At 43.4% G+C, this 265235-nt stretch overlaps 5 protein-coding genes, 1 long non-coding RNA gene and 3 pseudogenes across 22 annotated transcripts; 4 read left to right on the top strand and 5 right to left on the bottom strand.

Moving 5' to 3' along the window:
- Positions 1-10358: 10358 nt before the first annotated feature.
- On the bottom strand, positions 10359-11064 carry LOC113902781 (annotated as a pseudogene).
- Positions 11065-14908: 3844 nt separating this feature from the next.
- LOC113902696 lies at positions 14909-19201 on the top strand (annotated as a pseudogene).
- A 7268-nt stretch (positions 19202-26469) lies between these two features.
- TP53INP2 (tumor protein p53 inducible nuclear protein 2) lies at positions 26470-35967 on the top strand. 3 transcript variants are annotated; one of them, XM_027558749.1, is made up of 5 exons: positions 26498-26715; positions 27730-27838; positions 31182-31362; positions 31723-32020; positions 32562-35967. In XM_027558749.1, exons 3-5 carry the CDS (start codon positions 31236-31238, stop codon positions 32809-32811), a joined length of 675 nt encoding a protein of 224 aa, XP_027414550.1. In that variant the 5' UTR covers positions 26498-26715; positions 27730-27838; positions 31182-31235; the 3' UTR covers positions 32812-35967. The 3 variants fall into 3 exon arrangements, with proteins under 3 accessions (XP_027414549.1, XP_027414551.1, XP_027414550.1); XM_027558748.1 differs by lacking the exon at positions 27730-27838 and having other exon boundaries at positions 26470-26715; XM_027558750.1 differs by lacking the exon at positions 27730-27838 and having other exon boundaries at positions 26497-26715; positions 31843-32020.
- Positions 35968-37084: 1117 nt separating this feature from the next.
- Positions 37085-133481, bottom strand: NCOA6 (nuclear receptor coactivator 6). Of its 10 annotated transcripts, XM_027558738.1 has the most exons (17): positions 133289-133478; positions 117703-117781; positions 115544-115621; positions 97920-98025; positions 93575-93856; positions 90187-90342; positions 79369-79491; positions 71932-72060; positions 70346-71203; positions 68155-68301; positions 64480-65596; positions 61790-61911; positions 55286-58246; positions 52286-52354; positions 50002-50038; positions 46037-46185; positions 37085-37652 (listed from the first exon to the last, which is right to left on the bottom strand). In XM_027558738.1, exons 5-17 carry the CDS (start codon positions 93807-93809, stop codon positions 37609-37611), a joined length of 6147 nt encoding a protein of 2048 aa, XP_027414539.1. In that variant the 5' UTR covers positions 93810-93856; positions 97920-98025; positions 115544-115621; positions 117703-117781; positions 133289-133478; the 3' UTR covers positions 37085-37608. The 10 variants fall into 10 exon arrangements, with proteins under 10 accessions (XP_027414539.1, XP_027414541.1, XP_027414538.1 ...); XM_027558740.1 differs by lacking the exon at positions 115544-115621; XM_027558737.1 differs by lacking the exon at positions 117703-117781.
- LOC113903096 lies at positions 84071-86601 on the top strand (annotated as a pseudogene).
- A 10994-nt stretch (positions 133482-144475) lies between the features above and the next one.
- Positions 144476-168348, bottom strand: GGT7 (gamma-glutamyltransferase 7). 3 transcript variants are annotated; one of them, XM_027558732.1, is made up of 15 exons: positions 168129-168346; positions 162718-162953; positions 162268-162419; positions 160687-160816; positions 159763-159830; positions 159475-159548; positions 158726-158922; positions 156804-156891; positions 155144-155271; positions 154885-154973; positions 154029-154178; positions 153794-153911; positions 152892-153029; positions 150861-150960; positions 144476-145208 (listed from the first exon to the last, which is right to left on the bottom strand). In XM_027558732.1, exons 1-15 carry the CDS (start codon positions 168295-168297, stop codon positions 145045-145047), a joined length of 2001 nt encoding a protein of 666 aa, XP_027414533.1. In that variant the 5' UTR covers positions 168298-168346; the 3' UTR covers positions 144476-145044. The 3 variants fall into 3 exon arrangements, with proteins under 3 accessions (XP_027414533.1, XP_027414534.1, XP_027414535.1); XM_027558733.1 differs by having other exon boundaries at positions 160699-160816; XM_027558734.1 differs by having other exon boundaries at positions 145146-145208; positions 150868-150960; positions 160699-160816; positions 168129-168348.
- A 3560-nt stretch (positions 168349-171908) lies between these two features.
- On the top strand, positions 171909-218706 carry ACSS2 (acyl-CoA synthetase short chain family member 2). 2 transcript variants are annotated; one of them, XM_027558730.1, is made up of 19 exons: positions 171909-172142; positions 180310-180505; positions 204662-204753; positions 204972-205075; positions 205270-205342; positions 205622-205697; positions 205859-205973; positions 206754-206792; positions 210613-210750; positions 211743-211913; positions 212222-212355; positions 212547-212679; positions 212761-212817; positions 213009-213089; positions 214729-214837; positions 216283-216351; positions 216650-216826; positions 217618-217692; positions 217834-218706. In XM_027558730.1, exons 1-19 carry the CDS (start codon positions 171965-171967, stop codon positions 217959-217961), a joined length of 2145 nt encoding a protein of 714 aa, XP_027414531.1. In that variant the 5' UTR covers positions 171909-171964; the 3' UTR covers positions 217962-218706. The 2 variants fall into 2 exon arrangements, with proteins under 2 accessions (XP_027414531.1, XP_027414532.1); XM_027558731.1 differs by lacking the exon at positions 206754-206792 and having other exon boundaries at positions 171921-172142.
- A 608-nt stretch (positions 218707-219314) lies between these two features.
- GSS (glutathione synthetase) lies at positions 219315-244625 on the bottom strand. 3 transcript variants are annotated; one of them, XM_027558728.1, is made up of 13 exons: positions 244522-244625; positions 241654-241788; positions 235560-235705; positions 232445-232520; positions 231994-232133; positions 231184-231300; positions 228034-228114; positions 227853-227930; positions 225747-225813; positions 222917-223111; positions 222360-222441; positions 220707-220896; positions 219315-219872 (listed from the first exon to the last, which is right to left on the bottom strand). In XM_027558728.1, exons 2-13 carry the CDS (start codon positions 241780-241782, stop codon positions 219749-219751), a joined length of 1425 nt encoding a protein of 474 aa, XP_027414529.1. In that variant the 5' UTR covers positions 241783-241788; positions 244522-244625; the 3' UTR covers positions 219315-219748. The 3 variants fall into 3 exon arrangements, with proteins under 3 accessions (XP_027414529.1, XP_027414530.1, XP_027414528.1); XM_027558729.1 differs by having other exon boundaries at positions 244550-244600; XM_027558727.1 differs by lacking the exon at positions 244522-244625 and adding an exon at positions 244288-244451.
- Positions 244626-254046: 9421 nt separating this feature from the next.
- LOC113903091 lies at positions 254047-256910 on the bottom strand. Its single transcript, XR_003514018.1, has 2 exons — positions 256766-256910; positions 254047-254349 (listed from the first exon to the last, which is right to left on the bottom strand). It is a non-coding gene; the product is annotated as an uncharacterized LOC113903091 (long non-coding RNA).
- Between the last annotated feature and the right edge of the window lie 8325 nt (positions 256911-265235).

Genomic DNA, 265235 nt, shown 5'->3' with positions numbered 1-265235 from the left:
ACCTTGCTAGTATGTGAAATGAGCATAATTGTATGATAGTTTGAACATTCTTTGGCGCTGCCTTTCTTTGGGATTGGAATAAAAACACCTTTTCCAGTCCTATGGCCACTGCTGAGTTTTCCAAATTTGCTGAAATATTGAGTGCAGCACTTTAACAGCATCATCCTTTAGGATTTTTAAATAGCTTAGCTATATGACCCATCAATTCAACCCCTAGCTATATGTCCAAGAGAAATGAAATGTATGTCCACAAAGAAACTTGTGCACAAATGTTCATAGTTTATTCATAGCTATTACATATAATAGCCCAAAAGTGGAAACAACCCAATTATCAACCCTGAATATTTTTTTTCCCATGGATACAAAAACAAGATGTGCTACATCTATACAATGGACTATAATTGAGCAAAATAATAATAATAATGAAGTACTGATCCATGCTACAATATGAATGAAACTTAAAAACATTATGCTAGGGACTTCCCTGGTGGTCCAGTGGCTGACTTCATGCTCCCAAAGCAGGGGTCCCAGTCAGGGAACTAGAACTGACAAGCCAAAATTAAAGATCCCCTATGCTGCAACGAACCTGAGTGCCCCAAGTGCAGGCAAATACATAAACTAATATTTTAAAAAGCCAGCCAAGTTCCTCTATCCAAGGGATTTTCCAGGCAAGAATACTGGAGTAGGTTGCCATTCCCTTCTCCAGGGGATCTTTCTGACTCAGGGATCAAATGTGTGTCTCCTGCTTGGCAGATAGATTCTTGTTTCCACCAAGCCACGTGGTATTTAAACAAACACATACACACACACATACAGTACAGTTCATATAATTTCCCAATCACCACATGTGGATGAGGAAACTAAGACAAAAAGAGATTTAGTAGTTTGTTTGGGGTCACACAGCTAATAAGTGGCAGAACCATGATTCAGATGTTGTGGTTAAGTTGCTATGCCTGAGAAAATGAGAGGAATTTGGGTTGACTTAGGTTGGGTTGTATTGTTGCTGTAGCTGAGAAGGAAGGGTAGAGAATTGAAAGGAAGGAAATAATAAAGGAACAAACAACGTGATTTCTTTCCTGAGATCCTAGATGATGTGTGGGTTGCCTAGAGAAGAAGGAACTGAGGCTCTGAGTCATCAGCCTTAAACCATATACCTAGATAGCTTTTTCTTTAGCACTTATTAAATACTCACCATTGCCAGATCCTGCATTAGGCTATGGAATTACAATCTATCAGGTCCATATCTTTTTGTACTCCCAATAGCAAACTGACTCTGGCCATCTTTAACCTAAAGGAAATTAACTAGGAGGCTGTGAGAGAGCTCAACAGGATCAAAGAGAAGCCTAGGGAACCATACTTGGAATATCAGGACTCAAGTAGGAAGCAACACAAAGCCTGGGTAGCTGTCAAGACTACCAGGTACCACCACTGAAATGAATGAACTTCAACCAGTTTTTAATGACCTTGCATTGTGCCATTCAAGAGTCACAATTCTGGGACCTCCCCAGTAAGAATCTTCCTTCTAATGCAGGAGACTCAGGTTTGATCCCTGGCTCAGGAACTAAGATCCCACATGCTACAGCTACTGAGCCTGAGAGCCTCAATGAAGAACGAATGCAACAAAGACCCAGCTCAGCCAAAAAAAAAGAAGGCCAAAGTTTTTGGACAGAGCATGGGATTAACTGAGATTAGGTCCTGTACCTACCTCTTGGCTGTGTGTAGGGCAGCAAGAGAAAAGAATCTGTGGGAATACAGATCATGAATTGATTGTATTTGCCTTAGGACAGTACATCCTGAAGGCAATTCAGTGAAATCTTTTCGGTGAAGGTAAAAGGTGATTTGGTAAGAGGTAAATTTGGCCTTGGAATACGGAATGAAGCAGGGCAAAGGCTAATAGAATTTTGCCAAGACAATGCACTGGTCATAGCAAACACCTTCTTCCAACAACACAAGAGAAGACTCTACACATGGACATCACCAGATGGTCAACACCAAAATCAGACTGATTATATTCTTTGCAGCCAAAGATGGAGAAGCTCTATACAGTCAACAAAAACAAGACCAGGAGCTGACTGTGGCTCAGATCATGAACTCCTTACTGCCAAATTCTGACTTAAATTGAAGAAAGTAGGGAAAACCACTAGATCATTCAGGTATAACCTAAATCAAATCCCTTATGATTATACAGTGGAAGTGAGAAATAGATTTAAGGGACTAGAACTGATAGATAGAGTGCCTGATGAACTATGGACTGAGGTTCATGACATTGTACAGGAGACAGGGATCAAGACCATCCCCATGGAAAAGAAATGCAAAAAAGCAAAATGGCTGTCTGGGGAGGCCTTACAAATAGCTGTGAAAAGAAGAGAAGCGAAAAGCAAAGGAGAAAAGGAAAGATATAAGCATCTGAATGCAGAGTTCCAAAGAATAGCAAGAAGAGATAAGAAAGCCTTCCTCAGCGATCAATGCAAATAAATAGAGGAAAACAACAGAATGGGAAAGACTAGAGATCTCTTCAAGAAAATGAGAGATACCAAGGGAACATTTCATGCAAAGATAGGCTCCATAAAGGACAGAAATGGTATGGACCTAACAGAAGCACAAGATATTAAGAAGAGGTGGCAAGAATACACAGAAGAACTGTATAAAAAAGATCTTCACGATCAAGATAAGCACGATGGTATGATCACTGACCTAGAGCCAGACATCCTGGAATGTGAGTCAAGTGGGCCTTAGAAAGCATGACTACGAACAAAGCTAGTGGAGGTGATGGAATTCCCGTTGAGCTCTTTCAAATCCTGAAAGATGATGCTGTGAAAGTGCTGCACTCAATATGCCAGCAAATTTGGAAAACTCAGCAGTGGCCACAGGACTGGAAAAGGTCAGTTTTCATTCCAATCCCAAAGAAAGGCAATGCCAAAGAATGCTCAAACTACTGCACAGTTGCACTCATCTCACATGCTAGTAAAGTAATACTCAAAATTCTTCAAGCCAGTCTTCAGCAATACGTGAACCGTGAACTTCCAGATGTTCAAGCTGGTTTTACAAAAGGCAGAGGAACCAGAGATCAAATTGCCAACATCTGCTGGATCATGGAAAAAGCAAGAGAGTTCCAGAAAAACATCTATTTCTGCTTTATTGACTATGCCAAAGCCTTTGACTGTGTGGATCACAATCAACTGTGGAAAATTCTGAAATAGATGGGAATACCAGACCACCTGATCTGCCTCTTGAGAAACCTATATGCAGGTCAGGAAGCAACAGTTAGAACTGGACATGGAACAACAGACTGGTTCCAAGTAGGAAAAGGAGTACGTCAAGGCTGTATATTGTCACCCTGCTTATTTAACTTCTATGCAGAGTACATTATGAGAAACGCTGGGCTGGAAGAAACACAAGCTGGAATCAAGATTGCTGGGAGAAACATCAATAACCTCAGATATGCAGATGACACCACCCTTATGGCAGAAAGTGAAGAGGAACTCAAAAGCCTCTTGATGAGAGTGAAAGAGGAGAGTGAAAAAGTTGGCTTAAAGCTCAACATTCAGAAAACGAAGATTATGGCATCTGGTCCCATCACTTTATGGGAAATAGATGGGGAAACAGTGTCAGACTTTGTTTTTCTGGGCTCCAAAATCACTGCAGATGGTGACTGCAGCCATGAAATTAAAAGACGCTTACTCCTTGGAAGGAAAGTTATGACCAACCTAGATAGCATATTCAAAAGCAGAGACATTACTTTGCCAACAAAGGTCCATCTAGTCAAGGCTATGGTTTTTCCAGTGGTCATGTATGGATTGAGAGTTGGACTTTGAAGAAAGCTGAGCACCGAAGAATTGATGCTTTTGAACAGTGGTGTTGGAGAAGACTCTTGAGAGTTCCTTGAACTGCAAGGAGATCCAACCAGTCCATTCTAAAGGAGTTCTTTGGAAGGAATGATGCTAAAGCTGAAACTCCAGTACTTTGGCCACCTCATGCGAAGAGTTGACTCACTGGAAAAGACTCTGATGCTGGGAGGGATTGGGGGCAGGAGGAGAAGGGGACAACAGAGGATGAGATGGCTGGATGGCTTAACCAACTCGACGGACGTGAGTTTTGAGTGAACTCCTGGAGGTGGTGATGGACAGGGAGGCCTGACATGCTGCGATTCATGGGGTCGCAAAGAGTCGGACACGACTGAGCAACTGAAATGAACTGAACTGAACTACAGAGGTGTGTGGAAAACTTTACAATTTTCCTTTACATTTTGCAATGAAACAAATCCCACAACTAAGTTTCAAATGTTTTAAACATGCCGATTAGAATCTAACATTCTCATGATTAATTTTTTTCTGAATCAGATTTATTTCAGTCTAACAATTGCAGTCCATTCTAAAGGAGATCAGTCCTGGGTATTCTTTGGAAGGAATGATACTAAAGCTGGAACTCCAGTACTTTGGCCACCTCATGCAAAGAGTTGACTCATTGGAAAAGACCCTGATGCTGGGAGGGATTGGAGGCAGGAGGAGAAGGGGGCAACAGAGCATGAGATAGTTGGATGGTATCACTGACTCAATGGACATGAGTTTGAGCAAACCATGGGAAATAGTGAAAGACAGGACGTGCTGTAGTCCATGGGGTCGAAAAGAGTCAGGCACAACTCTTCCCTGTCCACTGCCACCTCCCAGAGTTTACTCAAACTCGTATCCATTGAGTCAGTGATGTCATCCAACCATCTCATCCTCTGTCGTCCCCTTTTCCCCCTGCCTTCAATCTTCCCCAGCATCAGGGTCTTTTCCAATGAGTCAGTTCTTTGAATCAGGTGGCCTAAGTATTGGAGTTTCAGCTTCAGCATCAGTCCTTCCAATGAATATTCAGGACTAATTTCCTTTATGATGGACTGGTTGGATCTCCTTGCTGTCCAAGGGACTCTCAAGAGTCTTTTCCAACACCACAGTTCAAAAGCATCAATTCTTCAGCACTCAGCTTTCTTTATAATCCAGCTCTCACATTCATATGTGACTACTGGAAAAACCATAGCTTTGACTAGATGGACCTTTGTTGGCGAAGTAATGTCTGCTTTTTAATATGCTGTCCAGGTTGGTCACAACTTTTCTTCAACAACACAAAAGGTGATTGGATGCTGGATAGGGGGGAAAAGGAGCAAATATCCACCTATAAGGGTTTCCCCAGTGGCTCAGCAGTAAAGAATCCGCCTGCAATGCAGGAGACTTACAGGAGATTTGGTTTGATCTCTGGGTCAGGAAGATCCCCTGAAGCAAGAAATGGCAACCCATTCCAATGTCCTTGCCTGGGAAGTCCCATGGGACCAAGAAGCCTGGCAGGCTTCAGTCCATGGGATCACAAAGAGTCAGACATGACTGAGAGATTAAACAACAACAACAACAAATCCACTAATAATGCTGCTGAGAAACATAGGCAGTGTCCCTCCCATGCTGGAGCTTTTAGTCTAGCAGGAAGTCATATAGAATAAGAGCATTAAGACAAATAAAATAATTAGAGGTTATGATTAGACTAATGAGGGCAACAGATCTGGATCAATGATGATGAATAGCAGAGGACATACTATAGACTCAACTGGATCGTTAAGGAAAGCCTGTCTGAGGAGGTGATATTTAAGCTGAGACCTAAAGGATGAGAAGGAGCTCTTGCTGTAAAGAACTGGCAATGGTGAGTTGTGTGTATGGAGAAGAGGGGACTAAGGTTACAATGCGCTTGCAATGAGGGAAGCCAGTGTAGGAGTAAAGTGACTGGAGTAATAGGTAAGAGTCAAATGGCCTTTTTAGGGACTTCCCTGGTGGTTCAGTGGCTAAGACTCCAAGCTCCCAATGCAGGGGGCCCAGGTTTGATCCCTGATCAGGGAACTAGGTCCCATATGCCACAACTAAGAGTTCATATGCTGCTACTAAAGATCCTTCATGCTGCAACTAAAAGATTCTATCCCTCATGCACAGTGAAGATCCAAGGTCCTGCAAGCCTCAAGACCCAGCACAGCCAAATTTAAATATAAATAAAGATAAATATTTTAAAAATGGCCTTTGTAGAGCATAATGCTGAATTGGACTTTTCGTCTAAGAGCAATGGAAAGTCCACTAAGGAGTTTCAAGGAAAGTTGGAACATGATCACAGTTTAGATTTAAAAAATAATAGCCATCTGGCTACTGAGTGAATAATGGATGGAGGGAGTGAGGAGTGGCAGCAGGGAGACCAGTGAGGAGGCTGCCACAGTTAACCAGGTGAATGCAGACAGTAGCTTGGCTCAGGATGGTAGAGAGAAATGGGTGGATTCAAGAGATATTTTAGAGGTAGCATTGATCAAAATTTCCCCAAGTTCCCCTATTTCTTATGCCTGGCACTTAGACCCTGGCTCTTAAAAAAGTCTGAGACTTTCATTAATAAAAAATTGAGACAGAAACTGAGAGCAAAAAACTCTCAGATTGAGGAGTAGATAAAATCTCTAAATCTTTAAACACAACCGAAATTGAAGGAGGACTTCCCTAATAGTCCAGCGGTTAAGAATCCACCTTCCAATGCAGGGGATGTGGGTTTGATCCCTGGTCAGGGAACTAAGATCCCACATGCCAAGGGGCATGCCTGTATGCGGCAACTACTGAGCCCTCTAGCTCTAGAGCGTGTGCACTGCAACAGAGAAGTCCACAAGCCACAACAAATAGCCCATATATATATATATAGGCAAGCAAACACATCTGAAAGCTTTTCCCCTCCCTGGCTGCCTGATGAGTAGCTGCCATTATGTGACATGGTAACCAGCCAGGCAAGGAAATTCATGACTCACCAAACTGTTGCACACCGAGTTAGTGGTGATACTGGGCCCAGAAAGCAGGGTTCTCAACATCTGTTTCCTATACTAGCTGCCTCTTGTTCCTGGGCCCAGTCTCTGGTGAAGCCCCTTGGGAAATCCATACCTGTTCCCTCCTCAGCCCTTGGACCCAAGTATTACAAAGGCCCAAAAGGAACCAGAGATCTGGTCTTACATAGTGCCCTGAGGACAAATTTCTGGTACCTGCTACCTCAAGACCTCTCCGTTTCCTTCCTGTCCCCTACCACAAATGTCCACCATTGCAAAAGTCATCCTGTTAGGAAGACCAAGTTATAAACTAGGCCTCCAAAGGCTAAAATTGACTCTGCTTCCCCCAGCCTCTTCTCTCTGAATCTTTCTCACTCCTTAAAGGAGCCATCCCTCCCCCAGTTATGCATCCAGATCCTTCATGCCCTTCCCCCAAGTACACACTGCTGCTCTGGGAAAGAAGATGGGTACAGTGGGCTTTGTTTACTGCTTTCTAGAATCCATTCTTTCTTTTCCTTTTCCAAACAGGACCCTGAATTTTCAGCCATGTGATCTGAGTAAGACTGACCTCACCCCCATTTTCGGGAATGGGCCCTAAATGGCTTTAACTAACCAATACATCCCATATCCCTAGCCACAGTAATTGGTGCAGGCATGAGTACATGACCCAAGTCAGGTCAATCAGAGTCAACAAGACTCAGTTCTGGAATCTTGCATTGAGTCATTTGGACAATGGCCTTTTCTTTTCTGCTAAGTTTGAGCTTGGAAGCACCCAGACCCAGGAGCAGCTTGTAGCTTAAGATAAAATAAGGTAAGGCCACGACTAATGCCTGACTGATTCTACTGGTCAAGATACAATGAACCAGTTTTCAGTCGAGTCAGTTTATTACTTACATAGTCAGCAAGAAGAATAAGCCAGGTTTCCATGACCCTTGCTCTACACACCAAGAAGGATGACACTGAAACAAAAGAGGCTGAACAATTGCAACATGAGTGTAGGGTACCCTATTGCTGAGGAGCCAATTCTGGAGCACAGTTAGCAGGTTTTATATTCTGTAATGCCATTCTGAGTAGGGTAGGGAAGAAAGTCCTACAGTTCATCAGAACCTGAGAAACAGTAAGGAAACTCTCAGGGCAGCCTCCCATGGGAGACAGGGAGGCAAGTGGAAGACGCTCTCATTACCTTACAAGCCTTGCACTCTTTCATGTTCTGGAAGGGTCACTAGGCATTCTGCCAAGACTTAGATAAGCTGTTCAAACTTTTGCTAGTGTGCCCTATATAAATGATTGTATGCAAGGTAACCGTGGTGTCCTGGCAGAGACCTTCCCCAGTAGTATCACATGGGGAAGGAGAGGGCCTGTCAAGAATTAACCTAATTTCTAGGAAGTGCTTTGGAAAAATTAGAAAAGACTGGATCTCAGTTCCATTATTTGAGCCACTGAAGCAATCCTTGCCTGCAGCAATTTTTTTTTTTTTTTAATATGTATTTACTTTTGGCTGCTCTGGGTCTTCATTACTGCGTGGGCTTTCTCTAAGTACAGTGAACAGGGGCTACTCTTCCCTGTGGCCTGTGGGTTTCTCATTGTGGTGGCTTCTCTTATTGGGCAGCACAGGCTCTAGGCACATGGGTTTTAGTAGTTGGAGCTCGAAGGCTCTAGGACAGGCAGGCTCAGTAGTTGTGGCGCACGGACTTAGTAGCCCCATGGTATGTTGGATCATCCTGGATCAGGGATTGAACCCGTGTCGCCTGCACTGGCAGGCAGATTCTTAACCACTGAGCCACAAGGGAAGTCCCTGCAGCCATTATCGATGGACATTTCACCAATTTCCTTTTCTAATTTAATCTAGCTTGAGTTCACCCGTTAGTCACTTGTAATCAAAACAACAGATAAGTTCTAGATTGGTTCTAGATTTAAGTGTAGAATAGATTATTGGTATCTTATCTTATTGGTTCTAGATTTAAGTGTAGAATAGATTTAAGTGTAAAATAGATATAGGTAGGTATAGATATAGATAGATATCAACCAAATAAGATACCAATTGTATCTTAACCAATACAACAGAAGATGGAACTCAGCCTCCCAAAGAACTCTCCTATACTTCCCTGACTTCAATTACCAATTGCATGTTGATAACTCTCAGATCTTTATTTCCAGCCCAGATTTCTCTTGTTGACAATTCAGACATTTTGTATCAAAATACCTCCTAGACATTGCCACCTGGATATCCCAAAGTCACTTTAAACTCCAAGTATCTAAAACTGAGCTCATGGTCTTCTTTCCAACAACTCACTCTTCTCCTTAATTCCTTATCTCTATGAATGGCAGCATTAATCTTTCAGTATCTCAGCCAGAAACCTAGGAATAAGCCTCGATACCTCGCACTTTCCAATCCCTTATGTACTTTCAAGCTTTGACCTAAATATCAGTCAAATCTACCTACTCCTCTCTATCTTCATTACCACCACTCTAATCTAAGCCACCAGTATTTCTCACCTACACAAGTAGCTGCTGTTCTCTCTTGACTGGTCACCTGCTGCCACCCTCCATCCTCCAGCCATTCTTCATGCCTGACATTTATTAACTGAATGAATGAAGGGACAAGTGAATATCACTAACCCCTCACTTAAAACCCTTCACTGGTTTTCTTTTACACTTAAATCTATTTTACACTTAAATCTATTCTACACTTCAATCTAGAACCAAAGCCATGGGACTTCCCTCATGGTCTAGTGGCTAAGACTCTGTTCTTCCAATTCAGGGGGCCCGGGTTTGATCCCTGGTCAAGGAACTAGGGTTTCCCTGGTGATTTGAACAGTAAAGAATCTGCCTGCAACTCAGGAGACCTGGATTCAGTCTCTGGGTCAGGAAGATCCCTGGAGAAGGAAATGGCAACCCACTCCAGTATTCTTGCCTGGAAAATTCCATGCACAGAGGAGGCTGGTGGGTTATATAGTCCATGGGGTTGCAAAGAGTCAGACACGACTGAGTGACTAACTTTCTTTCAAGGAACTAGATCCCACATGCCACAACTAAGACCCAGCACAGCCAAATAAAAATAAATAAATATTAAAAAGAAACCAAAGTCTCCTTGTAAGACTGCTTACAAGGGCCAACATGATCTGTCCCCCTACCTACCTCCCTTGCCTCATCCCTCACTTTTCTGCCCTATTTGCATCAGAAAAAATTAATTATCAATGATCATGCCCTTGGTACCTTATACTTTCTACATCCCAACAGCATCTGTCCTTGTTTGGCAAAGTCCCACTTATCCTTCAAGGCTTATTCTTAGTCTCCTTCTCTGTGAAGACTTTGATTTCATCAAGGAATCTGTTCTTTCAATATGCTTCCAAAGCACTTAGCAGCTGCCTCTAACCTGCACTCAATGATCACTATCTGATAATTCTGTTATCTGAAGTACGTAGGAGTCTTCTTCTGTGCATTTTGTCTACTGAATCTTTCTTTTTCCTCAGTGACAAGCTGTTTATTGAATTTTGCAGCAGTATGGGGTATCTCCTATTGTATATTAGAACCCCAGGATTCAGAAAGCTTATAAAGTGGCAATAGTGAATTGGACAATCTCGTCTCCCAGAAGAACCTGCCATTCTACCCCTGATTCTGCAATAGCTGCCAGGCGGATCACTCTGCTGCTGGAACCATCCTGTTTCATGGCCAAAGACAGAGTACTGGCAGTGGATTGCAGACATTCTTTGTCATGCCTTCCCGGTAGGTAGCCTCAACATAGCCATAGATATAAGAGCTCCCGGAGTCCCCGATGGTGAAGGCCTACCTTACCATCATACCCTCCATGGGTACCGAGGACACCTGTCCCCCTTCTTGGGAGTCCCAGCCCTCAGTGATGATTCCTGCCATCAGATCTTCTCGGTATTGGTAACACATCTCCTTAAGGAGGCTGGCTGCCGTGTGTCCAGTGGAGGCTCAGTCAGCTCAACACTGTGCAAACCAAGCTGATAAGTGACTGCATCGGCTTCTGCCTGAGGATCAGCTGCTGAGCCTGAGTGGCAACAGAAAATACCACCATGAATAAGGGTCAGCTTGTCAGTCACTTGGTTGGTGGTGTATGACTCCGTGGTTGTTCTGGAGTTGGCTTCTAGAATCATGTCCCCATCAAATTGCACAGCCATGATAGGGATCCCTGTGGAGACTTCCTGGTTTTCCCAGTCAGAGGCAATGGCCTTGGGCCCCCAGACTGGTGCTGGCCCCTCTCCCCGAGCAGCTGCTAAGGTGGCCGCCATCTTCCTGCACTGATGTTGCTATGTCTACTGAACCTTACTCATGATGGATTGTTTCCTTGTATATTTTAGCAGTTGTTTCCTTGTGGATTATTAGCTGTTTGGAAGGGCTCTATATATAGGAATTCTGTGTAACCTGCAATGGTTGGGGCAGGAAGGGGGTCCATGGAGGAGATCTGGAGAAGATTTGCATTAGTTTCTGCTAGGAATCTGAGAGGTACTTTTGAAGTTCAGTTCAGTAGATCTCCTTAAATGTTAATTTCTTAGCCTTGGAGTTCCCTAGATATGCAGGTATGTAAATATGAACCCCACATGCGTCACCTCATTTTCATCAAGGATAAGCATGCAATTTCAAATTCTTAAAGATAGTGTCTTTGCCTCATCCAAAGACCAGTTTGTTGGGACCTATATCCCTTTTGTCTTCTTTGCTAAGGACATGTATCCTTTTTGTCTTCTTTTGTCTTCTGTACTCAGACATTTGCTTGTTTTCCCCTAGTCTGCATTTTCACTGTTGGTACAGCCCTTTCAGTGTCCTAGATTTATCAGGGATCTCAGTTACAACCCTTAACTTCATGTAAGTCAAAGCCTTCATCTCCCCCAAATGTCTGTTAAAACCCAAATGGCTGCAGATCCATTTGTGCATTTAAAAGGATGTTTATTGTTTTTATCTCCAGCAGTCCCATGTGCTGTGTAGCAGGAAGTTCCAGATATTATCAAAAAAGGAAATCCAACTCAATAGTTAGTAGACAGAAATGTCACTGTCTGTTTACTTGTCTATTTTCTCCATGAGTATCAAGCCCTGAGAGGGCAGGGACGGTCTGACTCATCTCCGGCTCAAGACACCCATCTAAGAGACTTCACACAGAGTAGAAGCTCAGGGCATTTGTTGAAACTTCCGTTCAAACACCCCTATTGATGGGGAGCTCAGTTTCTCCCACTTCCAAAGTAATCTTTCCTTTGGAGAGAGTTGTGTTACCTGGGTGACTATCTGGCTAGTGGGGGACAGCTCTGCCCCTTTTCTGTGTTTATTCTTCCCAACACTTGGCTTACCCATTCAGATTCTGCAGAATAGGGCTCAGGGTCTGGATGATCCCAGTGATAACCCATACTTTGAGCTTTGTTCCAGGAGAAAGTACATGGGCAGGTTCAAGAGCAGGTGGCGCAGTGGTAAACAATCTGCCTACCAGTTCAGGAGATGCCAGAGACATGGGTTCGATCCCTGGGTCAGGAAGATCCCCTGGAGTAAGAAATGGCAACCCACTCCAGTATTTTTGCTTGGAAAATTCCACGGTCAGAGGAGCCTGGTGGGCTACAGTCCAAGGGGTCACAAAGAGTCGGACACAACTGAGGGAGCACACACAAAGTTCTCATGCACTGTTAGAGGAAGTCTAAACTGCCGCAACATTTTGGAAGAGCACCTTAAAAGCATCTACTGAAATTTTAAGTATGTATAACTATCAATCTTGCAATTTACTTCTCTGAATCTATTCTATTCATATTAATACAAGAGGAGTTACTGCAGCATTGTTCGTGGAAGCAAAAAATTGAAACCCAACCAAATGTCCATCAATATGTGTTCAACTAAATCAACTTTCCACAGCCATAGCAGTGGGAAACTGTAAGATGGTCTTTGTTTTTAATGAGGAACATCTATGCATATTGACATAAGTAGAACTCCAGTGTCATATTACTGAGTGAAAAATGTGAGTCTGCAGGACAGAGTATATCATATGACATACTAACAAAGGAACAAACAAACTCATAAGCAGTATAAATTGGTATGTCCTGAAGGCTATTTGGCAGTTTCTATCAACTTTTAAAATACTATTTAAAATTTTAAAATAACCTCAGCTGACTAATCCCCACTAATAGGCATTCATCTTACAAATAAATATGCAAAATAATGTATAAAATATTTAATTGCAGCATTGTTTGTAATAAAATATTAGAAACAACTTTTCTTTCCATAGGGGACTGGATAAATATTGTGCATAAATATAATGGGATACCATGTATGTGTGAAAAAGAAGGAGGCTATTTTCCATACTGATAAAAAAAAAAAGCCTGAAAATATACTATAAAATGAAGAAAAACAAGGTGCAGAAGAGTCTTTCTTTATTTGGAAAATACATATATGTATTTACACATTGAGTTTTAAATGCTAGACTATCTCTGGAAGGAATTACAAGAAGCTAGAATTGCTGGTTGCCTTTAGGGAGTAAAGAGACAATTGGGAACAGAGAAGAGAGGGACACCCACTTTTCACTGTTTTCCCTATTGAACCTTTGGAATTTTGATCTCTGTCCCTGTAATTGTCAGTTCATAAAGTTTTTTAAAGCATAGTTCTTCTAAAACTAGAAGCAAAACAGGCCCTTTGACACAATGCACTTCCTGTGTGTACATACATGTGTTGTGTAGAAACAAGGAAAACTCCAAATCAGGAGCAGTAGCGGAAGCTCTCTGGGATGGGACGAGGGGCGGTCAAGGGTAGCCCTGACTTTATTTTGTTTTTGTTTTTTATACTTTTAAAAAAATTACAAAGTCTGCTTGTGTTTTATATAATACTTTATATAAATTGCTGCATCATTTAAGATACATTTTAATTGAAAACTTTTTTTATTTTCTGACTTCACCATGTGGCATATGGGACCCTAGTTTCCTGATTAGGCACAGAACCTGCACCTTCTGCAGTGGAAACATGGAGTCTTAACCACTGGATTACCAGGGAAGTCCTTAAATACATTTTAATTTTTAAAAATAGACTTCAGGATATTTTCCTGGTGGTCTATTGGCTAGGAATCTGTCTGCCAATGCAGGAGATGCAGGTTCGATCCCTGATAGGGGAACTAGGATCCCACATGCCGTGGGGCAACTAAGCTCACGTACTGGAATGAAGAGACAAATAAATAAATATTTTTTAAAAATAGACTTCAGGTGGATAGAATGCAACTACCCACACTCCCAGGCAAAGGAGAAGGATTCACCTCATGCGATTTGTCCCACCTGCCTTCCCCAAGGACACCCTGGCTCAGCTTGGGGCACCCAGGTTACACCCAGCATCATTCTAGAGAGCTTCTCCTGTCATTACCTACATGGCTCCCTGTCTCCAGTGTCTGGGAGTCTCTGGTCTTCAGATGTGAGGGTCTCATTGATGTGAGGTTGAGCAGGGTCAGCCCAGGAAACTTGGGACATCTGGCTCTAGCATCTTACCTCTCTGGTGTCCCCTTCAATGCCGCGTCACCCTTCTCCCCACCTCCCAATCTGTGTTTTTCTCAGAACGCTCAGTGGAGAGAAGGCATCTGGAAAACCCATTTGACTAAATGAGTAGGGATTGAGTGCTCCCTTTCTCTCAACTAGTTGCATTTTAGGAGGCACCTAGAGAGGGCAAGGCTTGGGAACTTCCCTGGTGGTCCAGTGGTTAAGACTCCAGGCTACCAATGCAGGGGCCACAAGTTCGATCCCTGGTCAGGGGACCAAGATCCCACATGCCACAAGGCATGGCCAAAAGATTAAAAAAAAAAAAAAGGCAATGCTTAACTGTGAGGGAGGACCCAGTCAATGGTGGAATTTCTGGCAGTAGTGAGGAAGGGATCCTGAGGCAAGGGCTTTGCTGTCACTCTTAGGTCACTTTTTAGGTAATGCTGTATAGCGTTACCATATAGCACTTAAGAGCTATATGGACTCTGGAGTCAGGCCGATAGGGTTCATATCCATCTGTCATTGTGCATGCGTGCTAAGTTGCTTTAGTCGTGGCTGACTCTGTGTGACCCTGTGGACTGCAGCCTGCCAGGCTCCACTGTAGGGGGGAATTTTCTGTGAAACCTCGGACAGATAACTCAAAGTCTCCATGCCTGAGTTCCCAAACCTGTAAGATGGGGACCACAAAAGGAGCTTCTTCAAAGGACAGTGGTGAATCTATATTGAGATGTTACATGCAAAACCTTTAGAACATCTCCTGGAACACAGAAAGCGAGCAAGCAATGTTAGTCATGGTTATTATTCCTCGTACAAATGCTTTTTTTTTTCTTTTTTAAAGGGCACAAATTAAAAAGCTTTGATAGTCCCTGCAAGAAAAATCCAACCTAGCAAGTTAACACAGCACCTGGATAGACAGCAAAGAGGTATTAATCACCAGCTTTGTAATCCCATCCAAGTCAGGAGCCGCGGTCATGACACAGTGAACAAAAGTCTAAAGGAAATGATGTTCTGACCAAAATCTGTGACGACTTCATCTCAGAGATGCAAACATCTGACCTGGGAGTTATGAACGGCTAAAATCAGAGGAGCTGGTGCAAGCTGACTGTGCATGTAGGTCAGTGGTCACGTTGTATTTTCTTAACTAAATTGAGTAAATATATTTCAATGCTGCCTTTTTTTTTCTTTTAAATCACTTTTTTGAGGTATAATCAATTTTGACAAATATATATACCCTACCATCCCACAATCAAAAGAGAACACTTCTACCACTCTAGAAAGTTCCCTCACTCCCTTTGTAGTCAGTCCATCCGCCCATCCCCAGGAAGCTATGGATCTGCTTCCTGTCAGTATGTGTTACTTTTGCCTGTTCTAGATATGCTTATAATGGAATCCTATGGCATGTACTCTTTTGCTTCTGGTTTCTTCTGTAAAGCATGATATGTTTTTTAAACATTTATTTTTACTTATTTTTGCCTGTGCTGGGTCTTTGTTGCTGTGCACAGGCTTTCTCTAGTTGCAGTGAGTAGGGGATTATCTAGTTGCAGTGTGTGGGCTTCTCACTGCCGCGGCTTCTCTTGTTGCAGAGCGCAGGCTCTAGGGTGTGCAGGCTTCAGTAGTGTGGCCCACAGGCTTAGCTGCCTTGTGGCATGTGGGATCTTCCTGGACCAGGGATCGAACCCATGTCCCCTGCATTGGCAGGCAGATTCCCAACCACTGGACCCCCAGGGAAGTCCTACATTTTGAGAGAATAAAGATGAACTGAGTCTGAACTCTAGGAGGAGAGGGTGAAGAGGTTAGACCTGGAGGTAGAAGCCTCAAGTTCTTCTTTTGTCCCTCTTGCTCACATATTCTGTTCCCTGGGCTAGTCCTACCCTCTCATCCAGACTTCAGTTCCCATATTTGTAAATTTGTGGCACTAGATGATCTCTAAATAACCATTCCATGCAATTCTATTACAGGTAGAAGGATTTCTTCTCCTTCAAGAAGGTACTTTTTTTTAAGGTTCATAGGTAAGGTCCTGCCACAGGATCTTAGAGTAGACCCTAGTGAATTCCTCTGGCAGAAAGGTAGGGCAAAGTCCTACCAACTAGCAATGAAGAAACAGAAAACCAGCTAGCAATGAAGAATAAGCAGGGAGGCCCCAGGAAAGTCTAGGAATAGATCAACAAGTATTTACACTCCACTCAGAGCCTCTGGGTTTCCCAGGTGTTGGGCTCAGTGGTAAAGAACCCACCTGCCAATGCAGGAAACACAAGAGATGTGGGGTTCAATCCCTGAGCAGGAGGAAATGGCAACCTACTCCAGTATTCTTTCCTGGGAAATCCCATGGACAGAGGAGGCTAGTAGGCTACAGTTCAGAGCGTCATAGAGTGTCAGTCACGACTGAGTGACTGAGCACTTGCGCAGAGCCTCGACCTCTGGCTTTTCTGCCCACAGCTCCTGGCAGGAGACTCTTGGCTCGAATCAAGAGTTGGCCTGGATGATTTTTAAGATGCAGGAAGAGTTCTGAGGACTTCAGAGAGCAGGCCATGGTGAAGGGCTGAAGCTACCACTCTGGGCCCCAACAACAGGGTGGGCAGAACAGAGGGAAAAGGCAGTAGGAAGAGCTTGATCCAGAGGATGGATCAGAACCTGTCAAAAACATCACTGAGTCTAAAAGCTCCCAGTATCCAAATAAATCCGAGGGTTCCAAGTGGCTCAGGCTTAGCACCTTTAACATCACATTCAAGAACTGCAGTATGAAGGGCAAATTGTTGCAAACAAACTAAAGGTTTAAATATAGGGAACTATCTGAATAAACTTCAATCCATCCTTAATATGAGACAATGAAATACTATGTGACTGTTAAAGTATTAGGCAGCTCTGTATATACTGCTAGGGACTGTTTAACTTGTATTGTTAAATTAAAAAAAAAAGCAAATTTCAGAAAAGTGTGCATAGTACACTATCATTTGTGTTCAAAACAGGGGGATCATACCTACGTATGCGTGCTTGTGCACGCAGAGATTATTTCTGATAGTTCACACAAGAAGCTGGTGACAGCAGTCCCCCCTAGGGACTAGAAGTTGATTGGAGGGTCCTAAAGGCAAAAAATAGGAGGGAAACTTTTACCCTTTGTTCTCTGAGATTTCAAATCATGTCCATTTTAACCTATTCAAAAATGGATAAAAATGTAGTAAATCCAAGAACAATAGTCCAGCTCCCAAGAGCAATTTTAAAATGACTCAAATATTTATCTGTAACTCTCAAGAGACATCAAAGGGTCTCCACCCCTTGTCAACACTCTTTAGAATCTCCTTTGTTCTCTCCAGTCCTCCCAAGCCCCACTGCAGCCTCTCAGTGTTGCTCACTTACCAAATCTGTCATTTCCCATCAGAAACTGTCCCCCTAGGCCCTTTTCCACAAGTCTTGCTTTTTTCTTTCCTTCCTTCTTTCCTGTCACTTCTCTGTCCTATATCTGTCTCCCTGTTATTCCAGTTCTCTACCTAAAAAACCTGGAAAGTGGTCAGACAAGACAAAAACTCTCCTTAGAAAGCAACAGGCAGAAAAGAAGTGAGCAGGCAAAGGAATTCCCTGTGTGTGTGTGTGTGTGTGTGTGTGTGTGTGTGTGTGCCAAGTGGCTTTAGTCGTGAGGAGAGAGGAATAGCAGGCAGCGACTCTAGGCCCTTAAACTTTCCCTTCAAATAGAGCAGTTCTACTCTTCACCGACTACAGGCCTTGTGCTATGTGCTTGATTGCTCAGTCATGTCTGACTCTTTGCGACCCTATGGACTGTAACCCGCCAGGCTCCTCTGTCCAAGGGCTTCTTCAGGCAAGCATACTGGACTGGGTTGCCATGCCCTCCTCCAGAGGAATCTTTTCGACCCAAGGATCGAACCCGTGTCTCCTGCACCTCTTGCATTACAGGTGGATTCTTTACCACGGAGCCACTGGGGAAGCCCCAAAGGAATTCCCTGTCATGCCCCTATTGTGCAGACAGAGAAACAGAGGCCCACTGAAGGACAGAGAATCACCCAAAGCAAGTCAGAAGCAGAGCCAAGACAGGGGTGTAGGGCTCCTAATATATATATATATTTAACATTTATTTATTTGGCAGTGCCATATCTTAAGTTGCAGCATGTAGGATCTTCTATCTTCCTTGAGGCATGCAGGATCTTTTGTTGCAGCATGTGGGATCTAGTTCCCTGACCAAGGATCAAACCTGAGCCCCCTGCATTGAGAACATAGAGTCTTAACCACTGGACGACCAGGGAAGTTCTAGAGGGCTCCTGATTTGAATCATATTCCTGACCATTCAACCCCAAGGTCAACTTCTACTCATCCTTCAAAGCCCGTCTCAGATGTCCTCTTTTCCAGGAAGGCTTCTGTGCATCCTTTTTTCCCCCCTGGATTCCCCTAGTTCTTTGTTCTAATCACTATCCTTGCCTCTTGGGACTCCCCTGTTGCTCAGCTGGTAAAGAATCCCCCTGTAATGTGGGAGACCTGGGTTCAATTCCTGGGTTGGGAAGATCCCCTGGAGAAGGGAAGGGCTACCCACTCCAGTATTCTGGCCTGGAGAATTCCACGGACTATATAGTCCATGGGGTCACAAACGGTCAGGCACGACTGAATGACTTTCACAGCCCTTATCTCCCTGCATTTTAAAGTCTTTGATTATGTTTCTGTTTACACTGAAGGGGCTTCCCGGGTGACGCAAGTGGTAAAGGACCTGCCTGCCAATGCAGGAGCATAAGATACATGGATTCGATCTCTGGGTTGGGAAGATCCCCTGGAGAAGGGCATGGATCTTCTCACAAGACTTTCAGGATCAAGTGATTCCAAGCCAAGAAACAAAAGCAGAATTGTCCCATTCCTCAATGGATTCGAATGAAAACTGGTAATAAAATCAGGTACAACTCCAAGAGAAGACACTGGAGAAGAACCAAGCTGGGTCTATAAGAAGCCTCCTATATAAAGTGGCACACATGCTGTGTGTTAAGATCACTTGTATATTAACCAACCAAGTCACAGTGACAACATCACTACTGTCTGAACAGCTTATGGGGGAGATGGAATGCTTGGCTCCTGATGTTTCCTGTTTCTTCACTAGCAGTCTATGAGGCTCAGTAATAAATATGTGAAACTTAAAAAAAAGGAAATGTAGACTTGTAAGGGATCTACGGGAACAGTTTCTTACACGAATGTATCCATCTGTCAAAATTTATTGAACCCTACGTTTATGACTTGTGCACTGCACTGTAATTTAATCTCCAAAACAAGGCAAAATTATCTTGTAAAACAAACAAACAAAAAAAGAGAATAAAGTGTGGACAAAGTAAGGGGGGGGGGGCGGAAATGAAGGGCGTGGGAACCCACTTCAGTTATTCTTGCCTGGAAAATGCTATGGATAAAGGAGCCTGGTGGGCTTCAGCCCATAGGGTAACAAAGAGTCGGACACGACTGATACAACTTAGCGTGTTACACTGAAAGAGATTCTCCAGTATAGAAAAGGTTAGATATCTCCTGGAAAGAAACTAGGCATTCCTGAGTATGTGGTGAATTCAAAGTGTTCAGTGCTCTAAGAGACAGGCAGACAATGTGTTTGTTTTGGAGGCTCTGAGGAGTGAGAGGTTAATTCTTTTCAAAGACAGCTTGGAGAACTTATTGGAGGAAGTGTCTTTTGGCTGAGATATATACCCTGGATTTGCATCCCACATATGCAAATTACTCAATTTCAACTATATGACTTTAGCAAAAGAAAATAATTGCAATAAGACAAAATGTACTAGAGTAAGATGAATAACTCAAGCTGCTTCTTAATTTTCATGCAAAAAACTTTTCAACACACTCACAAGGCTGAAATCAAGCCATGTTCTCATCTGGAGACCCAAATAGGGAAAGTTTGGCCCTAGGCTCCCTCAGGTTATGGGCAGAATTCATTTTCTTGCTGCCGTACCACTAAGATTTCCGTTTTCTTAGTCTTCTGGGCAGGAACCACTCTCAGCTTCCAGAAGTCTCTCTTGGGTCCTTGCCATGTGGCCATCTTCACAACATGGCAGTTTGCTCCTTCAAGGCCCACATAGGAGGGTCTGCTACTCAAAAAAATGATTTTTTAAAAAATACTTCAGGATGTCAAAAAAAAAAAAAAGTTAGTAACCTGGGAGGTAGCTTCTCAGCAAGGAAACTCTCAGGTTTGGGGATGGTTTAGGGAAGGGATAAAGTTGGTAAGGTATCATTAATGCAGGGTTGCTCCATGGGGGTTTCTGATCTAGAAACAATTATAAGACTTCAGTTGCAAACCCAATAACATTACTTGTATAATGGTGCTGGCCATGTTGTTCTTTAATCAGTTGCCTCTGACTTTTATGGAAAACATTCAACTATCATTAAAAAATGAAGTTAAGCTGTTGGGACCATTTCTTTGAAGATCTAACAGAAATTCAGCCTTATTGGTAGTTGGAGGGAAATACACCCTGTGTTACAGCACATGTTGAGTTTTCTCCATCAGAAAATTTCAGTGTGTATTTTGATGAAAACAAGCTGGATTAAAATGGACAGTTTTGTTACTGTAACTTTAAAATCAGCACTTTTAGAGATAACAGATGCCAAGAATCAGTACAGTAGTATTCCAAAGTGATTTTCTCTAGAAACGGGAGTATATTGAACAGAACGTTTTCAACTGCCTACCAGTACAATCTTGTGGAAGATGCTTTAAAGTCACTTTCTACTTCGTTAGTAAAGGTTTCTCTGAAGAGCTGCAGGAACGTTTTAAGGTGTAATTTATAAAGACTAACATACAAAGAATAGTGCTGAATTAAGTGGCATTTAATATCTATAGGCCATTTTGGTCCAAGAAGTTACTTCAGTGTCAGTCAGTATGCAGCACCTGAAGCTTTTCCATAAACAAGGGTGTAATATGAAAGCTGCTTTTTTTTTTTTTAAGAATAAAAGCACATTCCATGTACGAAAATGAGTTTAAAATAATAAACTGAGGCAAACAGTTAAGAGGTTTTATTTTTAGAACAGCAAGTTAACTAAATATTTTAATGTTAGTTTGCTCATCTGTGATCTGAGATCATGCTGAAGTGAGAAAAACATCCCCCAAACTATAATACATTGGGGGGGAAAAAAAAAGACTAAAATTAGTAATTCCAGCTACAGTCTTCAGATCACCTTTGTAATGTGTTATGGGTCCATTTTTCCTGGAATAGCTTAAACTGAAGCAGTTTCCCCTGTTTTGGAGATTTTGTAGTTAATTTTAATTTTGGCTATTGTTTGGAGGATGGGCTGTTGTGTAGATATGAAGTATAGTTTTTCCATAAAACAGATGTTTATTTTGTATTAAAAATACCACTGTACTTGTTTTACACCATTTGTATACATGTGGTGATATTAATGCTGACCTGTAAAATTCAGGAATTAAAATGTGACCCTGTAATTCTATGGTTGTTGCTTTTGTTTGGTTTGTTGTAAGTATAAGTAAACTTCATTTTGAGTTAAAAATAAATAAATAAATAAATAAAAAATACTGTACATTTTTTCACACACAGCCTTTATAGTTGTATGCTATTTATTATCGAACATATAAGCACATAGAATATAGAGCCAGCCATTTTGCAGATGAGAAAACTGAGGCCCAGACAAAGAAAGTGACTTGGACAATGAACCTAGGATAGAACCAGGATTGAAATCTGGATTTACTGACAATCAGGCCAAGGTTTTTTCCATGGTGTACACACACACACACACACACACACACATATCACAGTTACCCCCAATTCAAACATCTCTTGGTTGAACAACAAAGTTTTTTGAGTATAGGTTCTAGGGACATGCCCCTTGGTTAAGGTATAGGTCAGTCTTTTGGGGGAATATGGGGATTATGTTTGCCTTAGCTGGCTTTACCAATTACATTTCTTTCACCAGTAAAATAAGAATAAATTTTATCTATATTAGGGGGTTGTGGAGATTAAAGGAGTTATCAACACAGGTAAGGATGTAGAATGGGCTTTCCAGGTGGCGCTAGTGGTAAAGAACCTGCTTGCCAATGCAGGGGACATAAGGGACACGGATTCCATCCTAGGTCGAGCAGATCCCCTGGAGGAGGGCATGGCAACCCACTCCAATATGCTTGCCTGGAGAATCCCATGGACAGAGGAACCTGGAGGGTTACAGTCCATAGGGTCGCAAATAGACACAACTGAATCAACTTAGCACACACATAAGCAAGGATTTAGAATAATACCTGGCACATAGAGGTCCTAAGAGTGTCGTCATTAATATGGTTTGTTTAACTCTGTAAATCTAGGGCTAGTTCGGGGTAGGGGGTTGTGTTTCTAGAGTGATCAGGACCTGCTGGTTTCATCAGATTCCAAACTGCCCACCAGGCTTGTCTCAGCCTTGCCCCCTATCTCAGAGGGGAAGAGAGAGGGCAGTGGTGAGTTAGTTCTTCAGTGGGCTCATAACTTTGAGCACATGCAAGATCCTATGAGGGATACACCCAGGCTGACACATCTCTGCCCTTTGAAGTGGGGGAACCCCACGCCATTAGGGAGCCCCCAGAGTTCAGCAAAGGCAAGCCCAAGGCCCAGATAGAAGAGAGGCCTCTTGACCTCCAACCCTGGAGCCTGTAAAACTGGGCTAGTTTTGGGACTTCCCTGGTGGTCCAGGGGTTAAGACTCTGTGCTTCCAGTGCAGGGGACACGAGTTTGATCTCTGGTTGGGAAACTAAGATCCCATGTGCCCTGCCTCCAAAAAAGAAATATTCGGCAGGTGCTTACATCTGGGCAAGGATTAGAAGGGCGTGAGCATCTGTTAACTCTGCAAATGTGAGCTCATGTGCACGTGTGTGTTTGTACATGGATGCCTTCATGTAGACACATAGATGTCCGTGTGTATGTGTGTGTACAGGAGTGGCACCTTATTTCTGATTGGAAATGAGATTCCAGGATTACCTTCAACATGATGTCCGGGCCAGGCCAGGGTCCCAGAATACTAAGCCCACTCCAGCGCCAACCAAGGTCAGTAGATGACTCTGTTGCTTTATAGTTCTAAACAAGTAACTTAATCTCTGTGTCTCAGGGTGCCTTAGTTTCTCCACCTATAAAATGAAAATCGGAATGAGCTGAGCTCTGAGGTCTTCTCCAGTCCTAACAGTAAATCTCTGCAGTAGAGAAGGATGGGTCCCAGGGGTTTCAGGAGCGGATTCTGCTAGGCTCAGCCACCCCACTTTCATGGTACCTTTGACTCATGAGAAATGTAAGGCTGAGATCTGGCCTATCTGCCTGTACACAGGGTTTTTAAGATTGGGAACAGAATCCAGGCCATTTAGGGGACCAGAGTGTATGACAAGAAACCCTTTCCCTGGGCTTGGGGGACCATAATCCTGTGCCCAATAGAATGCTTCCTGTACCAGGGTTAAGGGTCCAGGTATAGGAGTCTTCTCATACCAATCATTTCTCTTGAGCTGAGCCTTTAAATTTTTTAATTGAAATATATTTTTTACAATGTTGTGTTAGTTTCAGGTATATAGCAAAGTTATTCAGTTATACATACACATCTATATTCTTTTTTTACATTCTCCCCTATTATAAGTTTTTACAAGATGTTGAGTATAGTTCCCTGTGCTATACAGTAGGTCCTTGTTGGTTGTCTTATATATAGTAGCGTGTATATTTTAATCCCAAATTCCTAATCTATCCCCCATTCTCCAACCTTTAACTATTGAACCTTTGGTTGGGTCTACTCTATGCCAGGTCCAGCACAGGCTGAGTGAAGTATATAGACAAAGATCCTGCCCTTGGGAGGCCCACAGTCTACTTGGGAAAATACATATACACAATTAGTCTTCATCACTTACTGTTTATTGAACAAATAAATGATTGTACTGTCCATCAAGGTAGTTCTGCACACCTGGGTAGGGACAGGAAAGGTGACCTAGAGGAAGAAGGAGTGAGTAGAATCTTGAAGACAGAAAAACTCTGAATTCAGAAAAGCCTGAACAGAGAATTCCAGGAGAAAGCTTGAGCAAAAGTATGGGTGTGGGAGAATGAAGAGACGATAGGAGTCTGAGCGTAGGACAAGGTGGATGTAAGTGAGGAATAAAGTGAGAGCACTGGGGCTGGATCATGGCAGGTACAAATGCCATGTTAAGGGGCGTGGTACTGTGGGAGCCACAGGAGGTTTTAGTGCAGGCAAATGATGTGACAAGAGAGGCGTATTAGGGATTATCCAGTTTAAGTCAGCAAAAGGTGAAGAGAGGGTATGAGGTTAGTAGGAAGCAGATGTGATGGGGAGAGGCTCAGGGTTGCAAAGAATGAGGATGGTTTGGGGATATCACTCCAAGGGCCAAAGCGCTGCTCCCTCACTCCTACCCCTCTTCCCCAAGCCACTGGGCATTGTTTCCCGGTTCCTTCTGCTAGTTGCTAGGATTGAGGAGTCCCTCTGGGGTTTCAGATTAGGCCGGGACAGGATTTTATCAGCAGGGCAGAAGCTCTGGCCTAGTTCCCTTCCCCCGCAACCCCCCCTCCCAATGAGACAGACGGGCAGTGCTCAGATTCATCTCCACCAGCCCTGCTCTACTGAGAGAGGATGCACAACCTCTGGAGATGCTGAGGATGTGTACTTGTGGTCTTTCCAGCCTCTTCTCAGGCCACTGGGAATGATGGGGGCCTAGAATATGGGACTGGAAGAATCCTGAGGGTGATGACTTTGAAAGAATCTCTAAAAGATAACTTGGATGTTTCAACAGATATGAAAATTGAGGCCCAGAGAGATGACATGACTTGCTTGAGGTCACACAGCAAGTTTGGGGAAAGGACGAAGCCCAGGTCTCCTAGCGGAGGCTGAAGCACCCCCGGGCTTTGATTATCTGGTGCTTGTAGAGCGCGGAGTGTTGGAGCCAGTAACTATGTGTTCAAATCCTGGCTTTCCCATTTACTATAACTGTGTGACCCTGATTCCTCAACTTGAAAATGGGGATAACACATACCTTTTCGGTTGTTGTGAAGAATAAACACACACATACAGCAGTATGGCACAATGCCTGGCACTCAGTAAGTGCTCAAAAATGTCAGCTAATGGTCTGGCAGCGGCAATAGTTGCTGTTGAATGCATTACTGAGTATGAATCTATATACTAACCATGAGATCTATCTGTTGCCCTGTGTGGTGGTGGTGTTGTTTAGTCACCCAGTTGGGTCCCACTCTCTGCAACCTCACGGACTATAGCTTGCCAGGCTCCTCTGTCCATGGAATTCTCCAGGCAAGAAAACACTGAGTGGGTTGCCATGAGATCTATCTCAGTTTCTCCGTGTGTACATCGGGTTTAATAATCAATCAATCCCTGTCTCTCACTTTTCTGTCCAGCCCCAGTAGCAATATGGATTAAATGAGGTGTGTTAGGGCTTCCCAGGTAGCCAGGGGTAAAGAATCTGCCTGCCAATGCAGGAGAGGCAAGTTCCATCTGGAAGTCCCCTGGAGAAGGAAATGGCAACCCACTCCAGTATTCTTGCCTGGGAAATCCCATGGACAGAGGAGCCTGGCAGGCCACAGCCCATGGGGTCAAAAAGAGTCGAACACGATTGAGCACACACACGCACAAGTGTGTAAACGATCCAGTGCAGAGTACTCTCTAGGTCAATGTTTATTTAGCCCAAAACAATTCCTCTCCAAGTTCTACCGGTAAAATTTTCCTGTCAGCCTAACCAATTCGTCTATACTTCCTGCGATCCCCTGGAACCAAGGAAGAGGGTTGTCCCCCACCTGTTAAGCTTGCCCAGCAGAGGAAAAAAAGGAGTGGGAAAGCAGCGAGCGTGTACGGGAGAGAAAGGGAGACAACAAAGGCAGAGCCGGGAGACGGGTGGTGAGGAGGCTGGGGTGCACGAACGTGGTGTGGAGTTGAGAAAAGTGTACAGACTGAGGGACTTGAGTGTAAAGATGCAGGACAAGAGAGGCGGCGGGAGGTGAGGGAGCTGACAGATGCGAAGGGTGTGCAGAAAGATGGGGGTCTCGTAGGAACGAGTGGGAACCCCGCTCTTAGAGAGCTCCGTGGGTCGCCCAGAGGCAGGGCGCTCCAAGCTTCCAGCAGTTGTTTCTCCAGGCCTCCACTTCCCTAGCCTGGGAGTCTGGGATCCCCGCGAGGGAGCCACTAGCCGGCTAGCCGCGGAGGAGGTGGGGAGGGGGGATCCGCAGCCTGGGATTGGCCGCCGCTTGGCCGGGCGGTGACGCGAGGCGGGCGGGCCCCTTTGTGACGTCACAATCAGCTGTTTGAACGTTCCAATTTGTGCCTTGAGTCCAGCAGCCGCGGCTGTAGACTCAAAGCCCCGCGCACGAGCGCAGTCACTCTGAGAGTCCGACGCGCTCCCAACCCAGCCCCCGCGATGCTGCCGGGCCTGTGATCCGCCGCCGATTCCGGGACACTCCGCCTCATAACTACCTCAGCGCCACCTGGGCCCGCCGCACCGCCCCCAGTTCCCAGGTGAGTTCCGACCGGTTTTGGCCTGGGGGGCTCCTGGAGCCTCGGGACACGCCCCGCGCCCCCAGTTCCCGGGTCTTTGTCAGTCTCCGCGGGCGGCTGCCGGGGCTGCATTCTGGGCTCCGGATTGGCTGCCCCAGCCCGGTAGACCGTGACGTCTCTCTATTTGCATATGACTTTGAGACGTCACCAAGGCCGGCACCGCCCCCCCCACCCCCTCCCGACTCGGGTCGCTTGTCCTCCGGTGACCCGTTGGACGCTGGGTCGGAACTGGGCCCAAGAGTGAGGGACGCTGAAGGCAGCGGGACCAGAGGGCCCTCTTGTTTCCTGGGCTAACCCAGGAGCTGAGGTCAAACCTCTCATCTTCTACTTTGTCCTCGAGACCTGAGAGGTTCGAAGAAACTTGAGAGAGGTTCCGAAGGCGCTACTGGGTCTAGATAGGGAGAGGGGGTTGTCACAAGTTCAGGAGCCCCTGAAGCTCGAACTCTAGATCGCTGGGGCAACGCCAGGTAGTGGTGCAATCTCCTCCCTCTGGCTCCAGGCTCTGCGCCCCTGGGACTAACATAATAACATTCTCCTAATCCCTGAAGTGTGTGCAGCGCCTTAGCTGACGTCGTTCCCAGCCCCCGAACTAGGGGTCTTAGAGCCCATTTCATGGAAGGAGAAACCGAGGCCCTGAGAGGGGAAGTGGCTTACTCAAGGTCGTGCAGCTAGTTAGAGTCATGCCTCCCTAGTGAGTGGTGGATGCATTAGCCACTGGCACATACCTAGTAGAAGCTTATTACAAATAACAAGTTACACATCCTCCTTGCACTTAAGACTCTACTTGGGTTAGTTCAGTTCAGTCGCTCAGTTGCGTGGGACTCTTTGCAACCCCATGGACTGCAGCACGCCAGGCCTCCCTGTCCATCACCAACTCAAACTCATGAGTCGGTGATGCCATCCAACCACTTGGGCTAAGTCCCATCCAAATTTGATAATGCTCCCAGGTTTCCTCACTCCTGGATCTTTTCCCAGGAGGTCTCTGGAGACTGGGTCCCCTTTTGAGGCCCCCATCCTCATTCTGTACCTCAGAGTTCTGGAACCCAGAAAATCACTGCCTCCCAGCTGTTTTGGCCACAGAAAGGTGAGTCAATGGCTGCATCAGGGTGTCTCCTGGGCCAGTGTTGGGATGGGGTGGACATGAGAGTTCCCTCTGTTTGGCTGTCCTTCACCTCCCACCCTGGTGGCTCAGATGGTAAAGAATCTGTCTGCAGTGCAGGAGACCAGAGTTCGATCCCTGGGGTCGGGAAGATCCCCTGGAGAAGGAAATGACCACCCACTCCAGAATTATTGTCTGGAGAATTCCATGGACAGAGGAGCCTGGCAGGCTGCAGTCCATGAAGTCACAAAGAGTTGGACACAACTGAGCAACTATCACTTTCACCTTGCACCCCCAGAGCTGCCAGCTAGAAAGGATTGACCTGGACTAGTGCTGGTGATTACAGAGCGTGTGCTCCCCTGTCTCTGCTCACAGAGAAGCACCGGAGACCCAGCAGGAGAGCCTCTGACTTTCCAAGTAGATGGGCCTATGGGTTGGACCAAGAGTCCTATCTCAGCCTAGACTCTGCTCACAGATGGGCTGGGGTAGAGGTGGCTTGGGGATCAAGTGTTATTCCGGGCACAGCTGTTGCAGTTATTAAAGGGAATCGTTCTCCCAGGAGCAGAACTGGGAATGTGAGAACCAGGAAGTTGGCAGGGCTGGGAAAGAAAAATTCTGGGAGCCTCCCTCTGTGGTCATGAGAGGGGGCGGGCACTGGCTGGCTGGTGAGGTTGTCACTTCTGGCTCTGTCACTGACTTGCTGTGTGACCTCGGGCAGGGAGCTTTCCCAGCCCTAAGCCTTCCTTACCTCAATCTGTTTGTAATTTGAAGAGGCCTGGAGCAGACTCTGGGTGCTCTGGTAAATGCAGGATGAATCTCAGTGCCAGGAACCTCAGACCCTTTTATAGCTGGACAGAGGGCCCCCTGAGAAGGGCAGCAACTTGATCAAAATCTGACTCCTGTCTGACTTCCCCCGTCTCCCCTGCATTGTTATATTTTGGGGACTGTTTACTGAGGGGTTCCTGACTGTGTACACTTTGGACCGAAGGCTCAGTGACCTGGTGCTAGACCTGTTCTGCCACCATCTAGCTGTGTGTCTTTGGACGGACTTATGTCCTCTGATCCTCAGCTTATAAAATGGGCTGGGTGAATATCATGGTTTCTGAAACACCTGTTCACTTTATTTCCATTTTCTCGATGAAGCAGTAGGTCCTTGGAAAGAGGGTGTGCCTCATCAAGGCCCCAGTCTTTCCCTTCCTTCAGGAGGGGTCAAACTCTCTGAATTTTTGGTAACTGAGTCACTAACTCCCTGTGGCTACAAATGGGCTGGGATATGTGGCTTGTGCTGGGCGGGCACTGACTGAGGGTGGCCCAACCTTTCGTAATCCCTGAAAATCTACCACCAGGGAGGCTGACACCCAGGCACCACTTCCTTCTGGAGGCCACTGTGGGGTCTGCAAATGTATACATACTCTCTGGGTGTAGAGCTTAGGTGATTCTGTGGCAAGTGTGAAAAATATACCCAGGGATTGGAAGAGGTGCAACAACCATAGAAATACCCCAGGTGGGTTTGCAAAAAGAGTAGAATGCCTCTAGGAAATGGAAGTGTGACTGTATCCCCAGGGAGCTTTATAGAAAGTGTGGAAACATCCTTAGAGGAAAGTGACAAGTGGCTGAGTAGCAAAACTGTTGGCTGTCTTCAGGAGAGTCAAGCTTTAGGGATATCCAGGGGGCCTGGCCAGCAGCCCCTAACCCAGGACTACTTCTAGTCTTGAAGTAGGCTTGGTGTTTCCATTCCTGGAGCAGGGAGTCTCCTTTCTCATCTTCAGCCAGGGAAGGACTGATTGAGGGCTTGAGTCCTGGTCCAACCCTCAGTCCTCATCCTTAAGGGCTCTTGGGGTCTGATAGCTCTCTCCCTCCATCATCATCTCCCACTGACCTGCTGTCTTCCTGGGACCAGGCAACCTGATCTTCCTCCCTAACCAGGGATGCTGTCCTTGAGCAGGAGCTTGGAAATAGTGGGGATGAGGGTGGAGGGCCTGTGGGAATAGGACCTTCATCTGACAGACACAATTGAGGTTTATGTAATCACATGGTGAGATGGTAGCTGTTTTGTGGGATTTCTGCTAGTGAGCCCTTTTCAAGCCACACAGGCTCAAGTTTCTTTTTTTTTCTTTTTAAATTTTATTTGGCTGTACCAGGTCTTAGTTGCAGCACTCGGGATCTTCAATCTTCGTTGCAGCATGTGGGATCTTTAGTTGCGGCATGCGGACTCTTAGTTGCAGCATGTGGGATCTAGTTTCCTGACCAGGAATGGAACCTGGGCCCCTGAGTTGGGAGGGCGGAGTCTTAGCCACTGGACCACCAGAGAAGTCCCCTCAAGTAGTAATTCTTAATCTCTGGGGTCAAGAACTACTGTTTAGGAAATCATGATGAAAACCAAGGTCCTTCTGTTCAGAAAAATACACATGGACCATGGTCCCAGGTCACTAAATAAAAAATGCCTAACCCAGACAGATACCCAGCAAAGGCAATGGAGTACAGTGATCTGGAATCTGCGTGGATTAGAATCCTTCCTCTGTGTCTTACTAGCTGTGAGATTTTAGGCAAATCATCTTATGCCTCTGAGCCTCAATTTCTTCACCTGTAAAAGAGGGCTAATAATTATATCCATTTCCTAGAGTTATTGTGACTATTACATGAGGCGATATAGGTTAAAGGCTTAATACAGTACTTGGCACATGAATATTAGCTATATGGTGATGATGATAATGATGATAAATAATCACAATATTGGGCAATTTCTTCCTTGCCTGGAGAAGTGTTTTTACCCTTTATGGTAGCTGTTCTGTGGGATTGGTCCAGGTTGGACGTCCAGTCCTTTGAGGACCTTCCCTGATAGAGTTTTATATATCAGTCCTAGAGCATGCAATAATATTAACAATTATTAATAATAAACCAGTTGATTAGTTTATTGAATGCTTAGTCTGTATCCAGGTACTGTTCTGAGCACTTTGTGTTTAGCTCATTTAATTCTCATGAGAGCCCAGAAGAGGATACTATTATTAGCTCATTTAATTCCTTTAAGGCCTGAGAGGAGGATACTATTATTCTTGCCATTTGACAGATGAGAAAACTAAAGCACAGATACGTTAAATAACTTCTAAGGTCATACAAAAAACAGAAAAGCCTGAAGGCAGGCTGACTTAGCAGAAAGTGAACAAACAACACACACACACAAACGTGTAGACATACACATGCACAGGGCAAAGCTTTCCCACACATTTCCATTGTACTCTTATCAATGTTCTGGGTGCTGGGGAAGGTATCCCCAGCCAGGAGTTGGGGGGAGAGCAGTCCCTAGTACTGACTCCTCTCTACCTCACAGGTTTCTGCACTGCCATAGACCATCCCCCTCCCCAGGCCTCTTTGCTTCCCCACCATGCTTCAGCGCCTCACCAGCCTCTTCTTCAGTCCCCCACCACCTGCTGCCGAGGACCCCGACTGCTCCCAAGCCTTCGTCTCTGAGGAGGATGAAGTGGATGGCTGGCTCATCATTGACCTGCCTGGTAAGTCTGGAGCCAGGACTGACTCCTGAGCCTATGAAGTTTTCATTAGGGCACATAGTCCAGCCATTGAGCAGGGAGCTGCTAGGGGACTGGGGAGTTCCCAGGGCAAATAGGGGCTGAGGCAGTAGCATTGGAGGTAGGGGTAACAGCGCCCTTCCATGCAAGCTGGGGCTCTCTCCTGGCAGAGGTGTTGCAGTCCACACCTCACGCGCCCTAGGGCAGCAGGTCGAGACTTGTGGGTGGCCCCTGGGTGTGGCTGGCGGGGCTGCGGGGCTGACTAACGATGCCCTTTCTCTCCCTGTCCCATTGTGTCCGGTGTGTGTGTCTCCCCACTGCGCCCCCTCCTTCCGTAACCCATAGACAGCTTCACAGCTCCACCCAGCCCCGGGGCTGCCGCTGCCCCGGCCGGCCGCCCTCCACCCGCACCCTCCTTGATGGATGAAAGCTGGTTTGTTACCCCTCCGGCCTGTTTTACTGCAGAGGGGCCTGGACTCGGGCCTGCCCGCCTCCAGAGCAGCCCCCTGGAGGACCTCCTCATCGAGCACCCCAGCATGTCCGTTTACGTGACCGGCAGCACCATAGTGCTGGAGTCTGGCCCTCCCTCCCCGCATCCAGAAGACGACGAAGCTGCCCTGCCTGACGGAGACTCTAGCGACGGGTGAGCGGGCCGGGAGCGGAGCCTGGAGGCCTACAGAGGAGTGTCTTGGAGCCCAAGAACCCCCTGGCACTGCCCGGGAGGACCCTTTAGAGGCGGGTGTTCGAGGCAAAGGCCGGGGCCGATGGGCCAGGATGTAGCTCGGCCTGAAGGCAAAGGAGCCTTTGAGATTGGGAGAGGCGTGGCTTCGTGGCTGGGGCGGGGCTTGAGAAAGACTGGAGCAAAGGCTTGGGGTCTGTAGAGGTTGGAAGGGCGAGGCCGCAGCGCTAAGGAGGTGTGGGGATAGGGTACAGAATGCCAGGGTCGAATCGGAAGTTGAAGCTGAGCCTTCACGGGGCCACATTTACCCGTTTTAGAGTCTAGGACCGAGGAGGCATCTCCGGGGTGGGTGGCTTGGAGGAAGGGCTGGTACCCACGAGAACGGCGTTGGGCGCCCCCTTCTGAGCAGAGACCAAATCTTGAGGAGGGTGCGGGGACAAATGGGAGGTGCCAGCTTTCCCCTCGATCTGTCCAGCCCTGACTGACTCGCTGTCTCTCCCCGCAGGGAGCTGGCGCCTGCTCGCCGCGAAGCCCGGGCCCTGCACCACGCCGCCCCTCTGCCGGCGCGGGCTGCGCTGCTGGAGAAGGCGGGCCAGGCGCGGCGGGTGCAGCGGGCCCGGCAACGGGCCGAACGCCACGCGCTGAGCGCCAAGGTGGTGCAGCGGCAGAACCGCGCCCGCGAGAGCCGTCCGCGCCGGCCCAAGCACCAGGGCAGCTTTGTCTACCAGCCCTGCCAGCGCCAGTTCAACTACTGAGCTTCCACCGCCGTGCTGCAAACCCCTCGCTGACTCCCGACCCCGTCCAGCCCCTCCGCCGCAGCCAGTGTGCTGATCGAGGGGGCGCCTGCAGCCCACCTCGGGCTGGATACCACAGCCTCCCTTCTTAAGTGTGTGAGGTGGGCTGATCGCCCCTCTCTCTCACTCCTACTTCCCTTTCTCTGATCCTCTAATCTGCCTCTGAACACACCCCTCACCCCGCTCCGCAACACCCCACCCCCCTCCCCGCCCCAGCCCCGCTCTCACCTTCTGGCCCCTTCTGGCATCTAATCCTCCATCTCCCCCACTGACAGTCGGTCTTTCTTCCCTGGTTCCCCTTCTGGATCTTTGCTCTGACACTCTCCATCCCCATCCCTCCAGTCCTCTATTTCCGGCCCACTCCTGTTTCTGAGACTGTCTTCTTCCAGTCTCATATCTGGCTCATTCCCTACCTTCAGCTCCCACATTACAAGCCTCACTCTATCTAATGTTTGGACTTGCATTCACTCCTGCTCCCTTATTACTCAGTGATTCTCCCAGTGAGACTAGAGGGTTCTGCCTTTACTCTCCCCCTTCCCTCTCCTCTGGATGCTGGGCTCCCTGAAGTTGCTCAGGCATGGAAAGGTAAGGTATGTGGGAAAGGACTGTGAGATGTGAGTTAGTGGGAGAAAGTGGAGGGAATCGAGGAAAAGAGGAAAACCTATTGGAAAGGTAGTCAGGTCAGGTGGGTTGAGATGCTGTAAGGAGCAGGGCACAGTAGGGGCTCACACTGTGCTTGCTCAGAGAGGCCAAGCCTTGCTCTCAAGCTGGAGCCTGGAGTCTACTCCCTCATCCCTTTTCTATAATTCACCTCCCAAATCTCTTCCTGAAATCAAACCCTCTGCAGATCCCTGTGTCTGAAGGGCTTAGTACCTTGCTATCCTTACCTGCAACATGTCAACTTAGCAGTAAAGGCAGGGCAAAGCCCTGCCATCCTAGATATCTGTTCATATGCCCAAGGTGCTAGAACTAGCTTAGGAGAGATGCAGGCTGGAGGGATTCTAGGCAGGGGAAGGACACACCCCAGAATAAGAATGCAGAATGGTGATGCTGGGGAGGACAAGCTGTGGGGTGAAGCCATCCCAAGAATGGCAGTTCAGCCTTTATCTTGCCTCTGGCCTGGTATTTCACACTCTGCCAGGATGGCTAATAAACAGTCTTGGGTAGGAGGCCAGGAGCCCCACTGCCCCAATCCCCATAGTCCCTACCCAGGTTCAGGGCCTTTAAGGAGGGCTTTCTTCATTTTCTTTCCCAGGGCTCTCTCCCTTTCTAGGCTGCTGGGGAGAAATAGGTACCCTACGGTTTCCTCTTCCCTTCTCCTCCAGTAAGTACCTGGGAGAGGGGACCTGGATACCTGGATGAGACACAGGGGACAGGGCAGTCAGCTTTCTCCTTCTCACTGCAGGATTGAATTTTGGGCTCAGACACCAGCAACAGCCTCTTGGGATGCCCCGAGTTGCTTCTCCTTTCCTTTTTCTAACTGTCCTTTTCTAGTATGTGCTCTTTCTTCCTGCAAACTTTTACTATTTCCTGTTACATACTAACATAGGTCTTCCCCCTCACTCCAGTTCTAGGTTTCTAGGCCTCGTGGCCAATGCTGAAGTTTAGAGAAAACTCTGCAGTTCCATGAGGGCAAAGGCAGCTGCCCTCCCTGACCTGCTAACCCTAGGCCTCATGGGGGGTGTATGGATAAGGGAGCGGGTAGCCCTACAGATGTTGGGATAGGGACAGAGGAAGCCCTGTTGGGGTCTCCTGCACAAGGGAATAAGCCACATTTACAATATAAAAGCAGTTCAAAGTCCCCATACTGGCCCACTAGGGCTCCAGTAGTTGACAGCCTTGCTTCTCTCCCCAAGGTTACAACCTAGTCTCTGATTCTTCCAGCTACTCCTTGGTTACATCACAGCCAGCTTAGGGTCTTCAGCACTTCCAAGAGCTGCAACTCCCTCCAGCACTTCTTACCTACTCTTTCGCTGCCAGCTGGAGCTTAGGCTCAGTTCTGGGCAGTGCTGTTCACAACCCTTCTGTGGGGGAAAAGTGAGTTAGAGCATTTGGCTCCAGTTTTGGAAGGCCCCTACCTTACCCATAATTCTGAAGGCTCCTGTAGTTCTAGAACCCTCCAATATCATCACCTAGCTGGCTGCAAGGCTCATATTTTTTTACTTTCTTATAGATTTCTGTAGCATTTGAGTGTGGCAATATTTTAATTGTGTATAGATCTCTAAGAACCAACACTAGTTGGTCTCCTGTTAGTCTGACTCCTGAAGCATCAGACCTCGTCATACTGTACTGACTGTGTATGTGCCTTTCACCTTGAGCATGCTTCAGGATTTTTTTTTAAACCACAGAACTTGAATACATGAGGGAACCAGAACTCACAAAGTCCTATGCAACCTCAGACAGGAGGAGGTTAGAGAGTCTGTCCTTATGGATGTTTTTAGAGACCCTGGAGAAGTCTGTTCCAGACTGTATTACTTCATGTCAGCACTACCAGCGCTTTGCCAAAACTCAGTACGTGAGAGGGACCCGTTTCTAGAGTGTGTCCCAGTTACATTAAAGGACAACTTCCAGTAATTCCCCAATACAGCTCTCTTCAAGCTGGGTTTCATTTCCAGCTCTTGCCAGTCTGGCCCCACCAGGGTACCATGTGTGTATGAATGCCGTGTGCTGCTGTTTTTGAGTATGCTTGCTCCCTGACCCTTGTCTGGAACCCTGGTAGTCTGCTCTGACACATGATGTCAGGTACAATGAGGACCCCACCAGAGCTCCTGGATGACTCCTCAGATCCATGTGGGTTTCTGTGAGGGGACTGAAGGCAGACATAACATGGCCCCTTGTACCTTTCCTCTTGCCCTGCCCCCTGGTTCCAGGTGGAACCAGTAAGATGAGTGCATCCCTCTTGGGTGTTTTGTGTTGAGACCGGCTGAAAAGAGGAGACTCTGGTTGACCATGTTGTGACATGTTGCAGACTTGAGGACACAACCCCCTCAGCCTGGTCACGTGGCATGCCTGTGGATGTGTGTAACAGGATTCTGATTGTTAAGACTGTAATGTTATTCCTCAATGGGAGAAAAAGTTAATATAATGAAAAACAAATAAAAATCTATTTAAAGCACATTATGCTTTCTTTCTGAGTAGAGCTCAAGTTGAAGCACTTTGCAGTCTCACACACAGTACTGACATAGTGTGTTATTATAAGGCTGGGTTTGGTTCTGGTTGTGCGTGTGTCATACAGGGGAGGAAAAGGGTAGATGAGCTTGCCGGTGACAGAGCCAGACAATGTGGTGTGACTCAGCAATAACTTTTAGAAAATCCTGATAATGCAAGACACGTTTTAAAAAATGAGAATAAGAACATGAGAATCACCAATTCATTCTTTGGGTCTCAGGCACTGGCTTATGGAGCCACTGCAGGGGAAGGGATGGAGTATATGTCTAGCTATAGGAGACACAGCAGAAGGCTGGGGCCCAGACCAAGATAAAGACAAGACCTCAAGCATTGATGTCCCCTGAATGTTGGGGGTAGGAGAGGGGCAGAAGCATCTGGTTTAGAGACCACAATTTTTAATGTAAGGACAGAGCCAGGAAAGGGAGAAACCTAGGCATGTTCATAAGTCACCCCGAGCCATGGTGATGCAAATTAGAAACAGAGCAGCCAAAGAGTGGAACACAGTGGGTATCTCTGAACTACATAATGCAAAATGACCACTTTTATTTGGGAGCTGCTCCATCTAACCACAGATATGGACTGAAGTTAGAAACCTGACCTAAACTGGGCTAGATTCTTGATGCTGTTATGAAAAATCTTGCTGGTCGGTCTGGGCTTCTCTCTCGAATGGAGGAGGTGTATACATGCTTGTTTTGGAGCAATCATGTGCATGGAGAAGCAGATGAAAGAGGTAAAGAAAGTGCCATCTGATTTGCTGATTGCTCCCCGTTTCTAGATGATCTTGGGTGACTTTGATCCTAAGTTGATTCTGTTATTTTCAACCAAAGGAAATCTGACCAATATCAAAGTGCCTGGTACAGTGCTAAAAAAGAGCTATTTTCCAAAGCCAAGGAATGAGCTGAGTGCACAAGTATGTTCATTTCCCACAACTTCCCAGATGGGCATCTCAAGTGCGACGAGGACAAGATGGAATTCTAATTCACAAAGAAGGCTGTTCCTATTCACTTCCGTTCCAAAGAAAGAGCCTGCTTACCCAATAATCCCTTACCAATAACATACATTTATGTTCTAGGACAAAAGACATTTATTTAACACATTCAGTATTTCACATTGTACAAACCCTTAGATTCTCTTTATTCACTGGTCCATTTCTACAACAAATACATCCAAAACACTATATAATAAAATTATTTACAACATTTCCAAATGAGAAGATTTCCTGTTGCCCTACTACTGCTATTCACACACAGTACTTCCACGGCACAATACATCATTAGAGATCTAAAAATGCTCACCCTGTACTCTAGGCTGCTTAAGAAATGTGAAAACTAATAACATAATCGCATTAGCTCCTCTCAATACATGGCAACATTTTAGAAACCTTGAACTTCCTCTTGCAACACCAAAATGGTTCAACAACTCTGCTTTCCCCACTGCACTTTACGAAACAGGCTGCAGGGACTAGGAAAAGGACCACGTTATTAAAATAACTAACTGTACAGAAATGGATTTTTAAAAAGTCACAGCTCAAAAATTGCTTTTTGTAAAATTCACACACATTTACAAATATCAAGTCGTCGTCCAGCTTGTTTACTTAGATTTTCTTCGCTTGGATTGCACCGCACTGGTTACGTCTGTGGGGGAGAAAGGAAAGACATGTTCAGCTGAGGCAACTTTTTACCGCAGTGCCTTTCAGGCAGTCCACAAGAACCAGGGCTGACCTGAGTGGAGGCCTACTGGACTCTGAGTCAGTCTAAGGGCCTCAAAAGGCCCACTTAGTGTGAAGAGGGTCTCAGGCTTCTCGGCCTGGTAAGACTAGGGCCTGGCTGCCAACTGGGGAAATGTTATACAGGTAGTAGGAAGTGAAGCAAACATACATGGAAAAGGTGCCAAGGTGGGGACAGCCTCTTTAGCGGGGCAATTAACCCCACCATCTCCATCACCTGTTTCCATCACTCAACAAAATGATGGATAGACTGACAATGCTTTTAGTCAGAAATCAATGAGTGATGCTACAAGCGAGTGACTGCCAGAGTACAAAACAAAGCAAAACAGCCTCTGGATCCCTTCTGGGGCTAAACCATTTTTTTTGCACTGAAGAACTCTTAGCCATGCCATAGTCGAAGTCTCTAAATAACATGACCATGACCTTGGTCAGGAAGTGTCTACTATGGCCTAATAGCAATTCAGAGCATGCCACAGCCTGCTCTGAGCCCAGGTGAGCCTGAAGGTTTCATGGAAGAGGTGGGAACTGAGAGGTTTATATCAGTGACAGGGTAACAGTGACATAAAAGGGAGGGAAGGAGTGTGTTTTAATTCCTTTAGTATTATGTCTTCAACCAACCAACTTAATCTTTTCCCATATTTAAACCATCTTTCTCAAAAACTTTTCAACATAAGTCTTCTACAGCAAAGTAACAATGAGTAGCCTAAAGCTCTCCAACTGTAAACATTTCTTTAAAATCTCATATTAATATTAAAAATTCACGCTCATTCTTCATGCTGCTCCATAATAGATATTTTTGATTTAAAATATTTTTACTTCCCAATAAGGACCAAAAAAGTGCTTTCTATTTAACATAAAGGTGTCAGATGAATTCAACTTACCCCTTTCTAGAAACTAGGCTGAATTTTCTGATGCTGCACATTATTAGGTTCAGTATTCTAAGCAATTTTTCTTTTCTTTTTTTATTATATCATATTTTGAGAATCCAGACTTAAAATGTACATGCAAAAAGCAAAAATTTCACTAAGTAGAATTTTAGCTAAGTAACTGCTAAGAGGTGAAACCTAGATGATTTTCTAAAAGGTGGCCTCTGTGGTGATTTCAGGCTTCTGTTGGTAGAAGTTTCAATACATCTTGCTTCTTGCGGGGAGATCGTGATGCTCATGCCAGGTGGTAGAATTAGTTTCTCTGATTTACTCATTAGTATTTTGCTAATTGGAGGACAGTAAATCTGATACGATGTTGATAATAGTGTTATTTTAATTCCATGTAAATAAACCGAGTCCCACATAGCACACGACTCCCCATGATCAATCAACTCTTTACATCCACCACCTCTCAACCTTCACTTTCATTGTAGATTTGTCATTTGTAGTGAAAACATACAGGGTTTTGTCTTGACTCAGTGTTCATCCTTAGAAAAATATCTGTTACTTAGGTCAACTTTGGGAGCTTCTCCTTTGTTATGATATGAATGATCAAGTGGTGTGTCTAAGCAACACTTGTGGCTGGGAAGCATGGTTAGCAGTGGGGGAATAATCAACCTTAGGCTCCACCCTCCATTCCCTCCTTGCTTGTTCCCATCTGTCAGTGCTCAAAAGCACCCAGGGATCTGGCAGGCTGCCTCTGCTTCTGAGGATGAATCAATTAGTGGGGCCATGAGCAAACAAGTTATCTATGCTAGAAACTGCAAAAAAAATTAAAAGTCTTTTAGATACTAGGGTGAGAGGTGGCAGTGGTGGTGTAGGATGTACATTTATACTTCCATGAAAAAGAAAACCTGATCCTGAAGTCTCTATCACCTTCTCTGGATAAATCCAGCCAATCTGGTCACAGAGCAAAGTTACCTTTGATGTTTCTATAAACCTGAAAAGTTATTTTTATGGTTCAATTTTATACTCCCTCTAAAATATTATCACCTTTACCATTCTGTTGAACACAATAAGAAAATCCAGAAGCTAAGTTTTTAAGGTAAGGAATTCTGGGGAAGTAATGTAGTAGGTGAAGGTATATTCAGGATGTATTTAATATGTAAGGCCTGCTCCTTATGGCCACCTAGCTTATCTGATTATGCATAATCCTACCCCAAGCCCCTATTATAAACACCATATGGGGGAAAAAATCACATACATTATTGAAAAACTCTGAGTTGTTGTTGTTGTTGTTGTTGTTTTTTAACCATCAAATATTTTTTTATCTTTGGCTGCACTGTGCTGCTTGCCAGGATCTTAGTTCCTTGACCAGGGATTGAACTTGGGCCACGGCAGTGAAAGCCCAGAATCCTACCCACTAAGCCACCAGGGAACTCCCAACCTTCAAGGATTTTATAAATTAATGTCTTCACAGATATACAAATAGTCCAAAGACTAATATACTTACTTCACTGATGTTCATATTTTACAATCGACTATATGGTAAAAGTGAGGGTCAGTAACAGTCTTTCACGTGGTGTCTATGTATGTCCTTGGGAAACATTTAAATTTGAAAAGGCATTTTTAAAGCATTTTTAAAGTAATTTTTAAATGACTGTCTCATTTTTTGACCATAAGCAAATTTGGCCAAATCTATATAGTTCAAGGTTCTATTAAATCTTCTAGTATGTGAGCTTTACCTTCTACAGAGTTTTATAAATTAACCTTGACCTTGCTCACTTCATTATGCTTTTTACTATTCTTCTAGCCAAGATTCCACTTAATTGTAAAAAAACTCTGGAAATTTCCTTTCAAAATCTGTATGGCTTGTTTCTAAATGACTACAAGAGTACAGTTTCAGGCAGTTACTATTCAGGGTTTTCCTTGGTCTCTCACGTTGCAGGCAGATTGTTTACCAGCTAAGGCACCAGGGAAGCTCTTTCCTTCCATAAGATGTATCTAATTATGCTTATTCTATAATAACAACACCTACATTTCAAGTGTATCTGTATCAGTTCACTCAGTCTTATTCAACTCTTTGTGATCATCTGAGCCACTGATTCCAGTGTATCTGTATACTCTGTGCTTTTTAGATTGCTGCTTTTCAAGTCACTAGCTGTGGACAGGACAGAATTATCACCCCACTTTGTTGTCACAGGCATCTAAGGGCACACCAGGGACACCCACAGCTACTGCTGATTACAGCTTGTTCTGAACTTCCCTCTTATTAGGATATTTCCCCTGGTTTCAAACTTGTACACCAAACTTCATCTTTTTAACTACTGATCCTTTTTCCCAGTTGAAAATATAACACAAAGCTACTATAGACGTAAGACTAAATATAGAATGACAAGGGAAACTACAAAAATCATTTCTGTGTGAATAGGGAATTGATCATGTCAGAAAGCAGAACTACTCATCTGCGTATCTGTAAACACATCTGATCAAGTGCAATTTTAAAAAGTTCACTGATTGGTGGGAGCCAATTTTCATTGTCTGTAATTAAAAGTGGCAGGACGGGGACTCCAGAGGTCAGGTGGTTAACAATCTGCACTTCCGGCACAGGGTGTAGGAGTTCAATCCCTGGTCAGGTAACTAAGATTCCACATGGCATGAGGTGTGGCCAGATTAAAAAAGTGGCAGGGTGCTGGGGGTTGGTGGTGCGGCGGGGGGAACCCAACCAAACAAAACCAAACAACAGATTGGAGAGAGTGACCCATTGACCATGTGGGCCTTGCTGGACTTGCGCAGAAATCATCCATCCCACCGGCTCCAATCTGGTAGTCCGGTGGGCCTTGGTTAGCATGAGGTAAGCAAACTCTTTTCTCAAAGCAGAAGCGTGATGAAGGTCACTGGTTTTCCAATAATACAGAAAGTACCAATACTTCTCATTATAAACTGCTCATAATATTTCTCAGCTTTCAAGATTCTCGTGAAAAAACACAGACTGTTTCTGATTTTGTTTGGGTATATATGACCAAAATCTTAAGAGTACAAAAAGGCAAAACCCTCTCTTCCTTTCAAAACTTGAAGTATTGATGCTGCAGGAAGATGTTTCAGGTACCCAGCACTATATTAAGTCTACAAGTTTGGGACACATGCAGCTTAGAAGCCAGCTTGATATTTTATGACACTGGTTCATTTTTGGATACAACATAGAAGGCCAAATAATATGCATATTAACTCTTTAATCTGGATCCAAGAGCTCTAACACTTAAAAATCAAGAGCTATAGCATTCATTTCTGATTTAAAAAGTAACTTACCCTAGAAGAGTTAAGGATAGATAGCCTGAGGGCTTAAAGCTGATGTGGAGATCTAGACATGACTGTGATTCCTGGGGTCTGGCCAGAACCCTGCCATCCTCTTGGGAGATACTTATGCAGCACTGCTCCATGTAATATCGCAAAGCCTGTGAGTCATTATGACCTCTTCTAAGCCAGTTGCTAAGCTTCAAAGCATGGATGGGACAGGCATTCCAACATGACTACCATCACCTTGGAACAATGTTCAGTTTAAGTGTACAGGCCTGTACACCCCAATCCACTTCTAAAGTAGGCCCCAGCTTTCCATCTTTTCTTGGCTAGCAGTTATCTACAGAGTGGCTCTAATTTGGGCATCTCTTAACTGTCTCAGCTGCCAGATTAGTTCTTTCTGGTGCACTGTAAATGACATCTGTAGTATCCTGAGGCTCTGGGCTCAGGCCAGATTTCCAAAAATCTGGTTGTGTGACATGTCTAAAGGGCAACACTTATTTTCCTGCTTTAAAGATAACTACATACCTTATTCTATAGCCTGGATAATCCTGATCCTTTGGGAAAATACACAAAATTGAGGGGAAGCAGACTTCCTCACAGAACTCCAGGAATCTTCCACGTTATGCTTCCTTCCAAACAAGTTTTTGCCTAGGAGATGATTCCCAGGGAGGGAGAAGGAAGCTGTTGGTTCCACTTCTGCATCCGAAGTGGGGATACCCACAGGACTCTGACTGTGGTATACATGGTATGTCTGGAGAGGAAAGAAGGCCCCTCCCAACCTCTCCCCTATCTGGCAGGCTTGAGGTAAGGTGATGTCTACATCTCTGCTTTGCCTGTACTTGATCTGCAGATTTGTGGCCTCCTCCAGGAACTCTTGTGAGGCATTTGAATTGTGACCCAGAAACGTGACCCAGAAACAGCTGAGCTCTTGCATCACAATCTGCCCTGGTCTTCAGGCTGGTATCCTAATGGTGTGTGACTGTTTCGCAGCAGCCCTGTTGATATCAGGCACTTGGCCAAGATCCCAGCTCTTGTCTAACTCGAGCTACTTAAGCTCAGTACACTTTCTGAGAAGATGATACCCTCCCTCAGCTCTGGGCGTTTGCACACGCTTTACCTTTTACTTGGATGATGCTTCTTCGTTCTCAGTCTCAGTTTAAACATCATTTTCTCCAGAAAGCCTACACTGACTTGACAGAAGAACAAAGCATACCAGGTATTGGGTTGACCAAAAAGTTCCTTTGGTTTTTAAGTAAAAATAAAAAACATATTTTTCATTTTCACCAAAGTATTCACTGTTTCGTTCTACTATCTTCTGCCTTTTTTCAGCCAACTTTATCATCCCATCTTCCCAAAACTTCTTATTTTTTTGAGCAAAGAACTCTCCCAGGTACCTTCTACAGTCTTCCAGGGAAAGGAAACTTTTTCCATTAAGAGAATTTTGTAAAGACCAAAATGAATAGAAATCTGAAGGTGTGATGTCTGGTGAATACAGCAGATGAGTGAGAATTTCCCAGCCAAGCTGTAACACTTTTTGCCTGGTCATCAAAGAAACATGGGGTCTTGTGTTATCCTACTGGAAAATTATGTGTTTTTGTTGACTAATTCCAGAGACTTTTCGTCAAGTGCTGCTTTCAGTTGGTCTAACCGGGAGTAGTACTTGTTGGAATTAATTGTTTGGTTTTTTGAAAAGAGCTCCTAATAGAGGACTCTCTTCCAATCCCACCACATACAACATCACTTACTTTGGATGAAGACCTGCCTTTGATGTGGTTGGTGGTGGTTCACGTCACTTGCCCTATGATCTCTTCTGTCCACATTATTGTACAGTTTCCACTTTTCATTGCCCATCACAATTTATTTTAAAAATGGAACACATTCATTACATTTAAATAGAAAATCACATGCAGAAATATGGTCAAGAAGGGTTTTTTTGCTTATGTGGGATCCAAACATAAAAGTGATTAACATAAACAAGCTGGTGCAAATGATTTTCAAGGCTTGATCTGGATATTTTGAGTATTCAGCTATCTCCTGCATGGTATAACATTGACTAGTCTCAATTAATGTCTCGATTCGATCGCTATCAATTTCAACGGGTCTACCCAGCCATGGAGAATCGTCCAGCAAGAAAACTCCAGCACAAAACTTTGCAAACCACTTTTTACATGTTTGATCAGTCAGAGTAGCTTCTCCGTACACTGCACAGATCTTTGTTTTGCACTTCACTTGTGCTTTTACCTCTCTTGAAATAATAAAGCATAGTATGTAGAAAATGTTCCCTGTTTTCTTCCATCTTCAATACTAAAATGGCTACACATAAAAATCACCAATTTTGATAAGTTTTTAAAAATACACACTGATAATGATAGCTGTCACAATACAATACAAGAAAATTGTTTTAAATGAAGTTAAAAACAACTAAGCACTACTAGAGCTATCTTATGGAAAACAAACAAATGAACTTTTTGGCCAACCCAATAAATACCTCTACAGTACTACATAACGTTGCTATCATGAGAGCACCATAGCAAAATATTTCTTGATAGCTTATAATCGATGTGACAAAGACTATATGTTTTTTCACTGTTACATCCCCAGAGCCTGACATGCAGTAAGTACTTAATATATAGTTGATAGATGGTTATTAACATAATAATTACTTATTGGATACTCTTGCACTTAGGCACCACAGTAAGCACCAGGCATACCGTGGTGAGCAAAACCAGACATTTGCTGCCCTAACGGAATATGTATATTAACTACTTACCACATAAATTGACATAAGTTACAACTGTGGTGTTACGAAGGAGAACATGGTGCTATGATTCCACATAGCAAGGACAACTGAGTTAAGATAAGCAGAAAGAGTGAGAAGTTAATGAGGAAAAAAAGGAAGAAAGAGAGACTACTCCCCACAATAGGCATCACATATACCCAGGCTGTGATGAGAGGATGGCATGTCCAAGTTACTAAGGGAAGTCAAATGAGCTGGGAGAGGTTGACAGGGGCCAGACCAGACAGGACCTGTGGTTCATGCTGACGCTTTTAGACTTTAATCCCAATTATAATGGTAAACCATTAAAAGGTTTAAAGCTAGGGTAGCAGGGAAAAGTGGATGAACTTGAGTCATCTGAGAGAAAATCAGTAGCTTTCTGAGATATATGTGAGGGTGAAGGACAGAGGTGTCAAGCAGGACATGCCTAATGGACAGACAGATGGGACGAGGGGACCAACAGCAAAGGACCTGGCATCAGGAGTGAAAAATCACATCTGTTTTCAGACATGTTGAGTTTGTGGTCCTGTTAAGAATGTATGTGCAATTATCTAAGATCTCTAGAGGTCAGTACTAGAAAAAAAAAATGTATGAGTCATCTGTGAAAGGTTGTAACTAAAGAAGGGAGGCATGAATGAGATTACCTGGGGAGAAAATCTAAGTTGAAGAGAAAAGGTGACTCAGGATTAAAGTTTGAGTAGGCCAACATCTACTGCACGGGTACAGAATCTGAGAAGGAATAATCAGAAGACTACTGAGAGCTCTGGGTCACAGAAACCAAGAGCAGAGTTCATTTAAAGGAAAGACAGCAGTCAACAGAGAAGAGAAAACTGATTGTGTCAGGTTCTCGAGAAGCTCGGAGAAGATGGGATCAAGAAGGCACTGGCCTTTGGCCTGAAGGAGGGACAGTTACTCTATTACGGCACGAGCAAAGGAGGACACTGGTAGATTTATGTCCTGGTAGTGAGAGCTCTCTGTGAAGAGGTGAAAGTCTCTGCTGAAAGAGAGGACATAAAATAGGAGCCAGAGGTTTAAAAAGAGTAGAGAAAAGGAAAACAAGTTGACCACAGAAACATGAGAAAGACAAAGGACCCATACTGAGGACCTGTCTGAAGCGACGATCATGAAGCAACCTGCCCTGTTATGTGCTTGCTGCTCTGGTACATACACTGCAAACACACAGTTAAATGAACTAACAAATAAAGGAAGGACCCACTAAGCAGCAGAAGTCAAAGCAACTTGAAAATGTAAGGAATACAAGCAAAGATGAAGGGCAAAGGCCGCTGAGCTGTGCTAAGAACCCTGTTCTTCTATGTGACCCAGAAACAGCATCCACAGCCCACTGCTAACCTTTAGTAGAGCTGGAGGCTGAAGCAGGCCGAGAGGATCGCTTTCGATGTCCGTTTTCCACACTTTCAGAAGCCACAGCTGGCTCGTCAGTGCGCGAGTTTCTTCGGCTTGGAGTTTTGGACTTCTCAATTATCTCTTTGGGCTCACTGCTAACAGAGGGAAGCACAAAGTCCAAAGAGGTGAGGGAATCAAGTCACACAAAAAATAAAGATTAACAGTTTCATTCACAAGGTAGGAGATTAAGAACTATATAATCATTCTGAGGAGACAATGTTCCAGTCTGGGACAATAATCACAGTTACACTCTAATGTTACTGACAATTTAAAAGTGAGTCCATCGTGCATCATCTCACCCTCTCCCTCTCCCACAGAGTCCAAAAGATGGGGAGGGAGGAGGGAGGAGGGTTCGGGATGGGGAACACATGTATGCCTGTGGCGGATTCATTTCGATACATGGCAGAACCAATACAATATTGTAAAGTTTAAAAATAAGATAAAATTAAAAAAAATAAAAGTGAGTCCAGCTTGTTAGATTAGTAAAAATAAAATAAATTTAAGCATAATAATAGCGAGATTGTGGAAAACAGGTAAAAGACATTAAGAACTTGGAACAAACATCATCAAACTTCCTCACCCATTTTACTAAGATGAGGATACTTCCCTTCAAAAGTTAATAGCACCAGGTTTGATGCATGATACAGGATGCTCGGGGCTGGTGCACTGGGATGACCCAGAGGGATGGTAGGGAGAGGGCGATGGGAGGGGGGTTCAGGATGGGGAACACATGTATACCTGTGGCGGATTCATGTCAGTGTATGGCAAAACCAATACAATATTGTAGAGTAAAAAAAAAAAAGTTAATAGCACCTAAAATCTAGGAAATGAATAACATACACTGACATTTGCTATGAGTTAGATAGATAATGGCATGTAATATGCCATAAGTCACATTGGAGAATTTATAGGAGAATATATTTACAATACACTGCTGGGTATATTCAGAGAAGGCAATGGCAGCTCACTCCAGTACTCTTGCCTGGAAAATCCCATGGACGGAGGAGCCTGGTGGGCTGCAGTCCATGGGGTCGCTAAGAGTCGGGCACAACTGAGTGACTTCACTTTCACTTTTTACTTTCATGCATTGGAGAAGGAAATGGCAACCCACTCCAGTATTCTTGCCTGGAGAATCCCAGGGACAGAGGAGCCTGGTGGGCTGCCGTCTATGGGGTCGCACAGAGTTGGACACGACTGAAGCGACTTAGCAGCAGCAGCAGCAGCTGCGTAAATTGATTGCTCCAATCCCCCTTTTAGTACATGAAGATTAAAAAATAGTAATATCCAGTATTACTGAGGGTATAGGGACAAAAACTCATGATGGAGTGTAAACTGCGCAACCCAATGATTCTCAACGGGCCAGTTTTGCCTCTTAGGGACAGCGGCGATGTCTGGAGACATTTCTGACTGTTATGACTGGGGGATGCCACTAAACATCCTGTAATGCATGAAGCAGCACCCTCCCCCACACTCCACACAGAATTATCTGATCCAGTCAGTAATGCTGAGGCTGAGACACCCTGGTGTAATCCTCTGGCTCAGCAATTCTGTTTCTAGGTGTCTAAGGAAACAAATCTTTTTACAGAGCTCTGATTACACACAAGGATGCCAAAGCATTTTATTCATATTGATGAAGACAGAAGACCGAGATGCTTAACAACGATAGCAGATTAGTTAACTAAATCATGGCACATCTAAATGGAGCTATAAAAATCATGCTATAGAAGGTTAATAATAAAAACTGTTCATAATGCATCATAATAGGGGAATAAAGCTATCACCATTACGAACAGTATAATCTCATTTTCATTGTAACATATATTGAGTATATATGTAACACATATGAATGGGTGTGACATTTATATGTGTGTATACAACATATAAGATTTATATATGGATATAATACTACATATTAGATGTATACAAATACTGTAGTATATATTAATATATACCATCCTTGGAGAGTTTTAACTCTATCTGTACATACTCTGTGAAGAGGACTAGAAGAACTAAAATATACACCATAAATACTGCTGAATTGTAGGAATACTGGCTAACGGATAACATTCTTCTTCATAATTCTCTGATCTGAATTTCAATTTATCTTTAGTAAACTCTCACTACTTTCACAGTTCAAAAAAATTCATGTTAAAGTCATTAGGAAAAAAAAAGTTGATTACATTTACTTATAAGACATGGAACCGAAACAAACGGAATGCAACAAAAACAAAACAAAAAACCAGTCAAAAGGATGCCTCTTCTGAGAAGTCTTCCATGACCTCAGTCCCCAAGAGGAGTTGCCCCTTCTGCCTTTTGGGTTCAGAGTCTGTGTCTGGCATTCTAGAGCACCCATCGGGCTCTACAGCATGTTTTTAGTGTCTTGTGTCTTCCACTACAATGTAAGCTTCTTAACCATGGCCTGTCAACTATCCATACCCCTCCACTGCTTACTCCTGCCAGAGGACCCTTTGCCTGGCAATCCGGCCACAGAGTTCATTACCCTAGCTTTACTTTTAACAACTGCCCGGCAAGCCAAGGCAAGTCAAATAGGAGGCTGGGCTGGCACTGCAAGTCAGGGGGATGTACATACCCTTTTAGAAATGGTGTGTAAGGATGGCTTTCTGACTAGGAGTCCAGAAAAGGGTCAAAGACTCTAAGGAAGAGGATTCCTAATGGAGGTGCCTCTTTCTCCTGCTAAAACAAAAGCCTCAGCAATACTGTCCTGGTGTTTATAGGGTCAATGGTCAGGCGACTCAGGGAACAAACACCTATAAGGTATCTTTGGTCTGATTATCTCTTCCCTAGCCATCCAGTTGGTGTATACTTTGAAAAATGCAAATGAATTCAAACATAAGCCCGATCCAAATGAAACTAGACAGGCAGAGTGGTGGTGTAGGAATAGCAATGAATCTGGAGTCAGAAGAACAGGGGTCGAGTCTCACCTATGCATTTACTGGCCATGATATTTAGCTTTATGCTTCAGATTCTTGATCTATAAATTCCCATCTTATCTGCTGCAATACATTAAGTGTGAGAGCTCTGGAGTCAGAAAGCCTGAGTTTGAATCTCAGCTTCACCACTTACTAAACCTGTAGTTCTGGGTGATTTAGTTAACCTCTCCGAACTTTAGGTGCCTTATATGTAAGACAGAATTTTCTTTTCTAATAGATACTGTGAAAATTAAATGTGATAATACATCTAGGGAGCTTTTATCCCAGCATATGACATGGTATAGCATTCAAATAAATGTTGGCTATTATTACCATCTCACAGGGTAGATATGATGATTAAATGAGAAAATGACTGTGAAGCTGTTTTACAATCTACGTTGATACAGAGCATGAAAAATTCTTTAAAATGCTGTCTAGTACATCCCTACACTAAAAAAGGAATGACTTTTTTTAATACAATAATACTCCCCTCCATGGGGTTAGTGAGGTCGAAGCTACAGTTGTATTTCATCTTGTTAGGTTATGTGGGACAGCACAGTATAAAAGACAAAGCGTGAGTTTTGTGGTCAGAGCCCATCTGCCTTTCTCTCACTTGAGGATCAAACAGCTACACTTAGAAGGCATTGCAAGGAGTACTATTAACGATAATGATGGCAACAATTCCTATATACTGAATACTTACTATTTACTCACTATGCTGAGTGCTGAAAAATGTTATGTGATTCAGTTTCAAAACAACCACAAAAGGCAGAAAACTGGCCACCAAGTTTTATTCAAAGAAATGTTACCTCTGAGAGGCTGGTACTCATGACAGCTCCCTACTTGAGCAGGAAAAAAAATTGGTACAAAGAGTAAAGGAAAAGGCCAAGGTGAGGAGACGTTTAAAGGCTGAGAAAGCTGATACCTTTCAAAGAGGCTTATGCCATATTCATGCTAAGTCTGTAGAAATGATCATCTTACCTTTGTCCAGAGACTATGGCAGCATTTGCCTCGAGTTCTGTTAAAAATACAAAGGACAGAAATGAGATGTAGGAACTTCTCGTGTATATGTCCACTGGGAGAGGCTAGGTATCTGTGGGAATTCTAAATGCCCTGTTTAGGCTGTCGTGTCTCCAAGCATGGCAGGATCCTCACCCTAATGCAGTATAGAGACAGAGCTGGCATGGACACGACTTGACTGTCTGGGGCATAAGACACTAACTCACTCTATTTTTACTTCTACTCCATACTGTGAAATAATCCCGTTTGGATCAACACAACTAAATTCACACTCCCTGTTTCATATTTCATCTAGTTAACTAGGTTAGTAAAACAATCCTCTTCCTCTCATGTAGAAAGCTTCCCTCCTGACATATTTTTTAAACAGTAATCTTCAAATATGTCTTAAATATCCATCCATTAAGGATGTATTCTTCTCCAAAGGATTTCCCCACTGAATTTTAGAGGGGAGACTGCTTTACTCTAAGGTATCACCTACAACCCCATTATGTCCCTCTCTTCCCCAACCTCTCAGCAGTGCCCTCTAAAAACGGAAACCCTCAGTAATTTGTCTAGCTGGGTTTTGCTTAAACGAGTGTGCTATGGATTTACCAGGCGCTTCTTTCTTAGCACCGGCAGAAGAACACCCTCCTCCTCCATTGCCCACCTTTAGGTAGTCTCACCTTTTCCAAAAGACCATCCCTGATGCACCTGGTCTCCAACAGTCCTTTCCCCATCCCCCACTTTCAGGGAATTCAGCCCCTCAGACTCAGTGTACATGTCTAACCTACCCTACTTACTACAGAATAAACTCCTTGAAAGCAATGACGTCAGAGGGCCTTGGTCATTTTTACCTCATTGCCTGTTAGCCATGTGACCTTGGGCAGATTTTCTGACCTCTCTGTCCTTAATGCCTCACCTGAAAAGACGGGGATAACCACTTTACCCACTTCAAAGTTAAAAGATCCGTCTTTTGGAGAAAAAAGGTGGGTCAGGAGATGGAATTCTCTTCCCCTTTCTAGTTGCTCCTTTTCTCACCAAAAATGAGTTTAACTATCTATTTGCTCCATTCCTATCCTTCTCAGATATCATGTGGGTAGTTGGGAGCAAAAAATCTGGGTAGTTAAAATTGTTTTTTCTCAACCACTTTTTTCAGAGATCTGGTTTTACTCAAAGAATGTACAATAGAAAGTCCTAGCCATCATATAGGACATAGCACCCTGAGGCAGGTTTTAAAATAATCACAACTTCTACCTTACATTTTAAAAAGTTTTTTATTCATTTATTTATTCGACTGCTCTGTTCTGGTGTGGCTTGTGGCATTTTAGTTCCCTGACCGGGGAATGAACTGGGCTCTCGGCAGTGAGAGTGTGGAGTCCTAACCACTGGACTACCAGGCAATTCCCAATGTTTACCTTACTTTTACTAACTCGGACTCAAAATTAAACATTAAAAAAAAATTCTGTCAAGTATATGAACTGTATTGTCAGTGAGATCCTAACCTCCTTGTGGAAAGCAGTCATACTTTTTGGGAGGCACTCCTACAATAACCTACAATGCAAAGAGCCAAGCAGGACTAAACTGGAACAAATCTATGCTCTTCATCTGCTCTGGCACTCTAACCTATGAAGGCAGTGTGCTATTATTGCCATCAAGATCCTCATGCATTCAGAGCTGACCCAGCATCTCACAGTAGTTATCTGTCAGATTATCATGGACTCCACCTTCCAGAAACACCATCCGTAGTGCTATTTACAATATCTTGGTCATGGGAAGAAACTTAATGCCATCCAGAGATGACTGAAATGACTCCGACTCTCTGGAGGAGTGGCTACCTCACTGCAGCCTAGGTTTTTGGAACAAGCCTCCACTTCTGTCATGATAGTGCAATTACTATCTTAATGCAATAATGCCTGCCACCCTAGTGAGTTACCATGTGCCAGTCAGTCAGCTGCCAAATACGGGGGCAGGGTCATGGAACAGGGCAAACTGTGCAATGGAAACCACCCTCGGCTGGGTAGCAGACAGACAATGGGCACTGAGATGCCCTTCTTGAGTTCCGTGGCTGACACCAGGAATGCGTCAGAGAGCAAGCTGCTCAAGGGAAAAATAACCTCAAATAGTACTGCACAAGCTGCCACTCAACCGAAGTCTGCCCTAAAGCAAGTTAAGATAGTTTCAGCATTTCCTGGCACATTCACAACAGTAGTGGTTCCTTCACACGCAATCAATTCCACTCGAGAAATTTTTCCAAGATGGGCCTTACCTGGTCTAGGAACAGACCCCTGCAGTGCTGTGGCTGGAGTTTCCTTTGGGACTAAACTCTGTGAAGGAGCTAAGGCAAGAAGTAAAAAAAAAAAAGAAACAGGTCTTTAACTTTCTTTTCTAAACAAAGCAGAAAGCACGGAATCAAGAGCTAAGTAACTGCTGAAATACAAATACTCTTGGAAAGCAGTACTTGAAGTTAACTTTGAAAGTATAGTACATTTCAAAACTGACCTTAAAAATTACTTACTTTAACACTCAGTAACAAAGACTACCGTGAGGAGAGTCTGTTTTTCTGTTTTGTATGTACAAAGATCAAGGAAGGATATAGCCATAAGATAATAGCACCCATAATTTTTGCTTCTTGGAGTCAAGTTCTGTCCAGTATTCTAAAAAAACCCCAAAGCATACTTTGGCAGGCAACCCAAACCTCTTTCAGAGGGACAATTATACCATCCAACCTTAGCATTGGAAAAAAACTGCCTCAATCCTCTAAAGACTACATTCCTTGAGAACTGAAATGAATCATAAAATTTATCTTGTATTTTTCTACAGCACCTGGCAAGTGTGATGGGCATAAAGCAGGTATTCAATTCATATTTAATGAAATAAATCTATTTGATGTTATCTACTTATCTAACAAACAGTTACCAAGAACTTTCTAGGGGCAAGGCTCTGTGCTAGGCACCCTTAGAGACCAAATTACATTCTTCTTGTTCATCAGAAATTGAGTCTAATATTAAAGATATATATACAACTGGCACTCAGGAGTGAACTGTGATGTTAAAATGAAGCAGATTCATAAAGTACAAAGTGCTATGGGAGTTCAAAGCAAGGGAGATAAATTCTAAATTGAGAAATGTGAAGGTACCCTAGAGGCAGAAACATCAGAATTAGGCTTTGAAGGACAAAGAGAACTTGGGCCCCTGAAGAGGAGCGGAACAGAATACACAATGTACTCTAGAATGGAAACTTCTTGGATCATACAGTAAAGATTGAGGGCATAGATATGCCACACGCACTCAAGGTTATGTCCTCCCACCTTGATACTCAAACATCCTAGATAAACATAAGTTTTATCTTCTTGTGCAAATGTGACTCTTGCAGATCTCTCTCTGCTTAGTCAATGATGCATTTGTGTTAAGAATTTATTTTGGATGCTTATATAATACAGCTTAAAACTATACCTTTTATTTTTCACTCCAGTATTGGTTTCTCACACTTTTAAGATAAAATCACAAAAGGCCTTTGAAATAGAATGGAAATAATCTTATCTAAATTTGAGAGGTTTCTTTCCAGCTACTGGTTTATCTCCCTAACACTCATGTATTTCTCTAGGATTATATAGGACCCTGATAAAATATTGTCTAAATCATTATCCTCTTGGTACCAAAGGGGAAAGTTATCTGAAAGGAAGTAGAATGGAAACATTTAATAGTGGAAAACATGTTTATGTCACTTTTTTTTTTTTTTTTAATTCTTTTAAAAAGTTTTAGAAGGTTTGAAAAATTCTTAGGGCTCACCTACACCAACAGAACTAGAACCAGAAATTTATTAATATAGTACCCAGCTCTATGAAGTCTTTCTCCTCCAAGGACAGAGAACCCCTTAAAGGCCTTTATCCCTCCCTGCATCTCTGGTATTGAAGTGAACAGGTAGAGAGAATTAGCCTTTCCTGGGCTCTGTGGGAGGCAGCATGCTGGCCTGTAGGCTAAGCCCCTCAATGAATCTTTTTATCAATTCTGGGAGGTAGGAATTATCGACACAATCTCAGTTTACAGGTGAAGTCCATAGCTTATAAGAGGTTAAGGGATTTATCCAACCATGATTGGTATCAGTGGAGCTAGAACTTGAACTATGATCCTGTCCTGAAGCTTGTGTTCTTTCCGCCCCTCCAAGCATTTTAGCTGCATAAACAAGATAGGTGCTCTTGGCTGGCCTAAAATACAGCAAAGGTCCTTCGAGCTTTGGCAGTTTTTGACTGATTCTACTGTGGGGAAACTGAGCTTCTGTACCACTTAAACCTCACAGGAGGAGGAACATTATGTGTGTGTGTAGGGGTGGGGAGGTGGCGTGGGGTGGTGGTGAGGGGGATGTCAAGAGAAGGAAGGGAAACGTAAGGACACCTATGTTTCCTGTGATGTAGCCCACCTTACCAGTACATAGGAAATAATCTGGACTAGAAATACATCAATGGGATGGTCTAATTTTCAAAGAGACTTCATCAAAAAGAAACTGGTAATAAAAAATACTTATTACTGAATGATTACTATATTCTAGCCCTGAGCTAAGCATGTTATATACAGTATCTCATTGAATTTTTGCAATTACTACTGTCCCTATATGACAAAGGAGGAAACTCAAGTTTGGAGTAAAGTAACCTGCCTAAGATCAAACAGCTGGTAAATGTTGGTTGGCATTGTGATACCTCCTTCCATGTCTATTATCATGAAACCTGGTTTTCTGGAAAGCTCTCCTCTAGCCAGTCAGAGGGAAAGAATTCCTGGGAGAGAGTACAATGAGGAAGGGGCTATGAGAAACCTGCTCTGAACAGATGAAAGCAAGTCTTTACCACGCTAAGAACCTGCAGGAGCTGCTGTTCACCGTTAAGAGACAAGGTTAAATTGGACGCTCACATATAGACTTTGAACGACTGAACTCTGAGCTTCCCACCTGTAGGATGAGATGAGGGTTACCTGACATGGTTGGTATGAAGATGAGGTAACGTATGTAAAAATGCCTCTTTGTAAAATGAAAAATTTTATAAAAATATAAGGTATATCATTATTCTAGGAGTTGAGAGAGAACCATATTAGTAATGTAAACAACATGGGAATCTAAATAGGAAGTATATTTCCCAATGTACTTCAAATAAATGGAACTACCACTATAACCATTTAGCCCACTCTTCTTCCTCCAAGTAGAAAAGGAGCCAAGCTTTCTCTGGTGGGATAGGTCATCAAAAATTGACACAAGATGATGCCAGGTATCAAGTACATACCTATGCTGGGCAGAAGCTCTGGATGAGATCCCACCTTCTCCTCCACTAGGCCACCTGCAAGTGGCTCAGATGCTATGCCAACATGATTGCTTTTTGTGGTCGGCGCCGCAGAGATGAGTTCAGAGGGTACCAGAGCGGTTACTATTGACCGTACATTGGTGGGGAGAGTACTGCTAGGTAAGCTGGGTCCTGCTGAGGCGGAGCCCGGGCCCACAGGGCTAGAGGTCATTTTTAGCAGAGTGGGTGCTGGGGGAGTTGGGGTTTTACTGTCCAGCTCTGTGCATAACTGCTCTGTTCCCAAGAGCCCTGGAGCTGGGGTCTCTAGCCCTTGGCCTTCAGTCTCTCCATCAGCACCATACTGCTCTTCCCCTTTCTCGAGGGAGCCTGTAACTTTTTTACATGCCTTGGTCAGCAAAATCTGGCCGATTTTGTCCACTTTTCCTTTGCCCTTACTAGATGAGACTGGGCTTCGCCGGTTGACAGAGGAGCCTGGACTATTGGTCAAAAGGGGAGAAACCACTGTGGTTGCCTGTGAAGAGGGCAGAGTGCTTTGATCTGCTGAAGTGCTCACCTGAGGGCTAGTCTCATCTGGATTCAGTTCTTTTACTTGCTGGACAGGGGGGTGAGGAGGAACAACTGGAGAAGTCGTACAAGGCGGGGAAGGAAGCTGAACAGGGGTGGCTCGTGAGTTAAGGACCAAGGGTCGACCTGTCTGTATGTTTGGAGCAGGACTGCTGGTGGGGGCATTAGGCAGCACAGGAGCAGAAGAAAATTTTATATTCTGAGGTATGTGTAAAGGGCCAACAACTGCAACGGAGGGAGGCATCAAGCCAGAGTTGGTTGTCAGCGGGGCTGTAGGAATTGTGCTTGGCTGTGATCCTTTCATAACCTGAATTATTGAGGATGAATTGATAAAGACAGGCGTAATGAACTGAGGCCGGGCATTTGACTGAGCAGCTGACTGTCCCTCAGAAACCATAACCTTGTTACCCACATTGGGCATTGTGACAACTGTTGACATTAACGCAGACTGCAGGTGAGTTGGCAGAGCTGCTGATGTGTTCGCTGAAGTTGTGATGGGATTGGAAGTCACGAAAACAGTTATCTGATTTGGGGGCAAAGGAGTAGAAATGGAGGAAGAGCTGACAGGTCTTGACATTACTTGAGGGATGCTTGGGGTGACATTAGAACTGACCTCACTCAATTCTGGATGCACAAGGGTTGAACACGGCTCGTTACTGTGAGGTAAATTTAGGGAACTGGAGGGTTCTTTAGAAGACGGATCCTGCAGGGAGGGAATGACAGATGCTTTTTTTGGGTCCTCTCCAGACACTCCTGGAGGTGTTACTTCCAGATCTGTAAGCCCGGGGGGTTTAATGGTTACGTTAGGAGCTCCAGAGTTGTCAAGAAGTTGACTTAGCGATGTTGGTGCTTCCCTCATAGCAGGAGACACCAAATTTTTGTTCTCTTCGACACTGGGAGGTTTGTTAGGTTCCAAAGACTGCCCATCCTTTTTGCATTGATCTTCAGGGACAACCATTTTCACTTCTTGGGGAGGGACTGCTTTTAGCTCAATGTTTACCTGCTCCTTCCTAACCTGGGAATTCTGGCAATCACTGTCCTGTGGCATATTCAAGCTGTCCTTGTTATCCTCCAGAACACCCCCTATCGTGGCCACAGGCATGGTAGGATTCTGAGGATTCAGCCCACTGTTGTTAGGGAAGCTCCCAGGTACAGGCGGATTGGCCAAAGGAGTAGGACTGACTAATACATTTCTTGGCAACTCTACATTTTGCAACAAGGTTGCATTTGTTTGAGAGGCAAGTGTAAGTTTAGGGGCTTTTGAATTCTGTCTCCCAGGACTTGGGGTGGTTTTCCTACTTGACCCAGGACTAGACCTGCGGCTGTTGCTTGGACTTGCCCGTTTTGGTGCTCCAGAATTAGACTGCTTTCCAGAATTCACCACCACAGAATCTAATTTGTGAGTCTGTGGGGCAGCAAAATTGGAAGGATTATTCATGGTAAGGTTTGAAGGTGCTTGCCCGATGGCCTTCAAAGTTGTCGGATTTAGGCCCTGTTGATCAAAGCCCCTGTTTAAATTTGGCCTGGGAGGTAAAGGAATATTAATCTGTGGAGGGAAGAGTCCTGCTATGGAGGCATTGAGTCTTTCTGGTGATAGACTGATTTCTGAAGGTTCCGTGCTGGGAGGGCGGTTGTTGGGTGTCTGAGGATAATAGGGTCTGGGGCTGGCTCTGTTGGGTGTTTTAGGCCTAGACGTTTGGGTGGGTGCAGCCACATTTGGAAAGTGGTGGCCATGAGAGCTGGGCAGGGAATTTACAGGAGGTTGCTGGGGAGTTGCACCTTGAGCTGCTGAAAGCGGTGATGGTCCAGGTTTTGGCCCTGTCATCACTAACTGACTCTGGGAGACCACTAAATGTGAAGGCATGTTATTTGGGCCTCCTGAGACGGACGGTCCTTCACTGCCACTTGCTTCTGGGAGCGAGGACATCTCCCCCAGCGGTGAGCTGGCAGGGTTCTGGGGGTTCTCCTGGTACATCATTTTCCTTGAAGTGCTTCCCAGAGGAGTATTCACAGGCATTGGCATTCTCTGCTTGTCAGGTGATGGTGGCACCGAGGCAGGGCCTTGCAAACTGACCATGACAGGCACGCTGCCACTCGGCTGCATGGGCATTCTCTGGGAGTCTGGGTTCAGTGGGCCCCTGGGGGGGTGGACATTCTGGGAGACCGGAAGCCTAACGGATTTGGGGTCCTGCTGCATCATGAGCATCATCATCATTTGTTGCTGCTGCTGCTGTTGCTGCTGCTGCTGCTGAGACTGTGGCTGACTGGGAGGTGGCTGCGGCTGCTGCGGTGGCGGCTGTGCTGGGGGTGCCACATGCTGCACGAGCTGAGGAGGCAGCTGCTGAAGTGGCCTCTGTTCAACTGGTTGAGAAGGATAACCTAAAACGAGCCCCCAAAATCAGGGAAGTTAGATTTTCAGCAAGAAAAGCTTTGCGACCTTTAGGGTATGGCCAAGCAATACTCATCTAGGTGGCACAAATAGCTCAGGCATGCCCGTTCCCAGGGGGGTAAGGGGCGGCCCCTCCTTCTCTGGCATAAGCAAAGAGGCACGCTGCTTCAGGAAGCAAAAAGCAAAGCATCGAGAACCTGGAGCTCCTCAGTCTTCAGGGTCTGCATGAGGCATCACTGTACTAAGACTCTAACAGGCACTGTGCTACGCACTGAGACTGGCCAAGTCTATGCCAGCCTCACATTCAGACGAAATGAGGCCCACTCCATCCACAGCACAGGTGACCACCCAGTACTGGGCTCTCATGCAGGCATAATCAACACTTCACTGGATTTGTGAATGAAGCATTTAAGATTCACTTTTTTTCTTTTAGCACAGATTAATTTTTTTTAAAGACTTGGTTTTGTTGAAAATACCAGCATCGAAGATAGCCTTTTTATTCTTTCAACAGAAGTAAAATATAAAGTTCTAGGGTTCAATTCCTTAAGAAAGAAGGATTTAAAATCACTTCAATCCATTGGCTTCACACACCATGCTGCACCCTCCAGGCTCGCTTCTTTGGGAAACCCAGTGAATTAAACTGTCCCTCCAACATAAGTCAGTTTAATAAATAGTAGGAGCTAAATAGAAGCTGATACACACACTGAAAATAAAATGAGGGCACTGAAGTTCTTTTTACAAATGCTAATTTCCATTTACTTTTTTACATGTCAAACTGTATTTGGAGAAATATTGTCTTTGAATCCATAAGTGGAGAATAAGTAAGCAAGAAGCATAGCCCTCAGGAATAAAAAATAATTTTGGGAAAAGAAGTCTGAGGACAATGCCTTATAGATTCCCAGAAGGCAACATCTCAAATGATTCTTTCTTTTGTGAAGATTTCATTTGGCATTTTAGAACCAAAACCTTACATAATCAGCAGAAAGGGCCACGAATAAAGGTGGTTCAATGGTAGAAAGTGGACATATAGCTGGGATACAATTTTACAAACTAGATTTATTTCATTGTTACATGAAAAATATATTAGGAAAGTTTTACGAAGGCACAGGCATAAGGACAGCTGGCTCTAGTGGTCAGAAGTGCCGGCTCCAGATTTTCACAGAGCAGCTATCAAATGCTATTGATCCATAGGTTCACACCCTGTGTTTAATAGCTAATCAATGTCTTCTGGCCAATGACAGACATGACACCAATGAGTACAATGTTTTCTTTTTTAATTATTTACTTATTTGGCTGCCCTGGGTCTTAGTTGTGGCATGTGAGATCTAGTTACCTGACTAGGGAACAAACCTGGGCCCCCTGTACTGGGTCCAGTCTTAGCCACTGGACCACCAGGGAAGTCCTCAGGATCCACTTTCGAAGTTTTTTTTTTTTTTTTTAATCCTTTTTTGTTTTAGGCCTAACTGACTTCTTTACATTTATAATGCCAACAACATATGGCATTCCTATAGGTTTAATTCAGGTTCCCATGTGAAGAAAAGTGTTAATTTCTGTAGAAATTACACAGCCCCTTGATGTCAGGGCTATGACACAAATGCCTTCGTCTTTAAAATTAGGGCACCAAACAACATAAATACCAAAGAGAGCAGCATAGACAATACAGCAGCCTCTTGAAAGTAACAGTTAAGGGCATGGCTGCTATAAAGGTTCCAGAAGCTGGAGGCAGCAGTCCAAAGAGCACTAATGGTAAGAAGATAGGCTGGGGCTGTGGTGACAGAATGGTGGAGAGGCACAGCCAGGACACACACAGTGCATATAACATAATCAAAACCCAAATTTATTAATTAAAAGATGAAAATTCATATGCCTTTAGGGGCCAGACTGGTAAAGAAGAGAAGTGGGTTGCTATAAGACAGTAGTAGTTCTGTGGACAGAGCCAAACTGCAGAGCTGATACTATACCTAAATCAAGTAGATGCCTAAATCAGGCATCTAAAATCAGGTTTCTGTTTGCTTTCAGATTCTGCATGACAATTCAAATACACTTCAGGCCAAATTCAGCCTATAGGCTCCCAGTTTGCAAACTGTAGAAAGGAAGCAATAACGTGTGTGAGAACCTCCGGGATTTATAGAATTCAGATGTGTCTGAGGGAAGAAGGTGCCTTTCTGTTCATAATGCCTCTGGACATACCCACCAAAGACTGGTGACCTCCCAGCCTCAACTGTGCTGCTGCAATTCACCGATGGGAAGTGTGGTGTGCCCAATTTGCAATCAATAACATATAGTACTGACATCATAATGAATTTACTTTCATTCACTTTAATACATAAATTAAGGATACTAAAGTTTATCTCTAAAATAACTTACAAAATCACTTCCACTTATATGCCAAAAAGGAGGTAGAATAACTAGAAAGGAAGAAACAAAACATAATCCTTTGTATACACAGGGAAGTATGGCCTACATGTGATAGGTTTGTGTGTCTTCCTCATAGGGGAATAAAGTTACAAATTACTGCTCAGGCTAATAGTAACCAGGTTTGGAGACATTGTGGCAGCTAGCCTTAGTTCTACAATAGCTAGATTAGAATGAATTAGTTTTAGGAGACTTTTTTCAACATTTTAGAAGATGGTATTATTTTATAATCAGAGGGGGATACAACACAGAGGGCTTCAACAATACTGGTCTTTTTATTATTAACCTGGGTAGGAAGTACATGGAGAAGGCAATGGCACCCCACTCCAGTACTTTTGCCTGGAAAATCCCATGGACGGAGGAGCCTGGTGGTCTGCAGTCCATGGGGTTGCTACAGTCAGACACAACTGAGCGATTTCACTTTCACTTTTCACTTTCATGCACTGGAGAAGGAAATGGCAACCCACTCCAGTGTTCTTGCCTGGAGAATCCCAGGGATGGGGAAGCCTGGTGGGCTGCTGTCTATGGGGTCGCACAGAGTCGGACATGACTGAAGCGATTTAGCAGCAGCAGCAGGAAGTACATGAGTGTCTCTTTCACTACTCTTTACATATTTTTTATGTTTAAAGATTCATAATAAAAGCTCTATTAAAAAATCTTATTTTAAACCCTAGTAGTTCTCTGCTTTGAGAAAGCCCCAGTAGAAAAGGCTGCAGGAAAGGCAGGCAAGCAGGATTAGAGTGAAAGCATCATTTCATTTAATCTTATTCCATTTTGATGCCAACTAGAACCTTGATACTGACAAGAATAAAGAGGCACTGACTAACTTCAGTTTGATTTTATGAGGACCTAATATAACAAAGACTAATTTGAGCAAAATACACACACAAATACATATACATACACGTGCACATACACACACTTTCAGAGGTTATATTTGAAACTTTTTACTTACTAACACGTAACAAGGCAAAGTTTCCAAATACTAGACACATTAAATCATTAAAGCAGTCTAGTTAGTAGATAAAATAAAACACTATTGTTTCCTTGAAAAAAAGCCTTATAATGCTGTAAATAAATGATGACAAGCATACAAACTTTAGCTAACATTTTATCACCTGGTGGTCGGTTTGAAAATTCTGGCAGTTTAGGGCCTGAGCTGTCCAAGTTAATTCCTTGTTCTCCAGGCAATGGCTGTTGATCAGCCTCCTCCAGACCAGCTGGGCGAGTATCTGGGGTGCTAAAAAATAAATTACACGTTTGAGAGTAAGTTGTACAGTTTATATATGAAAACTGTTTAACCCCTCCCCTATGTCTGAATAAATCCATCTGCATTATCAGTCTTAGCATTATTTATATCTCTCTAGTCTGATAAAACATTCAATATTTGGCATAAAAAATCTGCCAATTTCATTAAATGTTAAAATCCACTTAATAAAAGGCTATTTACTCGAGGTGCTTTCTACAAACTTCTGATATAATGATTTTCATTTAATTATCCATCCATTCAATGTATTAAGACCTGATTTTGGGTTATCAGCATTGTACTGTTCCTATGAAACCACACTATCTTTAGGGTAGCTATCAAATTCAACCAGGGAATCCAGACTTCTTTTTTTGTGAATACTGCAACGGTGGCTCCAACAATCCATAACACCTTGCAAGAAATTGTAGACTGGCTAATGAAAATGATAGTCAGAGAACAAAGAAAGCTGGAGAATACCAAAACAAAGCTAATTAATTTTGTTGCAGAATGTCTATTTAACAGACATCCCCATCAGCTTTGGGATGCTTTCATTTTCACCTAAGTGTACCTTACAATTTTATTAGAGAAGGAAAAAAATGAAGAAACACCCACATTCTCAAAGACCCAGGGCTCACAGCCCTCATTTTGTTTTTGCCCTGGTATTAGTCACCCACTTTTAGACAGTATTTTATCTCGTTGTACTCTGTAGTTTCATAAACCTTACCTTAAATCCATTTTAAAAGCTCTAGGACATGGGAATTTAGAACCTGAAGCAGGTCCTAAGCACATCTAGATTCCTGTATTGATTTGCTCCTTAAATGACTTTCTCTTGCTTCAATTACAGGTAAGGATTCCTGTAGTATTCTTTACTTTCAAAGAATTATACTGCTAAAAAAAAATCTCAGGCCCAGCCACCTCATGTTACTGGGTAACAAAACAAAGGCCCACAGAGGTGTAAGAAAACAGGCTGAAGATTCCATGGTAAGCTGGTGGTAGAGCTGGGAGCATGCACTCGTCTTTTTAACTTACTGTCTCCATTCCTAGAAGCCTTGATGTGGTCCTAGGAATGGACCTAGGACCACATCAATGGAGAGGTCCTAGGCCCTTCCCACAATCTGTAGCTGTAACAAGTAAGCAACTCCCTAAGTGCTGGTACAGATAGCAAAAATCTATACTAATGGCAACTGAAGAACCTTTCAGTGTTACTCCTAGATTACTGAGAGGAATAAATATTGCCACAGAAATACTATTCCCATACAGATTGATAGTAGTAAAGAATTTAACTTAGAAAGAGCTATTGGAAAAATCAGATAACCAAAGAGTTTACTAATTTTGAATTCAGGAAAAATACAGGTTGCTAATATACAATTATTTTTTGATTTATAAGATTCAAGAAGAAAGTGAATATGATATAGTTTTATAGTACAACCAAAGGCATACTGTAAGAAGACTGAGAGAAAGGTAGTGGGTTGGCCAAAAAGTTCATCCAGTTTTTTTCCAGGTGTTATGGACAAACGCGAACAAACTTTTTGGCCAATCCAATAGATGGTTTTATTTTAAACATTTATGTTTGATTAACTAAAGCTCCCCTATTCTCTTCTATAATCCTAGTAATTTACTTGAATTAACCCACTTTTATACTTCTTAGTCATTATTTTCTGGTAATGTCTCTGGATTTCAGTTTTGTGATTAAAGGCAGAAAATCCAGTTTAATCAATATTCCTTTAGGAATCATTTTATCAAAGCCAAAAATATGACTTAACACTTAGCTTTAGGAAACGAAATATAAATTAATTGCCCTTCCCACTGTGATCTTGCAAAAGACTCACCTTTACCAAAAGGGTAACTTATTAAAAAGGTCTAATCATCTTAGTATGAGGTTTTAAGCTGCTAAGGATGATAAAGAGCCTTTAAAAGAAAGGCACTTGCACAAAAAAATGTTTCTATTTGAGAGACAGAAGGGAGTCTCCAAAAGCAGTTTTCATTCCTAAAATACATATAGCCTCTCTGGTTCCCCAGCAGTCATTGTAAGCCTGACATGCTTTGTAGAGTTGTACTGTGGTAGCACTGGCTACTTCTCAGGCTCTGAATGGCGCAATCCCCTCTGAGACTACAGACTTAAGAGACATATATCAATTGACTGCAATATATGAAACTTGTTTGGCTCCTTATTTGAACAAATTGTAAAAAAAAAAAATTTATTTTGAGATAATCAGGGAAATCTGGACACTGTCTGAATATGTGAGAATATGAAGGAAGCATTAGTTTTTTCCAGGTGTGCTAATCATATTGTGTGGTCATAAAAAACAGAAAACAAAAACCAAAAACCTGTCTTTATCTTTTAGAGGTACACACTGAAATATTTAAAGTGAACTTGCTTTAAAATAATCAAGAGGTAATGGGAAGAACATGAATGAATGCAAGACAGATTATGAGCTGAAAATCTTAAGCATGGGGAATTTCATTATACTGTTCTTATACATGCTCAAAAATTTCCATCAAAAAAAGTTGTTCACATAGAAATAAATGAGTAAGATTTCAGACAAGACTATCACAACCTACTTTAGATCCTGCTGACTGTTTTTCTTCTTCCGAGGGGGCTTCTTCTTCTTCGGTTTATTTGCGTTGGTATTGTTTTGCTTATTGTTTACCCCGAAATGGCCTGCAGAGATATCACTCTGCAACAAGTTGACCAACAACGGGCTTGTCAGCGTGACATCCTTATTGACTGGGAAGCCTGGATTCTGACCACAGGACATCTGATTTCCATTGGGTGCTCCGTTGAAAGGCGCATTGAAGGGCATCCCATGGCCTGAGAAATGGTTTCCCGAGGCACTGTTCCCCTGCATGGCCTGCACGTGGGGGGGGACCATGTTGCTTTGCTGCATGCTAACATCTGGCATCATCTGAGACAAGCTGACATCATTATTTGCTGTCGTAGCAGGATCACCATGCTGCTGGGCCATGTGGGGGCTGGGCCCTGGTGGCCGCAAGACCTGCCCCTGCATCCCCATAACCTGAGACGGACTGTTGTTCACGGGCCCTTGCTGCGGCAGCATCTGTCCTGACATCGGTCCTGTAAACTGCACCATGTTTCCTTGCAAGTTTGGCGTTGGTCCCCTCATTATCTGTGCTGGTCCCGGCATGACATTAGATTGGTTCTGAGTGTTAAACTGTTGCTTATTCCCCTGCATCTGATTGGTCATGATCTGCTCTATCATTGGATTCTGTTGGAGCAAAACTTGCCCCTGAGGCCCCATCATCTGGTTATGTGGCGCCATCATTTGAGGGCCCTGCTGGGGAAGCATCTGCTTGGGTGGGGTCATCCTTTGGGGCGAGGGCCCAAGATTTTGGCTCTGAGGATTCACCATCATCTGACCCTGTGGCATAAGCTGGGCCCTTGAAAGGATCATGGGGTTCTGAGGGGTCAAGGTTCCCTGTTGCTGGACCATCTGGCCCTGGGCGGGCACGATCTGCTGGTGCATGCTCATCAGTTGAGATGGTGGGCCCTGCTGGGGCTGGCCTTGCATGTTGCCCAGGTTCACCTGAGGAACCCCAGAACTACCAGCCTGTTGGCTGTTCATGTTGCCATGAATTCCCATGAGGCTGGGCTGCATCATATTTGGTGGCCCGTGGGACACCTGCATCTGGTTTTGAGGAGGACCAGCTCCTTGACCACCTTAAAAAAAAAAAAAAGGGCACAGTTTCAGAAAAATATACTATTATCTTGTTGGTATTAAGATTCTCAAATTACCTTAATTAAAAAAACACCCCTCACCCATATCCAGTGATCAGCATAAACAGATGTGCTATGCTTAACACATTTCTGTGAGTTTTCTATAGTATGAGGCTGTGACTGTGGCATACATTCTCAGTGATCATACAATAGAGAAAGAGAAACCTTTTCTTTATTCCTATTTGGTAACTTGATAACATTTTGCAGATCAATATAGTTTTCTTTCTCTTAGACTAAACAAAGAGAAAGGCAGCATCTCATTATTTAAAAATAACTTGTAACTACCTTAAAATGAAGAAAATTAATGAAAAGTGCTATGGGATAATGAAATAAGCTCTACTTTAGATGAATCAGGAAACAAAAAATGTGCTGCAGCCTCTTAAGAAAACCTCAGCAAAGTTGAGAAGACGTTTAACAATGCTCCTTGGGAAACTATAATTAAGACTCTCCAAGGTTATGGATGTGTTATCTGGATGCTGTACTTTAAAGAAAAGAACAGCTAATACTTCCTAAAGATAGGTCTCCTCCACCCCAATGTGGTAAAAATTATTTCATCTTGATATGGAAGCCAAGCCTCTGGTGGAAGTTAACTGACAGACAATTAAGAAGCTGCAGGCAGAGGACAGTCAATAAAGGATGATAAAGCTTCAGTGACCCTCTCCTGTGGCAGTCCCTAGTAGACCACATGGGACATGTTTTAGTCTTCTTAATTATTTCCAATTCAAAGAACACTTCCTGGCTTGCCACAGTGTATACTTACTGTTAGGTCTTTGGGATTTTCCTATAGCTGCTTATATTCTCTCTTCCTTTCTGCAGAATAACCTTCTAGCTTATTTTATCTCCTCCCCACCCTTTTCATTTTTAAATGAGGACTAAAAAGTGATAGCCACAATGAAGTTATCAAGCCAGTCCATGTTCCAGCCAGGAGGCAAGGGGCAAACTGTCCTTTGTTCATACAATCTAGATTTTTCCTGAATCCTAAGATCTTCCAGACCAGCCTCAAACTGAATTCCATGACCCCCTGTATATACTACATACACTAAATACTCCAGTATATATTCATTCAATTGACAATCATCTATTGAGTACCTAATATGTGCAAGGCACTTCTGGTACTGAGGTAACATCAATAAGCAAGACAGACCAAATCCCTTATCCCATGGAGTCTAGTTGGCAAGAGTAAAATAACAAACAGACTAAGTATTTTCAGAGGAAGAAGTAAAAGCTTAATAAGAGAAATAAACTAGAGTAAGAGAACAGGAAACGACAGACAAGAGTAGAGCTATCTTAGATGGGATAAACGGAGAAATCAAAACAGTAAGTGCATGTGGAAGGCACCATATAAAAATATAAAACAGCTGTGCTTATGTGGAGGAATTATGGATGATTTTATTACTGTTTTAAAACTTCCTATACAATGTGAATTTACATAGCTCAGGAATTACAGTTTTGCACTAGCAGATGGGGAAAGTCATGGTTTGCCCTACATTTTTCTAGCCCTTCAAGAGGTAGTTTGAACTTTTTAAGTTTCGAACTTTTCTCCTTTGTTAGTGCTTTACAATTAACAGTGGAACCACAAAACTAAACTAACTCCAAATGGGCATGGGAGCTCAGAAAGTATTTGTGCTACCTCAATCCAAACTCCCTATGAGAAAGGGTAAGAGGATTAATCATGTGCTACCTAACAGCAACCAGATACATGCAGTCTCGGCTAATACAATATTGCTTACAAATATTTTCTAGCCATTCTGCTGTACACAATATGCCCTCCTAAATTTATATATTTATATATAAATTTCTTATATACAATACACTATTGGCATTACACCTGTATTGATAAAACCTGGTCTTCAAACACCACCTTGTAAACCAGAATTCAGACACTCAACATATACAATGTTAACATGAATTATAGAGATTTTAAATGCTGCAGTTGTTCAAAATGCCATGTACCTCCATGCCTTTGTACCTACCATCTCCTTTGCCAGAAATACCTTTTGTCCTTTTACTAACTGAGGTGTCAGCAACCTATGATCCATGGATCAAATAAGGCCCACTGCCAGCTTGTAAACAGACACAAATTCACTCAGAGCTCAGGAATATAGTTTTGCATTAGCATACAGGCATTGTGGAACATTGCCATGCCCATTCTTTTATGTACCGTCTATGGCTACTTTGGTGCTACAACAGCAAAGTTAGGTAGCTGCAACAGAGAACATATAACCTGTGAAGCCTAAAATATTTACTACCTGGTTCTTTTCAGGAAAAAAAAAATGCTGACTTCAGCTCTAGCTCTAGGTTTATCTCCTTTCTTTAGGTGTTTCTAGATTTTTCAAGACATTTTACCTACTTCTAATATAATAGTTATTGCCCTGAAAGAATATTTACAGGTCTGAAATGAAGCGGAAGGATCAAGGCTTACATTTCTCTGTATATCCTTGTTGTCTACCTACCACACAATGTTCAATAAATGCTGGCTGAATAAGTCATAGAAAACAAACCTGCATGCTGGACATTTTGATTCGCTTGCAGCTGAGGGGCTCCTGAATTCCCAGGGGTAGTTGCTGTGGTCGAAGGCACCTGACCTTGCATAAAGTTCGGATTGGCCTGTCCTGCTGAGAAGCCAGGTGGGAGGCGTTTAGGCATTCCTTAATAGAAAACAACGAGTAAGGCAGTTACCTAGCAAATTTATACTCTTGCTTAGATGTGGAATGAATAAGGAAGGATGAGCTGCATGAAGTCTCCACTGGCTTAGCTCTCTCTGTCACACTGGTAGGATCTTTAACAAGGTTGGGAAAGATGGTTAAAAAAATCAACACAATCTCTTACATGAGCATTGTCAAAATGAAAAAGAAATACTAAAAAATTTACACTTTGAACATGCCAAGGAAAAGATGGCAATCTGCTCCCTAAATGTGATCTGAGGCCACGTCACAGCAAGGTTTAGGGCTCACTTTTCTGTAATACAATGGACCCCCAAACCTTTACATACTTTAACATAGGTACCAAAGGAATACGCTAAATTCTCTCAATATTCAAACAAACTGATCAGAAATACTATAAAACAAAGACCTGGGTCCTGATATTAAGCGTAGATAGGTGATTTTTTTTTTTCCATTGAGGGAATAGATGACAATTTTCTTTGTGGAAAAATTTCTCCCCTGTATTGTGCTGGTCTCTTTGGAAGAGACAAGAGATCAGCAACAATTTATAGGAGCATCAAAGTGAGGTTATATTAAATTTATCATTACACCTTCCTCTCAAAAAGGTTTGCTGAAATTCTGACAGCTATGGTACCAAAAACTGTGCTCTAATGGAATCTTACTAAAGTAATATTTTCTTTTATAGGAAGGTTTAATTTCAGAAAACCAATCTGTAATAAGAAGAATCTCAGAACCCATTCACTGTTTATAACACAGGCCTGGATGTGGCCAGATCACCTAGGTGAGCACATAATTTGCTCTATGAAAGCATCAAGACCTAAGCTCACTTGAATTAGTCCATTTATTTAAGGGCAAAATTTTCAATGTCCTGAAAAACGCTCTGTAGACAAATATGCATTTGTCCTTTCTTTAGCAGTGACAAGTCCCCATTTGCATGCTTCCATTGTAATTATATCAGTAATCACATTTGCAGGAGGGACTACCCAGCCCCCACTGATCCAAGGCTAGATGCCCAGAACAGTGAAGTTTGGAGCCAAAACATTCTTGCATTTTCTCAAAACTTCTTAGTATTCAAATATTACAGCCTGCATGTCAGTAAAAGTAATTACAAGAGAGTGAAAAGACTGATGAGCGATTTAATTTTACCAGAAATCATGGGAACATGCCTTTGCTATGTTGCACTAAAGATGTAAGGGTTTTTTTTCTGGATTGGCAATGGGTGTCTTTTGGTGGGGGGTATGTTTATCAGGTGACAGTATTACACTCTCTATACCTTACTGAAAAGCTCCAAGCACATTCATGTGCACTAGATCAATGATTAATAAGAATAAATAATAAACATGGAGATGGATAAGTTTTACTGTAATCGTTTTACCTCTCACACATTAAGCTCCATTGCTTTTTCTTCATACAAGAGGCACCTTACAAAATAAATAAATAAATCTCCTTTAGGTATAACTGGTGGAATTCCCTCTCTAAGGAGCAGGCATTGGCATTATAAAACTGTAAAAGTCAATGATTTATGAACTTACTCCCCTTTAATACTTTAAGCAAATTTAACAAATACCATGCTAATAATATTTTTGCTAACTAGGATTATCAAAATTGAAAACCACAAGGGCCATTTCCCCAACAAAACCCTACACTTATCTTTTCATTTTTGCTCTACTGCATAACCTTAATTTTTTCAACAGTGGAGCAGCTTAAGTTGTTAATAAAACCATGATTCTTCCGGACGCCTTAATTTACTAGTACAAGATCAGGCAAAAATATTTTGAAAAACAAAATGAACATATATCTACATTGAATTTTACCTGCGTTTTTATCCAGAGGACTAGCTTAAACATAACCAGTAAGATGCTGCATAATGTATCAAGTTAACTAAGTCATATCAAGTGTCATCACTATAGTCACAAAACCAAATAGTTACATCCTCATTTCACTCCCTCCTTTAACTCTAAAAATTGAAGTGCTACTAAGATCTAGCTCCAGTCAATTTACCAACACAAATAGCTCCAGTGTTCCTCACCTCCTAGGCCTGGATGTAAACTCTGTGGCCCCTGATTTGGTGGTTGCTGCTGCATCACCATGAAGTTAGGTGGCACGTTTCCCTGTTGAACCATAGGATTCCGACCCGGAGAGCTGACGGGCTGCTGAAATCCCTGGGGAAGTGGGTTATTTTGAGGTGGCCTTGGTCCCATCTGCTGCTGAGTTTGGTTAACCGTTGGGGAGGAAGCAGGGGATCCCTGCTGGAAGGAGGAGGGTGAGGAGGCAGGAGACTTGTTGGTGAGGTGGGGCTGCTGCAGGGGGGTCGGGACCCTAGAGGGCCCTCCCTGCAAACTCTTCATCTGAGGAGCTGTGAACTGGCCTGGGTTGCTCATCTGAGGAAAGTTTGTATGGGCTTGTGAAGCTTGCTGGCTGCCAAAGGGATATGGAGGGGGAGGGTGGGAAGGTGTCTGTACCGTGGCTAAGGATGGTCTTGCCTGGAGTTGCTGTTGCATTGGGCCAGGCAAGGGAGCCTTCTTCCACCCTTGATTTGCAGTCATTGTGCCCAGAGAACTCTGGGCTGGAGGAGGCTGAAGGGCTCCGGAAGGCAGCTGGTTCCAGCCTGGAGGAACAGGCACCTGAGTTGGGGCAGTAAACTGGGGTCGAATGCCCTGTGGCTGTTGCTGCTGATGTTGCTGTGGGGGTCTTGCCTGCAGCTGTTGCTGCTGTTGCTGCTGCTGCTGTTGCTGCTGCTGCTGCTGTTGCAGCTGGGGAAAACTGGCTGGGTTTATTTGTCTGTTCACAGGGACGGGCTGCATTGGGTGGTGCGGGGGCGCTAAAGATCCTGAGGGATGACTTTGTTGCTGTATATGGAGCCCAGAGAGGAGTGGATCCATTGCATCTGTTTAAAGATAGTCAACAAAGCAATAATTAACTTACTGCAACCTAGATTCTAGAGCAATCCTAGAATCTTGGCAATTCTGCAAAAACAGAGTAAAATCTTCTGGTATCATTTAATGTTTGTGAGCATTTACTATAATGCAAAACAACTACTGAGATGAGAGAAAGACTGAATCTTGTCTATAAAGAGCGTATGATTCTAAAGTGGATGTAAGAGCCAAGCAAACTATGCAGAGCCGTATTCTCCAAAGCATATTCTGAGGAACTATGTTCATTAGTATTAGAAGAAAACAAAACAAAAAATAAAGTCAATCAAGGTTTGGGAGACACTGGACCTAACAGCCTTAGACAGGTTTCTTCACTCTAGGACTTTCAGTGCTTCCAACATGTTACTTTAGGATCTCTGGGAGGGAGGATCTAGTAGGACTCATTAACCAAATTTACTTCACTACAGAATTCTTGGTTATGGAGGAGCAGGATTAAGTAGGCCATGGAATACATTTTTAGGAATGTTGGGGTATAACTGATAAGAATAGTGAGAAACTCTGAGAAGAAATTTTGAAAAGGAAATAATGACTTCCAGCTTGAAGAAACTAGGGCAGATTTTATATAGAAAACAGCCTTTAAGCTGGGCAGTTAGAAATCTGGCATCAGAGAGAGAGCTGAATTCTATGATGCTCTGTGCAGGGAGTGCAGCCTCTTCAATTCTCAAAGGTTGGAGGTCAATACCTGACTGAGAAGCAGGGCGAGGAGTCCTGGGCTGCAGTTCTGAATTGGGGCCTGGTGCCATCATGGAAGATGACACGTTTCCACCCTGGGGTATCATAACAGTGGCAGGGCTGGTCATCCTTATTAATCCTAGAGAAAAAAAAAAAAATCTCTAGAATAGAGTACTGGAATTGACACAATGTTTGTTTTTAATGAAATATTTCAAAGATGTAAAAAGGTATAGAAAATTTTTATACCACCATCTACCTTATTTAAATGTAAACACTCTATCCTGCCTGCTTCATATATATATACAAATATATATAAGAAGCCTCCTACTCCTTCCCAATCTCATTCCATTCCCTCTTTCTTATCTTACATCTGGGATTAACAGTTTCAAGTTTTTATCTTTTCTACATATATAAACTGAAATATATTTTTTGAATGCTTTTAATCTTTGTATAAGTGACACCGTTTGATATGTATTGTTCAATTTTCCTTTTGACTTAATACTATTTTTTTGAGATTCACCCATCCTGACTATAATAGTGCCCCATTTTATGGAGTCAATATATCCATTCGCCTGCTGATGAACAGTAACTTTTTCATCCTTAGAATTCTGCAATGGCATGTATTTGTCCTGTATTCCATAGACATGTAAGAGTCTCTTTAGACTACATACTTAAAATCGATAGGTTTTAAAGTATGTTGCTGCTGCTGCTGCTAAGTCGATTCAGTCGTGTCTGACTCTGTGCGACCCCATAGACGGCAGCCCACCAGGCTCCCCTGTCCCTGGGATTCTCCAGGCAAGAACACTGGAGTGGGTTGCCATTTCCTTCTCCAATGCATGAAAGTGAAAAGTGAAAGGGAAGTCGCTCGGTCGTGTCCAACTCTTAGCGACCCCATGGACTGCAGCCCACCAGGCTCCTCCGTCCATGGGATTTTCCAGGCAAGAGTACTGGAGTGGGGTGCCATTGCCTTTAAGCATCTAGATATTGGTAAACTGCACTCAAAAGCGGTTATACCAATTTATACTTTCACTAGCAGTTTGAGAACTCTTGATTCACATCTTGCTAACTTCTGATACTATTAGATTTTCTAGGATTTATTAATAGCATCTACCTTTATAAGTGAAAACAACTTAAAATTATCCTCTGCTCTCGTCCTAATTTTAGCATCACGATGATAACAATTTCGAAGTGAGTTTGAAAGCATCTTTTCTCTTTTTCTATGCTCTGAAAGAATATGTGTATCTGTTCTTTAAATATTTAGTAAAATTCACCTGTAAAATCATCTGAGCCTGTGGTTATACTAGTTGATTCACAGGGAGACAGATTATTTTATTTCTTAAGTAGTTGTAGATTTTTCATTTGATATGTCTTACTAAGTCAGTTTCAGTTAAATTATACTTTCAAGAAACTTGTTAATTTGCCAATGCTTTCAAATTTATTAGCATAAAGTTATTCATAGAATATTTTTCCCATTCTTTCTAAAAACTGAGATATAATTCACATACCATAATAAAATACACCCTTTAAAGTGTACACTTTTTTTTCATTCTTTATACCGCTCATGCCTCTCTCTCTTATTTGTTTACTAGGATCAATAATTTTAGTTGTCTTTTCAGAGAAACATCTTTCGGTTTTGCTGCTCCATTCCATTAGGTTTTTTAATTCATAAAAGTGAAAGTGAAGTCACTAAGTCGTGTCTGACTCTTTGCGACCCCGTGGACTGTAGCCTACCAGGCTCCTCCGTCCATGGGATTCTCCAGGCAAGAGTACTGGAGTGGGTTGCCATTTTTTCTGCTCTTACCTTTATTATTTCCTTCCTCCTAAATTATTACTTTGCTGTTATTTTTCTCATTCTTATGTCAGACACTTGAGTCTTTTAATTTTCAGACAGCTCTAGTATAAGGTCTGCTCTAAATATCTGAGGAGTCAAATTTTCTAGTCTACATCTCACAATATGTACTATTTTCATTGCCATGTTATGTGCTCAGTTGTGTCTGACCCTTTGTGACCCCATGGACTGTAGCCTGCCAGGCTCCTCTGTCCATGAAATTTTCCAGGCAAGAATACTGGAGTAGGTTGCCATTTCTTCCTCCAGGGGATCTTCCTGACCCAGGGATCAAACCTGCCATCTCCTGCATTGCAGGCAGATTCTAAACCTGCTGAACCTATTCTCGTTATTTCCTTCTAAATATTTTCTAATGTCCATCTTGAATGCTTTTTAGAAAAAAATCACTGGGTATTTAGAATACATTTTAAAACTTCTAAAAATATGGGGTATTTTAGTTTTTTCTTCTTTTTGGCCACTGACTTAACTGCACTATGATCAGAGAAAATGATCTGTGTGATACCTGTATTTGGTATTTAGTGAAACTTGCTTTTGGAATAACATAATCAGTTTATACAAATGTCATTCACGAAAAGATTAAGAATTCTTGAATTATTAATACAGTTTCTAAATATGTCCATTATCTCAAACTATTTAAATTATATTATTTGAGCTTTCTTTATCCTTACTAATTTTTGTTCAATCCATCAATTACTATTGGAGGTGTGTAAGATTCTTCCTTAAGATTTGCTATCTACATGAACCCAGGCCATTTTTACTTCACATATTTGAAGCTAGTTTATTAAAAATACAAAAGTTTAGTTATCTTCCTGGATTTTTCCTTTTATATTACACAGTCATCCTTTTTATCTCTAGTAATGTTTTTTATCTGATAAAAATACTGTCATACTCCTTTTTCTTGGTTAATATTCACCTGGATTCTCTATATTCTTGTATCCTTTTAACTATGAACTGAGACCTTATGTTTTATATGATCCCTCTAAGAGTACATAGCTAAATCTGAATTGCTCAATCTGATTAATCACTTTCTATCAGTGCTTATAATCCACTTGCATTTATTGTTAATTACTGGTATATTTTATCATTTTATGATATCACTTTTTTTATTCTTTTTTTTCTGTGCTGTTTTCCTACTTCTCCTGAATTTTATTGGACTTTTTTTTCATCATGTCCTTCTTTTCAACCCCTCCGCTACTAGTTTAGAAATTATACCTTCTATTTCTATTATTTTAGTGATATTTTAAAAATGTCAACAGACATATCTAAAGGCCATGTATGATCATCATTATTACTAAGTTAATGTTTATTTACATTTACCCAATGTTTACCAATTATTTAGCTCACCATTCCTTCTTAGCTCTTATTTCTTCCATCTTAGGTTCAATTTTCTTCTTCCTGAAGTACATCCTTGAGCAGTTCAATTAGCAAGGGTCTGTTAATGGTAAATTCTCTTAGTCTCTTTAAAAAGGTCTTTAATTCACACTACTCTTGATACTATAGCTTTTGTAAAATTCTAGGCTGTTAATTTTCTCATCACTTTGAAAATATTATCCTCATGTTTCATGGCGTCAATGTTGTCACTGAGAAATTAGCTGTGGGTCTGATAATCTTCCCTTTGTAAATCACTGGTGCTTTATTTTGAATTGCTTTTAACATTCTCTCTGTTTTTCTGCTCTGCAGTTTTACAATTTTGTGTCTAGATGTGAATTTATTTTTTTTTGTAGGGCTCAGAATTATTGGACTTCTGAATCTGAGGACTCATGTCTTTCATCAATTCTGGAAAAATTTCAGCCATTCTCTTACTATTGTCACTCCTCAATTTCCTTATCTTCCTCTGGAACTCTTTTCAGGGATATATATTACGCTTTTTCATTTTATCCTTCACTTCTCTTGACCTCTTTCATATTTCCATCTATTTATTTATTGTCTGTTGCATTCTGGGTAATTTTTTCAAATTCACCTTCCAATTCAGCTGTCTCTAACTGGCTGAATAAGTTATTCACTTAAATAATTTTAAAATTTCTATAGATTCTATTTCCCCCCTAAATTCTCTTTGTGTTTTGATAGTGTCTTGTTCTCTTCTTAGAATTTTCATTATTTTAAACATGCTGATATTCCTATTACCTAGAATTCTGGAAAGAGGGTCTAATCTTAAATTTTATAAATTCAGAGAATAAGCTCGTTTATAACTGGCAGTTTAAGTATGAGAAATCTGCAATGGTTTGGGGTGAGAGCTTCAGTGGTTATTACCACTTTAGAACCACTTACTAACAGCTTTGCTGTTCCTGGGTCATTTCAATGACACATGTCCAACATGTATGAGGATAGAGAAGGCAATTCTATAACCACCCTTTCCCACACTCAACTGGAGCCCAGACCAAGAGAGACAAGTTTTGCCTTCAGCCTCCTGTGCCAAAAAGTGAAACTTTTTCTTATTTACCTTTTACTGAAACTATTGGCTTCATGAAGGATTCTGAATTCTAACTTCCTTCTTTATGTGGACCCAAGGCAAGGCCTCCTATTTTATCCCTCTTGGCCATTAAAACTCAAATCCCTTGGCTCCTGCAGCATCTCCTCAGGTGTTCTGCTGCTGCTGCTGCTAAGTCGCATCAGTCGTGTCCGACTCTGTGTGACCCTATAGACGGCAGCTCATCAGGCTCCTCTGTCCCTGGGATTCTCCAGGCAAGAATACTGGAGTGGGTTGCCATTTCCTTCTCCCTTCACGTGTTCACTGTTATTTAAATGTTCTTCTTTGTTCTTGCCCTGAGGATTTTTCCATATTGTCTTACAAGCTCATCTGTGCATTAAATGTTCTATTTAATTTTCAGATGTTCTGTAGCTGAGATAGGGCAGTTAGGCAAATGTTTACCTGTTAAAAATGGATTTGTTTCTTTGGAACCCCACCCCACTTTCCAAAGATGGTAATCGGATAGTAAGAAAGTTCTTAGGAAATAAAAAGAAATAGGTTTTCTTAGTCTACAATCAACTTCCTATCCCCAGAAATGCTTAAGCACATGCTGGCTAACATACTCAGGAGGGATACTGTAGAATACATTCTAGCACTATGTGGGAAGCATGACTAGAATCATGCTTCACAACTGGGGGCAATGTTGTCCCCTAAGGGATATCTGGAAAGGTCTGGAGATAGTTTGTTGGAACAACCAGGAGGAAGGTGTGATGGTGCTACTGGCCCCTGATAGGCAGAGGTGAGGGATGCTGCTGGACATCCTACAAGGCACAGGACAGCTCCCCATAGGAAAGAATTATCGATTCAAAACATCAGTAACGACACATGACTAAATGACTACTATGGTACCTCACTAATCTTGGGATTCTATGAAGCTATGAAAAAAAAACTGGCTATGGATTTTGTTTTCATTTCAAAAGACTCCTGCTTATCAGTCAAGTTTCTGTTGCCAATGCAAAGAGAATAAAGTAGTGTTTAGAATAATTTAGTCTAAGACATTCTAGATACACAATTCTAAAATTATTTATTATAGTTTTAAAGGTTAGTTAAGGTCTCTTTCCCTAGAAAAATTTGTTTTAACTAAATATTAAATTTTGTTTGCATCCACTGTCCCAACGGAAGACAGAGAAAAAACATTCTTATTTTAAGTATACTTGGCAGTAAAAAAAGTATCTAGGTGTTAAAATATTACTGTGACTACAGATCATTACTAATTGATTATTCTTGAAGCTTTATATTTTACCACAGTGTCCTTCATTAAACACCAATCTAATTTCAACCTAAAGATTTTAAGTTTCCTATATTGATAATGAATTACATACATCACTAAAATTTACACTCACTTTTCAGAGATACTTAGTAAATATGCCTGCTGTTTGCCAGATACTAGGAGAGCTTGCAATTAGTGTGCTGATGTTGGCTTAATGGAGTCTTAACATTTTAAGGTTGGAAGGGATCTGTAATATTGTTTCTTAGACATAAATATGTTTACAGGTAACTAAGGCCAGTAACTATTAAGACATCTGACCAGAAGTTGAGATTAGAACCCAGATTTCCTGAGTCTCATCCTAGGTCTGATCTTTCTTGCACTAACTATATGCAACTTGGCTATACTCTGCTCACTCTTCTGGCTCTTCAATACAGGCAACAGTGTTACCTATAATCTTTCATCAAGCTGCCTTAACACCAAATGCTCAGACTTCTTCAGAGAACTAAATTTAACTCCCTACTATAGGTTCCAGGTTGGGTATTTTCCATTTGCTATACAGTACTCCAAAACAGCCCAACAACACAGGTCCTGACACAACAGGAACTCAGTGAAGGTCTGCTGCACTGCTCAGGGCTCATCCATCTTCAAGCAAGAGCTCAAAAGATTATAGGGACTATTATCTCAGTGAAGAAACTGATGCATGGAGAGGTACAGTGACTCGCCTGAGGCAAACACTAAGTGGCAGTGCCAGCATAAAAGCCTAGTTCCAGTTCTCCATGGCCAAGTCTTCTGCTACAGTTTAGAAAAAAATGGCTTTATAAACTGAGCTTCTCTATTCTGCTGCATTTCTTCAAGAGCTACTGTGGTAGGCTGGAAGTGAATGATCGGGTATAATTTCACGTACTTAGATTCTCCTTCAGTCACAGCAGCTGTGCTTTTCTGGCTTATTTGAATAAAAGTTCCTACAGCAGAAAAAAAATCTGAAAGCTGCTGCTGCTAAGTCACTTTAGTCGTGTCCGACTCTGTGTGACCCCAAAGACGGCAGTCCACCAGGCTCCCCCGTCCCTGGGACTCTCCAGGCAAGAACACTGGAGTGGGTTGCCATTTCCTTCTCCAATGCGTGAAAGTGAAAAGTGAAAGTGAAGTTGCTCAGTTGTGTCTGACCCTCAGCGACCCCATGGACTGCAGCCTTCCAGGCTCCTCCACCCATGGGATTTTCCAGGCAAGAGTACCGGAGTGCGGTGCCACCGCCTTCTCTAGTGCAGTGAAAATAGCACTGACCTCGGGAGTCAGATTTGCCCACTGCTACTTGACCATGGGCAAACTGCTTCCTTTCTGTGAACTCCATAGTTTCCTCAGCTTAAAATGAGAGTACCAACTCAATTCTAACTTTCTGTGATTCACAGAAAGTTACAAAGGTAGCAAATTAATTTGTAACTCTCTCAAATTCTAAATACATAAAAACACATACTCTCCCACATACTTCTACAGATTCCACCTAAGCCTGCACAAACTCCTGGATTCTCAGTCACAGAGAAAGGTGACTCTTTCTCTTTTATAACATAGAAGGCTATGTGATGCTATAAACACCCTGAGGATAAAAGATGTTTTATTCAGTTCTACTTCCAACACTTAGCATAGGTCCCATCATACAATGAGAACTCAATAAATGTTTCCTGCATGGCTCAGGGCTCATCTACCTTTAAGTATGAGCCCCAAACATCGCAAAGACTATATATGCTCCATGGTCTGTGACTCTAGTCTCCTAAGAGTCTACATTCATGTCTTGTTTTCCTGAACCAATCAAAAGAAATGTGTCAGGAACCCCCACCTATCTTGCAGGACTCAAACGATCATACATTAGCAAATAAAGCCAAAAAAAGGAAACTGGTCAAATGTCATACAACTGAGTGGGAGATCTCACCTGGACCGCCTGCCATGGGAAATCCCGCTTCCATCCTAACTGAACTTCCAGCTCCCATGGGTCCATTCATTCTCACATCTTGGCTCCGGTTCTGAGCCAAAGCCAGGTTGATAGCACCTTCCCCTGAAAATGATAGTCAGGTTTAAAAGGAAATCATCAGAATAAGATGTAAATTTTGTTGAAAAACAGATAAACAAGAGCTTTAGTTTTATGTGTTTTTAAAGAATTATGCTAAGTTTACCACCACAAAAAGGGTGAGTCAATACTATACAGGCCTCTTTTCAACCTCACCTGAGCACGTTCACTTACATGAAGCACAAGAAGAACATAACTAATTCTCACAATACAGTAGATGGACAATCATTAATGATGTATGGTGTCAGCGGAAGCTTGGAAGGCTGAATATTTATTTTCAATCAACTCATCTTATATGTGTGTAGGAAGAAAATATTCTCAGAAAGTCTCAAATCCTGGATTACTTTTTGAGAATTTATGATCAGAAATTAGAAATATGAGTAGGTCTAACACAGAAAGAACATACAATGGCATGGGGACACTGTGATATTTGTAAGTAAAATACCATTTTCCTTTCAACAACTGCAATATAAAGAGATATGCAGAGGAGAAACTCATGCAATGAAGAGCATATACCCTGGCTACTAATCTACCTCTGAGATATGATAACAGCAACATTTGTATAGGGATTTTAATGCTTAAGAAACTGTATCTTATTTGAACCTCACAATAGCCTGGTTGGTAATGTCACTAGAAGTGTTCCAATTGAGTAGACTCTAGTGAAGAGGAACTAAAAAGCTGCTTGATGAAAGTGAAAGTGGAGAGTGAAAAAGTTGGCTTAAAGCTCAACATTCAGAAAACAAAGATCATGGCATCCGGTCCCACCACTTCATGGGAAATAGATGGGGAAACAGTGGAAACAGTGGCAGACTTTATTTTTCTGGGCTCCAAAATCACTGTAGATGGTGACCGCAGCCATGAAATTAAAAGACGCTTACTCCTTGGAAGGAAAGTTATGACCAACCTAGATAGCATATTCAAAAGCAGAGACATTACTTTGCCAACAAAGGTTCGTCTAGTCAAGGCTATGGTTTTTCCTGTGGTCATGTATGGATGTGAGAGTTGGACTGTGAAGAAGGCTGAGCGCCGAAGAATTGATGCTTTTGAAGTGTGGTGTTGGAGAAGACTCTTGAGAGTCCCTTGGACTGCAAGGAGATCCAACCAGTCCATTCTGAAGGAGATCAGCCCTGGGATTTCTTTGGAAGGAATGATGCTAAAGCTGAAACTCCAGTACTTTGGCCACCTCATACGAAAAGCTGACTCATTGGAAAAGACTCTGATGCTGGGAGGGATTGGGGGCAAGAGGAGAAGGGGATGACAGAGGATGAGATGGCTGGATGGCATCACTGACTCGATGGACGTGAGTCTGAATGAACTCCGGGAGTTGGTGATGGACAGGGAGGCCTGGCGTGCTGCGATTCATGGGGTCGCAAAGGGTCGGACACGACTGAGCGACTGATCTGATCTGATCTGATCTGAAAGTTAGAGGTAATTTATTTTATTTTTTTAAAAATTAGAATGACATGATGAAATTTATTTTTTAGTAAATATCATGTACCTAGAAGAATGTATGAAACAAATTCAGTTCAAAGAATAATTACAACGCAAACCTCACATAACCACTATTCACTTTAAGGAGCAGACTCCCTGTAAGCCCTTTGTGCTCCTTTAAGATCACATGCTTTTCCTTTCCCGCTGGAGTTAACTACTAGAGTTAGGGGCAATTTAAACCTCACTTAATAAAAAGACCTCTGAAACAAGTTTTGGGATGCTTCCTGAGCTTAAACCCAAATTTTGACTATTCTTACTCTGGTAGACAGCACCACCTTGTGGACAGAAAAAAGTATAGCTAGCCTGTGGTTGAGGATTTGAAAGGCTGCATTCACCATGCTCCTTACTGTTTTAGGAGAAGATGACAAAGAATGAAGCCAATGAAGGCACAGCAGTTTTCTGTCTTGTCACGATATAGGTCAGCTAGATAAACAGATAAAATATGAACTATTGTGACCAGGCAGATAGCTTGGTAATAGGGAACAAATATCCTAACAATAAGTGACCAATCGCCAGGGGCTATACAATGTTCTAAATTGCCTATGGGAGTTAGGAATAAAAGAGAAAAAGAATACAGATCTTGAGGGTTTCCACCAAAGGGAAAGAACTATTAACATACTAAATTTGTGAAGACATTCTAGGTGGAAGAACTTTTGTTTTTGAAATGGACAACAGATCATAAAAGTGGCTTGTGGCTGTTACTAACAGCTCAGATGTGGTCCTTTCCAGTCTCTCTAATCTCAATTCAAACTAGTCTCTCTTTCAATAACAAGGACTCAGGCTCAGTGGGATTTTTTACTTTCTTAGGCACACAAACCCACTTTTCACCTTAAGGCCTTTGTACAAGTTGTTCTCTCTGCCTAGAGCAGCTCTCCTGCACTCCTCACATAAACCATCTTCTCAATTATCCGTTTAAGATTAAGTGTCACAAGCCCCAAAAGTCTTCTCCAATCATTTTTTCCAAGGTCAGGTCACCCTTATCAAAACACCTTGTTACTTCTTCAGAGCACATTCTATGTAGTTATTCATTCACTTATTTTCTTGTCTGCCTCTCCTTTATGGGCTTCTGAGGTAGCACTAGTGGTTAAGAATCTAGCTGCTGATGCAGGAATGCAAGAGACATGGGCTCGATCATTCGGTCGGGAAGATCCTCTGGAGTAGGAAATGGCAACCCGCTCTAGTATTCTTGCCTAGAAAATCCCATGGACAGAGGAGCCTACAGTCCATGGGGTCGCAAAAAGTCAGACATGACTGAGCACGTACACACACTCCCCGTTATATCTGTTCTCCCAGGATAGTTATTAATAGTTATTCATAGTAACTCTATTTATTTTCATTTCCTAATTTAAAAGATAAATTTTATGGCCACCTTAATTATATCCTTTAAACACTGAACAGTACCTGGTGTACATAACAGGCACTCATTAGCTATTTACTTACTACATGATGAAAAGTCATCTTATCATAACCTTACAAAGAATCATAGGAGTTTTTCCATATGACAATTGCATTCCAGGAAAACCTCACGGTCCATAAAAATCTCACACTGAAAATAATAGGTTTCATGGGAGAAACACTGTTGAGGCAAACTCAAAACCCATGCGACTTTGTAACTAGAGCTCTAATGAAAACAAAAATTGGTGTAGGCAACACACCCGAACACTAGAGTGGAAATGCCTGGTTAAAGCTGGGAGAGAATGCAGATGCAATGGAGCTTTGAGCTGGTGGGGCTGCCCTCCAGGTGGGCATGCTACTGCTAAGTCACTTCAGTCGTGTCCGACTCTGTGTGACCCCATAGACGTCAGCCCATGAGGCTCCCCTGTCCCTGGGATTCTCCAGGTAAGAACACTGGAGTGGGTTGCCATTTCCTTCTCCAAGGCAGGAAAGTGAAAAGTGAGAGTGAAGTCGCTCAGTCGTGTCCGACTCTTAGCGACCCCATAGACTTCAGCCCACCAGGCTCCTTTGTCCATGGGATTTTCCAGGCGAGAGCACTGGAGTGGGTTGCCATTGCCATCTCCAGGTGGGCATGGGAGGAAGTAAAGTTCACAAGCTGAGAGCCACGCAATGCTGAGGGCGTACTTCTGGGGAAGGTACATGAGTGTAACTTCTCATTCTCAATTTTCTGAAAAAAAAAAAGCTGAAAGGACTCCCAGCCATAAAGCAACAGATCAAACGGTTTATGGACAATTAACCTTCTATTCCTACTATTCTAACTCCCTTTGCCCTGGAAATAAAAATAATGTATGAATAAACACAATTTCCATACTATACTACTGTTATTTCCCTATTTGCAAGCTGCACATAAGTTAGTTGTTGTCAAGGAAACACACATAGAAGAGAACACTACTGGCTCTCCAACCTGCTGACTGGGGTTGGAAGACTATGACCCATGGGCCAAATCAAGCCTGTTGCCTGTTCAGATAAATAAGTGTTACTAGAACACAGCCACATTCACTCATTTACATATTGCTTTGACTGTTTTTTGCACTATAGCAGCACAGCTGAGTTGTCTTGACAGAGATCTTCTGGCCCACAGAGCCAAAAATTTTTACTCTTTGACCCTTTACGGACTCCTACTTTAAATCAGAATAAATTTACAGAGGAGTCACAAAATGTCCTCAAAAGAGATGTCTCCTCAACTCCCTGGCCAAAACTCAAAAGAAGGGTACAAGGAGTGTTCTTCAATGGAGAAAAGACTGTGTGTCCTTGGGTGTAGGACAGCCTGTCCCTCCAGCCCTGCAGCAGACACCACAATAGTGGCAATACCTTCTCTTATAACCTAAAAGGCATGAGCCCGTCATCAGTTTCACAAAAGCAACAGCTGCTGCCACCACTTTCACTTTTGCCTGAATTCCCAGTGGATGTGGAAAGAGAAAAGGAGATCACCCAGGACATAGCTGTACTCCAAATGTTAAAAAAAAAAACTCTTTTCTGTAGTATGATAAACACTGCCACATGTAAATTTCATAATTTCTTATATGTTATCTATTTTGCTTCCATGCTGGTATTTCTATTTTAATTTATGGCTACAGGAATAAACAGGAGTCTTACTCTTTTGAAGACCTGTAGGAAATAGGAATGATTAAGAGAAGAAACTTGGGGTCATACAGACAGTGCATTCTGCCCCGCTCACCGAAGTTCTCAAGTAAGCTATGCGTCTGCCCTTTTGGCTTTCTGAACGTCACCAAGACGGTCGGCAAGAATAAGCACCTTACGAAAGGAGGTAGAAAGGGAGCCAAGAAGAAAGTGGTTGACCCATTTTCTAAGAAAGATTGGTATGATGTGAAAGCACCAGCTACGTTCAATACAAGGAACAGTAGGAAAGCACTGACCACAAGAACTCAAGGAAACAAAATCACATCTGATGGCCTCAAGGGTTGTGTTTTTGAAATGAATCTTGTTGATCTGCAGAATGATGAAGCTGCCTTTAGACAATTCAAGCTAATTACGGAGGATGTTCAGGGCAAAACCTGCCTGAGATTTCCATGGTATGGATCTTACCTGTGACAAAATGTGCTCGATGGTCAAAAATGGCAGACCATGACTGAAGTCACGTTGATATCAACGTGCTTCATCTGTTCTCGTGTGTGTTTTACTAAAAAACGCAACAATCAGATTAGGAAGACCTCTTATGCCCAGCACCAGCAGGTGCGCCAGATTCACAAGAAGATGATGGAAATCATGACCTGAGAGGTGCAGAAAAATGACTTGAAGGAGGATGTCAACAAACTGATTCCAGACAGCACTGGAAAAGACAGAGAAAAAGCTCGCCAACCTATTTTTCCACTCCATGATGTCTTCGTTAGAAAAGTAAAAATGCTGAAGAAGCCCCAGTTTGAAGAGGGAAAACTCACGGAGCTACATGGCGAAGGCAGTAGTTCTGGAAAAGTTGCTGGGATGAGACAGGTGCTAAAGCTGAACAAACTAATGGATACAAGCCAACAGTCCAAGAACCTGTTTAAAATGAAGACTTTTAATGGTGACAAACAAAAGATCTTATTTGTGGTTTAAAAAAAAAAAGAGAAGAGTGAGACACACTCTGCTCTCAGTGGAGAAAGGCGTTTCCTTTCTCCACTGGAAAACACTACCACAAAGCCCTTATAATTCAGGTAAATAGGTAACATAGACTATAAAATGTTTAGGGTTTTTAAGAAACTGCTTATATGTTTCTTATAAAAAAATGTATGTTGATGTGCTTATAAAACATAAACAACCTATATGATGTTATTAACAATAGCTGTTTGACTTCTACACTTCCTAAAAGTTCATCCTATATTTAATAGATTGCAGTGAATTAATTTTACTTTTCTGAATCCTTTTGGACAATCAAAACAAACTGGTTATTGTTTAAGCCACTAGTTTCTTATTTATCAAATTATGGAATTCACCTCATTTCTCAATCAATCTCTTAACAATCTGTTTGTTGTTATTGCTCCTTCTGGGGCACAATAACCTATAATCTTAACTGCACAAAATGTGTCTCACTCCTAAACATAAAATGTTGACCTTTCAGTTACTGAGGTTTTGTGGAACTTTTGGGTCCTATGCAAGCACAGGGTCAGAAGGGCTTGGCTGACGAGGGCAAGAGAAGGCTGGAATCACTCACTGGTTGCCACACTGTTTGCACCAACGCAGGAGGGGGAAAGAAGGTTTTAGTACGTTGGGCACCAAAAGACAGACGCTCCTCTGTGCTTCCTCATACTTGGTAGTTACCTCTCTCAGGTTTATCTCCCTCATCAAGGTCATGAGCTCCTTCTGAGTTCATAAAGGCAAAGCCCATATTCTGCTTATCATGTACTCCAAGAGCCAAAGCAAACTAGTGCTATTATATATGTGCTTCCTTTACTTTTATTCAGCATATGTTTATTAAAGACTTAACATGCACAGGCAAGTAAAGATGTAACAGTGAGCAAAACAAAATATCGTTTCTGCCCCTACTGGAGCCTGGAGTCCATGGGGGAACAAAACAATCATCAAAATAACTGCTCTAGTCGAAGTGTAAGAAATGATCAGAGCTGAAGAAAACCAGACTTTTGCAAGAGCATGTGAAAAAAGATTCTGATTCAGTCAAGGAGTTCAGAAAACACATCCTTAAGATCTAAGCTGATACTTGAAGGCTGGGTATATAACTAATGGAAAAGGGAATGGCAGGGATATCCATACAGAGGAGACACCAATGCGAAAGACCTGTGACGGGAAGAAGAAATGTATATTCAAGGAACCAAAAGAATGCTGAAGAGGCTAGAACAGACAGCAAGGAGGAGGGAGGAGAGCTGGACAAGATAAGACTAGATGAGAAATGTAAAGGTCAGACTATGCAAAGCCCGAGGTCACAATACAGAGTTTGGACATTATTCTGCAAATAATGGCCAGTCATAGCACGGTTTTAAGGTGTGTGTGTACCGTATTTTCATTTTTAAAAGATCATGCTGACAAAAACATCTGCAAATGAATACTACTACAAAAGGATTGTTCAGGGCCTCTGTTAGATAAATAAAAAATAAATACTAAATCAGGCATATTGGGTGAAAGGAAGCAGATGAAATTAGGTATTTTTTTAAGGTTTTTTTTTTTTTTTTTTAATGTGGACCATTTTTAAAGTCTTTATCGAATTTGTTACAATATTGTTTCTACTTTAAGTTTTGGTTTTTGGCCTCAAGGTATACGGGGTCTTAGCTTCCTGACCACGAATCAAACCTACACCCTTTGCATTGGAGGCAAAGTCTTTACCACTGGACTGCTAGGGAAGCCCTGAAATTAGATATTGTTTAAAAGACAAATCAGTCCTTGGTTAGGGTGCCAGTAAAACCAATGTTGGACAGACTGATAGCCAAAATCAGTCCAAGGGAATGGAGTCTGAGGCTATGGATGCTGAAGCATCAGGACCCAACGAGAGCCTCAACTCCTTTTTATACTAAAGTGCTACAATGTGAAGCACAGGTAACACGAGTAACTTGTTGTTCAGTCGCTGTCATATCTGACTCTTTGTGACCCCATGAACTGCAGCACACCAGACTTCGCTGTCCTTCACTATCTGACTTTGCTCAAACTCATGTCCACTGAGTCATGATGCCATCCAACCATCTTATCCTCTGCCCCCCTCTTCTCCTTTTGCCTTCAAACTTTCCCAGCATCAGGACCCTTTCCAATGAGTTGGCTTTTCGCATCAGGTGGCCAGAGTATTAGAGCTTTAGCTTCAGCATCAGTCCTTCCAATGAATATTCAGGACTAACGTCCTTTAGGATTGACTGGTTTGATCTCCTTGCTATCCAAGGGACTCTCAAGAGTCTTCTCCAGCACCACAGTTGAAAAGCATCAATTCTTCAGCACTCAGTCTTCTTTATGGACCAACTCTCAAATCCATACATGACTACTGGAAAACCTATAGCTTTGACTAGACGGACCTTTGTTGGCAAAGTGATGTCTCTTTTAATACGCTGTCTAGGTCTGTCATAACTTTCCTTCCAAGAAGCAAATGTCTTAATTTTGTACCTGCAGTCACCATCCACGGTGATTCTGGAGCCCAAGAAAACACAATCTGTCACTGTTTCCGCTTTTCCCCCAACTATTTGCCATGAAGTGATGGGACCAGATGCCATGATCTTAGTTTTTTCAGTGTTGAGTTTTAAGCCAGCTTTTTCACTCTTCTCTTTCACCTTCATCAAGAGGCTCTTTACTTCCTCTTAGCTTTCTGGCATTAGAGTGGTATCATCTGCATATCTGAGGTTGTTGATATTTCTCCCAACAATCTCGATTTCAGTTTGAGCTTCATTCAGCTTGGCATTTTTCATGATGTACTCTGTATAGAAGTCAAAAAAGTAGGGTGACAATATATAGCCTCGACGAACTTGTCTTTCAATTTTGAACCAGTTTGTTGTTCCATGTCCAGTTCTGACTGTTGCTTCTTGACCTGCATATAGGTTTCTCAGGAGGCCGGTAAGGTGGTCTGGTACAATCCCATCTTTTTAAGGATTTTCCACAGTTTGTTGTTATCCACACAGTCAAAGGCTTTAAAGTAGTCAATGAAGCAGATGTTCTTCTGGAATTCCCTTACTTTCTCTATGACCCAACACACGTTGGCAATTTGATCACTAGTTGCCCTGTTTTTTCTAAGTCAAGCTTGTACATCTGGAAGTTCTCAGTTCATGCACTGCTGAAGCCTAGTTTGAAGGATTTTGAGCATTTCCTTGCTATCATGTGAAATGAGTGCAATTGTATGGTAATTTGAACATTCTTTGGCATTGCCCTTCTTTGGAACTAGAATGAAAACCGACCTTTTCCTCAGACTGTGGCCACTGCTGAGTTTTCCAAATTTGCTGACATATTGAGTGCAGCACTTTAACAGCTTCATCTTTTAGGATTTGAAATAGCTCAGCTGGAATTCCATCACCTCCACTAGGTTTGTTTGTAGCAATGCTTCCTAAGGCCCACTTGATTTCACACTTTGGGATGTATGGTTCTAGGTAAGTGATCACACCATTGTGGTTATCTGGGACATTAAGACCTTTTTATACAGGTCTTCTGTGTATTCTTGCCACCTCTTCTTAATATCTTCTGCTTCTGTTAGGTCTTTACCATTTCAGTCCTTTATTGTGCCCATCTTTGCATGAAATGTTCCTTTGGTATCTCCAACTTTCTTGAAGGGATCTCTAGTCTTCCCCATTCTATTGTTTTCTTCTATTTCTGTACATTGTTCACATAGGAAGGTCTTATCTCTCCTTCCTATTCTCTGGAACTCTGCATTCAGCTGGGTATACTTTTCCTTTCTTCCTTGCCTTTTGCTTCTCTTCTTTTCTCAGCTATCTGTAAGGCCTCCTCAGACAACTACTTTGCCTTCTTGCATTTCTTTTTCTTTGGGATGGTTTTGGTTACTGCCTCCTGTATACAATGTGACAACCTCAGTCCATAGTTCTTCAGGCACTCTGTCTATCAGATCTAATCCCTTAATCTATTCATCACCTCTACTGTATCATCATAAGGGATTTGATTTAGGTCATAACTGAATGGCCTAGTGGTTTTCCCTACTTTCTTCAATTTAAGCCTGAATTTTGCAATAAGGAGCTGATAATCTGAGCCACAGTCAGTTCCAGGTCTTGTTTTTGCTGACTATATAGAGCCACTCCATCTTTGGCTGTAAAGAATATAATCAATCTGATACCTGGTGATGTCCATGTGTAGAATCATCTCTTGTGTTGTTGGAAGAGGGTGTTTGCTGTGACCAGTGTGTTTTCTTGACAAAACTCTGTTAGCCTTTGCCTTGCTTCACTTTGTACTCCAAGGCCAAACTTGCCTGTTAACCTAGGTATCTCCTGACATCCTATTTTTGCATTTCACTCTCCTAAGATGAAAAGAACATCTTTTTTTGGTGTTAGTTCTAGAAGGTCTTATAGGTCTTCATAGAATCAGTCAACTTCAGCTTCTTCAGCATTAGTGGTTGGGGAACAGACTTGGAATACTGTGATGTTGAATGGTTTGCTTGGAAATGAACAGAGATCATTCTGTTGTTTTTGAGACTGCATCCAAGTACTGCATTTCAGACTCTTGTTGACTATGAGGGCTACTCCATTTCTTCTAAGGGATACTTGCCCACAGTAGTAGATATAATGGTCATGTGAATTAAATTTGCCCATTCCTGTCCATTTTACTTCACTGATTCCTAAAATGTTGATATTTACTCTTGCCATCTCCTGCTTGACCATATCCAATTTACCTTGATTCATGGACCTAACATTCAAGGTTCCTATGCAATATTGTTCTTTACAGCATCAGACTTTACTTTCACCACCAGACACATACACAATTCAGCAATGTTTCCACTTTGGCCCAGCTCTCTTTCTGGAGCTATTTCTCTGCTTTTCTCCAGTAGCACATTGGACACCTATCAATCTGGGAAGCTCACCTTCCAGTATCATATTTTTTGCCTTTTCATACTGTTCTTGGGGTTCTTAAGGCAAAAATACTGGAGTGGTTTGCCATTCCCTTCTCCAGTGGACCACATTTTGTCATAGCTTCATTGAGCTATGAAAGCCCCTTCTTCACCACGACAAGGCTCTGATCCATGTGATCATTTTGGTTAGCTTTCTGTGAGTTACCTGGCATTGTGAATTCAACTTAAGAGGAACAGACAAAGCGGCACATGCTATAAATCATGCTATATTCTAGTATTCCTATAATCTGGAACCAGACATGTACCTTCAATCTGAACGGAGAGAATTCCCAGATCCCGAAGCTGCTGGTTGTTGCTCTGAGCCAGGATCCGAAGCCGCTCTGCTGCTTCCCGGGGGATATTGAATGTCACACGCACGCTATTCCAGGGCTCCACCTTCTGTACCTTTAGCTTGCTGGATTCTTGGTCATGAAAGGAAGAGAATAATATTAGTAATGTTTTAGCCATCAGAAGACATGGAATGAACAACAACAAGGAAGTAAAAGAACAAGGTAGAATACCAGTATGGAGTAGCTGAGAGAGCTTAAGCTTTGGTATCAAACCTTAAATTTAATCCCAGCTTTACCACTTAGCACCTGGGAAATCATGAACAAGTTATTTAACATTTCTGAAACTTACCTTTCTCTTCTCTAAAACTATGAAAAAACTACTTCATGAGACTGTGAGTGCTAAATTATATAATAATATGCCAAAAATCTAGCAAAGCACCTGACATACCACAGGCACTTAATAGATGGAAAGCAGTAAGACGGAATAAGGATCATATGAGAGAAGGGAGAGATAAGTTTAAATTACTAGAATAAGGTCTACTTCTAGACTCAGTTTAATGTATGTGAACTGAAAAGCTAAGCAAGTTTAAGTTTCTAATTTTAAGTGAAATTCTATAAAAATTCAACTGGCAGATATGCCAACTGTAGGATATTAGGGAATATACAGCTACAATTCACTAAACTTGTTTAAAGAAAGAGCACTGAAAAGGAAGATAGTAGATTCACTTATAAAATGTTAAGCAATTATACTTCTTCAAATGAAAAAGTTGAACTTTTAGTACTTATATTTAAATTTTCACCGAGCATCTCTGTGAAACATATTCAGAGATATAGGGAGCAAACATTTCTTCCAATGTCCTGTAAATGCTTCAGTTTAAGGAAGGCTTAAGTCTTGATTCTTTACGTCTCTGATTTCTAATCTTTTTCTATTTTAAACAAGAGTAGAATTTCCACTGAAGCACACCAAACTGAGGAGAAAAGCAACATAAATCTCACAACTATATTTCAGTTAGGATAAGAAAACATTACATTTCAGCAAACCTGAAAAGTCAATGCAAACTTCGAAGATGTTTTTAAATTATAATGCAAAAGTTAAACTAATCGAGCAGGTAATGTTGTTTATAATTACAGCTTACAGATGGAAAGCAAATCCGAGGTCCAGTTAGATAATAATAAAAAAACATTTTTTCCCCAACAACCCCAAAATAATTTTTCCTTTTGTTATAAACTCAGCTACATCAAATCTTTTGTAGCCTCTATTCAATTATACATTCAAGTATTGAGAAAATGGTCATTTAGGCATATATGTCCTCAAAATAAGAAATTTACATGGATAGGGGGAAGTGTCTACATGTTCCCTAAAAGCCCCTTCTACCTCCAAAACCATTATACATTATCAGTTTATCCAGACATGGAGTCCACTTGTTCTAATATGGAAAAAAAGAGACCACTGGCTAAGAGCACTGAGATATATAATCTAGGAAATTTAGGAAGGATTATGCATGATTCAGTCCAAATGTATTTTATTGGGGAGGAAACTGAAGCCCAGAAAATCTAAGAGATTTACCCAGAATCCAGTAGCTACCTATCACTAAAATGGCATTAAAATCCAGCTCTGATTTTCAGGCCATTTTCCTTTCCATGACACTTATACATCCAAATAGCAAAAGGCAGGGAGCTTGAGATTCTGCTACCACAGAGGACAAATGCTGCAGGGCTTCTTCTCAGTCTGAACAGTACTGGAATCTTATACCTATGTGGCCCAGACAAACATTAAACTTGCTTTTGATGTTAGCTACTTGTGATAAGCCTACAGAAAAAATTTTAACTATAACACTGCTATATTTTATCAAAAAAATTTTTTTTTCTTAACTTTCATCATATTTGAGAACATCTAACTTAAAATAGTTTTTGGACCAAGAATATAACTGATAACCATGTCTGAGTTTACTAATGTATTTAAAACCCATTAATAAACTAATTCAGCTATTTAAAAACAAGAAAAAATGTGGATAATTAAGAACAATGAACAATCAGACCCAGCTAGCCCTTAAAATATGATATATCATAACATGATTATGGTGGCAATTACAACTTTCACCATAAAATTCTCTAATAATGTATTAAATAATCCATAACTAGAAAGAAGCCTGAAACAACAGTTTTTTTTTAAAAAAGAGCCATTGAAAAAAAATTAAAAAGCTCTCTTCCTGACATTAATTCTAAAGAATAAGACCTCAAAACCTAAAAAAGTTGGTTAGCACTTAAGATTTGTGATAAAAGGATAAAATCTAGGCTTTGCACTATGTCTGAAGGGATTAAATAATTGTGCTAACCAGAAAAGATGGAGAACATATAGACCAAAGTCGACAAGCACAAATTCCCGTAAGACCACTATAGGCTATCTAAATGTGTGAAGAGGCCAGATGGGACTATGGTGAGGGGAAGGTGATATCTTCAGCGGCAGCTGCTACTTAGCACCACCTGGGATAGGAGAGTTCAATGTTATTAGACCTTTCCTGTATAAAGACAAATCCAAAATCTGAATTTTAATGTAAAATATCTATTTCTTGAAGCACTGGCAATAAAATTCAAACACCAGAAAACAAATAAACAAACAAAAAAATAATCAGAAAAACTAAAGTATGTAACACATGGCTGCACACTGGTTCCAGTGGGCTATTAGTTAACCTCTGATCTAAAATTTAAGACAACAAATTTCAAATACATTTTAAGTAAAGCCAAAAAAGCCATGGAGTAAAAGATTTTTGTAAGCTTTAAGTGGCCTCAAAGAGCCAGTCATTTTATAGGAAAGGAAACTAAAGACCAGAGAGCTAAAAACAATAAATAAATTTGGGTCTGGAGAATTACTCCCATCCATTTTTGTTGTTGTTGTTTAGTCACTCAGTCATGTCCAACTCTTTTGTGATCCCATGGACTGTAGCTTGCCAGGCTCCTCTGTCCATGGGATTTCCCAGGCAAGAATACTGAAATGGATTGCCATTTCCTCCTCCAGGGGCTGGATCTAGCCGACCCAGGGATTGAACTTGTGTCTCTTGCGCCTCCTGCATTGCAGCTGGATTCTTTACTACTGAGCCACCTGGGAAGCCTGCTCCTATCCATTAGAACAGATAATTTAAGGATTACAATGCTAAGCAATGCTTTATATTCAGTCACTCCATGTACTTAAAAAAATACAACAGCATTTCTATGAAAAAAAATCCTAAAATTCCAACTTTGCAATTAAAATCAGCCTTTCAACCTACAGCAAAGTACAGCACAGTTGTACTTTGTAAAACTCAAGATAACCACAGAAGGGCAATTCAAAAACAGTAACAAAAGGAAAAATAATTAAGCAAATTACCCATGTGTAACAAATTGGGCACATTCTCCAATATTGTGTCCAATTTCCATTTGAAGTCTTTATCATCTATATTTCCTTTGAAGGCCACAAAGATTGTGGAATCCTCCAAAATACTATCACTTTTTGAGTCATCATCTTCTAGTCCAGAGTCAAAATCCATCTCTGAGTCTTCTACTGTTGATGAACACAAGGAAGTATAGATGTCTTCTAAGTTTGGAAGGTCATTCAAAACCATGGTGAATATTATTCCAGAAGCATATGTCAAGTGGACAATAAAAAAACCTTTCAAAACAGAAGATACAAAAAAGTATTACAACACATACTTACACAATCAACAATATATAGTTCTATGAAAACTAATTTATTTGACAAGTAATAACAAAATACTATAAAGTAAATTAAAAATTACAGTGAGGATAAACTATTTTAATTAAGATATTCTATAAGTTCTCAAAGATACTAGAAATAAAAATTTACCAGTTTTAACTAAAATTCCTTTTATTTTGTTAGCCTAGAATATAGGCAGAAAGGAACAAGAGATCACAAGAAACTAAAATAGGTATCTTCTAAGAGTTAATTCATATAAGCCTTTGGTTGACCCCCACAGAGCAAGACTCAGGCTGACCACAAGACTCTGCTTACTCCTGTCCTAACAAATGCTTCAGAGCAACCAAGGTTTCTAAAGTCCTCCTCTTCAACCTGCAAAGGACAACCTGACCTAACTAAGAGCATCTGCATGACTACCTAAAATTCCAAAGTCTTTCACAAGGACCATTTAAAATAACTTTTAAAGGGTTATTGATAGTGGCATAGCTAAAAATAATGATTCAGAAACAGAAAAAAAAAGAAAGAAAAAGTTTTGAAAGAAAAAAAAAGAAAAAAGAAATACTTTTGCAAAAGGAAAACAACTGGTTACCACATGTTTACAGAGGCAAAGAACTACGTCTAGGACAGAACCAAATTACTTTTTAACTTTTAGGTTTAGAGAACTCAAATTTTCTGCTATTTTCAGTTATGTTGCCTACCAAAGAACACAAATATTAAAGACCACACCACATGGCCATTTCCTCCATTATCTCTGGGACTAATGATCACATTCTTAATCCAAAAGTGAATGAATAAACATCAATTTTTATCAATGTGTGTTAAGCAAGAATGGCAAGGAAATAAGAACCTCACACAAATCTTCTAATTAAAAAAAATTCCTTACATAAAGCATAATTACAACTATGGGTTTTTTTTTTTTAAAGATGATTAAGAAAAAAGGACTGAAAATAAATCAACTAAAATACAAATAGTGATTGTACTAGGTTGGCAAGATTGCTGGTAAATTTTCCTATTTTCCAAATATGCTATAAGTCATTAGGAAAAAGGAAAGCTGCATATGCTGTACTATGATTATATTTCCTGCACAAATAGGAAAAAAGAATCAACTTTTAAAAATTAACGGTTCTGTTTTAAATAGTCAGTAAACTTCAAGAGCAAAGGCTTTTCAAAAACTAACCTAAGCAACCTTAAGGGGGAAAATTTCTCTGTTGTAAATACGAAAAAAAAATTTACATTTGAGCAGAGTACCTTATAGTCTGGCAATTATAACCTTTTCTAGCACCATCAGTGTTACAAAGGAATAGTATAATTTGAATGGTTAAGAAAAAACAGCATTCAGAAAATCCTTTATAAATACCATTGCCCTTAGTCAATCACTCTCTACATTTTACTGATATCAAGGAACTTTAAAGGTAAATAAATAAAACTAAAAAATATTCTAAGGGTTTAAAAGCTGCTGCCTGGGAATTCCCTGGTGGTCCACTAGTTAGGGCTCCAGGCTTCTACTGCACGGGGCACGGTTTTGATCCTTAGTCTTGGTCAGGGAACTAAGATCCCCGGCAAAACTCCCCTACAAAAGTCAAAGAAAAGAAACCAAACAAACAAATCCCTGCTTGGTCATGGCATGTAGGCTGTGCATCCAGATTTGGAAAACTCTCTACTGGCAGACAAGAAGTCAGCTACTAACTTTGTTAGGTGTGATAATAATGGTGCTGTGGTTATAAAGGACAATGTGCTTACTATCTCTTAAGAGATAATAAGCATTTATCTTTTAGGCCATGCCACGTGGCACATGGGATCTTAGTTCCTGACCAAGGACCGAACCCTGCAATGGAAGTCCAGAGTCTTAATCACTGACCCCTGGGGAAGTCCCACGAGATGCATACTGAAGCATTTAGAGGTAAAATGTCATGATGTCTATAGTTTACTTTAAAATAATTCAGGAAAAAAAAAAACAGATCAACCAAATGTTGTTGTTTAGTTGCTAAGTCATATCTGAGTTTGTGACCCCATGGACTGTAGCCCACCAGATACTCCTCTGTTCATGGGATTTCCCAGGCAAGAATACGGATGTGGGTTGCTATTTCCTTCTCCAGGGCATCTTCCTGACCCAGGGATCAAACTCGACTTTGAAGGCGGATTCTTTTACCACTGACCCACCTAACAAGATGTTAATAATGGCTAATTATAGATGACGGGTATATGGGTGTTCACTGTATTTTTATCTGTACTATAATTTACATATATTTGAAACTGATCATAATAAAGAGTTAAAAAAAATTTTTTTTAAAAAGGGAAAAGCAAGCATACCAGAAACACCATACTGTTTCACAGTAAAATTCCGCCAGACATAGGAAATGTGAAACAGCTTATGTATGAATATCTTCCAAATCACAGTAGGTTTTAAATATATATATTTGAATACATATTTATAAAAATATAAATTTACTTTTCACATATATTACATATATTTAGCTACTTATAAGAGTCTTTTCAGATATAAATATATGTATTTATACATATTCAGATTTATATGTGAATAATCATTAAAAGATTGTCACAGACTATTCAGATTATCTGCCATTTGAGTAAAAAGATAAGACACTATTATACACCTCAGAAATCACAAATTCATATACCTACAGGCTTCAGGTGTGTAAAATAAGGGAAGAATGTTGAATATCAAATGTATTTGCATATACGTATGAATGATTTGAGCAATGGGAAACTCGAATACCCATCTATGCTAGGCACTTGCTACTTTGCTCCACTTTATTACTTTCTTTCTGGAGGGATGGGAGGAGTTGCGCAGGCACAGGACTAACATTCTGAATTTTAAGAAAAGACTGGTGGCTCAGACAGTAAAGAATCTGCCTCCAATGTGGGAGACCTGGGTACAATCCCTGGGTTGGGAAAATCCCCTGAAGGAGGGCATGACAATCCACTCCAATATTCTTGCCTAAGGAGAAGGCAATGGCACCCCACTCTTGCCTGGAAAATCCCATGGGTGGAGGAGCCTGGTAGGCTGCGGTCCATGAAGTCGCCAAGAGTCGGACATGACTGAGCGACTTCATTTTCACTTTTCACTTTCACGCATTGGAGAAGGAAATGGCAACCCACTCCAGTGTTCTTGCCTGGAGAATCCCAGGGACAGGGGAGCCTGGTGGGCTGCCATCTATGGGGTCACACAGAGTCGGACACGACTGAAGTGACTTAGCAGCAGCAGCATTCTTGCCTAAAGAATCCCCGTGAATAGAGGAGCGTGACAGGCTACAGTCCATGGCGTCGCAGAGTGGGACACAACTGAGCGACTAAGCACAAAATCCATATGTTGAGTAAAATCTCCAAATTTAAGAACAGATTTATATTTCTGGAAAATACCCTATGGGCCAAATGAAACACACTGCTGCGTACGGCCCACCAGCCATCAGTTTTCAATTTCTAATTAAGTCTAGTCAGTTTCTAATTAAGTCTAATAAGTCTAAGTCTAACCTGGATTGAGTTAAATCCAAGTATAACTTACAAAACTGGTAGAACACTAGAGTGTTAAGTTGCTCAGTCGTGTTCTATTCTTTGCAACCCCATGGACTGTAGTCTACCAGGCGCCTCTGTTCATGGGATTTTTCCAGGCAAGAATACTGGAGTGGGTAGCCATTCCCTTCTCCAGAGGATCTTCCCTACCCAAGGATCAAACCTGGGTCTCTTGAACTGCAGGCAGATTCTTTACCGTCTGAGCCACCTGGGAAGCCTGGTAGAACACTAGGCCTCAGTGAGTTATGCTGGGTTTGGTGGAATGCTGGAAGAGACCAGGTATTTAAAATGCATTTAAGTGTTATCATGTGCCTCTTGGGAGGTCTGTGGATTCACAGAGAGAATAAAAAAAGAGCAAGATCAAGGTCTTAATTTCAGAGAAACAGAAGGCATTTTAAGAGAATTTCGCTATATAACTTTGGTAGTGTCATTCCACTGGTAGGAATTGAGTTGAGCCATATTTACTCTCATATAAGTTTTCACTCACCAAAATGTTTTTCTTAATTTTTATCATTTGTCCAGGTCATCTTCTAAGTCCAAACAAGCTGGCATTTTTACGGCCTGTATTTTAAGGTAGCAGTCAAATAAATAGCCTAACAACAACAAAAAAAAGGTAAAGTATTATACAGAAATTACAGAGGTGACCCATCCTTCCATCAGAACACAAACATGACAATTTATCAAGTCAACTCAGACATGTTCAGATAACAATAAAACAGGGTTTTCATGAAATATGCAAAGAATAGTTCCCCCCACCCAGAGATCTTAGAGCACTCATTGGGCTTCCCTGGTGGCTCAGATGGTAAAGTATCTGCCTGCAATGCAGGAGACCCAGGTTCGATCCCTGGGTGAGATGGGTATGGCTACCCATTCCAGTATTCTTGCCTGGAGGATTCCAAGGACAGAGGAGCCCGGTGGGCTATTAGTCCATGGAGTTACAAATGTAAAGAATAACTCCATCAACAAGCAATTTAAAGAATATAGAACCAAAACTCAGGGATGTATGCCAGAATTATGAAACTGGGACTCTAAGCTTTAGAAACTTCCCTATACATTCATTTTTTAAATTGGTCAGATTAGAACACTCTTTGACATAAACTGCAGCAATATCTTTTCGGATTCTTCTCCTAGAACGATAGAAATAAAAATAAATGGAAGAACCAAATTAAACTTAAAAGCTTTTGCACAGCAAAGGAAACCATAAACAAAAGACAACATACAGAATAGAGCAAATATTTGCAAATGAAGTGACTGACAGGGGATTAATTTCCAAATTATAAAATTGACTCACAAACTCAGTTCAAAAAAAAACAAACAACCTAATCAAAAAATGAATAGAAGAGCTAGACATTTCTCCAAAGACGACATACAGATGGCCAACAAGCACATGAAAAAATGTTCAACATCACTAGTTAATTATCAGAGAAATGCAAATCAAAACTTCAATGAGGTATCACCTCACTCTGGTCAGAATGGCTATCATCAAGAGTCTATAAATAATAAATGCTGGAGAGGGTGTAGAGAAAAATAAATCCTTCTACACTGTTGGCAGGAGTATAAATTGGTACAGCCACTATGGGGAACAGTATGGAGGTTCCTTTAAACTAGTTATCTACATTCCCACTTCTGGGCATATACTGAACAAACCTATAATTCAAAAAGATACATGCACCCCAATACTCACTGTAGCACTATTTACAATAGCCAAGACATGGAAACAACCTAAATATCAATTGACAGGATAAAGAAGATGTGGGGTGTGTGTGTATACAGATACACACACACACAAATGGAAGATACTACTTAACTATAAAAAAGAATGAAATAATGCCATTTGCAATTATACTGATGGACCTAGAGATTATCTGAAGTCAGACAAAGACAAATATCACAGGACATGCAGAATCTTGAAAAAAAACAAAGAAGATACAAATCAATTTATTTACAAAACAGAAAAAGACTCACAGACACAGAAAAAAAACTTATGGTTACTAAAGGGGAAAGGGGGAGTGATAAACTAGGAGGTTCACATTACCATATATACACTACTATATATAAAACAGAAGACCAACAAAAACCTACTGTATAGCACAGGGAACTACACTCAATATTGCCTAATAACCTGTAAGGAAAAAGAATATATACATATACATATATGTGAAGTGAAAGTCGCTCAGCTGTGTCTGACTCTTTGAGACTCTATAGACTGTCACCTGACAGGCTCCTCTGTCCATGGAATTCGCCAGGCAAGAATACTGGACTGTGTAGCTGTTCCCTTCTCCAGGGGATTTTCCCAACAGGGACCAAACCCAGGTCTCCCACATTGCAGGTGGATTCTTACCATCTGAGCCACCAGGGAAGCCCAAGAATACTGGAATGGGTAGCCTATCCCTTCTCCAGGGGATCTTTCTGACCCAGGAACCAATCAGGGTTTCCTGCATAGCAGGAGGATTTTTTACCAGCTGAGCTACCAGGGAAACCCATATATACTACTTTGTACATATACTAAATACAAGACCTATACTTTTTTCCTATTTTATCTATACTAGCTATACCTTTTATTTTTCATTAAATTTTCAGTTCAAGTTTTAAAGCATTCTTTATTGTATATATAGAAACTTATGTATGGAAACTGCATAATTTTGGTATGCATCAGGAAAAATTTCCCTCTTAAGAAAATATGTCTACAATGTCTTTTAACTGGGCTGCTAAAGTTTCACATTATTGCCAAATACAGATTTTATAATCTCAAATTTTTATTTTATTTTTATTTATTTTTAAACATTTTTGGATGTGTTGGGTCTTCATGACTGTGTGCAGGTGGAGAGGGCTACTCTCTAGTTGCAGTGAGTGGGCTTCTCAGTGCAGTGGCCTCTCTTGTTGTGCAACAGAGGCTCTAGGCACATGGGTTTCCGTAGTTGCAGCACACAGGCTCAGTAGCTGTGGCTCGTGGGCATAGTTGCTCTGCAGCATGTAGAATCTTCCTGAAACAGAGATCGAACCAGTGTCCCCTGCACTGGCAGATTCTTATCCACTGTACCACCAGGGAAGTCCTACAACCTCAAAATTTTAGATAGGGCTTCACTGGTGGTCCACTGGTTATGAACCCGCCTGCTAATGCAGGGGACATGGGTTTGATCCCTGATGCAGGAGAATCCCACATGCTAAGGAGCAACTAAGCTCACGCACCACAACTACTCAGCTTACATGCTGCAACTACTGAAGCCCGTGTGCCTACAGCCTGTGCTCCACAACAAGAGAAGCCACTGCAACGAGAAGCCCACATACCACAACTGGAGAGCGGCCCCTGCTCGCCACAACTAGAGAAAGCCCACATGCAGCAATGAAGATCCAGTGTAGCCAAACACAGATAAACCTTAAAAAATTTTAGATGGATATATGAACTGCTGCTGCTGCTGCTAAGTCACTTCAGTCGTGTCCGACTCTGTGCGACCCCATAGACGGCAGCCCACCAGGCTCTCCTGTTCCTGGGATTCTCCAGGCAAGAACACTGGAGTGGGTTGCCATTTCCTTCTCCAATGCATGAAAGTGAAAAGTGAAAGTGAAGTCGTTCAGTCGTGTCCGACTCTTAGCAACCCCATGGACTGCAGCCCACCAGGCTCCTCCGTCCATGGGATTTTCCAGGCAAGAGTACTGAAGTGGGCTGCCATTGCCTCCTCTGGATATATGAACTAGGTATTAATAAATAATTATTAGAGAAATAACTATTGCTTAACTATTTTTTATCAAGAAAAAGCCAATTTTTAAGTTTCCAATCAATAAAAATTAACCTTTAAGAAAGGCCATAAAGAAAATCTTAATAAATTCAAAAGTAACAATAGGAGAGTCAAATTACTCTGGTGACAATGCACCAAAATTATAAATTTAAAATAAAACCATGGCTTTTCCACTTTAAAACAACAACAAAACCTTTGGTTCTGGGTTAAAAAAGAAACCAAAACAGCAAAACCTTTAGAAATAAGGAGAATACTACACATTGGAACCTAAAGAATATAGCCCAACAAGTTGAGAAGAAAATTCACACAGCCAAGAACACCTGTATCAGGAGAAAATAAAGTAAATTAAACATTTGGCTAAAAAAGTTAGACATGGTATAGTCAAAACCCACATCCCCAGGTAAGGACCCACAAAGGAGAGGATAATCACAGTTGCAGGTGTTTTCCCCAAGAAATGAGGGGTTACAGACACACACAAAGATCCCCAGCGTAGGGATTCTGCACTGGGACGATGAGTCCCCAGAACACCTAGCTTTAAAGGTCAGCAGGGCTTGTGTACAGGACAGCTAGAAGGCTGTAAGAAAGAGACTCTGCTCTTAAAGGGTGCATGTCAAATCTCACATGGTCTCCCAATACAGAGGCAGTAACTTGAAAGGAGCCTGGGTCAGAAACACTTGCTAATCTTGCAGAGCCTCCTGGAGAGGAAGGTATCAACTGGGACACTACCTGGGGACACAGATATTGGTAGCAGCCCAATGGGGGACCTTGTTCTACCATGAAGATACTGGTGCTGGCAAGAGACATTTTGGAGTACTCCCTCTAGCCCTCTAGCCTATTAGTCCTGGGGGCTTTACCCACCCACTAGCAGGCCAGGACCAGCCTCAGCCTCTGAGGGATCTGGCCCTTCCCACCTATGGGCCAACACCAGATCTGAGACCCCTGGGATCCTGTAGACAGTTGTGCCAGGCCCACCACCAGTGGGTTGGCAGCCATCCATGAGGCAGGACCTGGCAGCCAACTAGGCTGGGAGCCAGCCTTGCCTACCAGCATGTCCACAGTACACGGCCCCCCAACAACAAAATGACCCACACAGTCCACAGAGGGCACCCCAAGGGTATACAGCTCTAAGTGACCAAGAGTAGCATGCAGCTGGGCCCCATAGGACGTCTCCTGTATAAGGCTACTTCTCCAAAATTGGGAAATATACAATAACTGGCCTACCTACTACATATTGGGTTGGCCAAAAGGTTTGTTCAGATTTTTCCATAACAGTGGAAAAACCTGAATGAACCTTTTGGTCAAAGCAATAGAAATAAATAGATTTAGGTAAAACAAGGAGATAGAGGAGTATGTTTCAAACAGAGTAACAAAACAAAACCAAAGAAGAAGTTAGTGGAGATAAACAATCCATCTGACAAAGAGTACAAGGTAATGATCATAAGATGGTCAACAAACTTGGAAGAATGAATGAACAAAGTGAGAAATTAAGAGTTAGAAAATACAAAGAAGAACCAAACAGAGCTGAAGGACACAATAACTGAAATTAAAAATACACTAGATGTAATCAACAGTGGATTAGACAATACAGAGGAACAGATCAGTAAACAGGAAGTCAGAGTAATGGAAATCACACAAGCTGAACAGAAAAAAGAACTTATGAAAATGAGGATAGCTTAAGAAATCTCTTGGAAAACTGCAAGCATACTAACATTAGCAGTTTAGAGGCCCAAATAGGAGAAGACACAAAAGGGTATAGAATTTATTCGAAAAATTAGAGTTGAAAATTTCCCTAACCTGGCAAAGGACACAGACATCCACATCTAGGACTTAGTACAGAGTCCCAAACAAGATGAACCCAAAGAGGTCCACACCAAGATATACTATAATTAAAATGGCAAAAGTTAAAGACAAAGAATCTTAAAAGCAGCAAGAGTAGGGAGTTCCCAGTTGTCTAGTGGTTAGGATTCAGCTCTTTCACTGCCATTGTTGGGGTTCAATCCCTGGTTGTGGACCTGAGATCCCACAAGCCACACAGCGTGGCCAAAAGAAGAAAAAAAAAAGCAGCAAGAGAAAATGCAAATAGTTACATACAAAGGAATTCCCACGGGACCATGAACTGTTTTCGGCAGAAACGTTACAGACCAAAAGTGGCATGATATAATCAAAGAGATGAAAGGAAGAAACCTACAACCAAGAATAGCTTACCCAGCAAGGCTATCATTCAGATTTGAAGGCGAGATGAAGAGTTGTGCAGATAAGCAAAAGCTGAAAGTTCAGTGTCACTAAACTGGCTTTAGAAGAAATGTTAGAAGGACTTCTCTAAAAAAAAAAAAGACCACAACTAGAAATATCAGAATTATGGGGAATTCCCTGGCAATCCAGTGGTTAGGATTCTGCGCTTCCACTGGAGGGCGAACAGATCTGACCTCTGGTTGGCGAACTAAGATCCTGAAAGCTGTGTGGCATGGTAAAAAAAAACACAACAACTTATTTATAAAGTAAAGCATACAGTAAAGGCAGATCGACCACATATAAAACTAGTAGGAAGGTTAAAAGGTTAAAGTAGTATATCATTTCTATCCACAGTAAGTAGTTAAGGGATTCACAAAACAAGAAGAGGTAAAATATAATGTCAAAACATTAAACGTGGTTGGGGAGAGAATAAAAATGCAGAGTTGTTAGAATGTGTTTGAACTTAATTTACACACCCACAGAGCTATATACAAATCTCATGGTAATCACAAAGCAAAAATCTATAATACACACATGCAAAATAGAAAGGAATCCAAACATAATACTAAAGATAGTCATCAAATCACAAGGGAAGAGAGAGAGAAAAAAAATAAGGAACACAAAAGAATTGCAAAACAATCAGAATAAAATCAACAAATGGCAGTAAGTATATACCATCAATTACTTTAAACCTGAATGGCTAAATGCTCCAATCAAAAGACACAGAGTAGCTAAATAGATACAAAAACAAGACCCAGATACACAATGCCTTCAAGAGACTCATCAGATCTAAAACAAAACACAGACTGAACATGTGGGTATGAAATAAGGTATTACATGAAAATAAAAAGGAAGCTGGGTAGCAATACTTGTATCAAACAAAATAAACTTTAAAACAAAGACTAACCAAAAGTATTTTAAACCTTGACTATTTGATTTCAATGTTATCACATTTCTCTGAGAAATTGCAACTCATTTGGTACAGATATTTAAAACTCTTCCTTCTTCCACTAGTGGCTATTCTCCACTCTTCTCTCATCTTCCTTCTTTCAAAAAGTTAACAGTAAGCTGGGAGCTAAAATGGAGGCTACCAAACAAGGCCTGGTTCATCTCTATCATCACCTCCATCCTAATTTTTCACTGATATACTTAAGGACACACTGAGACTCAAAGTTATTAACAGCACTGGCAACTAGGGCTGCTGCTCAAACAACTGCTGGAGTCAAAAACGACTTTTCTGCCAAAGAGCAGGCACAAATGGGAGCCAGGAGGATAGCAACAGATTTCTAACTTCCTCCAACTACCTGTTCCTAAACAGCTTTCTCCAGAGGCAGCAATGGCAATGCTGTTACATTACCCTTTTGTAAGAGATTCACTTAAAACGGTCAGTGCTATCAGTACTATATACCCACAACCTTCCTCCTGTACTTCAGATTTTGTAACATACAAAGTAGTACATACACCCTGAGATTTGAAGGCAAATGCAGGAAGGGCTGAGATAGCAAAAGCCCTGGGAGCATTACATACTGGAAATCATTTTTTTGTAGCCTAGACTTCAAATTATAAACAATAACAAAAAATCATCTTTTTCAAAGTAAAATTACCAGGCCAAAGGAAGGCATTTCCTCTACTCAATCCAGCAGGAAACACATAAATGACTGCTGGACACTCAAAAGTATTCAGAAACAATGTGAATCAATCAGTCCTTTAACACCTTAAAAGAGAATTCCTACGGCTACCAAATAGCCAAAGAAGCAACAAGTCTACCCTATCTGGCACACACTAGACCTGTATACCCCTCTCCTTACTCAAGGAAGAAAAATTGAGGAGAGAGATAGAAAAACTTTCTGCAACATAAAAGAAAAGAAACTCTGCCTCTGTAATCCAGAAATGAAAATATAAGGCAGCAATCAGTTAAATTTTAGAAATCAATTACATTGCTCTTAACAAACTTGATAAAGCACATTGAAATAAGAGCTCAAAGTTCACAGGCAGAAATGAAAGGAGCTAGTTGAGATGCAGAAATAAATACGACAAGGGGAAAAGAAAGGTAAAAATTACAAATACACCAAAGCAGAATTCAAATCTTTACTAGAAAAGTAAAGAGCAAAATACTTTGTTAGAAACACAGGGACAACAAATTCAAAAATTTCTTTCAGAATGGAGTAGGGAAGGACAAATAATGCAAAGTATGAGAGAGGATTGATGAAAAGAGAAATAAACTTCAACTAATTTGCTATCCTGGAAACAAACGGACAGAAATAATAATCAAAGATTTTTTAAAAAAGAAATGTAAACTTTACTGGGTCAAAGAATGTTCTGCATCTCCAGCTCAAAAGAGCTCACAAAAGACCAGCAAAATTACTAAAAAGAGAGTGACTGGATTTGTTCTACTGAAACTTTCAGTTTTAAGGATAAAGAAAATGCCCCACAATCAACCAATAAGGAAAAAAGAAGTCATATACAGAAGACCAAAACTTGCTCTGGCCAGATTTTCGCTTTGCAAGACTGGAAGATAATGGCAATATATTAAAGAATTAAGAATGGAAAAAACAAGAAGACCTAATAATTCTGCTCCCTTCCCCACTAAGTTGTCATTCAGTGTGAAATGATACTTTCAGATGTATACCATTCATGTACTTTTTATAAAAAAGTACTAAAAAGTACATTGTCTGAATATAATTAACCAAAAACAAAGACCTTAAGAATAGGAAGGAAAAATTCAATCAGTTAAACATAAGACTGTGCTGTGCTGTGCTTAGTTGCTCAGTTGTGTCCGACTCTTTGTGACCCCATGGACCACAGCCCACCAGGCTCCTCTGTCCATTGGGATTCTCCAGGTAAGAATGCTGGAGTGGGTTGCCATGCCCTCCTCAAACATAAACATAAGACTAAGTCTAAACAGTTATTATAAATATCAGTTCAGTTCAGTCACTCAGTCGTATCCGACTCTTTGCGATCCCATGGACTGTAGCACCCCAGGCCTCCCTGTCCATCACCAACTCCTGGAGTTTACTCAAACTCATGTCCATTGAGTCGGTGATGCCATCCAACCACCTCATCCTCTGTCATCCCCTTCTTCTCCTGCCTTCAATCTTTCCCAGCATCAGGGTCTTTTCCAATGAGTCAGCTCTTTGCACCAGGTGGCCAAAGTATTGAAGTTTCAGCCTCAGCATCAGTCCTTCCAATGAATACCCAGGACCGATCTCCTTTAGGATGGACTGGTTGGATCTCCTTGCAGTCCAAGGGACTCTCAAGAGTCTTCTCCTCCACCAGCACAGTTCAAAGGCATCAATTCTCTGGTGCTCAGCTTTCTTTACAGTCCAACTCTCACGTCCATACATGACTACTGGAAAAACCATAGCTTTGACTAGACAGACCTTTGTTGGCAAAGTAATGTCTCTGCTTTTGAATACAGTGTCTAGGTTGGTCATAACTTTTCTTCCAAGGAGTAAGCATCATTTAATTTCATGGCTGCAGTCACCATCTGCAGTGATTTTGGAGCCCCCCAAAACAAAGTCAGCCACTGTTTCCACTGTTGCCCCATCTATTTGCCATGAAGTGATGGGACCAGATGCCATGATCTTAGTTTTCTGAATGTTGAGCTTTAAGCCAACTTTTTCACTCTACTCTTTCACTGTCATCAAGAGGCTCTTTAGTTCTTCTTTGCTTTCTGCCATAAGGGTGGTGTTATCTGCATATCTGAGGTTATTGATATTTCTTCCTGCAATCTTGATTCCAGCTTGTGCTTCATCCAGTCTGGCATTTCTCATGATGTATTCTGCATATAAATTAAATAAGCAAGGTGACACATACAGCCTTGACATACTCCTTTCCCGATCTGGAACCAGTTTGTTGTTCCATGTCCAGTTCTAACTCTTGCTTCTTGACCTGCATATAGATTTCTCAGGAAGCAGGTCAGGTGGTCTGGTATTCTCATCTCTTGAAGAATTTTCCAGAGTTTGTTGTGATCCACATAGTCAAAGGCTTTGGCGTAGTCAATAAAACAGAAATAGATGTTTTTCTGGAACTCTCTTGCTTTTTCAATGATCCAGCAGATGTTGGCAATTTGATCTCTGGTTCCTCTGCCTTTTCTAAATCCAGCTTGGACATCTGGAAGTTCACAGTTTGTGTACTGTTGAAGCCTGGCTTGGAGAATTTTGAGCAATTTACTTTGCTAGCGTGTGAGATGAATGCAACTGTGTGGTAGTTTGAACACTCTTTGGCATTGCCTTTCTTTGGGATTGGAATGAAAACTGACCTTTTCCAGTCCTGTGGCCACTGCTGAGTTTTCCAAATTTGCTGGCATGCTGAGTGCAGCACTTTCACAGCATCATCTTTTAGGATTTGAGACAGCTCAACTGGAATTCCATCACCTCCACTAGCTTTGTTCATAGTGATACTTCCTAAGGCCCACTTGACTTCCCACTCCTGGATATCTGGCTCTAGGTGAATGATCACATCATTGTGATTATCTGGGTCGTGAAGATCTTTTTTATATAGTTCTTCTGTGTATTCTTGCCACCTCTTAATATCTTCTGCTTCTGTTAGGTCCATACCTTTTCTGTCCTTTATTGTGCTACTATAAATATGATTAATACCAATGCTATTTTTGAAAAATTATTATTCAAAATGAAGATAAGGTACAAAATAAAAATTACTATCAGTCACCATGATCTTTATTTGAGTAATATGAAGAATTTTGTTAATATGCTCTGTCATTAATTTAATGGGTTACCTGCCCCTCCCCATTAAAGGATAAAGAGTTTTAGGCTAGGTCAAGGAACACTAGTCTAACCAAGATACCTCATACAATAAGAACCATACAATAAGTGGTCTTTTGTGACTGGCTTCTTTCACTTAGTTTTATTTCTCCAAGATGCTGTACCAAGTAACAGTACTTCATTATTTTAAATTACCAAATAATTTCCCTTTGTATGGGCTTCCAGGGCTTCCCTGGTAGCTCAGCTGGTAAAGAACCCGCCTGCCATGTGGGAGACCTGGGTTTGATCCCGGGTTGCGAAGATCGCCTGGAAAAGGGCACAGCTAACCCACTCCAGTATTCTGGCCTGAAGAATTCCATGGACACAGGAGCCTGGCAGGCTACAGTCCCTGGAGTCTCAAAGAGTCGGATACAACTGAGCGACTTTCACTTTCACAGGCTTCCCAGGAGGCGCAAGTGTAAAGAACCCACCTGCCAGTGCAGGTAGACATGAGATGCAGGTTTGATCCCTGGGCTGGGAATATCCCCTGAAGGAGGGCATGGCAATCCACTCTGGTATTCCTGCCTGGAGAATCCCATGGATAAAAGAGCCTGGCAGGCTGCATTCCACAGGGTTGCAGAGTCAGATACGACTGAAGCGACTCGGCACGCACACACATATCCCTTTGTATGTAAACACCATATTCATTCATTCATTCACTCATCAGTTGATAGACATTTGGATTGTGTCCACCATTCTCTATTATGACTAATGTTGCTATGAATACTGGGGTGTACAAAATTTTGGTGTGGATATACGTTTTTATTTCTCTTGAGTATATGTACACTGAGGAGGAAAACTGTTGGGTCATACGTTATCTATATTTAGCCTTTCGAGTCAGACTTTTTTCTGAAGGAGTTACATCCTTTTGCATTCCCATCAGCAGTATACAGGAGTTCCAATTTCTCCACATCTTCACCAATATTTGTTATCTTTCTCATTATAACCATCCTAGTGGGTGTGCAACTGTATCTCACTGTGGTTTTGACTTGCATTTCCTTGATAGCTAATGGTGTTCAGCAAATTTTTGTGTTTATTGACTACTAGAATAATTTCTTTGGGGAAATATCTATTAAAATTCTTTGCCAATTTTAAAATTAGAATGCTTGTCTTTATTACTGAATTACAAGAGTTCTTGATAAATTTTAGATATAAATTCCTTTTTAGATATGATTTACAAATATTGTCTTACATTTTGTGGGTTGCTATAAGTGACTTTTTTTATTTGGTTCTCTTCTGATTGTTCATTATTGGATGTTGTATCATACGTCTTTACAGGAGATGATTTTGTTTTGTAATTTGGGACAAATTGAGTATCTGGAAAAAGTTTTATTAAATTCTTACTTCAGGACTTCCCTGGTGGTCCAGTGGTTAAGACTCTGAGCTTCCACTGAAGGAGGCATGGGTTCAATCCCTGGTTGGAGAACTAAGATCCTGCATGCCTCACAACAGGGCCAAAAAAAAGCAAAAGTTAAATATAAAAAATAAAACTACAATCACATATTGGTTATATATTCATACACAGTGTATTTATCAGGTCATGGACTGAAGAGCTAAAGCAAAATATATAATATTATATAATACATAATATTATGTATTATACAAATCATCATATAATTTCATTATTATTTTTAAAATTTTGCAGGACAAAGTACACAAGAGTAAAAAGGCAAAATATAAACTGGGAATTATATTTGTAAATGACAAAAGGTTAATAAATTTAACATTAAAAAATAAGGAAATATTAACATCCCCCTCTAAAATTGGCCCTCCAAATAGAAAATTTATAAAATTAGAAATAAAAATCAATAAATATATGAAAAGTTTGTTCATTTCATAAGTAATCCAAAAAAACCAAAATGAAATATGCCCTTCTTCCAACATAAACATTTTTAATGAAGTACTCAACTGCAGCAACAGTTAATATACGACAGATTAACATTCATATTTTGCTCATAAATGTTCAATTTTCCTTAACATAATTATAATCCTCAAATCTAGGAATCTAACAATAAATAATTAAAGATGTGGTTAAAGATTCATATTCAAAGATGTTTATCAAAATACTGATAGTGAAAAACTGGAACCTAGCTCAAGGCTAAACAACAAAAGTGGTGAATCAATTTAAATGTATTCAAATATTGCTTCTCCATTAAAAGTCATGTTTTCAAAAATACTTAACATCATGGGAAATGTTCACATTTTAAAGATAAGAAGTATATAAAACTGATTCATTATTTTTATTTTCTTAATGTTTGTACACACGTTGGGGAAAAGACAAAGGAAACTCAATAATAAGACAAACAACCCAATAAAAAATCTGCAAAAGATTTGAACAGATACATTACCATAAGAACATGAAAACATGTTCCGCATCATTGGTCATCAGGAGAAGGCAAATTAAAGCTACATCTACTATAATGGCTAAAATTAAAAAGAATAATAATATCAAATGTTGACAAAGACGTAGAGCAACTGGAACTCTCATGTTGGTGGGAATGTAAAAAAGAAATAAATTATTTGGCAGTTTAAAGTTATATAAAGTGTCTTACGATAAGACCCAGCAATCACTCTCCTAGGTATTTACCCAAAATAAATGAAAACATGTCTACACAGAGACATGCCTATGAAAATGAATAGAACTTTATTTACAACTGCCTCAAATGAAAATAAACTGGAAACAAATCAAAGGTCTATCAGTTAGTAAGTGGATAAACTGAAGTATATTCCTATAGTAGACTACTGACAAAAAGGATCGACTACTGAAAGGATTTTCAAGTAGAGCAGGAAGGGGATTTTGTCCTCTATTGGACATTTGGCAAAGTCTAGACACATTTCTGATTGTTACCACTGGAGAGGGGAGTGCTAATGGCTTCTAGTGGATAGCAGTAAGGGATGCTACCGAATAACCCACATACATGGGACAATCTCCAAGACAAAGAATTATCCTGTTAAAAATGTCCACAGTGCCAAGGCTGAAGAATTCTGAACCACTGATACATGCAACAACATGAATGAATATCAAAAACTTCGTGGTGATCAAAAGAATATTTCTATGACATTCTAGTAGGCAAAACCAACCTACAGCAATAGGCATCAGATGGGTACTTGTCTGGGATTGGGGTGGGGACTGATTACACAACGATGAGGTACCTTTGGAGTGAAAATGTTCTACATCTTTATTGTGGGGATATATACATCTATCAAAACTCAAACTGTGCATCTTACTATATATAAATAATACATGTAAGATTAGTAAAAATAAATTGCCAAAGCTGGGTGAAAGGTACATGGGGGTTCAGGATATCATTCTACTTTTGTATCTGTCTCAAGTTCCATGACAAAATGTTAAAAAAAAAAAATGTATATAAACACTAAATGATACAGGGAGAAGCCTTAATTGAATCTTAAAACATACACACACACCACCCACTCAAGATTAAAATCTCACTGTGAGAATGATCTTTGTATTATGTCTCCATTCTTGAAGGGGAGAGAAACTAATATTAAAGACAGAAGGAAGAAAGAGATATAGTTTGATACAAGGAAAGTGAAGAAAATTTTACAAACTACTCCTCACTACCACTACTCCCTTTAATAACCCTTTGAGTCCCAGCCTGGCACTAAGCCATGTCTTCTGTGGTAGACAGACTTTTAAGATGGCCACCAATTGTCCCAGCCTCCTGGTACTTATGCCCTGGTATAATCACCCCTGCCACTCTTCCTCCTCCTGAATGTGGGCTAGCCTAGTGACTTACTTATAGCCAAATATATATAGTAAAGGTGATGGGATGGCATTTCTCTGATCAGGTTACAAAAGAATGAGACTTCCATCTCCCTAGGAGACTCTACTTTCTTCTCAGCTTGCCACATTGGAGGGGCTACAAGGTAAGGAACTGACAACTGTCTCCAGCCAATCATATCAGATCAGATCAGTTGCTCAGTCATGTCTGACTCTTTGCGACCCCATGAATCGCAGCACGCCAGGCCTCCCTGTCCATCACCAACTCCCAGAGTTCACTCAGACTCACATCTATCGAGTCAGTGATGCCATCCAGCCATCTCATCCTCTGTCATCCCCTTCTCCTCTTGCCCCCAATCCCTCCCAGCATCAGAGTCTTTTCCAATGAGTCAACTCTTCGCATGAGGTGGCCAAAGTACTGGAGTTTCAGCTTTAGCATCATTCCTTCCAAAGAAATCCCAGGGCTGATCTCTTTCAGAATGGACTGGTTGGATCTCCTTGCAGTCCAAGGGACTCTCAAGAGTCTTCTCCAACACCACACTTCAAAAGCATCAATTCTTCGGCGCTCAGCCTTCTTCACAGTCCAACTCTCACATCCATACATGACCACAGGAAAAACCATAGCCGTGACTAGACAAACCTTTGTTGGCAAAGTAATGTCTCTGCTTTTGAATATGCTATCTAGGTTGGTCATAACTTTCCTTCCAAGGAGTAAGCGTCTTTTAATTTCATGGCTGCAGTCACCATCTGCAGTGATTTTGGAGCCCAGAAAAATAAAGTCTGACACTGTTTCCACTGTTTCCCCATCTATCTCCCATGAAGTGATGGGACCGGATGCCATGATCTTCGTTTTCTGAATGTTGAGCTTTAAGCCAACTTTTTCACTCTCCACTTTCACCTTCATCAAGAGGCTTTTGAGTTCCTCTTCACTTTCTGCCATAAGGGTGGTGTCATCTGCATATCTGAGGTTATTGATATTTCTCCCGGCAATCTTGATTCCAGCTTGTGTTTCTTCCAGTCCAGCGTTTCTCATGATGTACTCTGCATATAAGTTAAATAAACAGGGTGACAATATACAGCCTTGACGTACTCCTTTTCCTATTTGGAACCAGTCTGTTGTTCCATGTCCAGTTCTAACTGTTGCTTCCTGACCTGCATACAAATTTCTCAGGAGGCAGATCAGGTGGTCTGGTATTCCCATCTCTTTCAGAATTTTCCACAGTTGATTGTGATCCACACAGTCAAAGGCTTTGGCATAGTCAATAAAGCAGAAATAGATGTTTTTCTGGAACTCTCTTGCTTTTTCCATGATCCAGCAGATGTTGGCAATTTGATCTCTGGTTCCTCTGCCTTTTCTAAAACCAGCTTGAACATCAGGAAGTTCATGGTTCACATATTGCTGAAGCCTGGCTTGGAGAATTTTGAGCATTACTTTACTAGCGTGTGAGATGAGGGCAATTGTGTGGTAGTTTGAGCATTCTTTGGCATAGCCTTTCTTTGGGATTGGAATGAAAACTGACCTTTTCCAGTCCTGTGGCCACTGCTGAGTTTTCCAAATTTGCTGGCATATTGAGTGCAGCACTTTCACAGCATCATCTTTCAGGATCTGGAACAGCTCAACTGGAATTCCATCACCTCTATTAGCTTTGTCCAGCCAATAGCCAGTGAGAAACCAAGGCCTTAAAAATCCAATATCCCTTGACAAAGTAAATTCTGCCAACAACCAAGAAAGCTTAGAGGAAATCCTTCTTCAGTCAATCACTGAGATGACTCCATTCCTGGCTGACACCCTGACTGCTGCCTGCAAGACCCTGATACAGAAGGCCCACCTAAACTGTGTCCAAACTCCTGACTTCTGGAAACTGTGCCCTAATAAATACATGTTTCAAGCGGCTAAATTTGTGGTAATTTGTTATGCAACAATAGATAACTAATGCACCCTCCTTAGAAATTCTGCTGAACATTCACGTCTTTTTAAACTGTTTGGCAGGGACTTCCCTGGTAATACAGTGGCTAAGACTGTGCTCCCAGTGCAGATCCCTGCTGGGAACTCTTGATCCCTGGTCAGAGAACTAGATCCTACATGCCACAGCTAAGAGTTCCTAAGCTGCAACTAAAGATCCCATGTGCTACAACTAAGACCCAGCACAGCAAAAGAAATAAATATTTTAAAATAAATAAATAAACTGTCTGGCAGTTTCTTAACAAGTGAGATATACCAGTTTTGTTGTTGTTTAGTTGCTCAGTTGTGTCCGACTCTTTTGCAACCCCATGGACTGCAGCCCACCAGGCTCCTCTGTCCGTGAAATTTCCCAGGCAAGAATACTGAAGTGGGTTACCACTTCCTTCTCTGGGGGATCTTCCTGACCCAGGGATCAAAATGGCATCTCCTACATTAACAGGCAGATTCTTTACCACTGACTGAGCCACCAGAGAAGCCCAAGATATACCATACAACTTGCTTAAGGTCCTACTACCAAGTGACAGAGCTGTGACTAGAGCCCAGTCAGTCAGTCATAGAGGCTGGACTCTTCACTACCACCACCACCACCCCACTCTACTCTGTATCTCAGACCACTTGTGTACTAGGTAAAAGCATACTCAGTTCACTAAAGAAGGATAGGTTCATTCACCCATTTAACAAATATTTAGGCATACATGCCAGTTATTGTTTGAAATGTTAATGATATAATGGGGAAGAAAATATATACATGGTACCTGCTTTTATGAAGCTTACATTCTGGTAAGAATTTAGGTTTAAAGAACAGGATTCTAAAATAAAAATATTTATCCTTTATTCATATATTTATCCAAATATTTACACAAAAAAGTCACAAGTTGCATAGTGGCCAGATCTGCTTTAACTAGCTAGAACAGTGGTTCCTAAACTTGTCGGCACTTCAGAACCCTGTTGGGATCTTTTCAAAATTCCTAGGCCATATCCCCAGGCCATTAAATCACAACCTGGGGTTAGAGGTGGTGGTTGGGAGGCGGAACAAAGACATCAGTACTTTGCAAAGTTCTACTGGAGATTCCAGTGTAAAGACAAGTTTGGAAAATCACTAAGCTTGAGTTTTTATCTGTCTAAATAACGATAAAGTTCATTCATGGTGACACAGAGTGAGGTAAAAGAAAGAAAAACAGAAAAGAAAAAAACCTGTATATACTTGCCCTTCCCTGAATGACAGATTTGCAAGGTAAAGGTAGCTGTGATTGTTTTCCCCAGTGTTATGAATTCTAAGAATATTAGAAACAGAGCCAAATAATTATTTTCCTTCTTGGATTTTTCCATGCCTCCATTCTCCACCAGAATCACAGACAAATGAGATACTCACTTTTTCATCTTTTCCTGGTATTTTCCAGAAGCCAACAAAGAGTCTGCCATATAATATATAATCAACATAACTGATAAAGACATGACAATTGCTTTTCTAGTAAGCAGATCTTATTTAACTGAGTCACTTTGGGTCCAATCCACATGCCAAATGCAGCTTGCTAAAGTAAATACCCTGCGGACATTGAGATCAAAATGGCTTCTTTTTTAAAAAAGCTACTTCTTAATTCAATCCTTCGTTTAGGTTGAAAACAAATATTTTATAACTCAAACTTGGATTTGTATACTACAGAATCAACAGACCTGTTTAAGAACTCTCTGACCACTCTCAGAAAAGATAGTTAGAGGCTGAGTAGGAGCCCTCTCCATTCCATCCAGGACCTAGACAGAAAGGAAAAAGGGCAAAGAGGAAGAAGAGAAACATCAGAAAGACAAGACTTAATATAATCAAAATAAACCTATTCAAAGCAAATTTTTGTGACTGGACAAATTCCTTCTCTCTACCCCGTTTCTGCTAATTTCAGTCTAGAAAGAGTTGTAAAAAACATGAGATTACCTATAGCCACAAGTCCAGTGATTTCTTTTAAAGGAAAGCTTATTATGATCACCAAGGAAGCTTTTTCGAAATACAACAGCAATGGGTATACCAGTATGTTCATTTTATAATTCACTATCGTTACGACCTGTACACTTTGTATTGTGTTATACTTTCAGTGACAAATATTAAAAAAAAAAAAAAACAATAACAAAGAAAAACCAGATATATTTGTTCTGGGCAGAAGCCCTGAAGGATTCTAATTAAGAAGGTAGCAGATACAGTCTCACAGAGGTTACAACATTTGCCCTAGGTCACATATGTAGTTAGCTACTGACTTAGTCCTTCAAGTCATTTTCCTACTCGTTCTGTTGTAAAACTGTCAATAAGCTAATAATATTCAACTTTTAAATTTAACATTTACTTTCCTACTTATTCTCTGAAAAAAAATTATTACAAATGACAACTGCAAAAAACAAACAAGTAAACAAATGGAAAACACAGATGTCCTGGGTTCACAACTGTGAAACACAGGGTAACAGAATGAAAAAAGAGCTAGGTTGAGCATGGCAGGATGAGTGTGCTCCAAGTTCTAGTTGTGACCTTCCCATAAAGTTCTGCGAATTGGGGCAGGGTGCAAGCTCTCTGTGCCTGTGTGTGCTCAATCACATCTGAATCCTTGTGACCCCATGGCCAGGCTCCTCTGTCTATGGAAATTCCCACGCAAGAATACTGGAGTGGGTTGCCATTTCCTCTTCCAGGGGATCTTCCTGACCCAGGGAGAGAACCCGTGGTCTCCTGCACCTCCTGCACTGGCAAGTGGATTCTTTACCACTGTGCCACCTGGGAAGCCCTATGATTCCTAAATTATAAAGTGAAAGGATGGATCACTAAGCTAGAACTACAGAGGATTACAGGTTCCTTCTAGGTTTAAAAAAACTCAAGGAGTATTTATACCCCTGGAGTAGGAAATGGCAACCCACTCCAGTATTCTAACATGGAAAATACTATGGACAGAGAATCTGGCAGGTTATAGTCCACGGGATCGCAGAATCAGACATGACCAAACATGCACACACAACAACAAACACATGGTTTCACTTTAACAAATAATCTCGCTACTCAAATGTTTTAAGTAGCTTTGTAAAATAAGAATCCTAGAATTCCTAGGTCATCTGCCTCATGAAAGTGAAGTCGCTCAGGCGCGTCCAGCTCTGTGAGACCCCATGGACTGTAGACTACCAGGCTCCTCTGTCCACAGGATTTTCCAGGCAAAAGTACTGGGGTGGATGCCACTTCCTTCTCCAAACACAAGTATATTCTTCAGCTTGTGTAAAATACAAATCTCCTAGGTTTGTTGTCTAGATGCAAATAATATAGACAATATCCTCACTACTTTACCACCACCATCACCATTAGACTTTTTTTGCATGAGTTAAACTTTACGTTCTGAAATCATTTCAGACTTAAAGAACACAAGACAGTTTTTTAAATGGAAAATATATGTGTAAAGAAGTCCCTCGTAATTTTTTTTTCATAATTTCTATCTATTATAATTTGAATACTTTCAACGGATGCATTTGTTCAACCTTCCTTTACCAATCACCTACTATGTACCAGGCTCTCTGCTAAATAGATTCCTGCTCCTGAAGTTACTATATAAGAAACAAAAAAATTGTGGAATGGATAATTTAAATAAGATTTTCATGAATGCCTACGTCTGGATATTACACCTCTACCGCTTTAAAAGTTAAGTTGGCCTTTAAACCACATAGCCTTCAATGTTTCAAGATAAGGCATTTTTAAAATTGTATTAATACACAGTTAAATATAAACTGTCAAAGACAATTTGCCATGGCACAACTAGTGTAAGATCCAATTCTATCCTCCTTACATCATTTCATAAGATTCTTATAAAAACTCTTACATGTTTCCTGTTCCTCAGTCCAGGGCTCCCAAGGGAAAACTTACGTAAACCTCCAGTCAAATCACAGAAACGCAGTGCCCTGAAAAAATGAACAAAACTCCTGCTGAGGAGACTGGCGTTTCACTACCGTAAACTTCCTGGTTTGCTCTTTGTAGGCATAATAGACGACTGAAGAGATTAGGGAATATTAACATTAAATCTAAATTTCAATCCTGACATTTTATTAATAGTATAAGAAACAAAAGATAAATTTGTGAAATACAATCTTTACCTCCAAGTCTTTTCATTTTCTTATATTTCGTATTCATAAAAGAACAGATGCAACATATGTGTAATTATGAAGCCTCATAATAAAATAAATATTTGTGGGAAAAATATGTGAAATACAAAATCTGAAATCCCTAAACTAACACAGATACATACAGTTGACCCTTGAACAGCTCAGGAGTTAGGTGCTCTGGTCCCAGGAGCATTCAAAAATCTGAGTATAAGTTTACAGTCAGCCCTCCATATTTGTGGTTTTACATTCATGGATTCTACCAACTATGGATGTGTAGCACTGCAGTAGGTATTTACTGAACAAAATCTGCATATAAGTGGATTGGCACAGTCAGACCATGTTGTTCAAAGGTCAACTGTAGTTAATAATTTTAATTGAGCATAATCAGCAGAGTAAGTCAGAGGCTCAACGAGAGTTTTCCCATCTTGTTAGATACCATGGTAAGAGGAAAAAGTAAAATTTAGAAAAAAACTACACTATACATCATGTTCTAATAGTGAACCACTACATTCTTTCATTCAGAATAAAGCTTCAGTCAGAAAACTGTGCAAGAGGATTTCCCTGGTGGTCCAGTGGTTAAGCTTCTACACTTCCAAAGCAGGGGGCATGAATCCGATCCCTGGTTGGGAAACTAAGATCCTGCCTGCCTCGAGGCCAAAAAAAAAATTCTAGTCTTTTAATCCATGCTGTAATATACAAATGACACTGAAATGTTGACCAAATCTTACAATGTAGGAAGTAATAATTAAAAAAAAAAAAATCCCTAAACATAACTTGACAAGATTCTGAGCAACATCAGAGGGCCCCAAGTCCAATACCCTCATGGAACACACAAAAAAAATTAAGGCCCAAGTAAATAATTTGTCCAAAGCTTCTCAGTAGGAGGGAAGTCTTTCATTTCATGTATGACACTTCTTTCAAAAGAAATACTTCATTTTAAAAGCAGCAGCAAAGTATGTTATATAATGATAATGAACGTTGCCCTGCCTTAAGAAAGTGTTGGAAAACAACTTTTAGAGAACAATGGCTTTCTTTCTCTATTAAGTTTCTAACAAGAAACTGTTAAATCATGAAATCTGGGCTCTAAATTACAAAAAGTCCTTAGACCATCATTCTAAGAGTCTGCCAGTGTTTCTTTTTCTCCACTATCTTAGCATACAACCATCCCTCAGTATCCATGAGGGATTGACTCCAGGACCATCCCCTCAAAACCAACATCCACAGATGCTCAAGTCCCTCATATAAAATGATGTAGTATTTGCATATAACAGCACATCTGATCCACATACTAGAAATCATCTTTAGATTACCTATAATACCTAACACAATGTAACTGATATGTGAACAGTTGTCAAAACAGTTGTAAATACAAGGTAAATAGTTTCCAGTCCTGAGAAATTCAAGTCTTGCCTTTCAGAACTTTCTGGATAATGCTTTCAATCTCTGGCTGGTTGAATCTGCAGATGAGGAACCCACAGAAAGGAGAGTAAAATGTATTCAAAGACAGTTTTGTCAGGCCTTTTTTTTTTTTTGCTTTATACCCTTATAATTGTCACGTTCTTTTAAAAATCAAACACTGAAGTCCTTAGATCAGCTTTCGAGTTCTGTAGCTACCATTTCATCATAATTGATGACCCAGAATATACTTGACAAACCTGCAGACAGAATTGTTATTAGATGAATACACTATTATTTTCAAACACAGGTACAGCATCCAAATTGACTTGGAAAAACCAGAAAAGCATTTCTTCAAAATCAAGAGAGATTGTTTAAAATAATTATATCCCTAAACAATGAAGAAAGAAGTTTTGATCAAGAGAAGAAATTCAATAGCACAATAAACAGGCTCATCTATATTAAACAACAAAGAAATTTTTGCCCAAGTTGCAAAAATGAGAAATACAAAATTAAAAATTAACAAGACAAAAATATAGAAAAAAAAATTAGAATTATTAACTTCAGTGGAATGGTGGTGACCAAGACATGAACCTAGAAATCATAAAGAAAAAGACTGACAGACATGATTAGATAATTAAAACAGTCTATATGTCGAACAAACCACAAAGTCAAAAGCCAACTGAGAGACCGGGATAATATATCTGCACCATGTGACAAAAAAGGGGTTAAGACCCCAAATACACAGAATAGCTATTTAAAGCTGATAAAGAACTGGCGAAGTTGATAAAGACAGCCAAATGAAAAACTCAAGAGTACAAGAAACAAAAATAAATTCTGAGTGTTTGGGGGCTGGGTTTGTAAAACAACTTATGAATTCAGGACTTAACTCTCTTTCAAAAAGAAAAAGAAATTGTTTTATTCCAGAGCTTTACGCTTCTTAGTTTTGCCTGCTTACAATGATTTTTAAAAAGCAAACATCACAGGATTCTGTCAAAGAAATGTCCCCTACTGTATATATATCTGCAATCTGTAAGGTTTTTCTTGGTTAAATTATATTTGACTTAAGCTATACCTTAAAACTTGAAATTTATCTTTTATAACGCATCATTCTTTGTTACACTATATAAAATTTTTAAATGCACAGTACAAACTTAAAAGGAAAGTATCAAATCTACACTGAACAAACGGTCAAACGAATGAAAAACTAGCTCAAGACTAAAAAATACTCATCAATGATAAAAATAAAAAACACATTTTCTACTCACAAAAGAAAAAAAAAACACAACTTCACAGGAGAGATCTGGCAGTTACAATCTTAACCTTATGATAAAAGTTAACATCAACAGGGGAAAACCAGACATTTATGCACCTCGTGATATGATGCGATGTAAAAAAATGTATTAAATATTTTTGTCAAAATGTTAGGCTACAATCTAATCACGTCTTAAACCTTCCAGTTGAGGAAAATACAAGGAACAAGTTAAATGCCACAAAGAAAACAAACAGGCATATTCAGGATGTGGGACAAACAAGAAAAATGCTCAGGTCTCGACAAATCAATGCCTTGGAGGGTAGGGGGAGGTGAGAGAGCAGATAAGAAACGGGAATTGCTTCAGATTTAAAAAAAAAAGACTACAAAAATAACAAATACAAATACAATGCATAGTTCTTAAATTGATTCCACTTCAAATAAGTCAGTTGTAAAAGTCATTATAGAAACAACTGGAGAAACAAATAGAAACTTAATGTTTGAAACATTAAGGAATTATTGATAATTTTGTTCCCTGTGATAATGGTGTTGCAATAATGTAGGAAAATGTTCTTATTTGTGAGAGATGCATGCTAAAGTATTTAAAGGCATACTATTATGATGTCTTTATTTTAAAAAGGTTTAACCTAAGAAGTATATTAGTAAATGTATGGCAACATACTGAATTGTTCATTGAACTATTTCTGGAAGGGTCTTTTGGGAATGTTTGAAATTTTTTTCATAATAAAACATTTAAAATATCAAAAATCCCACAAAACTGTGATATATCACTATTACATGTGTAAGCCTGCTTAGTTGCTCAGTTTTGTCCAACTCTTTGCAACCCTTTGGACTGTAGCCTGTCAGGCTCCTCAGTCCATGGAATTCTCCAGGCAAGAATACTGGAGTGGGTTGCCATGCCCTCCTCCAGGGATCTTCCTCATACAGGGATCAAATCCGTGTCTCCTGCATTGCAGGTGGATTCTTTACCCACTGAGTCATCAGGGAGGCCTCAATCACTATTACAGTAGAAGAAAAAAATGATAAAATCTACTGTTAACTATAGTAGAACTGTATAAACTGGTAGTTTACTAAAGAATAATCTAACAATATAGCGAAAAAGTGATATCCTTAGACCGAACTGAATTATTTTAGGAAATATAGTCTAAGAAAAAAATGGGGGGGAGGATAAAAAGCTGTTCAGTTCAGTTCAGTTCAGTTGCTCAGTCGTGTCCGACTCTTCGCGACCCCATGAATTGCAGCACACCAGGCCTCCCTGTCCATCACCAACTCCCGGAGTTCACCCAGACTCACGTCCATCGAGTCAGTGATGCCATCCAGCCATCTCATCCTCTGTCGTCCCCTTCTCCTCCTGCCCCTAATCCCTCCCAGCATCAAGGTCTTTTCCAATGAGTCAACTCTTCACATCAGGTCAGTGGTATAATTTAGAATTGCAAATAAAAAATAAAAACAAACTGGAAATCATCCAAATGCCAAATAACCAGAGAGTATTTAAACTTTACTGCAGATTCATTAAAAATGATGACTATGTTGACATGTAGAAAAGTTTATCAATATAATGCCAAATGAAAGACTATAAAAAACTATATGAAAAGACTGTATGCATATGATGACTAGGAAGTTATGTTTGTTTGTAATATTTAAACATAATTTTTAAAATGTCATGAAGACACATGCTCTTAGAGAAAATATGTGCGATGCAAATACAGAACCAGGAAGAAATGCCTGGGCACAAAGAAGGAAATGCACCTGAGCACGGCTGTTGACCACAATTTGAATGAATAGTCATAATTTAATGTCCACAGTCCTACTGTGGACAAAAGTCAACAGAACTATCATTGTAAGGATACAGAAAAGAATATCACTGGCTTGGATAGTACAGAATCTTCCTCAGTTCTTTCCATTAGTCAGATGTTTTTAAAAGACATGGAAAGAAACTGAAAATGGTTCAGAGAAAAATCAAGAGGCAAAAAATAGGATGGAAAATCAGTGATTCTGAAGGAAAAATGAATAACAACATGATTATAAATCCAAAGAGAGGCTTCTGAATAGAATAGAGACCCTAAAAATGCAGCTGTGTATCAATGCCCACAGGTGACTGATCAAGAGGCTAGTAAAATCCTCGTGTGCTGTGGTGGTGTTTTCTGCCTATGAGGAATTTCTGGACTGTCCTAGTGCAAAGTTACTGGCATGGGCAAATGAGGGAGACTGAGTGTGTTAAGTCACTAACTATTTGTTTATCCAAGTTCACCTGATCACAGAAATCTCCCTAAAGCTTGAATTAATTATCCAAAGTCTGAATTAGTTATCCACCGTTTCAAAACTCTGCAAGGGCTATCCTGCTCCCACACACTACCCACTCAGCAGCACTCAAATATCTGAGATGTGGTATCTAGGACCTCAATGCATTTACTCTGCCTTCATCTTCTCACAACTCCTCAGTACACCAGCAAACCAGACTTCTTTATCTCATTTCCCAAATATTCCTTACAATCTACTATGTCCATCATTCCCTTAGTTCTTCTTTCCTTAACTCAGTTCATTCTAGTTTTACTCTTCCATTTAATTAGCAAATTTTAATATTTCTGTATCATGCCACCTGTTTTAAGTTGAATCTCATCTCCCCAAAGAGATTTAAAATCCTAACCCTGAGTACCATAGAATGTAACCTGATTTGGAATCACTACAGATGCAATTAGTTAAGATGGGGTAGACCCCCAATCCGATATGACTAGTGCCCTTATAAGAGAGAAATCTGGATACAGAGGCACAAAGGTAGAATGCTATGTGACAACAGAGACAGAAACTGGAGTGAAGTAGCCGCAAACCAAGAAATGTCAAGAATTGATGGAAGCTAGGAAGAGGTAATGGAGAAGGCAATGGCACCCCACTCCAGTACTCTTGCCTGGAAAATCCCATGGATGGAGGAGCCTGGTAGGTTGCAGTCCATGGGGTCGCTAAGAGTCGGACATGACTGAGCGACTTCACTTTCCCTTTTCACTTTCATGCACTGGAGAAGGAAATGGAAACCCACTCCAGTGTTCTTGCCTGGAGAATCCCAGGGACGGGGGAGCCTGGTGGGCTGCCATCTATGGGGTCGCACAGAGTCGGACATAACTGAAGCAACTTAGCAGCAGGAAGAGGCAAGGGGAAGAATTCTACTCCAAGTCTCAGAGGGAGCACAGCCCCATTGACACCTTGCATTCAGGTTCTAGCCTCAAGAACTGTGAGAGAATAAATTTTTTTTGTTTTAAGTCACCCAGTTTGTGGCAGTTTGTTATGGCAGCCCTAGGAAACAAATACACTACCTTTGCTATGAAGCGGTCCCTGATTCTTCAAGTAGAAGTAATCTCTCCTGAGTTCCCATAGCACTTACTATTTCATTTAAAACACACTTTCCCCTCTTTTATTTATGTTCACATCACTTCCCCAGATCAATTTGTTTCCTAAAAGGCAGGAGCTAACAAATCAACTATATACAGACCTCAACAGTGGTAGGTAGTCAGCATATACTGACTTTCATAATTAACTTTTTCTCAATACATAATCATTCTGATTGTAAAACGTCTGAATGAGTTATCCCCATATATACTGAAGAGTTACACAAAACCTCAGATGAAGATTCATTTTCTTTAGGAAGCGGTCCTAGATCCAAACGTACTTATGTTAATTATATCAATATATATTACACTTAGATATGTGCATGCATGTATATGTACATTCTACTGATGGCTGATATCCACAATGGAAAAGAATGTTATTGATTTGTAATTGATCTAGTCAAATGCTGGTTTACTTAATATCTTCCTACTTTTACTGGTATTTGGCAGTTAACCTGTGTCTTTGAATTTCTCCAAAATGTTTGAATTTTTAAGTCTGTATTTGATAGAAAGAACACAGCCTTACTTCCATGTCACATTTAAATTTATGGCAAGGGACTTAATCTTTTGACCAATTTCCCTGAGTAAAATCCAAAACAGGCATCTGATTCACAAATTTGCAACCAGTTATTTCTTCCTGAGTGAGACTGCAGTCTGGTCTTAAGAAAATATACATAAATGTACTAATAATCAACAGGTTCAATATCAGTAAAGGAGCTGGTTTTTGGCAATTTTTGTTGCCTCTTTGTGTATGGGAGGACTTGCAGCTGATTAATGCTAAATACAAACCAAATACCTATTTAAAATATGAATACCCTCTGAATTTGGTGATCATTAATATTATTAAGACTGACGTAGTTTTTCTCCCAGGTTGAGATATAATTGATATACAATATTGTATAGGTTTAAGAAGTACAATGAGATGGATGCAAATATATATTGAGAAATGACTATTATAATAAGGTTAGTTAACATACCATCACCTCACATAATTACCATTTTTTATGTGTATGGTAAAAACACTTAAGATCTATTCTCTTAGCAGCTTTCAAATATATACCACAGTACTATTAATTATAGTCACCATGCTGTACGTCAGACTCCTAGAACTTATTCACCTTGTAAGTTTATACCCGTTGATCAAATCTCCCCCATTTCTCCCATCTCCTGGCTCCAACAACCACCATTCTACTCTTTTGTTTCTATGAGTTTGGGTTTTTAACTGACATAGCTAACATTAACTGAGTGTTAATATTCTAACTGAAACAGAATATACAATTCTTCACAAGTTAAAAAAGAAGCAGTTCTGGCCTTTCACTTTGTAGGCTCTCTATATAAAATATAGTCTATCACCAAATTATAAGGCTGCATTTACTCCCTCTAACAAAACCATAGTATTCTCTTTATGTACACATCTATATATACCTCTAGTCATTTATTAATTAACTCAGCAAATGTTCAATGAGCTCCTTTTTAGAACAAGGTAAAGTAGAAAAAGATTATAAATTTTTAAAAAATAAATAAATGCGACAGACAACACAGTAAGTAGACACCAGAGCTGAGGGAAAGGAGAGATATAGTCCCAGCCCTTAAGGAACAACCAATTTGGTGAGGAAGGAAGAGGAAACTACCTCCATCTCTCTCCTTTCTCACCTTGCTGCTCCTGTATTTTATGACCAGGCTTACTTTCCCAATGTACAGATTTCATTATGTCACTGCATAGCCAAGCACTTTTGATGACTTCCCATTACTTAATCAATTCTAAACTTCTCAGCCTCAAACTGAAGAGAATTCAAAGCCTTCTATGTATAGTATGCAGAGATTAAGAACACAGGCTTTGGAAATGGACTGCCTAGACTCATTCTCTATCAATTGTTAGTTCTATTTCTCAGTTTCCTTATCTACAAAAAGGGGATTAAAAATTAGTGCCTATCTCAAAGGGTTACTGTGAGGATAAAATGAAATGCCGCTTGTAAAATGCCTGGCACATTATCTGGCAAATGGTATGCATGCGAAAAATGAGAGCTACTTCTACTATTATTACTGTTGTTCAATCTCCACTTCCAGCCTCAACTTTAACAACATTCCTGTGACAATCCTGTTCTCCAATCAAACTAGACTCTTTACTATCTCTTAAACACCCATCTCTACATTCATGCTTTCCCTCAGCCTGGAAAAATACTGTCTCATCTTCAAGTTGTAAGATCCTAAACATTTTTGGCAATCCTGCTTAAAAGGTCTTCTCTTTCAGGTACCATCCTCCAATAGCCCAGCTCCATAACACATTATATATACACTCCACATGACACAAATCCTGGCTAAATTTATCCTTGTATTCTGCAGAGTTCTAGACCAGTGTACATGATAGGGTTCAATTTGCTGACAAATAAATAAATGCCTGTATTTCCTCTCTGTCATCCAAATAAATGCTCTCTTGGAAAACAGCTCCCTATCACAAGTAAAAAGATCTCTTCTGTAGTATTTCATAAAGCTGGTCAGCTATTTTCTATTACCAATGTGGTAATTTCTAATATAGTATCCAGCACATAGTAGATGCCTAAATATTCAATGATTTGAATTTCATCTCATCTTTTTTAACTTCAATGATCAATTTATTCATTATGACTAAGAATGACTCAATCTTAAAATGGAATTTAGTTTTTACCTGCCCCCAGACTCATCTATGGAGAAGGCAATGGCAACTCACTCCAATACTCTTGCCTGGAAAATCCCATGGACGGAGGAGCCTGGTAGGCTGCAGTCCATGGGGTCACTAAGAGTCGGGCACGACTGAACAACTTCACTTTGACTTTTCACTTTCATGCATTGGAGAAGGAAATGGCAACCTACTCCAGTATTCTTGCCTGGAGAATCCCAGGGACAGAGGAGCCTAGTGGGCTGCCGTCTATGGGGTCGCACAGAGTCTGACACAACCGAAGCGACTTAGCAGCAGCAGCAGCAAACTCATCTGTCAGTTTCTGGCCATCCTGACAATATCTCGATATGTCCCTTATTAGTTTGGGAGAAGTAATATATAAAACTTTGATAAAGTCAGAACTAGAAAACCAAATGCCTGTAGGGGATAAAGTAAATGAACAAAACAAGAGAGTACTAAAAACTGCAAAGAACTACAGGGAGGAGTTCCACTCCAGCAGATAGTCTAAGGCAGCAGCTAAAATTAAGCAGCCACCTGGAAGCATCTCCTGAAATACTTAGCATCTCAGCCATTCTCTTTCAATCTGAAAACTGAATAAAATCTACAACTGAGTCGAGCATACTGAGCTTCCACTCTTGCCTAGGAATCATAAATGAACAATGCTAAATAATAAGTAATAGCTAACATTATTGAGCATTTTCTAGATGCCACTCTGTTCTACATGTTATAAGAATTAGCTTCCTTAATCCTCACAACAACTCTCTTTTCCTTATTTTAAAGATTGGAAAACCAAGGCACAAAGCGGTTATGCAACGTGTCCAAGGTACACAATTCACAAACAATGGAGCTGGAAACAGGGCCTTCAATAGATTTCACCAAAAAGAGCTCACAGTATGAAGAAAGAGTACCATTCAATAAATGATGCTGGGATAATTAATTGTACATCAGAAAAAATGAAATGACTCTACCTCACACCACACACACATGTCAATTCCAGATAAGAGATCCAAACATAAAAGCAAAAAGATAATATAAAGAATAGCTTCAAAATCTTGGGAGAGAAAAAGATAAACTTGATTAAAATTCAAAACTTTTTAACAACTTAAAGAGATATAAAAACATTAGCAACAAACCAGGAAATGATATCTGCAATACATATAATCAACAAAAGGATTAATAATCAAAAAATATGAGGAAATCTTTTGAAAAAGACAACCCAATAGAAAAAAATGACAAAACAGGCCCCAGGAAGGTCTGTAAAACTGTAAAAACCTGGCAAGAACCGGTTGTCACACAGTGGACCCCAAAACAGTAAACCATGGCACCACTGACCAATATAAAATATTCAGGGATCTATGTCATGCTGCAGATACACAGAGCATGGGGAATCCGGCCAGAAAGACGGTGCCAAGATGGTTATTCTTCATCACATAAGAACTGGATGGTAAATCAGAAGTTTAATGTCCAACATTCAGACACACAGATCAGGAACTGGCAAATATCTTTGGTAAAGGGCCAGAAAGTAAATATTTTCAATTTTGTGAGCTATATATTCTCTGTCACAACTATTTAACCTGCCATTGCTAGTATGAAAGCAGACAAAAGCAATATGTAAATGAGTGTGCCGATGTTGCAATAAAACTTTATTTACATAAACAGGTGGTGGAACAGATTTGATGCATGGGCCACAGTCTGCCAAGACCTGACATTGATAGTTATGATTTCCCTACTCTAGGAATACTTTCCCAGTCTATTGACACATGATTTTCTTAAGCAATAAACGACATCACACTTGACAGCTGTGCACTGGCTTCCAAAAGTATTATTCTACAAAAAAAAACCTTTTTCCTTATTATCTGCAGCAATCCACACTCATTTTCCTTTCACTCCTTTTTTAAACCTCTTTGACTGCCACCCCAAACTAGAAATCTAAAAAATTCCCCTTCTTGCTCATCACTCACAATGTAATTATATCAACACTTGAAAATTCTAACTCTATTCAACGTGCCCAGCTTCTGCCTTGGTTCAGGCCCTCATTCCCTCATTACTTCTTTTCTGCTCTCCAATCCATCCTCCCTCCAAAACACATTCATTTATCTCCTAAAAATTAAACCTCATCGTAACTCCACTCCTTGAAAGCCTTGAATGCCTCTCTAAAAGCCAAGGATTCAGTCCAAATTCCTTAGCAAGGTCCTTCAACCCAGGTTCCAAACAACCTTCGCAGTCTCATCTCCAACCACTCTTTCACACACACACACTATGCTGCAGACACGTTCAATTACATTCCCTGAAAATGTATGTCCTTGCGTGAAAGCTCTTCTCTCTTCTGCATCTGGCAAACTCTTTTACCCTTCAGGACACATCTCAAGTCTCACTTATTTCCAAAGCCTTCCCTGATCCTAGAGCAGAGACTTGCCTACCTGTGTCCTAAGAACCTGACAGTTCTCCTTTGGCATTTAACATCCTGAACGGTCACTATTGACATGTTCACTTCTCTCATGGGACTGAATATCCAAAGTGAAAAGACCCTATCCTGCCTTAAAGACCTGTGACTCCTCACAGCCTATCATAATGGATGATATAAATAGATGTCTCAGCGAACAGTAAATGTCTGTTGAATGGAAGTCATCCTTTGTGGTTCCTTAACCTGGGATTCACAGATGGGAGTTCACAGACAGAATTCCGGGGGAAGGGGGGGAGGGGCTGTGAACTTGGACAGGAAAAAAATTACTTTATTTTCACTAACTTCTAATTGAAGTTACCATTTTATTCAAATATGAACATAGGCAGTAAGCCATTCTTGTATTAGCAGATCTGTGATTCTACTACTGTAATCACAGATATCTTTATATCATATTATAGTTATTGCAGATATCTTAAAGAATTATGTTCATTTGATATAATTATCAGACCCACCACTAGATCTAATTTCTTAATTTGCTGATAAAGAAGTATATCTATATTACATCACAATTTGTATATTGCAGTAACTGCATTTCAATACAATTGGTTTCTCTATAACCCCATGTATTTTGTTTTATGCAATTAAAAATATTATTCTGAAAGGGATCCATAAGCTTTGCTAGACTGCCAACAAAGGTCCATCTAGTCAAAGCTATAGTTTTTCCAGTAGTCATGTACAGAGAGAGTTGGACCGAAAGGAAGCCTGAGCACCGAAGAATTGATGCTTTCCAACTGTGGTACTGGAAAAGACTCTGGAGAGACCCTTTGAGTGCAAGGAGATTAAACCAGTCAATCCTAAAGGAAATCAATCCTGAACATTCACTGGAAAGACTGATGTTGAAGCTCCAATCCTTTGGACACCTAATGCCAAGAGCTAACTCACTGGAAAAGACCCTGATGCTGGGAAAGATTTGAGGGCAGGGGGAGAAGAGGGCGACAGTGGATGAGATGGTTGGATGGCATCATCAACACATTGTACAGGAATCTGAGAAACTCTGGGAGATAATGAAGGACAGGGAAGCCTGGAATGCTGCAGTCCATGGGGTGGCAAAGAGATGGACACAACTTAGTGACTGAACAACAAAAAACGGGCCCATGGTACAGACAAGATGAGGCTTTCCTGCATTAGATAGACCCAAAACAAATGAATCATGTTGCTGAATAAGGATACTAAACATATATTAAAAATATCATTGCTATGCACTCATCTCACACGCTAGTAAAGTAATGTTCAAAATTCTCCAAGCCAGGCTTCAGCAATATGTGAACCATGAACTTCCTGATGTTCAAGCTGGTTTTAGAAAAGGCAGAGGAACCAGAGATCAAATTGCCAACATCCGCTGGATCATGGAAAAAGCAAGAGAGTTCCAGAAAAACATCTATTTCTGCTTTATTAACTATGCCAAAGCCTTTGACTGTGTGGATCACAATCAACTGTGGAAAATTCTGAAAGAGATGGGAATACCAGACCACCTGATCTGCCTCCTGAGAAATTTGTATGCAGGTCAGGAAGCAACAGTTAGAACTGGACATGGAACAACAGACTGGTTCCAAATAGGAAAAGGAGTACGTCAAGGCTGTATATTGTCACCCTGTTTATTTAACTTATATGCAGAGTACATCATGAGAAACGCTGGACTGGAAGAAACACAAGCTGGAATCAAGATTGCCGGGAGAAATATCAATAACCTCAGATATGCAGATGACACCACCCTTATGGCAGAAAGTGAAGAGGAACTCAAAAGCCTCTTGATGAAGGTGAAAGTGGAGAGTGAAAAAGTTGGCTTAAAGCTCAACATTCAGAAAACGAAGATCATGGCATCCGGTCCCACCACTTTATGGGAAATAGATGGGCAAACAGTGGAAACAGTGTCAGACTTTATTTTTCTGGGCTCCAGAATCACTGCAGATGGTGACTGCAGCCATGAAATTAAAAGACGCTTACTCCTTGGAAGGAAAGTTATGACCAACCTAGATAGCATATTCAAAAGCAGAGACATTACTTTGCCAACAAAGGTTCGTCTAGTCACGGCTATGGTTTTTCCTGTGGTCATGTATGGATGTGACAGTTGGACTGTGAAGAAGGCTGAGCGCTGAAGAACTGATGCTTCTGAACTGTGGTGTTGGAGAAGACTTTTGAGAGTCCCTTGGACTGCAAGGAGATCCAACCAGTCCATTCTGAAGGAGATCAGCCCTGGGATTTCTTTGGAAGGAATGATGCTAAAGCTGAAACTCCAGTATTTTGGCCACCTCACGTGAAGAGTTGACTCATTGGAAAAGACTCTGATGCTGGGAAGGATTGGGGACAAGAGGAGAAGGGGACGACAGAGGATGAGGTGGCTGGATGGCATCACTGACTCAATGGACTGAGTCTGAGTGAACTCCGGGAGTTGGTGATGGACAGGGAGGCCTGGCGTGCTGCGATTCATGGGGTCGCAAAGAGTTGGACACGACTGAGCGAGCGACTGATCTGATCTGATCTGATGAACATCTTCATAACCTTTTTGCTGAAAGTCTTTTTTGATTATATGGGGCCCTGGGACAACTCTAACAAAACTGAGAATTCTCTCATAGCCCATGGGGACTTTGAACTCTTCTATCATGATCGAATTTTAATTACAGTCATGATAGAGATCCATTGTTCACTGTTACCTTTCAGGCTTTTTGTGTCCCTTTGCTGTACAGTAAACACCTAGCAAAGAAGGAGCATCTCTTAAGACTCTATTTAAAGATACAAGTCAAAAAGATTCTGAAGATAACTTCTTCGCACAAACAGAAGTACACTAGAGATTACCAAATAGCTAGTTATCTATACTTTTCTCCTATCCCCCTCAGTTTTTGTACTGACAAACTCAATACAAAAAGAACTTACTTAGTAGTTCTTTGATATATGCTGCCATACTTGACTTTTTAATACTTTTCGCCCGCCTGGCAAATTCCTCTAAGGCGGTTGTGTTGAATAAGGAGGCAACAGGCCTGAGTTCTAGTACTACTTCTGCCATTTACTGGTTAGATCTTGAGAAGTCAACTTTACTTTTCTGAGTCTCAGCTAAAATAACTACATAATCTGAAATCACTACAAGATCTAAGGCCTTTGCAGTTTTCACACATTTAATCCTTTACCATTCTCACGGCTTCAATAACGCCTTTCTGATGACCTCCCCAGGTGACACTGCTCTTAAAAAACAGTGGGCTGTCCCCTTCCTAGGAAGACACCTTGGGTCACCGCCCACAAACAGCCGGGTCCCTCCTTTTAAAGACACACACACAAACTCCCTAAGTTGATGAAGGCTCTCTCTCTTCTTGCCAACCAGTTCCACTCTGCATTCTTTTGCTGGCCAGCTCCTGCACCCAAACCTCAATCCCCCTTCTCTCTCTTCTTCATCAAAGCCTTACTTTTTCTGTTGCTCTTGCCAATGCGGAGTGCAGGATCCTGGGGGCACATACGTCCTCAGTCCCTTGGGAGTTACACGGACTTGCTCCGCAACTCTAACGACTAGACCAGTCTGATATTCGCCTCTGTACCGAAAGGGACCCATTTCCAATCAACCCTTTCACCACCACCACCCCGCCCCCCGCAAAGAACTGTCCCAGCCCTGACAGCCTGGGCTCAAATCCCACGCCCCGCCGCGCCCTGCCGGCCTGGGGTCCTGAACATGGACCACGACCTAATCCAGCTCCAGTTCCTGCTCCCCAAGCCCCACGGATCCCGGTCCCGATCCAGTTTGGATCCAGCGACCCTTCTCGGCGACCCCGGCCACGACCCCACGTCCGACTCCCTCCAGTTCCTCAGGCCTGGAGCGCCACCCCGTGCAGACCCCGGCCGGCTCAGCACTCCCTCAGCTCCCGGACACCGAGTCCCGCACCCTCCCCACCAATGCCGGGCCCCCAGCGGTCCCCAGCGCCCGCGCCCGCAGGCCCCGGGCCCGCTCCCCAACATGGCGACGGGGACACGAGCGCGGCGGGCGGGCGGGGCGGCTACGGGCCGGGACCGCACAGGGGCCGTGCTCCACGGTCCGCCGGCGCCATTTTCCCGCGTCGGGCCCGGGCGGCGCCTCCTTCCCGCGGAGCCAGCCGGGCCGGCACCGCGGACGCCCGGCGGGCCCACCCCTTACGGGCCCGCGTCGCCGTCAGCTCACCTGAGCGCGGCCCCGGCCCTCCCGGGCGGGCCTCGGAGCACCGGCCCGGGCCGTGCGTGCCCGCGGCCCTCCGTGTGTCTGTCGGTCCGTCCTCGCGTGCGCCCGTCTATCCGGCCGTCGGCGCCCGGCCGCCCGCAGCCCGACCCGGCTGGGCCTCAGGGAGCCGGCGGGGAGGGGGATGGGCCGGACCGGGTCGGGGAGGGAGGGGGAGGGAGGGAGAGAGGGTGGGAGCGCGGGAGAGGGCGGGGCAGGGCGGGGGCGGGGCCTTGGCCACGTGACCAAACGTCCCCGAGCGCGCGGGGCCGAGCGCGCGCCAGCTCGGTTGGGTGCAGAGCTCGGAGCCGGGATATGAGATTGTTTGTCTCCTGGAGCTGTAATATTGCCAGTGGCTGCTGCTCCCATCTTGGAGTCACTGCACAGCCGTATGGGAACCCTCTAAGCTGAGTGTTCTTGGGCAAGTCAACTCTCCAATCCTCAGTTTATGCACCTGAGATATGGATATAATAATAGTCTTTGCAAAGAGGAAATTAGGGAAAGCATGGAAAGCCCTTGGCACAGTGCCTGATACATAGTATCTAATAATGCTAATGATGATAAAGATCATCTTTAGCCTTTATTACTGATGTCTGCCTGTAAGTCCCATCACTGTGACACTAGCAGACTCAGTGGGTACAAGAGAGTGTGGCCCTTTCCCCCTCTTCCTAAATGTAGGGAGGCCTCCCAAGCACTGGGCTTGATGCCTGTCCTAAAGGCCTGGATTCAGATCTGGCTTTCACTCTCGATAGCTGTGTAATTTTCCTTTGTCTCAACTTCAACTTCCTCATCTGTGAAATGGGAGTTAAGGGTCTATTACAAGCATCCTGTTAGATAGATAAGCAGGGGATTCTTAGCTGATTATACAGCTCAGGCATATTGGTCTCATCTAAGAAAAATCAGAGTCGTTTCATTCCACCAATATATTTATTGAGCACACACTATGTGCTTGGAGTGGTGCAGTAGCCCTCTAAGGCCAGTCCACATTCTCCCTGGCTCCCCTCCAACCTATTCTCCACCCTGCTGTCAGAGCAATATTTCTAAGTCAAAAATCTGATCATGTCTCTCCTCTATTTAAAACTATTTGATGGTTCATAATGGAGAAGGCAATGGCACCCCACTCCAGTACTCTTGCCTGGAAAATCCCATGGACAGAGGAGCCTGGTAGGCTGCAGTCCATGGGGTCGCTAAGAGTCGGACAGGACTGAGCGACTTCACTTTCACTTTTCACTTTCATGCATTGGAGAAGGAAACGGCAACCCACTCCAGTATTCTTGCCTGGAGAATCCCAGTGACGGGGGAGCCTAGTGGGCTGCCGTCTGTGGGGTTGCACAAAGTCGGACACGACTGAAGCGACTTAGCAGTAGCAGCAGCAGCAGTGCTCTTATGATAAAGGCCAAATAGATGTCTCACTCTTGCCCTTCCCATATCGCCAGGCTTATCTCCTAGCACTCTTTAACTCTCTCTGGACTGTAAGTACATTGATCTCCACATTCTGTACTTCCTTCCTTCTTAGGATCCTTGCACATGCTGATCGGTCCATCTGGTGTGCTCCCCCTCCTCATTAGATAATTTGTCAGCCTTCGGATCCCTGCTCAAACATCACTACCCCAAGGACACCTTCTCTGAGGATTCTTTAGGCAAGTTCTCTTGCTTGTTCTCAATAGGACTCATTAGGTCGTTTATCACCTGTCTTCTCGAGGCTGGTGACCTCATTAGGAGGGAGAGTTTATCCATCTTGTTTACCACCGTTTTCTCAGCACATAGTACAGGGCCTGGCACAGAGCATATGTCCAGTAAATATTTGTTGTGTGTGAATCCTGAGAATGGTGGTGGACCCTAAAGGCCAGAGAAAAATAAAAGAGAACCACAGGCAGCCAAAAGGGCACCTTGGACACTTGAGCCCAAGAAATTAACACCAAGAGGGTTTACAAGAGCCTGGAAAAAAAATTTTAAGCTTTTTATTCTTTTAGAAAATGGAGTATGATTTACATACAGGAAAATGCAAACATCTTAAGTGTACACCTGGTACATTTTTACCTGTATTCCTGTTTACCACCACAGTTATCATTTTAACTTCAAAAAGTTAAATATAGAATTACCATCTGATCCAGAAATACTACTTCTGGATATTTACCCCAACAAAGTAGAAGCAGGGACTTAAACAGATATTTGTACACTCATGTTCACAGCAGCATTATTCACTATAGCCAAAAGGTAGAAGCAGGCTGTATATCTGTCAGATGAATGGATAAACAAAATGCAGCATACACATACAATGTAACATTAGCCTTGTCAGTCACCAAAGACCAACTACTATGTGATTCTCCATACGAGGACCCTGAAAAAGAAAGCTGAAACTGTTGGTGGCTCAGTCGTGTTCGGCTCTTTGTAGCCTTCCAGGCTCCTCTGTCCGTAGGATTTCCCAGCAAGAATATTGGAGTGGGTTGCCATTTCCTTCTCCAGGGGATCTTTCTGACCCAGGAATCAAACCCGGGTCTCCTGCATCGCAGGCAGATTCTTCACTGACTAAGCGACAAGGGAAGCCCCTATTAGCTGTGTGACTTCAGGTAAATCTGGAGTTCTTATCTTAAGGATGATACAACTTGGACCAAAAGGAGAAAAATGACTCGTCCCACAGGGTCCGAAGTACTTTTTCCCTTTGTTTTTAAATCCTTACATGGTTTTTGTTCCCAAAAGACTATAAACTCTATTTTTGTAGTATCATAGCCTGTAATATAACTTAACATTTTTGTGCTACAATTGCCTCATCTGTAAGGTGCAGATAATAAGGGTACCTTACAGGATCAGACACTAAAGAATCTGCCTGCAATGCAGGAGACCCAGGTTCAATCCCTGGGTGGGGAAGATCCCTTGGCGAACGGAACGGCTACCCGCTCCAGTATTCTTGCCTGGAGAATCCCACGAACAGAGGAGCCTGGTGGGCTACAGTCCATGGGCTCGCAAAGAGTCAGACACAACTGAGTGACTTTCAGTTCAGTCCAGTTCATTCGCTCAGTCGTGTCTGATTCTTTGCGACCCCATGGACTGCACCATGCCAGGCTTCCCTGTCCATCACCAACCCCCAGAGCTTACTCAAACTCGTGTCCATAGCGTTGGTGATGCCATCCAACCATCTCATCCTCTGTCGTCTCCTTCTCCTCTTGCCTTCAATCTTTCCCAGCATCAGGGTCTTTTCCAATGAGGCAGTTCTTCACATCAGGTGGCCAAAGTATAGGAGTTTCAGCTTCAGCATCAGTCCTTCCAATGAATATTCAGGACTGATTTCTTTTAGGATGAACTAGTTGGATCTCCTTGCAGTCCAAGGGACTCTCAAGAGTCTTCTCCAACACCACAGTTCAAAAGCATCACTTCACTTCCACTTCACTTCAAAATGAATTAGTAGATACAAAATGTTTAGAACAGTGACTAGCACTTATGATAGCCTCAATAAGCAACAGACTACCTGAGGCCGCTGAAGAGGTTATCAGGCTGTTTCATAGAATTCTTTGAGCAAGAAAAGCAGCCCTGAGATATCCAGGACTGTTCTGGATTCAGATTTAGATAAAGAGAAAGTGTCAGATGCTCTGCTGCTGCTGCTAAGTCGCTTCAGTCGTGTCCGACTCTGTGCGACCCCATAGACGGCAGCCCACAAGGCTCCACCGTCCCTGGGATTCTCCAGGCAAGAACACTGGAGTGGGTTGCCATTTCCTTCTCCAATGCATGAAAGTGAAAAAATAAAGTGAAGTCGCTCAGTCGTGTCTGACTCCTAGCGACCCCATGGACTGAGGCCCACTAGGCCCCTCTGTCCATGGGATTTTCCAGGCAAGAGTAGTGGAGTGGGTTGCCGTTACCTTCTCAGTCGTATGCAATTCTTTGTGACCCATGGACTGTATGTTGGCTGCCAGGCTGCTCTGTCCATGGAATTCCAGCCAAGAATACTGAAGTGGATTGCCATTTCCTTTTCCAGGGGATCTTCCTGACCCAGGGATCAAAACTGGGTCTCCTGCACTGCAGACAGATTCTTTACTGTTTGATCCACCAAGGAAGTCCAATAGGTAAAGAGAAAGCAAATCAATTATTCTTTGAGGTGAACAATTTGGCTTTTTTTTTAAATTGGAGGATAGTTGTTTTACAATGTTGTGTTAGTTTCTGCTGTACAACTACATGAATCAGCTATAAGTATACATATCTGCCCTCCCTTTTGAGCCTCCCTCCCACCCCACCATCCCACCCAGCTAGGTCATCACAGAGCCGGGAGCTGAGCTCCCTTTGTTATACAGCAGCTTCCCACCAGGTATCTATTTACACTTTGTAGTGTATATATGTCAGTGCCAATCTCTCAGTTTGTCCCATTCTCTCCTTCCCACTCTGTGACCACAAGTCTGTTCTTTATGTCTGCATCTCTACTTTTGCCCTACAAATAAGTTCATCAGTACCATTTTATTAGATTCCATATATATGTGTTAGGGCTTCCCTCGTACCTCAGTCGGTCAAGAATCTGCCTGCAATGCAGGAGACTTGGGTTCAATTCCTGGGTCGGAAAGGTACCCTGGAGAAGGAAATGGCAACCCACTCCAGTATTCTTGCCTGGAGAATTCCATGGACAGAGGAGCCCGGTAGGCTACATAGTCCATGCAGTCGCAAGGGTCGGACACGACTTAGCGACCAAACCACAACCACCATGTATATATGTGTTAATGTAGGATATTTGTTTTTCTCTTTCTGACTTACTTTGATCGGCATTTTTTGAACATCTATTTTCATGTTTGTCCAATGGGCTTAAGCTTTGCAGTGGTAAGACTGATAGTGAACACTAGAACCATGTCTTTAAGAACAACATCAAACAGAAAAAAAAAAAAGACTAAAACCTACTAGAGAGCATCAACATGCTACTGTCTGTGGGATTCATCACGATGGTGCCAAATGGCAAGGTTATCACATTTGGTTAAGCAAGTTGTGTCTTACTGGAGGATATCACATGTAAGTGGATGCCACTCACTGGTACACACTGTAATGTAAACCTTTATTGTGGTAATTTACCAGTAGATGGCAGTAATGTGCCTTATTATTACGAAATCAATTCAGTTTTCAGACAATAGGAAATAAAGTGTCTTGAAGAGGGATAAAAATTTTGAAAAGTAGAATACACAATCGAAAAAAATGAAAGAGTATCAAGAAGATACCAAAAAAAGGGAGAAATATTCTAGGACTTATAAAACCTGATTTCAAAAATATTCTGAAAATTTTAAACATTATATTAGCATATAACATAAAGACGTGAAAATACACAACTCATAAGTGTAAAGCCTGATGATTTTTCACAAAATGAACACACATGTCCAGTTCAGTTCAGTTCAGTCGCTCAGTCGTGTCCTACTCTTTGCAACCCGTGGACTGCAGCATGCCAGGCCTCCCTATCGATCACCAACTCCTGGAGTTTACCCAAACTCTTATCCATTGAGTTGGTGATGCCATCCAACCACCTCCATCCTCTGTTGTCCCCTTTTCCTCCCGCCTTCAATCTTTCCAAGCATCAGTGTCTTTTCCAATGAGTCAGTTCTATGCATCAGGTGGCCAAAGTATTGGAGTTTCAGCTTCAACATCAGTCCTTCCAGTGAACACTCAGGACTGATCTCCTTGAGGATGGACTGGTTGGATCTCCTTGCTGTCCAGGGGACTCTCAAAAGTCTTCTTCAACACTGCAATTCAAAAGCATCAATTCTTCAGTGCTTGGCTTTCTTTATAGTCCAACTCTCACATCCATAGTTGACTATTGGAAAAACCATAGCTTTGATTAGACGGAGCTTTGTTGGCAAAGTAATGTCTCTGCTTTTTAATATGGGTCTAGACTGGTCATAACTTTCCTTCCAAGGAGTAAGTGTCTTTTAATTTCATGGGGGCAGTCACCATCTGCAGTGATTTTGGAGCCCTCCAAAATAAAGTCTGCCACTGTTTCCACCGTTTCCCCATCTATTTCTCATGAAGTGATGGGACCGGATGTCCAACTAACATCCAAATCAAGAAACAGAACATTTGAGCCCCACAAAAGCTCGTTTGTTCTCCTTTTCCACACCTCTGAGGGTAAATAGTATTCTGACTTTTAACTTCATAGATTAGGTTTATCAGGTATTAAATTTTATGTAAATGGAAGCATATAAAATGTGCTCTTTTGAGTCTGCCTTCTTTTGCTCAATTTTGTGCTTTTGAGATTCTTCTATATTGTTGCAGGTGGTTGTAGTTGGTTCCATTTCATTGCTACATACAGTTCCTTATTTTAATTTGGCACAATTTATCCCTTCTACTGATGATGAGCATTTCAGTTTTCACTGTAGGTCAACTTTTAATAGTACTACTCTGAACCTTCTTGCCTATGTATTTGAGTAAACACATGTATAATTTTTGCTAGATTTATACCTAGGACTATGATTGCTCAGTCCAGGAGAAATATCAGTTACCTCAGATATGCAGATGACATCATCCTTATGGCAGAAAGTGAAGAGGAACTAAAGAGCCTCTTGATGAAAATCAAAGTGGAGAGTGAAATAGCTGGCTTAAAACTCAATGCTCAAAAAATGAAGATCATGGCATCCAGTCCCATCACTTCATGGCAAATAGATGGAAAAACAATGGAAACAGTGACAGACTTTTCTTGGGCTCCAAAATCACTGCAGATGGTGACTGCAGCCATGAAATTAAAAGATGCTTGCTCCTTGGAAGGAAAGCTATGACAGACCTAGACAGCATATTACAAAGCAGACATTACTTTGCTGACAAAGGTCTGTCTAGTCAAAGCTCTTGTTTTTCCAGTAGTCATGTATGCATGTGATAGTTGGGCCATAAAGAAAGCTAACCACCAAAGAATTTATGCTTTTGAACTGTGGTGTTGGAGAAGACTCTTGAGAGTCCCTAGGACCGCATGGAGGTCAAACCAGTCAATCCTAAAGGAAATCAGTCCTGAAAATTCATTGGAAGGACTGATGCTGAAGCTGAAACGCCAATACTTTGGCCATCTGATGTGAAGAACTGACTCATTGGAAAAGACTCTGATGCTGGAAAGGATTGAAGGCAAGAGGAGAAGGGGACGACAGAGGATAAGATGGTTGGATGGCATCACCGACTCTATGGACGTGAGTTTGAGTAAACTCTGGGAGTTGGTGATAGACAGGGAAGCCTAGCATGCTGCAGTCCATGGGGTCGCAAAGAGTCAGACACGACTGAGTGACTGAACTGAAGTGAGCTGAACCAGGTCTTAGTTATAGCATGTGGGATCTAGTTTCCTGTGAGGTGAAAAGTCGCTCAGTCGTGTGCAACTCTTTGACTCCATGGACTATACAGTCCATGGAATTCTCCAGGCGAGGATACTGGAGTGGGTAGCCTTTCCCTTCTCCAGGGGATCTTCCCAACCCAGGGATCAAACCGGGGTCTCCTGCATTGCAGGCGGATTCTTTACCAACTGAGCTATCAGGGAGGCCGCTAGTTCCCTGACCAGGGATCAAACCCAAGCCCTCTGCACTGGGAGCACAGAATCTTAGCTACTAAACCACCAGGGAAGTCCCCTTTATCAGGTATTTGGTTGCAAACATCTTTTTCATTTTGGGGGTTGTCTTTTCACTCTTTTGATAAGTGTCCTTTGATGGGCAAAAATTTTAAATTTTGATGGTTTAGTTTACCTACTTTTTTCTTCCGTTGTTTGTGCTTTTGTTTGTCATAGATCCAAAGTCATGAAGATTTACTTCAGTGTTTCTTTCTGAGAGTTTTATAGTTTTAGGTCTTACATTTAGCTCTTTGATACACTATGAGTTATTTTATGTATATGATGTGAGTTAAGGGCCAAACTTCATTCTTTTGTCAGTCAATATTTAGTTGTATTAGCATAGTTTGTTGAAGAGCCTATTTTTTTTCCATTGAATGATCTCGGCATCCTTGTGAAAAGTCAAGATAGATTGATCATAGGTAGATGGGTTTATTTCTGAACTCTCAATTCTATTCCATTGATGTATTCATCCTCCTGCCGGTAGCACAGTGTTTTGATTCCTGTAACTTTGTCGTATAGTAAGTTTTGAAGTCAGGAAGCTTCGTATCTTAACTAAGATATGAAGGAAATACCTAAAATACCCAACTTAAGAAGTAAATGGGTATATCCTGGAGTTATTTTAGGTTGGAGAGAATATCTTAAAAATTCTTTAAATTTCCAAGTTTATTTTTTCTTTATTTCATAGTCAGCTAAAGTTAGCTTCTCAGTATGAAGTAAATTTATGCTTTCTATTTTGAACTGTGGTATTGGAGAAGACTGTTGAGAGTCCCTTGGACTGCAAGGAGATCCAACCAGTCCATCCTCAAGGAGATCAGTCCTGGGTGTTCATTGGAAGGACTGATTTTGAAGCTGAAACTCCAATACTTTGGCCACCTGATGCGAAGAGCTGAGTCATTTGAAAAGACCCCGATGATGGGAAAGATTGAGGGCAGGAGGAGAAGGGGACGACAGAGGATGAGATGGTTGGATGGCATCACTGACTCCATGGACATGAGTTTGAGCAAGCTCCGGGAGTTGGTGATGGACAGGGAGGCCTGACATGCTGTAGTTCATGGGGTTGCAAAGAGTCGGACGTGACTGAGCGACTGAACTGAACTGATGGTAGATCAAGAGAGTAAAACCTGAATAAAGTAAAAATAATTAAGAAAATAACGTCCAGGCAAACCTTGTCTGTCTTCCTCATCAGTGTTCCCAGTGCGTCAGGCAGTGTATGGCACAGAGTAGACACTTAAGAAAATATTCATGAAATAAAATATGATATTTCATATACTGAGTGAGGAAGCAGACTTTCCAAGATATCAGAATTTTGGTTTGATAAATAAGAATTGTTCCACTTGACAAGTCTTTTATTCAAAGCTGTCCTATCATTATTTGTATATTTAAGAAATAAAATGACCCCAAGATGCCCATGTAACCCCCCAAAACCTGCTGCATGGAGGTCCTGTAACATCAACGTAGGAGAGTTGGTATGACCACAGGTGTTACTCAAACATTTAAAGATATCAGGACAAGGATAATCAAAACTTCATTGGAAACCACCCAAATATCCATCAATAGGAAACCAGTTAAAATGTTTAATGAACTATGATGAATCATTATAAATTATCAGGTAAATCTATATATCTTGATATTGACATGAAAAAATGTCCATGTTATATAGGTAAGTGAAAAAAAAAAAACAAAGATGTTGTAGACACTTCGACTTACATAATCCCGTTTTTACTTTTAAAAACAGTGAGGGACTTCCCTGGTGGCCAGTGGTTAAGACTTCAAGCTCCCAATGCAGGGGGCCCAGTTTGATCTCTCATCAGGGAACTAAGACCCAATGCAGCCAAATAAATAAAACATTATTTAAAAAATAAATAAATAGAACGATGATGTATGTGATAGCTACAGAAAAAAGTAGTTGGAGGAATATGTGAGATTTTTGGAGAAGTTGGAGGAATATGTGAGGAACAGTGAGATTATTGAAAAGTTGAGATTTTGAGGGCATGGATCACTTATATGCTTATGACATGTGTGATATTTGAATGACTGGTGTATCTGTAATCAGATAAAGTAATAAAGTTTTTTTCAAAGAAGAGAGGGACATGATCTTTGGAGTCAAACAAACTGCTTTTATATCATGGATCTGCCAGCTATCAGCTGGGTGACCTTGGACAAGTTATTTCATGTCTCTGAACCACAATTTTCGTATACAATAAAATGGAGAAATTAGTTTCAGCCTCATAAGAATGTTGTGCTGACCTTAACAGTTTCATCACATACTTTCATTCTCTCAGTATATTCTAGAATAGAGGTTGACAAACTATTGTCCTTAGGCCAAATTGGACCCTGTTTTTCTAAAATAAAGTTTTATGGATTACAGACACAGCCAACTGTTTAAGCAAAGATGAGTAAATACTGTAAGGACCAGATGGCTTGAAAGACTGAAATATTCGTATCTGGCCCTTTGCAGAAAAAGTCTGCTGAGTGATCCCTGCTCTAGGAAGAGTACACTGGTGCTCTTTCACCTCTTCACCATGGAATGTTTGCATTTACTGCTCTCTTTGTCTAAAATGACATTCCCACACCCCGCATCTAATACTTTCTGTCAATCTTGCTCATCTCATTATCTGGAGGAAGCTGATCCCACTCCAAAACAGAACAAAATTACCTTTCCTATTGTACTTCCTCATAGCTTTCCTCATAGACCGTATCATGATGGCAATTACCCTAATTATCTGGGTCCTTACTTATTTAACGTTTGACTTCCCCTATAGACTGAAAATCCACAAACAAAAATTTGTCTGTTTTGTTTTTTTCAATCCTGAATCTCCAGTGCTTAACAAAGTACCTGTAACATAATGGGTAGATAACATTCATGCATGAATGATATAACCTGTAAAATGTATTTATTATCTGATATATACTGTGTAAAGTATGCTTTATAACAAACAGTTTACCTAGTAGATGTTCAAATGGTTAAGAGCATAGATTAGGAGTTCAATATCCTGAGACTGAATCCCAAGTCTTCCATTTAATACAGGAGGAACATTCAACTAGTTCCTTAACTTCTTTTCACCATCTGTAAAATGGGAATAACATCAGTACCAACCTCATGAAGTCTGTAATGAAGATTTATAATGTAATTAATATTATCCACATAAAGCATTTAGCATACAGCCTGGTACACAGTAAGTGTTCAATAGAGTCTATCATTATAATTATTGTTATTAATTATTTTTATTAGTTTTAGTCTTGGATGCATGCTACGTGTTAAGTCAGTCGTGTCTGATTCTTTGTGACCCCACCAGGTTCCTCTGTCCATGGGATTCTCCAGGCAAGAAAACTGGAGTGGGTTGCCATGCCTTTATCCAGGGGATCTTCCTGACCCAGGGATTGAACTTACGTCTCTTAATTTCCTGCATTAGTAGGCGGGTTATTTTTTTATGATTAGCGCCACTTGGAAGTGGGAAGCACTTGGATAGCAGTCTTGGATAGATGGCAGATATTGTTATGACCTCCACAAAGTTCATTCCAGCTTGCCCTGGAGTCAGGGCTATTGCGATAAGGTGAGCCAAGGTCTCCTCTCTCATTCCCCTCCCAGCACAATGAAACATAAATCAAGTCAGAGCCATGGTTAAGCAATATTCTTTCTTTAATTCCCTTTTGCAAATGGAAGCCCCTGGGCTGGTCCCCACCACCACCCCTACCCCATACCCTGGGGCCCCCCAGATGTAAGGCCCCCACCTCAACCTGATGGGAGGAGGAGAAGAGCCCTCCCCCTCTCACTTCCCTAGGATGGTCCATTAAAAAAAATCCTAGTCATTTAAGAAATGAGGCTGGGGACAGGAGAAAGGAGCTGGAAGACAAGGCCAGGTCAGGCCCAACTGGCAATGTTGGGGTGGTGAGGACTCTCGAAAAGGGTTTGCAAGCACATCCCTAAGCTCAGGGCCTGCATGGCCGAGGGAAAGGAGACAGACAATCCTCAAGGTCCTGTGGACACTGACAACACCACTGCCACCACCACAGGCCTCCAGATGGAGAATTTTCCTGTTACTCTGGGATAGGGTTTGCTAAGCATCCCCTCTGGCCCCTGATCTGGGGCATCCCTGGGGTCCCTCTGAGACCAAACCTGGGAGAAGGAGGGACTCTAGGAACATGCAAAGGCAGGGAGCAGAGACTCCCGCCCCACCCCGCTGCTCTACAGGATGGTAGCTCCGGCTGCATCTGGGCTCCGAGGGTCCTTCACACCGATGATGAAGTTATTGGTTCTCCGGCTGCCATGGACCCAGGATAAGACATCTACCTTCTCCACGTGGTGACCCCTGGCTTCCAGGAACTCAATCTCTTCCTCTGTGAACTCACCTGAAAACCATTCCCCAACATACACACATTCAGAGAGTTTAGAGCAGGGGTCCCCAACCTCCGGGCCATAGACTGGAACCTCCTTGTCAGATCAGCAGTGGCATTAGATTAGAAATAAAGTGAAAGTGAAAGTCGCTCAGTCATGTCCAACTCTTTGCAATCCCATGAACTATACAGTCCATGGAATTCTCCAGGCCAGAATACTGGAGTGGGTAGCCTTTCCCTTCTGCAGGGGATCTTCCCAACCCAGGGAGTAAACCCAGGTCTCCTGCTTTGCAGCCAAATTCTTTACCAGCTGAGCCACAAGGGAAGCCCAAGAATACTGGAGTGGGTAGCCTTTTCCTTGTCCAGGAGATCTTCCCAACCCAGGAATTGAACCGGGGTCTCCTGCATTGCAGGCGGATTCTTTACCAGCTGAGCTCTCAGGGAAGCTTTAGAAATAAAGTACTCAGTAAACGTGATGTGCTCGAATCATCCCCAAATCATCTCCCAGCCACTCTAGTCTGTGGGAATATTGTCTTCTACGAAACTTATCCCTGGTGCCAAAAAGGTTGGGGACCACTGGTTTAGGGCACTGGCTCTAACGAGCTGTGTGACCTTGGCAAATTGTGTTACCTCTCTGAACCTCAGTTTCCTCATGTACAAAATGGGTATTATCTGAGAACTTACCACATAAAGTTGTTACAGGGACTAAAGCAGATATTACACACAAAGCACAAAACTCAGAGCCTTGAATATAGTAAGTGATCAATAATGTGTCGTCATTCTTAATATTGGAAAAAGGGCTTGGCTTTGGGGGTCTCATTCCATCTGTCTAGGCCAAGCTGCCTTCATTATTTGCCAGCATTACCAAACAGTCCGCTAACTGGTCTTTGTACTTCCAGTCCTGCTTCCCTACAGCCTATTCACACAGCAGCCATTAGTCAGACCATGTCACTTCCCCTACTCAAAACCTCCCAACAATTTTGATGATTCTTAGAATGAAATCCAAAATCCTCACCTAAGTCTCTAAGGCCCACATTATCAGGAAACTCGCATCTCTTTAAACTCCTCTACTCACTTCCTTTTGCTATCTTCCTTGCTTAACTCTGCTCTAGCCTCCTTAAGTAAATAAGTGTTAGTCACTCAGATCAGATCAGTCGCTCAATCGTGTCTGACTCCTTTCGACCCTATGAATCGCAGCACGCCAGGCCTCCCTGTCCATCACCAACTCCCGGAGTTCACTCAGGCTCATGTCCATTGAGTCAGTGATGCCATCCAGCCATCTCATCCTCTGTCGTCCCATTTTCCTCTTGCCCCCAATCCCTCCCAGCATCAGAGTCTTTTCCAATGAGTCAACTCTTCGCATGAGGTGGCCAAAGTACTGGAGTTTCAGCTTTAGCATCATTCCTTCCAAAGAAATCCCAGGGCTGATCTCCTTCAGAATGGACTGGTTGGATCTCCTTGCAGTCCAAGGGACTCTCAAGAGTCTTCTCCAACACCACACTTCAAAAGCATCAATTCTTCGGCGCTCAGCCTTCTTCACAGTCCAACTCTCACATCCATACATGACCACAGGAAAAACCATAGCCTTGACTAGACGGACCTTTGTTGGCAAAGTAATGTGTCTGCTTTTGAATATGCTGTCTAGGTTGGTCATAACTTTCCTTCCAAGGAGTAAGCGTCTTTTAATTTCATGGCTGCAGTCACCATCTGCAGTGATTTTGGAGCCCAGAAAAATAAAGTCTGACACTGTTTCCACTGTTTCCCCATCTATTTCCCATGAAGTGATGGGACCGGATGCCATGATCTTTGCTTTCTGAATGTTGAGCTTTAAGCCAACTTTTTCACTCTCCACTTTCACCTTCATCAAGAGGCTTTTGAGTTCCTCTTCACTTTCTGCCATAAGGGTGGTGTCATCTGCATATCTGAGGTTATTGATATTTCTCCCGGCAATCTTGATTCCAGCTTGTGTTTCTTCCAGTCCAGCGTTTCTCATGATGTACTCTGCATATAAGTTAAATAAACAGGGTGACAATATACAGCCTTGACGTACTCCTTTTCCTATTTGGAACCAGTCTGTTGTTCCATGTCCAGTTCTAACTGTTGCTTCCTGACCTGCATACAAATTTCTCAGGAGGTAGATCAGGTGGTCTGGTATTCCCATCTCTTTCAGAATTTTCCACAGTTGATTGTGATCCACACAGTCAAAGGCTTTGGCATAGTCAATAAAGCAGAAATAGATGTTTTTCTGGAACTCTCTTGCTTTTTCCATGATCCAGCAGATGTTGGCAATTTGATCTCTGGTTCCTCTGCCTTTTCTAAAACCAGCTTGAACATCAGGAAGTTCACGGTTCACATTGCTGAAGCCTGGCTTGGAGAATTTTGAGCATTACTTTACTAGCGTGTGAGATGAGTGCAACTGTGTGGTAGTTTGAACACTCTTTGGCATTGCCTTTCTTTGGGAATGGAATGAAAACTGACCTTTTCCAGTCCTGTGGCCACTGCTGAGTTTTCCAAATTTGCTGGCATATTGAGTGCAGCACTTTCACAGCATCATCTTTCAGGATTTGGAATAGCTCAACTGGAATTCCATCACCTCCACTAGCTTTGTTTGTAGTGATGCTTTCTAAGGCCCACTTGACTTCACATTCCAGGATGTCTGGCTCTAGGTCAGTGATCACACCATTGTGATTATCTAGGTCATGAAGATCTTTTTTGTACAGTTCTTCTGTGTATTCTTGCCATCTCTTCTTAATATCTTCTGCTTCTGTTAGGTCCATACCATTTCTGTCCTTTTTTTTTTTTTTTTTCATTTCTGTCCTTTATCAAGCCCATCTTTGCATGAAATGTTCCTTTGGTATCTCTGATTTTCTTGAAGAGATCTCTAGTCTTTCCCATTCTGTTGTTTTCCTCTATTTCTTTGCATTGATCGCTGAAGAAGGCTTTCTTATCTCTTCTTGCTATTCTTTGGAACTCTGCATTTAGATGTTGATATCTTTCCTTTTCTCCTTTGCTTTAGTTAGTCACTCAGTTGTGTCCAACTCTTTGTAACCCCAAGGACTGTAACCCACTAGGCTCAACGGTCCATGGAATTCTCTAGGCAAGAATACTGGAGTGGGTAGCTATTCGCTTCTCCAGGGGATCTTCCTGACATGGAGATTGAACCTGGGTCCCCAGCATTTCAGGCAGATTCTTTACTGTCTGAGCTACCAGAAAAGCTGGCCTCCTTGCCATCCCTCAAGTAAGTCAAACATGCTCCTACTTCAGGGCTTCACATCTGCTATTCTCTCTGCCTACAATGGTCTCCTACTAAATAATCACAGAACTGGCTCTCATACTTCATTCCAGTTTTCAAGAACTTTCCTGACCACTATCTAAAACAGCAGCCCCTGTCATCTTTACCTGCTTTATTTTCTTTCAAAGTACTTACTGCCACCTGCATCTTGCTTATGTATTTACTGTGTCTCCCTTCACTAGAAAACAAGTTTTTGAAGGCAAGAATGCTGTCTTGCTCACTATTGAGCCCCACTGCCTAGGATAGAGTGAGGACACAGTAAATGTTTAAAATATAATGGATAAATGAACAAATCAATCTCACTCTCCTGCATAAGTTCAGGTCTTCATCATCTCTTACGTGGACCATTATCTCAGCCACTTTCTTGTGTTTCTCTGATTTAAGTTCTCTTCCTTTCAATCCACCTTCCCTACATAAAACAAATCAAGTCATATTCACCTCCTGCTCAACTAGATAAAGTCCATACTTCTTAACATGAACTTCATGGTATGCCATGTATCTTCACCTCCAACTGCGCAACAAAAATCTGATCTTCTTATTTCCCCAAATGGGATGATCTGGGGGTACTTCTTGAGATAAAGACACACATTAAATAACATTACATCACCAAGTTGGAAACGTATTCCCTTTGGGGTTCATTCACTTTTAGTCCTTTTGATAATAGAAAGGACTACATCCCAGTCTAGTCTCTAACATTTCTAATCTTTTTCTTTAAGAGAGAGCAGACCTCAGAACCATCTGTGGGCAAAAACATCTAACTAAAACCTAAAAAATCTGATTATTTTTATAGCTGTTTACCATCTGTTTGTGGCAAATGATGCCATTTTTCCATTTGTGGTTATAAGATTTACTTTTAAAATACACTTAGGTGAAAAGGGAAGTCCATTTGTAGGCACACGTTATGTAAATAATGCTTTAAATGGCAGGCAAATGTGGCAAAAGTCATGAAGGTACTGGATAAATTCTGAAGTTTGGGAAACCATGTCTCTAGTTCAGCTGGCCTCTTGCCTGCTCTCCGAACCATTTTTTTCTGTCTTTGCCCAAGGTGTACCCCCCTCCCCCTGGTCCAGAATGTTCTTTACCTCCACATGCCAAATTTCAGCTCATACATCAAGGCCCAGCTAGTTGTTACCTCTTCCATAAAGCCTTCCAGAGCCCTCAAGTGCGTGAACTTTCCCTTCACCAAGCCTCCACTCTCCGTATCCTTAGACTTGTGTGTCCTTCCAGGGAGGGCTGGAATGAGCACCCCTCACCCCCACAGTAACTTAGTAACCAGATAGTAACTCTATCTGGTCTCGATAGAGACCAGAAGATAGTAGTTGAGCAATATTCATTTTCAAGGAACTGACCTCATTACCTATCAGCTGGGATCCAAGGGACATTGGCCAACTACAGGGTGTAACTACTCAGTCCAGGAGATACCAAGAGCCATGAAGTAAAAAACTGTATCTGATATTGGTTCTGCCATTTATTGGTTTACCTTTGACTAATTAATAACCTCTGTGAGCATCAGTTTTTTTTTATCTGTAAAATGGGGAGATTGAACAAGCAAGGACCATGTCTCATTCAATTCTGTATCCCTTTTGGACTAGCATAATACATTGTGCTAATAAAAACTTCTCAAAGGTACACATACTTCCCCAGTTATGAAATTAAGCGGGGTCCAAAATTAAGCACCCATCCTTCTTAGACGAAAGTCTGTCTCCTCACCATAATCTGTAAAGTCTTTGATCTGGCCCCTGCCTGCTTCTCTGATCTTATCTCACCCTCACTAACCCTGGTTTCCTTTCTACTCCTAAACCACCAAGTCCATTCCTGCAGTGAGTTCTTTGTATTTGTTCCCTTGGCCTACATTCCTGCCACAGTTCTTCTCCTGGTAGCCTCCTTCCCACTCTTCAAATCTCAGCTTAAATGTCACCAAAGAGAAAGCTTCCCCAGTCATGGAGTCAGTCATATATATCATCCTGCTTTAATGCTCTGTGGAGAATTTATTTCACTTTTTCACGTTTCCTTATTCTCCTGTAAGCCTGTAAATGCAGTGTCCCCAGCACCTAGGATAATACCTGGCACACAGTAGGTATTCAGAACAACTGTTGAAGGAACAGTTTGCAAAATGAACAACTATATCTTATTTTACAAATGAGAAAACTAAGGCTCAGAGTGGAGACCTGCATTTTGCAAGGCCACAGACAGGAAACGACAGGGTAGATTTCAATTCCCAGACCTTTCACTGTTCTGATAGGAGTTGGTCGAAAGAAACCTGACTTTCACTGGTGGGGAGCTGGTGCCGGTCGGGGAAGGGGCACCCTTGGGAGGAGCCCCTTTCTCCACCCTGCCCTGTGCCCACCCCATGGGGACCTTTGCTCTTCACTCACTGTCCACCTGCAGGAGGTTGGTCTGCAGGTCTGGGTGCAGGCGACCACGGGCCAGGCTGTCACTCAGGTTCCGGTTCAAGGTCAGGACGTTCAGCAGTACCTGCAGGCAGCCAAGGGGCAGAAGTCAGGGCTGTCCCAGAGGTGTAGGTTCAGGCCTCCACAGCCCTTGCTCCTGGTCCAGACTCCTTAGTATTTGAAACATTTACACCAGGAGTGTCATCTGAGTTTCTGAACAGCCCAAGAAGACAGCCAGGCCTGTGATGACCGTCTCCATTTCACAGAGGGGAAACCAAGGGCCAGAGAAGAAAAGGGATTCATTCCAGAGTTTGGAAAGAACTAGGGAAGAGGCACCACTAGCGCCCAGTCTCCTTTAATACAAGCCGCAGCTCTCCTCCCTTCTTCTTGGCCAGGAGAGGGCTAGTAGATGGGAGTGGTCTAGGGTACACGAAGTGTGAGTAGGCTCATCAATCAAATTGCCTGCCCATCCTTTTTTTTTTTTAATTTAGATTGGAGGATGATTGCTTTACAATGTTGTGTTAGTTTCTGCTGTACAACAATGTGAATCAGCTGTAAGTATATATGTATCCCGTCCCTCTTGAGCCTCCTTCTCCCCATCCCACCCCTCTAGGTCATCACAGAGCACCAAGCTGAGCCCTCCCAGTGTTTTACATAGAGTAGTGTGTGTGTATATATATACACACACACACACATATATATATATCAGTACTACTTTCTTAATTCATTCCACCTTCTTCCCCTACTTGCCTGCCCATTCTTACTAAATTGAACTTAACTTCTCTGGGTCTCAGTTTCCTCATCTATGAAACAGAAGTAAGGATTCCTCCCAAAGTTGAGAAGGTTATAAGGTTAACACATATAACACTGCCTGTCACTTGCTAAAAGCTCCATGAATGTTAGCTATTGGTTATTATTTCCATTTTACAGATGAGGAGACTGAGATTCAGAGAGGTTAAGTGAATGCCCCAACACCCCACAGTTGGAAATTAGCAGCACTTAGGATGGGGCCCACCAGGGTCTGATTCCAAAGCCCAGGTTTGTTAACTCATCATCTGCCAAAGTACAGGTCTGGCACATAAAACAGATGCTCAAGACCTTCATGGAACTTAGTGAGATATTTTAGAAGGGAGCAGGCCCTCCCTTTCAAAATCAGACCCTGAAGAGGGCTGCTTGTTATTCGGATATTGACTAGAGGCACAATGGGACTTGACATTGACAGAACCCAGGCAGCCCAGATGCTCTCTGACCTCTCAGTTCTACTGACCCTGTGATTTCCCTGAAACCTGGGATGACATGGAGCTTCAGGGCTCCATTTTTACAAAGAATGATGTAGTTCATGTCCCCAGCGCTCAGGAGGGGACTGCCACAAAGCAGCCTCAGCCCATGTTTGCTGCGTGAGGACTTCCCTGGTGGTCCAGTGGTTGAGAATCATCTGCCAATGCAAAGGGACACTGGTTTGATCCCTGGTCAAGGAGAATCCACATGCAACTAAGGCAGTGTGCCACAGGTACTGAGCACATGCTCTGCAGCTGGAGAGCTGCAAGTACTGAAGCCAATGCCTAGAGCCCATGCTCCGCAGCAAGGGAGGCCACTGCAGTGAGAGGCCCACACACCACAGGGAAGAGTGGGCCCTGCTTGCTGCACCTAAAGAAATCCTGCACACAGCAGCAAGGACCCAGCACTGCCAAAAATAAACGTGCTTAGTTGCTTCAATTGTGTCCATCTCTTTGCGACCCCATAGACTGTAACCTGCCAGGCCCTTCTGTCCATGGGATTCTTGCGGCAAGAATACTGAAGTGAGTAGCCATTCCCTTCTCCAGGGGATCTTCTCGACCCAAGGATCGAACCCACATCTCCTGCATTGCAGGTGGATTCTTTGGTGTTGTGCCACTGGGGAAGCCCCCCAGAATAAATAAACAAGAGACGAGGACAAGTCAGAGACATGAGGGGCATCCACAGCCCGGGTCACAGCTTGACTCCTGGCCATGAAAGGCCTACCTGGGGGAACCTCACCTGGGTCAGGCCGCTGAGGCCCCGGGCAGCTCCATTGGCCCCCAGGGCAAGGTAGGTTCCACAGAGTCCTTCTGCTGGCCGGACCACAGTGGGCAGCAGAAAAGACAGTGGCCGCTTCCCTGGCTGCACCGAGTTCTCCTGTTGTCAGAGATCACAGGGGAATAAGAGGTGGACCAAGACAGGAAAGGCTTACTCCACCACTCTTCCAACATCTCTCCCTCTCCTGAACCTTCCACAGCCCCAGTTTTCATGGGGACCGCCCATTCCCAGGCCACAGTTTGCTGTTTGTGAAATGGGCAGGGTCCTTGGATAACCAAGGTAGATAATGGATCCCCTGAACTATGGAGCTGCTAGGGGGCTACCATGGGTGGCGGGAGAGGGATCAAGCCCAGAAAGAGGACCGTGAGAAGGAACAGATTCATCCCCACCCTGGGCGTCTCTATCTGTCTTTATCCTGCTGGGACCCAGCCCGCAGGATGCTAAGAACACTGCTCTCACAACAGATAATAATTCATATGTCTTTTCTCTTTGGGTCCCTCTTCAGCGCCCCTTCAGTGCTCAGCATCACACAGTCAGAGACCGCTAATTCTGCAAAGTACCCAAAGCATCCCAAGGTGGCCAATATCCTCACTATATAGTAGGTGAAGAAACTGAAGCTCAGAGAGGGGACAAGATTTTCCTCGGGTCACACAGTGAGACGGTGGCAAATGGGATGAGGTTTCTTGGGATCCACCAGGCTCTAAGCCCTGGACTTGAGCTGGGGAGGAAGTGGATACCTTGTTTAGCTGTTTTTCTTGATAATATAATTTCCTAGAAGAAGTGGGGAGGGAGGGGCAGTCATGCCACTGCACCTTCTTCCTAGATCTCAGGGTCCCCAGGGGAGAAAGGAAGCGAGGCCCTACCAGGCTGGGTGCAGGGTGGTTAGCAGTCCTGTTGGGCCAAGAGAAGTCCAGCATCTGGCTGTTGAGCAGGATCCCCGAGGGGGTGATGAGGCCGCTGCCAAAGGGTCTGTTCAGGGAGCTGGGGACAAAGGTCAGGGCCAGGTGAGCCCTGAGCCTGCCCTTATCCTACCCAACCCCCACCTCCTTCCTGGTCCCAATGATCCTTTGTGCCAGGTTCTGATTTGAGCCGGCATACCTGACCATGGCCACAATGAAGTCATCAGGGCCCATGATCAACACCTGGGCAGCCGTGGGAGCCCCATTGAGCTCATAGATGGGCAGGAGTGGGACAGGGGCTGCCTGGGAGTCATTGATCTGGCCCCGGAAGTAGGCAGCCTCCACTTTGCTGAAAAGATAAGAAGTAGGAGATGAACACACACTGGGCGCTCTTTACCCCCACCTACCACACTTTGTGGAGTCTCTTTGTGCAATTATTTGATTAATACCTGCTTCCCCCAGCCCCTGCCCCACTACTGAACTGTTAGGTCTATGAGAACAGAAGTTCACTTATTCCTGGCATATTGCAAATAAACAGGAAATAGTTATTGAATTGAATGAATTTATTTAGATGTTATTCAGGTTTTTCTGGAAAAAAGAAGAAAAGCTCCTTCTTCCCAGGTGGCACTAGTGGTAAAGAACCTGCCTGCCAATGCAAGAGATACATGAGATGCGGGTTCAATCCCTGGGTCGGGAAGATCCCCTGGAGGAGGGCATGGTAACCCATTTCAGTATTCTTGCCTGGAGAATCCCATGGATAGAGGAGCCTGGCAGGCTACAGTCCATGGGGTTGCAAAGAGTCAGACATGACTGAGCAACTTTCACTCACTGGGATCAAGAAAATTTGAGAGCTGTATGAAGTAGGCCACCTTGTTGTACAGATGGGGAAACTGAGGCACACAGTGAGGCAACTTGCGTCACACTGTGAGCTGGGGTTGAGCTGACATTTACTTGGGACTGCAGGCCTTACTGCTCCACCAGCTGCTTCACCTGATCCTTTCCCCACACCTGCCGCCACCTCTGTAGTACTCAGGGTCCTGCTCCTGGGGGCCCACCTGAGCATGTCATCCATACTCTCAGTGATGGTAGAATCGTAGATGGGATCTCCCAGTCTGCTGGCCAGAGCTAATGCAATCTTCAGGGTCTGTAAACAGAGCAGGTGTGTGAAGAGGCTGCCAAGCCCCTCCCAGCACCCACACGAGGATCTTCCTGTGTGAGGAAACTTGGAGGTGATTTAGTCAGGCCTTATGGCAGCACCCCATCCCCCGACTCTTGTGTCTCCAGACCCAGGTGGAGCGAAGGGGTCAGCTTTACCTCTGCCACCCAGTGAAGAGCCTGCTCCCGGGATACCAGGCTGGTGAGATTGAAGCCCTCGAGGATGTTGAGAGCACTGATGAGGGCAGGGCCTGTGTGTGGGGGTCGGGGACTGAGAACCAGGTGGCCTGAAAGGACAGGAAATGACCAATGGCAGGGGAGGGGTCAAGGCATCTCCACATCCCACCATCATACAGACTTGAGACTACTGCACTGAACCTCCTCATCAGATAGGGAAACTACACTGAGAGGCAAAGGGGCACACCCAAGTTCACATGGTGAGTCAAGTGCTGGGCCAGAACGTTTGTCTTTTGTTTCCTCTTAAGAGGAAATTAAGGCTCAGGAAAACAGTGAATTGCCCAGAGTCACACTGCAATCCATTGGCAGAGCAGAAACAGGGATTCAGATGTCCAGACTTCTGGTCTACCATATGTCTCCTTTCAGTTCCTCCCTCAGGGCCCCTGCTGGTCCTACTCTTGACACTTCTTAGAAATAGCAAATTTCTCTTCCAATTTGAGGTCTCTGGTATTAGATGTTTGGATATCAAAAGAATAATAATACCTGACAGATAACACTAATTAACTCATTTAATCCTCATAATGGGTACTGTTATCATCCCCCCATTTTACAGGTGAGGAAACTGTAAAATGAGGCAGCTGGTCCAAGGTTATAAGAGGTAAGGAGAGCCCAGAGTACTCAAGGTACTGGCATTTCCAAGAGAACCCTAGTCTGGGGAGGGCAAATGGAAATCAAATATGACACATCCAGTGCCCACTCTGTTCAGGGCAACTTCCAACATCATCTCATCAACTCCTCTTGGTATCCTGAGAGGCAGGTGCTATTATTATCTCCCTTTTAAGGAAAGAAACAAGGCTCAAAGAGGGAAGTGGCTTGTTTAAGGTGAATGGCACAGCTGGTACCCAAAACCAGGTCTTCTGGCTCCAAGGCTATGCTCATCCATTGCTCAATATTCCACCCCTTCTGGCAGAGGAATCAGGCCTAAGAGATTGAGGCCTGGAAACCTGAACACAGAAGCAGCCTCTGCTGGAGCTTGAGGTGATCTGGGCCTCCTGAGGAGAGAAGACCTAAGGGCCTTCTGAGGAACCCCGGAGCCCACCACTTTGGGTTCAACAAACATGGAGTTCACCTATGTCATAAGCTTGATTTTTGGGGTTCCTCATTGGTTTTGAGTTTGGTAGGCTCAGTTCCTTTCCTCTCCAGGGCCTCAGTTTCTTTTTAGCGCAATAAGGAGGTGGGCCTCTGACTGTCTGGAAGAGTTTGTTCTAGCACGAAGCTAAGATGGATACTGATCTTAAGGACTCATCTTAGGAAGTACAGGCAGTGACAGAGGGGCTGGGGAGGGGGCTGAGACGACACAGAACCCAAATCAAGAAAACCCATGGCCAGAACCCCAAACCCTAGGCTTCAGCCTTTGACCAGACCTCCCTCTCCATCTCCTAAATATTTGGGGTAACTGATCCCACGACTACTTCAGAAGGTAGGCTGGCTCTGGCTTGCTTCAACGGTTGGCTGCTTAGGCAGCTCATTGCCTCAGTTTATCTCTTGTGAAATGGGGAGGAGCCACTAGGCCAAAAGGATGTGGCCATGGACTGGGAGGCTTCTCCTCAGTGGGGACCCTGGGAGCTGAGGGAGAGGTCACCTCTGTACACGCCACACACAGGCTTTTCCAAGAGGGCACTGTAGTTGCTGAAGTCCTCCTCAGTTATGACGCCTCCTGCGTGCTGAGCCTGGAGAGGAGAGAATGACCCCCCACCACCGTGAGTCACACACCACACTGGGAGCATGCAGTGTAGCTTAAGGTATATGTTTGGATCACACACAGATCAAATGTTTACAAATTTTGTGCCTTCTGCAATTACCATCATGAGCTTTAGTGGCTATGCGAGGAAAAAGCACTGACATAAGCACCCAGTGTGTGCCAGGTGGTGTGCTGGATACGATCTATGAGTGACCTCCTTAGCCTGGCATCCAAGGCCCTTTGTGACCTGGCCCTTGCCTACCTCTCCCACTTCACGTCCTGCTGCTCCCCAGTGAGCTCTGTACAGCAACCAGTGGCCTGCAGGTGCTGGACTCGTGACTCTATGTCTTTGCACATACTGCCCCCTGCCTATGTAGAAAGATTTTCCACTTACGGCAGCACTTGCCTAGGAGCTATCAAAGCTGAATTCTGTATTTCGCTATAATCAACTAAAGTCACTCCAAAATCATGAACTGTGGATGACCCTGGTAGTAACAGCCCTTACTGGACATAACTGAGCACTCCACTGACCAATGATCCAATCTTGTACAAACCTATGGGCTCATTCTATCCAACATGCTATTTTTTAATCCTAAATTACCATAACCACTAGGAATCCCCTCCTTTTTTTTTTTTTAAGTACTTTTTTTAGAACTTGAAACCTCTGGTTTCTAAACTACCCTCAGTGACCTACACATTGAATTTCTTGGCTTTGTCTGATAAGTTAATAAACTCAACTGTGGGAAAGCTCTGATGGTCTTTTGTTAGACTTTTGCTCATTCCTTTCTCCACCACCAGGAGAAGATATGCAACCCAGAAATCAGGGCATTTCTTTTCCATGCCACTGTGATTGGTTTGGGAATAGACCCATAATGGGCCAATGAGACCTAGCCTTGAGGCTTTGCTAGAACTACTGGAGTGAGAAGGCTCTTTCTCTGGGATGGCTTGCTGGAAGGATGGCTAGTGAAGAGCAGGTGTGGAAAGGATCTGACAGAGAGTGACTTCAAATAGAGGAAAATAGAGTTGTGAGACGGAAAAAGAGAGAGACTAAGTATGGATGGAGCCCCTGGACCCAGGAGATCTAAAGCCAGTACTCTGCTGGGCTTTCCAGGGAAATCCATTTGAGATGGGTGTCTATCACCACATCCATAACACCAGTGCCCAGCACTGAGGCTGGCACAGAGCAGGTGCTCCATGTATGTAGAATGAATGATGGGTCTGTTTAATTCCCACCCCCAATGAACAAATGAGAGAATCACTCAGTTGGTCCCTGAATCCTTATCTAGAACATAATTTTCCATTGGTGGTTTTGAATTATCAACAATAGTCCAGAATCTATTACTGCTTCAGACTAAGACTCTTTGGAGTAAGTTGGTAAGCCCTTGTGTCAATCTTCCCTAATCCTGAGAGTCACCAGTGATGACTGTGTCTCCCTAGAAAACCCAGGGAGCAGGGTGGGACTGTGGGCTCAGGGAAGCTGAGGCTGATCCTGGGACCCCACTAAGCCTGGGAGGGCAAGGACAGCCCACTGTACAGGTTGGTCCCAACACTGGGGAGCTCAAAGATACCCCTCTCAATCAAGACAAACTATTCTCGTCACCCTAGGAGGTTCTTTGTGCCTCATCCCAGTCAACTCCTCCAATCCCCAAACCACTGATCTGATTCTGAGGTTAGTTAGTTGCAGCTATTCTAGAATTTCAAGTGAATGGAATCCCCAGTAAACACATGTAGAAAGAAAGCGGGGAGCAAGGGGGAAGAGGACTTCCCTAAAGTAGGGTCCTCCGAGGCAGGGCGGGGGTTGGGGATGTGCTACAGGTGCTTACCTCAGCCACCATCTCCAGCGTGAGGTTGCCACCTGCGTAGAAGGCAGCGGGGCCGTAGGTGCCAAGCACCTCCAGCACGGCCGCCAGGTCAGGCCGTCGAAGCAAGGAGCCAGGTAGTGGTGGGTGGCCCATCGGCAGGAACGTCTCACGGAAGCGGTCAGACGCATTGGGTGGCGGCTGTTCGGCCAGGGCTTGGGCTGCAGGCAGGGACGCGCGGCTAGGCTGGGGGCGTAGGGACTATACGCGCAACAGGTAGGGTGGATGAGGGCTGAGAGGTCGGTCGTAAGACCTCAGGCCCCTCCAGGAGCCTGTTACCGAGGAGGTGGGTTGTATATGAACCCCTCCCAGATCCCCTGATTTGAGACTCCCTCTCAGAGATGTTGCCCACTGGTAAAGAATCTGCCTGCCAATGCAGGACAGGCAAGAGGCACAGGTTGGATCCCTGGGTCAGGAAGATCCCCTGAAGAAGGGAATGGCAACCCACTCCAATATTCTTGCCTGGAGAATCCCATGGACAGAGGAGACTGGTGGGCTACAGTCCATGGGGCTGCAAAGAGTCCAACAGGACTGAAGCGACTGAACACACACACACACACACATACAGTGAAGATACCAGTGGTGTGGGGAGGGGGGTCTGAGGAGCCAATCGGAAGAGAAGCACTTCCTGGCTTCGGACCCAAATCACAGAGGTTTCCTCTCCCCTCTCCATCAACCTCATGCCTTTCCCTCCACCCCCAGGCCCCACTGACCTAGATCATGGGTCACGTTGAAGCCATCTTGGGCCACAGCTGCTGCAAAGGCCAGGACTTGGGACCATGGCAGCCTGGGGGAGCCGGAGAGCAGGGGGTGGAGGAAGTCCTGGGGGAAGGAAGAGGGGTCCTGGGGGGGAGGGGGGTTCTTGGGAAGGAGAGTCCTGGCAACTGAAGGGGATATTAGGAGGGGGAAGTTGGGAAGGGGAGAATCTAGAAAGGTAGGAGAAGGCCACCCAAGGAAGAGTGCAGGCAGGGGTCCCTGGTCCCCAGGGGGAGAATCCTTACCTGCCATAGAGCTGGTGAGCTTCATGTAGCCCCTTCACCATTCCGGGAACCCCCACCAAGAGCCCAGGCTGGGCAAGGCGGGCAGGTGAGGGAGAGAGGAGACCAGGTCACTGGAAGGGGGGGTGCTGGGCTGAACTCCGCAGAGCCCCAAGCCAGGGATGGGGGGCTGGCACAGGGGAGAGACACAGGCCAAGTATCCCAGAGGAGGGACAAGCTGTCCCCAGCAAGCATTCCTCCCATCTCCCTGATTTCCTATCAGTAAATGCAGAAAGGCCTCCTTTCTCTGTTATAACCGAGAGATTTATAAATTAAGCAAACCCTTTTAAGGGCTGAGACAACAACTTAGATGGAAACCTGTCTATATTGGATTACACCTACTCTTGTCCTTTAGAACAGTGGACAAGGGACCTTCATTTAACCTTTTCATTATCATACCACCATTACTCTGAACTGTGATAATTCAGGGGTGTGTTGGGCTTTTGCTACTGCACTAAATATCTATTTCTCCAAGTTATTCTATTTCCTCCTTTGCATTCAGTAGATAGTGGGTTTGCTTCCAGCAGTTCCTCTATGATCTTCCAATATGTCAGGGACTGGGAAAGTCACTGACAACAGCCTCAGAATGAGATGTGTGAGTGATAATGCAGCTATTTTGTGACATCTCAGACTACCCAGTGGCCTTTCTTCTTCCTTTTTATGTGCCAGATAGGCAAGGTCGCCAGAGAAATCAGGTGTTATTTACTGCATGTTATCACTCAGATTTTTTGGTGCATTATTTTATTTTGGGGGGCTGCCTATCTCCCTCATGGCCTGAGATCATCCTACTTAACTCTTTTCCTTTTCCTTGTCTCCATAGTAAATATTCAGCAAAGTAATGCTGGGGTTAGCAGAAGGGCAGTAAAGGGAGACACTCCCCCTTCTCACCAGGGTCCCCACCTTGGTCTCCCAGGATCTCTGCAGGGCCTCTTCCCTGAGAGCCCCAGGTGCAGACTCCCGGAAATCAATTAGGTGGCTCTTATTTCGTCGGATGTCATGTACCAGCATCACTCCCCCACTAGGAGAGACACAGAAGATGATAAGATGCCACTCCTCTGAACTAGTAACCTGCCACTCCTCAACCTCCCCCATGGTGATGGCTGTAGTCTGTTTGTCATCTGGAGTCAGGGGTCTGAGCTCCCTCTCCAGCAGGGGTTCGGAGCCTGAGCTACCTGCCCAAGATGGGGAGTGAAATCAAGGGGTTTGGGAACCCAGAATCCATGGACCTCTTCCAGCCTGTTACTGGAGACTTTAATCCCTGATTAAGAAAAACCCAGACTGGGAGAGCAGGACATTCTACTCCCCCTCCCCCATTCCTCACCGCCCCCACCAAGCTGGACCCCTGCCAGCTTCCTGCACCTGCCTCTGTGGTATGGCCTTACTCCCTCTCACAGGACTGAATTATGTAAGCACAGACCATACACAAAAGTTAGGGCCTGGAGGGCTGGTCTTGCAGGAGCCAAGATATGGACTTAATCAGCCTGCCCCTTGTCTATGGTTTGTTTCCATCTGAGATGGGGGTTACATCTGAGATAACTGGTTTGCAGCCGACTCATGTAATAGAGAAAGCAGGACAGATAAAAGGGAATGGTAGGAACTATGGCCAAGTGGACAGTACAAGCCCCATCATAGGAAGCAGCTTCTATTCAGCTCCAGATAACTGCAGCCACATGAGAATGTAGGCTCAGTGTTATCAGGTCTCCTGACTGTCCAAGAAATATTAAAGATCTAGATTTTTATGAAAATTCTCAATTTTTTAATATCAGCAAACAAATTTTTAAAAATTTAAGGGTGCAAACCAAACCAGGCTGTGTGCTGGGGGTGGCCCGTGGGTAGCCAGTTTATCATCTCTGTTTTAGGAGGTTTTACCCTGGGGTAGGGGCTTCCCAGGTGGTGCTGGTGGTAAATCTGCCAATGCAGGAGATTAAGAGACGTGGGTTCCATCCCTGGGTCAGGAAGATCACTGGAGGAGGGCATAGCAACCCACTCCAGTATTCTTGTCTGGAGAATCCCCATGGACAGAGGAGCCTGGAGGGCTATAGTCCATAGGGTCACAAAGAGTGGAACTGAACTGAATGAGCATGCATGAACCCATGGGGTTGGGTGGGGGCGGACAGTGGTATTTTTGGAGGATAGAGGATTCATTGCTTTCATCAGACTCACAGGGATTTGTTTTAAGGATTTGTAAATCCTAAAAGTTCAAGTATCACAGTCTTAATTAATGACAACATACTCCCAGATGTATACCTCAGTTTATAGTTTTATGAAGTCATTTTCCCAGTTAAAGAAAAACACCTCCTCTGACTCCATGAAAAGACAAGGGGGTAAGATTGGGTGGAGAAAGAGCAAAGGTAAGGAGTTGGGGCCTTCTCCCCTCTGCTCAAACTAGACCTCCCACATGAGGATGATAGACCAAGAGACAGAAGTAGCCTTGGGGCACCCCAACTCTCACAGCTGGGAGCTTCTTACCCGCCCAGACCAGAACTGTGTGGAGCCACGATCCCCAAACACAGCGCCGCTGCGACAGCCGCGTCCACGGAGGATCCCTGTTTACTGAGCACCTCTATGCCCAGCGATGTGCAGCGGGCGGCATCAGTCACCACAGCGCCCTGGTGAAAGATCTGGAAGGGACAAGGAACTAGGTGGGACAGTAGGAGACCCCCTACCTCCCTAAGTCACCTCCACTAACCCCCCCGACCCAATCCGTTCCCTTCTGTGAGCTCTGTCCCCCTCACGCCCGGGAGCCCCTCCCTTGAGACCGTCCTCGCCCCAAGTCACCGCCCTCTCCCCTTTCTATTTGCTGACCCCCTTCCATCACTCAAGCCCGTCCTCGGTTCCCACGGCCTCCTCCAGCGCTTCCTCACCCCACCTCTCCTGGTTCTCTCCGCTCCCTCTCCGATCCTCTCCCCCACCCCTCACCTGGGGGTCCCCGAAGTAGATCTGCATGATAAGCGCCACAGTGACCCCGGTGGCAAAGGTGAGACAGGCCGTGACGATCACCGTGAGCCCATCCTGGCGGCAGGAGCACTCGGACGCCGCGGCGGAGAACGGATCTTTGCGCGTCTCTCGCAGCGGCGACCCGTCCTGGCTGCCCATCTCCGACGACGACGAAGGCAGCCGCTGCAGCCGCGCCGACTTCAGGAATGAGTCCGGGTCTGCGGGCGGCGGGCCGGGGGTCTGTCTGGGCTCCTCTCACCTGGCCCTACCCCGTCTCTAGGCGGGGCTGTTCTGCGTCTCTCCCCTCTCTCCGCCCGCGTCAAACAGATGCCACCAGACAGCACTGCCCCCCTTTCAGCGTCTCTCCGAGGCACCCCAGGGAGGGCGGAGTGGGGGTGGGGAGTGGTCCCAGATTGAAAAAGACTGGGGCCCCCCAACTGGGCAGCAGGGTGGCTGGATTCCCTCCCGTCCCTAGACCAAATTGCCTGGGACCCAGGACCCAGCGCTGAGAACACTTCCTGGAGAGGCGGGGGTTGGGCTCTCCCTGGAAACCAGATCCTGCCCTAGCTGGGGCCCAGCCTTCTAGGCCACGAGGCGGCTCCATAAACCTAGTGGACAGGCCCTGGCTTCCAACCTTGTTTCCCTGATCCATCCATCCATCCATTCGTTCAATAAATATGGTGGGTCTGCTGTTTGTCCGGTCCCATGCTAGATGCTAGGGGAAAGGAACAGACAGTTTCTGCCCTTTATGGGTTTTGAAGACCAGTCGAAAGAAGATAATAAACAAGTAAACAAAGGAGTATATCATTACAAGTTGTAGCAGGTACTCTGAAGAAAAAGAAGGATGACAAGGTCCCACTGTATAGCACAGAGAACTATATTCAGTATTCGGTGCTAAACCATGATGGGAAAGAATGTGTGTGTGTGTGTGTGTGTTTGCAGGCTTCCCAGGTGGCACAGTGGTAAAGAATCCACCTGCCAATGCAGGAGATGCAAGAGATGTGGGTTCAGTCCCTTCTAGGTCCGGAAGATCTCCTGGAGGAGGAAATGGCAACCCACTCCAGTATTCTTGCCTGGAAAATCCCAAGGACAGGGGACCCTTACGGGCCACAGTCCATGGAGTCACAGAGAGTCCGACACAGCTTGGCGACTAAACAACCACTCAGTTGATTATGTTTGCTTCCAACCCTCAGCACCAACACCAGAGTCTGTAAATAAAACTGGAATTTACTCAACAAACGTGTTAAATTCCCACTGTGGATCCAGAACTCTCCTTGTCTCCTAGAGGTTTCAAATGAAGGAAAGGGTTTTGAACTTATATTTATTGATGCTAACTATACTAGGAACTTTATATACATTCCCTCCACTCCCATAACTTCTGAGAGCCCACTTTCTCCATTATACAGAAAAGTAAACTGGGGCTGAAGAAGGTGATACTGCCTGCTTAGAGTAAAAAATAAACAGACAGCAGAATCAAGAGTCTCCATAACTTGAAAACGTCTTTTCCATTGTTCCGCATGGCATCAGGAGCCAGTTCTACCCTCAAAAATGAAACTTACACACTAATTCAAGTTTATATTTCCAGGCACTTGTCCTTAAATCTGTTTTTCCAATCAGATATGAGGAGCCATAAGACAAAGGTTCTATGGCCCCATCACAATTAGATATATTCAAGGCTTCTTATTCTACCAATCATTTATTATGAAGATATAATATAAATACACATAAATATGAATATATATAAATACATATAATATATGAATATATAATATAAATATATAATATAATGTATATTACATATGAATATATAAATATATAAGTGAATATCATTTTCCATTTATTCAATAAAAATATTTACTGGGTACCAGCTGTGTTAAGTGGTGGGGAGAAAATACCATTGATTTTACTGATGTGTAAGGACAACAGGAAGACACTGGGAAAAGGCTAGTTTGGGACCAGAAGAAACAAGTCTTTCAGAAGAAGAATGAGTTTAACTTTTGGCTATTCTGAATTTGTGGGACAACAGCAGGAGTTATCTGAAAGGCAGTTGGCTTAGTAGGCATCTAAGTCTTATTTGCTTAGACACCATTCGTCATTCAATTTTCTTTTACAGAACACCAATTCCCCTCTCTCATTCCTCATTCCCTCCTCCTGACCAGAGTGAGTATGTAACCTAGTTCTAGCCAATCAGAACAGGGACCTCAGTACAGTGATTGGTTCAGATGCATGTGACCAGCAACAGCACCAATGATACTTAGACTCCGGTGTTGTTGTTGTTTTTTGGTTGCTTGCTAGAATACTGGGAAAGACAAAGACTTTCTTTCTGTCTAGGTTGCTAAGATGATAAGATGTAAGCCTGTTACTGCTGGGGGCATCTTACCCCCACAAGATGAGAGGCTTTCTGAAGATGAAGCCCACAATAATGAGGCAAAGCAAAAGATGGAGAAAAGCCAATTCTTTTTCAAGTACTTCATTGCAGCTATGCCTGAAGCCCTATATCCTGAACTTTTCAGTTATGCTACCCAGTAACATTCTCAGTTTTAGCTGGGTTTATGAGAGACGAGGGGCTTCCCAGGTGGCACTGGTGGTAAAGAACCTGCCTGTCAATGCAGAAGGTGTAAGAGACGCAACCCCTGGGTTGGGAAGATCCTCTGGAGGAAGGAATGGCAACCCACTCCAGTATTCTTGCCTGGAGAATTCCATGGACAGAGGAGCCTGGCAAGTTACAGTCCATAGGGTCAAAAAGAGCTGGACATGACTGAAGTGACTTAGCACAGCACAGCACATAAGAAACAAACCCTAAAATAGTTTATTTGCTAGAACTCAGGAGAGAGAGCTTAGCAGGAGACTGGGATCATACCTGGCTTGCTTATTCCCTTGAGGGGAGAATCATTAAAGATTTTTGAAATAGGGAGTGACAGATCAGAAATGGGGGGTGGTGGATGGATTGAGTTGGGAGGGGTGGGGAAGAGGGAATGAGGCAGGAAGAATAGCTAGAAGCCTATGGGTAATACAGATCAAAGAGGATGGCAGCTTAGTCTACAGTGGTGATGCCAGGGATGGTGAGATGGAATTTGGAAGATACTTAAGAGGGGGACAGAAAGCATCTGATTACCATCTGGAAATGAGAGGAAGGGAGAGAACCATGGGTGGCTCCAGGGCTTCTACCCTGGGACAGGATGAATGGTAGTGTCATTAATTGAGACTGACGTTGGGGGAGGAACAGGTTAATGGGGAAGAGATGATGAGAACAGCACAGAACATGCTGAAGGTGAAGGACTTGCAGGACATCTAGAGGCAGATGTCTGGGAAAGAGAAGAACACATGGGCCTGGAACTCAGAAAAGAGCAAAGAAAGTTCTCCCCAATCTTGGAGTGGTCACCATCTAGCTCCGTTACCCACAAAGCCTACTGCAGGGTGCCTGACACTTGGTTCTGGGAAACAGCAGGCTAGAGACTAGCTGGGCACAACCAAAGTCCTGTATAAGAGGATAGGGCAGTGCCACCCAGTGGAGCCAGCAGATTGAGAACATAGGACATGTTAGCCAGTAGGGTGGTCCTGCTGATTTAGAGGAGCCTTGGGGCTTGGAAAATAGTGATGGGAGACATGGCTACACAGATAGGATGGCAAGGTCCTTGGAACCTTAGCACACAACTTGGCCTAAACAGCAGGTTCCCAGAAACTCCAGTGACCATGGTCTTTGCGGGATTTTTGTACACTTGTGGGCAGAACCTGTATTAACTCCTTAAGGAACTCCCTGAGGTTTAAGAATTCCCTCCCCTGCCATTCTTTCATCTTGAGATCTTCTCTTTCCATTCATTTATTTCTTCAACAATTTTCGCTGAGAGATTAGCACTGTGCTGGATGGTGCATAAAAGATGGTGAACAAGACAGCCATGATCTCATCCTCATAGGGCTTGTAATCAAAAGTCACCCAAATTAATAATCACCAGTTTTGACAAATGCTAAGACATTCATAGGAAAGAAGATTGGGAGATAGGCATTCCCACTTTTGAGCTGGAAGAAGAAACTAAAGCCCTGGTCAGGGTATGTGTGCCCATAGACACATAGTGAGTGGGGGCAGTGTTGGGACCAGAAGTGGTATTCTTGACTCCTGTATAAAGAACCTGGTTTCAGTCCTGGTATTCACCAGGACATATCCTCCCACTTCTCTCCTGCTTCCTCCTGATTCTCGGGCTACTCCCTTTAAAAAAGTTTTAATCTGCAGCTTTGACATGTGATGGCCATAAGCCTCCCCATGGTCCCCTCAAATCCCCTCCACGTAGGCTACAATTGAGTCAGGTTGACAGGGGCTGCTAGTCAGAGCCAGGTGACTGGAGAGTTGTGGAGGGGGGAAGAATTGGTGGTTGTCAGCCTAGGAGTAGCTACAAAAGGGCCAGGCTAGAGAGGGCTAGGCCAGAGAAGCGGAATCTGCCAGGCTGGTAAGGGACAGGGCTCAAGTGCAGGCACTGAGAGGAAAAGAGAGTGAAGCAGAAGGATGCTCTAATGCCAGGAAGTGACGTTGAGGGAATGAGGGATGGTGGGGGGTGGAGGGTGAAAAATGGAGGGGAGGACAGAGCTGAGCCACATGGACAGGAGAAAGAGCATTAGGGAAAAACTGCTCAGAGAGCTTTCAGCTCCAGGTCTCCCCCAGGTCCTGTTTCCTGCCTCCCTATTCCCACCTCTTGCAGTTCCTGTAGAGTGCTGAACATAACACAGTAAAATTCTGGAGCCGGCTTGCTCCAGGGTACCTTACTAACATTCTGGCCTGATCCACTGGTCTGGGCAGGGTGAGGTATCCACAGAGCAGTGAAGGTGCTCTGGTCCCCAAGGACTTTGAGAGGTCATATGGTCCATCCCCCTGTCTCCCAATACTCATCATTCACAGACAGTTGAGAATTATATTCTCCTTACCCCTCCCTGGACATAAAGAGATTCTCAGCTTCTTCTCATGGTCTTTCCTTCCCACAATCCCTGGCTGTGGGGAAGTTCTTCTCAAGACCTAGCCTCTATCCTTCCTGCTGCACTCTCTGACTTGATTTCTCCTATCCTGTTCTCTGTGACTAGAGAAAATCCTCTGCTGGGTGATCACAACTGTTCCTTAGGAACTCCCCTCCGACATTCCTTCCTTATTAGTTGGTTCTTCCCAAGGGGTAACCTCAACTCCTCCTACTGCGGTCCCCAGCATCCTTCTCCCTTGTCGCATTCTAAGCCTCCAAGGCAGAGATGCATCTCCAACCCCACCAGAAAATTAACAGAGACAAGGGAGGAGAAGGGCGAGGTCCAGGAGGAAGGGAATGAATTAGGGAGCTGGAGCTGGAGGTGATGCTCCGCGCAGATGAAGGAGGACCAGAGACGTCCCAGGGGGCAGGGATGGGGCAAGCGGGCCTCACCGGTATCCGGGTCTCCCAGGAAGGCATCCTCGTCCTTGCGGCCTCTCAGAGGGACCGCGGGCGCCGGCTCATCCTCCGGCAGCCTCGGGAAGCTGGTGATGCTCATGTAGTCCACCGGCGAGTAGGCGCCCAGGGCGCTCTCCTGACTGGCCTCGTTCTCCGCCGCCATCCTCGCCCGCGCCCCCCAGCAGCGCAGCGCCTGCCGGAAGTGCTGCGGCGGGGGCTGGGCGGGGGTGGGGATGGGGGGGCCGGGGGAGGAGGAGGGCGGGGCCTGAGCTCCTGGACGGCCGGGAGGGGGCGCCTCAAATCCTGACCCAGGTGTCGGGATTTGACCTGTCCCCTCCTGCTTAGCGTTATCAGCCTGCACCCGGCGCGTAGGTCGGGCTGAGGGTGTGGATGCAGAACCTGGAGGACGATCGGAGTAGCGCAGTGGGGAGTCAGAAGGGGAAGAGCACGCAGTAAGCGCGACCTTAGTGACTCGGGGCAACCTCACGCAGCCCAGGGACGAAACCTCTTCCTCCTTCCAGTTTGAGCTAGAAACCTCCTCAGACTCTAGGCTCCCTCATCGGCTCGCAGTCCAGTTCACTGACCGCAAACCTCTCGTCGACCCCAGATGCTGTCTCTAATGCCAAACTCCTCGAACCTCAGACCCCTTCTTGGACTCCAAGATCCTTATCTTCTATCTCATACTTCCTCCGACCCCAGAACCCTCTCTCGAATTCAGACTCCGCCTTCATCACCACCTCCGCCCCCAGCTCCAGCCTCCTACTTCAGCCACAACCTGCTTCTTTTTGAGACCGCTCCTCGGACGTCTCTTCTGGGTCGTCGGATCCTTCCCTGGACCACCCTCCTCAACATTTCGCCAACTCCTCTTTCAATCACAATCCCTTCTTGGAACCCTGACCTATTAGCAAGTATTGAGCTCATGTTAGGATTTTAAAAGCGGGTCTCTAGATGGCATTCTAGCAATCATGATTTAGTTGGCTGGAATGGAATCTCTGGAACCTGCGTGGTTACCATTATTTAAAGAGTTTTTTATGTGGTTCTGGAAAGGACACTTGGAGAAAGAAGAAATGGTGGTGGTAATGATACGGCAGGAATGGGCTGGGGTGGGAAAGGGTAGGGAATGAGTCTATGGGTTCTTCTATTCTGTCTGTGACAGCTTACAAACTGTAATCTTGGGCAAAATACCTAATTGCGTTCAGTATGGGTTTCTTCATCTGTAAAATGGAGAGAATAATAGCAGCCATCTCTGGTTGTGAAGATTAAATTACATATGGAAAGTTTTTAGAATAGGGCTTCACACCTACTTAACACAGTAAATGCCATAGTCTTTATCATTATTTCCTTAATCTCGTGGATTCTCATCTTGTCCAACATGATCCAAACACTTGCCACTCCGACAAATTCCAACTACACCAGAGCTTGCTCTACTACCCCGTCTCCAAGGACGGGATGTTGGTTCCCTTTATTATTAGGCCTTTTGTCCAAATTTCCATTTAACAGTCTATCTGCCTGTCTTCCAGTACTCACAGACAGATGAGAATCATATTTTCGTTACCCTTCCCTGGACATGAAGAGAATATCTGCTTTTTCTCATGGTCTCTCCTTTCCACAATCCCTGGCAGAGGGAGGAGGCTGGTTAAGCCCCTGGCCACATATCCCCTCCTCCCCCAACCTCAGGCTCCAGGCTTAGAGATGACTTTAACCCTGTGAAATCCCTTTGGGGTACAGCATCTGCCATACCACCTGTAGACAGGAGAGGGCAGCAGTGTGTTGGGAAACCACTCTGGAGCTTAAGAGAAGAGCTGGGAAGAGCAAGAGGTAGAGGGCTGCCCAGAATTTTGTGTGTGGGACTGGAAGAGGACCGTTTATACTAGGACCGTGTGCCTTTGGACTAGAACTATTTGCCATCACTTCATGGCAAATAGATGGGGAAACAATGGAAAAAGTGATAGACTTTATTTTCTTGGGCTCCAAAATCACTGCAGATGATGACTGCTGCCATGAAATTAAAAGACGCTTGCTCCTTGGAAGAAAAACTATGACCAACCAAGACAGCATATTAAAAAGCAGAGACATCACTTTGCCAACAAAGGTCCATCTAGTCAAAGCTATGACTTTTCCAGGAGTCATGTATGGATGTGAGAGTTGGACCATAAAGAAAACTGAACACTGAAGGATTGATGCTTTTCAACTATAGTGTTGGAGAAGACTCTTGAGAGTCCCTTGGACCACAAGGAGGTCAAACCAGTCAATCCTAAAGGAAATCAGTTCTGAATATTCATTGGAAGGACTGATGCTGAAGTTGAAACTCCAATACTTTGGCCACCTGTTGCAAAGAACTTACTCCTTAGAAAAGACCCTGATGCTGGGAAAGACTGAAGGCAGGAGGAGAAGGGGACGACAGAGGATGAGATGGTTGGATGGCATCACCGACTCAGTGAACATGAGTTTGAGCAAGCTCCAGGAGTTGGAGGTGGACAGGGAGGTCTGGCATACTGTAGTCCATGGGGTTGCAAAGAGTTGGACATGACTGAGTGACTGAACTGAACTGAACTGAATTTAGGATGTGCTGGGCATGAGATTAGTTGGACAAAGAACAAGAGAGCAGGTGGGAAGGGAGGCTGGGCCAGATGGGGTTCTTCGTAGGCTTCAGGAAGTGGGGGCTGCCTGCTTCCGGGCCTCAGAATCACTCTTGGATTTAAGTACTTGAGGATCCTTCCTGACTTGATGGCTGTTCTGTAAATGGATGGGTGGGAGTGGGCCCTTCTTGGTGGTGAGTACAGAGATGGAGGGTCCTGGCTGGTCCCTCCTTTCTGGAGTGGAAGGGATAGAGGGAAGCTGGAGGTATTTGAGCCCAGGTGTCTCTTGATGAAGTAAGAGACTGGGAAGGAAACAAGGGTGTGATTGATTCCTTCTATTTGCCTAGACTTTATTTCACAAGACTTAGCTTCAGCCAGATAAGGTGGTAAAAACTTCTGGAGGCAGGAGACCTAGGTTTGGCCCAAGTTACAGTCCTTTTTTCTGGGACTTTGTACAAAGTCCTCCCTTTCCCTGAGTCTATAATTTATGCAATGAAATGGGTTTGTTAGCAAAGACTTGAGGCGCCTCCTAGTCTTAATTTAATGAATCTTTGCATTTGAGGTCTGGATGGAAATTTGTGGAGGCAGGGAAAGTAAAGAACTCTCCTCAAGAGTGGAAGAAAATATGAGTTTCCTCAGGGTGGCGGTTAGTTCCCAGAGCGAAAGTGTGTCACCCGGAAAGGACCCTACTCCACCTGGCTTTTCCATTCGGTGGGGTGACAGGCTTGTGCAATCAGATCGCGGGGCGGCTCCTCGATGGGCCTGACCAAACTCCGTTTGTTCGTTAGCCCAGCTCTTTCCTGCTCATGCCCCGCCCTAACTCAACTCTGCATCTGTAACTCCAAGACCCCACCCCACCCTGGTCACTCCATGGTCCTGCCTCCTCTCCTGTCACACATCCAGCCTCGCCACTCCCGGTCACTCCACGGGCCCACCCTCTCGCCTGTCACGCCTGGCCCCTCCCCCTTCTGCTTTCCCGCTGAGGCTCCACCCCTTCCGCAAGTAAGCTCCGCCCCATGCCCCAAGCAATGCTCAACTTTGGCCAATGGGTTTCTTTGCTAGCCCTGGTCCCAACACCACCAGGCACGGCTCCGCCCCTCTGGGCCTCTCCCCCTTGCACCTGCCTAAGCCCCGCCCCCGCCACCAGGCCCCCGCCCCTTCTTAAGGCCCCGCCCCTCGGTTGGCCTGTTTTCCGCGCCTGGGCGCCGGCTGCTACCGCCAAGGCGGCTACTGTGTTCGGAACTTGAGGTGATGGGACTTCCCGAAGAGCGGAGCCGGAGCGGCAGCGGGAGCGGGGCCCGGGAGGAAGCTGGAGCCCGGAGCCCGACACGGAGCTGGTCTCCGCCGCCTGAGGTCAGCCGTTCGGCGCACGTCCCCTCGCTGCAGCGCTACCGCGAGCTGCACCGGCGCTCCTTGGAGGAGCCGAGAGGTGAGGCAGGGCCCGGGCGGGCCTGAGGGACGTCAGCTAGGAGAGAAGTGGGGGTTCACAGGAGGGGGAGGAATTGGGGGTGTTCCGTCGGGAAATGGAAGTTCCGTGAGGAGATGGAGGTTCCCTTGGGAAATTGGGGAGTCGGTAAGGAGATAAAGGTTCTGTGATGGAAGAATAGCGGTTCTTTAAGGAGATGGAAAAGGGGTTCTGGGAGGAGGGGGTTCTCTGAGGCGAAGGAGGAAATGTCGTTCTGTAGGAAATGAGCGTCTCCTAGGAGTTGGGGGGTTCGTTTGCGACTTGGGGGTTCGCAGGTTCTGTGAACGTCTGAAAGAGAGAAAATGTCCTGAAAAGAGAGTTTCTCATACGAAGAGTCGGGTTCTTAGGGGCCAGGAGCGCCTTGAAGGGAGGCGGGCCACGAAGAGAACTTTCTTTACCGCTTTTCAGCCCAGCTCAGCCCGTGCCTCCTGACAACTTTCGCCTGTGAGTTAGTCTCCACTGCTGAGGGGCACTCGAGTCCCATCCTGGCATCCCCAAGTTAGTAATGGAGATCTATTTTTAGTATTTCAGAAATCCCGATGGAAACTACCATGTAAAACTGAACAAGTCACTAAAATATCGCCTTTAAAATAAAAAAATTAGGGCTGGGATTGTAATAACTCCGTAATTCTGATAGGTAGTGCCATGTCTTTGAGACTCAAGCTGGGTAAGGGGATGTAGCTGAATTGGGAGGCGGCATGATGCTGGCAGTGGGACATGCATGAACAATCTGGATTTGATCTTGGCTCTGCCACTCATTTGCTCTTTGGTCTTGAGATTTTAAAACCTGTCTGAAATTCCTTTTCTTTATCTATAAAATAGAGGTAATAAGACCTGCCTCGAAGATTTGTTTGAGGGCTAAAATGAGTAGTAAGTGAAGTGTGCATTATAGAGTGCCTGATGCACAGCAGCGTTCACTAAATAGTGGTTAGTTTGATAACCATAAGAGCAATGTGGATGAAGCCACTATTGAGTAAGCAAGATAAGATTAAATCAGGTGTAGAGCTGTTGATTGCTGCAGGCAATGTCCACGTTTTAGTGCTCAGACCTCTTTTTTTTTTTTAGGTGTTCTTATAGATATTTGTTGACTAAATTTGTCTATGTAGACCACCCCTTAGACAAATATTACACTTAATCTTTTAGTTGACTCTTGTGGCTGGTAATTCTTTCCTTGTCAAGTTCCTACTCTTTAAAAAGATTTCATAGTAGGCTTCCTTTAATAGGGAAATGAGCCAATATCTTTAAATAAAAACACAATCACATGGAAGTTTCATAAAATACAACACACACCTGTATCCACCAACTATCCTAGGATTCTGACTTCTTGGGATAGCACTGAATTTTTGTTGGAATTCTCTAGGAATAAAATATAAAGGCCAATTCATATACTGGCTCTAAAGCAATATCATCATATCTTCATCTTTCCAATGGAGACTTCCTAGTTGGCTCTTAGAGAGGTGATCTTATCTATAGACTCACTTCCTAATCAGAGTTCACTTTCAGATTAGATAACCCCAGCTTGTTTCTTTTTCTTTCTTTCTTTTTAAAATTGAAGTATAGTTGATTTATAATGTGTTTGTTTCAGGTATACAGTTCAAAGTAGTTCAGTTATTTACACATATGTCCATATTCTGGAGAAGGCAATGGCACCCCATTCCAGTACTCTTGCCTGGAAAATCCCATGGATGGAGGAGCCTGGAGGGCTGCAGTCCATGGAGTCGCTAGGAGTCAGACATGACTGAGCAACTTCACTTTCACTTTTCACTTTCATGCATTGGAGAAGGAAATGGCAACCCACTCCAGTGTTCTTGCCTGGAGAATCCCAGGGACGGCGGAGCCTGGTGGGCTGCCGTCTATGGGGTCACACAGAGTTGGACACGACTGAAGTGACTTAGCAGCAGCATGTCCATATTCAGACTCTTTTCCCTTATAGGTTATTACAAAACAGAGTATAGTCCCCTGTGCTATACAGTAGGTTCTTGTTGGTTATCTATTTTATATATACTAATGTGTGTGTGTGTGTGTGTGTGTGTGTGTGTGTGTGCATGTGCTAAGTTGCTTCAGTTGTGTCTGACTCTGTGACCCTATGGACTATAGCCTGCCAGGTTCCTCTGTCCATGGGATATTCCAGAATACTGGAATGGGTTGCCATTTCCTCCTGCAGGAGATCTTCCTGACCCAGGGATTGAAGCTGCATCTCTTGCATCTACTGTATTGGCAGGCGGGTTCTTTACCACTAGAGCTACCTGGGAAGCCCAGTACTGTGTATGTGTTAACCCCAAACTTCTAATTTATCCCTCCCCTCCTACCTCAGGCCTCTTTTCACTTCTCTTCCCTCTCTATATTTTTTCCTGTCATGAGTTCATGTTTCCCATGTTTTCGTTTTTTTAAATTAAGGTAACATTATTTAAGCTCCCTGTATACAATATTGTATTTCTACTTCTGTGTACTCTATGGTGTGATCACCACCAAAAATTTAGTTTCCACCCATCACCATACAGTTACCCTCTTTACTCATTTTACCCTCCCCACTTCACCTCTGGTAACCAGTAATCTGTTCTCTGTATGTGTGTTTGTTTTGTTTAGTTTGGTTGTTCATTTATTTTGTTTTTTACATTGCACATATGAGTGAAAGCATATGGTATTTGTCTTTGACTCTGTCTGAAATTGTAAGTTTTCATTCTTTTATGGTTGAGTAATATTCATATTACTTCCCTGATGGCTCAGACAATAAAGAATCTGCCTGCAATGCAGGAGACCCAGGTTCAATATCCAGGTCAGGAAGATCCTCTGGAGAAGGGAATGGCAACCCACTCCAGTATTCCTGCCTGTAGAATCCTTTGGACAGAAGAGTTTGGTGGACTACAGTCCATAGGGTCACAGAGAGTTGGAGACTTGGAGACTGACACTTTTTTGACTTTAATATTTGTATATCTATATGCTGCTGCTGCTAAGTCACTTCAGTTGTGTCCGACTCTGTGCGACCCCATAGATGGCAGCCCACCAGGCTCCCTGGTCCCTGGGATTCTCCAGGCAAGAACACTGGAGTGGGTTGCCATTTCCTTCTCCAATGCAGAAAAGTGAAAGTGAAGTTGCTCAGTCGTGTCCGACTCCTAGCAACCCCATGGACTTGCAGCCTACCAGGCTCCTCCGTCCATGGGATTTTCCAGGCAAGAGTACTGGAGTGGGGTGCCATTGCCTTCTCCGTATATCTATATAGGTAAATACGTATCTCTATATATCACATCTTCTTTATCATTCATTTATCAGTGGACACTTAGGTTACTTCCATGTCTTGGCTATTCACTGTAAACATAATAAACATAGGAGTGCATATATCTTTTCAAAATAGTGTTTCTGTTTTCTTGAGAAAAATACTCAGAAGTGGAATTGCTGGATCATCTAATAGTCCTGTTCTTAATTTTTTGAGAAATTGCTATACTCCAAAGTGGCTGCAACAGTATGCATTCCCAACAAAAATGTATGAAGGCTTCATCTCTTCACATCTTTTTCAACACTTGTTTCTTGCCTTTTTGATAATAGCCATTCAGACATGTGTGAGGTGATATACCATTGTGGCTTTGACTTGCATTTTCCTAATAACAAGTAGTACTGAACATCTTTTCATGTATCTGTTGGCTATCAGTATGTCTTTGGAAAAATGTCTATTCAGCACCTCTGATCACTTTTTAATTGGGTTACTTGTTATTTTGTTGTTGAGTTGTATGCGTTCTTTATGTATTTTGAATGCTAACCCTTTATCCGATATATGATTTGCAAATACCTTCTCCCCAATGATGAGCTGTTACTGTCACAGTAACTCTTTTTGTGTATACTTAGCTTTGTATCCAGGATCTCACTTATGCTCTAGTCTCAAATTGCATAGGCCTGTAGAGCATTTTATTCACATATCATGATGTTATACCGTATTTAACATTACTGTGAGTCAGATTTACCAATTTTCCCTTCCAAATCTGCTCTTCTTCCTAATGTTCTAATCCCTGCCAGTGGCACTATCCCAAATCTTATCTATCTGTATATCTTATTTATTTATATGTTGCTAACTGCTTGCTGGGCACAAATTCTGTTTGTTTGATGTAGAGACTATTATCCCCATTTTTCAGAAAAGGAAACTGACACTTAGAGAGGTTAACTAAATTGAACAATGTCACAGAGGTACTTAGCGGTGGAGCTGAGATTTGAACCAACATAGTTTTGACTGCAGAATCTATACTCCCAGTAGCTATGCTAGGCCTCTTCCCTGATCCACAGTCTGCCTGTTATGAAATTCTATCAAATACTCTTTCCACATATCTCTTAGGTTATCTTTTCTTCCATTTCCATAGACCCTTTTAATTCAAGGGAGCAGCCTTCTAATTGGTTCTCTCTCCCCTAGTCTCACTCATCTCCATATTTCTGGTATATTTAGAATTATCTAAACACTATTGGACTGATATGGAAATAGTGCTTTCATATGTCACTTCAAAAACTTTCAATAGTTCCCTATTTCCTACAGTTTAAAGTGAAAATTCTGCCTTTCTTTCAGAATCTCTGGATAACTAGCCTACCCCACCTTTCTATTCTTATCTTCTGATACTCCCTACCACATGCCCCTCATTCTACAACAGACCATTCTTGTTGATATGCTGTATACACAAAAGTCCCTTTCCCATCACCATGGCTTTGCCCATTCCCTTCTGTTCCTCTCTACCTAATCAAACTTCACCAGTTCCACAGAGCATTTCCTGATCATGCCAGTCCATTATTACCTTTTCTAAACTTCAGTACTTAGAACATGTGCCGAAGAACCATCCAGAATTCAACAGCTCCACCATAAAAAAAATAAAAGCAAGAACTAAATGATTATGTATTTCCCTGATATTCCAGTGGTTAAGATTCCATGCTTCCACTGTAGGGGGCATGAGTTCGATCCCTGGTCATGGAACCACACTGCCTGTGGCCTGGCGGGCCAGAAAACAAAACAAAACTAAGTGATTATAAAACTCAGATTTCTTCACTTCTTGTTGATAGACATAAATGTGGTTCATATATGGTTTTACATAATCTGTGCCTACTACTGTCACTTAAAATGTATTTTTTTGAGTATACACATATTAAATGTAGTTATAACAACATGGAACTTAGAGTTAGATCTTATTTTTTATTCAGGTTACTAGCTGTGTGATTCTTGGGAGAGTTTCCTATGTGTCCTGAGCTTCAGTTTTCTCATGTATTAAAATCAAGATCATCAGAGGGCCATATAAAAATTAAATGAGATTAGCTCAATCCTTGGACATTAATGGCATTCATTAAAATGCCAGTTCCCATTTGTTCTCTCATTAATGGCCATTTAGTACCCTATTGTATCACTACCATTAAAGAGATTTCATCTCTTTAGTTTTCATCGATTTTTTCATTGTTGAGCGTTAGGGTCGTTTCTAGTTTTACTGTTATAAATGGTGTTAGTATAAACATCTCTTGAGTAATCACTTTTTTCCCCTGTGGTATTATTTTCTTAGGGTGTGTTTACCCAAAGTTAGCAGTTGAAAGAATATAAAACATTTTATGACTCTTGTCATGCATTGCCCTGCTGTTCAGTAACATTGTGCTAATTTCTTACAATGCTGTTATCATATAACAGATCGGTTTTCTAGGGTCACTTGGGCATTGAGTTCAATATTTTCTTAGTCTTTGCTGGTCTCAGAGGCATATAATGGCACCTTGGGGTTGATTTGATTTGGATTTCTTTAATTCATTGCAAGTTGTATAGAAAGAAAAGAAAGTGAAGTCACTCAGTCGTGTCTGACTCTTTGTGACCCAATGGACTATAGCCTGCTGGGTTCCTCCATCCATTGGACTTTCCAGGCAAGAATACTGGAGTGGGTTGCCAATTCCTTCTCCAGGGGAATCTTCCCGACCCAGGGATCGAACCCAGGTTTCCTGCATTGTAGGCAGACTCTTTACTGCCTGAGCCACCAGGGAATCTGGTGGCAAGATGTATACCCTGTGATTTAGCTTTCAGTATATTCTGTCTTGTATACTCAAAAATGTTTTATGTTTTAGTCTCATTGTTGCCAAAATCTTGTCTCTCTGTGTACCAATGCCAAACAGAAATACGGAGACAGAGTTATGGAGGAGAAGGAAAGAATAGCTTTATTACTTTGCCAGGCAGAGGGGGAACACAGTAGGCTAGTGCCTCAAGAACTATGCCTCCTCCCTGGTGAGAAGGGAAAGGTTATATAGTCAGGCAGGAGTATGTGATAAGGATCAAGGTAATAACAGTCTTGTATTCTTTCTTCTGCAAAGTTCAAAAGGGTGGGGTTCCTGACAAGATTGGATGTGTGGAGGGTCTTAGGTGGTCCAGTGTCCTAACCTTGATGAGCCTCTCTGGTCCTTTAATCTTGCTGTTTTACTGCTGTTCCTCCTTTGATGAGCAACTATGATGCCTTTTGGAACTGAGAGGTCATGGAGGCTGGATTCTTGCCTATAAGAAATGGGGGACAAACAGGCCTCTGTGCCCAGGAGTCCCACGGGGCCCTGCTCAACATCATTATCTCTATAATCAGACTGTATAAACTAAATCATCCAACTTGAACAAGTCACTTTACTTCTATAAATTTGATTTCTTGATATCAGTAAAATGAGAGGCCGATAACCTCTAAATTTCCTTCCATTGTTATGGTTCTGAGTGTCTCTCTCTCTCCTCTAGCTTGTGATCCAGTACTTAGACTATCCTAGGTGTTCTGCAACAGCATGTTTAACCTGTTGAGTACCTTTTCTCCAGAGTAACCAGGCAAATGTTTCAATATTGTAAGTCTTCTCTGGTTAAAACTGTACAATGACTTTCCATTGCTCTTAGAAACAGAAACTGTTAGTTGCTCAGTCATGTCCGACTCTTTGTAATGCCATGAGCTGTAGCCTGCCAGACTGCTCTGTCCATGGGATTTTCCAGGCAAGAATACTGGAACAGGTTGCTGTTTCCTTCTCCAGAGGATATTCCTGACCCAGGGATCAAACCCAGGTCTCCTGCATTGCAGGCAGATTATTCACCATCTGAGCCATCAAGGAAGCCTGTCGCTCTTAGGCTCAAATTCTCTATGCTTAGAAGGATTGCATGTTATCTGCCCAGTTTATGCCTTAATTTCTGCTATTCTTTCTCTTATTCTCAGTGCTTCAGCTTGAGGGAGTTCCTCTTAACGTATACCCATGGTTCTTTTCTGTCCCATAGTAATGTTTTTCCTGGTGGGAGAGTGGAGAAAAACTCGTATTCATCTTTCAGACTTTAGCAACAATGTCTTCCTCAGGGCAGTTCAAATCTTGACTTAGTAAATGTATAAGTAGATATCACTAAGTCATGTCCGACTCTTTGCAACCTCATAGATTGTAGTCCGCCAGGTTCCTCTCTCCATGGGATTCCCCAGTCAAGAATACAGGAGTGGGTTGCCATGCCTTCCTCCATGGGATCTTCCTGATTCAGGGATTGAACTTGGGTCTTGTGCTTTTCAGGCAGATTCTTTACCCACTGACCCACCTTGGGCAAATTATTTAGCCTCTCTGAGCCTTGATTTTCAAACCAATAAAATAAGAATGAAAAACCCTACCTCCTACGGTTGTGGTAAGAACTAAATGAGATAATGCATTTAAAGAGTTTAAAAGCCACATCTGGTACTTAGCAAGTAACACTTGGGCAAATAGTAGTAGGAGAAAGAGATGCTCATTAAGTAATTGCTGAGAGTGAATGAACAAATTTTTCCTTGTCATGGGAGGCTCTGTGGGTAAAAGATCTCTTCCTTTCATTAATTAATTCATTGGAAAAGTTACTGATTAACTACAATGTACTAGGCATTGTGATAGGCACTGGTTGCAGTTTGAATAGATGGTGAAAAATGGAGTGGATATTTTGAGAAGGGAGGGAAGAAACTTGAGTCAAGATTCAGCCCATGGGAGTAAAGATGGTTTAAGAGTGTGGTGGGTGTTAAGATTTGAGAGGTAGAAGAGGGACCCAGGTGATAGGTTCTAGAGTACAGGGCAGAGAAATTGTGACTTGGTGCTATGCATAGAATGGTAAGCCATCTGAGGATAAGTGTGCCTCAGAAGCTAAATGATGTCTGGGCTTCCTTTTCTGTTGTAGAGTTTTGGGGAGACATTGCCAAGGAATTTTACTGGAAGACCCCATGTCCTGGTCCATTCCTTCAGTACAACTTTGATGTGACTAAAGGGAAAATCTTCATTGAATGGATGAAAGGAGCAACTACCAACATCTGCTACAACGTACTGGATCGAATTGTCCATGAGAAAAAACTTGGCGATAAAGTTGCTTTTTACTGGTAAAAACACCTATCTTATAGCCTGTGGCAGATAAAAAGTCACCCTGACATTTATATAGCATTTTATAGTTCACAAAGTACCTTAAAAATCCATGCATTTGATGCTTACAACAACCCAGAAGAATAAGCAAAGTATCATTAACTTAATGTCTCAGGTGAGGAAAAATACCTCAAGTTAAATGACTTCCCTAAAATCATGTAACTAGTATGTGACAGAACTGACATTCAAAATCAAGTGTCCTGACTTCTAGTCTAGTGTTTTCAACTTGTAGTTGGAAAGAACAATGTGAGGGGGTAAATGGAAGTAAAAAGGACTATGTTGTTTTCTTATTCTTGCTTTGGGAGAAAAGTGGATTGTGGATTTTTCGCTGCCACCACCACTGTTATCATCATTACCTTTGATTGAGCTATATGCCAGATGCTGTGCTCAAGTGCTTCACACATATTATCCTATTTGATGCTCACAACAACTAAAAATATATTATTTATTTTCCTCGTTTTACATATGTGAAAATGAAATTCTGAGATGTAAATAGATGACTTATTTGAAGTTATACAGCTAGTAAGAAGGACTGATATTCACATCCTGGTAGCACAGTTCCAGAGTTTTACTCTTAACCATGACATTATACTATCCTTCTAATTTCTTATACTAGCCTCTCAACAGCTTTGCAAATTAGGTATTCTTAGCCCAATTTTATAGCTGAAGAAATGAAGCATGCATCTCTGCTTCATAGTGAATAAGCTCATAGAGTGAGTAACTGGTGGAGCCAGGGTTCAAACCCAAGTCTGTCTGATTCCTTGTTTTTAACACTCAGCCATGCTGACTCCTCCACTGAAACTAAAACCCCGTCTTCCTAGCAACATAGCTTAGAGGAGATGTTACTAAACTGAACCTGAAATAGGACCTTGAAGTTCCAGTTATTGGGGTGTTTCTGCCACCAACCATAAGCACTTTGAGAATTAATCTGTTTCTTTTTTAAATCAGCCAGTAGGAGCATATTGGTATTTCACGGATGCGTTAAATTTGTAGTCAGTAAAACGTTGCCCAGTTTGTGTGATATATTAAGAAAAACCCTCACCTGAGAGATAGGAAATTCAGTTTCTCACTTTAACTCTGCCATCCACTTTCCATGTAACCATAGGCAAGGCATTTAACTCTCTGAGAGTCAATTTCCTTGTCCATAAAATGGGGGTAATATTAAATCCCACCCTTGCCCTATAACTGGATTGTTAGGAGAATCAAATATGATTTTGTAAAAGTATTTATTGGGAAACACTGTACAAATGTGAGTGATCTGTTACCACATTACCATTGCTCAGGTTGGGGTCACTTTGCCACTGAAATTCACAGTCCATTATGCCTGTTGAGACTTTGTTTAGCTCCTGCCATGAGACTTTATGCTTGAGCTCCAGCTGACACTTGGGCCCATCTCCTAGGTTCCTCAGAGATCAGAAAACCTTTAAAGATCTGGATAGGAGATACTTTGTCTGAATTTGTTCCCTGGTTTGAAATCAAGTGCATGATGAAAGACTGGAAAGGCACAAGCCAGAATTGTTTATTCAATGGATATTGCTGCAGAATCCTTGAGGCCCTTCTTTCTAGTTTCCCTACCATCTGTACTTGACTAGAGCCTGTCTTTCCACATATGTAAAATGAAAGGAGTAGATTAGATCAGTGTTTTCCCAAGAATGCTTTTGAAACCACTAATTACTAGACATATTAGCAGGAACTTTTTTTTTTTTTTTTTCCGAGCAGAAGCTTCTTGATTCATGAAAAAAAAACAGACTGAGAAGCACTGTATAATAAATTACGTTTCCAGGATTTTCATTGTGTATTGATACAGTAAAGGCTCCAAAAAGTCCTACAGTAAAGATACCTGATTCATTTTAACATGGGATTTCTAAAGTTTATTTGAGCCCCAAACATTTTTTATAGCATGCGATTAACATCACAAGAAGCAGTATTCCATGGAACACTGATTTATGAAGCACTTGATGTATAATCTCTACATTTACTTCTCATGCAAAATTCTGTAACTCTGTAACAAGACATTTTCACTCCATTTTTACATTGGTCAGTCAACCAATAAGAATTTTAAAGATATTGAGTACTCAGCCCTGAGTGTTATGGTACAGGGGTAAGAAGAATGGGAGACAAGTACCACATGGGCCATTATTATTCAAGTCTCAATCTACAAATAAATCACATTTGTTAAAAGAAAGTAAAGTGCAAATATCCCAGATATTTGTTTACTTCCCTTTTTTACCTCTATATTTTAAAATAATATGCTTACACTGCAATTTCTTTTGTTTTTGAAGAAAGCATTGACTTCCTTTTATGGTAAATGAGAATTCAGTTCTTATATACTACTCCAACTTCTTTCTCTTAATCTCAACATAATTATACCTCTATTTTTTAGTTAATTTAAAATCAATGCTTATTTTAGAATAATATATGATTGTATTTCCTTTTATATAAAGATTTTTGTTTTCAAAGAAGTTAAAAATCGCCTAAAATTTTCTTATACTATTTGCCTTTATCATATACTCAATATTTTTCAAACTATCATATAATTTATTCTGTGAAGTTCTCTTTTTCCCCTTGGTCCTAGAGCCTACCTTCTTTCTGCTCTAATTTTTATTAATGTTTTTAAAGTGACATCTTTTCAGTGATTTGCTCCAGTTGATACACTTCTTATGGAGCGATAGTATGACTTTCTTTTCAGCCTAGACATTTAGATAACTCAAGTGGCTTTCTTTTCTTTTTTCTGAGCAAACTCCTGGAAATAGTGAAGGACAGGGAAATCTGGAGTGCTGCAGTCCAAGAGGTCACAGAGAGTTGGACACAACTTAGAACTGAACAGCAACAGCATAGTGGCATTAGAAAATCACATTTAGGGCAGATCTTATATACAAACTGAAGTAAGCCACTAACAAAGTGCTTCAGTTAGCCAAGATAGAACACTATTAAGAAGAATTTGCCTTTTAACTTTTGACTTGACACATGGTAAATATTCATGGAAGAATAGTATTTTTAGAATTTGAAGTGATTGTTTTATTAGAATCCATCTAGGCCAACTGTCCTTACAGATGTAAAGGGTTTATGCAGGGATCAATTTATTCAATAAATACTTATTAAGGACTTACTATGTACCAGGCAGTATTCTGAACAAACAAACAAACTCTCTACCCTCTTGGAGGTTATATTCCAGCTTAAGGAGACAGACAAACAAATCAATAAATATAAGACAGGTAGTGATAAGTGCTGTAGAAAAATACAAAGCAGTTTAAGGAAAAAGGAATGACAGTGAAAAATGGGGATTGATATTGGCAGCCCTCTCTGATCAAGGTGACATTTGAGACGCAATATGAAGGAAATGCAGAATGTCATGCATATAGTTGGTTGGGAAAGGAAACTATTCCAGGTACATGGAAGAGTAAGTGTAGAGGCCCTGGGACAGGAGTGTTTTGCTACCTAGTGTGTTTGAATACTAGCTAGGAACTTAGCGTAGCTGAAGCAGTATTAGTTAGAAAAACAGAGTGATACGGAATGAGGTCAGCAGGACACTAGATTGTATAGATTGAAAGATTTGGGTTTTTTTTTTTTCCACAGTGAAATGGGGAACCACTGGAAAATCTTGAGCGTAGAAGTGACAGTGATTTGACTTATGTTTAGAACCTGTCTTTATGTTGAGAATAGACCGTTGAAGGGCAAGATTAGAAGCATGGAGACTTATGAGGCTATTATAGAAATCCATGTGAACAATGATAGTGATTGAAGGTGCTTCAGTTCAGTTCAGTCGCTCAGTTGTGTCCGACTCTTTGTGACCCCATGAATCGCAGCACGCCAGGCCTCCCTGTCCATCACCAACTCCCGGAGTTCACTCAGACTCACGTCCATCGAGTCGGTAATGCCATCCAGCCATCTCATCCTCTGTCGTCCTCTTCTCCTCCTGCCCCCAATCCTTCTCAGCATCAGAGTCTTTTCCAGTGAGTCAACTCTTCACATGAAGTGGCCAAAGTACTGGAATTTCAGCTTTAGCATCATTCCTTCCAAAGAACACCCAGGGCTGATCTCCTTCAGAATGGACTGGTTGGATCTCCTTGCAGTCCAAGGGACTCCCAAGAGTCTTCTCCAACACCACAGTTCAAAAGCATCAATTCTTCAGCACTCAGCTTTCTTCACAGTCCAACTCTCACATCCATACATAACCACTGGCAAAACCATAGCTTTGACTAGACGGACCTTTGTTGGCAAAGTAATGTCTCTGCTTTTGAATATGCTATCTAGGTTGGTCATAACTTTCCTTCCAAGGAGTAAGCGTCTTTTAATTTCATGGCTGCAGTCACCATCTGCAGTGATTTTGGAGCCCCCAAAAATAAAGTCTGACACTGTCTCCACTGTTTCCCCATCTATTTCCCATGAAGTGATGGGACCAGATGCCATGATCTTCGTTTTCTGAATGTTGAGTTTTAAATCAACCTTTTCACTCTCCTCTTTCACTTTCATCAAGAGGCTTCTTAGTTCCTTTCTGCCATAAGGGTGGTGTCATCTGAATATCTGAGGTTATTGATATTTCTCCTGGAAATCTTGATTCCAGCTTGTGCTTCTTCCAGAAGGTGCTTAGAAATGGTCAAAATCTGGATCTATTTTGAGTGAAGAGCCCATGGAATTTGCTGACTTGAATTGGATGTAAGGTGTGAAAGAAAAGGGAATCAAGATTGTATTCAACAGTGGTGAGGTCCAGGACTAGGACATCTTGACCATTTTTGGACACCTATGAAAAGATTTTATGCAGGGGAGTGATGTCACAGCTGGGCTCAAGAAGATTAATCTGGATTCATATGGAAGTGAGAATATAAAGGCAGAGAGCTGAGAGTTTTGTTATTCAAGGTAGAGATGCCTAAACTGGGATATTGGTTGTGGGAATGGAATTGAACAATAAAATTATACAGAAATTTAGAGGAGAGAAACCGATATAGGTAACTGGTTGTGTAGATGTAGGAGAGACAGGCAAAGAAAGTGAGAGAAGAGTCAATTGTTCCCTCAGTCTTTATAGCACTTTACCTTTTTCAAAGGCACATGGTCATCTGATCCAAAAGCTAAATTTACCCTCTAGACAAGACTATGGTTTCAACCTCTCTTATACTTTCTTCCCCCTACCATGACAGGTAGGGGTGTTGGTGGGGATTTATGTGTATATGTATGTGAAAGAAATCAGTGACAAAATTATTAGAACAGTCATTCACAGAGAGATAGTCAGTGAGGGACATTAGAGGTAGCTTTGGGAGTGGGGCCTGACTAGTTAAAGGGATAATGGCAAACAATGAGAAATTGGAGGATTAAGTAAAGGGTTTCTGAGGAGAGGGTAGAAAGAGTGGTTGGTGATTGTTTTTCGAGTGATTTATACAAGCTGCTCAGTCTCTAGGTTATTCCAGGAGAGGACCCCAATCTCTCAAGCCCCCAGAATTTGGTTTAGTCCATTCCTTCTACTTTTTGCTTTGGATTGCCTCTGGCTATCATTGTCTCTGAACCATCTCCTACCTCAGTCTCAACTGAAGTCTCTTTCCACAGGCTCTGGCTATTTTTCAATGCTTCCTTAGAAACTTCTGAGAAGCAGGTGTCTTTAAGAGTGATCTCAGGGCAGAGGCTCTGCTTTCAGGATCCCTTTATGTTCCCGAATATGAATTCGAAAGTATGCTATTTAGAGCTCTCCAGATCCTGGTGGGGTATGAGTGAGTGTGTGTACTTGAGGAGATGGGGATGGTTGAAAAGAGGAGATGAGCCCATGGTCTGACAAGGAGAAGACTGACTGTCAAGGTGACATGGAAAACTACAGCTCTAAAGTGTGTTGTCTTAGCATTCATGTCCAGGGACTCTATTCATTATCTAGGTCTGTGTCCTGGAGTTCATTTCAGTGATATTGGAATGGACAGACTTTTTTGTCCTCTATATCTTCACTAGTTTCACAATAGTGTATTTACTTATTAAAATATACCATTTGACCCTTGAACAATGTGAGTTTAAACTGCATGGGTCCACCTACAATGCAAATATTTTTCAACAGTAAGTTCTACAGTACTGCATGGTCTGTGGTTGATTGAATCAGCAGATACGGAGGAATCAAGGATATGGAGAGGCAACTGTAAGTTATAAGCAGATTAACCCCCATGTTGTTCAAGGGTCAACTGTACTTGCTAAGGAAAAACATTCATTGAGAAGGAATATGGCCTCAGACCATTCCCTTCCTCTCTCTGGGCCTTCCCTTTGTGAGAGTGATGGGAGGTGAACTACTGATACTCTGCAACGCCCCTTCCTGCACTGATGTGTCAGGATTCTACGAGTGTTTGAAGAGGAAGTGGTTCTTAGAAGGTCTGTTGCACCGTGTAGTGGCTGTTTGGTGACTCAGTAGGCAGGCTGGTCTTCTGTTGATACGGTGAAGAAAAGGAGGATTTTAGAAGGTTTGGGGTGAAGAGGCTGAGGAAGAGTCTACTCCCCTTGCCTGGTAACATGAACACTTTAGCACAAATACTTTAAACTAATGGGAGATATGTGGGGAAATAACTATGCTGGGAACAGTCTTTCTCCACTTGAATCAGATGGGCAGATTGTGGAGGAGGGCAGGGGTATTTCATGTTTAAGGTGTATTGTTAATTTTCTTCTCTTACTTCTCCCTGAGTTTTATGACCATTGATGCCTTAAAGAGTAATAAGTGGTGAAAATGAAACAACTAAGCTATGCTGTCCAAGACATTAGTCACTTTTTGAAAGTAGGTGGGATCTGAATAACATGTATAATAATAATAAACAGAATATGTTATATATTAATATATTATTATATGTACTAACATATGTAACAATAAGTGTGTAATAAATGGAGACTGTCTTGAGGCCTGACACAGTGTCCTGAGCCACATCAACTACCTGTGTTTGTGTCTGGGCTGACTTCTTATACACGTGTATTGAGTAAATATTTAATGAAGAGAATGACTTTAGATAATGCCTATTTTTTGAGCCCTCTTAATCTCACTTGGAGAAGGCAATGGCAACCCACTCCAGTACTCTTGCCAGGAGAATCCCATGGACGGGGGAGCCTGGTGGGCTACAGTCCATGGGGTCGCTGAGAGTCGGATCCGACTGAGCGACTTCACTTTCACTTTTCACTTTCATGCATTGGAGAAGGAAATAGCAACCCACTCCAGTGTTCTTGCCTGGAGAATCCCAGGGACAGAGGAGCCTGGTGGGCTGCCATCTATGGGGTTGCACAGAGTCGGACACGACTGATGCAACTTGGCAGCAGCAGCAGCAATCTCACTATAAACAGAGGTAAACAGGATACTTGTTAAAGTTACTTCTGTCACTGATCTTCAGAATTTCTATCACAAATCTAGGAAACTGCAGTGGCAAGGCAGCAAGGAGGAAAGTTGGGGAAGGGGAGGAACCCAGTACTGGCCTCGTGCCTTTGATGAGAGCTGGTAGTTAGGTAGGGGCACAGGTTCTTGCCTTAGGGTAGCCTCACATTTACAACAGTAAATAAGAAGGCTTAGAGTTGTCTGCCTTTTCCTGGATTTGGTATGAAAGAGTTGGGTCACTGGTAATGATACTTAGTGTTTGATAATAATACTTTGAACCTTTATGAGAATTTGAGACTCCCAGACCTTTGAGGTCCACTTCCTGTACAAAGCAGGAGTTGTAGCCCCTGAATCTTCATTCCCAACAATTCTCATAGTGATCATTCTGATTCTGGAACATTACCAAAACCACAGAGTTCACACAATATGTATCACCTTGTTAGGCACCTCTGTTACAAAATTCTTAGATATATTCCCTCCCTATAACTTTATCCCTACTTATGCTCTTCCCATGGTCTTAATCCTATGTTCTGGGGTCACATGAATAATCCTATTCTTTTTTTCCATGAGACATCTCTTCAGGCAGTTTGAAGGCAGTTATTATATCCCTTTGCCAAGCTGAATGTAGGAATCTAAATCTAGAAGACGCCTTGAAGATTCCTTCCATTGTTTCCCCATCTACTTGCCATGAAGTGATGGGAGCAGATGTCATAATCTTAGTTTTTTGAATGTTGAGTTTTAAGCCAGCTTTTTACTCTCCTCTTTCTCTTTCATCAAGAAGCTCTTTAGTACATCTTTGCTTTCTGCCATAAAGGTTGTATCATCTGCATATCTGAGGTTATTGATATTTCTCCTGGCAAATAAAGAACTTAGTGTTTGGCAAACAATATATTAGCTAATTTTATCATTATGCCAAAGCCTCATTCCTAAAACAAGAAAGAGCAGAGCTGATCTGATTGAAATATAGATTGAAGGACAAGAGCCACATTCTGTTGGCTTCTTTACCTTGTCATTGTGTTCCCTGTGAGATATGTGTGTGGAACCTCTGGGGATTTGCAAAACTCAGTTTGGAAACCCCTGATCTAGTCAGTGCCCTTGTTTTATGGATGAGGTAATCTTAAAGTTCCTTGTATAGTATAGTTTCTGGAACAACTCTATCGTGCATGTTGGTTTCCTGTAGACATTCTCTAGTTGGCCAGTATCACTTATTAAGTACTCTACCTATGGTATGCCTTGGACATGGAATTATTACCATTCTTTGCTCTGACCTTGCATATTAAAATCACATTAGACCCATTGACAGCCATACTCTACCACGCAGTCTCCCATAATGCCTAAGACTTTTCTGTTTGTTCTAATAATAAACTATATCTCATTTGCATTGTATGTGTATAATTTGTTCCCTTGTTTTTTGAACCTGGGTATGGTTCACAGCAATACTTGACAGATGAGGAACTTAAGGCTCAGAGTGGAAGTGACTTGGCCAGATCACATAGCAGTTGAACTTGTTCTAGAGAGAACACTTACATTCTTTGTTATAGACACTATGCTTCTCCTTTCATGGACCTAGCTCCTTTGACTGTCTGTCACTTATTTAGCCAGTAGTTTACTTAGATGATTTAGGGTTGGCTTAAGAAATGTTGACCACAATTTATAATGATAATTTATAAGGCTAAACACATTAAAGGGCAAACCTCAAGGAAGTAAAATCCTTTTCTTAGCTGGGATGTGCTCATTCATCCATTCATTAAACAATTTTTAAAAACTGAATATTTACTACATATAGTCTGCGTGGGGCTTCCCAGGTGGTGCTGGTGGTAAAGAACCCACCTGCCAATGCAGGAGATGTAAGAGATGTGGGTTCTATTCCTGGGTTGGGAAGATCCCTTGGAGGAGGGCATGGCAACTCATTCCAGTATTCTTGCCTGGAGAATCCCACGGACAGAGGAGCCTGGTGGGCTACGGTCCAGAGAGTCACAAAGAGTTGGACACAACTGAAGCGACTTAACACAGCATGGCACATAGTCTGCATACTACCTTGAGAATAGTGGGTGGGAGGCACAGGGCAATAGCAGGGGAACCAGTAAGGGGGCATGGCAGCAATTGAGATAAGATATGATAATGGAGATAACAGTAGAAGCTGTGAAAAGTGGTCAGAATTTGAAAGTTTTGTTTTTGTTTTTTGCCGTGCTGTGAGGCTTATGGGATCTTAGTTCCCTGAGACCAGGGGTTGAACCCAGGCCCTCAACAGTGAGAGCATCAGGGAGTTTCTCAGATTTTTTGAATTTGTCAATATTTTGAAGGCAGAAACCAGTAGAATTTACTGATGAACTTGATGTGTGGGTATAAGAGAATGGAGTCAAGAAATAAAGGTTGTTTTTTTTTTGGTCTGAGTACTAGAAAAATATAATTTCCATTAGTTGAGTTGGAGAAGAAACCGGGAGGAAAAGCTTTGAGGAAGGATCAGAAATTTGTGTTCATGCACAGCTGTAAAATTGCAGCTGTGACATGTGTTAGGTAGCCAATAAAGAATTTCAAGTAGAGATATGACATATCAAGAGTTATACTTTGAAAAGATCACTCTCTTGATCGTGTATATATTTAAAAAAAAAAAAAATAATAACGCCCCCCCCCACAAAGCCTATTCAAGGATCTGCAGGCAGAGGTGCTGACCATTGCTTTATGACCTTTGGCAAGTGATGAAACCCTTCTGAGCCTCAGTTTCCTGACCTTTCAAATGGGAATAGCAAATCTTGTCCTGCCAGATTCAAAAAATTCCTACAAGGATTAGCTGAGATGAAAGACAAGAAAACACACCGAAAAGATGTGTTATTATGAATTGGTGCTAATACTCACATACTCACACATATTACACACATCTAAGGGTATTATTAGGCAGAAGGATTCAGGACTGGTAGCCACACATGACTTTTCTATCCTTTCCAAAATGTCCTTCTTTCCTCTGATAAGCATAGCCTCTTTTCTCAAACTTGGCTCAGAATCCACGGTTTCTAGGAAGGGTTTCATGATTGATCATGCTTAAGTTATTTCTTTGCATCCTTTTTGTTAATTTCCTACTTCTGCATTTTCTTCTTCCCCTTTCTCGCTGTTTACCAATATTGGCTTGATATGGTGGGTGGTTTAGATCTCTCTAATTAGAGATTTTAAGCATCTGAAAGTAAGGAATAGCCTCTTACTCCCTTAGTTTCGTAATTTGGCAAACAGAAGGTGCTGATCGTTGGGTGGTCACTCTGGCGAAGATCATCCATTTCCAGTCCTCTGTGGCTTGGGAGTTTAGTAGGTAAAAAGTTTTGAAGTAGGGGAAGAACCTTTAGTCTAGGAACCTCTCCGACTCTTCTTTACCTACAGAATAAAATTTAAACTCAACATTTGCAGCCCTATATATGTATGAGCTGTCTCTAGCCTGTATTATTAATCTTTAAAGTTTTGAAACATACTTAAACTGATAGAAAAGTTACAAGTACAGCTCTTTCCCAGTTACCGGGGCCTATTTTTAAGCAGAGGCAGGAATGTGGAAGCTGACAGGCCAGTGGCCTGGTGCTGGGTCTGTAGCAAAATGTGACCTGTTGATAACCCTTTAAATCCCACTTCAACCAAGAGGTGAAGTTAATCAGCGAATCTGGGGCTCTGAACACACATGGAGTCTGGAGGGTCAGCTTTTCTCTGGCCAAGAGCTGCTGCTGCACACCTCTATTTGAAAGCAACACTTTGCTGCAGTGTTGATGCAACAGCCCCTGGATGCAGGGGCTGTACAAGGGCAAGGTAAAGCTGAATTACCTGGGCCTGACTGTCAAGGGTTTTTTGGAGATGTTTTCATGCTTGCCTTGGCTGAGTCCATCCACCTCACCTGAGTGCTGATCTGCCAGCACCATATCAGAGTCTGTAAGCAGGTAGTGAACATAGAATCCTTCATTGTCTGCGAGGCCTCCCAGGAAGACATTTGTCTTTTTCCCCTTTTTTCCTTACCAGGAGGCCTCACGAAGAGGAAGAAAAAGAAAGGCCAAGCTGGGGCTGGACCTGGCAATAAAGAGCAAGTTCAAGCTCGTCCATTACCACCTGGACTGGTGGATTGTCTAATTTTCTAGTCAGATAATAAAACAGGATCAACACTTAAAGGAAAAAAAAAAAAAGGAAAAAGAAAAATTGCACGTACAATACAAATAGCTTTTTTTTTGAACCATTTGAGAGTAAGATGCAGACCTTGAATTGTGTACATTTCCAACAAAGACTTTCTCCTGTATAACTGTAACATAGCTATCAAAATCAGGAAATCAATACTGATCCATAATTATCATCTAATCTTCAGATTCCATAGAAGTTTTGCCAGTTGTCTTAATAATCTCCTTAATGGCAGAAGGATCTAGTTCAGAATCACACATGACGTGCAGTTGTCGTGTCTTTTTAGTCTCCTTCAATCTAGAATAGTCCCTTAGTCTTTTCTGGATTTTCATGGCCTTGACATTCTATCATTTCAATCTTATAGGCTACAAAATACAGCTTAAGGGTCTAAATTGAATTGGCTGATCTTTCATTTTATACCAATGATCGAGATTTTTTTTTTAAATTATGAATTTTTCAGCAAGGACTTCCAAAGAGTTGCCAATTTAAAATTGTATGAAGTAAGGGTTGCTGCTTCTGCTGCTGCTAAGTCACTTCAGTCATGTCCAACTCTGTGCAACCCCATAGATGGCAGCCCACCAGGCTCCCCCGTCCCTGAGATTCTCCAGGCAAGAACACTGGAGTGGGTTGCCATTTCCTTCTCCAGTGCATGAAAGTGAAAAGTGAAAGTGAAGTCGCTCAGTCGTGTCTGACTCTTCTCGACTCCATGGACTGCAGCCTACCAGGCTCCTCCGTCCATGGGATTTTCCAGGCAAGAGTGTTGGTTGCCATTGCCTTCTCCGAAGTAAGGGTACTTTTGTGCAAATTCATACATTGAATTAGAGGTAAACAGTAATCTAGGTCTGGTGACCCAAATATTTACCTGCGGATATTGTTAATATCCAGATTCCTGGATCCCACCCAGCCTATTGAATCAGAATTTTCAGGGGATAAGGTTTCTGACTTGTATTTTTAAAACTTGCTCACATGTTTTTGATATGGTGGGCAGTGGCAGGATCTGTTTGAAAAGTAATTATTTATGTTAGTGATCTAATACCCAGAAGAATTTTGATATGTAACTCTTCATAAATTTTAAAGTTCAGATTTAAACATTTTATCAAAAGATTAAATAACTGCAAAGAATCTAATTTCCAATGTGTTTTTATTGTATATATATATATGTTATATATCTTTTTCAAAATCTTGAAGCTGCACATTTAGCTCATATAATTTATAGATAATGTTCATCATATAACCTAATTTGCACCGACAGTTCTGTCAACATGTTACTCCTTTCAATATTGATTTCTTATAGAAGCTCTCTGGTTTGCTTCCTTGGGGCTCTCCCTCTGAATTTATGCATTCTCAAATTGTCCCTTTGTTTGGCACTCTAGAGGGTTTTTTTTTTTTTTTTTTTAAACCTCAGCATTGTATAAGCATAATAAAGTTTGGGATAAAAGAGAGACATGGCATTTTTTTGTAAAGTGGGAGAAAGAAAGTGGGAAAGGAAAACCAACTTAGATCACTGTTAGGAAAGAGTACATGTGAAAGTTGAAACTCTGGACACTTAACTCTCTTAAAACTTTTCCTGCTCAGGTACCCATAGGAATAGAGTGCTATACCTTAAAAATTACTAATTTAAGCTATGTCTACCTAAATAGCAAAGAACTATTGCCATGAATCTTTTTGCATGTGTCTGTTATACTTGAGAGACTTGTTGTACATGTAGTGTGTTGTCGCTGGCTGTTCTTCCCACTCGCTTTTCCTAATCTAGGCATATTCTTATCTAAGGCAGCATTCCAACTAAAGTGGTAATAAAGGAGCTGAGAGGGCTGCCCTCATTCATTTATTTTGGGGGAGACTAGCATGGTAGGAACAACTGGATGATAGGAATGAGTATGATTTTCCCCCTGTAGGAAGGCATGTAGGCATCGGGAGAAAGGTTACCTTCTATACTAGCCCAGGCCTGCCTTCCTGACAGAGAAGATGTGTAGAAACCAACTGGCACCAAAGCCACTTTGGCCAAGGGGAACAGGCGCAAGGTCTCTGGCTCAAGGCCTAAAAATAGCTGGCAGGAGAACAGGGTGTATTAATAGCTCAGATTGCAAAGCATGTGTCCCATAGCCTGAACCTCATATTCAGGGGCTTCTTCCAGTCTCTTTCATGGCATAGAGTCCAGGATTGAGTCCACTGTAGGGGCTCAAGAAACTTTTCTATATATGTTTCCAAATCCCATGCCACAAGTTTTAAACTTTTCCCCTCTGTCTACCATTTCCCCCTGCGTGTTTAGCATCTGTCTTCTTCATTTGTATCCTCTATAATCCCCTCTTTCCTTCCATGTTTCCTCACTCTGATCACCCTAGATCCGGCTGATCATGTAGGCAGAGAAGTTTATTCATTCACTCTTTTATCCACTCATTTCACAGTTATGTATTAAGTGCCTACTATGTGTCAAAGTTTATGCTTCGCACTGAGGAGGAAACAGATTAAAAGATATCCTGTCTGTCTTTAAGAAACTCACAATCCAGTGAGAGAAACAGGTGTATGCTATGACTATAATGCTAAAGATAAAATAAATAAATGCCAAGTCTTTAGGTAAATAGACAGTATGAATGAATGAATAGTGCTAAGGTACAATCTTTCAGGAAAGAAAGATTTGTAAAGATGTCTGTTTTTTCCAAATTATTCTGTGTGCTTATTGCAGTTCCAATCAGAATTGCAATAAGTTTTTAAAATTTGAGATATAATTCATAAAATACAATTGCTCATTTAAAGCACACCTCAGTGATTTTTGGCATATTCACAGAGTTGTACAAACATCATCACAATCTATTTTAGAACATTTTCACCACCCCAAAAAGAAACCTCATACTCATTAGCAATCACTCCTCATTTTCTTCCAACTTTCCTTGCTGTCAGACCTAGGCAATCACTAATCTATTTTTTGTCTCTATTCTGGACAGTTCATATGAATGAAATCATACAATATGTGACCTTTTGTGTCTAGCTTCTTAAACTTAGAATAATCTTGTCAAGGTTCATCCATGTTGTAGCATGTGTCAGTACTTTATTCCTTTTTATACAAAATAATACTCCATTGTATGGATATGCCACATTTTATTTATCCATTTTTCAGTTGATGTATTCTTGGATTGTTTTCACTTTTTGACATCATGAATGGTGCTGCTGTGAATCTTTGTGTACAAGTTTTTGTATGGATGTATGTTTTCAGTTCTCTTAGGTTATTATAGTTTTACTAAAATCCACGCTTGGTGGACTTTAACCCCACAGTTCTCAGGACTCCTGCACTTTGATTTTCTTCTTTCTGCTAATCCTGGGTTTTGGAAACATCACTCCCCTTATGTAGGCCAGTTCATTTAGCAGGAGAATGCCCTGAGGCATATAGACTCTAGAGCTAGCCACAGGTGACTGTTAATATTTAAAATAGATTAAATTAAATTAAAAATTCAGTTCCTTCACAACATTTTAAGTGTTCAGTAGCTATATGTGGCCTGTGGCTACCATACTGAACAGCTCTGCTTTACAATAATAGTGCTGCTAAGTGCTGAGGAACCTCCAGGCCATCACTTCCCATCTGTGCGTTTGGTTTCTCATCTGTGAATAGGGGTGGTGAACATCAAAAGCCCCATCTTCCTCTGGCATTCTAAGTGATTTATGATTCAGTCTTTGGTACTTGCCTCCTCCCACCTCCTCCTCCAACCCTTTTCCTTGTTCAGCCAGGAGTATCCAGAGGGAACATTAAGCTGCTAATGTGTCAAGCTATGTTGCTCCCACACCCCGCTCCCTTGGTGAATGGGAAAGTGACTTGAGGATATACTTATGTCTAAGTGCTTCACATTTGTGCAGTGCCTCATGGATCATAGAACACATTATTTCTTAATTTTCCCAAATCAAAGAATCTCAAAACTGGAAGCATCTTAAAGGTCATCTGAAAGTTCACTGAACATGAATCACATGGGTTGTTTATAAAATGAAATTCCAAGGACCCCACTCCCTCGAGAATGATCAAATAGACAACAGGGTTTCCCTGTTCCAACCTGCACAATCCTATGCTTCTGGACAATTCTGGCATTTAGAAAAAGTATTAATCACTCAATTGTGTCCGACTCTTTGCAACCCCATGGACTATAGGCCGCCAGGCAACTCTGTCCATGGAATTCTCCAGGCAAGAATGGAGTGAGTAGCAATTCCCTTCCTCAGGGGATCTTCCTGACTCAGGGATTGAACCTGGGTCTCCCCCATTGCAGACAGATTCTTTGCCATCCAAGCCACCAGGGAAGCCTGACATTTGGAAAGGCTTTCTTTATATTGCACTCTCCCAATTGACCTAGCTCTTCCAATTATAGTTATGCTATGCTATGCTATGCTAAGTCACTTCAGTAGTGTCCGACTCTGTGTGACTCCATAGACGGCAGCCCACCAGGCTCCCCCGTCCCTGGGATTCTCCAAGCAAGAACACCGGAGTGGGTTGCCATTTCCTTCTCCAATGCATGAAAGTGAAAAGTGAAAGTGAAGTCCCTCAGTCATGTCCGACTCTTAGCGACCCCATGGACTGCAGCCTACCAGGCTCCTCCGTCCATGGGATTTTCCAGGCAAGAGTACTGGAGTGGGGTGCCATTGCCTTCTCCAACCAATTATAGTTACAAAATACTAATTTGTTTCCCATAATAATCCTTCAGGTTCATTCATTCATTCAGAAAGTATTTATTGAGCACCTATTATATACAAGGTTCTTTGCAAGGTCTTGGGGATTCAGTAGTGAAGAAGACTAACTTGGTCTCTGCCTTCAGGAAGCTTACAGTCTAGTAGGTGAGACAGACAATTAGCAAAAAACCCCAAAAAACAGTAACTAAATAAGACAATTACAACTTGAGAAAAATGCTATAAAAATGAACAATTTTGTGATGAAGAATGTCAGGAAGGACTGATGCTGGTCATGGAAAGCTTCCCTAGGAAAGTGACAGTTAAACTGAGATCTGAAACATGAGGTAGAGCAAACCATTCGAAGAGTTCAGGAAAGACAGTAAAAGACCAAGGCATGTTCTCTCAGTCAGAAGGCTAATGTGTTTGGAGTCTGGTAGGCAGAATGGAACAATGGCACATAATGAGTTGGAGAAGATACTGTAGCCTGGTTTGTGTTTATAATAGTTCATTTTGGTTTATGTATAGATTGGAAGGGGGCAGGAGTGTAGTGGGAGGCCAGCGTGGCGTCACTGTGGTCATCTAGGCAAGACATGACGGTGGCTCATACTAGGGTTGGCAGCAACAGAGATACAGGTGTTTGAGACTTACTATCAGGTTTCTCATTATATTCTCACCTCCAGGCTAAACAGATAAGTCTGGTCTTCCTTTTATAACGGTTTTGACTCCTCTCATCTGGGTACTTCTCCCCTGGAAGACAACTCACTAGGTTTGATCCTGCCTTCTGATGCTTCTGTGAGGAACCCAGTTTTCCCCATCTATTTTTTTTTTTTTTTTTTGCTCAGCTCCTTCCTCCTATCTTGTGCTTTACTTTTCTGCTAGTTTAGGGAACTAAAATCTCCAATTCAATGACTATCCTTATACAAAAAGAAAGAGTTCCAGTCTTCCCTTGTCATTAATTAGTTACAAGTTTTTCACTGATTTGACCATGAACCTTAAGTATTTACTGTGCCAACTGTGCTTAGAGAAAACAGAAAGGAAGAAGACACAATTCCTTCCCTTCAAGAGCCCAGGGTATAATGGGAACAATAAGGCCCCAATAAATGTAATACAGGTAGAACCAATAGATCACAAGGAAAGTGAGATAAAGGGACTTGGAAGGAAGAAAGAATTTTCCACTTTGAGGTAGGTGAGGAAAAGAGAAATTAGGGAAGACTTTCTGGAAGATGTTACCTTGGAGTATCTGGGACTGGGGGTGGACAAGTGCTTTTTTATATGGCATGGTCAAAGATGACCTCACTGAGAAGCCAACATTTGAGCAATAACTCAAAAGATAGGGAATAAATCATGTGGCTCTCTGGGGGAAGAATACTCAAGTGGAGGGCAAAAGTTCTGAGGTTAAGTGTGATTGGTGTTGCCAAACAGTAAGGAGGCTATGTGGCTGGAGCAGAGAGGTGGGGAGAGGAAGAGAGAATGGGAGTATTTGAGGATAGAGAGGTAATGAGGGAGTCATTTAGTAGGTCAGTGTGAGGACTTTTACTCAAAATGATATGGGATGACATCTGAACATTTTGATCAGAGGAATGACATGATCTGACATACTTAATGGAGACTTTGGACTATGATGATAGTGGATGTGAAGGGAAGTAGTCTGATTCTGAAGATATTTTGCATCAGTAATGGATAACAGCGAATATGGAGAGTGTAAAGATAAGCTAGTTGTAGAAGTTTTCCTTTAAAAAAAGATTATAAGAGACACAGACGTATAGAACAGTCTTTTGGACTCTGTGCAGGGGGTGATGATTTGGGAGAATGGCATTAAAACATGTATAATATCATATAAGAAAAAAAAGAAGAGTATATGAGATATAAAAATTTCGATTCTTTGGTATGTGAAAAAAAAAGTAAAAAAGATCATACATAGACCCGATAAAACATTACAATTAAAAAAAAAAAAAGATTATATGCCTTGAGCTGTCCCATACCATATGGCTGCCAGGTAAAAGGGAAGTAGCTGGGTCTGCTGCAGGGTTCCCAATCCGTAGCCCATCAGCTAAATCTTTGATTAATAGTTTTGTTTGACCACAGTGTTTAAATTTAAAGTTAATTGCATCAAACTTAAAAATTCAGAAACAGATTCCAGGTCTCTCTTGAAAAACTGAAAAATTGGGCAGTATTGAGACCTTATTCCCAGAGGGCAAAAGGTAATAGGCGCTGCGTTTAAGTGCTAGATGCCTCCTTTCCAGAGCACGTATTCTCAAGTTTTCCAGTCCCCGCACCTCTCTATTTTTTCCCCCTAAAACTAAGTGTCATTGTGCACATGCTGCTGTTTGTTTTTTTCTTTTTATTTTTTTGATATAGTAAAATATTTTATTTACTTATTTTATTCAAATTTTAAAATTATGAAATATTCTGAATATATAAAATGTAGAGATTTATATTATAGGCACTCACTTGTTCATTTTATATGCTTATTACGTACTGATATTTCACTTAGTCTTTTTATTATTTATTTATTTAAAATTTTTTTATTATTTTTTATTTTTTAATATAAATTTATTTATTTTAATTGGAGGCTAACTACTTTACAATATTGTATTGGTTTTGCCATACACTGACATCCGACATGGGTGTACATGTGTTCACCTGCTGCTGCTGCTGCTAAGTCACTTCAGTCATCTTTTTTAAATTGAAGTATAATTTGCTTACAATATTGGTTTTAGGTGTATAGCATAGTGATTCAATATTTTTATACATTACAAAAATGATCATCAAAATAAGTCTAGTTACCATCTGTGACCATACAAAGTTGTAGTATTATTACTATATTTTCTATGCTATACCTTACATCCACAAGACATTTACTTTATAGCTGGAAGTTTGTACCTCTTAAGCTCCTTCACCTGTTTCACCCATTCCCCACTCTCCTCTGCCCCCAGCAACAACCAGTTTGTTTTCTATATCTATGAATCTGTTTCTGTTTCATTATGTTTGTTTATTTTTAGAGTCCACATATAAGTGAAATCATAGGGTGTCTGTCTTTCTCTGATTTACTTCATTTAGCATAATATCCTCAAGTCTGTCTATATTATCACACATGGCAAGGTTTCACTCTTTTCTTATGGCTGAGTAATACTACATTTTGGGGGTATGTGTGTGTCCCCATGCACATGTGTGTGTGTGCATGCGTGCTCCCTCCCCTCTCCCAACCAGCCGTGGCCCCAGCCGGGTGTTTATGTCAGAGAAAGAAGACACTGGAAGGAATAAGGTGCCTCTATCAATAATGTATAACTTGAGCACAGAGCCAGGGAGAGAGATGTACACTCTGTGTGTGTGTGTAACTGGAAGTGGGCTCAAGTAAGCTGTTCTCGTATTCTTGTATGCTGCTGCTAAGTCGCTTCAGTCGTGTCCGACTCTGTGTGACCCCATAGACGGCAGCCCACCAGGCTCCCCTGTCCCTGGGATTCTCCAGGCAAGAACACTGGAGTGGGTTGCCATTTCCTTCTCCAATGCGTGAAAGTGAAGTCGCTCAGTCGTGTCCTACTCTAGCGACCCCATGGACTGCAGCCTACCAGGCTCCTCCGTCCATGGGATTTTCCAGGCAAAAGTACTGGAGTGGGGTGCCATTGCCTTCTCTGATTCTTGTATAGGTTTGTTCTTATCTGTGCCTGTGCACCTTCTATGTACCAGTGTCTATTCTAGGTATTGAATCTCATCGCTAGGGATGTAGCAATGAACAAGACAGACAAGGTCATTGTTATCATGGGATTTATATTCCAGTGAAAGATACAGATAATACACAAGTGAATAAAATACATGAGCTAATTTCAAATCATAGAAGGTTCCACAAAGAAAATAAAACAGGATAATGTGATAGAGAGTTTCTGGAAGGTGCACGTAGGTAGATACATACGTGTGTGGTGCATATACTTGCAGATGGGCCCATGTTCGAGTCCTATATCCATATATTAATGCTGTTTGTTCCTATGTGTGCAAATGAGCAGTTCCTATGTCTACAATGTTTTTTATATTAGTATATATGTTTTTATGTATGCAGGGGTACATAGGTCAGCATACATATGGGGACACGTATGCATGGGTGTGAGGTGTACATCAGCATTTAACTGTAACTAGAGATGTTCCTGTTTGCCACTTGTCCGTGAGCCAATTAAGGAAGTGACTTTTTCTGCATCCGGCATTCAGGGCCATTTGCCAGCTTCCTCTCTCCCAGTTCCTTCCCACTTTAAACAGCTCTGTGCTTTTCTCCTGTCAGCTCTAGGAAGGTGAAGCCAATGAGAGGATAGTAACTAACTCATTGAGCCAGGAGCTGGAAAGAAGCTGATAATCTTCTGTGAAATCGCCAAAGACCTGGCTTCCCTGCTAGTCCCTGTCCTTCACACTATGAGGAGACAGCCTGACTTGAAGTCAGAAGACCTGAGGATCTATTCTTGGTTCTGCCGCTTATTATTGTGACCTTGACAAGCTCCTACCTCTCTCTGGGTTTTAGTTACCTCCTTCGTAAGTTCTCTGGGTGGTAAGGAAGGAAAGGAAGCACAGTGACCTTTATGGAGGGCTACGTGGTGCTGCCCGAAAGAGGTGGGAAGGCATTCTGAGCTGGGGCATTGGTGTGATTAAGATTGTGGAAGTGGCACTTTGTGTATAAGGGAAGCCAGGAAGAATCTCCTTAGGATAAAATTCAAATTTCTTACCGTGCCTACAAAGCCTTATGTAATCTGACTGCTGCCTACTTCTGATTCTTACTCTCCTTCTTGTTCACTACACTCCAGCCATATTAGCTTCCTTTCTGTTCTTTGAATAGGCCAAGCTCTTTACTACCTGCCCAGGATACTCTTCTCAAGAACTCATACATTTGCCTGCTCTCATTGCTCAGGTCTTAGCTCAAATGTCACCTCTCCAGAGAGAGGCCTTCCCTGATCATCCTACTTAGGGAACTTATCCTCTAGTATTTATCAGTATTTCAAATGTCCATATCTTTGACCCAACAATTTCAGTTCTAGTAATTCATCCTTCAGATATATTTTCAAGTGAGTAAATGACATATTAATAAAGATACTCATTGAAATATTTATTTGTTAAATAAATTATGGCACACACAAATAGTAGAACATTATGCATATGACAAAGAAAATGAAATAGCACTGTAAGTCTTAATGGAAAATGATATCCAGATATATTGTTAAATTTAAAAATTAAGCAAGATGATCAAGCTCTATATTTAAGATTTATGCAGTTTATTGAATGCATATTATATTCAATAAAAAACAAGATACAGAAAAATGCATATTGTATGCCACCATTTGTATAGGAAAAAAAGAGAGTATATAAACACAGAAGCATGTTTATATGCTTGTCTAATAGGCCTGTCCTGTGCTTAAAGCTCTTCTTTCCCACCTCCCCATTCTATGCTTTTTTGGGGACTTTGAAGTATTTATTTCTCTTCTGAACAGCGTTAAAATTCAATTTTCAAATTCACTTAAAAAATTTACATATCTTTTTATGTTCAGTTCAGGTCAGTTGCTCAGTTGTGTCCGACTCTTTGCGACCCCATGGACTGCAGCACGCCAGGCCGCCCTGTCCATCACCAACTCCCAGAGAATGCTCAAATTCATGTCCATTGAGTCGGTGATGCCATCCAACTGTCTCATTCTCTGTTGTCCCCTTCTCCTCCTGCCTTCAATCTTACCTAGCGTCAGGGTCTTTTCTAATAAGTCAGTTTTTCGCATCAGGTGGCCAAAGTATTGGAGTTTCAGCTTCAGCATCAGTCCTTCCAATGAACATTCAGAACTGATTTCCTTCAGGATTGACTGGTTTGATCTCCTTGCAGTCCAAGGGACTCTCAAGAGTCTTCTCCAACACCACCGTTCGAAAGCATCAATTCTTTGGCGCTCAGCTTTCTTTATGGTCCAACTCTCACATCCATACATGACTACTGGAAAAACAATAGCTTCAACTAGACAGACCTTTGTTGGCAAAGTAATGTCTCTGCTTTTTAATATGCTGTCTAGATTAGTCATAGCTTTTGTTCCAAGGAGCAAGCGTCTTTTAATTTCATGGCAGCAGTCACCATCTGCAGTGATTTTGGAGCCCAAAAAGATAAAGTCTGTCACTGTTTCATTTCCCCATCAATTTCCATGAAGTGATAGGACTAGATGCCATGATCTTAGTTTTCTGAATGTTGAGTTTTAAGCCAACTTTTTCACTCTCCTCTTTCACTTTCATCAAGAGGCTCTTTAGTTCTTCTTTGCTTTCTGCCATAAATGTGGTGCCATCTTTGTATCTGAGGTTATTGATATTTCTCCCAGCAGTACTGATTCTAGCTTGTGTTTCATCCAGTCCGGCATTTCACATGAAGTACGGAGAAGGCAATGGCACCCCACTCCAGTACTCTTGCCTGGAAAATCCCATGGATGGAGGAGCCTGGAAGGCTGCGGTCCATGGGGTCACTGAAGGTCGGACACGACTGAGCGACTTCACTTTCACTTTTCACTTTCATGCATTGGAGGAGGAAATGGCAACCCACTCTAGTATTCTTGCCTGGAGAATCCCAGGGACGGGGGAGCCTGGTGGGCTGCCGTCTGTGGGGTCGCACAGAGTCAAACATGATTGAAGCGACTTAGCAGCAGCAGCAGCACTCTGCATATAAGTTAAATAAGTAGGGTGACAATATACAGCCTTGACATACTCGTTTCTCAATTTGGAACCAGTCCATTGTTCCACGTCCAGTTCTAATTGTTCCTTCTTGACCTGCATACAGATTTCTCAGGAGGCAGGTAAGTTGGTCTGGTATTCCAATCTGTTTAAGAATTTTCCACAGTTTGTTGTGATCTACACAGTCAAAAGCTTTGGCATAGTCAATAAGCAGAAGTAGATGTTTTTCTGGAATTCTCTTGCTTTTTCTATGACCCAACAGATGTTCCAATTTGATCTTTGGTTCCTTTGCCTTTTGTAAATCCAGATTGAACATCTGGAAGTTCTTGGTTCACATACTGTTGAAGACTAGCTTGAAGAATTTTGAGCATTACTTTGCTAGCATGTGAGATGAGTGCAATTGTGCAGTAGAATTATTTAAAAATCATAAAATTGAAAAATAATACTGAAGGGGATATTCTTACAGTTAAATCTTTGTATACAGTCTGAATCCTTAAGATGTCTTTTTAAAAATTTCTCGGTCATTATTATGTCATTCTTTATATCTTTCATAATGCTTATCATAATTGGAAATTAAATTATCTGTTATATTTTTACTTGTATATTTCCTGTACTATCATTGGAATATAAGCTTCATGTTGGGAGGGATTTTGCTTATCTTATTCTCAGTGCCTTATTTCTATTCATATATATAGCACATAGTAGTTGAATAAGCAAATGAATCGATGAAGAAATGACCGAAGGAAACCAGGCTGAAGCCTAGAAAGGAGTAGGAGGCAAGGCTGAGGAGGTAGACAGCAAGAAGTTGATAGAGGGTGGTGATTCTCAACTTTAAAGGTGCATCTGATTTACCTATTGATTCTTTATACCAACTTGTAGTAAAGAAGCAGATTCTTGGATCTTGTGATTGTGATTCTGAGTTTGGGCTCAGGAATCTACATTTTGACAAGTTCCCTAGGTGACTTGGGTACAAGTAATCTAGAGACCCCACTTTGAATAACACCAGTGCAATGCTGACATCACTTTCAGGAAGAATCACATTCGTGATACCATTTCTCCTTAATACATGCCTCGAATGGAAGAGAGAAGACCATGATCCCATTTTATCAAATGAGGTTCAGAGATGGCAGTGCATTTTCCAGTGATACACAGGTTGTGTATAAAGTATATCTTGTAAGCCCAGTGTATCTGATCAGTCAGCTCAAGGTGTGGTGGCAGATGGCTCACCCTCACAGAATATTCCCAGGCCTTGGTGTTAATGAATGGATTTTATGACTGTTCCTATTTTTGTTTGTTTGTTTGGGGAAGAAGTCATATTCCCTAATGACTGGCTCTTTCTGATACATCTCAGGGAGGGCAATGAGCCAGAGGAAACCACCCAGATCACATACCGAGAGCTTCTGGTCCAAGTGTGTCGGTTCAGCAATGTTCTCCGAAAACAGGGTGAGTGAGGGGATACAGGGAGAGGACTGGAGAGCCCAGCCTGGGGGTATCTGAGGACTTGGGGGAGGTTGACAAGGAAAAGAAGGAATCTGCTAACAGAAGAACAGGAAAGGTCACCTGGGAGGGGAGGTAGGTGGGTGGCAGATAATTGGATGAGAAGGAACACGTAGCAGCAGGTGGGATCCACTGTGGTCCATGACCTGTGTCCTTTACCGCAGGCATTTGCAAGGGTGACCGAGTGGCCATCTACATGCCCATGATCCCGGAGCTCGTGGTGGCTATGCTGGCGTGTGCCCGCCTTGGGGCTCTGCACTCCATTGTGGTAGGAATTGGGGCTGGAGAAAGGGGCCTGGTTGGGGGTAGGGCTCAGGATAAGTAGGTTGAGCCTGGATGATGGAGAATCTGAAAAACAAGACTAAAGCATTTAGAATGTTTGTGTCATAGGTTCCTTATTCCTTTTCTTGTTCACTCGATCCTTGGGTTGCCATCTTTCTCAGTCTTTCTTCCCTTTTCTAGTTTGCGGGGTTCTCTTCAGAGTCTCTTTGTGAACGGATCCTGGATTCCAATTGTAGCCTTCTCATCACTACAGGTGACTAAGTCTCTCACCCCTCCCCCAAAACCCCCACACTCAAAGTCTTGGTCTTCAACCAGCTAGCTGGTATTTGGGGCTGCTTAATGTAAAGGGTAGGGGCAGCCTACCCTTTATTTCCTGCTTCCACCTCAGCCTTCCCTCTGTTAGCTCAAATTAGCTGGAAGATCCAGAGACAAGAGGCCTATCCAGGAAGGACTGAACATTGTACCCACTAGGGATAAAGGGGTAGAAGTGTGATGCCTTCCTAAGGCTTGGAATATCTGTTGCTCCCCAAAGATGCCTTCTACAGGGGGGAAAAGCTTGTCAACCTGAAGGAGCTGGCTGACGAGGCCCTGGAGAAGTGTCAGGAGAAGTAAGTGTGTTTGGTCTGCTGGCTACTGCCCTGAGTTGACTGGGCATTTCCCCAGTGCCAGGTTTCCTTTGTCCCTCCTACCCTAGATAGACATGGGTGGGTCTTGCCAAATTCTCCTTTGAGCCAACCAGCCCACCACTTCAGGCTTTTCTTTCCTCCAGGGGTTTCCCAGTGAAATGCTGCATTGTGGTCAAGCACCTGGGGCGGGCAGAGCTGGTCACAGGTGACTCTCCTAGCCAATCTCCTCCGATTAAGAGGCCATGCCCGGATGTGCAGGTGAGTCTGGTACCATTATGCCCTCCTCTGGGCTCCAACTGGCTCCCTCTTCCTCCCCAGGAAGTTCCTGATGTCCATCTTTGTTTCCTTATCATAATGCTGAGGATCTAGGAGCAGTCCTCGGAATGGCCTCCCTGGCAGGGCTGGCTGGAGATAGGGGACTTTGACCTTGGATGTAGGTAGGGAGCTTTGGAAACTTAGCCCAAGAGATTGTGAGGAAGACTCCTGTGCTGGTTGGAGTATTCTGATGGGCATCAGGGATCTTTAGGGATTGGGCTTGGGTTAGAAATGGGCTGACCTGGGTGACTATATGTAGTCATCTTAAATACTGGTCTTTGGTTTGGGGTGGGCTACCTATGTGGTCCCACCATGGAAAAACCAGGATCTGCCCCTCAATAGATGGCCCTTGATAGCTTTGGATACATGCTTCTGATGAAAAAGCCCAGTGGTGGCCTCCAGGTCTAAGAGGCATGAAGGATAAAAGCTCCAGGGTCCAGAAGGACAGGGGTTTCTGAAATTCTGTGACTTGAGAGGCTTTGAGTAGTCTTAGAGCTAGACAGACTTGAGTCTGGTCTAGGAACATTGGAGACCCTGTCAGCATTTGGGGTTCTGAGTGTATAGAGGCTATGAACAGAATCAGGAAAATGGAGGCTGGGAGGACCAGTGAGAGAGGAACCAGAGGGAAAGGAAGCAGCCAGAGGTTTGGGGCACATTGACCCTTCCCTCCCCCTCTCCTATCCTTGGACCCTGCTCACCACCCTTTCCGTGGGCTCTTAACAGGGTAAGCCGAAAGAGAAACCCAAGCACATCCGGCCCCAGGTATCCACCTCTGCATTGCCTTGGGCACTGCTTTCCTGCATGCTTGTTTGCTTGTCCAACTGCTCTTTGCCTGTTCGCCCCATTGAGGTGACTGCCAGACCTAACCCCCTTCTCTCTACCCTTAGTTAGTCTAAGTCACTCTGTAGGGTCATGAGACCAAATGCTTATTGTTCTGAATTGGCATAGAGCATGGATCTCAGAGAGGTAGCAACAGACATCCCATTTCACTCCTGCTTCTCAGGACCATTGTGGGAGAGAGGACCAAGCTGTCTGTCAGAAAGTTTTTACTGTGCACTTAGCTGAGGCAGAACCAGGAAAGACAGGAGGAACAGGTAGAGGGGATGCAGACCTTGACGTTGGGAATCACCATCAAGTTGGCAGCTGAGAAGAAGGCTCCTAAATATATTTATAAACTACTTTGGGCTTTACAAACTACACATAAACTCTGATATAATTAAATGCTAAATTGAACAAAAGTTATATTGTAGGTGATTCTAAGAAGAGAGACTCTTAAGTGGGGACTCAAAGCTGATTAGTATAGAGGAGAGACTGGGTTTGGAGTCCAGAGACCAATTTTTAGCTATATGACCTTAAATGAGTCACCCCTTCTCTTTGGACTTCAGTTCCCTTATCAGTAATGGAGACATGATAGTAAATGCTTTAAAAGAACCTCTTTGCTTACTAAAACAAAACATAAAAGCCACTATTCCTCTTGAGTTTTACCATCCTCATAGGATGTCTTACTCTAAATCTGCTATGATCAACCTCTTAGGCTAATGGTAAATATAATACACCTTTTCTCTATTCTCATTAGCACGGTGGAGACAGATCTGAGTCTTAGGGAAAAATGTTTTCATTTGAAAACTCAGGCAGGGACCTAAGACTTTTCTCTTGAAAGAGGAAACAAACTTAGTGGTTAGAATATAGGCTCTGGAGTCAGACCACTTGGCTTCACATCTTGGCTCTGTTACCTGCTATGTGGGAACTTGGGCAAGTTTCTTAAGCTCCTTTACTTCAGTTTCCCCATCTCTAAAATAAGGATAAAATTGTACCTACCCGACAGGGTTTTGTCAGTATAGGTAAAGTGTTCGACACATAGTAACTGCTCCATAAATGTTAGCTTTTATTATTTCTAATATAGCAGACAGGCTGGCATTTCTAAAAGGGAGTTTAGAAAAGAAATAAACTCTTTTAATTCTTAATACCAGAGGTTGTTAGGCCACAGGCTCCTGGAATTTTATTTCTTGGAGGTAAAAAGACTCAGTTACCAAAAACCCAAAGACCATGAAAATCAGCTTACAAAACCCAGGTTGGTTGGCCTGAGAACTGTAGTCAAAACAGTGGAAATCTTGGCAGAGCTCCAAACCCCTCATTCTTAAGCAGTCTTCAAGGGAGGGCCTGTTACAGTTGGCAGGGACCTTCCTCAAACATATTACCTATAAGCTTCCTCATATTCCTCTCTCACACCTGGCAGCTGCCCTCCCTAAGGCTTTCCTGGTCCAATAACAAAGGCCAGCTCCTTGATTCTTATTTCAGAAAATGCAAACCTTTTCCTGGTTCCAAGCCCTGGGCCCTCATAGGTATACACCTAATTCACAACCAACATGTGTGCCACTGATTGCTCTCAGCCTGCTTCCTGGTGCTGGTTATCAGCTCCCCACCTGGAGTATCCACCCCACCGTCCTTACCCACACCCACAAAGGAAGCAGTTTTACAAGATTACAAGAGTCCCCTCACTGCCACAGTGTAACTGTGCTTTGCCCTTGCGTGTACCTAGTGCCTTTTCTGTGACCATCCACACCAGCACCACAGACTAGCTGCATTTGCTCAAAGCACTATTGACACACTTCTTCTTAAACACATTAGTGCCCTCATCTCAAGTAGATCATCTGGTGGGCAAAAAATTATTCATGTGACAATGTATGTGTACACCTGTATGGCTATTCCAATTTTTAAAAAAAGTAGGGTGTATTTTTGTATTTTCTAGCTTGTGGGGACCTTCTCTCTGTTCTTTTTCTTCTTAATGGTGTCTCTCTTGACCTGGACTTGTCATGCCAGAAACTTCAAATTCTCCAGAGTAAGAGACAGATAGTTCAGAAAAAAGAGAATGGTAATTTTTAATTTATCAAGGTATGTGTCTAACACTGTGGGGCTTTGAAACCAAATATGCACACAATAAATTACTATATAACCATATAATGAGAGGAATAGGATGTTTCCTCTTATACTATCATGTCTACCTGCCAAATGGGACTATAGAACAAGGAAGTAATGAATATGAAACAGTTTTGTGACAGTTAAACCAAACCCACAATAGTTTCCATCATCACACTCTTATTTCACCTCCCAGAGGAGTTCAGTGGAATTAACTTTTCACCTTCCTGACATTCATCAGTCTTCTCTGCCCACCCAGACAATCCAAGGCTTGATGTTTACTAGGTAATAACAGATTTCCTTTGATGTTTCCAAAATCCTGTGAGACTATCAGGGCAAGAATGACTATCCTCATTTTAAAAATGAGTAACTTGAGGTAGAGTGGCTTGCCCATGGTCATATATATCTAGGAAGTGGCAGAACTGGGAATCGAAATCCAGTGCAACTTTGGACGAACTCAGGGAATACAACTTCACTCAGCAAAGAGTAGACTTAAAACCAGTTTTCACACAGGTGATATAATTCAGAAAGTAAAACAGTTTCAAGGAAAGTTTACAAAAATTTCAGGATGACAGATCTGAAAGACACTTCAGTATTCGAGGGACATCCTTCTACTGGGAGAAATCCACCTTGATCCTTTTCCACCAACTTAAAGCAAAGTTTCCTTCTGAATGGAACCTCAAGGAAGTGTCTTTATGAGAAACCCATTGGTACCACTGGTATAGGGTCAGGGCAGAGCTGGAGTAGGAACCTCCAGATGTGGATGATGTCCGTACATGCAAAAAAAGATGCTTAGACCAACATCTGTTGACTTCTTTTGCTACTAACTATTGGGGTCAGGTACCCACCTCACCTGCAGGCTCTGACTAATTCTGCATTTCTGTATTGTGTGGTATCTGCATCCCTGCTGATGAGCCACTAGTCCCATAAGTATATATGTGTGTATACAGGCCTGTGTATGCATATTCATTCATCCAACAAAATTTTACTGAGTGCCTGTTGAGTGCTAGGCATTTTACTAGGTGTTGGAGATTTAGGGGGGTGGGCAAGAAAGATAGACATGCCAATGTACTCATAGAGGTCACTATCTGGGGAGACGGTAATCAAGTAAACAGCTAAATAAAATAACTGGAAATATGTGCTATGTGGTAAAGAAATAAGGTGCTGTGATCAAGAATTATAGCAGGGGTGGGAATTCCTTGGCCATCCAGAGTTAAGACTCTGCGCTTTCACTGCTAAGGGCCCACGTTCAATTCCTGGTTGGGAAACTAATCTCACAAGCTGATTAAAAAAAAAAGAAGAAGAATAGTAGGGGTGAGGGTGGGTCTGGGAGCCTATCAGATGCTGTTTAGGTTAAACCTTTCCAAGAAGGTGACATTTAAGCTAGGAATGACCCGAGAAGGGACCAACCAAGGGGGCCGCCTCCGCCTGAGGCCAGGTGAGAGAAGTTCTGAAGCAGGGTGCTGGGAGTACCCAAGAAGCCTCCTGGTTCTGTTTCTGTTCTCCCTGCCCCATTTCACCCTCTCTGGGCCCTTCCTCCCTCTCAGGACCTCCATCTGCCACTCCTGCCCTGGCCTCTCCAGGTGCTAGGTAGGGGTGAATTTTGCCCCCAGCCTGATCTGTTCACAATTCCTCGTTGCCCATTCCTATTTTCTGCCCCCTGCAGATCTCCTGGAATGAGGGGGTTGACTTGTGGTGGCATGAACTCATGCAGAAGGCAGGGGATGAGTGTGAGCCTGAATGGTGTGATGCTGAAGACCCACTCTTCATCCTGTACACCAGTGGCTCCACAGGCAAACCCAAGGCAAGTGTGTGTGTGTGTGTGTGTACATACACTGTGTGAGGGTGAGAAGTGAGTTTCTGAGGAAACATGTAATGACATGAAATTTACAACTCTGAGTTTCAGAAATATCACATTACCTTTTCTAAATCAAATTGACATAAATCCTCAATCACTGATGGTGAAGCCCAAGGTCAGACAATTCAAGTGGGGAGCCTCAGGGTGCCCAGAAAAGGAGGAAAGGATAAATCCGTGGGGCTGACATCTGTGTTTCCTGCCCATACCCACGTGGTTTGGTTGAAGAAGAGCTGCCTGTAAAGTCAAGGCCAAGAGTGGGCACAGGGATCCCTCTTTGCCTTCTTGACTACAGCTCTTAGAGTTCAATCCCTTTCACATGCCACACTGGTAACATCTAGTCCCTCCCGGAGCAGTGTGGGAACTGGAAACACTTAGAACTCTGACTTAAAAGATATATCACTCTACCTTCCACTCGCCACACCCATAAATTATTCTCTCCACAAGCTTTGGAGTATTCCTCAGTGAACCTTTAGAGACACAATTTGGGCCTCTCTTTCCTTGGAGAAGAAAATGGCAACCCACTCCAGTATTCTTGCCTGGAAAATCCCATGGATGGAGGAGCCTGGTAGGGATGAGATATTAATGGAGCAAGCAAAGAAGATTATCTTTTTTCCCCACTCTCATTCTATCAACGAATAATTGTATGCGTGTGCACACACAACAGAGACACTATTGGATGTGAGTGTACCGAAAGGGTTCATGTGTGTGAAAGTAATGTGGGTGGTTCAGAAATACCATCTTAGGGTGTGAGTGTGGATGATGGACTGACTATATAAATACATGTGGTGTGTGAAGTGGGAACGTGGAGAAAGCAGGATGGAAGAGAGATGGATGCTGTGAAAGCAGTGCTGGCAGGGCCAGAATCCTGGGGAGGCTTTTCCTCTACATTTGGTAGTCAGCGAGGGTGAGCCCAACTTGAGGCCCTATTCTCTCCACAGGGCGTGTTACACACAGTTGGGGGCTACATGCTCTATGTGGCCACAACCTTCAAGTATGTGTTTGACTTTCATGCGGAGGATGTGTTCTGGTGCACCGCAGACATTGGCTGGATCACTGGCCATTCCTATGTCACCTATGGGCCACTGGCCAATGGTGCCACCAGTGTTTTGGTAAGAAGGGTGCTGGGACCCATGACTACCTGGCTTATTTAGGGGATGGACAAGATGATCCTGGGTGATGACCTCCTAAAGCCACCTTGCCTAGAGGCAGAGGGACTTATACAATGACCTGTTTCCTTGAGAAAGAGGAGTTCTCAGAGGGTTGTATACGCTGAGTGGGAAAATCTCTTGGCTTGTCTGGTAAGGGTGTGAAGACAGGGATTTGTCAGAAAAGGCAAAATACTGAGCCTGAGGGTATGGTAGGGGGATGGAGGGACTATTGAGAAGGGCTGAAAATGACCAGCCATTATTGGGGTCAGTTTGAGGGGATTCCCACATACCCGGATGTCAGCCGCCTATGGAATATCGTGGAGAAGTACAAGGTGACCAAGTTCTACACAGCACCTACAGCCATCCGTCTGCTCATGAAGTTTGGAGATGAGCCTGTTACCAAGTGAGACCCCTCTCTGGCTGCTGCCCCTTGAGTGTCCCTCAGAGCTGGTGCTGGCCTTTGCACAGTCCTTTCCAGCCCATTATTCTAACACCCTGGCTTGGAATAGGGGAGGGGGCAGAAGAGCCTGTGCATGTCTTCCTGGTTCCTAGTGGTGCTCAGAGCCTCCCTTTCTCCCCACTCTTCTGCCCAAGGCACAGCCGGGCGTCCTTACAGGTGCTAGGAACTGTGGGCGAACCTATCAACCCTGAGGCCTGGCTCTGGTACCACCGGGTGGTAGGTGCACAGCGCTGCCCCATTGTGGACACCTTCTGGCAGACAGAGACAGTAAGTAACAGGTTCAGAAGGCTGGGGCTCAGGCACAGTGTGCGAAGACTGACTCAAACCCCCGGTCTCTGACTTCCACAGGGTGGCCATATGCTGACCCCGCTCCCTGGGGCCATACCCATGAAGCCTGGTTCTGCTGTGAGTGAGGCTCCCCTGGCTGGTCCTGGGCTAGGCCGGGGAGAGTCTTGGGGCATTCAGCCTAGGTAGAGGGTAGGGGGCTGGACTGATAGGTGTGGGGAATCTGGGGCTCTGGGGCTCTCTAGAGGTAGAGAGTTGAGTCAGAGTTGTCTCATTCCTCGTTGTGAGTCCTGTCTCCTGTTTGCTTCTAGACCTTCCCATTCTTCGGGGTAGCTCCTGCGATCCTGAATGAGTCTGGGGAAGAGTTAGAAGGTGAAGCTGAAGGCTATCTGGTGAGATCCTAGCCCTTGTGGGTCTTTGATGAGGGGGAGGGGAGGATGGTCCACAAAAGGGCACAGTGTGCTTTCCTTTAGAGTTTAGAACCTAACCTTTCCTGGTAGCTGCTTTTGGCTAAAGCTCCCTGGTTGAGGGTTTATCCTCTGCAGAGAGACCCTAGTGGGGCAATCCTTCTGGATATTTTGCCTGCCTCTAGGCCTTTTGGCCCACAAGACTCTTAAGGGCTCTACTCAAAGATACTTGATGGTGCCTTTTTGGGTCTGAAAGACAGTGGAAAATCATATAGGCTCCAGAGTCAACCTGCCTGGGTGCAAACCTGGCTCTGCCTCTTCTGTGACTTTAGATAAGTTACCTAACCCCTCTGAACATAAATATTCTCATTTGTAAAAGAGTTACCATAGTACCTTTGTCTGGAGAAGGAAATGACAACTCGCTGCAGTACTCTTGCCTGGGAAATCCCATAGACAGAGAAGCCTGGAGGGCTGTAGTCCCTGGGATAGCAAAAAAGAGTCGGACATGACTTAGCAACTAAACAGCAATAGCAGCAGTATCTTTATCCCCTGTGGTTGCTGGATTGATTAGATGATTCATGTGAAGGGTTTATTTAGCACAGAACCTAAGAGTTGGTGCTTGATAAATGTAAGCTGTTGTGATCATTTAGTAGTTGTAGGGAGATCATTAGCACCCTCACCCTCCAACCCACTTTGTTTTTACTAAGAGCAAGCTTCCCTGGTAGCTCAAGACGGTGAAGAATCTGCCTGCAATGCAGGAGACCTGGGTTCGATCCCTGGGTGGGGAAGATCCTCTGGAGAAGGGAATGACTATGCAATTCAGTATTCTTGCCTGGAGAATCCCATGGACAGAGGAGCCTGTCAGACTATAGTTCCTGGGGTCCCAAAGAGTCAGACATGACTGAGTGACTAATACACTTTTAAAAGAGCAAGTTAGTAACATGGGCAAGACTTGAACCCAGGTCCTCTGACTCTTAGAATAGAGTTCTGTCCATCCCACCAATCTGCTGCCACAGGACATTACTGATTGGGGCAATAATTACTTACTTATGTGTGGGTCCCACATTTTTATGTAACTGCTTTCATTTGTATCAAATTGTACCTGCATCCCTGAGGGATTACCTAAAAGGAGACTCAAGGCACTTCCCTTGTGGTCCAGTAGCTAAGACTCCACATTCCCAATGCAGGGGGCTGGGTTCGATCCCCGGTTGGGGAGCTACATCCTGCATGCCACAACTAAGATCCAGTGGAGCCAAATAAATAAAAATCATTTTTTTTTTAAAAAGGAGACTCAAATTTACTAAATGCTTATTACCAACAAAGCATGTGCTAGGCAGCTTCCACATACTATTAATTTAATCCTCAAAATAACTTTGGCAGGTAGAAATTATTTTCTCTGATTTACAGATAAGGATCCTGAAACTCAGAGACGTAAAGTTACTTACCTGAGGCCACACAGTAAGTGGCAGAGTTAGGATTCCAAGCCTAGACTGTCTCCAAAGCATATACTTTGTTCTACTTCTTGGGAATGGCATTCAGGCTATTTCTCCTAAGGTTTGGCAAAGACGTAACTGTCTTCCTGTGAGACAGTGTAGCAGATGGTTACCACTTCCTCATCCTCCAGGTGTTCAAGCAGCCTTGGCCAGGGATCATGCGCACGGTCTATGGGAACCACGAACGCTTTGAGACCACCTACTTTAAGAAGTTCCCCGGGTACTATGTGACAGGAGATGGTGAGCCTTGGCTATCCCTTTCCCACACCTCCCACTAAGACATGTACCATCCCCTTTCATTTTCAAGAAGAGTTGGTTAGGGATGTGTCTTATGTATCAATGTGTAATATCCAGTCAGAGATACAGAGAAGACCATAAGAACAGGAATGAGTGTTGCAGAAAGGCTCTCAGCACGGTGCTGAGATTTGATGTATGAGGGAAAATGTTCTTGTTTCCATCACTGCTGGGCTGAAAGAGAGGCAGCACATGGCAGTATGTATTACCATGTCAAGTGCGTCCCCATGTCTGGAGCCTATGTTTGCCCATGTGTCCATCCACCAATCCATTCTTCCATAAATATTTATTGAGCACGTACTACTTATCTAAGCACAGGAGATGTTACCATGAATAAGGTGGGCAAGGTCTCTGCTCTCATGGGGTTTACATTACATCCTCTCTAGTGAAGACAGACAGGCAGTAAATTCAGCAAATAAATACTGCAGGGACAGCCACCATACATGGGATGGTGAGAAGTTTCTTTGAAGTGTTATTTGACCAGAGACCTAAAGAAGCAGCCAGGTATGGGAATATCTGGAGTAAAAATGAATGTTCTGTACCAGAGAGACATAAGCATGCAATGTCTGATGAACAGACTGAAGCTTGTGTAGCTGGAATGTAGTGAGCAACAGCAAGAATGTTGTATCAAGTTGGAGAGGGAGATAATACAGGGCCTTGTGAGCCATGGTGAGGAATTTGGATTTTATCCAGTGTACAGTGGGAGACCATCAGGCTTTTTAAGCAGAGAAGTGATTATAATTTATATATTATTTAGAAAATAACTTTGCTTGTTTTATGGAGAATAGACTTTAGGTCAGTATATTAGTTATACTAATTAACTCCAAACCTGGCAGCTAAAAACAATAATTATCTCATAGTTTCTGAGGATCAGGATTCTGTGAGTGGCTTCGCTGGTGGTTCTTATTCAGAATTTCTTGTGGGTTGCAGTCAACCTGTGGTTGGGGCTGCAGTCATCTAAAGGTCTGACTGAGCCTGGAGGACCCACTTCTAAGCTCACTTATGTGGCTGTTGGCAGGAACCTTCAGTTCCTTGCCACATGGACCTCTCCATAGGGCTACTCATGACACGGCAGCTGGCTGACCCCAGAGCAAATAATCAGAGAGAATGCAACCAAGATAGAAGCCACAGTGTCTTCTATAATCTTATCTCAGAAATGACATCCTATCATCTCTGCCAAATGCGATTGCTCAGGAGACAAACCCTAGTACAGTGAGATAAAGGACTACACAGGGATACAGATACCAGGAGACGGAGGTTGGTGTGACCGTCTTGGAGCCTGGCTAGCACAGCAGGAAGACTTGTTAGGAGGCTGTTGCCATGGGTACAGCAGTTTGGTGATGTGGATCGCTGCGGTATCCTACTGTGGTGTATTTATTTTCCCCTCCCAGGCTGCCGGCGGGACAAGGATGGCTATTACTGGATCACTGGCAGGATCGATGACATGCTGAACGTATCTGGTGAGGGCTAGGGACCATCATCCCTTCTCATTAACCCTGCTCGCCCAGCAACTCACAGCCAAAGCCTTCTAAGAGAGCCAGACCATACCTGGAGTGCAGTGTTCATTTCTGGGCTGAAGTAATAAACACTGAAGAGTAATAAACACTGGGAGGAGAGGAACCAGGATGGTGGGCAACAATGTCCCTTGAGGAATGAATGAAAGGCTGTCCCTGTTTGACCAGACCGGGACTGCCTTATTGGGACAGATGGAACAGGGGCTGGGGTCTCTCTCATGGCAACTTCCTTTCCCTTGACAAGGACACCTGCTGAGCACGGCAGAGGTGGAGTCAGCACTCGTGGAACACAAGGCTGTTGCAGAGGCAGCCGTGGTTGGACACCCTCATCCTGTGAAGGGCGAATGCCTCTACTGCTTTGTCACCTTGTGCGATGGCCACATCTTCAGCCCAGCTCTCACTGAGGAGCTCAAGAAGCAGAGTAAGGAGCTTCCCTGGGCAGGGATTGCCAGGTCTGTCCTGATGGCCCAGTCACCACAGCAGGTTGTTGGGGAGGGGCTGTAGTGAGCTAGTTTCTCAAACCACAAACAGATCCCAGGGGCTGACTGCCCTCTTCCCACTCAGTCTCCATCATGTTAATAATGATTGACATTTGTAGAATTCTTTCTTTGTGCCACTGAACTAAGTGTTTTAAATGCATTAATACATTTAATCTCTAGTCACCTCCATGAAGCTTCCCAGGTGGCACAGTGGTAAAGAATCTGCCTGCCAATGCAGGAGATGCAGAAGACATGGGTTCGATCCCTGGGTCACAAAGATCCCCTGGAGTAGGAAATGGCAACCCACTCCAGTATTCTTGCCTGGAAAACTCCATGAACAGAGGAGCCTGATGGGCTACAGTCCATGGGGTCACAAAGAGCTGGACACAACTGAACAACTGAGAGCACACACCTCCATGAAATAGATCCTATTGTTACTCTCCTTCTAAAGATGAAGAAATTGAGGCTCAGAGAATTTAGGAATAAATCACTGGTTCGAGGCCACACTGCAAGTAAAGTGAATTTCAACTCTAGCAGGCTGATTCTAGAGCTTGAGTTCCATGAGGGTGAATTAATATACAATGAGAGAGTAAAGAGACAATGTGTTAAAAAGAGAGGAAGACAAAAAGTGAGCCTGAGAATGATTAGGATGGGAACAAAGCTATCTCTGCCTTGGTTTTGGGCAGCCTGGCTAAGGGTACTGGAAAAATGTGTAATGATTTGTTGGTTACAGTTAGAGAAAAGATTGGCCCCATTGCCACCCCGGATTACATCCAGAATGCACCTGGATTGCCTAAAACTCGCTCAGGTATGTTCAGAGGCCTCTAGGGATTGGGATTGGATGGGCCAAGGCCCACTAGGGGCGAGTATGCGTGGATGGAAGCTTTTGGCAGGGCCGGAGTGGGTCAGTGTGTTGTCACCAGGTAACCAGAAGCGTGTGGACCCCCAGGGAAAATCATGAGGCGGGTGCTTCGGAAGATCGCTCAGAATGACCACGACCTGGGGGACACGTCCACTGTAGTCGACCCATCCATCATCACCCAGCTCTTCAGCCACCGCTGCTTGACCATCCAATGAATAAGATCCTGCCTGGAACCCAGGATTACCCCCTGCTTGGCTTTCCAAAGTTTTGCCCACCCTCCCTGCCCCCATCCAGGAGTGCTGAGGGCCAGTGCTGACCCACAACACTTCCCTTGTCCAGCTGTCTGGGACCGAGGACCATCTTTGCTTCTGGGTGGAGGCAACTTCCTGCGACCACCAGGCAGATGCGAGAGGGCCCAGGTCAGCCTCAGGCTGTGCCCCTAGACTGCAAAGAGCCCTTGGAGCCCTGAAGGGACCTGAAGGTCATGTCCCAAACCCAAGTGTTCAGTGGGCAAATGAGGGCATGGACTGAAACAGGGAAGCAACTCTAATCCTATGTCATCTCTCTCAGGAAGCACCAGTACTTATCTTGGGCATGCACTTGCCCCGAGAAATGCCTGTTTGTGAGTCCTGGAAGAATGATTATTTTTTAAAACGTTTTGTTGCTTCTCTTGTGCGTCTGAATTCCCTTTTGTACCGGATGGCAGTGCCTGTCTGCCATCTGTTCCAGGGGCTCTGCAGGCAGCCTCAGTTTCCGGAGGGCTTTCAGATCATTTGTGTCCTTGAAGGAATACCTGTGTTATGCTGCCAGGACCAGAGGAGCTCACTTTTCTTGTCCTCTGTTCCCAGCCCCCCTGAACAGTCTTGCTCATGAGAGATGTTCTCAGATGAAGCTCTTTTTTCCTACCCAAGTTGTACTCAGGCCCTGTGGTTGTAGGAATAAAGTCTGTGACTTCATGAAGGTGGTGACTTGCTTTCTCAGTGTCTTACACGGTGCATACTTACTGGCTGCTCTGATTTGTGTGGGGGATGGGAAGGGGAGTGATTTTCCTCAGGAATACCCCAATATTCCTTCCAGAATTTTGGGTCTAGGCAGCACTAGGCAGGGCAATGCTGGAGACCCAGGTTCGATCCCTGGGTCGGGAAGATCCCCTGGGGAAGGGAATGGCAACCCAGTATTCTTGCCTGGAGAATCCCATGGACAGAGGAGCCTGACAGTCCATGGGGTCGCAAAGAGTCAGACACGACTAAGCAACCTACACTTTCATTTTCACCAGGGCTTCCAGGCCCTTTGACAAATTCTTGAGCTAAGCAGGAAAGCAACTAAAGCCACATCATAACTGTAATGCTCGATCATGGTTGCTCGCTCTGCTAGAGACCGTCTCTCTTCCCTGTGATCCTGTGGGAGCATTAGTGAGTGACTAAGGACTGAGATTTCAGGGTCCTATCCATAGGATCTGGAGCTAGGGAAACTGATTATAGCCGAGTTCCTTCCCCTGCTCCAATCTATCTGAAGTGGGCTGACTAGGATTATAGCTTCTCCCTCCCGTAAATGTACAAACAAAGAAATCACAGAATCAGCCAAGTAGTTTTATTTAAGGCAGAGGTGGGGAAAGGCTGTGCCCATACCCTTTTCCTCCTACCCCTCAGTCCTAGCCCAGGTCCAGAACCTGCTGGAAAGGCTGACAAGAGGCTAACAGGAGGGTGGCAAGGTTATGGACCCTGACCTCAAATCAGCTTCCTTTCAGCTGTATCCACACCCTGAGGATTTAGGGGCCTCTAGATCACACTTAAGGGAAACACAGCTTTTCTGGTTCTCAGAAGGGAAAGCTGGGGGCGGGTAGGGGGGGAGGGGGGAAGGTGCCCAGCATCTGCCCTTCCATGAAGACCCTGGAAATCTCTAGAAGAGAGCAGCCTTCACAAGGTAAGGGGAGGGCCGGCGAGGAATGACTGTCAAGGGTGGAAGGTCTTTGCAGTGCAGTCGGGCGGGCCCAGCTGTGCCCTCACACAGGGTACGGGTTGTCCAGGACTGCCACTCCAGCCGCCACACCGCCATCTGCATGCTCGATGGCTTTGGTTCGAAGCAGATGTCCCACGTGCTTGTTCATCACAAGTGTCTTTCCCTCCCTATAGAAACGGGGGCAGGAGACACACAACTCCATCACCTGGACTCAGCCCTCAAACCCAAGACCTTCCTTGGCCCCAGCTGAGCAGTACATGGGTGACTGACTACACCTGAGACAGTGCTCAGATTTCTGAATCAGATTTGGGTTTGCATCCTAGCGTGGATATTATTAGCTCTGTCTTTGAAGCAAGTTACTCAGCCTTTCCAAATATCAATTTCCTCAATTTAAAACAGGGATAATACCTCTCACTTTTTAAGATCGTGACAAGGTTTAAAGAAAATCAGAAAAGCATTTAGCATGACGCCAGGCTCACATTTCATCTTCTGTAGCTCTAAGTTTCCTTCTCTAACTCTCTCTCAAGATGGCGGTAGGGGGTGGGGAGGAATTGGCAGGCAGAGATGCTGTAAGTGGAATGGTTGGAGGTGAAGATTATAGAGAGGGCAGGCTCTGGTGGGGATCATGGTAGGATCTGGCATTCCTTCCTTGCTCTGTTCTTGGAGTGAGTATTTTGCAGGAAGTGATAATGAGGGACCAGAAACTGTTCTTACAAATTCTCCAGCTGTCTTCTTCCTGATTCTTTAGTGTTCAAGTCCAAGCCCAGGGGCCACTCAGCTTTTCAAAGCCACAGCATCCCAGGTGCCCTGGGACTGGACCTAAACTTTTCTTCCCTGGGGTCTCCTAGTCCAGGGTTATATTGTTAGCCATCTTGATATCACTTTCCTTTATAGTTGCAAAGCACTTGTCATCTGGACTTCATTTGATAGCCTTGTGAGGTAGGCAGATCTTAGGTCCTTGGCCTCATTTACTACATAAGGAAACATGTTGCTTGGCTCACCTGACATAGACCCCGAAGATGCCCAGCTCTGAAATGCATTGGATCACTCGGGCAGGGCTGCCGGGTCGTAGTAGACAATTCCTAAAAGGCTCGGGTTCGATCTTCTCCATGAGGATGTAGGAGGCTCTCTCCTCACTGTCCTTCAGCCGCTCCAGGGCTTGTACCATCTCCTCCCCGTATAGGTTGTTACCTGCAATTTCACTAACCAGTCACCCTGGACCCTCTGCCCACCTTCTCTACCCTGTACTCCCACTTCTAGGGCCATGTGGGCAAGTCAAGAGCATCAGTTCCTGACAGCAGCTCAGTGAACCCAGGGCAGGCTTGTTCTCCAAGGAGGAAAATGTCACCTTAACAGGAGAGCTCTTACAAAAGCAGACACACCTCCCACCATACCATCCTGCCCTGGTTCTCCTCTTACCTGACTATGGCTGTTCCTTCTCAGCCTCCCTGACTGGCTCCTGCCCCTCTTAAATGTTGGGGTTTCCAAGGAATCATTCCTCTACCCTTGATCTCTCCTCCGTGTACACACTCTTTTTCAGGGAGATCTCTTCCAAGGCTTCATCTATAGCCTATAACTTGTTAACTCCCAAATCTTTAGCTAAAGCTCCCTGCTCTAAACATCACAGATATCCCAGGGCTACCAAATCCAACTCAGCATGTCTGAACAGAGCTCATTACTTCTGCCTGGGTCTGCTCCTCCTGGGCCCTTCTACACCCAATCAAGTGAAAGGCATTCCCGAGTCACTGATGTCCTCCCTGTCCATTACCTGTCACTAACTCAGACATGGCTCTTCAGTCTGTACTCCACACCGTCACAAGCTCTGGTCCAGCCTTCTGCATTGCTCTTCTGGACAACTATACCTGCCTCCTCTATGGTCTCTCCACCACCAATGTCTCCCCACATTTCAGGATGTGCTCTACGATGGCTGAAACATGGATTCATCATGTGTCCCTCCCCTCCTTTAAACTTGCTAATGGCTTCCCACCACCCATAGGATAAAGCCCAATTTCCTATGTATATTCAACATCCTTTATAATCAGGTCCCAAGCCATCTTTTCCAAACCAAATCATTCCCTCTCCCACCTCCCACACTGCACTCCAGCCTCAGCAGTTAACTTATTAACCTCCAAACATACCACACTTCCATGGACCAGTGGAAGCCTATGCCTGAGGTTGCTCCTTCTGTATGGAATGCTCTTCCCCCTTTTCTACCTGTGATGCCTACCTAACCCTTAAGGCCAAGAAAAAAAAAATCATCTCTGGATCCATGAGGCAGATATGATCCCTGCCCTCAAAGAGTTCAAACCAGGCAGGAAGGTATCCAACCTCCTGATATGCCCCTTCCTGTGCCCCCACGGGCACCTCAGACTATACTTGCTCACACCCTCCAGTGCTGGTTAATCACATTCTGTGGTGCTTGGGTGTTTCTGTAGTGCAGAGGCCATCACGTTTGCCTCACACATTCTCTTGTGCTCCACAGCACGTGATCACAAGGTCTCCCATGACACTGTCCAAGGTGGGAAACCTGTGTCAGTTCCTCTCATGTCCCCTGGAGCCTGGAACTGTTTTCACAGCAAGTGCAGGTCAGCACTGGTGACCTCCTGCAAGCCCCTTCACAGGGGCTGCAGCCCCGCAAAGGGGGCACCACCTACCTCCACCCTCTCTTTGAGGCTTTAGCACAAAGCAGCTAGGAGCAGCAATGGCCTTGGTGATAGCCTGGTCCCCTTCTTCACCCTGGTAGGAGGCAAGAGAGTAGTCACTAGTCTAAGGCCAAGAGCACAGAGCCAAGGTCCTGCCGGTTGTGCAGAGCAGCATCAGAGGAAGAGCAGGAAGAGGAAGGGCCATAAAGCCCCTTAGGCTGGATGCTACTATCTGAACAAGACAACCCCAGTGAACCCCCCTCTATCAGGGAGTACTAGGTTTCTCTGGCAACAGTTCAGGAGCAGCCCGAGGCCTGAAAAGCAGGTACAGATACTCCTCAGTTCTTGCTGTCTACCTCAGCCCCATTCCCTGGTTAGCATCCCCATTTCCATCTTTGCTGAGGGAGCTTACAGTGGATTCCAGCCCCGCTTCCCAGGGTTCCAGGGGACCTCAGAGCATCACTGACTCAAGTCCAGCCCAGCGCCAGCTCCAGCCTCCCCAACACATTGGGCTCTGGGTCCCCAATACTGAGGAGGCCTGAGCTGGGAGAAGTGGGCTGTCCACGCACCAGGTCTAGTGAGTAGAGGCCAGCAAAGGTGGCACGGAGGCGGGCCACAGCCTCAGGCTGCCCTGGGAGAAAGGACTCCAGCACGCCCACTCTGCTCAGCTCCTGCTGCACCTTCTTGGTCCCGGCCAGCTGGGTGGCAATATCCGGGCACTTGACAGCACATGACCTCTCCAGGAGCAGGCGTGCTTCCCAGTTCTGCAGAGTGAAGAAACCAAATGGAATTCTACTTTGACTTTGGCTGACCTTTAATGACCATCTATCAGGTGCCAGGTATCCTCACAGGCATCACCTCCCACGGCCCTTGTAACACACTTGTGAGGCAGGTGTGGCCTCCTCCTAACATGCAGGGTTCTTGCCCTTGGGGAGCTCACAGCCTAGCACGATGACACGTGACTAAAAGGGAAAATGACAAAAGGTGAAAGGGTGAACAGAGGATGAGGAGGCTTGAAAGGGGAGGAGACACTTGTTGATGAGCTCAGCTTCCTGTTGTACTACAAATAAAATACAAACTGCTGTTCTTGTCCTGGAAGGGGATCCTGTAAGGATACATTTCTTATCTCCTTTTCAACTTCATTCCAGGCCATCCCTTCACCCCGCTTCCACCTTCCAGCCAGACAGGTCTGTCCGTTCTCAGACACAAATGTCATGTCTACCTCAGGGCCTGCATTTGCTGCATTTCCCTCCGCCTGGGATTCTTGTCATTTTGGCTTTTCTAATGGATGGTTGGATCCTTTTCATCCTTAAGTCTTGGCTCAAAGTCACCTTCTCAAACCACCCTATTTAATATGATTTCTCCATAATTCTCTGTTGTTTCACCCTGTTGTTTCCCCCAGCTAGGAAAAAAAAAGAACAAAAACTTTTTCTACTTTTGTTTGCTTTCTGATGACCATCCCCCTGAGCACACTGTGAGCTCCACAGGAACTGGACTCTTGTCTGGCTCTCATTTCCTGTTGTATCCCCGGTGTTTAACACAACGCCTGAAGCTTTGCAGGTGCTCAGTAAATATATTGCTGTTTAACGAGGGGAAATCTGAGAGAACAGGGAGAGTGACATGTGAGACTCAACAGGGAAGAGGCACTCAGGTTAACAAAGTAATACGAGCAAAGGTCTGCAGGTGAATAATCGCAGGACGAGCAGTCTGGTGGGCCAGGAGTTCAGGGTGTGAGAGGCAGGGAAACATCAGAGGGCCATGCCCCACTCCCCCACTCTAGCCCCTCTTCTAGGGCACCAGAGAGACAGTCTGTCCTTGACTCCAGACCACAACAAACTGCCCACAGCAGGATCAGGGCCAAAGCCAAATGAGCAACACCACCACCCCATGCCACTCTCACCCCCACACGTGATGTCCCTCCTCTGATGTTCACCTGCAGCACCTCTGCCTGGTCTTCATCAATAACCGCAGACACTTAACAACTAAGCTAGTGTTCTGGGTAGAGCTAAAGGTACCCTGCATGTCGGAGATAAACCCAGGGAAGTACCCCATGTGGAAAGGAGGGAAAGCAAAACTCAGAGATGAGCAGGGGGCTTGCTCACCATCTGCTAGCAAGTCACTAAGCCTAGTGGATTTCTCTCCATGTCTAAACCTGGTCTGAGTTTCTCAGTTCCCTAAAAACGTTCTCCTTGCGCATTAATTTCCTTCCTGTTAACTCTAAATAAAGTTTTCTTTGGCCCTTTCCCTCAAGCCCCTTATCCTAGAATCTGGATCCATTTTTCCCAATAGACAGTTTCTCTCTTCTCTAGTCAGCAAGTTCTTACCACTAACCACTTTCTAGAGGAAAGGACCTTCTATAGAGCTGCCACCTCTGTGGAGCTGCTCCCTGTACAGGCTGGGCCTCAGAGAGGATCTTACACTCAAAGAATTATAGATCTGGAAGGACCTCCCTCAGTTTTCTAGTATAGTCCCCTCAGTTTACAGAAGCTGAGCCCAGAAAGATGCAGGATCCTGCCCATGGTCACCCAAAGGTGGAGTCAAACGCTCAGAATCCCCAGACTACTGCTCATGGTATTTTCTAACTTATTTTCTCCTTTACCTTCTCCCAACTGAAAGAAGGGCTTCCTATTAGCTTCTCCATGCTGTGGATCAGGGGCAGGAGGAAGAGACTGATATGCTAGGAAAGACACTGGACTGAGAGTCAGAAAGTCTGGGAGCTCCCTGCGGGACCTTAGATAAGCTCCTACAAATCTTAGTTTCTCCATCTATATGATGGGGATAATTATACACCTCATACGGTGTAAGGATTAAATGAAACAGTAGATGTGGAATGCAATTTTGAAACTACATGGTAAGATAGTAAGCTAAGGTGATATCATTAGTGTCCTTAGTATGAATGGACAGCAGATAAAAACTTTTGGATGCAGATAAAACAGAAAAAAGAGCTGGCAAGAAGGAACTGGTCAATGGTGCAGTGAAACTGGTTTGCATTGGCTAGTGAGAGCTGATTGGGCCCATCTCTTCCCAATTCTGTTCAGAGATGTTAAGTTGGGTAGCTTTGAAATTGGTCATGATGGGAGTAGTTACAACAGAAATCAGCAAATGCTATAAATAAGGGCGTGCCTCCACAGAGAGATTATGGTTACATATTTACCAGCATAACCCTAGAAACTAAGGTGAATGGCTGAAGCGTTGTGGATTCGGGAGGATTTAGATTCTGGCAGACCGTGTGTGTGTTTAGGGAGTGAGAAGTAGCAAAAAGCTTGTGGGAGGAGAGGAAGTTCCCCAAGGAAGAACTGAAGCCAGGGCCCAGAGAAAAACCCAGGTTGTTACGATCCTTGTGTGGGTCCCAATGGTGGGTCCCAGGAGGCAGAGAGTGGGCTAATGGAAAGCACCAACCTGTAGGCTGTAATGGCCTGGCATGTAGCCATCCCGGAAGTAAACCACAGCAATCTCCTGGCCGTCCCTAGAAGACAGGATGGAGAAAGCTGCTGTTAAACGAAAACTGATGTGTTCAGTGGTTCAGTCTGCTTCAAGCTGCATCAAAACGCCTTTGACTTCTTTGAAAGTCAGCCCATGGGGGTGACCTGAACAGGGATTCATTGGAAGCATGAAGTAAACACCCACACCATCAGTGCTTCCACTAAAAACTGGAAGGGGAAATGCTCTCCAATAATTCCAGATCTAGAGTCATTCTAGGAAGGCTGCAGGGGAAAAAAAAAAAAAGAAGGTGACCAGAATCAAATTAGGTAAACTTTGAAAAAGTGGGCTCAAAATTACTGAGCAGCAGAATCATATTGCTAGCAAATCACACTTGTATTTACACTGCTTCAGTTCAGTTCAGTTCAGTTCAGTTGCTCAGTCGTGTCCGACTCTTTGCGACCCCATGAATCTCAGCACACCAGGCCTCCCTGTCCATCACCAACTCCTGGAGTTCACTCAGACTCACGTCCATCAAGTCAGTGATGCCATCCAGCCATCTCATCCTCTGTCGTCCCCTTCTCCTCCTGCCCCCAATCCCTCCCAGCATCAGAGTCTTTTCCAATGAGTCACCTCTTCGCAGGAGGTGGCCAAAGTACTGGAGTTTCAGCTTTAGCATCATTCCTTCCAAAGAAATCCCAGGGCTGATCTCTTTCAGAATGGACTGGTTGGATCTCCTTGCAGTCCAAGGGACTCTCAAGAGTCTTCTCCAATACCACAGTGCAAAAGCATCAATTCTTTGGCGCTCAGCCTTCTTCACAGTCCAACTCTCACATCCATACATGACCACAGGAAAAACCATAGCCTTGACTAGACGAACCTTTGTTGGCAAAGTAATGTCTCTGCTTTAAAGTAGCTGAAACCAGGCTGAGGTTTTTTTAAATGGTAACGGGGTGAGGGTGGGCAGATGCAAAATACGAATCTAGTTAAGCCACAGACTGTATTTTGGAACTTCTTCCCCTTTTCTTTATTTGATATTGTTTGATATATCTGGAAAGTAAATTAATGACTTTGTTTTGTTAAGATAAAAGCACATTTCGAAAACAGTTAAGTGTGAATTCCCTGGCAGCCCTGTGGCTAGGACATGGTGTTCTCACTGACAAGGGCCTGGGGTTCGATCCCTGTTCAGGGAACTAAAATTATTCTAGCTGCATGGCATGGTCAAAAAAAAAAAGGAAGAAGAAAAAAGAAAAGAAAATAGTGGTATTGTGAAATGCCAGGAGGTTCTTAATTTTAAGAATCACAAATTTCCAGGTCTAAATATGTGATATTAATACTAAAGTCACCTGGTGGACTTCTCTTGTGGTCTAGTGGTTAAGAATCTTCCTGCCAATGCAAGGAACAGGGTTTCAATCCCTGGTCCGGGAAGATCTTACACACACACCATAGAGCCCATGCTCCACCGTAAGAAAAGCCACTGCAGTGAGAAGCCTGAGCACAGCAATGAATAGCAGCCCCCACTCGCTGCAACTAGAGAAAGCCTGCGAACAGCAACAAAAGACCCAGCTTAGCTAACAATAAAATAAATATCAATCTTTAAAAAATTAAAAATATAAAGTCAAGTCACCTGGTGGTGGCCCATAAAGGGAAGCATGGGGCCTGGCTTAGAGCACAAATCCAGGCCCCTTGAAGTCTTGCCTGTGACCTCAGAGAAGCAACTCCCAGAACCAATCAAAGAATGAGCTGGCTACTCCTCTTCCTCCTTGACCACCAGCCCAATTGCCCACGTCCGACTTGACTACCCAAGAAGGGCAAGAAAACTTTGAGGAGCCCAGAGGCATATGAAAAACAAGGCTATCCAGAATGTCAATAGCTCTGATACAACCCTCCAGAAGCAGAACTAGGCTTCTCCAAAACTGCCTGGGATGGTGGGATATTTTCAGTATTTGCCCCAAAATTCAGAGAGAAGGAAGCAAGCCATCATATCTCCCAGAAGAAAGGGTCGTTAAGGGGAAGAGGGCGGCAGGATGAGTTTCCCAAATTAGCCCTCTACTGGATCCTTGGGAATGCTTCTTGGACACTTACATAAATAGTCTTCGGTCTTGGTCTAGAGACCCCTTTTCAGAGACATCTTCGAACCTTCGTCGGATTACATGGATATTCCTGAGAACGAAGGGCAAGGGTTAGAGAGACTGGCTGCTCTGTTCTGACTGGCTCTCTGCAACCCAGGGGCCACACACATGCAGGTCTCCCCTCCTTTACTTACCTGGCCAGTAGCTCATTCTCTATGGCACGCTGGTCAAATATGTTCCTTTCCTTCTCTTGAGCAATCAGTAGCACCTGAGCACTGGGGAAAGAACACGTGTGGCCCCAGGTGACCCCATCCCACCCCCCTCAGCACTGAGAATGAGAGCACAGCTTCCCTGAAACAGTAGACATTCTCTCATCTCAGGACGGCCTCAGGCACAGATACCTGAGGCTACAACACATTATTTCCTGAAAGTAGAAAACGTGAAACAAGGGAGATCTCTTTGCTCCTTCTCCAGTAGACAGATGTAGTAATGTCAATGTTCTGTGCAAGTTAAAATTTAGACTTAAAACCATCTCAAAAACCCAAGAGGGCTTTTTCTTAGAATTTAACATAATGATTCTAAAATCTTCTGGAGGAGTAAAGAGGTAAGAGTTGTTGTTTAGTAGCTAAGCCGTGTCTGACTCTTTTGTGACCCCATGGGCTATAGCCCACCAGGCTCCTCTGTCCATGGAACTTCAGAAGAATATTTTGTAAGAGAATAATGGGGTTTGGGGCTTAATGACCCTATTATTAGACTGTGAAACATATAATAAAACAAGACCCTATTACTAGATTGTGAAACATAAAACAGTGTGTGGTTCTTGAATAAAACACTAGAATAGCTCAGCAGAATCCTATAGAAACTCTAAAGAGCAAATTATGAATAAGGCCTTGTTTCCCGGGGCCTCCCAACATTTCTGTGTTGCACGTGGGGCCATGTTTGGCCCCACAGTATTAACAGGATCATTGGGGCTTACCTGGTCTCTTCCTTTCTGCTTATCCACATGTTTCTTAAAAGAACAAGAGCTCAAGGACTCAGGAAAATGGTACTGCCAAAGAATTGTCTGTCTGATTACCAATCAAGCTATTTTCAGTTGTCAAAGACAGGTCCAGTTCCAGCCAGACTCTCTTAGGGCCAATGCTTAGCAGTACCAAACTCCATTTTTGCTGTGGCTGTACTGCTCTGTGCCCAAGGCTTCTTGCTAAGACTCTTGAAGAGTAGGCAGACTTGGCTTAGGATTCTAAATGTGGATTTCTGACCTACTGTACTTGGCCTCTGTCTGTCTGTCTCTGCTTCTCTCTCCCTCAGCTAAACCTCTTGGGCTACACTTTGCCTAACTCTTCTCCACTTAGCTAAAACACAGGTCCTGCTATGACCCCTCTCCTAGTCGGCCTGAAATCTCTTGACTTCAGACCTGATATTAAGCTGAGTCTTGGCTTTGAGTTGGGTGTCTGAGAGACAAGCTGGGTGCTTTCAGAAGCCATCTTGCCTGGAGAGAGTCCTAAGGGCCAATGACCTTGCTCTTAACTTTGTGGCCTGATCTGCTCTGCTCATGGGTGGGAATGTGGCACTTGGCCCAGGCTGGCCAACCTCCAAGAACAGGCGGAGGAGGGAAGCTGTAGGTTAAAATGGAACTGCATGCTCTGGTTAATGAAGTCAGCCTGCTCTGCTGCTGCTAAGTCACTTCAGTCGTGTCCGACTCTATGCGACCCCACAGACGGCAGCCCACCAGGCTCCCCCGTCCCTGGGATTCTCCAGGCAAGAACACTGGAGTGGGTTGCCATTTCCTTCTCCAGAAGTCAGCCTGCCCCCTGCCAAATAATGGGACTCAGACTCAAAAACATTCTACCTCTTCCTGCCTTTAGTTCTGATAGTCTGCTGGGAGCAGGACGGGGAGAGTGTTCAGCTAAGGAAGGCAAAGTGGCAGGAGCTTGTTGACTGGGAGTGGGCACCCTGACTCCCAGTCCTGCCAGGGACCTATGGTACACCCTTGGATAAGCCAGTTTCTTCCCTTGGGCCCTGATTTCCCCATTTATAGGTAAGAGGTTGCCAACATAGGTCGTAGTTGCCAACCTTTATATTAAGAATCATCTCTTCTTATCCCTACTCATTCTAACCACAGACATTGTATTTTGAAAGTGTTCGAATAAATGTCTAAATTGAAATCACAATTCATTTTCCAGGCTTAATTTTTTTAAATTCTTTTTAAAAAGTATGAGATATTATACATGTTTTAATGCCATTCTCCCCAGTCATCCCTCCCCACTCTCCCACAGAGTCCAAAAGGCTGTTCTATATATCAGTGTCTCTTTTGCTGTCTCATATACAGGGTTATCATTACCATCTTTCTAAATTCCATATATATGCGTTAGTATACTGTATTGGTGTTTATCTTTCTGGCTTACTTCACTCTGTATAATAGGCTCCAGTTTCATCCACCTCATTAGAACTGATTCAAATGTATTCTTTTTAATGGCTGAGTAATACTCCATTGTGTATATGTACCACAGCTTTCTTATCCATTCATCTGCTGATGGACATCTAGGTTGCTTCCATGTCCTGGCTATTATAAACAGTGCTGTGATGAACATTGGGGTACACGTGTATCTTTCAATTCTGGTTCCCTCAGTGTGTATGCCCATGCGGCTGCATGTTGATGTATGGCAAAACCAATATTGTAAAGTAAAAAAAAGTAATAATATAAAAAATAAAATTAAATTAAAAAAAATAAAAAAATAAAAATTGAGTCAACTCAAAAAGAAATATTTTAATAAAGTAGTAAAGGTAAAAGCTAAAAAAAAAGTATGAGATAATTGACAAAAATTCATCTGCTCTACAAATGCTTGCACCTCAGTTTTTCAGTCTATCCTATGGGACCATTCCTCTTAGAAGGAGGTATAAGAATGGGAGTGGAGGATTCTAAATTCAAGCCCAATGACAGCAATAAGAAGTAAGAGCTGTTATTGGGGAGACAGACAGAAAAACCATGAAGATAATGAATAAGAGCTTAAAGCCTAATAGCTGGGTTATTAGCACAGGCAAACAGCCTCTCACACCTCTCGCTCTAAGCAGCAGCTTTGCCTTACATCAAGATGTAGTCAGTGACAGTCATAATGAATGACCTGGAGCCAACAAGAAAAGATTAAAGTATCATCAAAGATTAAATTATATCACCTCTTACTTAAGAAGACCAAAATTCCAGTAAAATAATTTTGACATGCCAAAGTGTAAGCTTCTATTTCAAGAAAAATTCCCTCATTTCCTAATGATGTCAGGCAAAGAAGTTACTGTATCCATGAGTGCTGAATCTAAAGCAAGATTCTGTTGCCACTTCTTTCCCTTACTTGGCTGAGCCGTAGAGCTCCCAGGCTTTGGCAATCCCCATGGCCAGTCCCTTGCTGGGATTATTGGAGAGGATCTTGGCAGCTTCTTTGGTCTTACCCAGGACACTGAGAACATGTCTGTTGAAAAAGAGATGTCTTAGCAATTAGATGGACCTTGAAGACTCTTCAGCTTGTGACTCATAGACATTTACTGGAAGATTACTTTGAGAATCAGCTGAGCACTAAGAAACATACTATCGTGATGCCCTCGGAGGATCCACCTCAGGCTGGAATGTGCTGGGCTGCCCTAAGCCTGGCAGCTGGTGTACACACCAGAGGAGCCCTGAGACTCTGTGTTTCCACTCCACACCAGCCTCCCAATGAACTGAAGCCCCTTTCCCTGAGCCCCACATGCTGTCTGGAATCCTGCTACAGACTGGAATCACAGAAACCTAGAGCATTACTACTGACTAGATGTGGATGCTACTAAAGTCCAGCCTTCAAAAGGGAAGCCCCTGTTCCCTCTCTGCCTTGGACTCTGACCTCCTTTCAGGTCTCTTTCTTACCTCAGGGCCCTCACAGATATTGTTCCTTCTGCCTGGAACAGTGACTTACACAAAGAGGGGGCAGGATGAGATGAATCACAAAGTCCCTCCTCTCTCTGACATACCAAGACCTAATTACAAGTGGAAACTGTGTTGTGAGGTGGAAACACATGACCCAAGGCCGAGGAGGGTACAGTCAGTCTTGGAGATCCTGCCCCCACCTGTGATTGTAGGCTCATCAGGCTGACACCTCACCTGTGTGCCCAGGACTGCCCAAGGGACTCACCGATGCACAGCTGGGGTCCGGGAGGCTAGGCCCCCAAAGCTGGCAGAGACGGTGTTGATTTCAATCTGTTTCAGGGCTGCGGAGCCATCCGGATTGCACTGGAACATGTAGTCTGAGCGATTCAAGCCCAGGAACACGGTCTAGGGGAAAAACTGAAGGCTTAGGACATTTGCCCAGGGGCTGACCCTGAGGGCCTAGCCACAGAGCTGAAAGGTACCGTGAATTGTACACAGAGATTAGAGGGGCCAGCTAACACTCCCACACCCAGTGGAATCATTCTTCTGGTCATCCCAGGATTTGGCTACTAATGTGTAAACTCCATGGGGACCGATGATGAGAGGCAGATTCCCATGAGCTCGGTGACTAGGCCAAATTTTTCTGGTAAAGAGAGAGAGAGAGAAATGGGAAGGGCAGGTCTCATCTCAGACCAGGGTGAATGGAGAATGGTTACCTGGGCAATGCCTTCTTTTAAGACTTGCTTGTGGATGTCAAAGAGACGAGCAGTAAAGCTGTCTCTTTTGATGGTGCTGGAAGAGGAAGCAGGGTATTTTCTAGGCTACATGGGACATTAAAGGCCAAGGATTTCCACTATTTCCTGAATCCTCTCTAGGTCTACTGGCCCAAATTTGAATACCCACACCAACCCCATAGAGAACAGTAGTTTAGAACCCAGCTCTAGAGCCAGATGACCTGGGTTCAAATCCCAGCTCTCCCACTCACTACTAGGCAACCTCAGACAGTCGCTTCACCTCTATGTTTCAGTTTGGTCATCTGAAAAAGGAAGAGAAATATAAATTTATAACATAGCGCTGTTGTGGTTTAGTCGCTAAGTCATATCCGACTTTTATGACCCCATGGACTGTAGCCCTCCAGGGTCCTCTGTCCATGGGATTCTCCAGGTAAGAATACTGGACTGGGTTGCCATTTCCTTCTCTAGGAAATCTTCCACCCCAGGGATCGAACTCACATCTCCTGTATTGGCAGGTGGATTCTTTACCACTGGCCTACCTGGGAAGCTTAACATAGAGTTGTAGTGAAGAGTAAATGAGATATTACATGCATAGAACTGAACATAGAGTGTGGCCCCAAGAATTCTCAACTAGCACACACCATGACCATTATGTAGTTGGTAAGCTTTCTAGGTGACCTAACATTAACTCTCTATAGCTTCCCCTATATTCTGATATCTCCCAGGACAAGTCCTATCCGCCTCTTGCTTGGCAGCCTTAGATTAGAAAATAGCAGTTATGCCTGGTGCCTCAAAAGATTTTTCTGACTCTAGCTAAATATCCTCATTTTTTTCTTCAATGAGTCCTCAAAGGAAGCCTTCCATATCTGGGTCAGATACCCTGATATGCACTCGCATAGCACTGTGGACCTCTCCTGCATAGTGCTACCTACAGTTATAATGTTCCATTTTATTTGTGTGATGGTTAGCGTTGTCTCTCCTGTTTGACATGTCTGTGTTGGCTCATGCTCATGGACAAGTGTGCTGCTGTGACATGGTACATGACGTAGAACCCATCAGTATGGTTTTCTGGAGCCTTAGGAAGAGACACCCACAGGTAAGTAACTTGTTGCCTCTCGAGATTCAGGCATGAATTTCTGCGTATCTGCTCAAGCCTGACTCTCAGGCTCACCTTGCTATAGGGTACCCACTGAGCCCATGGAGCTCAGGCCTGCCCTGAAGTTCCTCTGGTCCCCATCAGCTCTCTCAGGGGGTCTCCCAGCCCCTGGTAAGGAGGAGAGACACCAGCTGGGCTTCTGCCTCTAGCAAAATTGAGACACGTTTACCCTTTTTTGAAGAGATGCTCCCCTTCAACTCCAGGGCCTAGGCTGCTATTCCAGCTGTGATCCTGGTCTTTTCTCCCTTATAAGCTAGGGTTTGTGTGTATTTTGGAGGAGAAGGTAATAACAAAGGCAGGGGTTGCAGAGTTGGGCTACAGGGAAAGTCTCACATGTAACTGCAGCTTCAGGGTAAAGGTCAAAAATCAGGCTGCTCATATTTCTCCACAATCCAGAGTCACACGTACAAAATCTGGGCCTATCCTGAGAAAGACCCGAGGAAAATGTACTGGAGAAGTTTGTACACTCATGATTCAGTGGATTTTCAGCTCCAAGTTAATGGTTTCCAGGGGCTTCCCTGGTAAAGCTCAGCTGGTAAAGAATCTGCCTGCAATGCAGAAGACCCCGGTTCGATCCCTGGGTTGGGAAGATCCCCTGGAGAAGGGAAAGGCTACCTACTCCAGTATTCTGGCCTGGAGAATTCCATGGACTATTCCATGGGGTTGCCAGGAGTTGGACACGACTGAGCGACTTTGATTTCACTTCACTTTAATGGTTTCTAAACTTCTTACCTTTATGAACCCTTTTCCTATTCACCATCACACCAAAATGCACATTTTTAAAAGATTTTGTGTTTAACAAAATAAAGTTTTTTGATAAATTAATCAGACATGCAATTATATTTATGTGCGTGTATATATGTGTATTCTCTATCTACACACATACACATATAATTCTAATTTCATTCTAAAATAAATGTCCATTGCCCCAGGGCCTCAAGGGAAAAAAGAAGTTAAGGGAGAAGAGCAAAGAGGGGTGGATGGAATGAGCCATTTCAGGGGTTCTGTATCCTCATGAACTGAGCATGGCCCAGTTTGCACCCCATCTCATCCAGAATGAGAGGCCTGAGGTGACAAGAAACAGCCACTACTTAAGTTGAGTAAAAAAATCTGACTTTAAACCCAATAACTCCTCCTGCCCTCTATTTTCTCTAAAACTAGGCTGCATGCATGCGTGCTAAGTTGCATCTGACTCTGCGACCTATGGACCGCAGCCCGCCAGGCTCCTCTGTCCATGGGATTCTCCAGGCAAGAATACTGGAGTGGGTTGCCATGCCCTCCTCCAGGAGATCTTCCCAACCCAGGGATCAAACTCGAGTCTGTTATGTCTACCTGCATTGGCAGGCAGGATCTTTACCACTAGTGCCACCTGGAGAGCCCTGACCTTCTCTAATTCCAAATGGAAATTTCAGTCTTCAAAGCAGGGGGCAGGTCACAGGTCAGAGACTCACAGAATGTCAGCATTGTTATGGATCTTAGATTTAGGCCAACCTCCCTTATAGCTCAGTTGGTAAACAATCTGCCTGCAACACAGGAGACCCCGGTTCAATTCCTGGGTCGGGAAGATCTGCTGGAGAAGGGATAGGCTATCCACTCCAGTATTCTGGCCTAGAGAATTCCATGGACTATACAATCAATGGGGTCACAAAGAGTCAGAAATGGTTAAGCAACTTTCACTTCCCCATTTTACAGATGAAGAAATTGAGGCCCAGAGAAAGAAAGGGACTTGTTTGAGACCATATAAGCAAGTGGTAGAGCCAGGGTTAGAAGCCAGCTCTCCTGACTTCTATTCCATTAATTTTTCTATCTCTTGGGGAGTACCTGTCCCTCACCACAAAGTCACTTGCCCAGGTCATACCTCATGAGTACCAGTCTTCCAGTCCCTTAGCTCTAGCATCTCCTGCCCACCCCACCCCCTCTCTCCCCCCCTCCCCTCCGTACCTGGAGAGAGTCTGCTCCAGAAAGACAGCGTTTTGGCTGACCGCATCCACCAGGAGGTTGAAGTCCGCCTGCACAGCATAGGCCTGCTCCAGCAGGGCACTTGGGACCGGTGAAGGGAAGAGTGTGAATGGAGCATAGCTCACCACCTGATCAAGGAGAGAGAGTGGGCATGGGTAGAACGCCTGTGAATGTGTTGTCTTCCTGCAAACACAACCCCATGGAAAGTGTGCCCCATATTACTGAAAACACACAAACTACAGAACACTGGTTACCTCTGAGAAGGGAGGGAGAACAGGATGAGGAGTGGGAAGTAAGAGAACTTCTAGACTTTGTTTTTGACCAGTCACTTCTGATTTTTTTTAATGTAAACAGATAAAAAATTACAAAGTCTAGACAAATAAGCCAAAAAATTATTGAGCATTGACTGTATGCTCAGTACTGTTTTAAATACTTTACATGGATTCACCATCTAACCTTTTGAGAAAGATACTATTATTATCTATACCTACTAAACAGATAAGGGAACTAAGTCTCAGAGAGGTTAAGTAACATGACCAAAATTATACAAGGTTATTAAGTGAAACTGGGATGTGAACCATGATGATTATAAACAACCACCACACCCACACCCACACCCACACCCACACACTTCTCCTGGTGGGTTCACATCCGAGACAGTCCCCTTGCCTTCTGGTTGAGGGAGAGAGAGAGTCCCACAGGTACCACTGTAGCAGAAGTGGACTCTGGCCCCCAGAGGAGAAGCCAGGGATGGTTTCCCCCCACTGTTGGAGATGGTGACCCAGGTTGCCAGGCCTGGAATTCATTCAGCTGCATTTTGAGTTCTCTGGACTTTGGCAGAGTCAGGAAACCCAAATACCACCTAGAATACTATTTTTAGAAGGGGATAATACATTCTGAGATTTCCAACAACAAATGAATTATAACTTGGGAAAGAGAAGATGACTTTGTGACTTATATTATGACTTTGTGCTTATATTATATTATGAAGCATTACTGAGTCTAACCTATGAGTTAGTATCAGTTTGTCATTATGGTAGTATAAGTTAACAGTGTTTGAAGTTGCCATTTATAAATTTATTTTAAAAGTATTATTTTGAATAGATAATACAAACACATAATATAAATTCAAAAGACATAATGAAAAGCATGTCTCACTCTCACCCTGTTCCCAATGACCCAGTTCTCCTCCCCGTGGTATACTCATGCATTCATGATCATGCCTGCATGCTCAGTCATGTCTGATTCTTTGCCACCCCATGAAAAATGATATACTAATGCACCCCACTCCAGTACTCTTGCCTGGAAAATCCCATGGATGGAGGAGCCTGGTGCTGCAGTCCACAGAGTCAGACACGACTGAGCGACTTCACTTTCACTTTTCACTTTCATGCATTGGAGAAGGAAATGGCAACCCACTCCAGTGTTCTTGCCTGGAGAATCCCAAGGACAGGGGAGCCTGGTGACCTGCCATCTATGGGGTCACACAGAGTCGGACACGACTGACGTGACTTAGCAACAGCAGCAGCAGTGTCTCACATACCCTTCTAGACTAATGTGTATGTATACATACATATTTTCTCTTTTTTTAACACATGCAAAAGCATATAATATGTACTTTGTTGTGTCCTTTGCTTTTAAATATTTAGAGACATTTCCAAATACATTCAAATAGAACACTTTCACTATTTTCAGTGGCTGTATAGTATTCAATTCTTTGTATAAACCATAATTTATTGAATCTAGCCTTCTAGTATGAACATCAAAGTGGTTTCCTTCTCTTCCCCTCCATTACAAATAGATGCTTCAATAAACATCCAGGAATATACATTCTAGAAACACTAATGAAGGAAATAGAAGATGATTCAAAGAAATGGAAAGATATCCCGTCCTCTTAGATTGGAAGAATTAATATTGTTAAAATGGCCATACTGTCCAAAGCAACCTATAGATTTAATGTAATTCCTATCAAAACAACCATGATATTTTTCACAGAACTAGAACTAATAATCCTAAAATTTATATGGAACCATAAAAGACCCTGAATTGCAAAGCAACCCTGAAAATAAAAGAACAAAGTTAGAGGCATAATTCTCTCAGACTTCAGACTATACTACAAAGCTAGAGTAATCAAAACAGTGTGGTGCTGGCAGACAGACAGACATATAGATCAATGGAGCAGAAACACAGAGCCCAGAAGTAAACCCATGCACCTACAATCAGTTAATCTAACAGACATATAGATCAATGGGACAGAAACAGAGAGCCCATAAGTAAACCCACGTGCCTACGACCAGTTAATCTAACAGACATATAGATCAATGGGACAGAAACAGAGAGCCCATAAGTAAACCCACGCGCCTACGACCAGTTAATCTAACAGACATATAGATCAATGGGACAGAAACAGAGAGCCCATAAGTAAACCCACGCGCCTACGACCAGTTAATCTAACAGACATATAGATCAATGGGACAGAAACAGAGAGCCCAGAAGTAAACCCATGGGCCTACGACCAGTTAATCTACAACAAAGGAAATAGGAACACACAGTGGGTAAAGATGGTGTCTACAGAAAACGGTACTGGGAAAGCTGGATAGCCAAATGTAAAACAATGAGATTAGACCATTCCCTCAGACCATATTCAAAAATAAACTCAAAATGGTTTAAAGACCTAAATATAAGCCCTGAAACCATCAAATTCCTAGAAGAGGACTTCCCAGGTGGTGCAGTAGGTAAGAATCTGCCTGCCAACGCAGAGGACATGGGTTTGATCCTCAGTCCAGGAAGAGTCCACATGCTGCGGAGCAACTAAGCCTGTGTGCCAAACGGCTGAAATCTGTGTGCTCTAGGGCCTGCAACAAAGAGTCGCCCCCACTCTCTGAAACTACGGAAAACTGTTGTGAACCAATGAAGACCCAGCCCAGCCATAAATAAATAAAATTATTTTTTAAAAAGACAAAAAAAACTCCTAGAAGGGAACATAGGTGGAACACTTTTGACATAAGACAAAATGAAAAGACAACCTACACAAAAGGAGAAAATATTTGTAAATGATATGACTGACAAGGGGTTAATATCTAAAATTTACAAACAGCTCATACAGCTAAATATCAAAAACCAAACAACCAATCAAAAAATGGGCAGAAGACCTGAATAGACATTTCTCCAAAGAAGACATACAGATGGCTAACAAGTACATGAAAAGATGCTCAAGATCGCTAATGAGAGAAATGCAAATCAAAACTACAATGAGATATCACTTCACACCTGTCAGAAAGACTAAAAAAGTAACAAATTTTGGAGAGGATGTGGAGAAAAAGGAACCCTCAAACACTGTTGGTGGGAATGTAAATTGTTTCAGCCAAATATGAAAAGCTAAAAATAGAACTACTGTATGATCGAGCAGTTCTACTCCTCGATGGCTATATATATCTGATGGGAATGAAAACACTAATTCAAAGAGAATTATAATCCTAAAGCCAGAGGCAGAACGTTTACAGTATCAGTCTGCCTTAGGTGACAGTCATTCTCATTCACTTGGGCCTCAAACCAGTTATTAAGTTTGGACTCTCCACCAGGCCCTTAACTAGGTTCTGGGCACACAGAGACAAAAAGAGATGTGGCTTGGCAAAAAAAAAAAAAAAAAAAGATGGTGGCAACTTTTTAGCCACTAATGGGGATAATTATAAGGTATGTGTTAAGTCACAGAAGAGTTTGTCTAACACACTTCTTTGTGTAAACAAATGGGAAAAAGGAATATATACATATTTTCTTGTTAAGAGTAAGGTAATAAAGAATAAACAAGAATGCTGAAACACAGGTTGCCTTTAGAGCAGGAGAACTGGGTGGTTAGGGAATGTGGAAGGGAGGACTGAACTGTAAACTCTTGCACCTTTTGAGTTTCAAACCATGAAAATGTCTTGCTGCTGTGCTAAGTTGCTTCAGTCGTGTCCGACTCTGTGCGACCCCATAGACGGCAGCCCACCAGGCTTCCCTGTGCCTGGGATTCTCCAGGCAAGAACACTGGACTGGGTTGCCATTTCCTTCTCCAATGCATGAAAGTAAAAAGTGAAAGTGAAGTCGCTCAGTCGTGTCTGACTCTTAGCGACCCCATAGACTGCAGCCTACCAGTCTCCTCCGTCCACGGATTTTCCAGGTAAGAGTACTGGAATGGGGTGCCATTTTCTTCTCCGAAAATGTCTTACCAGGTCACAAAACAAATTCTTTTTAAAGGGATGAGATTTTTTTTGTTTGTTTGTTTTAAGATGTGGTTTAGAATAAGCAGTTCTACTTTTATGTATCAACCCTAGAGAAACATTCATACAGGTGCCCAAACAGGCATGCATGTAATTGTTCCCTGTAGGGCTTTATGGAATCATAAAACATGAGAAATCACCAAAATAGCCATCCATAAAGTTAAACTGTGATCCATTCACACTTGGAATGCTATGCATCAGAATGAAGGCAGTTGGAAAGAGTTCTAAGGCAGATTGCTAAATGAAAAACAAACATATACCTCATAGAATAATATACGTGATCCAGCTTGTTTCTTAAAAACTATATATAGTTGACCCGTGAACAACAATGGGTTTGAATTGCACAAGTCCACTGATACATAATTTTTTTCCACAGTAAATATTACAGTACTACATGATCTAAGGTTGGTTGAATCTGTGAATGCTGAACCTCTGATACAGAGGAACCATGTATATGGAGGGCCGACTGTAAGTTACACGCATATCTTCAACTGTGCAGAGGGCAGACACCTCTAATCCTCTAATCCAATGGTCAACTGCATTTATTTATATATGTGCATGCTAAGTCTCCTTAGTTGTGTCCAACTCTTTGTGACACTATTGACTGTCCACGGGATTCTCCAGGCAGGAATACTAGAGGGGCTTGCCATGCTCTCCTCCAGGGGATATACCCGATCCAGGGATCGAACCTGCATCTTCTGTGTCTCCAGGATTGGCAGGCGGGTTCTTTACCACTAGTGCCACCTGGGAAGCCCTTCTTTATATACTTATATATGTATATAAATGCACAGAGGAAAACCTGGAAGGATATACCACAAACCAATTACAGGGAAGGTAGTATGACTAGGGGATCTTAAAAAATAAGTTTACTGGACAAGGTGCTTCATGTGAATTACCTTCTAATTCTCTTACCAACTCCATAAGGTAGGCCCCATTATTATCTCTTTTTATATTTGAAGAAACTGTAGCTGAGAGAGGCTAAGTAACTTGCCTAAGTCACAGTTTAAGCTCTTTAGACTTAAAGTTGATTACTCAGCTTAAAGCATGATGCTTTTTAATATTACAGAGATAAATTTAGAGATAAATTTTATAGCTGCTGCTGCTAAGTCGCTTCAGTCGTGTCCGACTCTGTGCGACCCCATAGACGGCAGCCCACCAGGCTCTGCCGTCCCCGGGATTCTCCAGGCAAGAACACCGGAGTAGGTTGCCATTGCCTTCTCCACTGTGTGAAAGTGAAAAGTGAAAGTGAAGTCGCTTAGTCGCGTCCGACTCGTAGCAACCCCATGGACTGCAGCCCACCAGGCTCCTCCATCCATGGGATTTTCCAGGCAAGAGTACTGGAGTGGCTTGCAATTGCCTTCTCTGAAATTTTATAGAGATAGAGATAAATTTAAGAGATAAAATTAAGATAAATTAAGATAAGACCAGGGCTTCCCTGGTGGCTCAGAGGTTAAAGCGTCTGCCTGGAATGTGGGAGACCGGAGTTCGATCCCTGGGTCAGGAAGATCCCCTGGAGAAGGGAATGGCAACCCACTCCAGTACGCTTGCCTGGAGAATCCCATGGAGGGAGGAGCCTGGTAGGCTACAGTCCACGGGGTGGCAAAGAGTCGGACACGACTGAGCAACTTCACTTCACTTCACTTCAAGATAAGATAAATTTATCTCTTATAGAGATAAATTGAAGCTACTGGAAAAAAAAAAAAATAAAGCAAAAGAGAAGTGGGCTTTAAGTCCAAAGGAACTGCCTCCAGCCTAGCAGGGGCCTTGTAGGATCTAAGCTGTGTGGTCAGTGCTGAGAAGAGGGGTCAGAGGCTTACATGAGAGGAGCTGGGTGCCTGTGAGGTCCTCAGCAACACACCCTCAGCCAGAGCCCGGTCCACAGCCTGCCTTGCTAGCTCCTCCAGCTGCTGTTCATCCTGCAAGAGGCTCCCCCAGCCGGTGGCCATCCCAACCTACAACAGAAGGAGAGAGGAGGGCTTAGTGACAGATGGCCTGGGGCCCAGCAACTGGCAGTGTGGTACAGGGAAGAGAACATTGGCTGGCAGCTCTGAACAACTTCCATGAGTGCAAAATGGAAAGTCTGACAAAGCATTTCCATTGACAGTCTCTCTTTTGAGTCCTAATACAATGACAGCATTATTCTCCCAGTAAGGAAGTGGAGGCTCAGAGAGATGAAGTGACTTGCTCAAGATAATGACTAGCAAGACCTGGACTTGAACCCAGGTCTCTGAACTCCCAGCCCAATGCTTTTCATTGGAGAGAGAGGCGCTAATGTCATATATGAATGGGACAAGTTCTTTCTCTTCCCAGAACTGCAGGTTCTCTACCTGTGAAATAAGGGGTCTGAACTAGGCCATAGTTTCCAAACCGGCTGAATACTCTACAGAGTTTGGAAAAGAATACACATCCTAGGCCCTGCTAGAGATTCTGATTCAAGAGGTCTAAGCGGAGGGAAGAGCTGAACCTCTCTTTTTAAAATAAATATTCCTGGAATGGGAACCACTGCAACATATTGTTAATTCCCCTTCTAGCTTCAACAACCCACGTAGGCAGGTTTCAAATAAATTATGCAAGAGTGGGGGAAAGGAGTCCTCTGCGGAATACTATTAAATGCAAATAAAGTGAACCCCTCCCTCATACTAACCAGAGGCAAAACCACTAGCAGGAAATGATGACATTCCTTGTATGGACATCTATCATCGCAGAACCAAACACAGAAAACATTTCTGAGAAGTCATATTAGCAGGATAGGAATAACTGAAACCCAAGTTCCCAGTGTAATAGGAGTCCCACTGGCTGCCACAGACACATCGGGTGAACCAACTCACACTTTGACACTCACTGACTTTGCAGCAGGCCCAGGAGTTTAAGAAGATCGGAAAGAAAAATTGTGGACAGAACACAGCTGCTCAGCTCAGTGGTCACAGGAAGAGAGCTGGAGAATGACCTCCATCATATTTGGCTCCATCCCCCACTCCCCATGACAGAACTGGTGTTAAACCAATCATGAAAGTCTGTGGGCCTCAGCACAATGCATTGAAAGAATGAGCATGTGATTTCAAAAGGGTCCTCTCAGGTGAGACACAGATAAGGGCAGTCATAGGAGAGAACGAAACTCTGGGGTCAGTCAGATGGGTTTGAAGCCATAATAATTCCTTCTTTTATAAATAAGGACAGTGTGTCGATTAAATGAAAAAAAAACCTGTGTGCAGTGCCTTAGCAGTGTTCGGAGTTTTATATGTGGGAGCTTCTTTTCTGGCTGTACCCATTTTACAGTGAGAATACTTGTCAGAGGTAACGCAGCAGCCTTGTGGCGAAGCCAAGACTAGCACCTGTGACTCTGACTTTAGAGCAATGGAACCCTCCAGTAGCCCCCATTTCTTCACAGCTCTGGGATTCCAATCTCTGCCTGCTGTTGGCCTTTTGTTTAGCTGGTAAACACTGACTGGCATTTAATGCCAGGACCCGGACTCAGGATGCAAAGAAAGATAAGACAAAAATAATTACTATGAAAAGTACTGACCGGGCCCTTTCTCATTCTACAGTCTCAACCCTTCTTGTGGCTTTGTTTTGTTGATGACATCAAATCTGTAACTTCACTATAGTGCTTTTCCTGACCTTCAAAGGAGAATATCCAACTGCTTACTGACAGTCTCCATAGAACCAGAATAGAATGTATTGTCTGCCATAAATCTGCTCCCGCTCTTGATGAACCCCACCCAGGCACCCAAAGTGAAAGTCGCTCAGTCGCATTGGACTCTTTGCGACCCCATGGACTATACAGTCCATGGAATTCTCAGGCCAGAGAAATGGAGTGGGTAGTCTTTCCCCAGGCACCCAAGCCTTGTATATACTTCTTGCCTACACCCTTTCTGCCCCAATCCTGTGGATTCTAAGTATATTGTACTCCTTGATTTCTTTCCACTGTTAGCAACCTAATTCCAAAGACCGCCATCTCTCCCCTAAGCACTGAACAGGTTCGGAGTGATGTATCTTCAGGACACACCAGCTTCTCTCCCGCTTCCAGGCCTTGGCATTTGTTTCTTTGGGACAATCCCCACCCCTCCCGACCAGCGTTCACGACTTAAGTTTCAGAAGCTGTCCCTATTCCCCGCCCGGGGCTTCCTTCTACAGCTCATTAATTTTCCCAGTACAGTAAGGAATAGGGGTCTTGATCACTTTTGTAGCTCCAGCCCCTACTACTGAATTCGATGGGTGTTAAATGAATGAATGGTGAATGAATGAGAAGCTGGAGCCCGATCACCGAAAGCTTTAACACGCCCGCAAGAAAACCCGGTCAGACTTTAAGCCAAGGGCCAGGTCAATACTTGCGGGAAGCCGGGGCCAACAACACGGTCTCTTGCCCAGGCTTGCTCTACCTCCTGGGCCCGCTTGCTCTTAGTCGGGGCAAAGTAGTTCTAAACCCCCAACAACTCCGGCTCTAGTCTCACCGGCATCGAGTCCCCGACACCAGCCCGATCTGGAGTCAGATCTGGGGAATCTGGAATCAAGAAGCACCAGCCCCTCCCCCTCACTGGACAGCAGTTTCCAGGTCCCTGCCATGGGTGTGAGCGGCAACATCTCCCGGCCACCGGGGTTCCGATCGCTGACCAGACCCCTCCCGCCTGTCCTCCTCCCGAAGAAACGTGACCCTTTCGGGCCGCCGTTGCTGTGCCCCAACCTACTCTTCCGTCGTCCAGCCGCGTTCCTTACTCTGGCCTCCGACGCCTTTTCCCGAGCTTCAGGGGGCGGGGCCTCGAGGAGACCCAACGCGCTTGCGCGGACCGACCTGGCAGGGCTTAAAGAGCAGGGCGGGGAACGAGGCTAGTGCTTGCGGAGCTGGACGGCGTCTGGGAGGGGACAGTCCGTGGCTGGACCCAGGGGGATGGGACCTTGGGAAGGACGGAGTGCAGAGCACGGAGGGCGTCAGAGCTGACGATGTCCGATGCAAGATGGGGGAACCCGGTAGCCAAAATGGGACAGTCACTACCTAGGGGACACACAGTTGATTGTGGTAGGTGTGGTCATAGAGACCAGAGAGAGACAGAGACCCGCACAGGGTCCCCAGAGCATGTTGAAGGCTGAGCCAGTGTTGGAACCCAGGCTTCTGTTTTCTACTTAACTGGGTCCCAGAAAACAAGACCCGATTTCTCCAGCCATAGGGCAGCTTCAGGAAAAGCCTTAATGGCAGAAGCAAAGTAGTTTCTCATTTTTCCTGTAGTTTTAAAGTTAGGAACTTTGAGGGTGATCCAGTGCTTCACAAAATGTCCGATATCACTTACACCAGAATCTTCTGCAGTTTTGTTTTTTTTTTTTTAATGCAGATTTTTGATCCCTATCCTTCCTCACCCCTTGGCAGCGCCCCAGTTCCTTTAACTGTTCCTTCTGGGTTGTGATAGGTTCGTCTCAGTCTGAAGCACCTGATATGAAATTTAATTAAACTGAATTTATCCATCTAGGCTCTGGAGACGGAGAAGGCAATGGCACCGCACTCTAGTACTCTTGCCTGGAAAATCCCATGGACCGAGGAGCCTGGTAGGCTGCAGTCCGTGGGGTCGCTAAGAGTCGGACATGACTGAACAACTTCACTTTCACTTTCATGCATTGGAGAAGGAAATGGCAACCCTCTCCAGTGTTCTTGCCTGGAGAATCCCAGGGATAGTGGAGCCTGATGGGCTGCCGTCTCTGGGGTCGCACAGAGTCGGAAACGACTGAAGCAACTTAGCAGCAGCAGCAGCAGGCTCTGGAGAATTAACCATGAGAAAGACAGAGCCCCTCTTTTTACATCTGATTATTAAAGGTAGATAGGTAAACTCTTTTTTCTGGGGAAGTAGGGAAGCCTTCCAGGGTCTTGAAGGATGGGTAGGAATATGTAAGCAGTGAAGGAAGTAGGGGTGGAGGTGAGAGGCAGGGATGGGGACAGTGTACCAAATAGCCGGAGCAGAAACAAAAAATGCAAATAATGAATGTGGCTAGTTTTGTTTTGGAGACAAGGAGGAGTCTGGTGTAGACACTGGGGGGTTGGAGCAGCCTCTTAGGAACTCATTCTTGGAGAGGAAGCCTTGGATGCTAGGTTAAGAAGTTTAGCATTTGTGCAATGAGTTATCTAAAGATATTAAAGCAAGAGAGAGATGTGGTGTATAAGATACTGGTAACAGCATGGCTGCGGAGAAGGCAATGGCACCCCACTCCAGTATTCTTGCCTGGAGAATCCCAGGGATGGGGGAGCCTGGTGGGCTGCCGTCTATGGGGTCGCACAGAGTCGGACACGACTGAGGCAACTTAGCAGCAGCAGCAGCAGCAGCAACAGCATGGCTGATGGTTTGTAAGTGCAGAGACCAAGGCCAGAGAGAGAGCTCAGAGGGAGTTAAAGTATGAGATGATGAGGCAGGCCTGAGAAGATGGAGAGATGGGGACAGACGAAAGAGATATTTAGGAGAGAGAACTATGACTGATGAGAAATCAGTGGCCCAATCCAGGGGACAGGATGGTTCCAACTCCTTAAACAAAGTATGTACATGCTCTATCTACAGGACACACAGCTTTCCAGTTTTGTCGGTGGGAAGGAAGGGAGAGGTGGTCTGCTGGTTGTCAGAACAGTGGTTTCACTGTTTTGCCTGCTTTTGTACCTAAGAGACTGAAGCAGCAGTTACTATAATAAAACCCAGGTGCCAGGAAAAATCCTGTGTTAACAAGGAACAAAGGAATCTATTTCTAGTGCAGCGTGAAATTAAAAATAAAAAACCGTGACCCAGCATTCTCCGTTCAGGTTCTCCTCTTTCAAGTTGAGTGCCAAATGATATGTATTGGGTGCCTATTGGTGAGATTTGGAGAGTATCCCAGACCTTAACACCTCTTTGGTTGATTTCTCTCACATTGTGGTAGATAAGGTATCTTCATTCCCATTTTTTAGATGTAGCAGCTGAGCCTCAGAAGTTATGTGACTTGTTCAAGAAATCCCAGTTTGTGGTGAGACTGGGAGTGAGGGGCTCTTGGCCATGGATCTTTTCAGCGAGCTTTTGCCTTTCTTGCTCCCTCTGCCCAGGTGATTTTTCCCCTTGTTATCGTTCAGTCGTTAAGTCGTGTCTGACTCTCTGCGACCCCATGGACTGCAGCACGCCAGGCCTCCCTGTCCATCACCAGCTCCCGAAGTTTACTCAAACTCACGTCCATTGAGTCAGTGATGCCATCCAACCTCTGCTTTTCCCCATAAGTCTTGGCATAAGTGGCTCCTTTTTGTTCAGATATTTCCTCCTCAAGTGACATCCCCATCTGATCAGCCTGTATCACATTTTCCTGTGTATTTTCTGCATAGCACTTCCTAGTAACTGAAATTATTAATGTTCTGGGTTTCCCTCCACTCAAAAGTGAGCTCCATGAAAATAGGGGCAGTATCTGTCTTGTTCACCACTTTAGTCTCAGCACCTGGAATAGTAGATAAGGGAGGGAAACCAAGATTAGGTTAAATCATGGGATGTTTCAGGTGCTTCTCATAAGCTGTCTCATTTGATCCCCTCCCAACCGTTCCAGGTGGGTACTGTATCTCCTTTAGATGGATAAGAAAAACACAAAGTGAGGTTGAGTCTGTGGTTTGTTACTTTTGAGGCCATAGACTCCTTTGAGAATCTCCATTAGATGTAAACGTTTTGCAGACCGTGGGGAGGAGTTCAAAGACCTCTCTGGGCTGACTCAGGTATCCCAGATCAAGGAAGCCAGAATTAGGGAACTTGCCCAAGGTCTTTCTGGCCTCATGCCTTTGCTGGTTCCTCATCCAATGGCAGGGATAGATTCCCTTTAGTGAACAACAGGGAACCTGCTGAAGATTTTGGAGCAGACAGAGTTTATGATGCCCCAAGTCCTTCGATGTCTCTGACACGAGTTCAAATCCTGACTCCACGAATTACCAGTGTGACTGTGGGCAAGGCTTTTCACCTCTCTGGATCCCCTCATTTCCCTTTTTTTTTTTTTTTTCTAATAATAGCTAATCTTTATTTGATCTGCTCGTTAAGGGCTGGGTACTTGGGTGATGGCTTTGCAGTTGCTATCTCACTTTCACCACAACCCTTGGAGGTGCGGACTGTTATCATGTCCATTTTACAGCTGGGGACTTGGAGGCTTGAAGAGATGCCCTGACTTGCCAAAGATCATGGAGCTTCACCCTCTTCGCCACTGTGCCCCTTACATGTGCACCTCGGGGTGTGCCATGAGCTCAGGCTTCACAAAGCTGACTTCTGAATCCACTGCAAACTCTGTTCTTAGGGTTTGTGGGAACAGTTGAGTCTGAACAAGGTTGAAAAAGAGAAGAATGGCTACACTGCTGTGTGAATGGAGGCCAGTCTTTTGAATTTGTATGTTGCCGTTCACCCTTGAGGGCCTCTGGCCAAGCCTAGACTGGGCCTCTTGACTGGGACATCTGTGTTGTCCCAAGGTCTGCATTTGTGCACGTGGCCGCTGTCTCTTTTTAGCAATGGCATCACTTTGCCTGGAATTATGAGGCTGTCTCTCTACCTGGCTGGGGGCCACTGCTTGGCCATTCAGAGTAGAATTCCTCTGTCTTCCAGCCCCTAGCACAGGCCTGGCCCAGCAGTGCTGCTCAGGAAATGCCTTGGGAATCAAAGGGAGGACTTCATGTGTTGAGGATTTACTGTGTGCCAGGCCCGTCCCAGACACTTTATATGTGTTATCTCATTTACACACCCCAGGAATCCTAGGAGGGAGAAGTCACTGTTCCCATTTTGCTGAGAAGAAACAGACTCAGCTGGGCTTTGCCTTAGGACCACTTGGGATACTTGATGGCATCAGGACTGATGCCAGGGCCTGTGTGCTCATGGTGTGTGATGAATTCTTAAAGCTGTAGGCTGATAAAGGGGAGACACACTCCTCAGCACCTAGGATCCTCAGAGACTTTCTACTCACAAGCTTCTAGTCCAGCTCTCATTTCATCCCAGAGGAAGCAGAAGCCCAGGAAGAAGTGATGACTTACTCTCTGACAGTCCCTTTTTTCCACTTACTACTTATCCTTATGGGACTTCCTGTAGGGCAGGGTGAGATCCGATTTTACCCATTATTATACCACCCAGGGGAGCTTCCCAGGTGGCTCAGCGTTAAAGAATCAGCCTGCAATGCAGGAGACGTGGGTCCAATCCCTGGGTTGGAAAGATCCACAGAAATGGTAACCCACTCCAGTAGTCTTGCCTGGAGAATCCCACCGACAGAGGAGCCTGGCGGGCTACAGTCCATGGAGTCACAAAGAGTCGGACATGACTTAGCGACTAAACAATACCAGCCAGGTATCTGGTATTGTTGACACTCAGTAAATGCTTTTAAATTTTATTTATTATGAAAGTATTGAGAAAAGTATAAATACCCACCATATACCCACCACCCAAAAACTGCTAATGTAGCTGAAGGCCCCTGTGTGTCCCTTTAAACTGCCCCACCCCACCCCCGGCAAAGTTAAGAGTCTCCAGAATTTGTTGTTTGTTATTCTATGCCATTTTTTATTGAGATTTAATTCATATACCATAAAATTCAACCTTTTTAAGTTTTACAGTTTAGTGACTTTTAGTGTATTCACAAGACTCCATCTATCATCACTGTCTAATTCCAGAACAATTTCACCCCTAAAAGGATCCCTATACTCATTATCAGTGACTCCCCCCATTCTTCCCTCTCTTCAGCCCTTGGCAATCACTAACCTGCATTCTGTCTCTATGCATTTGCATATTCTGGACACTGAATGTAAGTGAAATCCTGTACGTGGCCCCTTGTGTATGGCTTCTTACATTTATCATAATGTTTTCAAGGTTCATCCGTGTTGTAGTACGAATCAATATTTCATTCCGTTTTTGCCTGAATGGTATTCCATTGTGTGAATACAGCAGGCAGGCAGGTGAATTATCCATCAGTTGGTGGAAATTTGGGTTGTTTCTGCTTTTTGCTATTATAAATAGTGCTGCTATGAACCAATTTTTGTGTATATTTTCAGTTCTCTTGGGTATGTAAGTGGATTCGCTCGGTCACATGGTAACTGTTTTACTTTTTGAGGAACTGCCACTGTTTCTAAAGTGGCTGCACTATTTTACATCCCCACCAACAATGTACGAGAGTTTTAATTTTTATATCCTCACCACCACTTGTCAGTCTGATGATGACAATCCTAATGGGTATGAAGTAGTATCTCATTGTCATTTCAATTTATATTTCCCTAATAACTAAGTTTCCCTGGAGGCTCAGACAGTAAAGAATCTGCCTGCAATGTGGGAGATCCAGGTTCAATCCCTGGGTTGAGAAGATTCTCTGGAGAAGGGAATGGCTACCCACACCAGTATTCTTGGGGCTTCCCTGGTAGCTCAGATGGTAAAGACTCTGCTGTGGGGGTAACGTGGGTTCAATCCCTGGGTCAGAAAGATTCCCTGGAGAAGGTATTGAGCATGTTTTCATGTGCTTATTGGCCATTTGTATATCTTCCTTGGAGAAATTACTGTTAAAGCCTTCTACCCATTTTAAGGGCAGAGAATATTGCTGTTTTAAGAATTGTTTATATATTCTGGATACCAGACTCTTATGATATATGTAATATATCTTATTTTATATATATATATATATATATATATACACTCTTATACCAGGTATATGATTTGTAAATAGCTTCTCCCATTCTGACAGTTTCCTTTCTGGCTTCTTGATGGTGTTCTTTGGAGCACAAATGTTTTAAATTTTGATGAACTCTAATTCATCTATTTCTTCTTTGGTTGCTTGTGTTGAGTGTCATGTCTATGAAACCATTGCTTAATCTCAAATCATGAAGACCTAGAGCCAGTTTTCTGAAGCAAGAGAAGCTACTGCAGCAAGAAGCCTGTGCTCTGCAGCTAGAGAGTAGCACCTGCTCTCTGTAACTCCAGAGAAGCCCACATAGCAATGAAGACCCAGCACAACCAAGAATCAATCAATAAAATTATTAAAAAGTTTAATCACAAAATCATGAAGACCTGAGACTTTACACCTATGTCTTTTCCTGTGAGATTTATAGTTTTTGCTCTTCAATCATTTGATTCATTTTTAGTTAATTTTTGTATATGGTATGAGGTTGGTCATATGCATTTTAGTCCTTTTACTCGGTGTGTGTTTGTAAAAAATAAATGAGTCTGTTCTTCCTGTTTTTTGGACTTTAAATAACATACGTGTTCTTATGCAACTTGATTTTTCTCATTCAGTCTTATGTTGGGAGAGTCATCATGTTGGTAAGAGTAATCAGTTCATTAGTTTTCACTGTTCTACAGGTTTCGTTGCATAAAAATACCACATTTTATTTACCTTTTGTCCTATGAATGATCCTTCCAGTTGTCTCTAGTATTTTGCTATCACAAATGATAAAATAGTCTAACATGTGCCTCCTTGAGCAATATGTTGACGGTCATGGGCATATTCAGCTTTACTAGATAATACAAAGTTACTCTCCTACGTGGTTTTACAAATATGTATTCCTGCCAATGATGTATTAGAATTGCCCTTATACAGCATCCTCACCAAGACTCACTCTTGTCAGGCGTTTTTGATTTTGTCAGGCTGTGTGCGTGCGTGCATACTAAGTTGCTTCAGTCATGTCCAACTCTTTGAGACCCTATGGACTGTAGCCCACCAGGTTTCTCTGTCCATGGGATTCTCCAGGCAAGAATACTGGAGTGGGTTGCCATGCCCTCCTCCAGGGGATCATTCCCAACCCAGGGATTGAACCCACATCTCTTATGGCTCCGGCATTGGCAGGCGGGTTCTTTACCACTAGCGCCAAGTGGGTGTGAAATGGTATCTTATTAGGATTTCCCAGATTAATAGAAAAATATTTATTTTTCAGTAAATATTTGCACGATTGAGTGGACGGCATGAAAGTAGAATGAATTCAGCTCTTTGATGAGGAGATGAGCTTTGGCTTTGCCTGTGGCTAGAGGGTGGCAGGGCTCTGGGCCTAGACTGTTGGCTATTTGTAGGGAGACCCTGAAACTAGGAAGTGTTGAGTGAGACTGACAACTCTGTATATGTGGGGGAAGGCAGTGGTCACCTTGAAACCAGTGATGGGACTGTTGCCTCAGGGCGGGGGTATTGTCTTGCCCTTCCATCTCCCCAAACTTTCACCAAGAAGGAAGGGAGGTGGAGAGAAGCCTGAAGGGAATTGTATAGGATGACAATGGAGTCCCACCATCTTAGGAATGACCCTTTCTTGAGGACCTTCTCATGGTCTCTGTATAGATGGTATGTATTTTCCTTGTTTATTCACTAAGTTTGGGAATGATGATAACGATAATAAAAATAATAGTAAGGATTGTGTATTGACTACATTATATGTGAGGCATTGCGCCTTTTCCTTTTTATAAGTAATGTCTCATTTAATTCCTGTGCAGTGTGCTGTGTGCTCAGTCATTTCTGACTTTTTTTCAACCCTGTGGACGGTAGCCCACCAGGCTCCTCTGTCCATGGAATTTTCCAGGCAAGAATACTGGAATGGGTTGCCATTTCCTCCACCCAGATGGAACCCATGTCTTCTTGCGTCTCCTGCTTTAGCAGGTGGATTCTTTACCATGGCACCACCTGGGAAGCCCTCCTGTGGAGCAGGTACTGTTATTACTCCTGTTTTATAGATGAGGAACAGAGGACCAGAGGGACAGGATAACTGAGGATTTGCACTCACGCAGTCTGACTCCAGAACTCCTCAACATTGTGCTGTATTGTTAGCCTGGCTCAGCTAAACCTGGAACAGCAAAGAAAGGAGACACTTGCCCAGGCTTGGGTGGTTGAGAAGCCTAAGTCACAGTATCAGCTGGGCATGGAGAGGGCAGCGGGGAGCAGAAGGAGAGGCCCCTGGGAAGATAGTTCCTAAGAGGCAGATTCCCCGCCTCCTGCAGTAACATGACCCATTAGGCAGGTCCTCATGGGCACCTCTTCTGTGCCAAGTCCTGTGCTGGCTGCTGGCGATGCACAGTGGGATCCACTCTTGTGGGAGAGACAGGTGGTAAATAAGCCAACCTACCAGTATAGGTAAATGTGGGCTTCCTAGGTGGCGCTAGTGGTAAACAACCCACCTGCCAACACAGGAGATGTAAGAGATGTGGGTTCGATCCCTGGGTAGGTAAGATCCCCTGGTGGTGGAAATGGCAACCCACTCCAGTATTCTTGCCTACAGAATCCCATGGACAGAGGGGCCTGGCGGGCTACAGTCCATGAGGTCGCAAAGCACTGGACACGACTGCAGGGACTTAGCACATGTGCACCAGTAAGCGTAATTTAAAAACTGAGATATGTGATACCAAGAGGGAAGAGATGACATTTGTAGAAGGGACCTACTTTAGCCAGTGTAATCAAGGGAGGCCTCTTTGAGGAGGTGATATTTGAGCTGAGACTTAAAGGACAGGAAGGAGGCAGCCATGCCCTAGTTTGGGGTGGGAGTATTCCGAGTAAGGGAATGGCAGAGGGAAAGTTCCTGAAGAGGCAGAAAGGAGATTGGTGTTGTTTATAAGCTCTCAGAAGCTGGTGGGTATGTAGAGGAGTGAGTGGGAGGGTGGGGCTACCTGAGGTGAGGCTGAGGAGTTGGCAGGGTCTCTAGGTCAAGGGCAGCAGACAAGTTTACAGTCTGCAAGTTTAAATGAGGTCCAGGGACTCCTTAGATACTCTCCTCCTGTTTGTCTCTAAGGACGGGGGTCTAAAATACTCGGGAGTGACTGAATCCTAATACAAGTATCCCCCACTTTTTGAAAGTTGGATTTACTTCAGCTTTCATAAAAGACTTTCTCTTTTAAAAATATTTATTTTTGTTTATTTGGCTGCACCCGGTCTTAGTAGCAGCACGGGGGATCTTTAGTTGCGGCATGCAAACTCTTAGTCGCAGCATGTGGGATCTAGTTCCCAGATCAGGGTTCGAACCTGGGCCCCCCCGCATAGGGAGTGTGAAGTCTTAGCCACTGAACAACCAAGGATGTCTCCATAAAAGATTTTTACTTCACTTTTATAAAAGATCTATCTTAGAATGGAAGGCAACCCACTCCAGGATTTTTGCCTGGAGAATCCCATGGACAGAGGAGCCTGGCGGGCTACAGTCCATTGAGTTGCACAGAGTCAGAGTCAGACATGACTGAAGCAAGCGAGCATGCGTGTACATTGATATAAACAACAGCTTGGGTTAAGCTCCAGGGAATTATGCGGAATAAAAAAAGCCAATATCAAAAGATTACCCATTGTATGATTTAATTTACATAACATTTCTTTTTTTTTTTTTGTCATTTAATGTGATATTTATCAGTACTTAAAAGGTTTTTCATTTTGTAGACATCTTCATTTGATTGTACACCATCTCCCAGCAAGACACCTACATAACATTTCTGAATTGACAGTTTTAGAAATGGGTGACACAGGAGGTTGCCAGGGGTTAAGGATGGAAGGGAGGAGGGTATGATTATGAAAGGGAGCACCTTTGTGTTGTTGGAACTGTTGAATATCTTGACTGTGGTGGTAGATCCTTGAATCTGCACAGATGAGAGAGTTGCACAGAATTTAATACATATATGTACATGCACATACATACACACAGGGTGTAAAACAGGGAAAATCTGAATAAACTTGGGGGATTGTATCAGTGTCAATACAGGGGATCTCTCTCTGTTATTTCTTTTTTGACTCTTTGAAAAAAAAATTTTTTTGTTTTAAAAAATATATATTTACTTATTTGGCTGTGCTGGGACTTAGTTGCGACATGCGACTCTTAGTTGCGGTATGAGGGATCTAGTTCCCTGACCAGGGATGGAACCTGGGCCCCCTGCATTAGAAACACAGACCCTTAGCCACTGGACCACCAGGGAAGTCCCTGTATTATTTCTTATTGACGCTTGAGACTATATAATTATCTCAAAAATTTCAAGTGAAAAGTGAAATTTAAGACCCCAAGTGTTAGGTAGGAAAATAGAGACATTTTAATAACAACATTTTCAACCTATTAAAAAAAATCTCTGCAGGCTGTCATAAAGGAGACCTCTTACCCTTGAGTTTGCAAAGTCTAGCTTCGCAGAGAGGTGGGCAGTATACCCTGATATATGAGAGAGCACAAGGTCACCCTGCACACCTCACGATTTCCAGGGTAGACTGTTTGATTCCCAGGGTAGACCGTTCGGGTTGGCTTCCAAGCCTAACTCGTTGAGCCTCTGTCTGCCCTTCACCCCCTTACCCCAAGCTGATGGACCATGATCACAAAGGCATAACCACAACCTCATCCCACCGTCCATCCATCTCTAACTGGTCTTCTGAGAGTTCTTCCCTCATTCTCCACTCCAAAAACAGATACCTGGACCTTAGGAGCAAGACTAGAACCAGTCCCAACCTGGGGGGCATCAGAGATTGTTTGTTGAATGCAATGAAATGGGAAGTTGATGTAGGCTGGGACAGCCTGTCCTGATCCTGAGACCCCAGGGAGGGCCTAGGCTGTGGCACAGGATTTTGGGGTGTCTGTGGTCTTACAAGATTCTGGGACCTCCGTGGTAGGCCTACAAGGATGTCTCTTCTAGAATGTTGATTGCCCTGGACACTATCTCAGAGTCTATCCCAAGAATGGAAGACCCAACAAGGCCTCCCCACTAGACGACCCCGACATACTCATCACTGCAGGGCTGGTGTGTTCACACTGTTGACCTCTTACCATGGGCTAAGCATTCTGGTTCATTTGTAGCAGAGGTCACCAGCCCCCAGCACCCCATGATGTGGGACCATGGCCTGTTAGAAACTGAGCCCCACAGGAGGAGGTGAGTGGTGGGTGAGCAAGCAAAGCTTCATCTCTATTTACAGTCGCTCCCCATTGCTCACATTGCCTCCTGAGCTCTGCCCTGTCAGATCAGCGACGGCATTAGACTCTCATAGGAATGCGAACTCAACTGTGAACTGCACACCCAAGGGATTTAGGCTGCACGCTCTTTATGAGAATCATCCCCAAACCATCCCCACCTTCCAAGGTCCGTGGAAAAATTGTCTTCCTTGAAACCAGTCCCTGGTGCCCAAAAGGTTGGGGACCACTGATTTCCCTCAGTAACATTTTAAGGCAGGTACTCTTTGTATATCCATTTTTCAGAGAAGGACCCCGAGGCTCAGAGAGGTTAAGTTACTACCTCAGGGTCACTTAGCTTGTGAATGGTAGAGCAACAATTTGAAGAGGTGGTCCTAAAACGTGCTCAGCCTCATCCATGCAGATGCAAAGCTGAAAAAGAATCATTGCCTGCTGGATGGGGCCAATGATACTGTTGTCAAACATTTACAAAGGGTGTGTATATGTCAGACACAGACCAAGCTCTTTACATACCTTATTTCCTTGCCTCTGCATAACAATCCAGTGGAATAAGATTATGCTAGTTTTATGACGGAAATTGAAGCTCCAACAAAAAAAAGTTACCTGCTTAAGCTCATATAGCAAGTTAGTGGTGCTGGACAGTCTGACTCTGAATTTTTTTTTTTTTTTTGGCCACTTTGCACAGCATGTGCAATCTTGGTTCCCTGACCAGGGACTGAATCCACACCCCCTACATTGGAAGTGCGGAGTCTTAATCCCTGGGCCACCAGGGAAGTCCTAAACAGTCTGACTCTGGAGCCATATCTATCAGACCCTCTTCTGCCAAGTTTCCTCTTTTTTATCCCCTTCTCCCCTCCTCCATACACTGACCCTCCCAGGCTTTCTTCTTGCTGCTCTTTCCTCTCTCCTCCTCCCCCAGGCTCACCCAGGTCCAGAGCCCCCACCCCCTCTCATTCATATGCTGAGCATAGTTTGGAGGCTGGGGATAGGTCAGGTGGATGGTGACCTCCAGGGGTCAGCTCACACCCTAGAGAGTCCTTCAGCCCTTCCTACTTCCACCCAGGTGCCTGGCAAGGAAAGTCCTGGAGGGGCCCACCAGCCAGTCCTCTTACCTATCGGCCATGGCCAAAATGTGTGTGGCCTGCAGGACGCGGTGGACAGAGCGAGCAGGACCCCCCTACCTGGTAGAGAGGCCAGCGTGCCAGGGAGGGGGGCAGTGCTGGGCCTCTCAGGGCCGGGTGTTTCTGGAAGCTGATATGAGCCACAGCAACTGCTGGCATTATCTGGGTTCTAAGAATAGCCTGGGCTGAAGAGTTGGGGGGCGGGGCCAGGGAAGAGAGCAGGAGCCTTTTTCCACTGCCCCCTCCACCCCTGCTGCTTGTCCTAGAAACTGGGAAGCCTTCCTTCTGGCTTACCACGTGCTCTGGGATGATTCCTCATGGATACACCTTGCCCACCTTTGGGTGGAGGATAGGGGGCATCCCAGGGATTCAGACCCAGGGCTGAGAGCACTGAGTCCACACTCTGAGGTCCAGCCTTCCCCGAGGCCCTTCCCATGGGCAGAGTAGGGGCTTGCTTTTTCAAGGACTGATGTTTTGGAGGCAACCTTTATTCATTCAGCAAACACTAAGAAACAGGTAGACATGATTCAGAATTCAAAGGTACAACCACCATGTGTAAAACGGATATCTAATGGGAGGCAGCTCAGCTTGGTGCTCTATGATGACCTAGAGGGGTGGGTTGGAGGCAGGTGGGAGGGAGGTCGGAGAGAGTGGATATATGGATACATGTAGTGATTCACTTTGTTGTACTGCAGGAACTAAGGCAATGTCACAAAGCAATTATACTTCAATAAAAAAAAATTCAAAGGTGTAAAAGGATACACAAGGGGAAAATACCAGTCTCTCCCTTTCCTGGCCTCTAGCCACCTAGTCCTCTCTGCTCCTCACTTTTCTCACTTAATGAAATATCCTGAAATTACAGTAATGTAAAGCACAGTAATATATTATGAGAGGAAACCCACATGTCACACTGTGAGTCTCCACTACGTGCCAGGCACTGTTCTAAACACTTCAGATGCTCTAACCCGTAAAGTGCTCATCGGAATCCTACGTGGTAGGTAATTTGTCTGAATCTCCATTGTTAAGAGGTCAAGTATTCTTCCAAGACTTCATTGCTGGTAATTGATCAGAGCCAGGATTCAATCCCAGGCAGTCTGACATCAGACAAGGTATTCCTCATCACTGCTCCAAACTGCTGCTCACGCTTACGTCCCATTCACTACACACCACACTGTTGCTCTTCCTAAGGGCCAAAGCCAGAGATGCACTGCCATGGCCAGGCTCAGGCTGGGCTGCAGCAAAGAGCAAGAAAGCCTAGGTCCCTGCCCTCATGGAACTGGCATCCCCATGCCCATGAGTATCTGTCAACCAAGGTTAGGAGGAGGGAAAGTCACGTGTCACTCACGTGCCTGTCTACATTCTGCTGTTCATACACACCCTGTCCCTTATCCGCCAGCCCTTTACTCACTCGGCCCCTGAGCAGCAAGGCCTGAGAGCTCAGAGCTATAGGTAGGTACATGGAGGGCCAGACAGAAGTAGACACAAGAGATCAGAGAGGCACCTGTGAGCTTCGTCTCCTGCCCCGAGGATCCATTTCAGCAGGGCCGGTAGGGGGGATGTCTCTAATCCAGGGCCCAACCATTGTTTGAAGTCGGGAACAATTGAAGGGCAAGGGAGCTATAGATAGACCCACAGCTGCTGCCACCTGTTCCCGCCTGGGCACTGGGCCCGAGCATTGTCTCCGGGGGTACTCTACCAGTGAGGGGCCCTGGGGGTGGGAGCTTGGTCCAGCCTAGTTTAGCTCCACAGAGACTGAGTCAGAGGCCAAGACAGAGAAATTGAGTCTTGGCGGGCTGAGAGAGAGACAGGTAACACAGAAAGACCAAGACCCTTGAGGGATACAGAAGACTCCCACCCTGTGTCGGAACCACTGAGACTGGCTGGGGCTCTGGGAGGGTCACATTCCCCAGATGCCTCAGCGGCTGCTGAAGGAAGGGGCTTGGGGAGTACTCTGGGAGACCCCTGAGGTCTATGAAAGGGAAAGCTTGTGCTTCTGGGTCTAGCCGCAGCTTTCATTCACTTTTCATTCACTCTGTGACCTTGGCCAAGGACCTGCTTCTTCCTCTTTGCCTCCGTTTCCCCAGCTGTCCAATGAGAGAGAGGGTTTGCATGGTCACTGAAGGGGCCCTCCAGCCTCTGATGCCTGTCCAGATGTCTTCCTCATGTGTCTAACCTCTCTCCCTCTTGCTGCCATGGAGGCCATGGTCCCCTCCTTTGTCCGCCCTTTGTGAAGATGGGGGACAGCTGGTCCCACAGCCCCTCCCCCCAGTAACCTTTTGGCCATAAATCCATGCTGAGGCGTCTCTCCACCGGATAAACAGCCCTGATGCCTTTTGGCTGCCCTCATCCTATTTTCTGCTTGAAGCATCAGAGCCAGGGCCCACTCGGGCCCTCTGCAGCTGCCCAGGGCCCCAGGAGCAGGGACAAGCCCTGGATGAGCAGGCCCCCCCTCCCACTGGCCACCCCCAGGGTGCCAGAGTGGAGGCCCCTCTCTGGGCCTCACCCCCTCGCATTTGGACCCTTATGGCAGCCGCCTCCTAAGTCAGTCTTCCTGCCCTGGTCTCGCCCCAGCAGCCAATTCTCCACACCAGCTGCCGTGGGGATCTTGTGAACACATAAATCTAGCCACACTGTCAGGTGCCCTTGCTCAGAGCTCTTTGATGAAAAATATAAAATAAAAATGCCTTTGATGACTCCCCAGCTCCTGCAGGATAAAGCACTGAATCCTAAACTGGCTTCTGAAGCTCTTCCTGATCCAGTCCCAACTGCTCCATGCGGCCTCAGCTCCCTTTATTCCCCGGGTGGCTGCTCTGGCCTTGGTCTGGGTCCATGCTCTCCATCCCTGGTCCTCTGTCTTCAGTCCCTCTCCCCGCCCAGGCCCCTCCTCTGTCCCTGGGCGGCCACAGCCTCCTCACTGGCCTGCCCGTGGCACCTCTCACCCTTTCCAGTCCCTTCTCCATATGGCTGCCAGAGTGATCATAATTTAAACGTCAACACTTACTCTCCTGCCCCGTCCCTTCACACTTGGAATAAAGTCCTCGGAGATTCCCAGTGATCCAGCCCTTGCCTACCTGTCTCACCTCAGCTCATAAAACTCCCCAAGTTCCCTCCCCAGCGGCCCTAGCATTGCGATGGCCTCAGACACACCAAGCTTGTTCTGCCTCGAGGCTTTTGTATTTACTATTCCTCCTGGTTGGAATCTTGTCTCCTGGCTCTTCACCTGGCTAGCTCCCCTCTTATCCTTCAGGTTTGCCTTACATGTTACCTCCTCAGAGAGGCCCTTCCTGACCAACCTGAACAGTTACACCCCTGTTATCCTCTCCACCACCACCCAGCACGGTGCCTTCAAAGCACGTGCTACAATCTTTTATCCTTCAGACTCCTCCATCCTGACATCTTTCTTCAGTGTCACTCCTTTCCTGGACAATCAGTGTTGTGTCCCCTCCTGGCCACAGAAGAGAAGCTGTCGGATGCACACTGAGTTGAATTCATGTGTACCTCCCTCCTTAAGGCTTCCCGGGTGGCTCAGTAGTAAAGAATCTGCCTGCAGAATCTAGTGCAGGAGACCTGGGTTCATCCTCTGGTCAGGAGGTTCCCCTGAAGAAGGGACTGGCAACCCACTCCAGTATTCTTGCCTGGGAAATATCATGGACAGAGGATCCTGGTGGGCTACAGTCCATGGGGGTTGCAAAGAGTCGGACACAACTGAGCAACTAACACTCCCTCCTTGACAGAGTCCTTCAATGTCTTTATCCAGAGAAGGACTTCCAGGCACTGGGTGGCATTGGTGGCAGATATTATTGGGGGCTGGGATGGGGTTCCAAATTCATCCTCTCTGCTTACCTTCCCACACCTGCTTTCTTTAATAATCAGATCCTACTGGTATTTTGGGCTAGAAGAGGAGAGGCCAGCATTTTTTTTTTTTTCTTTCCTTTTTGGGCTTTGCTCCATCAGCTCATTTCTCATGAAAATCTCCCCAAAATAGTCCTGCCTCCAGATCTGGCCACTACTAAGCTGTGGGTCCCAGGACTCTTGGCAATTGCTGATCTGAGGCCTTTGGTGGAGAGGAACTGGGGACGCTTAGACCCAGCTCAGCTCCAGCTCCCCTACATCCTAAGACTTTCAGTCTTTCCTTCAGCCACTTTACTCTCTTTCCTGACTCCTGCTCTCCCTTCCCACTCTTAGCTAGGTTCAAGGTTCCCTGGTATAAATGGGGGTAGGCAGGCAGCATATCAGTTTTTGAGGGCAACGACTGGCCTGTCCAGGGCCACCTGGGTCTGGGGGCCCAGGGCCATGGCTAGGAAGCCTGGCACCCAGCTCTCCCTGACAGCCCTTCCCAGGGCTGTTAGGTGCTCTGTGCATGCTATGCTATGTCGCTCAGTCATGTCTGACTCTTTGTGACCCCATAGACTGTAGCCCACCAGGCTCCTCCATCTGTGGGGATTCTCCAGCCAAGAATACTGGAGTGGGTTTCCATTTCCTCCTTCAGGGGATCTTCCTGACCTAGGGGTCGAAGCCATGTCTCTTATGTCTCCTGCATTGGAAGGTGGGTTCTTTACCCCTAGTGCCACCTGGGAAGCCCAGAAAAGATACAGGAAAGTACAGAAAACAAGCCATTGCACATTTTGGCATATTTGCTTCAAGTTTTTTGACCCAGAACTCTAGCACTTCAGGGTTCTAATGACCCAGGGTTCTAACACCCCAGGATTCTAAACCAAGATGCATATATGTCTTGTCTCTGTACTTGTAACATTGGGAAGAGAAGCAGAACAAAAAAACTTCAGGTTGTCTAGGCTGCCTACTCAGTGGGTGGGTTAGTTGGGATGAGAGGATGGTTGTTAAGAAACAAAACTTCCAGAGGGTCTAAAATTCTGGAACCCTAGAGTCCTAAGGTTGGAACAAACCTCAGAAGTTGTCCAGTCCAAGGCTTCAAGCCCTGTTGCAACCTCTCCTCGATTCTTCTTTGCTTTTGGCAGGCTCACTTTCTTCTAAGGCAGCCTCTTTCCTTGCTGATTGGCTTCAAGTGTGAGAAAGTCCTTTTGTATGTTGTCTCCAAATGCTGCTTCCTTGTAACTGCACCATTGATCTGCTCCTGAAAGGAAGTGTTAGTTGCTCGGTTGTGTCCAATTCTTTGTGATCCCATGGGGTGTAGCCCACCAGGCTTGTCTGTCCATGAAATTTTCCAGGCAAGAATACTAGAGTGGGTTGCCATTTCCTTCTCCAGGGAATCTTCTAGACCCAAGGATCAAACCTGGGTCTCCCGCATTGCAGACAGATTCTTTACCACCTGAGCCACCAGAGAAGCCTGTTCTGCTCTTAGTTAAGTCGCTTAGTCGTGTCCGACTCTTTGCAACTCCATGGACTGTAGCCTGCCAGGCTCCTCAGTCCATGGGATTTTCCAAGCAAGGATACTGGAGTAGGTTGCCATTTCTTCCTCCAGGGGATCTTCCTGGCCCAGGGACCGAACCTGGGTCTCTCGCACTGCAGGCAGATTCTTTACCATCTGAGCCACCAGGGAAGCCCATCGACTCCCTCTGCTCCAGGACAACTCCTCAGGTGTTTAAAGTTGGTACCTTAAGTCCTTGCAGATTGTAGCATTTTTTGCATCTCTCAGATGCATCTTGGGCTTCCCTTGTCACTTAGCTGGTAAAGAATCCACCTGCAATGCGGAAGACCTGGGTTTGATCTTTGGGTTGGGAAGATCCCCTGGAGAAGGGAAAGGCTATCCACTCCAGTATTCTGGCCTGGAGAATTCCATGGACTGTATAGTTCATGGAGTCTCAAAGAGTTGGACATGACCGAGCGTCTTTCACTTCACTTCAGGTGCATCTTAGGTTTCCTCATTGCTTTGTCATATTCGTCTGTGAGCTGATCTCAGCAGGAAGGTGTGCCCTGCATAGTAGAAGTGAACTTACAAGGGCAGTTCCAGAACCATTTCTTTGGGCTGGTTTTTCAGTCCCAGATTTCTACACTAAGCAGTTAATTCTAGAATTCAGATCCATGTTATATTTGGTACAGGCTAGGCTTGTTAGAGGTTCTGATTCTCCAGACCAATTCTATTGCTTGGGCCTTAGGCACAAGGCCCTGCTTTCTGAGCATCTTTGAACAGGAGAATCGCTTTCCTTACCCTCTTGGCTTTTTATAAATTGCTCAAACCCAGGTCCTTATCTTCTGAACCCATATGGAAATTGCAACTCTATAATCTAAACTATTAATCAAGTTCATTCATTCTTGTTTCATTCTCTTACTTCATAGGTACTTATTGACTTTCTATTACATGCATCCCCTCTGCAAGGTGCTGAGACGTAGACCAAGCTCTTGTGCTTTTTAGAGTGTGGGTGTGGGTGGGACGGAGGGGCAGGGAAGAAACAGTCTAAGTTCTATGAAGAGCATTAAAACAGAATGATGTTCCCTAACTTCTCTGGCAGTCTAGTTGTTAAGACTCCGGGCTTCCACTGCAGGGGGCGCGGGTCTGATCCCTGGTCAGGGAACTAAGATCCCATGTGACTCTGCCAATTAAATAAATATTAGGTTATTTAAAAAGAAAAGAAAAGGAAAAGGGACTTCCCTGGTGGTCCAGTGGCTAAGACTCCACACTTCCAAAGCGGGGTTTCCCGGGTTTGAACCCTGGCCTGGGAACAAGATCCCACATGCCAAAATCAAGAGTTCGCATGTCACAGCTAAAGATCACAGGTGCCTCAACAAAGACTGAAGATCCCATGTGCCGCAACTAAAACCAAATACAGCCGAATTACAAAAAAAGAAAAAAAAATGATGATGTTCTCACAAATACGTGGAGAGAAAGAAGAAAGCAATACATATAAATTTCAAAACAATCTATGATGTTTAGAAGTCAGAGTAGTAGGTGAAGAAGTGATAACTGAAAGAAGGTTGAGGGGGATGATGGTAATTTGGCGGGGGGTGCTGGTAATTTTGGGTTCTTGAACAGGATGTGTTTATTTTGGGAAAAATTCATCAGACTGTACAAGAATATTCACTGCAGCCCTGACTGTAATGGCAAAAAGAAAACAATCTAAATGTCCACCAGTATCATTTTGTAATGTGGGGAAATACCTGTAGGGTAAACTACTAACAGGGTCTGGGTGATTGTAATTTTGATAGACACTGCCAAAGCTGGTCATGCTTTTTTTTTTTTTTTTTTTGGCCGCATCATGTGGCATGTGGGACCTCAGTTCCCCAACCAGGGATCCAACCCACACCCTCTGCTTTAGAACCGCGAAGTCTTAACCACTGGCCTGCCAAGGAAGTCCTTGGCAATACATTTTAAACTAAGTTTTCATGTAATTCATATACCATAAAGTGCACACATCTTAAACTTACAGCGTGATTAGTTTCAGAGAGAACACACCTGTGTAGCCACAGCCCAGCTCAGTTTATAGAGCATTTCCTGCATTTCAGAAGCTTCTCCTGTGCCTCCTCCCATCCTTACTTTCCCTCAAAGGACCACTCTTTCACTTTTATCATCATTAGCTAGTTTTGCCTGTTTTGAACAATATACAGTTGAAAAGGATCTTTGAAATTATTTCTATATATTTTATAGACTATAGATATGTCTATATATTTGTTGCTGGTAGCTTGTTGGTATGGAAGATTTCTCTTTGTGAGCTCAGCCCAAGACACCTGGCGAGATTCCTAGCTCTGGACCTCTTTGTGTCGTGTCGAGGGTTCCAGGATCCTTTGATTTTCTGACTCTAAAAATCTGTGGCACCACCAGGGCTTGAATGGGGTGACGCACAAGGAGAGCCCTAAAGTGAGGAAGGCAGCTGGAGTGTCAGCACCCCCAACTCCTGATGAGAGTAGGGTGCAAGAGAGGGCTAAGGTGGGAAGTTGGCTTCCTGTGAATCTTCAATGCCAGGATGAAGGAGGCTCCTAACTGGTCTACATTTCCTCTATTTTCTTCCTCTTCAGCCAGGTTATTCCTTTTCACCTGTGGTTCGAGACCTGCTTTTCTTCTTGTGTGATTTCCCCAGGGAACCTGGGAGAACTGGGGATAGAGGGGAGCAGAAAGGGGAAACGACAGCATCCAGGTGCTTGGAGAGGGATGTCTCACTCTCTCTGCTTCTCTTTGTTTCTTTCTTTCTTTCTTTATTTTTTAATCTTTTGGCCATGCTGCATGACATGTGGGATCTTAGTTTCCCAACCAGGGATCAAACCCACGGCCCCTGCATTGGAAGCGTGGAGTCTTAACCACTGGACCCCCCACTCCCTCAGAGGGAAGTTCCCGCTTCTCTTTTTGATTTGGTCTCTGCCACTGCTTTTTGTTGAGACTTGACCAGTGCTCTCCTTTCCCTGGGCCTCGGTTTTCTGGATGTACAGAGAAGGCTGGACCAAAGAGTCCCAGAGTGCATCCTGTGGTTCCCGCTCTCTCAGTTTTCTTGCTCTTCTTTCCTGGGCATGCGGACATTTTTCTGGGTATATCAGACTCCCTGAGACTTGGTTT

The sequence above is a fragment of the Bos indicus x Bos taurus genome, chromosome 13, assembly GCF_003369695.1.
Source record: "Bos indicus x Bos taurus breed Angus x Brahman F1 hybrid chromosome 13, Bos_hybrid_MaternalHap_v2.0, whole genome shotgun sequence".
Classification (NCBI taxonomy): domain Eukaryota; kingdom Metazoa; phylum Chordata; class Mammalia; order Artiodactyla; family Bovidae; genus Bos; species Bos indicus x Bos taurus.
The sequence above is the reverse complement of the archived record's forward strand: the minus strand, read 5'-3'. Positions and strand labels throughout refer to the sequence as shown.

Coding starts and splice junctions, on each gene's coding strand:
- TP53INP2 (XM_027558748.1), top strand. CDS start 31,236: ATGCTTCAGCGCCTCACCAGCCTCTTCTTCAGTCCCCCACCACCTGCT. Junction 31,363..31,722: donor GCTCATCATTGACCTGCCTG/GTAAGTCTGGAG, acceptor CGTAACCCATAG/ACAGCTTCACAGCTCCACCC. Junction 32,021..32,561: donor GACGGAGACTCTAGCGACGG/GTGAGCGGGCCG, acceptor CTCTCCCCGCAG/GGAGCTGGCGCCTGCTCGCC.
- GSS (XM_027558727.1), bottom strand. Junction 227,931..228,033: donor GAGAATGAGCTACTGGCCAG/GTAAGTAAAGGA, acceptor CTTCGTTCTCAG/GAATATCCATGTAATCCGAC. Junction 225,814..227,852: donor CAAGACCGAAGACTATTTAT/GTAAGTGTCCAA, acceptor CCTGTCTTCTAG/GGACGGCCAGGAGATTGCTG.
- GGT7 (XM_027558732.1), bottom strand. CDS start 168,297: ATGGCGGCGGAGAACGAGGCCAGTCAGGAGAGCGCCCTGGGCGCCTAC. Junction 162,954..168,128: donor CCTGGGAGACCCGGATACCG/GTGAGGCCCGCT, acceptor CGCCGCCCGCAG/ACCCGGACTCATTCCTGAAG. Junction 158,923..159,474: donor CAACGTGACCCATGATCTAG/GTCAGTGGGGCC, acceptor CCCTGCCTGCAG/CCCAAGCCCTGGCCGAACAG.
- NCOA6 (XM_027558738.1), bottom strand. CDS start 93,809: ATGGTTTTGAATGACCTTCCAAACTTAGAAGACATCTATACTTCCTTG. Junction 71,204..71,931: donor TCGCCCTGCTTCTCAGTCAG/GTATTGACCTCC, acceptor ATCTTTAAACAG/ATGCAATGGATCCACTCCTC. Junction 61,912..64,479: donor AACAGTCAGCAGGATCTAAA/GTAGGTTGTGAT, acceptor TTTATTTTTTAG/CACCCCAGATACTCGCCCAG.
- ACSS2 (XM_027558730.1), top strand. CDS start 171,965: ATGGGACTTCCCGAAGAGCGGAGCCGGAGCGGCAGCGGGAGCGGGGCC. Junction 205,698..205,858: donor CTGGAGAAGTGTCAGGAGAA/GTAAGTGTGTTT, acceptor TCTTTCCTCCAG/GGGTTTCCCAGTGAAATGCT. Junction 206,793..210,612: donor CCAAGCACATCCGGCCCCAG/GTATCCACCTCT, acceptor TGCCCCCTGCAG/ATCTCCTGGAATGAGGGGGT.